The sequence below is a fragment of the Canis lupus genome, chromosome 28 (genome assembly GCF_003254725.2).
Source record: "Canis lupus dingo isolate Sandy chromosome 28, ASM325472v2, whole genome shotgun sequence".
Classification (NCBI taxonomy): Eukaryota; Metazoa; Chordata; class Mammalia; order Carnivora; family Canidae; genus Canis; species Canis lupus.
In genome coordinates this window covers 11,387,125-11,615,981 of record NC_064270.1, presented here as the reverse complement: position 1 = coordinate 11,615,981, position 228,857 = coordinate 11,387,125, and the positions used below count along the sequence as shown (strand labels likewise).

At 43.8% G+C, this 228,857-nt stretch overlaps 2 protein-coding genes and 3 long non-coding RNA genes across 19 annotated transcripts; 3 read left to right on the top strand and 2 right to left on the bottom strand.

Annotated features, from left to right (window-relative positions):
* Positions 1–49,486: 49,486 nt before the first annotated feature.
* On the bottom strand, positions 49,487–75,303 carry LOC118352630 (uncharacterized). The gene is made up of 2 exons (XR_007406677.1): positions 75,181–75,303; positions 49,487–55,414 (listed from the first exon to the last, which is right to left on the bottom strand). It is a non-coding gene; the product is annotated as an uncharacterized LOC118352630 (long non-coding RNA).
* LOXL4 (lysyl oxidase like 4) lies at positions 74,971–95,060 on the top strand. The gene is made up of 15 exons (XM_025466836.3): positions 74,971–75,038; positions 79,496–79,810; positions 80,345–80,523; positions 81,368–81,573; positions 82,862–82,900; positions 83,029–83,248; positions 84,069–84,252; positions 84,413–84,567; positions 85,322–85,489; positions 86,503–86,665; positions 88,950–89,193; positions 90,322–90,437; positions 91,124–91,260; positions 91,586–91,697; positions 94,004–95,060. The coding sequence occupies exons 2-15, from the start codon at positions 79,528–79,530 to the stop codon at positions 94,072–94,074; spliced, it is 2,277 nt and encodes a 758-aa protein (XP_025322621.1). The 5' UTR covers positions 74,971–75,038; positions 79,496–79,527; the 3' UTR covers positions 94,075–95,060.
* A 2,981-nt stretch (positions 95,061–98,041) lies between these two features.
* On the bottom strand, positions 98,042–177,594 carry R3HCC1L (R3H domain and coiled-coil containing 1 like). 15 transcript variants are annotated; one of them, XM_049103027.1, is made up of 10 exons: positions 177,494–177,556; positions 165,189–165,298; positions 160,687–160,773; positions 127,565–129,378; positions 114,678–114,853; positions 109,350–109,420; positions 108,356–108,451; positions 107,724–107,864; positions 99,132–99,244; positions 98,042–98,830 (listed from the first exon to the last, which is right to left on the bottom strand). In XM_049103027.1, the coding sequence occupies exons 4-9, from the start codon at positions 129,362–129,364 to the stop codon at positions 99,141–99,143; spliced, it is 2,388 nt and encodes a 795-aa protein (XP_048958984.1). In that variant the 5' UTR covers positions 129,365–129,378; positions 160,687–160,773; positions 165,189–165,298; positions 177,494–177,556; the 3' UTR covers positions 98,042–98,830; positions 99,132–99,140. The 15 variants fall into 15 exon arrangements, with proteins under 15 accessions (XP_048958984.1, XP_048958986.1, XP_048958989.1 ...); XM_049103029.1 differs by lacking the exons at positions 160,687–160,773; positions 165,189–165,298 and adding an exon at positions 176,677–176,771 and having other exon boundaries at positions 177,494–177,579; XM_049103032.1 differs by lacking the exons at positions 160,687–160,773; positions 165,189–165,298; positions 177,494–177,556 and adding exons at positions 176,677–176,771; positions 177,378–177,490.
* On the top strand, positions 162,415–172,661 carry LOC112672160 (uncharacterized). Its single transcript, XR_003144075.3, has 3 exons — positions 162,415–162,506; positions 168,981–169,073; positions 172,406–172,661. It is a non-coding gene; the product is annotated as an uncharacterized LOC112672160 (long non-coding RNA).
* A 30,890-nt stretch (positions 177,595–208,484) lies between the features above and the next one.
* Positions 208,485–227,904, top strand: LOC112672157 (uncharacterized). The gene is made up of 3 exons (XR_003144074.2): positions 208,485–208,623; positions 210,310–210,437; positions 227,470–227,904. It is a non-coding gene; the product is annotated as an uncharacterized LOC112672157 (long non-coding RNA).
* Positions 227,905–228,857: the final 953 nt, after the last annotated feature.

Sequence of the window (228,857 nt, the reverse complement as noted above, 5' to 3'; positions counted from 1 at the left end):
TTGGAAAGAATGGGAGAGGGCCAAGGGAGAAGCCCCTTGACTTTTCTGAGCCTGCATTGATGTCTAAATACCGGCGTCAGGTGCAGTCTGAGCGGCTGCAAACTAAGACTCTATTTGACCTTCCAGGCACCTTGGCTTCTCTTCCTCCTCTGGGAAGGGAGGGCTGTCTTGAGTGCGGTACTGAGGTATAACCCTGGGCACCCGTTGTCTCCGGTGACCTTCCCTGTCATCCTCTGAGGCAGGTACTGTGATTCCCCTCGGAGAGTTGGGGAGACATGGCAGGGTGATCAAGTCCCTTTCCAAGGAAACTCCTTGAGCAGGGAGTGGTGCTGGGATCAGAAGCTGAGTCTGACATGCTTAGAAGCCCTGGGCCTCTTAGAAGCCCTGGGCCTAGAGGAGGAGGAGGAGGAGGAGGAGGAGGAGGAGGAGGAGGAGGAGGAGGCTCCCCTGTTCCCTGCAGACCGTGCCTGTGCCTGAGTCCCTTCCGTTAGCCATGGCTGCCCCAATGGCAGCCCTGGTACAGGCGTGCAGGGGCGTGCAGGGACGTGCAGGTGTGACACAGTATGGAGTGAGAAGTGACTTTCCCGCTGTGCGGGGAGCAGGAGAGGGTGCCGGCCCCAGGGGATGAGTGTGGGCCTGGCCAGCCTTGGCTCTCTCTCCAGCTCCCCTCCCTCTGGATGCTGAGGCAGCAGCTGCCAGGAGAAAGTTCCAGAGATGGTCCTTCCTCTCCGGGGCTCCTGTGTCCCTGGGCAAGGTTTCTGATTCTAAAATCCCCTACTTCCCCTTCTGTCGGTAGCATCTTATGGGGGACCCCCAAGCTGTGTTCCAGCCTCAGGCCCGCCCACATTCTCTGACAGATCTGGAAATTGCTCTTACCACCCTCTCATTATCTCATTAGCGACGGCGGGGCTGGGACTTGCCCCGGGTGGGCCTTCAAAGCTCCCGCCCTGGCGATGAAGGAAGGCGCCCGCGGGGAGAGCACAGGCCTTTCCCCCGCCCCGCTTGTCTGCTGAACCTTAATTCTCGCTATTTGTTCTCTCGTTTCTGCTTTAATCGTAGATGTGCATACTTCCCATTTTTCCCACTTTGCTCTTTGAAGCTGTTTGTGGGCACTTCCTGAGTCTCCCGGAGCTCCTCTGTCCAGAGCGCATCCTGGGTGCGGTTCAGTTCCCTTTGCTGCGATTTTAACTGCTCGCCCGGCCGCAGTCCCAGAGCCCCGAGCTCTGCTGCTTCCTCCTCCCGGAACACGCCCCGACGGCGCGCTCAGCAACATGAACTGGCCTGGGAGGCCGCAGGGTTATCCCAGCCCATTCGGGCCCCAGCTGACCCTCCCAGCCACCCCAGGCCTATTGCACAGCGGGGGGAACAGGCTCAGAGACTCTCCCGGGCTGCTGTGCCACGTGAGCCATCGGGGTGCCTGCATTTTTTTAAATTTGTTTTTTATTGGTGTTCAATTTGCCAACATACAGAATAACACCCAGTGCTCATCCCATCAAGTGCCCCCCTCGGTGCCCGTCACCCAGTCACCCCCACCCCGCCCACCTCCCTTTCCACCACCCCTTGTTCGTTTCCCAGAGTTAGGAGCCTCTCATCTTGACCGAGTTTGCTCCTTTCCCCTCATTAGCTGCGATCAGCAGCAGCCGGAGGGTGAGATACGATCTTATTCTGGGAGGACCTAGCTGTGGACATGTGCGGATTTCTCAAACTGAATTCCAAAAACATCGTTCCGTGCCCGCCCCAAGCACCGTGTGGGTGTTTCTGCGGGTGCTCAGCAACCATCCCGGGAGAGAATTGCGACTCCTGCAAAGGCTGGGTGGTATCCGCCCTTCTTTGTCCAAGTTTCTAGGCTCCAGGCCTCTTCTGCTTTGTGGGAGACAAGGAGAGCAAAAAAATGGAGGTGGGAGCCCCTCCGTAGGCTTGTCCCCCTCCTGCGGGCCTCGTCTGGCAGCTCTCCCACATCCCCACCCCGTCTCCAAATCTGGACCTGTTTCTCTGCAGAATGCATCAACCCCTGCATTTTATAAGTTGTCCAGAGTTTATCTGTTCCTTTCTGAACATTTTAAAACACTTTATACCAGGTGTGACTTGCACACGAACGTCCTCAATAACCTCGCCCCTGCCTGTCTACCCCCTCTCCCCTCCTGGGCTCGTACAGTCCTCCCGATTGCCTTCAATTTCTGGACTTTAGCCCCAGCTCTTAACACCTTATCAACTTTAAATTCAATGGGGACCTATCAACGTTTTAATCAACGTTTTAAATTCTTCATAATTGATGCTTTCCTTCTTCATTGGAACAGGCACGGGACGTTTTCTCTTCCTTGCTGTAACAGAATCCCCTGGTCTGAGCTACCGCGTCATCTGGGCTTGTACTCACAGCTTGGCCTGTGCCCATGATCCAAAGCCTGTGGCCACCACCACCAACACCTGCCTTAGTTTACTCGAGCTGCTAGAACAAATTACCACAGAGTGGGTGGCTTAAGCAACAAACATTAATCCCTCACCACTCTGGAGGCTGGGAAGTCCAAGATCAAGATTCAGTGGCCAGTGAGGACCCGCTTCCTGGTGCATAAAAGGCCATCTTTTCACTGTATCATCACATGATGGACGGGGAGGGGGAGATCTCCGGGAGTCTCTTTTATAAGGGCACTGATTCCGTTCATGGAGGCTCCTCATGACCTAACCACTTCCCAAAGGCTCCAGGTCCAAATACCATTACACTGGGGATTAAGTTTCAACATATGCACTTGGGGGTGACCCGAACATTCAACTCTCAGCAATACCTACTATCTACACATGCTGCCCTCTGAGGCCCTCTGTGCTACCCTCTGTGGGACTGGGGAGAGTCCTGTTTACATGGTGAGATCGTCCTTCCAGCATGGGATTCTCCCTGTGTAGCCTTTCCTCTGGTCTGGGAGCCTCCCTGAGAAATCATAACACATGGAGTGTGTGTCTTGTGGACATGGGGTAGGGGTGGGGGAGCTGCCTGTAGGAGTGTTGCTGTTCCCTGCAGGATGAAGGCAAAACTCTGAGAGACAGCCTTGTGCCCTAAACCAAGGGTCATGGTGCTCACCAGCAAAAAAGGAAGACCAGGGTCGGCAAACAGAGCTCTGGAATCATAGAGCAGGGTAGTTCAGGAAATTAAATCTCAGAATCTGATTCTCACTGGGGAAAAAAAAAAAAGAAGAAAAAAGGAAACTTTGTGAGGTGATGGATGTGTTAATTAACTTGACGGGGAGATCCTTTCATAATGCATATGCATACCAAATCATCACATTGTACACTTCAATTATCTTACAATTATATTTGTCAATTATACCTCAGGAGAGCTGGGAAAAAATAAAACAAACAAACAAATAAATAATAAAACCCTATTCGTAGCTATTCCCACCCTACCTCTTTTTTACCTTTCTGGCTTGGTATTTTTTATCTTGAAATAATTCAGATTCCCAAGGAAGTTGCAAAATAGTATAAAAATATAGAAAACTTCATTTTGCAGATCTTCATTTCAAAAGATAGCACAGACCCTTACCAGTTTCCCCAAATTCTTCCGTAATTATAGCCCAATCTCAGAACCAGGAAACTGACACTGGGGCAACGTATGTCTATGGTTATGAAAAATACAGCTTCCCTTTTTGTAGGGTCCTACCAATGTTTTAGGTGCTATGCTAAGTAGGATCACCTTTACTTCCTATAATACCCTACATACCCAGCGAGAGTTTATAATTGCCTCTTGAATTATTAATTGTAATAATTAAGTCTGAAGCCCAACATGAATATGTTTCTGACTGAGTCTCTCACAGGTAGTGACAGAGAGAAAGAACTCATGCCGGGGTCTTCAGGTCTCTGTGGCGTAGCTAGCTGTGTTGTGCTGCTCCAGGCCATGGGTCAGGAGCCCCCCCTTTAGCATGTATCTGTTGAGGATAAGGCTGGGCTTTACATTTGGAACACAGAGACTGAGGAGAACATCATCCCAGCATCTGCCTTGTCTGATTTCATCACCAGAACTTGATACTCTTCAGGTGAGAGTCAGCAAACATTTAGTGTGGACAGTTTGTGGCAGAAAATAGAAAAACAACATAATTTAAGGAGAAGCCAACCCTAAATGAGAGAATGGATTCGTAAGAACACAAAATTGAGCAAGAAGAATGTTTTCTCCCCTTAGCGAGGAAGGACAAGCCTCAGCAGAGATGTGAGGCAGAGGCTTATACAGAAGAAGGGTGAGCCATGCGGCATCAGGGCTGGAAGGATATTGCCAAAGATCTCTGGGGGGCGATGGAAGAGCTGAAGCACCTGGAACAAGTGCTCAGGCAAAGGGCTATGGGTACAGGTTGTCCTGCAAATCTCAATCTTTTCCTCACCACCACAGCAGTGATGTTGTTCAGAGCAGGCTCTGGGCTATTTGCCTCAATTCCCACTTCATTCATACTCCATTCCGTAAAAGATCTTTCCACTTGCAGCATCATTTGCTCTAGAGATATCAAAACTGGATGCTGTGTTTCACTCCTACTGCTTCTAACCATACAAAACCAAGAGAACACCACGGACTGTGAGCTGTGCCGGAAGCAAGACCCTCCCAACCCATGAAAAGTGATTTGTTTTAACTCATCATGCACAGACTAATGGATTCATGTATATTGGCTAGTGTGGACTCGTAGAGCCATCACATACGGACTCCGGGATTCACATCACGTGTAGACTCATGGATTTACTCCACCGTCCCCAGGCTGTCCGCTTCAATCTTTCCTTAGCACATCTACAATGAAACTCCCTTTTCTAGAACATAAGCTCCCCAGGCCATTTGCCATCCCGGAGCCCCTCGGGGATGCCTCCTCGTGTGTGGGTTCCTCCGTGGAGCAAGCACTGAGGTGGTCGCTGTGTGGTCTCTGTTTCTCCTGTAACAATTTTTCCCTCTCACTCAGGCAGTCGCTTCGAACTACAAAGGGGGATGATGATGACGTGGGTTACAGAGAAATCTCCAATATGTTTTGCTTCTTTCTTCTTCCGGCATAATTTCTTCACCTCTGAAAGAGACGAGTTGCAGCATAGCACGCCTGATCGTGACAGCGTAGTTGAGAACGAATGAGCCCCCGTCATTTTTCCTGCAAGATGCCTTCTGTTTTGTCAAGTCTAACGCGAGGATGTCTGAGCCTCTAGCAAGCGGACTCTGGTGAGTCTCTGTGTAGTCACTCAGTGCGGCTGTTGGCAGAAAGTCACTCATTTTGAAATACCTTAAGGCTGTTTCCACTTGGCAAGCGTGATCACTGCTGCTCAGTAACGTGGTGCTTTTGGAAGTGGCTGGATGGGGCCATTCACGCAGCCATTACTTACACGTAGCCTCTTTCCCTCCCCCCTTCTTTTTTTTTTTTTTATGGCTGCAACATTTTATAGTTACATGTTAATCACATTTTCTACTTCCTTCTCCACCAAGTTCAGACCAGGCAGTGATGTGTTTAAGAGCCTCCTCTCAGCACGAAGCAGGGATGCCTGAATTCTTAGTTGACAGCAGCTTGCGGACTTGGAAGCTTTCCTTCTGTCATCCTGTAGAATGTGGGCTTGTTTGAGGTCAGGATGCGGGAAGTATCTGTGTTGGCCAGACCCGCGGGGTCCCCGGGGAGCCATACTTCAACAGCAAGAAAAATGTATAGTTCTTGCTTAGTTGCGAGTCCAGATGTGCACGCTGAAGAGACGGCACGCTGAGAAGTGTTCAAGGTGAACACTCAGGGCAGCTGCTCTTCAGAAGCAAGGCCTGTAATTTGGCACCAAGTACCCTCTCCTGCCGTTTGTCTGGAATTGACATTGCCGGTCAGGGTGCTTTGAGAAAGGCTATAAATCTCTTCTTGCCTCTGATTGGATCTAGCAAGCTGCCAACCCTCATGGGACATCGGGTAGGTTGGCTCTTCAGTGGGCTAACCCCAGCTGTCCTTCAGCCACGGGGATGGGGGGCAGCCTCAGGGAATGAATTATGGCCCCGGGGCCATGATCATTACTTGGAAATTCTGCACATGGAATTGTTACCTACGTCCGCAGGTCCCAGGAGGGCAGAACTTAAATGTTCTGGCAGATTGGCTGATTCACTTAGCTGTGACCCAGAAATTCTATGGAGAAGAACGTGCGAAGGAGTTCTTAGATGGGAATATCAGAGACCTAGTTGAGGCTGATGTTGATAGAGGATGAACACTTCTCCACCGATCCAAGAGGCAATTGATAAACCAGTGGGAACCTCAAGTTCAATGACCAGAGGAGGCAGCCTTGCTGGGGGCAGGTGGTTTATATTATGGCTGTTGTTTTTTTGGTTCCATGTGATACACCAAGAGATATTCTTAAGAGTGTCTTCTTTCAAATCTAACATCTTCTAAAGTAAAGTTTCGCTGTGTCCCAGATACCCTGCATCAGACTACTCAATCCTCATAGTACTCCTCTGCTACAGGTGTTGGGATCTACCTTTCACCAATGACTACAGTAAGGCTCAGAGAGAATAAAAAAATGTGCCCAAGGCCCCTCGGTTAGGAAGTAGCAGGACAGAGGTTCATGTCATCCCTCCTTCTTGAAGTTACTTAACCTCTGAAAAGATGTATTAATTCACTTGGTCCGCTATCACAAAACATCATAGACTGAATGGCTTAAACAACAGAAATTTGTTTCCTCGTAGTTCTGGAAAGTGGGGAATGAAATATCAAGGTACTAGCCCATTCAGTTTCTGGTGGAGGCTCTCTTCCTAGCTTGCAGATCACTACTTTCCTGCTGTGCCCTCATACCACAGAGTCAGAGACAGAGAGAACAGGACGGGGGAGAAGGGAAGAGAGAAAGCAAGAGAGAGAGAGAGAGAGAGAGAGCGCACACTCTGGTGTCTCTTCTTATAAGGGCACTTTAATCCTACTGGATCAGAGCCCCACTCCATGACTTAATTTAACCTCAGCCACATCCTTAGAGGTCCCATCTCCAAATACAGCCAACTGGGAGTTAGGGCTTTGCATCATGAATAGGGTGGGGGGCCACAATTCACAACAGACAGCTACCAGTTCCAACTGGGCATGAGTAGGTTGAAGGCATGCCCAAAAAGGCCCTGTATCCAGCTCGGCATGAAGCAAATGGTTATCTTGCTTACACCTGTTCTCCTTAAAGGAGAGCTGCACCTGGGTGGGACTGATGAGAGGGGTGCAAAGAACTGGGGCTACTGGGGTTGAGGGCTAGACCCAGGCCACGTGTCCCAGTGAGATGCATACGTCTGGCTGGAGAAAGGGCGTGTGAATCACAGGTTACTCTTGAGAAGGGTGTGGGTGGTGTCTGAGGTTTTCCAAGAGGGACCTGGGATTTTGGATAGAAGGATTCTCAAACAAGCAAAATAGCAGAGGTCCCCTCTTCCCCCTTCTTTCCCTTTTCTCTATTATTTTTATCATTTATTGATTTTGGTCTTTGCCTCAAAAGCCCTATAGGCAGAAATAAATGGGACCAGGGAGGCCATCTTCTATCTCATCTAGTATCATGGTAACTCATTCACCTACAACACTAATGCCACAAATTCATTCAACCTCTTCTTGAATATGTCCCACCTCCTAAACCAGCCTGTTTTCAAATATCTTTAACTGACACTACCTGCACATCCTGGTTCTACCTTCTGGAGCAACACAAACGGAGTCGGCCCTTTAGAAGACATTTAAAACAAATCTTTTCTCTCTGCTTGAAATTTATGGTTCCCTTACCTGTTCTTCATGCCCAGTGTTTCTGCCCATATCTCCATCTCTGAGATGAACTGGCCAGTTCCTAAAATATATTTTATTTCTACATCAAGCAGCAAGTTCTAGAATTCATAAATCAGTATGCATTCACCAGAATTAAGCTTATTTTAACTACTCCCTCCATCACTTCCTTCTGAGCCAGGAAGCTGCCATTCATACACTCAAAAACTACTTAATGAGCATTATCTATGTGCCAAGACCACCCAAGGCATCAGGATGACAGCTGAGTAAGACAGTCAGAATCCCCACTCTCCTAGAGCTTTGAGCATAATGGAGGAGACAGGCAAACAAATAAGAATGTCAGGTAGGAAATGCCATAAAATAATATTTTCTCTTACAATCAAACTATAGTTTGCAAATCTAGTGAGCACTTATTTTGAACAAGGCGCTTGGCTAATTATGGAACAAATAATCTTGTGTGCAAGTACAGGGTTTGTTTTGTTGTATAGGTTTCATAGAGCTTTATACTTTTTGATCCTCGGAAGAATCTGGTAAAGTAAACATGATGGGCATTATTTTAAGATTTTATTTATTTATTTGAGAGAGAGAGAGACAGCGTGAGTCAGGGGGAATGCGCAGAGGGAGAGGGACAAGCAGACTTCCCGCTGAGCAGGGGGCCCCAGACAGGACTCTAGGACTTGGGGCTCACATGGGGCTCTCAAGGTGGGGCTTGATGTGGAGCTCAATCCCAGGACCCCAAGATCATGACCTGAGCCAAAGGCAAATGCTTAGCCGACTTAGCCACCCAGATGCCCCCAGGATGGACATTATTTTGATCATGAAGCCCATTTTGCAAATGAGAAAACTGAGACTTATTTTTGCAGCAACACAGCCAGTGAGGGTTTCCCAAGCCAGCTCTAATTCGGGCATGAGCATGCCAGTTTTTGTCAAATGTATGCATTCATATGTTTATTTGATAGCTTTGATATATCTTGTATCTCCCCATCATCATCAGCCTTCACAGGGAGGATCTTGATGTGGGGAACCAGGGAAGAGGCTTGCTGGGAGGAAGGGACAACATCACAGAGCAGGGAGGCAGCTGTCTGAGTCAGGAAGCGCAGGGTGAGACATCTGGGGAGGTCAACCGGCCACTCATTCCACAGCCAGGACTCAGGGGCAGCCCAGGAGCCCTGAGCGGGTCACTCTGCACAGCTGCAGGGAGGCAACTGAGCTGTGAGGGCTGAGGGGATGGACGAGCAGAATGAAACGTCTCCTAACAATTGAGGAGGCGGCTGCGTTTGGCAGTCTGCTAAATGAGGTGACAAAAAATGCTTCTGGCTCCCTTGCTGAGTCTCCGCCTTAGCGAGGGCGCTCAGCTCAGCTTTCCCTCCTCCTTCCACCCACTAAGAGGGGACAACTCAGAACACAGCGCACCCATCTTTCTCCAGATTTCTCATTGCTAGTCTTTCAGTCTAAAAAAACAAAACAAAACAAAAACAAAACCCACAAAACCTGCATAGGACATGTTTTGTTCACCCTCTGATTGGTTCTTTAACCATTCTGCTGTGTAACCTCTCTGAGGTCCACCTGCATATGGACCCATATCAATCCCTCATGCTTGCAAGGTGTCGTTGGGTCAGCTGGACCAGGGCCCAAACAGGGAATCTGGTGGGCACTGGGCACTGAGATGGTGCAGGGCTCTGTCAAAGACATCAGATAGGGTGACTCAACTGTTGAGTGTCTGCCTTTGGTTCAGGTCATGATCCGGGGGTCCTGGGATCGAGTCCCACATCGGGCTCCCCACAGGGAACCTGCTTCTCCCTCTGCCTATGTCTCTGCCTCCCTCTGTGTCTCTCATGAATAAATAAACAAAATCTTAAAAAAAAAAGACATCAGATAGAACAGGGGTGGCAGGAAGTGGGCTCTGCTCAAGAAACGAGACAGGATGGAAGGAAACCCTAACTTGGGAAAGAGGGAGTGTAATGATGCTGAACACAGGAGACCAGAGGCTTTTCATCTTTTTCCACCTGTCTTGGCAGCGGGATCCTGACTCCACAGAGGGTCATCATTTCCGAAACAGCCTGCCCATCACCACAGAGAATCAAAGGTAATTCATACTTTTCGGAAGACAACAGGGCCTGGGTGCCGCTGAGTGAGCAACTCTGCCCCACTGAACAATTAGAACTCAGTTTCTACGGTGAGCAGCATGAGTTGTCCTTAGAATGACATGTGTATTGAAAGTAAAATGTAAACTAGGAGAGTAAAGAACAAAATAAAAATTTAAATCAGAAGAGCTGGATTCAGACAACCTGTGATTGGTTCGATGGTATTTGATTTGTTCTACAGTTAGGCACATGTGACTGAATCTGAGTGCATTTTTCCTAGTCTGGAACATGACAGGAATGGGTCAAATAAACCCCAAGATCCCCCCAAACTCAGACACACAGGATTCCCCTGACAAAACCATAAGACGAATGAGAAGGCAGAGGCATACTAGTAAAGAATTCTTCAAAGACACTCGAGGTTTTCAAATCTTGCTAATTCTCCTGCTCTCAGCATCACGTTCCCAGCTTACAGTGTTTCACTTAGATGAGCACCCTCATAAAATCCTCATGGGGACCACATGCCACCTCGTTTGACTGGCGAGGGTACGACTCCATGGGTGGAATTAGGTGAGTTGTCGGAGGTGACGTGCAGCTCGGGACCAGCACGGAAACTGGGCCGTCTGACCCAGACGTTCTCCTGGTTCCTTGTCTGGTCTTGAACCTGCCACAACATCTGGCTCTGTTCTCCACTCCTTCATCTGTTCCTCATCTCTTGAACTCCTACCTTGATCCCAGCCTGTGGCTCATATTCATCCCCTGCCCCCATGGAGGACTGGACTTATGCTCCTCTTACCACTGCTGGGCTCCCTTCCCCACCACAAACCATCTTCGGCCTTGGGTTGCATTTGTTTTTATTAATCCAGGCAACACTCAGCTCAGACCTCGACTTACTCTGGTGTAAGACGGCGTGACCGGCATCTGCGAGAAAGGAGTTCAAAGATACCGCACAAAAGAATCAGGCACATAAACCAAGAGGGTCTTTTTGCCACATCTCTGAACAGGAAAATCAATTCCACAAATATTTATTGAGCACTTACTCTGCGTGAGGCATGGTCTGTATATTAAAAAGAAAAATGGTATGGCCTTGAGGTGGTGGAAAAAATAAAAACATGGTTCAACCAATTTGTAAATGTCGGAGAGACTACAGGGAACAAGGTAGGCTCCATAAAGCGCGTGTCCAATCAGACTAATATCTCTATTTATTCCAAAATAAGAATAATGACATCTCAAAGGATATGTCATCCCTCTGGACAGCAGTATGACTTCTATTCCAGAAACCAAACAATGAGCTACATCAAGAAGCAGCGCTGTGCCTGAGGGAATGAACCAGGCAATGAGGAGGCCACCCAGGGGGGCAGCTGCAGGCAGGCACACGCCCAAGCGCAGTCCCCAGGGAGGTGGCTGCCAGGGGTGAAGACAAAGCTGAGCTGGGAAAACTCGTGCTGTTTGCTTCTCCTTTGGTCCCATTTCCAGGAGATTTTTCCTCTTTTTATTTAACGGCTGTGTCTCTATGTGCATCCTATGTGTTTCTTTTCTTTTTTTTTTTTTTTCAGAAGGACCATTGTCCAGAACCTCTTGGCATGTGAAACTCAGAGATTAACTCAAAGCTTCTAGGGATGTACTTAACCGATTGAGGTTGGAGATAGAAATGAAAGAAAGCAGACTGAGGCAAAGCCCCTAGGAGACTCCCCCGCCTCAGCAGTCAGGCTCCAGAAAATGTGCCTTCTGGGGCATCACATGAAGTCACAGAACTGCAGAGACCTGTGACACTGAAGTCCCTCACACCACTTCCAGAGAGGTCACCCAGCCTCAGCTCAAAAATCAGCACTGGTCACCATTACCTGTGCTGGCTGACCAGCAGGTGGTGGGGATGCTGTGCTGATTAGCACGCTCTATCTCAAAGTTCATTTCCAAAATGACTTCTAATCCATGATTATGGCTTCTGCCTCTTGGGGCCATAATGAACAAGCATAATTTCTCAAATTTTCAATGTCTGGGAATCTAATGCAAGATTAAGAGCTTCTAGCATAGGGACCAAATTAATCATTTGAGATCCTTTTGCAATCCTTTTGCAATTATGAAAGAAATACAGCTCCCTGTATAAAATTCAAACCATATAGTCAAGACATTCAGGGCTCCCTTCACCTCTTTCCCTACGACACCTGGCATGAATAATTTGGCAGGTACATCCAGACCTTTTATTATGCATTTCCATTCATCAGGGGTATGATTTCCACTTTTAAAAAACTCTGTTTTAAAAAAATAAAATAAAATAAAAATTAAAAAACTCTGTTTAGCTGCAGGAAGGAGGCAGGAGCAAAAACAGGAAGTCCACTAAATCGAGGTGAAAAAATACTGGCCGCCTAGGCAAACATGGTGCAGGGAGGTAAAGTCAAGTGGGCAGATGCAATGTATTTTGGGTAGGTAGAACCAGTAAATAATTGTTCAGTGACTCACTGAACCAATGCTTGAGGTGATCTTCCTTTTCCGGTGCTCCACTTTTGTCTACCTTCTCCCTGGCAACAGTCAGAAAACAAAGAGCTTTAAAAATACATCCAAGCTTCCCTCACCTGCCATCTAAACACCGTCCCTGGATAGCAAAGAAAACGATAGCATAGGGAGCTGCGTCTGCTAGCTGCAGAGGAAACTTTTCCTTTCAAATCTCTATTTCTAAACACTGAGCACTTACTACAAAGTGACCCTCCAACATGCACATATATTTAGCTCCTGACGATTTCCAACCCAAGGCCGGATATTTGGGAAAATAACCAACTCATGCCACCTTTTGAATTGCCCCAGATTTATTCCTGGGGTGTAAGCCTATTTGCAGATTTCTTTTCTCTTCCCACTTGTTTTTAAGCTGCTGAGTCGTCCCTATACATAGTCAGGGAAGAGGCTGGCTTTGCCCCGAAAATAGCTACTTAGAGAAACAGAGCAATTTGGAATAAGCAAAAATAGCTCTTTGCGGTAAACTGGAGTGTCTCATTTTTGATATTGATTTCAGTGCCCTCTTGAGTGTGGTTTTCTAGAATCGCAGGTGGAGGCAGGTCTTGACACCACCCTTGTTTATTTCCTGGAGCACACAACACACGGTGGCCCTCTGGTCACTCCTGTTTAGAATGTGAAAGTAAGAGAGCAGACTTATTTTCACGTGTGGTCACAAAACCTGTAGGTGCCACAGTCATGATGGTACACAGATGTCTTACAATGTATTTCAGACACCATAGAACATCCCATTTTTTTCTACAAAATGTGATTCCTTCCACTAGGTGCTGCTTGAATTCCTTTTCCTTCACTTTAGTGCTCACTGCCTGAGTGACTTTTGGAAATTAGTGGCATTACTTCAGATCAGTGGTTTTCAACCTGCCACACCTCAGACCTCTGAACCATTGCAAATGGGGTCTGGGCACATGTCATGTGAACAGGCAAGGTTTGAGCCCTTTCAGTCCTACTGCTTTGGAACCATCTGTATGTGCCTGCTACTAGGACACAGGGAACATCTGAGTAATCAAAATGCAAAGTGGTAGAAACCCTAGGCCACTGCAAGTCTATGCCGGGTAAACCCAGCCAAGACTTTGAAGAAGCATTCCACGGGCCTGCGTCTCTCCCTAGAAAATACTTTGCCCACTATGTGCGAGAGAAAAGAACATCCCCCCAAAACAAATCAATAACAGATAGGATATCTCAAAATAATTACACTGAATAAAAGAAGCCAGACAAGAAAATAGACGCATAGGGAAGGATTCCACTTATAACAATTCTAGAAAATGCAACTAATCTATAGTGATAGAAAGCAGATCTTCATTTGCTGGGGGACAAGGAGAGAGGAGGATAGGGATTATAAAAAGGTATAAGGAAACTTTTTGGGGCAATGGACAGGTTCATTATCTTGATTGTGGTGATGATTTCATGAGCAGATACATATGTCAGAGTTCATCAGATTGCACCCTCGAAGTATGTACAGTTTATTGTACATTGGTTATACTTCAAAAAAAGGTGGGGAAAATAAGACAACTCCAAAAGAACTGGATAGGCAGTGCTGTTCATTACTCTTGAGCCATAGGAAGAACATCAGACTACAGCTCATCTTCAGCACCATGCATAGCCCATGCCAACCTTGAGGTGCATTATCTCATTTAATCCTCATAACAGCCTTGGGAGGAAAGGCACGTGTAGACATAATGAGGAGTTTGCTCAAATTCCTCCAGTGTGTAAGTGGTAGAGCTGGAATTGTACCCATGTCAAAATGGCTTCACAGTCTAACCTCTTATGTCCAAAGAAATATTTAGTCCTGGCTTCGTCACTAAACAGCCAAGTGACTGAGTTGGGAGGGTCCCCAAGCAAACATCCTTTTGAGGGCCTGAACACCCCTCAAGCAACATCTCTTTATAATAAGACTTTCCCCTTTTTGGGAGGGGAACCAAATTGTTTCTAAAATTGGTCAAAGCCTGTAAGTCTTAAATAAAAAGCTGACTGATGTCATTCAGCTATAATGTGGCAATTTGAAAGTAGGAGTCACTATATTTGAAACATAAAAGTGCATTTAACTTTCCACTCCATACTTTTAATGAGTTGTGGGTTTTTTAAGATTATTTATTTATTTACTTATTTGAGAGAGAGAGAGGGAGAGAAAGTGACAGAGCATGAGCAAGGAGAGGGGCAGAGGCAGATTCCCCCACTGAGCAGGGAGCCTGACTCAATCCCAGGACCCTGGGATATGACCTGAGCTGAAGGCAGACATTTAACCAACTAAGCCACCCAGGCACCCCAGCCACTCCATACTTTGAAAGAATGAGTGGGTCAATGGGATCCCTTGTTGAGAGTCCCTCATGGCCACCTCTTTGGGCAGCCAAGGCAACAGGCTATCCACATGAACATGCTGTTGATGCAAATTTCCGAGCCACCCAGATGGAAAAGCTGTTCCTTTTCCTACTAGAGGAGAAAGAACCAGAATCTTAGAGCTCTTAGCTCTTCTTCATATCCCAGTGCTCCATCCTTCCTGGAGGAGGGGTAAGGAGCTTTTCTTTCTCTCTTGCTGGGTCTTGGGCTTGTTGTACCCACATCTCATAAGCCTGCAAATGTTCAAGTCTCAGTTTTCCCCAGTTGGTAGGAAAAGAACCTGCTGCTAACTTCCCCCTAAAACCAAAAAAGTATCCCTTCATCAGACTAATGCCATGACCTTGAGAAAGTCATTTCAGTCTTTCTCACACCAGTTCCTTCAGGTACAATAAAAATAACAAGTCATTAGTTAAATGACATTGAGCAAGCCATCTAACCTCTCTGTGCCTCATTTCTCTCATCTGTGAAATGGGACTAAAAATAGTCATTTTATGTCATATGGTCCGTCATATGATTTATGTAAGCATTAAATGAAATAATATGAGTAAAGTATAATTGTTAGCTGCGGCTGATCACTCCTGTGCCACTTACAAAGAGCTTTAGGAATTCATTTTGTACCCGTGTTACAGTGGAGGGGCCTGATGTCCAAGAAAGTTAAGTAACTTGCTTAGTTAGTGAATGCAAGCTAGAACTTGAGCCAGGATTGACTTCATGATGGAAAAGGCCCTTCCCACTCTAGCTGTAGGTGGTTTTTCTCCTTTTTGACCAACAATGTCAATTCCCTTGCAGTTGCAATTCCCCTCCTACAAGGTCTCCCAAATCCTGCTTACAACTCTTGAATTGTCACAGAGATGACGAGAGCGGGCAGAGGAATCCCCACTAGAAGACACTGCCCTCTGTTGGCAAGGACACAGAGGTGGGAATGGCAGGAGTGACCCCCACTGGAGTCCACTGTCCCATGTTGGCAAGTCCTCTAAACCTCAGTAGCTGCCCTAATTAGCAGCTCATTTCTCATCTGGCGTCCACTGCCCCCTGCAAAACAGATTAATTTTCCACTTCCAAAAGTATCTTTTGCTAGTGAGTCTGTAAACTTTTGTTTGATTTGAACTCTGAAGCTATTTGGAACCGGATGTAAAGCATCCCCTGTAATCTTGAATCAATGGCAATCCTGAAGGACACTCAGACTTGATTTAGAAGCATCTTTGTGAACCAGACTAAAAATCTAGGATAGCAATGCCAAAACTATAACTTCTGAATCTTCTTTATTTACTGCTGCAAAATCCCAAACCTTATCTGTCAATTCAGTGGTCTAGTTAAGAGGAACATTTCTCAGGGACAAAATGTTGAAATGTGTTTGCCTTCAAAATTGAAGGAAACAAAAAACAGCTAGCGTTTGCTCGTTATCAGTGCCTTAATACTCCGAGTTCTGGCTTCTTGGTGCGAGAAACAGAAAGCCACTTGGGCTAATTCAAGTAAAACAGTTACGGAAGGAGTGAGGGGCATCTAGAGGTCACAGAGTTATCTACTCATATCCATATTCTTTTTTTTGAAGAGTATATTTTTAAAGCTGCATAAGCTTTGGGCCCCACTCAGGCTGGACTATTCCTGTGTTCCATGCTTCCATTGTCTGCAGAATGGTCTTCTCTGCTGGCCTGTCCATCTGTGTGCCCTGTCTGAAGTGCTATCTGAGGACAGACTCTGTCCCATTCAGCACAGGACTTCAGTACTTTGCCTGGAGTCACTGCTACCTTCAGCTCAGATCCTGGATAGAAGGGATCTCACCAATTGTTGGCCATCCAATGCCTTGCCTATCTCCCATCCAATCACTTGAAAGAATGTAGGGGAAGGGACTCCGTTGGTTTAAAAATGCAACTGTCTTTTTAGCATAGCCTTTGAGGGAGATTCTCAATAAAGGTAGCCCCAGAATGGCAAGCAACCTACAGGGAAAGACCCTGAAGAAAATGACCAAGTCCTCAAATTCCTCTTCTTCCTCTTCCTTCTCTTTCTTTCCCTTGGAGGTGGCAGTTACGGCCAGGGGCTGAGAGGCAGCCCGGCAAAGGAGGTGGTGCAAGCCCATGGCCCAGGAAGCTGCTATGGGCGGAGATGGTGGAGGCAAGGCTGGAAATTCAGAGGCTGTCGGCCTTGTTGGGAGATGAAGACATAAGGGGGAGTGAGTAGAGAAGTAAATATATTGAGGCTGATTAGAACTAAGTTGCTCATTGCTGGAGAAGGCATTTTCAAATAGGGAACAGAGAAAGGGAGAATCCTGAAGTGATGGGCTATAGTTGGAAGTTTTGGTATAAACCTGTTGTCAGACAGAGAGAGACAGAGACAGAGACAGGGACAGAGTTAGGTAGCAGGCAAGTCAATCAGAAGAGGTAGCTCTTCTTTACCTTAAGATATCAATAAACAAATGTAGAAGGAATAATAGCAATCAATTATTGCTGTTTGGCAACCATCGTAGAGGTTGTTGATAAAGGCACGAACTAATATTGAGACAGGTGGAGGTCGGCTAAGGAATAAGATGTCTGCATAGTCTTAGAATATCTCCCCAACTATATTTTGTAGTTGGAAAATACTTGTCAATCACAGACGGGAAAGCAATAAGTCGGCAGTGGAGAAGTCTGGCAGACAGCACCTTGACCAGATGGATGAGTATGGATCCATCACAGCAGTGTGAAGAGGAGACCATGAGACCCCTGACAAAATGCACCCCAGCCTCATTTCTGTTCTTTCCCAATTGAAAGGTATGGCCTGAGCTTAGCATGAGGAAACACTGGAAAACCCCAGTGAGAGATCTTTACTCCATAAATGGTCAAGATCCAGAAAGAGAGGAAAAAACTGAGGAACTGTCCCACACTGAAAACAAATCAATGTGATAACCAGGAGCAGCATGTGGTCTTGGATTGGTCTTGAACGAGACAAGAGAAGGAAACATTGTGGGAAGAGCTGGCAAATTCTGGATGAGATCTATGAATGGGATGGCCCGTCACAGCAGTATTTCCTGATTCTCAGGATTTGTGACTGCCAAAGAGGAGGGTGTCCTTGATTTAGGGAAGTACATGCTAAAGTATTTAGAAGTATGAGGGATCGTGTCTGCATCTTGTCCTCAAATAGCTCAGGAAAAGAATAATGATAATGGGTAGATCCATGGAGACAAGAGACGGTAGTGGAGCAAATGCATTATCACTTTAACACATGGGGAATCTGGGTTGATATAAGATATAAGATATAAGATATAAGATATGAGATATAAGATATAAGATATAAGATATAAAATATAAGATATAAGATATAAGAAAGGAAGCAGATGTATCCAGGTATATAACGTATATAGAGTAGGTACCTAAAGGAAGTTCTTGGCATTCTTCTTGCAATGTTTCTGTAAGTCCAAAAGTACTTCAAATTATAAAAATTTGTTTAAAAAATCAACCAATTTTTAAAATATCTATCCATGCCCCCAGTCTCTTGATAAAAAGCAAGAAGTGTTTCTTCACTGTGCTGAGCAGAGCCTCTTAAACATTCTAGCCATCATCTACTTCAGTGAAGCTAGTACATCCCCCTCTTCTGCTGACCGCTGCAAAAACAAAACAAAATCAGAACAAAACAACAACTAAAAAAAAAAAAAAAAAAAAAGGTAAAATAAAATACATTTTTAAATCTCTCAAGAGAATAAACAAGAAACCGGTCCTGCTTTGGTAAGACGGTATGAAGTAAACCCTTTGTTTCTCAAAAGCAAACAATCGATTCACACCAGAAATAGAAAGCATTTAAATTTTAAAAGTAAGTGCCTCTGGCAACAGTTGAAGTTGATCAATGCCGAGGCAAAATCGTTGTCCATAATATTTTCACTTACTCCAGTCCTGTTACAAATATTGACACTGAAGAAGGTAGCCTGGCAAAGCCTAAGGAGCCCATGCTTGGGAGTCAGATGTGGCTGGTCGAATTCAGACTCCTCCACTTTCCAGTTGTGTGTCTTCAGGCAAGTTACTCAACCCTTCTGTGCTTTGGTCCCTTGGCCTGTAGGGTGTGGATAAGAACAGCTACTTCCTACAGTTGTGGTGAGGCTTGAGGAGATATCATAGGTCAAGAGTCCTGCATTTAGGACCCTCAATAAACACCTGTCTCCTTACTTTCTGTGAAACTTGGAAAAACTTCAAGGGCCACCTTGATCCCTAGGCCATACTTTGAGAACCATCTCAACGGACACCAAGGCACTTTGCCAGCTTCATTTGCATCTCTCCAAGCCCAGGAGTCCTGTAGGCTGTGATTTCTTGTCTTCACCTGAATGACATTTTTTCTGTCTTTATTTCAACCAGACATCCCTTCATCTCGCAGCACAAAGTCCAGGCCACACTTCTGACATGCTCAAATTTATACTTTTCCCTTGAAGACATTTCCCTTCACTTCTCATGGCTTATAAGCTAGGGAGACCAAGAGGAAAAATGTTCATCTGTCGCAGCCTGTCTGCAAAGAAGAGCAACACGGTAAGAAATTGGACTGAGATGAATTTTCGGAGGGCTGAGCTTAATAGCAAAAAGCCAAGTGAATCTCAAGGAGTGTATACACAAGACCCAGGGGCAGCGCTTTGGGGTCCTTGTCTCTTAGAGGCTGGTTTATCTGGAGAAGAATGTTTCATCTTTTAAAAGCCAGCCCGATGTCAGGGCCAGCAATTGTTCTTGGTCTGTCCTCCCATCACTTGTCACGCGGTAGGGAGATGGCCGAGAAGCTGCTCTGTCAGTACAGGCCTCATGATCCTCTCGTAGCCAATCCTTCACCATCACGTCAGCTGGGATGGGAGAGGGAGGAGAGAAGGATGGACCCTCAGGGGTTTCAGGCTCTCACAAGAGTTGCTTCAAACCCGGGGGGACAGAGAGGAAAGGACAGTACAGACAAATGGCCTGAAGATGCTCTGATTCTATTCAGAACCAACTTACTCTCCTGAAGTCAGGGAGCTTGTTCCAAATGTGCTTCCTAAAGAGCATCCTGACACTCGGGAGATTCCTCTCGTTTGCCTCCAGAATACAGAACTATAAAATAATACTGCTTTTAAAAGTACTTCTTCCTCCTTTTTTTTTCATTACCAAACACATACATAGTATTCTAGTAAATACAGATAAGCCCAAAACAGGGATAGAGGAAAGAAAGCAAAATAGCCTATAATCCTACTGATAAATACATTTTACCTTTTTCCAAAACTAGAATGGTCCCATGCCTGATCTTTTGCAACCTCCATTCTTCATTGAACAGACAACTGCAAAGCATCATTCCTTGTCAATAAGAATCCTTCCGAGCCACTCTTTGTGATAGTTGTACTATGTTCCTTAGGAATGCAATGTGTTTATTAACTACATCTCTAATGGTGAATATTTAGGTTGTTTCCACACTTTATGACATAGATAATGCTGTAGGGAATACTTTTATGGCATTATCAGTCTTCACATGCAGCCGTGATTATTTCCTTAGAATAAGTTCCCACAGGCAAAATGAGTGTAGCGAGAGTACGCACATTTTTAAAACTTTTGCGATAGGAAGCCAGTTTCCTGCCCGAGAAGTTGTCCAGTGAAATAACACGTTCTTACTTGCAGTAGGTCGAAGCTGCCAGTATCTTCCATCATCTTCTTTCCCCGTTGTGAAATTAATGCATGTGACTTATTTATACAACTCGGAAAAGTGAGGTCAGGTTTAGTAACTGGTAAGCGAAGCAGAAACAGGAATGAAGAGCATGGCATAGTCCTAAAAGTGTAGACACCTACTTGCTTGGAAAAGCACCTGTTCAAACAAACATGGGCTCTTGCCGGCGATTCCCCTCCACCACGCAGACCTCCAGAATCAGGATTCAGAAAAGCAAGATTTCTTTCTCTTTCTTTTCTATTTCCAGAAGTTACACCAGCTAAGTCCAGAAGATTTGGGAAGTGAAGCAAATTATGAACAAAATAATCCTCCAAATCTCTATCACCCAATAGTTAGTACCATGAACATTCCAGCAGATTTCCTTCCAGTCATTCATCTTTGCATGTACGTTTTGTTCATGTAAATGAAAGAACACTGGTTTCATTCCATGTTGTGGTCTGTTATATTTTGTCCTTTACCAAGGACTTGCTTCACTTTCCTCCACTCAGGACATTACCTTGTGCTTTCAGGGGGAAAGGGCAAGACGGTGTCAGTGGGGTAGTACTTTCTCAGCCTGGCTACCAGGGGGAAAGCCACACATCTCCCCCAAGACTTTGACCTCTGGCTTTAACCCTAGTCTTCTAAAAATGCCTACCTAGGCCTGCCTCTACAACAACAGTTGACAAGCCATTAGCTGGGACTGCATGAAGTCTAGAAGGGTTCATCCCTAAGACCTCAGCTTTTATCCAGGGTTCATGTAATGAACAACCATTTGAAGAATGTTTCTGCATTTCCTGCAGAGGTCTTTGAAGAGAGCATGTATTATGTGCCTCTGTGTCCTTATATTGAGATCCTCGTGATAAATTTGTGCTCACATTGAGTACCAGGGAAAAGTTTTCCTCTCCTGACAAATGGCTCTACTTCCTTTCATCCAATAACTCATCATATCTCCCCTTTTGCTTTAGCTCAATTTAATGCACAATCGCAATAACTATCTTCTGCTAGGTTTCTGCTTTAATCATTTCCTCCCTTCATCCATGTGACTCTGGATATTTCATCCCTAATCTCACTGTCCTGGGCCTATATTTTTAATTGTCAGTCATTTCAAATTTGTTTGAAAGTTGGTAGGAATACCAGTCATAAAGAAATAAACAACAATCTTGACCCATAGGTCATCTCTTGAAGGTCATATCTGCCTTAGTAATTAATAATCCCTTTCATTAACTCCAAGTTCTTTCCTGGCATTTCCAGGCAACTGCACTCAGAGCTATTATAAGATGCAGTTGGGTACATTAGGCCTGAATGAGAAGAATTGGATTTTTTAGGAATAAATTCTAATATATTAGTGTCGCTTAGTCATTTTCCCACAGAACTGAAGTCCTGGTAAGCCTCTCTGATCAAATATACTTCTTACTGTTGTGACAGTAGGTTTATTTCCCTGTAAGGATGGTAGCCAAGCCACTTTTGTGCTAGGCCATTTGGTGACTGATAAAACAAAATGCAGAAGGGCTTCTTGGCAGTGCCCTGGGACCCATGGAAGCGAACACTACTGTTTCTGCCCGACCTCGTACTGTCACTTAACATCTCCTTTCCCCTGATGCTGCACCATGGACTTTCCCTGGTGTGTGTGTTTCTCACTTTGGTGTATGTCACCTTGGTGATCTCTTTATCACCTAAACCTGCTTCCCCCTTTTAGGGTCCACTCTTTATGTGGTAGATTAAATTAGAGACCACAATTCTTCACCTCTTCCCTGCAAATACACCCTTACTCTGGCCTCAACATGGGCAAGTGCATTTCCCCATTCCTTGACTTCACGCTTGTCCCTGTGGCTTGCTTTAGCCAATAGAATAGGGGCAGAAGTGCCAGTGTGCCAGTTGAACCAAGGTCTTAAGAGGCCTGTCAGGCTTCCACTTGTTCCTTGTGCTTTTGCCATGGCCACTAAAAGAGCTTTGAGAAAACTGCTGTTTCTTCAGCCTGGGGTCCATACAAAGCAGAGCTTCCCCAGGTAACTTGTAAATCTGGGAGCAAATAAAGCACTTGTTGTGTAAGCCACTGAGATGTTATCATAGTTTGTTACACAGCAAAAGCTGATCAACGCACTCTGTGACGGATCCTTCTGGGAAGTTCTGGTTCTTTTCTTGCCACTAATCCTTTGGCCTTGATTCTGCAGACCATTCAGTTGATCCCCAGGTCCCCTGGAAATTCGACGTCACTCCTGTGTGCAGTCCCAACCTGCCCCAAGCATCCCAGCTGAGGTCAGAGTCCTGAATCTCCTGCTTGTCCCATGGTTAGAATCTCTAATTAGGAAGCTATAGAATGTATACATCTCTGTCCCTGGAATTTGGGTCCTTGACACTGCAAATAGTTAAGTGCTCCCGAGTGCGTACCAACAAGAGGTTGGGCCCTGACATAAGCGCCTTCATGTACTAGTTCAGACACTCCTCAGATTTACGTGGCAGGTATCATTATCACATTTGCTGTGCATGGGAGTAGACAGATGCCCTCAAAGGAAAGTAAGTTGCCCAAATGCCCTGGCCATGGGGAAGGGGAACTCAAGCCCACCCATGTGCTATCCCAGAGTCACCCTCTTAGCTGCCTAAATTGTGTGAATTGCTGCATTCACACAATGAATTGCCTGGGTGAAGGGCCATGTCCTGGGATGGGGAGCTGGCATCTCACCATTGCTCTCTCCCCACACTCCAAGCCCTCTGCCCTGCAAGTGGCCTTCTAGATGGAAATTGTGACAGGAGCCTGTGTAGATCCTGCATAGGACCTCTTTGCTGTGTCCTGCTCACCAAGGCCTTTGGGGAGTGGGAGGTGCTGCTGGTAAACCCAGGGGCAAGGGAATGATGGATCATTGGGAAGGTTTTCCAGAACTTCAGGGAGGAGCTCCATGTGGCTTGTGCAAAGGATCACACTTGCTTTTCCAAGTCCATGCCAAAGCCTCCACTACTGCCCCACACTAAAGAACTATAGCAAGGCAGAGCTGGATAGGGCCCTGGAGAACTTTGGTTACAGAGGGGGAAACTGAGGCCCATTTATTTATACTGCAGGATCCCAAGCAGCATCAGCAAGAATTACATTGCCAGAGAAGCATGGAGGTCCTCTTAGTAAGGCTTTTTTTTTTTTTTTTTTTTTTAGATTTTTATTTATTTATTCATGAGAGAGACACACACAGAGGCAGAGACCAGGCAGAGGGGGAAGCAGGCTCCCTTTGGGGAGCCGGATGAGGGACTTGATCCCAGGAGCCTTGGATCATGACCTGAGCCAAAGGCATACGTTCACCCACCAAGCTACCCAGGTGTCCCTTAGTAAGGCTTATTATAAGCCTTTGTCTTTAATTCCGTTTGAGATTGCATCCCTTAATCCTAATTCTGCATCTGGCGCATTACTGTTAGTGCGCTAATTCATTCAGCTGAGACTTGAATGTGCCAGACTGTCACAAACCAGACACCCTCTGGGCCCTGCACCATAGAAGCTACACATTTTCCTCTAGACACTCATCCAGATCTTTTGTTTAGGAGTGTAGATTTATATTGTGTGTAGATTTATATTGTGTGCAGATTTATATCATGAAAACCTGTCCCTTCCCCACTCCACAGGCCCCAGGGACAGTTGAAATTGCTCCCCCCAGAAGTCTCTTGGGATGGGAATATGTTTCTGAGCAGACACGGGCCAATGTCATCCTGGAGAGAAGGGGCTCCTCCCCTTCCGCTTATTTTCCACGCCCTCACGACTCTGCTTCCCATCTCACAGTGAGGTGTCTCATCCAAGAGACGAAGTTTACTTCCTAGGAGATAAGCCCTTGGAGTGGAGACCAAAGGTGGGCTCTATTTGTGGTTAAGAAAGCTTCATCTATCGTTTATCGGTTCCCGTGTAACTCCATTCACGTCTTTACCCCCACACCTGGCCACAGTGATCTTATGTACCCCCGATTCCTCTCAGAGAGAGAGTCCTGAGATCCACTCAGAAAGGTCCCCAGAGGCCACCACCCAGCTGTCTCTCAGCTGAGAATGCATGTCCCCACTGTCCTTCGACAGGTCTGCGGGAGGTGACAGCCTCGCGGTCCTCTGGCTTTCGGAGCCGGCCGGTGCCTCCCTCACCGCACCCCTGACAGGTGTAAATTGGCTCACAAATCCTGCAATTCGTTTAGCCCATGCTCTGCTGAGTTTCCTAGGCGATTTTCTGGTTTATTGCCCGTTGCCTGGTTGCTAAGATTCCTTGTAAATTGCATTGCCCTCTGCTCTGCTCCGCCAGTTTGTCCAGGCTCAACGTGGAAGCTGCTGTCCTGGCATTTGCCACGTGCTGCCCGTGAGTCGCTGTAAAGTCAAAGCTCTGCTGCAGGCGGGCCGCCACCGGAATGGCAAGGAGGCTGCGCGGTGAGACAAAACCCCAAGGGCACGGAGCTAATTTATGCCACCGAGCAGAACTCATCCTTCTTGCCTGTCTCATTCCGGAGGAGGAATCAATATCTAGAGGTGGTGGGATCGCTCAGCGCTCTTGAAATGTTTCTTGATGCCATCACACTCTTGGACTGCAGATGACTGACTGACAGACAGACAGACAGATGGCCCTCCATCAGCGCTACAGAGACAGACAGACAAGATGGGACTCAGAGGAGGCTGACAGTGCAGGCTCTGGTCAGATGATCTAGGTTCAAATGCAAGCCCTGTCACTCCCTGGCTGTGTGACCTTGAATTCGTTGCTTCAGCTCTCTGTGCTTTAATTGCTCTTCTATAAGATAGAAGCAACAGGAGCACTTAGTGCATTGGATTGCTGTGAGGTTTAAATGAGATAATGTTTATAAACTCAAACTCCCTGGCATATAGTAAGTGCTCAGTGAATGCTGACTGTTATTGCTAGTATCATCAACAACATCATTGTCCCAAAACAGCGTGCCAGAAGCCGGGGAACCTCGCACCCTTCGCGTCCCTTCACCCAACTGAAGGCAGCACTGTTATCCTGACCGCTCCTTTGGCTCAATGTGTCTGGTTAGTTCCCTCCCTTGTCTGCCTTCCTCCTCAGCTCCCTCCTCTTGACTCTGTGGCTTCACATTTTCTTGTACCCTTTAATTGGGAGAGACAAGCCACTTGTCCTAATGAAAAGAGGGGCCTGGGCTCTTGCTCCCACTTCTGCAGAGCAGAATTGTAAATTACGCATCACATTTCTGTAGATGCCCTATAGTTCCCTAAATTACAGGAAATGTTTTTATAGCATGTACATATGAACCTTTATATAGATAAACTATTTATACAGGTCCCTCTAAGAAGGCTAATGTACATTCTCCTGGCACAGACCAGTTCTCAAATGTTCTCAGCAGCCACCAGACACCAACGGGCTGATGGAAGCCTTCTTCCACGTTAACCTTCCTTGTAGCTGCCTTTACACAGGAAGTTATAGAACCCTGGGGGCTTAGCAGCCACTTTGGAGGAGCTGTCTCAGGAACTCAGAGCTGAAAGGAACCTCAGGAGTTACTGAACCCAAACTCTTGCCATGCCCGCAAGTCCCGTTTCCAGAAAAGAATGCCGCAGAGAGAGAGAGTTTGTTCGTTGCTGGGTGGCTCAAGATGTCAGACAGTCACTTCTTAAGTTGAACTAAAATCTATCCTTTTACAATTCCTTGACCTGAATCCTCTTGGACAACGTTGAAAAAAAAACTGGACCTTTTAAATACAACAGGCTTTTCAAACGTTTGATTCCACCCTCCCATCTTTCCTTTGTCCTCTCTTCGCCAGGCTAAAAAGCCTAAATTCCCTCAAGTATTCCAGGCCCAGTTTCTCCATCTCAGCCACTTCCCCTGACCACACCCTGGGGCCGACACACCAGCTGTCATATACTCCTCACAATGTACAGCCTGGCCTGGAACGCCTCCACCTAGATGTGGCCTGACCAGCCCCGTGGCTCTCACGCCCCTTCACCCTGATACCACAAGGAATTCAGATTTGTTCTGTAACCTGAAATTTGAAGTGACTTTTCAGTTGTAGCTTTGACAGTTGAAACCTCTTCAGGTCTTGCTCACCAGGACTGATACTCAGCCGTGGCTCCCCTAACCTGCATTTGCAAAATCGATTCTTTAACCTAAAAGTGTAACTGTACACATTTATTCCTTGCAGCCTTTGGCTCCGCATCACCCTTTCCTCAACTAAGCAGGGCCACATGCATCTAGGGGGTGGCCTCAATCACTCTGACACTTAGAGAAGCAGGCATCTTAACAGTGACCCTACATCATTGATTTCTCCTTCCCCAGCCTCCACCACAGTGCTGTGCATGCAGTAGGTGCTCAGTAATAGCTATTTCTGCATCTCACCTGCCGTGTTACACCCAAGTCACAAGCTCAAATGTGTGACATATATGAAAGCCCTTCGAATAGTGCCAGGTGCTTTAAACATATCACCTATTGCGAATGTTGCCAGGGCGACCAAATGCCTATGGAAGGCAGGAGCCATAGGCTGTTTTTTCTCCCCCTACGGTGGCCAGAATGACGCCGTTCACACAGCAGGTGCTCCATGAAGGTTGTCAGTTGAATTTAACCGCAGTGGCTTGCCCAGCATCTTAGACACAGACTTAGAAGAAGAAAGTCCCAACATGGGGTTGAAGGTTCTGTGGCCAGGCCATGACAGGAGATGAGGGCATAGGACTAAACAGGGAAGTAAAAAGAGAAGTGGGGACAATTCTGAATGCGAAGGGGTTCATTTCCCCGGTGTCTGCGCCTGATCAGCTATCACTGCACAGCCAACCAGTCCATGGCTAAATGGCTTCAACACATCAAGCATTTATTATTGCTCATGAGGCTGTGGGTCAGCAGGCTTGGCTGGCCCCGACTGGCTCCATCTTGCATCTGCGATCAACTGGTGGGTCGGCTGGCGTCCCCTCACATGCATGTCTGGCAATTGGCCACCTGCAGCCTGGGGTGATGGGGTGACCAGGTCATGAGTCTCTCATCATGCATCAAGCTAGCTCCTGCTTATTCACTTGGCCACTCAACAGGGTTCTAAAGAAAAAGCAGAAGTGCACAAGATGTCTTGAGACCTTGGCGTGGACCTGGTCACTGTCACTTCCACTGTATTCCACTGGCCAAAAGCAAGTCACAAGGCCACCCCAAATTTAAGGGGTTAAGGTGGGGGAGACTTCACCTCTTCATGTAAGGAGTTCAGAAGTTACATTGCAAAAGGTCATTGAGAGAGGCATGAAGAATTGGAGACATTTTAATAATCAATTTACCCCTTCCTTGCTTCCTTGCTTCCCACCTTCAATCCATTCTTGCATCCATCCATCCATCCATCCATCCATCCTTCCACCCATACTTCTATCCATTCACACTGCTTGTATATTGACTATAGGACAGGACCATGCTCAGTGTTGGAGGCATGCCTGGAGAATGTGCATGTTGGTGACATAAGCCCTAGACTTTAAAAGAGGTTTCCAGTGTGAAGAAAGCCACCATGGAGGCAAATTCAAAGGAGGGCTGCCCTTAGCCAGAGTTGCTTCCATGGGCATGAGTAGTCTCTATCTTGCTGTGACCACAGGAAAATGATCCCTGTGCAGATGCTTTATTCACAGCCACTTGCTCTTGTGACCAGGCCAAACCCTGATGCCCACCCAGCATTGCTTGCTGCCGCTGCTGCCAACATGCTGAACAATTTATGAATTCAGTCAGTTGCTGTGCACCTTGCCACAGCACATGTCAATCTAGCCCTGGCAAGGACATAAACAACCTGATGGGCCTCTTGAGGACTCAAGGAGCCTGGCAGTGAAGTCAGCTGTAGAGCTCTCGCAGGGTGACTTGGGACAAGGCAAGGACTGCCGGGCTGGGCGCCGGGCTGGGCGCAGCCTGGGATAGAAAGTGCTCTTGGCAGGGCACTGTTATAGCTCAGTTTTATGAGCTCTTAAATCTCAACATTTACTAAAATGAGGGAGCCCGGCAGGAAGATTAAGCACTGTTGGGCCCCTTAAATCATCAGCACCAGCCATCCTGGGGGCTAGATTTGTTTTAGCCCCTGGCATGATCTCTGTGTCAAAGACCCAGGGAAATGAGCAGTAGCTAAGTGCTCGGGTTCCTTGCCAAGTCCTGCCACATACTAGCTTGAGCTAGTATGACCTTGAGCAGGTGACAGAACATTTCTGTGCCTCAGTTTCCTCTTCTGTAGGTGGGGCTGTAAGCACTTGAAAGAGAATGCCTAGGAAGTTCAAGGGTGCTATTATAGGCTACAGTGACTCTGGGGGCTCTTGGGAGCTTCCAGCCCCAGGAAGAACCCCTCTCCACCCACCTCACTCCACCATGACCTGGAAGGCAAAAGGCCCAGGACTCACGTTCCTGAAGAAGCCCTCAACTCTTAATCAGCCAGAGCCAGAAAGAGATGCTCTGACCCAGCCTGAGATGGCTCAGACCCTGGAATACTCTGTAATCCCTCGGAATTGCACTGGGGTCCAGGGTAGAGATGAGCCATGCTACTTCATGCTGCAAACTTGCTGAATGACTCTGGACAAGTCACCTAACCTCACTAAGCCTTGTAATGCTCCCAGGGACTTTGAAATCGTACATCAAGATGAAAGTCCTTTAGAAATTGTAAATCTCTGCATAATTCACTCATCTGTTCAACAAACATTCACTGAACACCACGAACCAAGCACTCTGCCAAGTCCTGGAGATGGAAAGAAGAACAAGCCTCCATCCTTGCCAGATGCTCATGGCTGTGTGGACAAGTAGGCAGTTAGCAAGCTCCTGTCATCAGGACAGGGTCTGGGGGAGCCCAGGGGAAAGTAGCAGGTGTGCCCCAGTGTCCGGGAGGCTTTGCAGAGGAGGCAAGAACAGTTAAAGCATGACAACCCAAGGGCTTAGCCAGGTCAAAGAGGCTGAGAGAGAGCAGGAGAGGAAGGTCAAGGAGGATGAGATGACCATGTGGCCATGTGGCCGTGAAGGGCAACTGCAAGCTGACTGGCTGGGGCCTGGGGCCTGTACCAACAGTAGGAGGTCAGGATGGAGAAGAGGAGAAGATGAGCTCATGGAGGACCTTGTAGGCCATGCTGAGGGAGCTGGATCTAGCCTGAGGTCACAGGGTGTCAATTAGCAGTAGCAGCATGGGCTCTTGGAGGAGCTAACCTGTGCTCATGTGTGTCCTGAGCCAGCATGTCCCGAGTACTTAGTACGAGCAGAGCACCGTGCTGCATACCGATCTTCTCCCAAGAAGTCACTCTAAAGGTAGGGTGCATTTTCCAAGTGAGGCAACTGCTCTCCTCACCTGAGGCCACCCAGCAAATCAGAAGCAGAGTGGGCTCCAGACCCGTGCAGCAATGCCTTACCGCCTCTCTGGGACCTCGGTGAAGTGCAGCCTCCCCCACTTTCCCCAGGACCCTCAGAAAGGGGATCTCCTCAGGCCCCCCAGCATGGACTGGTTCATCTACACCTGCTGCGTTTCTCACTCCTGCTTGCCCATCTCCGGCGCTGAGAACAGGCATCACTCGACCTGAATTGAATCTTCCCCCAGGACCTAGCAGGGAACCTGCCAGTAAACTCTGTCCCCAGAGAGGGCATTTTGAAATCCTCTTCATTAGACTCCTAATGTGGGAAATTAAAACTATGAGCTTGAAGCTTTTCAGGGCAGCAAATAATATTTACGGTAATACCATTTTAGAAGATCAAATATTTATAACAGGGTAGACTACATCACGTTGCCCGTTGTCTGAGCCTCTGGAGCTGCTGCAAGTGCATTATAGATGGATCCAGGCATTAAAACACTTTCAAAACCATTTGTGCTCCTGAGATCCCCCTTTCCAGGGAGCAGGCTCCAGCTCTGTGTGAGAAAAGCTACCCAGGGCTCCATGAGTCAGGGTTCCAGGGGCTGCAGCAATGCCCCGCCCCTCCCATCCCCTCTCTCTTGGGCCAGGGAAGTGCCCTTCCTTTGTTCAGGTGCTGGGGTTCCCATGATCTTTCCCATCATCCATCCTTATAGCTGTAATTACCATCTTTCTTTCTGGATTCCCACCTGAGAATTCATTTCTTAAAGGGCAGACAGTGTCTGCCTTCTGCATGCTGTTTCCTTTGGGCCCAGCACAGAGCCTGACACATGGTAAAGGCTGAATAAATTATGACCATGCCTCCAAAATCATAATTTTCCTCAAGAGCCTACCGTGGATCCATCAGAGAGGGATTTTGCTAAATCTTTTTTTTTTTTTTTTTTTATCTAGCTATCTTTTCTGCATATCTTTCTTGTAAGAAACTCCATTTTACAAGGAAGTATTTTTTTTTTTGGTCTGATTTAAAGTCATTTCTTCCAGGTCCAGAGTATATTCCTTGTTTACTTGCTCCCTCTTAACTATTTTCTTCCTTCTCAACCTTGTCTCATATTATTCTCAAAAGAATTTTATTGTTATTTGTATGGTCGAATTATTCTTTTTATTTTTCTGTCTTCTTCTCCCAAACCATCACCCCCTTGATCTTCTGGAAACTTCTCTGAACTGCCTCTGATTTGGGGGTATCCAGTAGCCAAGAAGCATCCCATCTCCACTGTGGCGAGCTCATTGCTGAGTTCAGAGGTAGGCAATGTTTTCCAGCAAGAGGCCAATCAGCTTCCTGGTCTTTGCAGAACTCCCTATAAATTCCTGCAGAGACTCCACAGGGACACTAGGTCCTTTTTCCAGGTTTTATTGGATAGCTCAGTAGGATGCAATTTAGGCCAGGGAGATGGTGGCCCTGATCCCAGGATAGGCCCTTCCTCCAGAGGGTGTTTCCCAAGGCAACTGATTGAGAAGTGCCAGGTATGGACTCTGGAGCCTAGGGCCAACATCTGTGATGCGGCTTTGACACAGACAGCATCCTTTTGCATGGACAGGTGTAGACAGATGAATCAAAGTGTGGCCAGGAAGGAATGAGGTTATGTTTGGCTAATGAAATGAAGCTGATTTTCTGGTTTCACTCGAAGGCCAAAAAGGTCTTCAAGAGTGTTTTCTATCAACTCTATTAGACATGGAGTCTAATGAGATACTGCTTGAAAATTTTAAATGCCTTACATTTATCAGTTTGCCTGTACCTGTTACAGTTTCCACCTCCCCAAATACTGATGAATTAGCGACAGATGGCTTCTTTCAAACATCCTCCTTACTTACATGTTCAATGATTTTACCCTTTATTATAGATCAGTGGTTCTCAAACTTGTCCATGTGGCTGAGCACCTGGAAGTTAAGGGCTTTTTGCGGAACACCATGAAATACTGATATATTTAATCCCATTATGTGAGCCAGGAACAATTTTACTAGCAGAAAATATGACTATATTAATGTGTGCAATATAATATTGTGACCACAAACACACGTGTCCTAAAAGAAAAAAAATAAGCTGCCAAGCTGAGATTGGCTGTATGCGCAGTTTCTCTTTGGTGTGTTTATTGCTTGTTCTTTCATGCTGTTTTCTTCTGAGGCGGCCCAGTGGTCAAGGAGCAATAGGTACCAAAGCCTTAAGAAAGAACTCGAGAGTGGGGGTGAGCAGACTGAGCAGGTGCGAGCAGGAATCCGGTCCGTGAGGGTCAGAAAGCCTCTTCCAGCTGCCTAGACAAGGGGCTCTGTTGTCCACAACGCCCCAGGGACTAGGGCAGCCCCCACTCCCGACACTATCCCCAGGCCCTTCAGTTGCTAAGACCCACAGCCAACGCCCTCCGAGGCTGATCTCTGTTCTCTCATGTTCTCACACCACCTTACGTCACCTGGGCCAGTCTATCCCTTGTGATCATGACAAACTAGTTGGGAAAAACCGGAAGGATGGAGAAGCAGGAAGTCACCATCTGACAATCCATGTCACCCAGGAGAGGCCCCACCCAGATAACCCAGGATGATGTCACCTGTGGCCAGAGCGCATGCCGCCCCAGGAAGAGGTTAAGAGGCTCTTGATTTGTGTTCCCTTCCTTCCGGCAACAGCCCCACCCTGTGCTCTTTATGAGAACCACAGTCTCCATGCATCCCAGTCTTCCACCAGGGTTTTCACCACTTAGTTCTGTACCCCTCATATCAGTTTCCTAGGGCTGCCAGAACAGATGGCCACAAACTTGGGCTCTGAAAATGACAGAAATTTATTTTTGCGTAGTTCTGGAGGCCAGAAGTCCAAAATCAGTATCACTGGGTCAAAATCAAGCGGGGCTGCACTCCTTCCACAGGCAAGGAAAGATTCCTTGCTTCTGGTGGCTCCAAGTGTTCTTTGGCTTGTGGTTGCTTGACTTCAACCTCTGCCTCTGCTTTCATATGGTCGTACTGTTTTCTGTCTCTTATAAGGGTCCACCCAGATAATCCGGGGTGATCTCACCTCAAGATCCTTAATGTGATCACAACTACAAAGAATCTTTTTCCAAAAAATGTCACATTCATAAATTCTGGGGATTAAGACATGGACATATCTTGGCGGGGTGGTTGGAGGGGACACTGCTCAACCCACTACACCCAAGATAGGATCACTCTAGTGAAAAATCTCAGCAGGGATGATGCTAGCCCAGCTATATATCTCTCCTCTGCGGGTTCCCTTTGCCCTTCCCCATCCCACTCTTGCCCACAGTCTTGGCTTAGGTTATTGTAGGATCTAGATCATGCCTGAATGCTTTAGTAGCCACCCCAGGGAATGAACAGTCCCACCAACAGGTGGACCTAAGAATTGCACTCAGCTTCACTCCCATCTCATCCTAAGACCAGTACACCTGACCTTCTAGAAGGAAGTAGATTTTCCATATAGACTGGCTTACTCCAAAATGATAAATTCTTTTTTATTTTATCTTTTTAGAGCTCACTCCCAGAGATGGTTTTTTGGGTACAACGTTGACAATAGTAAAGAAAACAATTGAAATAGTTTATTTTCTACAATTAGGACCAGAAAGTAAGATTATCACAGCCTGATTAAAGCTGAGAATTTCTGGGGCCACTGGAAAGTCTCATCCCCTCTGCCTCTGGGGAAATATTATCCTTAAGACTGTGAATATAATGAAGCAGGTGATACTTGAGAACAGAGTTCCACCTCTGGCTGATTCTTCCAGGTGCAGGAAAATGGAAAGATGAAGCCCCTGCCAAGTTTAGACAGACCCCCACCTCCAGAGGAATTCCACGAGGCCAGTGAGGGTCCCCAACTTCACCCCACTAATCCCTTTCTGCTTTGTTGCCTCCAAAATACTTATCATCTGCCAGAGGATAATACTTTCATGTGCTGCTTGTCATCAGGCTGTTAAACTTCTTGCTCTTATATATTCATTTTGGCCATTTGGATTTTCCATCTCATTGTCTCTTATCTGCAGTGCAGAATGGTAAAGAAGCCTCAACGGCTTTTTCCAATCCCAACACAGTTCTTTCTCCTTTCAGAAGGTGCCACAGAATGGGAGCAAGGTGGTGAAGGCTCCTGGCCTGGACCCCTCACACCCTGCGGGATCAAGGCGGAGGGAGTGCTGGTACACAGACCCAGCTCTAGCTCCAAGCACAGAACATGACTTCAGTACGTTGCACAGAGAGCAGTGAGCAGGATCTTCTGACACCACTCCTGGGCGTACCTCAGCATCATTTCCTGGCCAAGTCGTTAGAAAACTTTTTTTTTTTTTTTTAATGTCTTGTGTCTCACCAGACTGTGAACTCCCAAGGACAGAGATAATAATAGCACTAATAGTCACCATTTATTCAGCTCTTACTATGCACCTTGCACTGTTCTAAGCATTTAATATACATGACCTCAGCTAATCCTCATTAGAGCCCAGCGAGTTGGCCGCTGCCGCGGGCTTCATTTTAAAGATGAGGATGCTGATACGCAGGGAGGTGACATGGCCCAGGGACAGAGTTGGAGTTTGGATCTGGTCCGACCAACTCCAGAGTTTCTGTCTTACCTCCAGCACGAACCACAGTGCCTATCACACAGTTGACATGTAATAAAATGCAGTGAAAGGAGCAAATGGAAAACCAGATGCCTTCTCTCTGCCTCCCTGCTTTGCACGTGCTCAGCAGCCTCCACCCCATCAGCTCTTCCCAGCATGGAGACCACAACCTGGCCCTTCCAACCAGGCCTCCCACCCAAGGACCCCGGTGACCTCTGTGTTGCTGCAATGTGATTCCAAGGGGAAGAGCTGCTCATGGTTCAGCACCATGAAAATCCAGAAGACGAGATAAAACCAAAATTGTCTGCTGAGACCTTTGTGGGTGTGGCTCTCACAAGTGTAAGACAAGTGATTTGGTTCACCTCATCCTCACATTTCCCCTTTCATGGCTCCCTCTGTATGCCACCTGTCCCTGTCTAGGCTGCTGAGGAAAGAAGCATAAAGTCGAGGCCTGGCCTCAGGGATGCCCACTGAGAAGGACATAGTGTGCCTGGATCTTTCCAGGAATCGGAGTCTCAGAAAGCAGAGGGCTCCTAAGGGCGACCAAGCTGTAGGGGGACAAGATGGCCTTTGGAGCAGACAGACCTGGTGCTCCTGCCCAGTAGGGTGGCCTCAGAGAAGTCTCAGCCCTCAAAGACCACATTTCTTCATCTGTAAACACAGGATGGTAAGACTTGTAATTATGGGGATTAATAAAATACTAGTATGTAAAGAGCCTAGCCAGTTCTCTCCTAGTCTTTCCCCTCTGGCCCTGCAGTGGGTCTGAAACACAGCATTACACAGAAGGGTGGTTAAACGCACTCTAAACGCATCTAGAGCCAGATGTCCTGGCTTGGAGTCTCAGCTCTGAAGCTTCCTGATGCCACTTCATGATTTGCCTGTATGTCTCAGTTTCTCCAGCCGTAAAGGAGGTGTTCACTTGCCCTCCTTCACAGTTGTGAGGATGAAATGAAGCAAAGGGACAGACAAATGTCCCTGTGACTAGTAATATCATGCCAGCAGCAGGGGCAGCATTTTTATGATGACTCCCACCTCATCGCCAGATACAGGGAAGCATCACCTCCTACAAGTACTAGTGTGAGAAGGCCTCAGTCCCTACTCCTCACGCTGCAGCACCTGACATCAAAGACTCCAGGAAAGAATCTGAAACCCTTAGAACCCTGTGCCCTATCTCAAAATATTCAAAGCCCCCCCCCCCCCACACACACACACACATCCCCTCCAGAGAAGAACACTTCTGCCCCAGCAAAGATTCAGGAACTCAGGTCTGGAGCTCTGTAGAGAGAGACCAAGGTGGAAACTCCAGTTCCACTACATGTAACCATTCCCTAGGTACTTAGCCTCTCTGGGTCTCAGTTTCCTCATCTGTAAAGTGTGTGTGGGGGGGGGAATCATAGTATCCAATCTCTTAGGGTAGAGGCTTAAATGAGATATTGCAGGTAATTCATTTAAAACAGACTCTGGGGGATCCCTGGGTGGCGCAGCGGTTTGGCGCCTGCCTTTGGCCCAGGGCGCAATCCTGGAGACCCGGGATCGAATCCCACGTCGGGCTCCCGGTGCATGGAGCCTGCTTCTCCCTCTGCCTGTGTCTCTGCCTCTCTCTCTCTCTGTGAGACTATCATAAATAAATAAAAAATTTATAAAAAAAAAATAATAAAAATAAAAAATAAAACAGACTCTGGCAAATTGTGAGCACTCAGTAGAGTTTGGCTATAGCCCTTTCTATTTGTACCATGCTTTACACAGTTTATAAAGTGTTCTCACATGTAGCCTCTCCTTTTGAGGATCCAATCATAATGGTAGACCCCAGGAGGCCTTCAAATTTCATTAAGTGCTAGACATTCCAAAGTAAGGATTATCCCTGTTTGACAGAACTCAAGGCTCAGAAAGAACATGTGACAGGCCCAAGGCAGGGCCAAGCCTTATGACACTGGAGAGCATGCTCTTAATCACCGTGCCAGGCTATTTCCCAACCGAGGAAAAAAATGTCACCACACCCATGGAGATATTCAATTTTGTTACAGCCCTGGGGATCCAAGTCACTTCTTTGCCCTGGCTCTGCTGGGTAAACAGCTTTGCTACATGTCACCTCTGAGAAGAGGCCACTGTTATAAGGCCGAGGCTTGGATGTTGACATGCTGGAAACAGTTGCCCACCCATTTTCATCCTGCAAATAAATGCCTGACATCTGGCCAGGGGCAGGATGACCTTAGTATAGATTAAAGCAGGGCCCTGTTGACAACCCCCCTCAAGCTGGAGGCAAATGGCCCCTCCTCTGTTGTTTTCCAGTATCTTCTCCCTATTAAAATGCAGGCTGTGTCAATCCCCTGTTGGAAATTGTGCTTTTGCATATGTTATGAAGGCTATGACCATACTCATGTTCCCCAAACACTCATTTGCTGACCCAAGGGATCCCTTTAGCTAAAAGTCTCAAAGGCCTGAATAATCCCTCCATTTCAAAAGACATCCCTATAAGAAAGCAGTCAAATCTCAACCCAAGTATCAGCAGATACATCTTCAATGGAAGAGAGCAAAGAGTGAGAAATGCCAGTCATCCCAAACAGAGATCCTTCTATTTTATTCTAAACGAAGAGAATGAGTTCATTACCCCCGTAGCCCCACTGTGGAGCTGCCGCCAGACCACTGTGTCTCAACATGTGCTCCATGGGATATTCCATGCATTAAATAATCCACCAGGGACAAGAAGGCATTGGAAGGAGGGGAGGGTGCCATTGTCAAATAAGTTTGAGAAACTCTGGACTAAGGAAAGTTAAATGAGTGTCTTTCCTCCTCAAGCCTTTGAAAATGCTATTGGAGATGAGCTACAAGAGAAGGACCCAGAACACAGTGCTTTCCAAACATGTTGGACAACCATCACCACGTGGCATGTGGCACAGAGCCACGCTATGAGGCCATTCCAGAAATGCTCTGTCCCCATCCTGAGAACTCTGTAAAGGCAAAGCCCACCTTCTTCGTCGTGGCTTCCCTAAGGCACCTGGCACAACACCTGTCTTGCAGTAGACAGCAATAAAAGTGTGTTGACTTTAATTGAATTCTAAAGCCCCTTTAATTCTAAAGCTGTTTGTCAGCAGCTTTGCAAGGTCTTTGTCCTTGGAATTCTAGCAACAGATTTTAATGCTCCCAAGTGTTCCTGAACACTTGGAGCAGTTTCTACTTTAGGCTCAATTAAATGTAGCTTAAATTCCTGCCCAGGATGCTAGTGGCTTCTGTGAACTCTTCTCTGGGATACCTAGCTCTTACCCTCAAATACAAGAGAAAAGCAATCGGCCACAAGAGTTCACAAGCCAGTGCCTCCCTTCCCTAGTGGGGGGCTCTGAGCAGGGCCTTTTCTCATTGGAAACCTGAATGTGGTTCCTGCCTAGGCTCACCTTGGGGATTTAACCAGAGAATGGAAGTGACAGAGCTGGCACACAGCAGGCCCTTTTTCAACATTAGCACCTTCCTTTGTCACACTTCCAAAAATCTGAGTAAGTTACAGAGACAGGTGTATCTGCAAACAGGTGCAGCCTAAGAGCTTGGGCAAGACCCTCGCAGAGGGAAATGCAAACCTTTAACTGACAATTAGTATGAATGCCAAGAAAGGGCTCACAAATGGTGAAGCTGTACATCCCCCAGAGCCCCAGAAGCGAGTTCCGGGCTGAGCTAGCCCAGCTTCAGAGGTCTTCTGCTGGAGGGAAGGCATTTACACTTAGTCAAAACCACAGAATGCCTGGTAGTTGGTCTGAGGTTTTAGCAAATAATTCATAAGCCGCATCACCAAATTCGGCTTCCCTCTCAGAGCACTTAAGCTGAGGCTGAGCAGTCAGCTGCTCGGGGCCAGCAAAGAGGGACAGACACATCTGCCCCAGGGTCCCCACTCGGCCACTTAGTAGTTGTATGATTTGGGATACGCTAGTGTCTTCAAGCCTCATTTTCCTTGCCTATAAAATGGGAATCACGATGCCTACCTCCTCAGAATGTTATTATAAAGATCAAATGAGCTAGAGCAAAATGAAAAGAATTTGTAAACTGCAGAGCATCCTGCCATTCAAAGAGAAGCTGTTTTGATGCTATTTCTTGGGAAAAGCCCTGACATGCCCAAGGCATCCAGTGTGTCACATGGGCTGCCCAGTGTAAGGAGGCTCTTCTTTCTGGATCCTGCAACAAACGCAGTGCCACCCTTCGGGGACAGCAAGCCTGTGACCTCCTCCCTGGAGATTTTGCTGACTTTCAGCCCAGCACTCCTACAACCTGGCTATGTTCCCTTCTTTCTTTAAATAAAAGTGACCTTTACTGAGCACATACTACGAGCTGAGTGTGGCACCGAGTGCTATACATCATCGAGTCCTCACATAGCCCAGTGGTTTGTGAAAGAGTATCTTCATTTCACAATTAGGGAGATGAAGACTTGGAGGCCACACTGGGGAGAGGGAAAGAGGCAAATAAAGAGAAATGATCTGTTTTCGAGGGAGGTGTCAGTTACTACCTGGTCAATGAATGGAAATGATGAATCATCAGCCACTAAATACTGTTAGAAGCATTAGGTAGCAACAAAAGAAAATGATTGTATAATGATGAAAAAACCAAGAGCAAAATGCCAGGTGCACCATGGCTACAGCTGAGGGGTTACACTCCTAGGTGTGAGTGGTGGGCTTTTAGGCTGATTTCAACATGAATTAATTGCATCTTGTAAGTGGAGGAGAGAGGGCACAGGTGTCCATGCTAGGGGAGCACAAGGAAGGTAAGATTTCCCAGGTGAGACTGGAGGTGCTGGTGACAGGAACCAGCATTTACAGGTAAAGGGACTGACAGAGCAGGGATCTGGAGGTGGCCAGGTCCAGAGATTTAATGAAGCCCAGAGCACCAGAGGGGAGGCTGAGAGGACTGACACAGAGAAACCAGAGCATAGAAGTGCTTCCTCATCACTGGGTGTTTTCTTTGGTTTCCAGGTAGCAGAGAGCTGTGTTTCTGCACAGGGTGTGCCACTGTCTCTGTTCCCTGGTATAAAGACGGTCCACGAATTGCCCCTAAGGGGGTGGTGGTGTTCCCTTGAAGAAGAAACTCCTAGGCTCCCTCTCTGAGGGTGGATTTGAGCCCTCTGTGTCTCCCTAGGAGCCAGGACCCAGGACATCCTTGCCGAGGTCACTGGAAAGCCCCGCAGAGCCTGCCCAAGCCCTGACTTTTCTAGGCTGGACTCCTAGGCCCCAGAGGCCCCAGGGCGTCTTGTAGCAGACGCTGGTTCAGGGGCGGCCATAAGAGGGCAGGAGAGCGCTGGTAATGGGCCCTGCAGCCTCTGCAGTGCGGAGCTGGCCCTACTGGCAGGAGGAGGCCCTAGGGGCCCTGCAGGCTGGCTGGCGGGAGTTCTGAGTCCATGTGATGGGGTGGCATGAGGTGGGTATGGGAAAGAGAGATTGGGGGAGGGGGCAAGGTTACCACTGCCCCTTGGGGCAAATGCCATGATGAACACTGGACTATATCGGACAGACCTGGGTTGGAGTCCCAGCTGAACCACTTCCTGGATGTGTGAGATTGGATGAGTTAACTGACCACTCTGAGCTTCATTTCCTCTTGAGCAAACTAGGAGATGTTAATAGCAAAGTTATTGAGGTGTTCACACAAAAGAACGTGGGGGGACAGGCCTGCATTGATCCTAAGGCACTGGTCTTACACAGGTGCATAGATGGAGGTTTGAATGTGGGCTCCTCTCACTTTTACTGAAAGAAAAGCCACTGGGGTCACTCCCCTACAGCCTCCCTAAAGCTCTCTCTGCTGCTGAACCACATTCCTCAACCTCTTCCCTCAGCCCCACCCCTATCACTTTCCCAAGCAACACCAGGAAACTTGCCCACCCAACCCCGGACTGCTAGGACCTGTTGGAATGTGCCTCCAGGTGTGAGGGTTGGGGTCCCCACCTGTGACCTAAGAACCCTGCATGGGCCACTTCCTCAGGGTAGACTGAATCCAGAGTCTCTGGGACACAGTCTCAGAGCGCAGACTCCAGAGAAAGGCTTGTCCAGGGAGCTGCCTGGGGCAATCAGGGTCTAGTCCATTCCTCTTCTCCCCCTACACTTCCCCACTTTTGCTACCCAAACTATAGGGTTAAGGAGAAGAATGCTAGATCCCCTTCACTGACGACCCTGAGGGATGCACAGAGTGGCAGTGGGGGACGCGGGTGAAGACCACACCCCTATCACTCTCCTTTGGGTTCCAACAGGGGGCCTCTCAGTTCACCTTAATACATACTTGTGGACCACAGGTCATCAGATTATGTTACTATTACCTTGTGACAACTGGGGACCAGAAGCTCTCCTGCCCTCACCCCAGACCATGCAAACAGAAGCAGCTCACCCCGGGTCACCTCCTCAATAGGGGAGGTCACAAGACCCCTTTGAGAATTCAGATAAAAGCAACAGACCCTTTACCTGAAACTAATGTAACATGTCAACTATACTCAAAAAAAAAAAAAAAAAAAAGGACCCTTTTTTTTTTCCCCAGAAAAAAAAGCCACCTTCATATTCTTTTCTGCATACATTTTTAGAGAATTTATGGGTTCCCCAGCCAAGGGCCACTCCTGGGCCCTCCTGGGCAAGATTACCCTGTACCAGCTCCTAGGAGAGCTGCTCACCCTGAGAATCAGGAGATCAGGACTGGAATGGACTCCGAGCACTAGAACAGACTCTGCAACCTGAAGCAAATCACTTTGCTTCTATGGGCCTCAGTTTCTCTATCTGTAAAATCAGGGCGATGATAACAGCACTGCATAGCTTATCGAGTTGTTTAAGGACCGGATGTGCTGGTGAGCAGATCAGAAGCACAGTGGCTTGTTCTTTTGAGGGCAGCCTCCCTTCCAGGCCCTGAGAGGGGTGTACAACCTCTGCTCTTGCAGAGCTAATGTTAGAGGTCCCAGCATCGCATCTAGAACATAAAAGAAAGGACTGTATCCTCAGCCCCAATTTTCTCATCCCTCAAGCTCTCTGTCTCCAGGAAGACCACGGGCTACCCAGGCTAGAAGCTGGGGCCTCTCCCTTTCCCCAGGCCCCTGTGGCCAGTCCATCACCCCTTAGACATCCCTCAGTTCTGTCCTCTCTTGCTCACTGTCTCATCTGGGTGACTCCAATGGCACCCTGTCCACAGTCTCACCCTTCCCATCCCTTCCCAAAAGAGTATCACAGGATCTTCCTAAAACACCAGTAAGATCGTGTCACTCCCCTGTCTAATGTCCATGGCTCACCATGGCCTCCAAGATAAAAACCAGGCAGGCAGCTCAACATGACCCAAGAGGTCTAGCCCACACCTCTGCCTGTCTCTCATACTCCCCAATGACTTGTAGCTCCTGGAAGTGTGCTGCTCTTCCTAGAATGCTCATCCCCAGCCCTTCCTTCTCTTCCCCATCCCCCCCTGCCCTTCTCTGGCTCCCATGTGCCCATCACCTCTCCACCCAAACCTCACGTGCTCTGCGAGCCCTTCCTGTCCTCTCTCACCAGGGCCAGGTGAGGAGCCCCTGCCCGGTGCCTCTCCACCCCATCCATCCCCCTGTCAAAGCACCGACCACTCTGGGCTTTAGTCACTCACTGCTTCACTCAGCCACAAGCTCCACAAGGACAGGGGCCAAGCCTGAATCCCGGCAGCCCCAACCCTCAGCATTACCTGGCCTGTGGCAGACAGCTGCTCCAGAAAAGTGTATTGACTGGATATGTGGATGGTTTATATGGGAACAGAAGCCACGGCCTTTGAGGCCTACACTCACCCTGGAATGCTCAAAGATAGCAGCGTTCTTCTCTTTCCCTTCTCTGCTCACCTCTCTGTGGCCCATCCCTTTTCTTGTAGAAAACCCTTATCCTAGCACTGAGTGTCAAAGAACCTTGGAACCCAATTAACTGACCAAATAAAAATAAGTAGAGTGAAAATTTGGATGCCCCAGGCGCTCTGCTGAGCTCTTTACATGGGGACACTTGATTTAACTCTCAATGACAGGCCTATGAGGCTACTGTCCCATTTCACAGACTAGGAAGCCAAGGCATGGAGAAGTTCAGGGGTTTTCCCAGGCCCTCCCAGCTGGCTTCCACATCCAGGCTGTCTGATCCGAGAGCCCACAACTCACTCTCCCCACCACTCACTGGTAGGTCGTACCCAACCACCCCTGGCTCACGCAGCGGACTTGTAGGGATCTAGGACTGCAGCTCAGACCTCCACTCTGGGCCCCGGGGCCTCATCCTTGCTACCCTGCCTTGTCTGGGGAGCCCCACGCCCAGAGGATGCCACTCTTTACCTCTCCCCTAACACCCTGCTGCCTGCACACCCTGAGGTGCTTCCTGACAGCTGAGCTCCCTCCTGAGCATGCCAGACCCCACAGGTGGGCACATGAGCACCCCCCACACACACCCCCTGCTGCCACCAGCTCCTGCCCCCGAGCCTGCAGCAGCGGTGAGCGAGGACGGCTCACCATGGCATGAACCCAGTTCCTCAGGGGCTCAACTGGGACTGTTCCACAACCACCAGGATCCCATCCCAAACCTCTCTCCACCCAGCCACCCCATTCTGAGCTGCATTCCCACCCCTCTTGGTGTGTGCCCTCTTCCCGAGCTAAGAAGGCTTCGGAGTCCCCAGCATAGAGGTTTCCCAACAAAGCCCCAGGGGGCAGAAGGGGAAGAGGTGCCTGGGTGGGTGCCTCCAGGGTGGGAGGCAGAGAGGGGCTCCGCTTCCACCACAGAGGCCCAGCTGTCAGTCTGTTTCATGTAACAGGATCCTATGTATGCTTTTGTTTGAACAGAGGGTTCTTTCTGAGAAAGCCTTCTAGCGCCTAGAGTGGGATCAAACCCTCGGCAGGTTCTGCGCTCCTCCAAGTCTCGGCCTTAACATCCGGGCCCGGCCAGACAGATTCCATCCCCTCTCCTGTTGTCACCTTGCAGATATTTATAGCATCACCGTGGCCACCAGAGAGCATAATGGGCTTTTTAGGCTAAACCAATTAAACTCTCCGCCCGTAAGTCATGTCTTCAGGATGGCTTCTGCTGCCCTTCTCTGAACTTGTACTATCTTCATTATCTCGGCTCTCTGTGGCGGGGGGCAGGGCACAGCCCGGCGTTCACACATGGGTTACTGGGGGATGTCGGCCTCTCTTCCCAGCCCCATCTGCATCTTTCTGTCCAACAGCACTTCTTGATCCTTGTGTGAACTTGCTGCGGACCTGGGCAACGCTGTCTGCCCCTTGTAAACTGGGAAGCAGAATATACTCAACAAGGGAACAACGGTCTTTTCCTCCTTTTTCCCTTTGCTCCCTCCGATCTACAAATTTCAAGCACCTACGTGGCGGGGAATACACCTGGCTGGCACCTCGAGACTGCAACACACAGTGACTGAGTTCCAGGATGGGCTGCCCAGCCCTACAGTTTGGTGGAAGCCGGTGTAGGCGTTTCCCAAGGGTTGAGTGTAAGCCCAAGGACTCATGAAGATAGAACAAGAGATCTAAGAGCTTAAACGCAACGATACAATGTTCCCATTTCTTGTCTAAGTCAAAAACAAAATATTTACCTTTCTAAATGGGATGGTGTGAGCGCTCCGAAGGCATGCCACGAGAGCACACCCACCAGTCGGCTGAGATCGGGAAAGCTTGCCTGTGAGTCAGCCCCCGCCCATTGGCTCATCACATAACTGACCACCGAGAACCACTCGTAGTTTTTACCAACAGGCAGTATTAAATTCTTTTTATGTTTAGTCATACTCAGCTTAATTTACACCCAGTATGGACCACTGGTTTAAGACAAGAAACTTAAGGAACGCTGAGATGGAAATATGATATCAAGTTAATGGACATAAAAAACACAGTAATTCTCAAAATTTTCCCAATACTCCATAAACCATTGCAAAAAAAGGGCAAACACACAGTGGCAATTATAGCCAATTTGGCTTTTTTATTTATTAAGAATAAATATGATCCACTCATAGTGTGTTTTTGAAAAGTGCTTATAAAAAGCAGTTTCAAGCTTTCTCTTTAGTCTTGATATACAATGGAAGAAAACCCTTTATGTCTAAAAAAACAAGTTGATCTTTCAAAACACAAAAATTTCAATAACTCCAAATAAAAGGTCCTAAAAAAAACTGCTTTTGATGCTGTAACTTATAATTGCAACTTGCATTTTAAAATATATTTGGTCTCCAAATGAAACATCAAATTACAATTTTGTCAACAAATCACCTTTTTGCATAATTAACTTAAAGCAAATTAAACATTATTTATCACTTATTCAATGGGAAAGGTGCCCAAATTCATCTTTAAACATTATGGATATAATTAAAGAGTGATTAAAATAAACTTTATAATCTTTAATAATACCCTGATCTAAATTATGTTATTACACTTAAAATTTACTCTCTTACATACCACAGAAAAATTACATAAGTGATTTTTAAAAATTCATTAGTGTGGCTCTCTAAATTTTTCCAGTCTTTTTCTTTCTGGGTCCCATGACAGATTTGTATTTGTGGGGCCCCTGTAGTTAAAGTTGCTGGCCAATGAGTTAGAAAGTGGGAGTGTCTAGATCTTCCAAAGTTCCTTTTCTCTCTGGCACAGGGACTGGAGACATTTGAGGTGGTGCCTATTCCAACAGTTGCCTGTTCCAATCAGTTGCCCTGGATCCATCCAGCCTTGTCTGATGCCAGCAAATACCTCTTTATTCCTGGTTATATGAGTCAATAAATTCGTCATGGGTTAAGCTAGTTTGTGCTGAGTTCTGTTGTTTGCAACCAAAAGCATCTTGATGAGTTCAGACATGCACACATATAAGACGTGCACAACCGTAGCACCATCTAGGCGGAATGTGATAAGCACCACAGGAGACATACCAAAGGTGAGCAAACATACAGGGGAGTGCATAGTCCGGTCTGACTGGCTAAAGTGGGTGGCGATCAGGAAGGGCTTCCTGATGGAGGTGGCACTTCAAAGCAAAGCCCTGAAGAAGGGTAACCTGTCAATGGATGGTGTTGTATTTATTTATTTTACCTTTTTAAGTACTGAGAACCTGCATCCTCTCCCCCACCTTACCCTTTCAGACCTGGACAATAAATCTAGCAGGTGATGTGAATTTTCCCTACTTTCCTCTGACTAAAGTTTAAATTAGTGTTAAAGAAAACACTTAGAAAGTTTCCAGGCAGATTTTTCTTAAGCCCTGTAGTGTCCTCACATCTCCCACTACCCCAAATTCTAATCATCTGTTGACAAAGTGACAGGTACAGGGGACGTATCTCTGAACTTTATGGAGCTGACAGCTTCCCTGGGAGGGGGTGGGGGGTGAGAGATCATGAATATCGATGAGAGCCACCAGGGAAAGCAACAAGGAGCAAGATGGAAGATAACCAGGGGGTAGAGGGTGAGGCATCCATATCGCATAGGATGTCCAAAGCCTTTCTAAGGCTTCAGAAGAGAAGCTTTATTTTCCTTCAGAAGAGAGGGAGGCAGTCATCAATGAGAGGAAGTTCATCGGGGCAAAGGGATCAGGGTGTTCAGAGGCTCAGAGGTGGAAGGAGCAGAATGTTAGGGGAACTGAAGGAAAAGCAATGTGGATACAGCACAGTAAGGACAGGAGGCTGGAGGGGATGGAGCCTGAGAGATAGCCAAGGACCCAAGCATGCTGTCTCGGCAGCCATGGAAGGAGCTGGGGTTTATCTTACAGGTGTAGAAAAATCCCTATAAAGTTTCAAGCTGGGGAATGACAAGATCTCTCCCATCTCCCTCACTTTAAGCCCAGATCCTACCTTTTACCCCACCAACCCCATTGGAGGGATTTAAGGACCTCACTCAACTGACTGCTTCCTCCAGCTTCCTCCTGGAGACCTAGTGTCTCTGTCCTGGTGGCTGGCCCTGTTGTCCTGTTGCTTAAGCTCCAGACTTGATTACTTGCCCTGCAGCGCATGTCCTCTGAGATTGGGGCCTCTCTGTTCTCATTACTTCTCCTGGGCTAGAGTATTTCAAAGTATCATAACAGGGCATCTGAATCAGAATCACCCAAGGAGCTCCAACTCCCAAGGGAGGCTGAGTGGGCAGGCCTGGTTGGTGGAAGCTTCTGAAGGCTCAGAAGAACTTCCTCGTATGAAGTGGGACTTCTTTCTCCGGGCATCCCTCACCAGGACTGACCCTCTCCCTCCTGATTCACCTGCTTTGCCTTCCTGCTGGCACCAAATGTAGACCACTTGCCCAGGGTTTCCAGACTCTGAGTAGCCAAGGCCCATCTGCCAGACCCATACTCCCAGTAATTCTGGCAAGACATCCTTCCGAGTGCCAGACATCTGTCTGAATACTTGTCTATCACTGTGTTCTCCTCCCCAGAGCCCCTGGCTGGTCAACTTCTCGTCCCTTGCAGCTTGGGATCCACAAGCCTTCTAGGCAGATCTACTTCCCACACTGCCCCATGGCTAAACATGTGGGCTTTATGGTTGGACAGGCCTGAGTCTGAATCCTGGCATTGCTATGGACCAGCTGGGTGGCTTTAGGCAAGTTACTCTCTTCAAGTTTCAGTCTCCTGTTTGGGAAATGAAGCTAATAGTGACTATCTTATCCCTTTGCCAAGAAGATTAAATGAAATAATACATTTAGCAGTTCACAGTATATAGCCAGCACTCAAAAAATGTTAGCTACTATTGCTATTATTACCATGATTACTATTATTATTCCTGGCCAGGTATGATTAGCTTGCCAACCAAGCTCCCATTCTTTTAAGTGATGATAGAAGCTTCCTCCTGACATGAACATCTTCTCCCTGCTGTCCCTTCCTGAATGAGGACACTGGTCCAGGTGCTGTCGAATGGTATTTCAGGACATAGGAAATGGCAAGAAATTATTCCCTCCGGGAACCAGCTATCCTCTCCCACAAGGTAGACCACATGGCCTGTGCTGATTTAGGGAGATGAAGAGGGTTTGAGCCCCTGGCCCCTCCTCTCATTTCTGCTGCCCTGGCTAAAATCTATTTTTGTCAGCTTTGTACTCCCCTGAGCTGAGATATTTGGCTTCAGGGAACAGCTACTCCAGGGGGGAGAAAAACCCCATAACCTCTAAGCCTCTCTCTAAAATCAATTGCAAGAGTGGTTCTGCTGCTCTGGCACCTTTGTGTGCTCCAGCTGGGAGACCAGCTGTCGAGATGCTGGGGCCGAGGAGCTGGGCTGAGACATGCACAACCCCCCCACCTCCGGATGGGGAGAGGAACACATTTTCTCCCAATCCAACTGTCTGGAGGTGGCCTGAGAGCTCCAGGGACAGGGCCAATGTGGACACAAACCCACATGTGAGCCATCCTCCTACCTGGTACCTACAGGCCATGTCAGGAAGTGAGCTGCTCAGAACTGCCCCTATTAGAGTCAGCCAGGCCACAGAAATCCTTTCTTGCTGCCTCTCCAGCGAACAGCTGGGGAGCTAAGGCCAGAGAGGAAGGCAGTCTCTGAGCCCTGAATAAGGCAAAGCCACAGCTCCTGGCCTCATAGTGACCTCCCTGGGGGACTCACTGCCTGGGCTGCTCAGCCAGGTCATCTGTTGCCTAGAGTAACAGCCACATCTGGCTGCACCAGCGCCCCTCTCCAGCTGTCTGGTTGGTCCCTGGTCCCACTCTGTTTACTGCCAGCATTGCCTTCCTGTTTGTTTTCTTACGGGAAGAGCCAGAGGGGCCAGGCAGGGCCACAGCGATTGAATAGCCCTTCTGAAGAGCGGACTGTTATTCCAACAGCTCTGGAATGTCTAGAAGGATGAAATGGAACTGCTGTTTGCAGGAATGGGGAGTGATCTGGACCTGGCTTTAGCGCTGTGTATATTATGAGGTCAGAATTCTTAAACAGTACCACATCCCAGATTTCAAAGCATGTGTGCATCATTTTCATGCTTGCTTCTCCCCATGCTCCTGAGAGGTTAAGGCTGAAAGATTTCACAGCTACCACAGCCCATAGATGATCAGCTGAGGATCAACCAGTCAACTGAGCAGCCTGGTCACTAGTTCTCACTCTTCCATCTTGAATCAAAGTTTTGGAAACTGCTTTAGTTCCATGTTCCTGGGCCAGATACAACTGACAGAATGAGATTTACTGTATGTATGATGCATAAAGTACCTCAACATTTATGGGGCTTCCAAATAGAGGGTCACATCAGTCTACACACATCTTTGTACAAAGCAGACAAAGGTTCCCGTTGCATACCTCATTTTGCTTCCAATGTTAAAAAAATTGTTGTGACATCTTGGTTTTGCTAGCACAAGATACCTGATTGCTGGGAAACTATGGTAATTCATTTACAAAAATCTGCAATGTGCACAACATGAAGGGAACTGCTAGAGTGGTGCAATGCATCACCTGTACAGCAGTACGTGGTGGCCTGGGGCGATGGCACAGCACCACCTCCTATCTCAGACCCTTCCCAAATGGCCCTGTCCATGCCTTTGACTCTCCTTTTCCATTATCTGAATAGCTGGCTCAGCCAAGGATGGAGAGCTTGTGGTGACCCACAAACTCGGGGAGCAGATTGAAGGGGCCCTTTGCTAAGCCCTAAGTGCCTCCTTCACCTTCCCCAGGACGAGGAAATGGAGAGCAGCCCCAGGGTAGAATAGGACCTCAGGCTGACATCTGCTTGGAACAGGAATAGTAGGGCAGGAGGCCGGGAGCTGCTCCTAGCAGTGTAGGTGGGCAGTGTTGAAGGAGTGGTAGGGTGTAGAGTGCCAGCCAGTGTGGAGGAATGTAGGGAGAGCAATAAATGGGGCACAAAGCCAAATGTGTCCAGAAAGCATTGAGACTCTACTCCCAGGGTCTTTCTCTAAGCAAGGAAAGGGATATCCTAACTAACTTCTCTAGATGGAGAACATGACAGTGGAGAATAGACTCCTGGATATAATTCCCCTCCACAGGCTGAAGACAGAACTATCAAACTGCTGGATACCCCTCACCAGAATCTCTCCACATAAGAGAAAAAAGAGAGAAGACCCTGGGGGTTTAAAATTTATTTCCACCTTCCTTTAGGAACCAGAAAGCTTTGCTCCCCCTTCTCCTCACTCACCCCACCATCCCTCCCTCCATCCATCTGGGCCTTCACCCTTGTCACTGCCTCTGGGCTCATTATCTGCCCACTGATATTCAGAATGATTTCATTAACGTCATCGCAAATGCAGTCATGAAGAACTTATTAAGGAAGTCTGAACTGGCCAGGGCTTCCCACAAAGAGCCAACTTAAATACCAAGCAAAATACCCATTTTCAGTGTCAAAGAAAACCCCAAATGCACAGGGTCGAAGAAATATTGTTGCTCCTGGTTGATGCGGAGGGCGCTGCCAGAGAAGCTGCAAGAAAATTATTAATATCTATTTTTGGGAAACATAGATTAAAAATAAACAGCCATAGTTGAGGGCAGACATGTGACGATGGAGCAAATGTGAAAAGCAAGTGCAAGGATGTTCAGTCACAAATTTTGAGCCTGAATGATCAAGCTTTATTTGTTCTCTGTATGGCTCATAATTTTAACCTTTTATTATGCAAAACAACCAGTTTGGTTTTACATTGCCAAAGGAAGCTTGGATGATTAACAGTTCACATTTGTCAATCATTTCATCTATGAAAAGGTGGGCTAGCCTGAAAGATTTTTTTTATTTTCAACATTTTGGACGTGGAGAGATGGGCACCCAAAGTCAGCATTCTCTCCCAAAAGCTGATGCAGGGAAAAACTTATGATGGGGAAGGAAGATATGGAGGATGACCTAAGATAACGGGGAAGAAACCCTCCCCGAATGTCACTGCACAGCCTTCAGCTTCCAGAGGTGCAGGGTGGGGGCTGAGCTGCCAAGCAGAAGGGTTTCGTCCTCCTTGCTCCTTGGGAGCTCTCCAGGGTCCTGGACGGCCTCTGCCTGAAAGTGTCCGACCTACTGGACCCTCGGGCCATCAGCTGGGCTGTAGCCTCTGCCTTCCTGGCTTTTATACTCCAGATACCAGGTATACCTAACATGAACAGCCTGCCAGTATCTGCATCCTCTGCAGTCTTACACAACGTGTGAAAGCAGCATGGTGTCGTTGAAAAGAAGCTAGATTTTCAAATGAGACATGGGTTTGAATCTCTGTTCTACCACTCATTATGTGAGTTGAGAAAGCTATCTCTTCTCCTTGAGGTTCAACTCTCTTTCTGTAAAATTAGATAACAGCATTAACCTTTTAGGGCTATAAAATTTTTTAAAGTTGGTGAATATAAAATACTTATCTGTGTCTGACATAAAGCAGGTCTCAATAACAAATGCATGACATTATTATGCTCGTTAGCTTCCATGCTGTCCCTGGGCTGCTTTAGCAACCTGGACTGGTGACCTCATTCCCTGTTCACGAGTTAGGGCTCAGTGGTTGCAAGCAACAGAAAATGGTCATGGACTTATGTAAAAAAGGGGGGAGGAGGGAGGGTTACATTACAAAGACATGGTGGTATCTAATGCAAGCCAAGAGTCTGAGTGTACCACACCTTCGTAGGGTGGTAAATTGAGAGTGGTGAGGTCACCAGGACCCATCGCCATCTCCCATCTCTGTTCCTCTCTGTTATCTCCTTCTTCCATCTGTGGGCAATTGTCCTGTTCTTGGCAGAAAATGCCTCCAGTGTTCATGAGTATTCAGTTTATAGGTCTAAATAGATACTGGCTCCATTTTCTCAGTTCTGATTATTGTTTATTGGAAGAGAAAATAAGATTGGGTCTGTTTGGAATGACCCCTGATTAAAACAAGCCAGGATTGGGGCAGGTCACCCAACAGGAACATGGCTACTGGTCTTTGCCAGGAGAGACAGGGTGGACACACATCCACTATGGTCACCCGGGTTTCCAGTGCAAACCACCTTCAGGTACTGGTTGATGTATAAAAGCTGCTAAATTTTTTGATAGATAGATAGATAGATAGATAGATAGATAGATAGATAGATGATAGGATTTTGGAAGTGATAGAGGCAAAGGTGTGTCAGTCACATATTTTCAAAATGTGTTTTTCTTGTCATCAGACTCACGGGGAATAAAAAGCTAATGGTCTTGTCAGAGTGAGACTTACCAACACTATTCAATAACTTTCACTGTGTGGGGCCAGGGTAGGAAACATTGAAGACATTGATCGGCTTTGCCCAGAAGCCCCAGAGGCCTGCCATCCTATGTGCCTGGCAGCGCAGGAGGTTAGAGTGACCAGGGCCCAGTGGTTTCCCAGCCTGTGTGTTAGAGATAATGTGACCCTGAAGAAGATACTCTTGACCAAGAAGCACTGCCATATATAGAGAAGAACCTAGAATCTGTCTCCATATAGCCTGTTCTAGAATATATGTCCAGCCTCAAAGGGCTTAACTGTATGACCTCATTCTCCATGCTCTTCGGACCCTTCTCTGCATTCTTTTCCCTACCAACACGTCCTAACAGCCTCACCACAGCCTCTGTTACCTGTCTAGGCAGTGCTTCTCAATTTAGCCAACCATCAGAATCATGTAGAGAGTTTAAAATATGAAGTTCCTTAGACCACCCACCCTGCCCCCGACAAACACACTCTGCTCTCAGGGACTGTTCTGAAAGCTGGGGGTGGGGAGATGTGGAGGAACTTATTTTTAAACAGCTTCCCTGGGTGATTTGGATTTACATCAGCCTTGAGAGCTCTGAACCAGGGTAAATAGTCTCTTAGCAAAATGTAAGTTAAGGCTCTATTATGCTAAGCCTGGGGGTAAAGGCTTTAGATATGATTTCTATGAACTGCCTCTGCTTCACTCCTCAAAGAGAAAAGAATGGCTTTCTTGTGTGCTGCTCTGGCAAGCTTGCCAGAGTGCAATGCCTTGGGGACTGCCAGGTTGATCAACAGAAGGATTGCTTCTGTACCATAAAGGGTGATGCTCCATCCTCCCAAGAGCCCTCAGAAGAATGTTACCCACAAGCCTGCAATCAGAGAAGAACAGTGTTTTAGTACAAGACAGCTACACAAATGCCCATGGGACAGTGGTGCAGGGACTGGCCTGTGATTACAGGGCCATACTCCACATTGAGCCACTGTTTACATAATCCAACAGTCAGGACTAATTGCTAAGGGCCAACTGGTAATGGGAAAGTGAGAGCCGCCAGCCTGGCTAAGAGGGGCAGAGAGGCTTTGGAGCTGGGTGGGAGAGGGCAGCTGGACCAGAAGCAGAGAATACGGAAGAGCTTGACAGGACAGGGAAGCTCGGAGGAAACGGAGGGCTAAATCAGAGGGAGCAGGGAACTAGACAGAAAACACTAACTTCTCAGGAAGTCTAGGAGAGAAGGATACTGGGCAGAAACAAGCTGACCCCAGCTGGCCTACAGAAGCCTGTAGACTTGAGTAATTTCAGGGGAAATTTCAGGAGAAGAGCTCAGAGCTCTCCAGAAATAGAGAATTTGGCCTTAGCTGCAAACTTGCCTCTAACAAGCTGTGCAACCGTGGACAAGCTGCCAAGCCTCTCTGGGTCTCGGTTTCTCCATTAATAAAATGACAGACCAGGGGTCTGCCCAGAGCAGTGGGTCTCTAGATTCTGTTTCAGCTCTGAGACTGGCTGATGTTGCTCAGATCTCCCACATTGACGGGACCACCCCTAACGACTGACTAGGAGGAGGGAAGATGGGGGTAGCCTGGGAGGGAGCCATGGAGGTGGGGAGCCCCGAGGGGCGTCATGGCCATCTGGAGAGCAGAGGGGACTAAAGCATAAGGAGACCTGAGGCCAGGCCAGCGCTCCCATTGTGGGCTTCTCCACACAAGCCCCACCCCGAAGATCTCAAGGAACCCCACAGAGAGGGATCACTACTTCTAGTGGCAGAAGGGAAACCCTAACTCTGCACATGATCAGGTTACACAAGCCAACCGGGGCATCGGGCTTTTTGCTCTGGGCTGGAATGGCCCCATGGCAGTGTGGTGACTGGTGACACCGGCAGCCACCCATGCCTTTGATGGATGAAGAGCAGGTGTTGAATTACAACTTCCTCGTGCAGTCGGCTTGGTAGCTGTGGGGTCTGTGTCCATGTGTGGTGGGGAAACAGGAACCACAACAGTTATTTTATCAGGGACAATTTAATCTAGAGAACTGCTTAAAGCCATACTGGATGGGAAAGAGAGTGAATAACTACAAACGCAGCCCCCCTCCCCCAGGCAGGAGCACAGGAAGAGCGGGGGGCACCAGAATGTGCGCGCTTGGAAGCGGAGCTGCAGTGGGAGGAGCGGGCGGCCGGGCATCTGCTGCCCCCCTGATGTATCTGAGCAGGCGCAGGGAGGCTGATTCTAGAAGCATGCCAGAAAGGCTAGAAACTGGAACCAACTTCTGCTGCCGGGATGCAGGACCTTTGTTAGGGCGAGACTGACAGGAACAAGAAACAAATTGAGAAGGAGCAAGCGCCAGTTCCTTCCTCCTCTTGCCTTCTTGTCTCTTTCCAGCCTCCCCAGCCAGGGCACCACAGAGTTGAATGTACAAGAATGGGGTCTGGCCGGGTGACCCTATAGGGCCGTCTGTTTGGCAGCGTTGAGGCCACGGCAGTGGGGGAGAATTCAGGGGGCCCGGAGGGGGCAGTGTGAAAACTCAGCTAAAGCTTGCTGTGGTGTGATGCCTCAGCCTGTGTGCCACAGCCCCCCAGGCTTTACCACTCGGCCCAACCTCCTGCCACCAGCACCGCAGCCTCCTCTTCCCACCTCCCGAGTGTGAGCAGTGGTGGGATTGGCATCCCTGTTGCCTTGCTCCCAGGTACGCTGATGCTGAGGTGCCTGTCTACACCACTTCCAGCAGAGCTGGTCCCCCCTCCTGTCTTCCAGCCTCCCTTGCCCACCCTCACAGCAGTGTTGCCTGGGATCCTCTCCTGAGCCTCATCACCCTCATCTGAGGGATTGAGGCCCCCCAGAAATGGTGAAAAGGAGGCGAGCCTCATGTTCAGACAGGAGCTGGCCCCACTAGAGGACCGGCCAAGGACGATGTGTGGGCACCGGCCTCACCCTCTGCAGGCGGCCCCAGAGGCCCCCACGGGAGGCGCCCACAGCCAGGCTGCCCTTTGGAGTCTGGCCTGACGCTCAGGCTTGAGGTTTCTCTGAGCGGGGCTGCGGCTGTGCTCTGGTTGGTATGTTTTCCCCGAGACTCCGTCACACCCATATCTACATGACACCCGGCCCTTTGAGCTCCTAGCATACTTCTGAAAAGGGAAAAATCTAGGTCAGACAGTCACCATGCAAGCAAGGTTTCAAAGGACTTTCCATTCCCCAAGCCCTTCCCTTTGAACCTGGCCAAAACTTTCCTCCTAGGCTGATATTTCTTCCTCGGAATGATAGCCCAAAGGTGAAAAATGCAGGGCAGCATTCACCGCAAGTGGGTGGAGTTGTTTTTTCGTCTGATGAGTAAGCGAGGAAAAGTACTGGCGGCCCAGGCTGGCAGCCCAGTCCTGCCTGGGACCGCTCGGCTCCGTGCCAAGGCCTCGCCAGTCGCTCATGCCATGGGCTGCCACTCGGAGAACTTCCCTCGTGGAACCACAAACTGGTTAAAGTCACCACCCTGGTCTTTCCTCCTCATGCCTCCTGATGTGGCCCTCCACAGAGCTCAGGTTCAGTGATGTGTCCTGGCCGCACGGGGCCGGAGGCCAGTGCCAACACTTGTGTCACCACCCTGGGTCTCTTCCCTGTACCTTCAGGTCATCCAGGTCCACATGCCTTGGGGCCCTGGCTCAGTTGGCCAATTCAGGCTAATTCCTTTCTGGGGGACTTGCCCCAGTAGCAGATGGAGTGACCACACATTGTTCTCTCTGGGTGTATGATGGGGGGCATGGGAGTGAAGGGGGGCTTTCTTCCTCTGGGACCTTAGGAAGTGGAGCACAACTCAAAGGAATAACCGCATGGACGTCACACCTCTGCCCCCGCAGCCATCAGCTGCTCCTCAGCATCCAGAGGAAACAGGGCTTTGGAGCCTCTTGGCCAGTCCCAAAGGAGACCAGAGAAAGCCCTGGAGCCTGCTGTCCCCACCAGCCCAACTCCATGGAGAAAGGAGGCAGATAGTTGGTGCTGTGGCCACTTCTTCAAGAGCTGAGGGCAGCGCTGCTGTAGACAGACCCACTGCCCATCTGGATTCTGAAGCAGGGCTGTCCTACCAGTTTGGAGAGCTAAAGGGAAGATCCACAGAACGGGCCCCAGAACCACCCTCCTCCACGTGAAGTCCCTCTTCCTGGTACTGTCAGAGTTTGATGTGTTCCAACAGAGGAAGATCCTTTGCTTTCTAGTTTTTCTTTCATTCTCGGTGTACAGTAACAAATGTATAGATTCACGTACCCGTCACAGCAGTCAGGATACGGGACAGTTCCATCGCCCCCAGGACTCGTAGACATACCCTCCTTTCACCATAAAACTCGGCAACTGCTGACCTCCTGCCAATGAACAGAAATAAAAACAAAGTCCGGGAATGAATTATATGGCAAGTCAGAGTGATTGTGTGCTTCCCCCCAAAGCACCAGGTGTGTGTAAGGTAGAGAACACTTCAAGCGAGGCTTCAGGTAGACCTGGGAACATGAACACCTGCGGGGAGAGATTGGGCTTTGTCACGGGAGAAGTGGGTCTTAGCATGGACTGAGCTGTGTGCCTGTTGGTAGGTTGCTTGGCTTTCCTGAACCGTGGTTTACTGGGACTGATGCTTCCAGGTTGGATAAGGGTGTTTCGATTGTGGTGAGTATCCAAAGAAGGTCTAACTAAAGGCTTAGGTCCCAAGTGTAGCCTACCTGCAAGCCATCCTGGAGGAAAGAACCCCTCTTGAGATATTGAGGAAAAGTTACTTTCTAGCCATGTGCAATCCGTGTTTCCCAGCTGACAAGTCTCTGGTGGTGTGAGAACAATTCCTGGACATAAGAGCCAAGGAACAGATCTGATCCAGAGGAGAGAGCTCCACTCTGGCAAAAGTGGTGAATAAATTTGAACTTTCTCTCTGGACCACCATGACGCCTCAGCTCTTCCTCACCTCTCTAGGTTTGGACTCTTGGAATCTAAGCCTCCACTCCCCCACTCAGCAGCAGAGAGGTCCCCAGAGCAGATGATCAGAAGATCATCGTCCCCTGAGCCACTTTCTGGCTGGCTGGCCATGGACAAACCCCTCAACTTTACCAGCTTCACTTTCATCATCTGTAAATGGGGGTGACAACAGCCTCAATCATGGGGCTGCCCTAAGCATCAAATGAGCCAATACCTGTAAAGCCCTTATCATGGGCCTGGCACACACCAAGTTTTCAGGAAAGGTCATTTTGTTTGTTGCTCTGTTGTTCTTTATAGTTTTTTAAATTCAAGGAAGGATGCTGGACCTCAGTTCCCAAAACTTTCTCCCAGTTCTGGTGTTGGTTAAAAAAAAGTAGGTCCTACTTGAGCATTCTGGAAATCTAAAGTTAGGCAAAACTGATTTCCTGGAAACAAGGTCTACCCTGGAAAAAGGGCCAGTGCTGGCCTCATTTTTTCCACTGGACCCGAAATGATGTTAGCATCAGTTTTGTTGACTGTAGACCAGAAATTCTCAAGCTCCTCATCACAGGTGGAAGGAGTCAAGTCAAGGGCTTCTGGAGCTGTACAGAGAGCCAGGGAAGCCTGGGTCCTCATCCTGCCTGCAGATCTGTCACTCATACCCTCTCAGGCCCACAGTCAATCTCCAAATTCATGTTTTAAGTCATGGAGGTTTCTTCCTGGTCTTGGCCACATGCAGCGAGGGGACGCTCGACCCCCTCCAACTCGTAAATGTACAAGCAGACTCCATTTTGCCTCAACAGGTACCTGAAAACTGCATAATAAAATGGATTGTTTTAAAGCAGCACACATTTTCCCAGAGGCCCGGGGTTGTAATTGGTGGTTACTGGTCTGATCAGTGGTGACTTAACAGCAAATTTATACCAACAACAACGTCATAAAAGCAAATACTGTATGTCTCTGTAATCGCTTACAATACTCCAGCTCTGCTCCAAGTCCTATAAAATGGGCATAAATATACTGAACACTTTATTACATGAAGGGAACCAATGGCCTATACGCAATATATGTGCAGCTATAAAAAACACAACCATGTCATAAATTTGAACTAAAACCAATATTCCAAACTTAATGGACATCAATTAAATATTTAATTAATGCCCATTTTCCCCACTCGCTTTGAATTCCAAATGAATTTGGGAAGGATGATTTGGGGAGTTCGGGTCTCTTTTAAAAACCACCCAGGGAAATCTGCATGGTTACTTTTGTCCCTTAATATATGAAGGTCCTAGAGGAGACAGCAGCAGCAAACTTCACGAGTGAGTGAATCAGTGAGTGAGAGGCAGTTGTTAAGAATGGTGTTAATCCCACAGAAGAGCCAAAGGGCTGCCCCCACCACATGCCCCCCGCCTCCTCCACTTCTGAAGAAGAAGCTGATCCGCCCAGCTACCTGGCCACCGAGCTAAGGGAGGAAAGTGGTTTTATGGAGTTGCCACAGGAGTGCTGCAAGGGAGCACTGGTGTCAGAATGGTGTCGAATGCAGAAGTCTGGGCCTCACCCTGAAGACCCACTACACCGTGTCTGGGACAGGGCCTAGGAACCTGCATCTCAACCTGCCCCTTGGCAACTCCGGTGCACACCAGTGTTTGAGAATCCCTCCACAGGGGTCACTCTCATCTCACCCCACTCCCGGCCACACAGACCCCCACTGCCGCCCCCTCGACAGCAAACCTGGGTATGAGGGCCCTCCTCATGGCCATTCTGTGACTACTCTGCCTTCCCTGCAGGCCTCTGCTGTCATTCATTGGGGGTGCATCTTTCTCGACCTTTTTAAAAATGCATTTGCATGCCCACCTACCATTTGAAGTTCTTCTCATTTACACAAATGGCATCATGCTACCGTATTGATACAGAACTTGCTTTTTTCACTTTTCAAAATGCCAGGCAACCACTTCATGTCAGTGCCTACAGAGCTGCCTCATTGTTTCTCTCTCTCTCTCTCTCTCTCTCTCTCTCTCTCTCTCTCTCCTCGCATTGTATAACAAGGCTCTGCCACGGGCTATTTCGTTACTCTCCTGCTGAGGAACGTGTAAGTGGCCCCCCTCCCTCGTTCTGGTCACTAGCCAGGTTTCTTTGCACAAGCCTTGGTTTCATTCATACTCTTTCTATTGATGGGCACTTGCAGGCCTAGGAAAGGAAGGAAGCCAAGGCTCTGAGGATCGCTCCCGGCAAGGAGCGCAGCACTTTAATGAAAATCTTCCAATGACAACCAGGACCTTACTTAGCTCATACATTAGCTTTTCTCACTAACTTGCCTATGCCTTAATGGAGGGTCCTTATCACTTGAGACCAGGAATAACCCCCAGGTGTGCTCCCATTTGTGCTACCACATTGCTCTTCCTAGCTCACCATTTGATGGTGCCATTCCCCTACTAAGCCTGTGGGATGGGCTGCAGCGTCTGGTCCTCACCTTTCCAGCATTATCCCCTTATGGGGCCCTTCCACTGACCTGCTCCAACCCACCCGGAGTCTCCCCTCTCTCAGTCCCATGCGGGAGGTTGTTGGGGGATGCCTTCCCACCCAGTGTGCATCCCCCTGGATAACCTACCTGCTCCTCACACCCTACACGCGCGCGTGGCTCCCTCTTCCAGAAGACCCCCTCACGTTACTCCCTCCAGCCTTCGCACTCCCCCTAAACACTCACATATGTCCCCTCCTGTTGGGTTCCTGGCTCTAAGTAGTGCTACAGCCAGCAGCCTGCACGCCTCCTCTGCCCAGCTGGATCGCCAGCTCCTCAGGCCCGCGGTTGCCCCTGCGCTGTGGACATTAGAGGCCCTAATCCAAGGCTCCTCGGCCAGCGAGCGTGGACTACAAGGATGCAGGTGCCTACCCCCTTCTTGCCTTCACGTGCTCCCTGCGTGATGTAGAGCTTGCTGCGTTTTCTCCACAAGTCATCATGACACTCTTAGCTGACTGCTAGAACTAGCTGTGCAGAGGCCTCGGAATGTCTGAAACAGGACATAAACCTGTCCTGGTCCCAGCGTCTGTGTTCTCTGATTCAGCCTCTCTCAGCTGTGGGTTCTAAGGCTCTCAGCCTGCTGGGTCAGCCTCCCCCAGGTACTGGGCTAGCCCAGAACGCATTCAATGAATGAGGAGGCCCTCACTCCCTGAGGGCAGTATTCCCACCTTGGGGTACCCAGGCTTTTGCTCAGATGGAATGGCGGCCCCACCAGAGTTTCTGATTCAGAAGGTCTGTGGTGGAGCCTGATAACTGGTACTTCTAGTAAGTTCCCAGATGATGTTGAAACTGCTGCTCTGGGGAACACACTTTTAGAACCACTGCCTTAAACGGCATTGGAACCAGTTCCTGCTGCCCTGATTTTGGGAGAGATGAGTCTGAGGGGAATCCCAGTTTACTTTATGTCCATCACCAAACTTGTTCTCTTTTTGCAGCTGTTTATATACAGCTGACAGGGAAGGTTCCTGTCAGGGCTGGTGGCCGGCAGCCTGGCTAAGGGTAGGAGGGCAGCTTTGCAGGATTGTGACAGGAGGTGCTGCAATTGACCACCAGCAGCAGAATCACCTTAGCTTGAATCTCCCTCCTCTTCCCTGGCACAGGCTATCTATCCCCTTTATTCCTGTGCTTTGTGTCCTTGGGAGGGTCACAGGCCACTTTGCAAATCTGATGAAAGCAATGGGTGCCTGCCCCTAGAAAAGCATATATACAGACAATTTTGCATTTAGGGGAGACATCATAGATGCTTCCCAGAGCCCACCATGGATCTCAGGTCAAGGACTCTGCTCTAACTCAGTGATTCCTAACTTTAATAAGATGTCACCTGGGAACTTAAAAAATATAGATGCCCAGAAACACCACAGCCACCACCACCACCACCACCACCACAGAGATTCTGATGCAATCTGTCTGGAGTAGGATGGAGGCTCAAGTGTTTTTTCAGGTGTGGCCAAGTTGAAAACACTGCAATTTGCCTCCTTGCCTTCGACCAGCCCTTCCTTCCCTTTCCATTCTGCCTATACCCTTTTTAAGGCCCTTCTGCTTAGTGAGGCCCTGGGGCCAGTCCTGAGCCCCTGTTGTTTGCTATGATGATTATGGGTTGGATGGGATGGCTTGGTGTCTGCGCAGGGTCACCTCTCTTCAATTATCATCCTTACAAGGGTTCATGGTTAATCTCTAGGCTGTAACCGTATCTTCTCTGAGAGGGCATCTGGAGCAGTCAACCCCATCCTTCCCACCTGGGAACATCCGTATGCCCCATTAACTGGGCAGCTCCTTCCCACTTAGATTCAAATCAGCACTAGAAGGAGCTGCTATTCTATCCTGTCTTCAGAAACAATTAAGATGAAAAAGTATCTCAAGCAACCACATGGAAAGGTCGGCTCAGCACAGGGTGTTCACGTGCCTATGAGAATCACAGTGGCAAAAAAAAAAAAAAAAAGAATCACAGTGGCAGGGGTAGCATCCCAGGAGGGTACTTTAAGACTTCCAAGATGCAGGACTCCATAATCAATACTTGGAGACAGCATAGGCGATTGTAAATTGATTAACTGAAGCGCTTAAATAGAACAATCACAGTCTAATTATCGCCCATCACTGACTCGAGGTATACTCTGAAGTTATTAAAAAAAAATCTGTGGTTTCTCTCTCCTCCTTCTGAGGAACCGAGCAGGAAGAAGTAGAGATTGGGGGTGGGGAATCAGGGGGAGAAGAGGAACAGTGAGCCAGCTTTTGTCCCTTGCCTAGGCAGCTGGGGTTTCTGTCCGCCCAGAATCCTTTCCCCTTTGTGGTACCAGCACTTCAACATTCCTTTTGAGGAATTAATCCTCCCATTCTGGGATGCCTTGGTTCCACTTCCAAACTTCCTACTTCTCACCACCACCTCCTCATCCCTTAGCATCATCTGCCCCAGTCAGGCCTTCACTGGTTGAATTTCAACTTGATGGGATATGACCTGAGGCCACTTTACTGGCAGAAACTTGAATCCCCTGTCCTTTAGTTCTGGCTACTAACCAGGTCCCCTGCACTGTTAGCCTGCTATCAGCCTGGATTATTCAGCTTTTCTTGTATCCTTGCAATAAATTCTCTTTTTCTATTTTTTGTTTTTGTTTTTGTTTTTGTTTAAATTAGCCAAAGTTGGTATCCATTGTTTCTAGGTAACACACACTAACTAACTTATCCAAGTCACCCCAAAGGGTCCTACTAGGAGAGATCTGAAGTGTGATGGATAAAAAGCCATATCCTGTGTCTTCTATGAGGGCAAGGTAGGGGCACGCAAGCCACTCCAGGGCTATCCTGAGTGTAGGCACCATGCAGGTCAGGGCCAAATTGAATGGGTACAAATACTGTAGATATGGCCAAGTTCAGTCATATCAGGGGTGAGGGCCATGAAGCCAACAAACTGTGGAATGGCTGCTTTCCAGCAATCAGAGGTGACAACAGCAATGGGGCAGCTGCTCCATCTTTGCAGAGCTTGGTCCTCTCACAGCAAAAATTTCCATCTGTGCTAGTGTTATGGTTTCCTGCAGTTGCCGCAACAAATTACTATAAAACATGGCTTAAAACAACAGAAATGTATTACCTCAAAATCTGGAGACCAGAGGTCTGATATCAAGGTGTTGGTAGGGCCATGCTCCCTCTGAAGGCTTCAGGGGAGAGTCCTTTCTCAATTTTTCCAGTTTCTGGTAGTTTCAGGAGTTTCCTAACTTCTAGCAATATAACTCCAGTCTCCAATTTCATTTTTAGGTGGTCTTTTTTCCTGTGTTCATGTGTCTCAACTCTCCCTCTCCTTTCCTTTATAAAGACATTAGTCATTGGATTTGGGAGCCACCCTAAATCTAAGATGATCTCATTTCTATGTCCTAAATTGCATTTGCAAAGGCCCTTCTTCCAGACAAGGTCACCTTCATAGATCCTGGGAGTTAGAACTTGGACATATTGCATTTGGGGCCACTATTCAATGTACCACAGCTGGTATCTAAGAATGGCATCCAGCCCTGCCTACCCCTACCCTCCATCAGAAAGCAGTCTGAATCCCATGGGAGAGTCAACACTGGGGGAAGTCTGGTTGATGAAGAGGCCAGCAAAGTTAGAATCAGTCAGGAGCAACCTAGACATAATGGTTAGGAGTATGCCATAGGTCAGAATATACCGTAGGCCAAAGATTATAGGATTAGCTGTCAATACGGCTAGATTCCATATTCACAGCATGGTAATATAGCAGATGCTTCTTATGCACCATGCCACATCCCCACAAGGTGGTTAATGCCCCAAAGGTAACCTCCACAATTGAGGACACAATTGGAGAAAGAGTAAGAGTTGATAAATAAATGCCCTAAATGTAAGAAGACTCCAGAAAAAGTAGAGAGAAGAAGGCAAGCCAGCTAGGGACTTTGGAAACCAAGGAATGACATGACATTGAGTTCCTTGAGTTTTCTTTTTGCCTCATATATCCCAGACTTGTTACTGAAGAAGCCAACAGCTTGGCAGCACCAACAGACACAGACCACAAAAGCCCCAGCAAAAGCCAACTCTCTCAGCCAAAGGATCAGGAAGCCTATCTAGACAGAAAACTTTTAGACAATGACTGCTCTACTTCAGGAAATACCATAGAAAAAAACTCACTGTGGCACCATTCCCCCACAACCTGAGAAACACACACATGCACCCACATCAGCAAAAGCCAAGTAAAGAGTCCAGATTTCCACCCTTACCAGGCTGTAACAAATACCTAATCCCCACCCAGACACAGGGTGGTATAATAATAGAAGGTTGAGCAGGGAGCTGAGACTTGCATCTCTACTGAGTGGAGGCATGTTAAGAAATCTTCAGGGAAAAAAAAGAAAGAAAATATAAAGAAAAGCCAAAAAAATTTTGGAACAGAAAAATACAATAATATTTTCAGCTATTACTTCTTCAAGTATTTTTTCAATCCTGCCTTCATTTTCCTCTGCTTCTAGGACTCCAATGACATGAATGATGAATATTAGATCTTTCATTATTGTCCTGCAGTTCCCTGAGGCTTCATTAACTCTTCTTCTTCTTTCTTTAATTCAATTTTTCTTTATGTTGTTCAGATTAGGTCATTTCTATTTTTCTATCTTGAATCCACTGATTCTTTCCTCTGTCATTTCCATTTTGTTCTTGAGTTCACCCACTGAGATTTTAAATTGAAGAAGTAACGGCTGAAAATGTTCCAGATTTAGCAGAATGAGTAAACCTATAAATTCAAGATGAACAAACTCCAAACAGGATAAACCCAAACAAATTCATACTGAGATACATCATAGTCAGACTTCTGAAAACGAAAGGCAGAAAAATCTTGAAAGCAGAGAAAGAAAAATGTCCTTACCTATAGGGGAAAAGCAGTTTGAATGACAAGGGATTCATCATCAGAAACTAAGGAAGCCCAAAATAAATGACACATTTTCAAAAAAGAAAAGAAATGAAAGAAAAGAACTGTCAAGACAGAATTTTATATCCAGCAAGAAAAATTCTTCATGAATGAAAGGGTAATCAAGCCCTTCTCAGATGAAAAAAACTAATAATTTGTTGTTAGGAAGTCTATCCTAAAAGAATGGCCAGCAATTCTCTAAAAAACAGAGAGAAATGATCAAAAGAAAGCATTTTGAAATATCAGGAGGGAAGAAAGAAAAACAGAAAAATAAAAGATGGCTAAATACCTATTTTCTTCTGTTCTTGAGTTTTCTAAGCTATGTTTGACAGTTGAAGCAAAATCTATTAACAGTGACTTGTATGGTTATAAATTTATGTAAAGGGAATATTTAAGACAAGTATATTATAATTGGGAGAGGATAAAAAGACAAAGGGAGATAAGGTTGCTACTGGGAAAATGGCAATAACAGTAGACTTAAAAATTATATGTTTAATGTAATACCTAAAGCAATCACTAAAAAATGGTACACAAAGAGATATTCCCTAAAGCATCATATAGATTAGGGGTGCCTGGTTGACTCAGTTGGTTAAGCCATCTGCCTTCTGCTCAGGTCATGATCTTGGGATGCTGGCATCAAGCCCCGAGTCTGGCCTCTTCTCCGTCTCCCTCTGCCCCTACCCTCAGATTGAGCTCTCTTGCTGTCTCTCAAATGAATAAATAAAATCTTTTTTAAAACCACTATAGATTAATCAAAATGGAATTCTAAAAAAAATGTTGTAGTAGCCCACAGCAAGGCAGGGAAAAGAAAGGGAGAAACAAACAAATGAAAAAAGAATTCCAGACCAAACAGAAAAGAAAAAACAAAATGACAGACTTAAGTACTTAATTGCATTAAATGGGAATGGTCTAAATACACCAATTAAAAGGTAGAGATTGATAGAGTGGATTTAAAAACATGACCCAACCACATTCTATCTACAAGAAACTCATTTCAAATATAATGACATAGGCAGTTGGAAGGAAAGGATAGGGGAAAAAAAAGATATCACTCAAGAATTAACCAAAAGAAGGCAGGGGACACCTGGGTGATTCAGTCTGTTGAGCATCTGCCTTTGGCTTGGGTCATGATCCCAGGGTCCTGGGATAGAGTTCCACATCGGGATCCCTGCTTAGTGGGAAGTCTGCTGCTCCTTCTGTCTCTGCCTCTCTCTCTATCTCTCATGAATAAATTAATAAAACCTAAAAAAAAAAAAAGAAGGCAGGAGTGCTGGCTATATTAATATCAGATAAAGTATACCGTTGAACAAAGATAATGACCAGAAACAGAGATAGGGGTTATATAATAATAAAAGGACCAATCCACCCAAAAAAGGAATCCTTAAATAAGCATGTACAAACAACAGAGCTGTAGATGTGTGAAACAAAAGCCGAAAGAAAAAAATCTATTATTTTTATAATCTACAATTATAGTTATTGACTTCGACATTCCTCTTTTGACAACTGATGGAACAATCAGAAAATCAGTAGGATATAAAATTCAACACCACCATCAGTCAACAGAATCTCATTGACATTTATAAAATACTGTACCCAATAACAACAAGATATACATTCTTTTCAAGTGTCCCTGGAACATATACCAAGATAGATCATATCCTGGGCCACAAAACAAACCTCAACAAATTTTTAAAAATTTAAATCATACAGAATGTGTTATCTGACCGTAATAGAATCAAATAGAAATCAATAATAGAAATAAAACTGGAAAATCACCAAATACTTGGAAAACTAAACAACACACTTCTAACTAACTCATAGGTCACAGAAGTCTCAAGGGAAACAAACAAACAAAAAAATACACTGACCTAAGTGAAAATGAAAATATAATATATCAAAACTTGTGAGACAGAATTAAAGCAGTGCTAAGAGGAAAACTTATAGCATTAATGCTTATATTAGAAAAGAGTAAAGCCTCAAATCAAAAATCTAATTTCCTACCTCAAGAAACTAGGAAAAGAACAAGATAAACACAAATCAGAAGAAGGAAATAATATGGATAAGAGCAGAAACTGAAAACAGAAAAACAATGGAGAAAATTGATGAAACAAAAAGTTGGTTCTTTCAAAAGACTAATAAAATTGATAATCTTCTAGCAAGAAAATGACAAGTAAAAAGAGATTTTTTATTACAAATTACCGATATCAGGAATAATCAGGGAATATAACACCTATAGACATACATCCTGTCAGATATCAAAAGAATAATAAGAGAATACTGTGAACAACTCTACACAAATAACTTTGACAACATAGGTGAATTGGACCTCCAGGTAACATCTTATTTAATGATGAAAGGTTGAATGCTTTTCCCTTAATATTGGAAACAATCCAAGACAAAAATATCCAATATTGGGAGTACCATAAAATGCAATAGGACAAGAAAAAGAAACAAAAGCATCCAGACTGTAAAGGGTGAAATAAAACTGTCCCTATTCACAGATGACTTACTTTTCTACGAAGAAAATCCCAAGGAGTATATAAACTACTAGAAGTGAGTTTAGCAACTTCTCAGGACACAAAGTCAATGAGTAAAAAATTATTGTATTTTTATTTACTAGTGATGATCAATTGAAAATTTAAAATGTTTAAGTGCCATTATAATATTAGCAAAATGTGAAATACTTAGGCATAAATCCAACATATATGTCATATTTGAGATCTTTAGGTCAAAAATTACAAATCATCAATTAAAGAAATCAATGAGAAATGGAAAACCATATTGTGTTTGTGTATTAGAAGGCACGATTATCTTAAAATATCACTTCTCAAACAGATGTAGAAATTTAGTGCAATTCCAATCAAAATTCTGGTGGGCTCTTCGGTAGACAAGCTGATTCTAAAATGTACGTAGAAAGACGAAGTAACTAGAATAAAACAAAACAATTTTGAAAAAGAACAAAGTTGGAGGACTCATACTATTGATATAAGACTTAATATAAAGCTATAACAACATAGGTGAAAAGGTAGGCTGTAGGCCCGTGAAACAGACCAGACTTCAGGTGACACAGCACAGAACCATGGGGAGGGGGTGTCTTGGGGTGGTGAAAGGCATTCTCCTCACTTTGGAGGGAAGGTGGCACCCTTCTATGCCATGAGAGGTGGCCGCTTTAGAAGCATCAAGAGCTAGCCCCTCTGGCTTGGATCTCAGCTTTTTTCTCAGCGAGCACTAGCCAAGAGTACTTGAAAATTTTTCAAGAAGCTTCTCAGGTAATGAACATCAATGGTGGGGGAGGGGAGGGTGCAAAGCTGGGAAAGAAGATTACGGAAGACACTACAATTTAACCCTAGTTTATAGCCTCAATTATGAGTCCATATTGACCATCTGCTGAAAACTCCTAGATGTGAACTGGGTGAGAATTTGGTTGAAGGCAGGGGCAGAGGGTGCTGGAAGTGCTCCCTAAATAATAGAGACAAGAACCTAGAAAATGTGACCTTTCCCATTAGTATGACTCCAGTAGCACAAAGAGCCTGGGAAACTTGGATTATATTTACTTTTCTAGATTTCTTTAAGTGGCTACATAAATAGTAGATGCTCAATAAACATCTGTGGAATGAACAAGTAAATGAATGATCTTATCTACACAGATTCCACGGGTTGATGTAATTCATGTAATTCGTATAATGATATAAATATAACCCATGACTTAGGTGACTTACACTGAGAGTAGGAACTGGGTCTTTATCTCTTTGTGTCTCCACCAATTGCAGCAAAGTGTTCTCTGTACAAATATGACGGATCTCTGCCCAATATTTAGGACAAGATATCACCTTGACTTGAATGAGATGAATTCACCCTTTAGCTCTGGTTTACAAATCCCTGCCAAAGGCGCAAGGCACTGCACCAAGTTCCTGTCACACCACCTCACCATAGTGACAGTAATTCAGAGCGCTGGTGGGCAGAAGCTTATGCTCATTAATTACTAATGAGGAGAGGAAATTATTTCCCCTAAGAAGTTAAGTTTCTGCTGATATCTTGGTGGAATTCCTTTTCTCCTACTTTGTTTACTAGCTCTCAATGCTAAAAGGAGACATCGTTTATCTACATTTTTTTCTGGATAGTTCAGTCACACTTTAGAGGTCAGGCTGTCCTAAGAAAAGTGGTTTTCAGTTAATGGCTAGGAAATGAAGCTTTTCTTGTCCTTTCTGGGCAGTTTCCTTTGTGAACAAATTAACAACCTTGTATCTATTTAACTCTTCTTGGGCTGCTGGTATGTCCAGAATGGTCCAGGATGAAAAATTATCCTGCAACTCAAGATGTACTGTGAATTATGAAAGCCAGGACCAGCTCCAGAAAGAAGAGGGCCTCTGGAACCAGCTCTGGGCCCCTTCTGCCTGCCCAGAGCTGTTGGGCATCAATGACACCTGTTGGCCAACTGGTCTCCCGGAAGATCTCAGACTTCAGGCTGATGTTCACAATGGCATAGATTTTGTGGCATTGAATAGATGGTGAAATTCCTGTCATGCAGGAAGATCCTGTCAGAATCTCGATGTTGACCTGACTTCCACTCCTGGCCCAATAGTGAGGAATCCCTCCACCACCACCCTGATAATGCTCCTTAAGGATGCAGAGGTCCTTGTAGAACTCTACATAGGACAGAAGATATGGCATGAAGGGATTGCAAATCCATTTGAGAATAACTGGGAAGTAGAAGACTGTGATCCCCCAAAACTTGGCCCATCATATGTGGAGGAGCCTCCTTATAACACAAGAGGACCCCAAGAGGGCTGAGCTCACCAGGCATGTCTGGGACTCTAAGGAAAAAGGCATCCATAAAAAGGCTCTAGACTCTGTCAGTGCAAACATTTTCCAAGAGTATTATCTAGAGAATTGGTTCTCAAATGTTAGCAGGCATAAGAATTATCTGGAGAATGTGTTAAAATACAGGTGCTAGGGCCCATCCCCAGAGTTTCTGGAGGTAAGGCTTGATAACTGGCATTTCTAATGGGTTCCCAGAGGATGCCGCTGCTGCTGGTCTGGGACCACAATCCAAGAACTGCTGGGCTGAAGTGTGAGATTGCCAGGCCAGCCTCCAGTTCTGTCTGCTGTCATCTGAATCAGCCCATCATCAGCCTTGCCTTCTGGTGGGGCTTGTCTTTCTTCCCTGCACCCCCGACCCTCACTCCTGGTGTGGCTTTTAATGCCAATGGCTCCTCACCTCACCTTCAGGATTCTGGCCTTGGTCTTGACTCAGCCCCTGCTTCATCCAGGGACTTACCCTGACCTCTGTCCCTGTGGGTTTCCACCCCCACCCTCTGGGGGCAGGCCAGGTCCTGGGAGTGCTCCACCCAGGCAGTTCCTTGCTGCCCCCTCCTGGTTCCTGGAAGTGGAGCATTGGTTACAGGAAAATTAACCCTTTGGAGCCTGTCAGTCCTAGCTTTCGAGAAAACTAATTCCTCACAAGGAACCTTGACAATATTCGCAAAGTTCTAGATCAACAAACTCAGATGCAAGAGAATACAGAACTGGTTTTAGGTCACATGTCCTTAATTGACAGCTCTGTTCCCGAACTCGTATTTCCCACTGACTGCCATAATTAAGCCCAGAGGTCATTCAGAAACGTTGACCCTGTTGATCAGAGGCAAGGAGTGGCCCCTAACCCTTAGGCCTGCAATTTGGCTCTGCCCCCAAATTGGCTAACGATATTCCTGAAGAGGCTAAGAGAAGGCGAGTCCCTGGGCTAGGGGAGGTGTTGCATGGGCTTCAAGGTTCCCAGGATAGCCCACTGAGGCCTACTGCCCTCAGCCAGCACAAGAAACTGGGAAAAGCAATGCAGTTACTTTATTCGTTGTTTTTAAAAATCCAGGAAAGCAGCATGGAATAAGAAATGTTTTTTAATTTAACTTGTCTGGTGTTGCCTGGGGACAAAGGGGTTCAATTATAGGCGGGTGAGAAGGGCAGCACAGACTTCTGGGAGCTTCCGAAGGGGCCTGGGAGGCTTCTGGGCTGTGGCGCTGAGTCTTCATCCTGTCTCATTTCCTCCAGAACTTATGACTTTAATTTACCTGAATAGAAGTGTGTCCCAGCATCACCAGTGTTAGTTACTGGGACAGGGAGAGTAGGGGTTTGCAGGTGGCACTGAGGGGGAAGAGAGGATGGAAGATATTCTCAGGAGACTAGAGGAGGCCTGGGTAGGGGGAGTTTGGGCAGGGGCCTGTGACTGAGAGTGGGAGACAGGGAGAGAAAGGAAGGGAGTGAGCGGGGCGGGAGGCCCTGGAGGGCGGGGAGGGGGGAACTGATGATGGGGAGAATGCTGGTTGATGACCGTCCTCAGGCGAGGACTTCAATATGACAAGCAGGGTAATGAGGTGCGAGCTTGTGTCTGGGGGAGCGGGGGGCTGGAACAGGCTGAGGGCAGAGGCGCATGTTAAGCTATTGGTATCCAATCAAACTGAACGTTCAAACGTCTGTGGGAACTCAGGGCCTTTGAGCTGGGGATCCCAGGGGCAGAGGTGGACATGGGGGAGTTTAAGTCAGGTTCTCTGGCTTTCAGCAGCTTATGGGTTGCTAAAATCCTCCCTATCTACCTCCAGAACACCCCTTCCCAGCACCCCCACCCCCCACCAAAGGTATAAATCTGTGAAGAGTTAAATACTGGCTCAAGACAGCACCAGCAAAGATAAAAAAAAATTCCTAAAAAAAAAAAAAAAAAAAAAAATTTCCTAAAAGCTTCAGTGCCCCCCACCTGCGGCTGCCTGGCCCACAGCACCTCTAAACACCACTTCAGTGACTCGGCTCCCCACCTCTCCCCCACCTGTAAGCCACATTCCCATCTCCATGTGATGCCTCTTGGCCCCCCCACCCATACACCTGGGTGGCCATCTTCAGACCTGGGCATTGCTCCCTGCTCTGGCCATCCACGCATCAGAGGGCATCCCTGGGGCCCTTGGCCAACTGCACCCTCCCCCACAGGGCACAGAGTTCACAGGGCCAAGGGGATGTGCCCACTGGAGCCCCCATCCCACCTCCAAAAGAAGCTCAAGGAGTGCCTTGCCCAAGAAGCCAAGCCTGCTTCCAGCCCTTCCTTCCGAATGCAGACTGCACCTCCAGACTGTGCACCCAGGCCCAGGGGGGCCAAAGGGCAGCTGCTGGGGGGCTCTAGACAGAGCCTCCTGTGCACGTGTTCCTGTCACAGCAGAAGGTCCCTCGCTGTGTGGGATGGAGCAGAAGGTGGGAGAGGAAGGGGATGGGTCACATTGGGCTCAGGGTCAGAGGTAGATACCTCCCATAATAACATGTTTCATACAGAACTCTAAGGAGTAGAAAGTTCTGGATTCAAATCTGGTCTTCTAGGTCTTTCCGAAGATGTTACTTGTCAAGGCAGGAAGAGAGACCATGTTTTATTTAACAATGACTTAGGTTTGATTTTTAACTCTTAGATGTATGACATGAGGCCCTCTGATGCATGCCAGGCCCTGCCAAGGTTGAGGTGAGCCTGTCCAACTCCAAACGCTTCGAGGGCAATTTTTCTGAAGCTTTCAGAAGAATAGGGGGGAAGCTGACATCGCATATTGCAAAACAAAACTTCCTAAAATTTCTCTTTAACAGCTCTGTCTTCCCCAAAAATGTCCTCTCCTTACTGTAGCCAGCTCATTTCTCTCTCTCCCCAGGAACCATCTCCCAAGCCAGCCTCTCCCTGGCGGTCCATCCCTGCTAGATCCACCTCCTCGCCTCCCCACCCCAAGACTTCTCAAAATCCCCTCTGCTCCCACCCCTCCCATTGGAACAAAAGCCTTGTACGCTGGTTAAACAGCTCTCAGCAAAGGAAAAGCCTGTCCTGCGTGGGACCAGTCAGTTCCCCTCCCTAAGTCCTGCCACCTGTCATCCCAGTCAACTGTCCCATCACCGCCACATCTGTGAGTCAGCTCCCATCAGGCTGGTGCATAACTGAGGGCAGCGATCGTGTCTGCTTTAGCTCTGTGACTCCTCTGGGACCTGATACTTTGAGAGCATTCATGTACGCTTTCATGGGCAAATTAGTAGAGGAGCTGGGATCAGACTGAGGCCTCAAGGACAGATAGAATAGAAGAAATGAAGTCAGAAGTGGAAAGAAGGACAGGGAACAGGAGGAACAGCAGTGGATTCTCCATATCCTACAGGCAACAGTGAGCCACTGAGGATTCTAGAGCTAAGGCATGACAAGTCAATCTGCTCACTGAAGTCAGCAACAGGCAGGATGTAGGAAGAGAGGAGAGCAGTTTGGCCCTTGGATGTCAAAGGGCAGGCATACAAAGGCAGGACAAGAAGATGCAGGGGGCTGTACCTACCCTGGGCTAGGCCAAAGGACTTGCCTGGCCACACAGTTCAGACAGTCAGAACAAGAACTCGGATCCCCCGATTCCTAAACTGTACAGTTGCCTCCCTAATGAGTCTCAAAAGAGGTGGGTCTGGACTGAGCCCTGAAGGCCATCGAAGAGGAAAGCTTGCCCAGCAGCCCTGGAACTGTGTACTCTAGCCAGGTCCCTGTCCCACTCCCTACCAACATCCCGGGACACAGCTTTCTGCAGGAGAGCTTGGCCTTTCCATTTGGAAGGAAAGCACAGGCCCTGATTTAGGTGGGTTTCCCCATGGGAAAGAGACTCGTCTTAGCTACTTTTCAACCTCTCGGCTCCTCACCATGGGAGGGGCGGGCAAGATGGTAATACATATGCCCTGGTCCTGGGGGACTGGAGGAAAGAGATGGGACAACTCGACACCTGCCCGGCACTCCAGGGCGTCCAAAGCACTATACATGACCACCCCACTTTCCCATCTCTCTACTTAGTGAATTTGCAGAGTAGTAGGAGAGACAGACCCACAATCAGCCAACAGATGAGGCATTGTCATCATTATAACAGCTAGCAGGTCAAGCCATCCTTCAAGGCACTTCTTTCTTGAAGCCTTCAATCCTCAGACTCTACCTGCACCCCCAACCTCCCCGCCCCTGCTCTGTAACGGGGAGCGCAGAGCACAGAGCAAACTATGCTTCAGTTCACCACTCGCTACTCTCTGCAGATAATGGCTGTGTGGTTCTGACCAAATCACGTAACCTCTCTGTGCCCCAGTTTCATCATCTGTAAAGGAGAGTGATGACAGTGTTGTCCATGGGGATTTCAAGAGGATTACATGAGATGATACAGAGAGCAACTGCTCCACACCTGCTGGCTGTCATGATGATGATGAGAATGAATGCCTTGTCTGTTGGCTGACTGTGAGTCTGTCTCCCCCACCACCCTGCAGGCTCCTTGAGGACAGGGATCCCATCTGGCTTGTTTGTGTCCCCCCTTGTGTGAAGCCCAGCCCTATGTCTTACTAGTGGTGGGATTTTCTCCGCTGCTCCGCTGAGTGGCCATCTCCTCACCCTTAAATTTGATTGCTGTGGGGGTCAAATGGGACAGTTCAGTTCATCTCAATAAGCTCTGACTTGATGGAGACGGCCTGCTACCTCCTTCGTGCCTGTGCTCACAGCCACAGCCAGAGCCAAGGACCTCTCGATATACAGGTCGGTGTCCTCCTCGACTCTAGGGGTCCCTGGAACTTCTGTTTACTCTAAACGCAGATTCTATCACAGGGCTTGGTGTATGGCAAGTGCTCAGTATATGCCAGCAGATTGAATCAACGGGCCTGCTTCGTGTGGGTCCTTGAGCTAGCTTCACTTCTGAGAAAGAGCCTTACAGTGACCCCCCACCTCTGCCCCCGGGAGATTCCTCCTTCCACTGCTCCCTGACCTCAGCCTCTGCCCAGAGTCTTGTAGGTCAACGGACTTCCGGGCAACACATCCATTCATTCCCTGGGCTCTAGCCCGGCCAGCCGCTAGCCTCTGGGGTATTTTTAGTTCTGGGTGGGTGATTGGCAGCAGGTGGAGCCCAGGTTTTCCGGGCCCTCCGTGTTGTTCCTGGCTCAGCATAAGAAGTGGCTGGGAATGGGGAGGGGGCTGAGGCATACCTGGCACCCTAGCCCACAGCTGCCTCATTGTCCCCAGGGGTGGGGCCAGGCTGCTGCCGCTGCCACTGACCCAAGGCTGGGAGCATTCTTTCCTGTTGATTCATGCAGGGAATGCTTTGGGCCCTGATGGGGCGGGGCGGGGGCACTGGGGGGACATCTGGGACATGAGCGGCCAGGGGTGGACAGTAGTCCTCCCACAGCCGGGTCAGTGTGACCTGGCTATCACCCAAGGGTCAGAAAGGTCCACCTTGCCATCCTAGCTAGCCCTTATCACCTTCTGCCTTGTGCCTTGTGCTAGTGTTTGCTTACACATCTGCCCCGGCCACCAGACTGGGAAACCCCCCTCCCGCCCCCGCAGCGTCTAGCACTCCAGCACCCTGTCTAGCAAGGAGAAAATCAATAAAGATTTGCTGAATGAATGAGCCTTTGGAAGGACATTCAGGCAAGGCTGGGGAAAGAGGAGGAACCAGGCTGTACTGATCTGGACCTAGGGAGGAAGCTGGAAGGCTGGAACTCTATCCATTTTACAGATGGGGACACCGAGGCCCTGGGAGGAACCAGGACTATGGGGAAGAATTTGGTAGAATGGGGCTGGGATTCGGGTGCCTAGGAGTTCAGCTGCGCTGATGGGCCTCCCCTCTTTCAAGGTTTTCTACTTTTGTTTTATCACACAGTCCCCCACCCCACCCTCTACGCGTACCCTCCCCCCATGGGCCTGTCAAGGGCCAGGACTGCCTCATTCAACTCCATAAGGAGTTTAGAGAAGGATTTGAGTTGATCCATTTACGGCTTATTACTGGGAGAAGGGGGGCGGGGCAGAGCAAGTCGCGTCTCTTGGGGCTCAATGTTCCCAACTGTGCAATGGGCAGACCAGAGATCTCGCGCGCACCAAGTGCTCAATACATTTCCAGGGACCAGGGCAATGGCAGGGCCGCCTGTTACGGCAAACAGCGCACCGGCACCACCATCCCGACCTCGACGGGTTTGAAGCGAGCCCCCCACGGCCCTCTGGCCGCCCCGCCCCCAAGGGAGCCCGATGGCCCCGTGACAGCGAGGCGCTCCCGCTCCCGGGGGGATCCCGCGCTGGGCACTGACACCTCCGCCTCCCGGGACTCACTGAAAGGGAGGACCCCGGGGGCGGGGTGGGCAGGGCCCCCGGCTTCGGCCTCGGCTCCAAGACGGACGCTGCGCGTGGGACGGGACCCCCGAGGCGGCGGGCACCGCAGGCAGACGCAGCCCGCAGGCACCGCGCCGCCGGCCCCCCGCGGGACTCGGGTCCTGCCCCAGCGCCCCCCAGCAAACGGCTGCCCCCCGCGGCCCCGGGGCTGCGCGCGGGGCGGGGCGGGGGCGGGGGCGGGGGCGGCACCGGGTGGCACCGGGCGGCGCGCTGGGCGGCGGCCGGCGGGGGGCGCAGGGCCGAGGGGGCCGAGCGCGGCCGGGCGCCCGCCTCGACCGGGTCCGCCCGGGGGCGGGGCCTGCGGGGCCTCCTCCGCGGGCGGCGGGGTGGGGGGCGCCCGCGGGCCGCCGCGGGATAAAAGGGCCCCAGGGCGCCCCGGGAGACCCGCCAGCGCTGCTCGCCCGGCGTCCGGCCCTGCGCCACCGCCGCCGCCACCGCCACCGCCACCGCCGCCGCCGCCGCCCGTCCGAGCTCCCCCCGGTGAGCCCCCGCCGCCCGCCCGCGTCTTCTCTCGCTGTCCTGTCTGCCTCGCTGCTGCCTCTCCCCAAGGGCCCTGAAGGCGGGGGGCTGGGGCGCTGGGGTCCCCCGGACTGCTGGCCTCGCCTCCGGGTCGCTCACCAACCTGCTCCAGTGGAGGAGACCAAATTAGGGAGCTTGGCCCAAGGCCCGCCCGGGGTGGCCGGCCCTGGCCCGGGTGCCTGCGTGTCTTGTTTGTGAACACGCTGCGTGTAACCATTTCTCTGCCCTCCCACCCAGGCAGGAGGCAAGGGCAAGGGCAAGGTGGGTTCAGATGTCACTCTTGGGACTCGAGGGGCCAAGAGGCAGGGTGGAGCCAGGCTCTCCAACTAAAAAAACCGGAGCTGATTATGCTGGGGGGTGGGGAGGGGGGTGGCAGAGGACCAGGGGTGGGCAGAGGGCTTCGACCTGGACAGGTCCTGTGCCCGGCCAGGTAGGGCTCAGAGCCACTTGCTGGCACCATTTCAGGTCACCATAATTAGTGGTTCCAGGGAGGGACCCCATCACCCAAAGAGCTAGAAAGAAGGGGCTGATGCCGGGGCTGGTGCCAGGGGCAGTGCCCCCCACCCCCATGCCAGGTGCCCCAGGGGCAGTACCCCTCTCTCTCCTGAATACCCTCGGGCATTTCCAGGCCTCCCAAGGGGGGGCGGGCAGGTCAGGCCAGATGCCAGAGTCCCCTGGTAGCACCTGAACAGGTGACTCTCTGCGTCAAGCTGGCAGGGTCCTGGATCTGTCACTTGGTTGCACTCAGTGCTGGCACCAGCCCCAGTGCCCTCACACCATGGCTGGGTCATCCATCAGCCAGCAACAGGGTGGAATTTCATTCATCCCCCTGCCTCTCCTTTCCTCCTTCCCCTCCTCCTCCAGCGTTCATCTCTCCCATGGCTCAGAGCCTGGCTTCTAGAGCAGGGCTACCTGGCTTTGAATCCTGGCTGGGCCGGTTATTTAGCTCCTCCGGGCCTCAGCTTCTCACCTATAAAGTGGAGATAAGTACTCTGTAAGTAGTTTTAAATGTATTAATAAGTATTATTATTAAAAGCCCCTCCCCCACCTTCCTTCCCATACCCTGTCCCCTTCTCCTTCACTTGGAAAGAGAACTGCCACTTTTGAGGCTGCTTCCTTCTCTAAGGGAGGCTTCTCAGCCAGCGGGCTTGCCCATGCTGGGCACTGGTGGAACAGTTCCGGGGAGACGCTGTGGAGGCTGGATGTGGAGACAGCGAGCAAACACCAAGTGCTAGGGAGGTGGGACCCCCGGAGGACTTGGTGGCGGGGTAGATCTAAGCTCGGTGTTGGAAGACCTGTAGGAATTTACCAACCTGAGACAGAGGGAAAGGGTACTCCAGGTAGAAGGAGGAGTGAGAGCAGAGGCTTGGGATGTGGAAGGAGAGAATGGACAGATACATTTGGGGAATGGTGGGAAGGCAAGTGTGGGGTGAGCAGAAGCTACAGAGGGCCCTTTAGTGGCAGGCAGGCTGGGAAGAGGGGCCCTCCCCACATCGACTCTCCACTTCTGCTGCCGCCCATCCACTCCCTGGGCAGCTCTCACAGCAAGGAGCTGTCCTCAGCCAGGTCCCAGGGTCCTGCAGCAGAAGCCCACCCCAGCCTCCAGGCAGGCCCAGGACTATGCACAGCCTCTAATGAGAGCTCTGTGGTCCTATGGGACATCAGCCACGGGCCATACGGCAGACCTGCCCAGGCCACCCTACAGCTCATCACAGCATGTCATAGATAGCTGGACCCCTAGGGCCACCCCCTCATTTTATAGGTGTTGCACCTGAGTCTCAGAGAGAGGAAAGCCCCTGACTCAAGTCACATAACAATTTGGTGGCAGAGCGAAGAGCATCCTGACTGACAGGGGCAAGGGCGGGGGCACAGGGTCATTTCTCAGGGCTGACTCAATGTGACCACTGGGTCCTAACAGCTGGAGGGCCCTGAACCCAGTCCTTCCTATCCTCTCTTGTCATCTGGGGAAGGTCCCTACCAATAGTGACTTCGATTTGGCTCAGTCCCCAGCTGTCCAGCTCATCCTTCAGGGGGCACAGAGGAGGGAATGGCACATCCGGACAGCAGAGAACACACTGCTTACAGTGACAGCCAGGCAGGAGCCCCCACAGGCTCCAGAGCGGAGAGTCACATAAAGAAAACAGTGTTTAAGTCTGGAAAGGAAGTGCAGGAGGGATCACGATGGGAAAAGACTTAGGGGTGAGGATGGGGGGAGGCAGCACTTGGCCCCAGGGAGGAGAAGGAGGAGAACCTGGCTCAGAGGGAAAAGCGGCAAATCTGGAGGATGTCACAAACAAGGGTGCTGGGGACTTGTGGCTGAGTTCGGATGTAGCCTCCGTTCCTTCTTTATCCAAGAGTGGCTGTTCCAGCTGCCGTTACTAGTGGTTAACTGTCAGTGGAGAGCTGCTCTTCTCGAGCTCAGCATGCGTCCGTTCATCTAAGCTCCACAAGAATCCTATGGGGTGGGCGCTATTTATTATCCCCATTTCACAGAGGCTCAAGGGTGGCGCTGAGCTATGAAATCACCTGCCCAAGGCTACCCAGAAACTCATTGTTGGAAGTGGGATGTGGACCAGGCAGTCTGACTCCCAGTCTGTACCCTTAAGCACGTGCAGTGCCACCTTGCAGCCATGCAACCTTGAGTATTTACAGGGCACCCCTGTACCTGTCTGGCACTATTCTGGGCACTGGGGGCATGACACAGAGCTGCTGTCCCCGTGGAGCACCCGTCCTGAGCCCATCTAGTGTACTTCTAGGAGCACACTCCACCCAGCCCTGGGCTCACCAAAGCGGGAGGATTGGTGGCCGGAGGGAATGGGCTGTGTGCAGGAAGGAGTAAGGACTGACTCCCAGCCAAGTACCAGTCTGTGGGAAAGGGCATAGCAGGAGGCCCTGGGAGACCCTCCCTCTGGAGACTAACCAGCTATGCAATCCCCCAGGGCCAGCTGTGGCCATGGAAGAGGGTGTCTCCCCAGAATGAGCTCTCTTAAGACTCAAGCATGGAGCAGGAAGTCAGGAACCCAACTTTCTCCACCATGTCCCAGGCGGGCCTCAACTCCTGGTGCAGGGCCTGGTGCCAGAGGAGCTTCAGCATTGGTGGCTGCAGACGCTCTGGCAGCCCTCTTCCTCACTGGCCATGACACTCTCCCCCGTCCTGTTCCCAGAGCCAAGGCTGCAAATGTACGAGGGGGAAAAGACCAACACTTAACCTCAACCCCTCTGAGGACTCAAGGTGCATGTGATCACAGCCTCCTGGAGACAGGAGCCCTCTGTCTGGTGTATGGTCACTGCCTAAAGCCCCCGATGACCCCTCACCTCCTATAGGATAAAGAGTAAACCCTGTGCATGGTGCACAAGGCCCTTGATTGTCTGGCCCCTGCCGGTGCCTCCACTACTACAGTCCAGGGGAAAGAGAGGATATTTGCTGCTCTTGCACAGACTCACCTCTTTCCCCCTCTCCTCCTTTACCCATCCCATTCTCTCTACCTGGAATCCCTCTTTGCCCACCCAAGAGAACTCTTACTCACCCAGTGAGGCCCAGGTTAAGTGTCCCTCCTCTAAAATCCCTCCTTTCTTCCCCTTCTCTGAGCTTCATGAGAGCAGGGAGTAGCATTTGATGTATTCACTTCTGTGTCCTGGCACCTGGCCTAATAATTGGCCTGAAGCATGTATTCCAAAAATGTTGGATCAATGAATCAGACACCTAGATGGAGCCAGAGCCTGAGGATATCATAGACTATCTGAGCTGGATCCAGAATTTTTGGTTCAGTTTCTTCACTTTAGAAATAAGGAATTAGGACCTGGAGAGTTGAAGAGACTTGCCTGAGCCACATAGCAAATGGATGGTAGAGGCCTAGACCCCCCTCAAATGGCTTTATCCACCCCAGCATTCCATGTGCCTTCTATGGTGAGGGTGGTCAGGGTGCTGGGGACATTGCAAAAAAGGCGGAGCGATGTCCCTGGGATAGCTATTCTGGACCTGAGGGCACTAGGGGGGCTCTCCTGTGACTCAGAGAGTAGGCCACCCCCTTTCCCCCTTTTGATATAGGACTATATCAGGATTAGCTATTTATTGAGTGCTAACTGTGCAGTAGGCTGATGCTAAACACTTTATATACCATGTTTTATTTAACACTAATACCGCTGAGATGAGGATTATTATCCCCATTTTACAGATGAGGAAGTTGAGACTCAGTAAGGTCAAAGCTAAACTTCCTCAAGGTCACATGGACAATGAAGGGTAGGTTTAAACCAACTGACTAATCCCAGAGCCCAGACTCAGTCGATGCCACCACGCACACCTACACCTGTGCATGCAAACACTTGGAGGGACCCTGCCATCTTTTGTCTCTGCCAGCAGAAGAGGCTGAGGTCAGGGGGTGAGGTGGTGATCATTGTCATGTTTCCTCATTCCCCAGGTGCTTCGGCCCCAACTGCGCTGGAAGTCCCCATGATGCGGTCCCTACCAGCAGCCCTCTCCCAGCTCCTGCTGCTCCTGCTGCTGCTCCAGGCCCCTCCTTGCAGGCTCCAGGCACTGAGCACCATGAAGCTGCGGCTGGTGGGCCCAGAGGGCAGGCCAGAGGAGGGCCGCCTGGAGGTGTTGTACCAGGGCCAGTGGGGGACTGTGTGTGACGATGACTTCGCCCTCCAGGAGGCCATGGTGGCCTGCCGCCAACTGGGCTTTGAAACAGCCTTGACCTGGGCACACAGTGCCAAGTATGGCCAAGGGGAGGGTGAGTGCCTGGTGCCGCCCAGCGGGATGACAAGGAGATGATCATGGGTTTCTCTCAGAGGCTGGGCTCACTGAAGCTTCCACAGACTCCTGCTCATCCTTTCATACCCAGCTCAAATGACCTTTATGAGGCATTTCCTGAGTGCCCCAGCTACAAGTGACCCCCTGCCCTGACCCTCTCATTCTTGCTTGCAGCAAGGCCACCACCATCACCACCACCACCCCACTCTGCTCCTACAGAGTGACTGGCACATTATAGGTGCTCAGCAAATGTTGTTGAGTGAATGATGGATGTACAGATAGATCTAGTATCTGGCATTTTCCAAAAACAGATTCTACAGGACCTACTGCCAAGAGGAGGTGGTAGGTAGGGTTATAGATACCAAAATCCAGGGAGAAACAGCTTCTCTCCCTCACCCCTCCTTTCTACTCAGGCTCTGGAAAAAGACAGTTGATAACTGTGGAGTCTTGTAGAGGAGGCACAGCCCAGGATTTGCCTCTCTTTCCCTCAGCATCACCCTTCCTCTGCCCACAGGGCCCATCTGGCTGGACAACGTGCGCTGTGTGGGCACGGAGAGCTCTCTGGACCAATGCATGTCCAATGGCTGGGGTGTCAGTGACTGCAGCCACTCAGAAGACATCGGGGTGGTGTGCCACCCCCAGCGCCAGCGTGGCTATCTTTCTGAGAGGGTTTCCAACGCCCTTGGGCCCCAGGTAAGGAGGCTGTTCAGGCCTTGGCCTGAGCCAAGGGTTGAGTCATGGACCAAGAGGCTCCTGGGTGATGAACCTGGAAGAAGACGGAAGAGAAAGGGCACAGAGTAGGCTAAGAAACATCCCCCAGGGCCCTGCCTCCTGTCAGTGGCCTGGAGCAGGTGCATGGACAGAGGCCCCACTTGTAGCAGGGCATCACTTCCCATAAGGGAGGCACTGTGGGGTGAGGGGCTGCCTCACCCACAAGGCCCGGCCACAATTGCTGCCTCTTCCCGGCACAAACAACCTCGAGCTAAAAACAGCCCAAGCCAAACAACAGGAGCAGGCAGGGCCGGTTCTGGCTTTCACTCTCCGCTGCTAGACAGCCCCAGCCTGAGGACAGCTAGCCCTGGCCCACGAATGCAGCAGACCAGGGTGGGGTGGTCTTCATCGTCCAAGTCGCTGCAGAGCTAGGGTCCCATGGGCCAAGGATCCTGCTGGTCATCTCAGGAAAGCCTCAGCTTTCCCCAGGGTGTCATAAAGAAGGTCCCTCTGTGCCCAGTGGAAGGCTCTGCTCTCAAACTCCAAAGGGCCTGAGCCTGATCCCAGGGAGGGCACAGATCTGCCTGCTTCTCTCTGGAGTTGAGGAGAGGAACACAGACACACCAGGGCTCTGCCTCCTGCTTGCTGTGTGGCTTTGGTAAATGCCCTCATCTCTGGGCCTCTGCTTCCTGCCCATCCAGTGAGGGCCTGCAGGGGGCCGGGGATAATCTAAGTTTCCTGAACCCCAGCTCTCCCATGTGAAGGCATGCAGCAGGCCTAGTGGGTGCAGGAATCTTGGGGGTCACGGTGACCATGCACCCTGCAGGGCCGGCGGCTGGAGGAGGTGCGGCTCAAGCCCATACTCGCCAGCGCCAAGCGGCACAGCCTGGTGACGGAGGGAGCAGTGGAGGTGAAGTATGAGGGCCACTGGCGGCAGGTGTGTGACCAGGACTGGACCAGAAACAACAGCAAGGTGGTGTGTGGGATGCTGGGCTTCCCCAGTGAGGCACCTGTCAACAGCCTGTACTACAGGTAGAGGGGATGCTTGGGTGGAGGGCCTTGGTGGGGGCGTGGGGTTGTGGGGCAGTGGCCAAGTGTGTGCCTGCATGCGTGAGCATACATGTGTGTTCTGTGTGTTGGAGAGATACATGTGTGAGGGTGCATGCGTGTGACAGAGGGGTCCTTCCAGAGTTCAGGCAGGGTGGTGAGATGGGCAGGGGTGTCTGTGGCAGGACTTTTGGTGGGTTTGGGACTGGGGGGGAAACAGGCCCAAGGGACTGCCTGAGTTGTGGGTCTCTCAGAATAATGAGGAGGAGAATGAGGACGAGCTCGGAGACCCTGTGAAGTACCTAGAAACAGGTACTTGCTAGTCACATGAAAAGAGCTGAGAACAACTGAACACAAACCGTGTTCCTGATTAAAAAAACCTGGACTTGACTGCAGATGCCTCTGGTGGTGCTCCCCAGGGACAGAGGACCTGAGTTCTGGTCTCAGTTCTGCCAATAATGTGCTGTGGGTGGCTAGTGGGGCCCCCGGCCCTCCATCAGCCAGTGCTCAGGGAATTTCCTCCACTCTGATCCAAGCCAGGCTTCGACTGCCTTGCGTGTGAGCAAGGCGTGGGGTGGGGCAGCACTTGGGAGAGACATAAAAATACTCCATCAAAAATGTGACAACTGTCACAAGATTGCATCAGCCTCTAAACAGTACAGGCTCTGTGCCAGTGAAAACTGTGTGTGTTTCTCATCAAGGGAGAAGGGCCCCATGCTACGTAGTGAGTGGTCTCCCCTTGCCCACCCCAGTCAGTTTAGTGGCTCTGATGTGGAGGGGCCTGTTCCTGAAGACCAGCCACGTGGCTCCATCCCTGGGGATGACTGGGACGTGGGCCCCTGACTCCCCACTGCCTGGTAATTGCACCTGTGGGCCTGGCTGACTCGCCCACTGCCCCTGAGGAGGGCAGACCTGATTATAGCCTCTGGGGCAGCCCCCAGCAGCAAGGCCTTCAGCTCTCACCTGTGCCCAGAGGACTTTCCCCTGGGTCCATTTTCTCAGGGCACTCCCTAAAGGCTCCCCTTCGTCTGCATGGGGAGAGGGTGAGCTGGGGTAGACAGTCCAGCACAGAAGAGCCCCCAGTTCTCCCTGTGAAATGGAGACCATGGGTGTCTGCAAGGAGACCACCCTGCCAGGGCTGCTGTGAGGCTCGGCATGAGAATGATGTGACTGAGTTTACAGCCGGACTGCAAACTCAGGGACAGCTATGAGGAGTTGGGGGACAGGGAGGGTTCAGCACCCTACTCTATCCCCACCGTTTTCTCCCACCTAGGAAGGTCTGGAATTTGAAGATGAAGGACCCCAAGTCTAGGTGAGAAGCAGCATCCAGAGAGGAGGGTGCAGAGTGGGGGTGGCACAAAGGGGAGGGCATGTCCCTTGCCTCCCTGACCACCGAGCTCCCTCAACCCCTCCCCACCTTTAGTGTCCCTTGTCTTCCAGGCTGAAGAGCCTGACACAGAAGAATTCCTTCTGGATCCACCGAGTCAACTGCCTGGGAACAGAGCCCCACCTGGCCAACTGCCAGGTGCAGGTGGCACCAGCACGGGGCAAGCAGCGGCCGGCCTGCCCAGGCGGCATGCACGCCGTGGCCAGCTGTGTGCCCGGGCCCCGCTTCCGCCCCGGGAAGGCAAAGCCGGGGCGCAAGGAGTCCCGGGCAGAGGTGGGTCCGGCCAGTGTCAGCGGGAGCAGGTGGGAGGGACCGGCAGGGAGGGGCGCTCCAGGACAGGCAGGAGTGGGGGGACGAGTCACCCCCATCGAGGAGGCATTGGTGTAGACTGGGAGGAGGAGAACAAAGCATAGCGTGGTAGAAACTTGGAATTTATTTGAAAGGAACCGTTTATAACCCGACCATAAATGGAAAGCTGACATCAGCGGCCACGAATAGCAGGGAGCCGTGAAAACAGTAATTACATCGTAGCTAACACCCGGTTGAGGCCAAAGGTACTGAACCTGAGACTGGCGCTTTGTTATAAAAAGCATCAGGCTAGTGCAGGCGAGCTGTTTCGGACGGGGCAGCCCCACGGCGGGGTAGCCCCTCCGGAACTAGGAAGGGCTGGACGAGAACTAGCGCGGAAGGCACCTCCCCACTGCGAGTGGGCCTGTCCACGCCGCCGCGCTGCTCCGGACCCCTTGGGGAAGCGCTGATCTAGTTCAACCCCGGAGCGCCAGGAAGAAGCCAGGGCTGGAGGAGAGGAAGGGACCCCCCTAGGGACCAGGGCGAGGGTGGTGAAGCCCAGGAACCCCAGCTCCTCAGGCTCCCTTGTCACCGCTCTGGCTGGTGTGGTGGTTCTTTGTCATGAAGAAAGGACACTTGAGAAAACCGGCCTAGTGGAGTATTCGAGGTGTTAGCTGAGCCGCGAGAGGTGCCACCGGCACTGGCTGGCCCAGCCAGAGGGGGCCCGGCCCAGGCTCCCCCAGCAGCTGGGCCGTGCCTGCTGCCTCCTCCTCAGCCCACCCTGAAGCCAGTTTTCTACCGGCAGGAGCTGAAGGTGCGCCTCCGTTCTGGGGCCCAGGTGGGTGAGGGCCGGGTGGAGGTGCTCATGAACCGCCAGTGGGGTACAGTCTGTGATCACGGATGGAACCTCATCTCCGCCACCATCGTGTGTCGTCAGCTGGGTTTTGGCTCTGCTCGGGAGGCCCTCTTTGGGGCCCAGCTGGGCCAAGGTAAGTGAAGAGGCCCAGGGGGGTGGGGGTGGGGACCCGGATGTGCCACTCTCCATCCCTAGGTGGCCCTGATGCCAAGGCCCAGGAAATTCTCCCCGCCTGTGGAGGTGTGAGGTTACAAGGTGGAGCCTTACAGGGCACCTCTCCCTCTCTCTGCTAGGCCTGGGGCCCATCCACCTGAGTGAGGTGCGCTGCAGGGGATATGAGCGGACCCTCAGCGACTGCCCCTCCCTGGAAGGGTCCCAGAATGGTTGTCAACATGAGAATGATGCTGCCGTAAGGTGCAACGTCCCTAACATGGGCTTCCAGAATCAGGTGAGCTCAGATTCGGGCATGGCCTCAGGCTGGGGGGGAGGGGCAGGAAGCCCTGAGAGAGCCCCAGGACCTCACATCAAGCCAGTGGAGAAGAGGTTCTCAGAGCCAGTCTGGAATGTCCTCTCTTCTAGGCCTCCCCTGGCCTGACCCACATCTCCTCACAGCCGGGTTCTGGCTTTCAGAGATGTCCCGTGGTGATGGGGACTCTTGGGTGGATGCACTCTCCCACTATACCCTCTCTGGACCCTGTGGGGCTGAGAGACAAGGTGGCTAGGACCACAGGGCCATCAGTGCTGGGGAGTGTCAGTGGCGAGGCTGCATGGGATGGTCAGAGTTCACATGTCACGCATAATGTGGACAGTGGGCAAGTCACCCATGTCTCCGAGCCTGGTTCTCTCTTCCTTCAACTGGGGTGAATTGTCTCATAGGGTTATTTTGAATGCGACCATAGATACGAAAGCCCTTTGCAGTTGGCAAGTCATCGTTAATGGTAGAATTTCAGGCCAGAGGAGTACAAGTACTGGAGCAGGAGACCCAGGTGCAGGCACCCCGAGTGGGATTTCTCTAGTGGGCAGGGACAGCAGAGACTAGCTAGCAAAATGTCGTCGAGTAACAGAGGAAGGCCAGTCCCGGGAGGGGGAGAGTTGCGCCCGGGGCTGCACAGCGCGCTGACCTGGGCACGTCTCCCGGGCAGCGGTCCTGAGCCCTGCCCTCGGGGGCCACCGTGCTCCTCACACACCTCTGACCACTGCAGGTGCGCTTGGCCGGTGGGCGCAGCCCTGAGGAAGGTGTGGTGGAAGTGCAGGTGGAGGTGAACGGAGTCCGACGCTGGGGGGCCGTTTGTAGTGACCACTGGGGGCTCACCGAAGCCAGGGTGGCCTGCCGACAGCTCGGCCTGGGCTTTGCCAACCATGCAATCAAGGTGAGTCCTGCCTTGCTTCCAGACTTTCTGTGCCAAAAGTACCAACCCTTCATTCGCTCATACGTTTGTTCATTTGCTTAGTGATGAGTTATTGAGTGAAACTATGAGCCGACGTAATGCTGGAAGCTGGGGACAGGGTGGTGAATGAGACATAGCTCCTGCCTCATGGAACAGTGATGTGAGGAAGGAAGTCGCTAATAAAACATTCGCACGACAGGCACATGCTTTTTTCTGTAGGAAGGATAACTAGAAAGAAGCTCACCAGGTGAGGTGGGGTGGGGAGAAGCAGCCCATGCAGAGGCCCTGTGGCCCACGGAAGCTTGACTCTGTTGGGTAAATCAAGGACCGGAGCCTGAGTGGGGCTGCCAAGGGTGAGTGGTCTGATGTGTGAGGGAGGGAGGAAGAGGTAGGCAACCCGTTCAAAGCCTGCAATGCAGATTTTTCCAAAATTTCTTCAGTGCGGGTTGGCTCGCTATTGGGGTAGAGATGAACGTGAATATGGGAAACATAATATCGCAGGAGCCCAGCTGAGAAAGGATGCTGGCGTGGCCCAGACTAGTGGCTGTCCAGGGGGAATGAGGATCAATTCAAGGAGGATCCAGGAACAAGAATCACGAGGCCATGGTGTGACTGGAATGGCAAAACATCCTCTGCTGGACCCGCATTGGCCAGCAGGGCAATGCCAGCCCCACTTCACTTAGAAAACTGGGCCCAATCCTGAGCACAGCTGACCACCCAGGGCTATACTAAACACAGCTGGAAAGACAGGGCAGGCCACCCGAGGCTGCCGCAAGAGTGCAGGACCTCCTCTTCAGCAGCTGAGGGTGGGGGCAAGGCCAGTGGGGGAAGAAACATCTGATTTTGGAGGGATGCAAAGTAGCAGGGACTCTCCTGTCACTGAGATTTTCAAGTGAGGCTGGACATAGGGGTGGCCAGATGGGGTTCAAACATCAGAAGAGATGACTCCAAAGCATCCCTCAGCCTTGACTGGGTGCTGCTGGTTGTTTTCTCAGGACACCTGGTACTGGCAGGGGACGCCGGGGGCCGGAGAAGTGGTGATGAGCGGCGTGCGCTGCTCAGGCACAGAGCTAGCCCTGCAGCAGTGTCAGAGGCACGGGCCAGTGCACTGCTCCCATGGCGCGGGGCGCTTCTCAGCTGGAGTTTCCTGCACAGACAGTGAGTAACACCCACGGCGCAGGTGGGACAGGCTGGCCTGGGCCCCCCCAGTTTGGCAAGCCCATATGTCCCATTTTCAGGGAGGGCCTGAGAGCTGGTCCCAGCTCCAAGCCTGGAAGGGTGGGGCGTGGAAGGGAGGCTGGACTCGGAGCAATGGCTCTGCCATTTACCGGCTGTGGGTGGCCAAGTCACCCTTCACCTGGGGATCCAACCCTGTCCGGCCCATCTCATAGAGTTATTGCAGGGACTAAAGAGAATATGAGAAAACTCGAGGATACACCACAGTGTTTTTAATTTTCAGGTCGTGACAGGTAGGTGAAAAAAAAAACAGTATGGAAAACAAGAAAACGTGTTAGACTTAGTAAGGGCAGTCCTTTCTTCTGGAAATTATGTACCTGTGCACGAGGCTGCAGCATAAAATGTATTTCTTTGTGATGTCAGTAGTAAGGAGTTTGAAAGCAATTGTACATGTATGTAAACATGAGGAGCATGAGGGGCCCAAGGTTCTGCCCTGTCCCCTCTTCCTAAGCGGTGGGATTTGCCCAGCAAGCTATAGGACAGGATTGTTTTGAGGCATCAGTCTGCTCTACACACCCAGATTCTTGGGGCAGCAGCATCTGTTTGACATCTGCCAACCAGGTCTACGCCAAGATAACTATATCCAGTCCAAAGGCTGCAGGCTGGCACCAAACCAAGTGGCCGCTTGACCTTCTTCCCAGCCAAGCTTCCATGCCAAGACATCCTTAATCTTTGTCAGCGAGCTTTAGGGCTGCCTCTCTGTCATTAGGAGAACCTTAAAAGAACATTAGGTCCTCGCAGCACACCCGCACCAGCAGGCTGATGTGGCACCACAGTGGGCCTTCCCAGCACCAAGGCTCACAGCGTGTTGGGGGCCTGCTCCCCAGTTTCTCCCCCTCCTGAGAACCTTGTACCCCTGTCCTGTCCTACTGCCTGGAGTGGCAGCTCTCCCCCTAATGCTTTTGACATTTTGCAATGGCTGAGCACAGACAGGTGACCTGCCACCTGAGTGACCATCCCTATTCCTCTTCTGTGATTTTTCTCATTCCTTTTTTTCCTTTACCCTCTCTCCTTCTTGGTCTCTCTGGAAAATCTTCTTTCCCTCAGAAACTCTAGGGTTTGCCAGTGGGTATTGCCTAGGAATAACCACAGGGATCTCAGGAGCAATTGGTGATGGTCCAGGCATTCCAGGCCCCACTGCCACCCTCGATGCCCACCCACTGAAATAAACCAGTAGTCCCATCTCACCATCCTTAGCACATAGGCTCTTACCCAGGTGATGCCGCTACCAAAAATCTAAACTGTAACCCTGCTTTTGCAAGAGCAGGCCTTGAGAATAGGCAACTTTTCTCTCTGGATGTCACATGATAACAGCTGAAGATCTCCACATCTCTGTACTGGCACGTGGCCGGGGAGACCTGTGGCTTCCGAGATGGGTGAGAGGCCCTGTGACAGGAAGGGAACCGGAGATCTACTGAGCGGCATTTCCAGCATGGGGCTTCTATGCACAGGGAAGCACCGGAAACGTCCTCAGAGGAGAGCTCACAGGATAGCCTCATGCCTACCCAGCATAGCAGTCGGGTTAGAACAGGAACCCTGGGGGAGGCCCAGGCTGAGAACTGTGGCAGAATAGACCAGAATGGTGGAGCTCAGGAGCAGGCTCAGAGATGATCTCTTCTGACTCTCCCGGCCAGTCCTCTCCCCTCCACTCCCTACCTTAAAGGAACTGAGCCCCAGGGAGTGTGATGAGCTGAGGAAACTGAGCGGGCTTAGGAGGGCTGCATGAGCCAGGGTACACAGAGGCACATGTAAGCTGAGGAGCATTTTACAAATGAAATACTAGCTTACATCAACCACAGGCTCGCCATACAGTGACCTGAGCGCGATACGGGTATTGGCATTATTGGCATTATTACTATCCCCAGCTTAGTGATGAGGAAAATGAGAAGCAGAAGGTGAAGCAAGTCACAGAGCTAGTTAAAGGTGTGGCCAGAAACTAAGCAAGACTTGAACCCAGGCAGCCTGACTCCAAAGCCGTCATGCTTAACAGGGACACTGTCGCTGCTCCCCAGGTTAGGGCGATAGCTCATTCCTATCTAGCGGTTCTAGCGGTGACTAGAACTCACCGCTCCTGACTCCTACACCACCCTCCTCTTCTGGGTAGAGCCCTGCTCTTCTGGCAGGTCCCCCAGAAGAGCTTGGTTTGCGGGCAAGCCTGCCCCCCTTGCCCAAGAGCAAACAGGCCCTGTGTCTTCTGTGGCCCCAGGCGCCCCAGACCTGGTGATGAATGCCCAGCTGGTGCAGGAGACGGCCTACCTGGAGGACCGCCCACTCAGCCAGCTGTACTGTGCCCATGAAGAGAACTGCCTCTCCCAGTCTGCTGACCACATGGACTGGCCCTATGGGCACCGGCGCCTCTTGCGCTTCTCCTCTCAGATCTACAATCTGGGCCGGGCCGACTTTCGTCCCAAGACAGGTCGCCACAGCTGGATTTGGCACCAGTGCCACAGGTTAGTGCCTGCTCATGCCCTGGCTCTATGGGGACAAAAAGCAGAGTCCCGGAATCAAACCAATCTGGTCCTTCCCTGACCCTGGGCGCTTTCCTGGGAGGGGTGCACACTCCGAGTGAGAACCTTCCTTCCTACATGCCTTACTGGCTTTGCCTCTGGGAGCCAGGAAGGGAATCCCAGGAGCACCGATTTGCCCTGTCACTCCCTTGCCTGTTCTGGGTGCACCGTGGTCGATGGTGCTCACGGGGTGCGTTTCCCCAGCAACGGCACGGAGCAGTCATTGCGGGCGGAGCTGGTCTGTTAGGATGATACTGGATAATCACTTTCTCTATGTTGGACCTTAGGCCTTGTCTTTAAAAGCCACATAAAGTGGGGACTCCTAGAAACCTGGAAACCCAGAATAGACATTCCACCCAGGATGCTGGCTCTGCAAAAAAAGCTTGCTGGTTCCTGCCGCAGCAGAGCAAGGCCCCCAAAGAAAAGCATGAACGCTGGTACTAAAAGGAAACTGGGCATTCTTTCCTATCAGGAGTCTCCAGCCCAGACAGGAGAGACAACGCCTGTGACAAAGACAGAATGGGAAAATGGTGGTTTTTTTCCTTCAGGACACAGCATGGGTGGGGAAGACTGAGTGGAAGGGGCAGTGACTTTGAGACTTGGCCTCACTGAGATAATGAGCACCTTCCCCCGGAGCAGGAACAGGGTTGTCATTAGACCTGGATGGGAGACAATGGTAGCAATTTGATAGCAGGCTCACAGGCTGCAGAGTAAGCACCCCTCCTCAGCAGCTCAGCCCTGAGGCTGGTTCCCAGAGGTGTCCCTTCCTTCTGCCTCCAATCAGTCCTGGCGGCCAGGCACCCGCCCCCTGCAGGCTGCCAGGGCAGTGCTTTTCCCTCCTCACCTGGGTTATTACCCTAGGTGGTGGGGGCGGCTGCACCTTGCCGCCTGGCGGGGCTGCCAGGAAAGTAGACTGTGGGTCACATGAATCCTGGGTTGGAGAGGGAGAAGGCACTGCCCTGCCTGGGTAATGATGGGGCCTAGCGTGACGGCCTCCATCTGCCCTGCTGACACCTCCAGAGTGGACCCTCTGCTGTTGCTGCCAGGCTGACAGCTCTTCCCCTCCTGCAGGCACTACCACAGCATCGAGGTCTTCACCCACTATGACCTACTCACTCTCAATGGCTCCAAGGTGGCAGAGGGGCACAAGGCCAGCTTCTGCCTGGAGGACACAAACTGCCCCGCAGGTATGTGGTTCCGGGCCAGCAAAGCCTCCTCAGCCCCTGCAGGGTGAGCTTCCCTTCTGCCCTCAGGTAGAACCGCCTCAGGCACCTGCAAATTCTGTCCTGGCAAGTCCATGCTTGAGGCAATTCAGAAAGGTGTTTCTTACCTTCTGACATCTTAGGTGGAGGGCCTTTCTGCCTCTGCCTACCTTAGCACACTTCGTACCACTTCTAAATGCTTAGTACTTTCTATTTGGGATAATAGCTGCAGGCCTATTTCATTTTGGCTAAGTCCTCTGAGGGCGCAGATCATCTGATTCCTACTAGCATACCCACAGTTCCTAGTCCTTAAGAATGGCATGGCAAACGCTCGCTCCTCAAAGGGTTGGAAAGATGGACAAATTATTAGCATGTAGGACTGGAACCTTCCACCCATACTTCCTAGGCCAGTAGAAGCCAATAGAAATTGCCACTGGAGTGTCCAAGAAGTCGTCTCTGTCACAGTTGGGGCTTGCTACAGTGCTGGATTCATGGTTAGTAGGAATTCCAGCTGATTCTCAGGCAAGCTATCTAAAGGACCCACAGGTCCCTCACCTGATTGCACTCAAGGGTATGACCCATGTAAAGATTCAGTGTGAAGGGCTTCATGAAGTGCTTGGTCCTGAGCATCCATTCACTCCTTTGGTAACCGTCAGTGCCCTTCCTTACAGGACTGCAGAAGCGCTATGCATGTGCCAACTTTGGGGAACAAGGAGTGACTGTCGGCTGCTGGGATACCTATCGGCATGACATTGATTGCCAGTGGGTGGATATCACAGATGTGGGCCCTGGGAATTATATTTTCCAGGTAAGGGGGCTTGGGGATCCCCCACAGGAACTCCATTTCCTGCAGATATTCCAAGTCTCCCTGAGGTCAAATGAAGTTTCACAAATAAGGTCTCCAACAGGTGTGGCACTTGAACACTGAATGAAGACCCAGAGGATCTAGGTCTGACTCTTGATTCAATGGACAGTGTTAATTAATGCCTACCCTCTGGGTGATTAAAAGGTTTAACGAAGCGAAGAATATAAACACTCCTTGTGAGACTACATGAAAGGTATTGGATGATTACAGCCATTATCAATGGAAAAGCCACACCACCTGCTTTCACTTGTTCCCTGTCTCACTCCAGGTGGTTGTGAACCCCAAATACGAGGTGGCGGAGTCCGATTTCTCTAACAACATGATGCGGTGCCGCTGCAAGTATGACGGGCACCGGGTCTGGCTGCACAACTGCCACACAGGTAACTGCAAGCCCTTGTGCGGCCAGCTCTGTATGGGCTTGGCAAGCCAGAAAATGCTACGTGTACCCCCAAGTATGGCTGGAATATGGACGTGGAAGGCCAGAGATAGGACAGAGATGTATTCCCTCTGTACATCTTCTTTTTTTTTTTTTTTAGCTTTTTTTTTTTTTTATGATAGTCACAAAGAGAGAGAGAGAGAGAGAGAGAGAGAGAGAGAGAGAGAGGCAGAGACATAGAGGGAAAAGCAGGCTCCATGCACCGGGAGCCTGATGTGGGATTCGATCCTGGGTCTCCAGGATCGTGCCCTGGGCCAAAGGCAGGCGCTAAACCGCTGCGACACCCAGGGATCCCCCCCTCTGTACATCTTCATAGGCAAATTTCTAACCCAACTGGTCACATGAGCAATCTCACCCAGTAACCACTTACTTCTACATCTCTTTGTCCTTAAGGCTGTTTGGATTGTAAACTCAGTCTCTCATCTATCCTGGTCTTTTCTAGTCACTTCAAGCCAAGTTCAGATTCCTCTTTCCCAGTCCTGCTGTTTGCCCCCCACCCTTTCATGTGGTCTTTCTAGTCATGCCAGTCCAAAGTTGACTGCCTACAGGCAAAAGTAGAAGTCTGCCAGCTGTGTGTTGCTATCTCCAGCTGTGATGTCAGCGTATAAGGTGGCAGCAGCAGAGAACAGGGCTCAGGACATTTGCAGGATTGGTTGTATTGGAACATGGAAGAAGCAATGATTCACTGGGGGGCAGAGTATAGAGGTGGTTGCTCTACTTGTCTGTAAAGAAAGGTAGCAAATCCCTCTATCTTCAAGTTATGGAATGCTTGTACTTGCTATGGGGTGTGTGCCTTCACACCCACACTTTGCACATATGGGGTAGAGTGCAGCAGGACTGGTTTATTCAGTGAACAAACATTTAAAACCTACTTTTGTGCTGAATACTGTACCAGGCACTAGGAAAATAAATAGGAGTAAAGTGCGGAACTCAAATTGGATAAGCAAACATGCAAATGGATAACCCCAATACTACTGAGTACTCCAGACCAATATGAACTAATGCTGAGCAAGCATAGAAAGCAACAACCTAGGGATAGCAAGGTTTTCCGGAGGAAACATTTGAGCGGTGTTTCAAAGGAGAGGCAGAAGTCAGGAAAGAGGAAGGAGAAAGAGCATAGGATTTGGCCTCAGGCTTCACTGGGTTCCAAATCCAAGTCCACCACTTTCTAGCTAAAAGATTGAGGAAAATCTCAATCTCAAAGAAGTCTTTTTTTTAAATGGGGGGCTATATACTTCAAACCCAGTAAAGTGTTTTGCAGGGAGGGTTATGATGGTTCTTGCTAAAGGAATGACTATCCTGTGGGCTTTCTGGGAACCACTGACCAATTTTAGTCAAGAGGGGGCACAAAGATCAGATTGATGTTTTCAAAAGGTAACTCTAGCAATTGGTGAAAGACAACAAAAAGGAATTAGTCCAAGGATTTGAAATTGACTGAGTAGATTTTGCTGCCATTAAATGAGACAGAAACATCAGGGATATCAGGAATTGGAACCTAACGCTGCACAAGAGAGAGCCGCCATAATGCCAGTGGCAGGCTTCAAGGGATCCAGGGCAGTAAGGGTGGAAAGAAAAACAGTGCACCTCAGACCACTGTAGGGGCCCTTGTAGGAAACAGAGGGTGTACCAGGTGAGAATAGTTATTTAATCAAAGGACTATTTATAGAGGTGTGAATAGGACTAAGGAAATGGGTTGTTGAGGCATCTGGGGATAAGCAGGAGTGGGAAACTGTAAATGCCTTTCGGCATGAAGGGGCACAGGGTGTCCTGGAAGCAAGCAGAAGCTCTACTTTGGAGAGAGAACCTGCCTGCAGCAAGGCATAGGAGAGACTATCACCATAGGACCAGGGGAGAAATACCCCAACCTCTCCCTCCTTCCATTGCTTCCCACTGACCTAAATCAATCAGAAACCAGAGGATGAGGAAGTCAGGGTGAGGCCGTTTCTAGGGGTCAGTTCTCTAGGGCACAGAAAAAATAAAGAAGGGTAGAGAATGAAATCGGATGGGGTGGGGGGCAAAGAATAACCAGCAGGACCCTTTCCACTCAATGCCTCTTCTTCCTGATGTCCTTGAAACTACAACTACACATCAGGGTCACTTCTACAGAATGGATTGGTATTTGTGCCCATGACAGACCTAATATGAAGGGTGAGTGGTGCAGAATGTATCTGTGTGTGTGCGTGCAGCTGTCAGGGAGGGGATGAGAGCATGGCAGGGTTGGCTACTTATCCATTCTCCTTTGGTCCACAGGGGATTCCTACCGAGCTAATGAAGAGCTCTCCCTGGAGCAGGAGCAGCGTCTCAGGAACAATCTCATCTGAAGCCACGACTGCAAACTTCCAGCTGCTGCCCACACACCAGATACCTCAGCTTATTGGAGCCATGCCCTTCAGAGAGCCCTAACTCAGAGGGAGAGGGGCCAGTGCTAAGGGGCAACAAGAACTGCTCAGGAAGCCTATTGATGGCAAGATCACCAAACCAAAATGGTACTGCTCCCTCAGGACTCTGGGCCTATCTTTTAAGGGCCTTTGGTCTGTGGTCTATGGTCTGTGGCCTCCAGGCTTTGTTCAGCTGAGTTCCTCTTCCACAAGGAGACCCAATCCTTCCTGGATTTTGCCCCAACGTTCCTGGTTCAGGAACGATCAGTTCCTAAGAGATGGGACTGTTGCCTAGCCCCCCATTTAAATGGTGCTTTGCAAATGTCTGGGAGGAGTAGAGGACAAAAGGACAAAAAATATACAGGAGGTGGGATTAACTCTGCTAGAAGCTCAAAGTCACAACTGGCAGAGATATTGATGAATCCAGTCCCTCATTTGGTCTGTGTTCATTTAGAACTCACTCATTCTAGGAGTCTGCTCCAGTGCCTTTACCTTTATCCTACTGCACATATGGATGTTTCTAATATCCTGGAAGTGTAGGCCTCAGGCATCCCCTTTTCTCCCAATGGGCCACCACCACCAGTTACTGGGTGCTTGAGAAGGGGCAGGATTTGCAGAGGTGGCCAGATAGGGCTTTCCTACAGAGCAGCAAGAGAAGGCCAAGCAGAGACTACTGCAGTAGTATGGACCCCAGCCCCTGCCAGGGCTTCTGCCAAGGGAAAAAATATATATGCCATTCACCTGGCAGGCAATCCAGTCTCCCTCAAGATTACTGTGCATCTCAGGACTGGCCTAAATTTCAAGACTCAACCAAGTTTCTGGAGTGAACTTTGCATGGACTAAATTAGACACATATAAGAGATGATTCTTACAGGTCTGACACCCTAATGCCAATAAAGGTTGCTCACTATGGACAGCTACAAAGGCAAGACTGGCTGTGATTCTTTGTTCCCAGCACACAAAGTCTAACCTTTTCCATTCTTCCTGAGCTGGTGACTAGGATGTGTGCAGTACATATACTACTCACAACAGTCCCACTACATTTCTCTTGATATTATAATGCCTATGGTCTGCTTTCCCCATTCCCTCCCCAGGCTCAGGGCTGAAACATGGGTTGGAAAGGTTAAAGGATGAAAGGGAGGCAGCAAGAAGGAAAAGTCCAAGGAATGTAAACTTTTATAACTGGGGCTGCAAAACCAAAATGAATGGTAGCAGATGGGGCAGATTTACAGTAGCACTCACTCCCCTCTCCACATCATGAGAGCCACCCCCTCCTCAGGGAGTACAAAGGGACACGATCTTGAGCTACCCTCTATGAACACAAAGAAGTGCTTTCTTCCTTCTTCCCTTCTGCCTTCTCTCTTCTCTGCTCCTTCATCTCCTTCATTAGGCAAAGGACAGCATTCGATCTTGGCATGGCCGTTTAGGTAAACAAGGGAAGTACTAATTTCCTGTTGGTGCCGGCAAACATCGCCTGAACAGTGACAACATTATCCTAGCACATGCAGCTAATGGTCTGTGAAAGAACGTGCAGCCCACGGGGAAGCGTGTGGCAACGGGTGACTACATTCAGGCAGGGAGGTCACCCACTGCTTCTTCTTGGATCCCAGTTCCCAGGGGGCCAGAAAAAGCTGGCCAGGCAGCCGGCCTCCGGCTCTGGTCTCAGGCTTGCTGCCCACATCACACATTTGATAGGTGCAGCCGGTTCCAATTCTTGGAAAAAGCTGTACAAGGGCTGTGCTGTTACACCACTGAGTTGAAAGGGAAGGACATGGGAAGATTGGTAGCTGGCATGACTTGTGACTGTATGAGGAATGTTAACAGAACACCAACCACCAAATTCCAGACAGAACCAAAAATGTCAGATCTTCACTTCAGCATTCTTTAGCCTCACAGAAGCTGAAGTGCTGGGAACCTCAGCTTACTAATTAGAAGCCTAATTTATTTCTATTCCACCAAGACCTTCACTCTATAGGGAGCTTATTAGAGCTCAAGGGAAATGTACCTTTCTACTACAAATTCCAGGTGCCGCTGGGATTTAGTCATGTTAACAAATACGAACCAACAAAAACACCTAGCAGAGTGCATTCACAGTCTTCTGGAATATCTAATAAAGAAGCTAGTGGCAGCTCCAGGATGCTCTCCAGTTAGCTCAGCTTGTGAAGATATGGTTTAGATGTGGCCAAGGACTGGGTTCCTAGGAGGACAAGCTCAATGTTATCCATGGTGGGCCATGGCAGGTCCTCTTACCTCCACCTAGTATACATGAATTTTAACAACTGGAAAAGTAGAAATAAAAAGCTCATTTTCTACTAATGGTGGAAGCAGCAACACTCCACAGCTTTCAGTATTAGCTAAAAATAAATCCCTTTTCTGGGTCCAATTGTAAGAATAAATCTGAAAGTTAGAAGTAGTTGACCATTAGCTGAAAAAAAGCATATGCTATTAGCCACCTAATACATACTGCACTAGAATAAGAATAGTACCTTACTGAAGTTAAGAGTAATACAAGAAAACTGGGTAATAAACGTGGCTCTATTAACAATGCCCTGCAGGCAGCCCAGGTGGCTCAGAGGTTTAGGGCTGCCTTCAGCCCAGGGCCTGATCCTGGAGACCCGGGATTGAGTCCCACGTTAGGTCCCTGTATGGAGCCTGCTTCTCCCTCTGCCTGTGTCTCTGCCTCTCTCTCTCTCTCTCTCTTTCTCTCTCTGTGTCATGAATAAATAAAATATTTAAAAAACAAAACAAAAACAAAAAAAAAACAATGCCCTGAAAAGCCACAATGGTATCAGAAAGGGGAAGCATCTCAAGGATAAGTGAAAGGAAGAGTTATCTTTTTTACTGCCCAAGGTCACTCCTAGCCTTGAAAAATCAAAACAGAGCAAAGGTATCCCTCTGAAATAGACCATTCAGTTTGAAGCCTGGCTACAAACTGCAGCCTTTCCACTGCAGCCATATTATTCAAACAGATCTGCCTATCTTAGAGCTCTGCTCTGTGAAGAGCACAAGTCCTGCAGCTACAAGCCAAAGTGATATGCACTGGTCTGGGTAGTACTAAGAGGGTCAAGAGAAGGATTTATTTAATTCTCCAAACTTGAAAAGGAAGCACTGGATAGGAACAAGGGGCAGTTCCAGAACTGACCAAGAATGAGAAAAACAATGCTGAGGAACTACAAGAAGGGTCCAAGATCAGAAGAGCAGTAGGGACAGTTGGATCGCACCAAGACCCAAGGCCAGTGTCATCTGAGGAACATTGGAACAGAGCCCCCACTTCACCGTGTTCTAGGCAGTGCTAATATTCCATCTCTGTCATGGGCACTAAATCATACAAATATGAGGCTATTGCCCTCACTGAAAGCACAATGGGACATTATTTTGCTACCGCTGCCTCTTAAGGTCTAGCACTACCAGTTCTACAGTGTAAAACTTTTTTCCAAAGACAATGAGAATGCAAGTATGAGATGGTTGGATGGCTCCGAGTTGCCAGTGTCCTTCAGGAAATTTCTCACTGCCCAGAGGTGTTTGTTTTATTCTGGCAACTCTTCACTGTAATGGATGGTTTGGTGTTGCTTGCCAAGCGCCTCTGGCATGGGCTAGGAAGAGGACATGCTGAGTGCCGGATGCCTTCTGCAGAATGTCAGGTTTGACAGATATGGAAGAAGGCAAGAAACTGGGGTTGGGGTCTACAGGCAAGGCAAGAAGGGGAGGGAGCTACACATACCAATCCCAAGGGATACATTTTTGTCGGATATTCTGGGGCAGAGAGATGACTAGCACTCTACCCAGTGGGGCTCAATAAAGCCAACAAACCCACTGAGCCCACACATAGCACTACAGGGAAGAAGACATGAGGAGAGCTGTTCTCCAATTTTTTTTGTGGGAATGACAAAACTGATAAATAGCAGAGTGGTACGTGCCATAAAATGAGCTTTAATGTCTCCCTCTCACATGACAGTACTGTTTCAACTGGAACCAGCTCCCAAGGCTGGCTTTCCATGAGGAATGAGGCTGGCAGGCCCCTGGCTGCTGTGCAGCTGGAGCAACCCCAGGCTCTCGGCTCAGTAAAAACTCTTGAGTCCAAACACCTACATCTGCTACAGCTCTCCAGCCCTGGAGTTCAGGACGTGACAGTGTAGATTCTGTGAGGACCAAGTACTTCAGACACTGTTGCATCTCTCTGCACTAACTGCTTCCTCCATCTCCCCTCAGTTTTGTGAGGCCGGAAGGAACAGCCCAACTTTGCGGGGCTTAAATCTCCCAACATCGCAGGTTTGAATCCTCTGTTTTCTAACTTCTTCAAACTTCTTAGACGTGTGAGCCATGCTAACAATGGGACTTGCCATACTCAGAGGACTCCTGGAAGTCATATCCAAGCTGTCACAAGTCAGCTTCCTAGCTGATGGCTCCCTTCTATGCCCAACACAGTAAGGCAGTTCCAAAGAACTGCAGTTAGAAGAGAAGATAGACAGGAGTCCACCTTTCTATACCCAGTCGGTGCTCATCTTGATGGTTTTCTCTCTTTCTTTAACATGCACTTCTGCATGTACACAGAACTCTAGAAGGATCCTCCAACTGAAGACTATGGAAATATTTTTTGAATTCATAGAACTATCCCTTTTGTTGAGTGATATTCAAACCGCCGACTGATCTCTGCCTTCCCAGATATCTTCGCGTTGCTTGGCTTCCAGTCGTTTTCTCTCTGTAAGTAAGGACAATATTAAAGGTGGTGGTGAATTGAACTCCAAATAAAAAATATACAAAAAAAAAAAAAAAAAAAGGTGGTAGTACACTTAATGTAACCAGTGACTTTCCTTTAATCCAAATTATAAGCAAATTTCAATCATGAGACAGGAGGATTTCCTGGTCTTCTCCTTCCTGATTCCAAGAGTCAATATCTTTAACTTGCCAAGCACTTTGTAAGTGGAAACGATGTTACTAGTACTTTATAATAAAGAGAAAGATCTGGGGCTAACAGAAATAAAAAGTATAAAGTGGAGCACCTGGGTGGTTCAGTCGGCCAAGTGTCCGACTCCTGATCTCAGCTCAGGTCTTGAGATCTCAGTGTTGTGAGTTCTAGCCCAACATTGGGCTCCACACTTGAGTATGAAGCTTACTTAAAAAGAAAGAAAAGTATATGGAGTAAGTCAGAATCTAGGAGGATCTAGAATCTAGTCTTGCTGATAATGTATTTATTTTAATTCTATTTTTCAACTGTGTTAGTGGTTTAATATAATTGCCTTTTATTCCCACTTCACTGATCTTTCAAAATACTTCAATAAGAATGGAGAATATGTCTCAATATTCTTCTGCCTTCTTGCTCAAATGGAAACGGTAGCCACTGGGCTTTAGTTATATCTCCCTAGTACAGTCTCAGAGAAAAAAATATTTCAGAGGCAAATCAAATTTCAGTATTTTCAGAGCACTTTCAGAAGCCACAAATCTGGAAAATATAATTCCAACATGGGAAAACGACCACCTATAATGAAGGGAAACAAAGAACTATTTCTGAAAACAAAACAAAATAAAAAGCACAAATCTGGGCAATCCATCTTGAATTTTTAAGAGAAGCTTGGTTTCCATTTAATACTTTCACCAAGACTTGAGATAATAGAGACCATACATGCTCTGGTGATCCAAGCACTTCATTAGATGCCAAAATATTAGCCCTAATTTTATGGCTAGTCATTTTACCTTTTCACCATAAAACATACATGATAAGCTTAAGTGCTTCCTCTCAAGGACTATTATTGCAGATGATGTCTGTAAAAGATTTTGTAAGTCATGAAACCAGGGAAATCAAGGTGGGTTTAGAGTTAACACTCGCCATGTTGACATATCTTTCCAAATCAGCAGACTCCCTTACAAAATTCCTTTACTAAATATTTGACTGACTTTAAAGGCAAAGAACTTGGGTCAGGAAGTTGACTGGCACTTGGAAATGTGAGAAAGAGAAATTCACTGCTATTTGGGCACCACCTTGTGGCATTATCTGAATATAGCAGCAAAGTTATAACTGGCCAAAAAAAGGGGAGTAGGGGGTCAGCAAATTCCAAACTGAAGGCTAATTAATTCAGTATCTTGTGACCTGGCTTTAAGGTAGGCTTGAATTGGGATTGGGATTCCTTAGGTAGACTGCACTAAGGAAAACTGGCTTGTCTAAAACATTCCAGGGTTTCTTAGGAAGGCACTGTGGTTCTCATTCTTTCAAACTGGGTAAAGTTAGAAGAGGATCTATCTATAGGCAAAAACAACAGTGGATGAAAGCAATCAAAAACTGGTTCTGGATTCCTAGAAAAAGTGAGGAAATCAGGAAAGTGAATTACTAGAACTCAAATTTTTCAATATGCTCAGAAATTTAAATCAGAAAGGCTATCTGGGAAGTTCTAAGAAAAAAGATCCAGGTGCAGTAAAAAAAAAAAAAAAAATATATATATATATATAATATCATTGCCCATAATCCTCAAGTCCAAAATCAAAGCAGTTCAGAAAACAAAGCTTTGGTTTTCTTTCTTTCTTTCTTTCTTTCTTTCTTTCTTTCTTTCTTTCTTTCTTTCTTTCTTTCTTTCTCTCTTTCTCTCTTTCTCTCTTTCTCTCTCTCTTTCTCTCTCTCTCTCTCTCTCTCTCTCTCTCTCTCTTTCTTTCTTTCTTTTTCTTTTAAGTTTAGGGCCCAAATTCATTCAGTGGTAAATATAACCTGAAAAGATGAGAGGCTGCTTATAGTCTTATATATGCCACTTTATGGCATAGTCTTACCGTTTGTGGCAGAAATATTAAAATTAGTGTGTTTGATTCTGGTGTTATGAAATATATATTAAGATAACCATATTATTTTTCTAAAATTGAAAAAGTTTAGAATACTGAAGCATTTCCTACTCTAAAACTTCTTAATAAATCTCTAGTGCAATATATATGTAAATATGAGAGGCAACTCTGGTGGTAAGCCATTTGAGAAACCAGTGAAGGCCAGGGCACAAACTGAGCACAAGGAAATAGTGGCAATGTGAGGCACACATTTAAAAATTCAGAACATGAGTAGAGAAGGACTTTTTAAAGAGACTGAAATGGAAGCATGGAGAAGCTAAGTGACTCGCCTAAGGTTACATAACCAGCAACAAACTAAGGCTGGAACACAGGTCCTTAATTTTTAAAACAGCATACTTTCCACTGTACTGACATCTGAAAATGTCTACAAAGAAAAATGAAAAAAAAAAAAAAACATAGAAAGATAAGAAAACATGTCATCCCTTTATTAAAAGGGAAAGAAATGTAGATAATAGCTGATAGACTGCATGAAAAGAGCTCCTTATTAACTTTACTTCCAACAATTAAAAAAGTAAACTAAGTAAAGAGAAAGCCCAACAGCAGCCATAAGGGTAAGGAGCTAAAGGAAGAAGAGAAGAATTCATATGAAAGGATTAACCCACAGTGCACATGAGCTGGCCCTGCAGACTTTCATTTCCCAGGAAGAGAAATCAACTGGCAGAAATGACTCTATTGAATGAGGTGACTGAATCACCACTTTTCACTTAGGGAATGGAAGGGGCTGAGGATGAAAACAAAGGGCCAATTTGGTGTCGTTTCAAAAGAAAATAAAGAAAAGGGATGTAAATCAAAACTTTCAAAATCTACTTCTACACCTAAGAAAATAACGGAGAAAAATCATCACAAAATTCCTGGGCAGCTGCCTACAGAGTAATAATCAACATGAAGACTGGAAGTACAAGTCTGGTCAAACTGATCTAATTGTCTTCTTTTATGGATTGACAGACCTGGTAGATTAAAGAGAAATAATAAAAGTAACCTCTTAATTTTAGCAAGATTTTAGGTTTTAGGCTTATAATCATTAATATACCAAGAAATATATAGTCTGGATCACACAAGTGTTAAGGTGGCATTTAACTGGAAAGTGGAATGTTCATCAATGTATTAAGTGTCAACACAAAGAACTGTGTGCTACTTATTTAGCAACAGCCAGTAAACTCGTCAGTTAATTTGAGGGTTAACATTTTCATCTCTGATGTAGGTCAGGGATATAAGTTTACCAAATAGAAGATGAAGGCAAAAATGTGGATAAATATTGCATCTCAGAAAAAGAGATCACATTAAGATAAAAAGAGAAACATGGTTAGAAATAAGGGGAAATTTCAATTTCACATTAGGGAAAAAAGACACCAAGAAAATGCCACACCAACCTAGATTATGAATCAGCAATGCAGAAGAGTCCTTAAAGGCAGAATAATGGGATGCCTAAAGAATTTGAAAAGGTAGCAGTTGTGATTAAATTTTTTTATTACAGTTGACTAAGTATTCTATAGGGATGATTTCATTTTTAAGCTCTTAGTGATTTAATTAAGCAAACTAGGGGATCAAATCATTACTTACCTACTTTGCCTTTCAGGCCTGTGACCCAAAAGATGCCTTTTAGAACCAGCCAATTAATCATCTACCCCCAAGAGTAAAATGGAAATAAGTTATAAAATAAAATTTTGGCAAGCTCTGAAAAATGAGAGAGCATTTTATTCTGAGAAATAATGATTATCTTCTACTTGTAATTTTAGGTGGGAATCAAGTGTTTTAATAAGTAAAACATGGGGAAATTTTACACATACTCCTGAATCTGGTCTTTAAAATGTAGTTTCATTGTTATGTGTGAATCATTGCTTTAAAACATGATTCAGTCAAATACAAAGGATCAAGGATGATCTATGCTTTGATTTCCCACTCTTAGTGCAGCTCTGATCTATTATGCACTCTTCTGGACTAATCACTTCCCCTGTGTTCTAAGACTTAGAAACTAAAGTTCTTATCCTCCAGATATACACATTAAGATTTGCTTAAAATGATTTGGGTACTTTTTTTTCTCGATTCTTCTCAATACTTTCTGAATCTTGTTTAAAATAAATAAATAAACTAATTAATTTTAAGTAGGTGGAGCCCAACACTGGTCTTGAACTCACAACCCCAAGGTCAAGACCTGAGTTGAGATGGTGTTGGATCCTTAACCAACTAAACCACCCAGGTACCCCCGAATCTCCTTTTTAATTAAGGACAAAGACAGACTTCTCATTTTAAAATGGTAAGAAGACCAAAGCAGGGTGAGGGAACTTAGCAGGAAGTATTTAAACCTCAAAATCCCAAATCCCAAATTCATTAATTAGAAGGTTTTCATATGCAGTGTCCAACTCTGGGTCTTATAAAGAAAAACATAGAGGACTTAAAAGAGTTCAGAGTATAATCTGAACGAAATCAAATAAAGAGTTATGAAGAAAAAGTAACCACTGTCAGTCATATATTCTTCAGTCAATGAACATACACACTGAGTATCTTTTTATGAACCAGACACTATGCCAGACAGCAGAACCCCTCAAGGGGGGCAACTAGCTATTTTACAGCACTATTTATGGATGGCACACAGATTTCAATTTCCAAGCTAATTCTGATCAATTGGCAGTGATCAAGTCAAAACTCACAAAAAAGTGTCATAACTGATTAGCATTGTTTGTCATAGATAACAGATGGGAAGCAGAAGTACATAATACATATTTGTTTTTACTGTCTCATATTATAATGAGCACTAATTTTCTAAGAGCCACATAAATAATAGTATGCTTAATTTGTAAAGCACCTTTCTAAATAAATGTTTTTACACATTAACTTAGGTTGTGCTAAAAAAATTCTCCAGGGTACATCAGGCATTAGTTTTGCTTTGTTAGAAACTAGAGCAGAAAGATATAGAGACGTGCCCATAGCAACATAGCTAAAGTTAATGACAAAAACTCTATTACGGATCAGACTTCTTTATTCCTAAATAATTGGCCCCTGATCTCTAAAGATTAGAACAGGATGGTGTCCACATGTTCCCTATTTCTAGAAAGGAAAAAAAGAGGAAACTAGCCTAAACTACTATACAAATTTAAGTTAAACCTAGGGAAGAATTTTTTTGACAGCAAAAGCTGCTAACCATTGAAAGAGGTAACTTTTAAAAAGCCTGCTATCTTTCACTTTCGGAAGACCTTAAAAAAAATTTTTCCCCCTGGAAAAATTGTTAATTACTCCAAAAGTCCCTTAAAAGGGATTACAGTATTGTAAAAAGAGCATGGGTTTTAATTAGAGAGGCCTTGGTTCAAATGCCTCCTCTCAATTTACCAATTAGGTAATTTTAGGCCAGTTACTTAACTTTCCAGCGCCAGCTCTAAACTGGAGATAATATCTTCCATCACAGAATCATCACAACATATTACATTGCCGGGAGTTGCCTTCCCATCCTTTTAATCACAAAAACTCATTATGCTTTTAATGTTAAAATCTTCAGAACTAAAAACAAATAATCCCATTAAAAATGGGCAAAATATTTGAACAGATATTTCTCCAAAGAAGACATAACAGATGGCCAAAGACACATAAAAAGATGCTCAACATCATTCATCCTCAGGGAAATGCATATAAAAATCACAATAAGATATCACCTCACACACTGCCAGAATGGCTAAAATCAAAAACATAAGAAACAAGTGTTGGCAAGGATGTGGAGAAATAGGAACTCTTGTGCACTGGTGGAGGGAATGCACACTGGTACAGTCACTGTGGAAGACAGTATGGAGGTTCCTCAAAATATCAAAAATAGCTACCACAGGATCCAGTAATTGCACAACTGGGTACTTTATCCAAAGACTAAAACACACTAATTTGAAAGGATACATGCACCCCTATGTTTATTGCAGCATTATTTACAAGAGCCAAATTATGGAAGCAGCCTAAGAGTTCATCAATAGATGAATGGATAGAGAAGAGGTGGTATATAAATACAATGGAGTATTATTAAGCCAAAAGAATAAAACCTTGCCATCTGCAACACCATGGATGGAGCTAGAGAGTGTAATGCTAGCAAAAGAATACCATATGATTTTTCACTCATATGTGGGATTTAAGAAACAAAACAAAGGAACAAAGGAAAAAAAAGAGACAAACCAAAAACAGACTCTTAACTACACAGAACAAACTGATGGTTACCAGAGGGGCGATGGGGGGATGGGTGAAATAGGAGATGGGAATTAAGAGTATACTTATCTTGATGAGGGCTGAGTAATGTATAGAATTGTTGAATCACTATATTGTACACCCAAAACTAATTTAACACTGTACATTAACTATACTGGAATTAAAAAAATTCTTCAGAACTGAAGTGAGAAGAAAAACAACTGCTTAAAATCATATTTTCTTCCTTACTCAAGGCAGATACCCTCACTTGATTATAAGTCTTAAGCAGAAAAACAAAGTTTTTCCATCTCTCTAATTCTCTCATATAAAAGCACAATGCTTTACACAGGGCAAGTGCCTAGCTGAAATGCTAAATGTTGTTGATAGAGCATTAAAGGAGACTTAAAATAAAAAGGGTACGGCTAAAAAATATGCATTGAAATCTGTGCTAGACTCACCATATAATATTACCACTATTAGTAAAAACAGCAGCAGCTAACATTTATCATATACTTATTACAGGCCCACAGAAACAGGAGAGTGCACATTCCGATGGGTTCCAAAGATGACTAAGCATCTTTTGTGGATTATCTCACTTTATTTCCACTTTATGGATGAGAAAACAGAGGCCTCCAGAGAATACATAATCCATCCAATGTCACATAGCCAGTAAATGGTTGAACTTAGAGGTAGATCTAGCCAGCATGATTGTACAATCTATTATGTTATCCACTATGCTGTACTGATCCCTCCCCTTCCAGTGGACGAAGATCTGGAACAAAAATATCTATTCTGTTTAATACCTAAATGGTACGTTTAATTTCCATAGGAAAAAAATCTTTTTTTTTTTTTTTTTTTTTAAAGAAAAAAATCTTTAAGTGAAAAGTCTTGGGCTCTATGCAGGCAGCTATAAGAATATCTATCTGCCTAATGCATAAAGAAGTCAAAAAGAGATATATCAGGAATTTTCCACATGCGTTTTCTCAGAGATGAAGAATGGGAGAGCTCTGAAGCATTATAAAGAATCTTCTATAACCTGTACAGCCTCAGCACCAATGGATAAGAGGAACTTATCACAGTGAGTCTCCATTCACAAATAAAGGCCTTCTTTAGAAAAGTAATAGGGTACTCACTGAGCCAACAGTCTCATTTTTAATTGCATCATTGAAATGTCCTCTGCATAAGTGGGCATTTAAAACAAATACTTCAAATAAAGCTGCATGCTAATGTGCCTACAGAAAAATAGAGGGCAATACTTAAGATGGTATCTGTGCAAAACTATTGCTGCAGTACACGTAGAGTTCCAGTTAATATTACATGCATACGGTAGGGAAGCATGAGACACTGCAAAGAGTACTCTCTCTCCCTCTAGTTATCTTCTGAAAGATCACAGAGAAAGCACTTTCCTCAGAGATAATTAAAAGAGGGTTAAGGATATTATACATTCTCCCTTACTCTAGTTCTATTATTAACATGTATAAAAACAAAAACAAAAAAAACCCCGAAAACAGAAAAATTCTCACTTGTTTCTATACAGTCTGTAAAAGGCCTTTGAGTGAACATGCATTGGAAAAAATCAAAACTGCCTCATTAAAATCATTAAGGTTTCAAAAATTAGTTGGGTTCAACTCTAAAACTCTAGCACCTGCCATGACACACTCTGTCACTGGTTATCTGGCCAGTGCAGCTGAGAGTCCGCAAGCTGCCTGCTATCACCAAAGCAGAGTGGACAGGAAGTATTAATGGCCTTGTTAGAACCGGCAATAAACAAGGAGTCTGAAACTTCAATTCGTTTTAATGGAAAAATGAAGTTACTTTTTGGTAAGTGGAATTTTCAGAATAAATTGCCTTCACAGGTTCCACAGATCGTGGGCTAAGGCAATGAGACTGTCTAAAGCCTGGAGGTTGATAAAAAGTACTTAAATGTAAGGCCAGAGTCCCAGGCCTTTACATGTAAGTCAATAGCCTAGAAAAAGGGAAGAGAGATTTTAACCTCAATTCCAAACTACAGGGAAAGAAAAACCCTGCTGTGGATCAGTGGAAATACTTTCTAAGGACATGGAGGTACCGCACAATAATCAGAAGATAGGTTAATCTAGATGTACACTAATGGAGCCACTCAAGACTGTCTTTAAAGAAAAAAATACCTCCTACAGTTACTATCATCCATGTCAGTAGCTGGCTTTTCCTTAATTTGTTTTTTTACTTTTAATCTAAACCATTAGATAATATCACAGCAATTGTGGCCCTGTAAAACCACAGCAAATGTTTTCTGCTTGGGAGACTACTATGTCTTCACAGGAAAATTTTGCTCAGACTTTGGAGCAGGAACTACAGAAAAAGCCACGGCTGATAAGCTGAGAAGACCGAACCTATCTCCTGGAAAACAACAGTTAAGAGCATGGATTAGGATGCCGTGGTATGTGGAACAGAAGGACAAATCCTACAATGTCTTCCCCCTAAATATAAGGCATGAAAACAATTTCAACACACTTGGAAGGCTCCTAGGAAATGGAAAACAAAATGGAATGGGCTTCATTATTTTTTTTTTTTTTTAACACATGCCTATTGTGAGCTCTAGAGAATGAGAGAGGAATGCCATCACTTCAACTCACCTCGGGCTTCCTGCAGTTTCTTGAGCTCTGCTTGTCTTTCTGTTTTATTCTGCTTACTTCGAACCCCAAGGGCACTGATGACTAACCTTCTGGCAAGGGCTGCTGAAGTCTCCGGACGCTCCTTTGCTGGCTGGAGGAACTCTGAATGGGAGAAAGGGAGGGAGCAAGAGGAAGTAAGGAAGAGAAAGCACTCTAGCACCAAATAATTTAACTCTGTAATTAACATATAAAATAGACTAACAAGGGCTGCCTCAGCAGTAATTAATACAGGCCAACAGATGACGATCAGAGAAAACTAACATGGCAAAGCACTAACAACCCTGGCTTCCTCATCTGTATTAACACAATTTCTACAGTAACACTTTCAAACAGTTCAACACTGAGGTAAGGTGGAATCAGATGTCATCAGAAAACCGCAGCCACATTGCTTGGCTGTAACTCCCACCCTCTCTCCAAGTGGCTGCTCAGATGCCATATTTCCAACACAGCCTTTGTCTTTTCTTTAAAAACACACTTCCTTTAACACTAAAAATAAAAGTGATATGTCTTTAGAACGCTAGATGAGGTACAAGTGCTGGAAAAACAGTAACACAACCATCAACAAGAAAAAGCCCCTGAGATTATAGGCTCACCAGCATAAGCTCTAGCTTTGGCCTTGGCTGCTCTTGTGGCCTGTGACAAGGGCCGGATTTTCACCATGGTATGTTTACTACCCAGAGCATCACGAGCTGCAAAGAGGAATAAATATAAGGAAGTAGAAGTATGAAGAAGAGTGATACAAAAGAAAATTTAAGGCTAACCCTCAAAGTATTTCCTAGATATCTAGATGTTACAGTTTTATTTTTCATGGCAAGTTAAAGAGGTGGTCAGCTCTAGAAAATCCATAAACAACCTGGCAAGTGATTATTTTAGATCAGGGATCAGCAAACTATGATTTTGTGACCAAATCCAGCCAACCACCTGTTTTTTGTAACATTTTATTGAAATAGAGCCACTTCTATTCATTTGAATACTGTTTAAGGATGCTTTCTTATTACAACAGCAGAATTGAGTAGTGACAGAGATCTTATACCCTAAAATATTTACTATCTGATCCTTTACAGTTGCAGACCTCTATTCCAGGTGGTTCAGACAGAAACCAACATCTCTAATTTCTTTGAATGCCTCTGTATCACATGGATCATGAGGCTAATGATAGATGTAAATAAGGCCCAATCAAATATTCAGAAAGTAGGTATTAAAATCTCTCACTAGAAAGGTTCAAGGGCTACTTCAAATTCATTTGCCTAGGTGGGGAAAAAAAAGTCACAAAATTGTTAAGATTTAGTAACACTGGCTTCTTAAATTTCTACCTATAATCTATTTATGTATGATCATAACTGACAGTTATACAGCATGTAACACTGGAAGGAGCTGGCTCTCTCTCCAAATTACTACTGGATTAAGGTGAAAAGAGAGAGGGAGAGCACATGGGTACAAAGTACTATGCCTCAAAAACCTGTATGTGCCATTTATCTACACCGGCTGAATAAAATGCCAACGGGCTAGAACACAAGGGAAGTAAGAACAAGTAGCAGGAGAAAATAGACAATAAGGGAAGAACACTGCAATCCACTGGGTGAATACCTGTAATTGGACTGGAGAATACTCCTAGGGCATGTGTGTCATCCACCCATTTAATATCAAATCCTTTCTTTCTGTAACAAAACAACACAATTTTATTTCTTAAAATAAAATTTACTTTTATAAAACATCTTTCAAATAGTCTCGTAAAGCATTTCATGATGAGATAAACACTCAACGAGCGCACAGGTGGAATGGGGATAATGACACAAAAAACAGCTTGGAGGACAGAAGAAGCCACTGAATTTTAAAAGCAATTATACCATCATAAAGAACTACCTGGGACTATTTTACGTTCCCAGCCATTTTATAGACACCAACTAATTAATCCTCACATGTCCCTTGGGGAGGTAATGTATTTATCATGCTATTTACAAGAGATGTTCTTATGGGCACAGAACAAGAAGAGGTGAAAAGAGGAAGCAGAGGAGAGGTAGAAGAATAGTGCAAGAGGAGGTAGGCAGGGAAGGTCACCTGGATTTAATGCAAATGAAAGCTCATAGACAGACGGAGAGGGAGAGGGAGATATGTCATTCAGAGCAAGAAACTGGGATGCCAGGGTGGCTCAGTGTTGAGCATCTGCCTTCAGCTCAGGACGTGATCCCGGAATCCTGTGATCACGTCCCACACTGGGCTCCCCTCAAGGAGCCTGCTACTCCCTCTGCCTGTGTCTCTGCCTCTCTCTCTGTGTCTCTCATGAATAAATAAATAAAATCTTAAAAAAAAAAAAAAAAAAAAAAAACAGAGCAAGAAACAACCCCTCAGAACAAAACAAAAAAATCAAGGAATTGAGAAAAACTGACCTGTTCTTTCTAGTTGGAGAAAGTAAGAAAGGGAAAACAGGAAAGAACTGCAGCAAAGTCAGAAAAATTCAGGATAAAAGATAATCAAGATTAGAGAAACATCAGACAAAATTAGAAAAGAATGACTGTTAAAAATACGTTTATTGTGGAACAGAGCTACATTGCAGTGAGCACAATGACTATCAAAATGATGATATTTTTTCAGCTAGGAACTTAAAAACTGTTCATAGATTCAACATAGCTCTTCTGTAGAAAGGGCATGGGGTTGAGGGTCAGATACTATAGGAGTCAGTCAGCATTCTGCCACCTTGAGATCTTGGGCAGATTTAACTTCTCTTGAAGCGAGGTCTGCTCATCTATAGAAATGGGCATAGCACTTTCCAAACAGAGTTATTATGAAAATGGAAATGAGATCCTCTGTGACAAGGCAAAGAGCACAGTGTTGAGCACTTATGGGCATTTAATAAATGAATGGTGCTCATTATTTTTTACAACTAATAGCAATATTCATCAGAAATATTATTAATATTGATAAAGATAGTGACTAAAATATAAAGTTGACTCAGGTATTTGACCCTCGGACATTATTATAGACTTTTGCACTGTGACCTTGACTTTATTTTTATAAAGCACTATAAAGAAAGAAAAAGAGACAACAGCTAAAATATCTTCCTTCAGTCAAGAAAAAAATTCCTTTGAGGAAAAAAGGAATGAAGAAGGCTTTGAAGGTTAGTTAAAGAATTTCCTGAATGTAAGAGTAAGTCTGACCATGGCATAAAATGACCACAGGGGTTGGAGACTGAAAAAGTTCAATAGCAGAAGAGCCTATATAATAAGAGTCTACAAAAAGGTTAGAAAAAGACCTTAGATGAGATCTGGAGCGCCTTTTAGACTTTGGAATTTCATAATCCTTTAAAATGCTTCTCCTTTTTTAGGAATGTTTTTGGGTTTGATAGAAAAATGGTCTATTAAAGGTAAAATTAGGAAGAAACAAAGCAAAGGGAAATTAATAATTCATAAGAATTAATTAGTCTTTAGGAAATTCTAGACATCAACAAAGCTAATCTTTGATTTTAAAAATCATCATTACTAATAACAATCTAAAATAGTTCTACTTTGAAATTAAAGCTCACTGCTTTTTCAAATCTATTAGGCACTTTATATGGAACAGGTGCTGATACAAGGTCTTAACATGTTAATGAATTCGACTAACTGACCAACCCTATACAATCAGCATAAGGTCTATGGAAAGATTAGCTATCCTCCAGGATCCAGTCACCCCCTTACTTTTTTTAGTTATAGAACTGATACCCTCCCCTCATCCAAATTTAAGTGAGGTGCGTGGCTGCTAGCTAGTTTTGCCTGTTCTAGAACTTTATAGAAAAACAGGGTGCGGGATCCCTGGGTGGCGCAGAGGTTTAGCGCCTGCCTTTGGCCCAGGGTGCGATCCTGGAGACCGGGATCGAATCCCATGTCGGGCTTCTGGTGCATGGAGCCTGCTTCTCCCTCTGCCGGTGTCTCTGCCTCTCTCTCTCTGTGTGACTATCATAAATAAATAAAAATTAAAAAAAAAAAAAGGAAAAAAAAAAGAAAAACAGGGTGCTTGTTTTTGTACATAAAATTTCACTGAATACAGCTATGCTCATTTGTTTACATACTGTCTGTGGCTGCTTTTGTGCAATGATGGCAGAAGTGCTTAAAATATTTCTTATCTGGCCCTTTAAGGAAAAGTAGGGGGTTAAACCCTAACAGAATTTTACAAATTCAAGATCTACATGAGTTGAATTTTAAATTAAAATTTGTAATATCAGATAACAGACCTACTTATTTTTAATATCAGGATTAGAGTGTTAAAGTATAATCCTTCTTGCTATTGACTTCTTCCAGATCCTGAAGATCTCTTTCTTAGTAATTTTCTTTCTGGACGGTTTCTTGATTCCTGAAGCTTATTTTCTTCTTATAAGTTAAAGATACAGAGGTATACTTCTGATTCACTTAGCTTGTCCTATACATGTATGAACTATGTACATAAGAAGAATTAGTGCAATTGTTTTCAAACCCACTTATGTCAGTTTTGATTCATTACGTAATTTAGTAAAATTAAAACAATGAAATATGAGTGTGAAAAAGAAAGATGTTGTGTCTATAAAATCAACTGAATGCTTTGCAAGAGTAGAGAGAATGGTGAAGTCACTAAAAAATCCAAAAATGAGGGGGTGCCTGGTGGCTCAGTTGGTTGAGTATCTGCCTTTGGCTCACTCAGGTCATGGTCCCAGGGTCTTGGGATCAAGCCTCACGTTGGGCTCCCAGCTTGGTGGAGAGCCTGCTTCTCCCTCTCCTGCTACTCCCCTTGCTTGTGCGCTCATGCACTCTCTGTTGAATAAATAAATTTTTAAAATCTTAAGAAAAGAATCCAAAAATGATTATCAATTATGTTTGACCAAAACAGCTCTAAAAGAGAAAACATTTTAACCTATAAGGAGTAAGCACTCAGATGACTCTAAAGGTTTATTAAAGTTCTCACTCCACTTTAGTTGATGTATTAGGAGGATAATCTAAAAGAACTCTTCTATCAATAGGCCAGCAACTTAAAAGAAAAAAAAAAAGGCCTCGGCACCACATCAAAGACTGCCAAGTGACTAGACATTTATATGTGTTGTTAAACTAGTTGAGACACACAACGATCATTTTTTACCATTCTCCACTTGACTATTTCTATCTCGGTGGTCAGAATAACCTCAAATCAATAATTTAATTTACAGTGCTGCTGAACTTTTAGGGCCCTTGGTGCTTGGCAGAAGAAAACACGTAACCTCTCAGGAGAAATCTTCTACTGTAGACTTCAATTCCCATAAATAAAATTCCAAGGAAACTAGTTGGCTCACAGTAAAAATAAATAAATAAATAAATAAATAAGTAAACCTCTAAAAAAGCAAGGTACCAAGAGTGAGAATTTGCAGAAACAGAACTAAAAGACTTCAGGTAAAGGGATTACCAGAAAGACCACAGAATGTCTACGTTTAATACTTAAGTAATTGTTTAAATCTTGAAAATATTTTAGAAAAAAAAACAAGAAACTATAAAATGCCCATATAGATTTTAAAGAGAGAGAACTTAGAAAAATGAAAAACATAGATGAAATTTAAACATTCAACAGACAGATTTAACAACAAATTAAACACAGCTGAAGAAAAAATTAGTGAACTGGAAATATATATATATATATATATATAATATATCTTTCCCTCTAACTATTCAGAATGTAAAAGAGACAAACATGGAAAACAAAAAAGAGAAGTAAAATGAGGATTAAATGAGAAGGTCTAATACATATTTTCTTGGCATCTTAGAGAAGGTAAAAGAGAAAGACTGGCAAAAAGGCACTACCTAAAGAGATAATGTATATATTCTCCAAAATCAATGAAAAATAAAAACTCACTGATTTAAGAAGCTCAAGTAATCTCGAGAAGAATAAATTTTTAAAGAAGCAAAGCCACATCATACTAAAATACACAATACAAGAAAAGGAGAAACCTAAGAGCAACCAAAGAGAAAAGACAGATTACATTCAAAAGCAACAGTTGTGAACTTACAGCTGGCTTATACTCCATAAAGCCAGTAAACTAAATCTGCACATTTCTGAGAGAAAAATAACTGCCTACCTAGAATTCAATACCTCGCAAACATCTTTGAGAAATGAGGCTGAAATAACACCATTAAAGAAACAACAACAAAAAAACAAATGGGTTTGTTAACAGCAGATTGTTACTAAACTAAATGGTAAAAGAATGTATTCCATGCAGGAAGAAAAAGATTTCAGATGGAAGATATGAGATGCAAGAGGTATAAATGAAAAACACAGGAAGTAGATAAATTAGAATGCTATGTAAAATACTAACAGAAAATGGAGTTTAAAAAGAAAATAGTCACAAGAGCATATTAGTTGGGGGTGGTGGAAAGGGAGGGAATTGGATTGGGAAATGGAGTTCAAAGCCCTTATAGTATTTGGAAAGAGTATAAAAATATTAACTTTAGCCATTGATAAGTTAAGCATGCAGTTTGTAATTTCTAAAGTAACCACCAAAGAATAGAAACACAATATCAGTTCCAAATAAAATAGAATGAGAAAAAAATACCTCATCAATCCAACAGAAGGCAAGAAAGAAGAGAAAAAGACGAAACAAGTAAACACAAAAAAAGATGGCAGGCATACATCTAAATATATCAATAATTATAACAACTATAAACAGACTAAATGCACCATGAAGACATCCAGAAGTCATCACTGAAGATATTCTTCTTAAATGCCTAAAATGAGGTCTAAAAAGACTATTTGGCATTTTTAAAGAACTTTAGAAGACAGGCTTGATACAGGAGATTTCCAACGGATTTGGAGAAGACAATAAACAAAACTGATGCTAAAGTAAACAACAGGGAATATGCAAACAAGAGATGATTTTTCAGAAGACATTTTAAGAAAACTTCATCCCACCTTCCCAAGTATGCCCAACCAATTGTAAATACTTACTGATAACTGCAGAAAACCCGCAGGAGGTCTTCAGTACGAAATTCTTGGGGGAAGTCATAAATTTCAATGACATGTGGAAATTCACAATCACTGAGGTCAATATCAGGAACTTCATGGTTGTAATAATCAAATCTAGGTTCCTGGATACTTTCTCTATTCTTCATATTCCCTGATAACTAGGGAAGAAGCAGCATGTAAGTGACTGTTATATCAAGCCAGAGCATTCTAAAATATCCTACCATGTGTAAATAATTCTTGTCTCCATATTCCAATTCCTTAACCTTTAGCGCTGTCTCTGTATTAATGCTTTTTGTGAATACAATAATGACCTGGGGTCTATCATTCAGTTTATATTAACATGTGGAATACAGGGGGTGCCTGGGTAGCTCAGCTCAGATCATAAGCCCAAGGTTCTGGGATAGAGACCCACGTCAGGCTCCCTGTTCAATGGGAAATCTGCTTCTCCCTCTCCCTCTGTACCCTCCTCCCCCACTCATGCTCGCTTGCTCTCTCTCTCTCCCAAAGAAATCTTTTTTAAAAAATGTAGAATACTTAAAAAGGTGTTGAAATTCCAACAAAGATAGGCAATGCATGAAACTTAACTTGCATCTATCAACTAGAATGTGAGAAAATGTAGAATGATTAATGTGGTGAGTTACAAATGGTACATCTTAGAAAATGAATTTCAGAAAATAGCTGAAGATGAATTAATAACATTTGTTTTATTTGAGCTTATTGATCAGGCTCATCTCAGTTTCTTTTCTGGAAGTAAACAAAAACAACACAAATTTTAAAAATGAAAACACTCTGTTAGCCTACTTTTTGGTGCATGTAGTTTACAAAGGAATTTGTTAAGACAAATATAAGTGATAAAAGCAATTATGTTTAAGGTCTCTAGCATGACAGCTACCTATAGGAATTCTTACATAGCAGATAAGTAAAAAAAAAAAAAAAAAACTAACAGTAATGAAAAATACTTAAAATTCTACTATCCTATGAAAAAACTGAAGGCTATTAACTATTTCACATTTCTGGAAGCAGAAAGGAAGGGGGAAAATGGAAAGGTAGGTAGAAAAGCCAAAACAGTCATTTTGTCATTCACCTGTTAAAAAACCTAGCTCCTACTACTGACCACCCAAAGCCCTCAGACCTGAGAATGTCTTCTCCCTGTTAAATCAAAAGTCCAACTAGGTCTCTTCCAGATTTTCCCTCATTTATATTCTGCCTCACTGCCCATCAAATGAGGAAATGAGAACTTACAATGCCAAGGATAACATCTCCTTTTCTTGCAGAAGTAAAAAATGGATTCGAGAATTTTATTTGGGAGGAAGAAGGAAGGGAAGATGATAATAGGTAAAGTCAACAAAAATGTTCCTTTATTGTTGTACCTCTAGTTCCTTTTCTCCATTAACCTTTAGTTTACATCTAAAAAATATAAGAATAAATATAGCACCTATACCCACAGATAGGTGTGTGGATTAAATGATTTGTAAGTGCTCAGCACACTAAGTATAATACTTATATATTACCTAAGTATTCAATGAATTCAACCCACTTAATTAAATTTTAACTGAGTGCCGAATCTATTACAGGCCAAGTGCCATGTTATTTCCACTCTGCTTAGGATGTAGAAAGCAGGAAGAGAATATTCCTTCCATCATAATAATGAAAAAAGATTAGGTGATCCATAAAATCGTTAACTCTTCTCAAATTTACCACATGGCTGAGTATGCAAGACAACAAGAAAAACCCTGAAATCCCAAGAGTGACAAGTCCCTCCAAAGAGAGACAGAACACAGAAACTGTTTTGCCACTGGCAGATCATGATCAAAAAAGCAGGCACTACAAAAGTGGGCAAGGAGGAATCAGCTAAACTTAAATTCTTAAAAGCCTAAAGAGGGCTGGTCTATCAGTTTAAAATAACCCAGAGCCCCAGAGACAAGGAAGGTATGCAGTCATTTCTAAGTCTATCCATATGCCAGTGCCACACTGTCTTGATTACTGTAGTTTTATAACAGTTTTTGAAATCAGAAAGTTTGAGTCTTCCTACTTTTCCCTGCTTTTTCAAAATCATCTTGGCTATTATGGTCCCTTGGATTTCCATATAAATTTAAGGATCAGCTTGTCAATTTCTGCCCAAAAAGGGGGAAGGGAGCTGGAATTTGTTATATATGTAAATCAATTTGAGAAGTATCTCAACATTTTAAGATTTTATTTATTTATTTGACAGAGAGAGAGAGTGCAGGTGCACAAGCACAAGCAGGGGCAGCAGCAGAGGGACAGGGAAAAGCAGGCTCCCCAAACGAGCAGGGAGCCCAACTTAGGGCTCGATCCCACAGCTGAAGGCAGACACCTAACTGACTGAGCCACCTGGGTGCCCCAAGAAGTATCTCAACAATATTAAGAAAATATGAACATGGGATATCTTTCCATTTATTTAGGTCTTAATTTCTTCCAACAATGTTTTGTAGTTTCTGAAGTACAAGTTTCATACTTCTTTTGTGAAATTACTAAATAGTTTTTAAATGCAATTGTAAATGGAACTGTTTTCTTAATTTCATTTTTGGATTTCTGGCTTTGCCTCTATGAGTTACTCTGCAAAAACCAAAACAAATCACCGCATGTCTGTGCATTTATAAATTGGGGCTAAATACTGCATTGTGAAAGGTAAACAATGCATGACTACAATACCTTGGAATTATAAATCCTAAGAACTGACTATAAAGAGGAAGGAAAAGAGGCACAATGGTCTGGCAGGAACATTTGATTATGGTCCTTTGTTCTAACCTTTGTCAGTAAAATTGAACTTATATACTTCTATCCCATTTCTAAGGAAACTATTCAGTGTTTTGGCTTCTGGGGCTGGTTAAATACAAAGTGTTAATAACAGAAAAACACACAATTCTTATTCTATATTTCAAAATAATGGATATAAAGCCTGCAAATTACATACTCCTGACCAGTTTTTCCTATCACACATCACTGTTATCAGGGATTCCTAACTTTTCCAAGGAGGAGGAAGAACTTCATTTTATTTTCCCATGGTACTGATATTGGTGAGATCAGTTTACATTTCTGGTAACACATTTTTTGTGCAGGTAGAGTGATAGGTAGGAGGCCATACTGTTAATGGCACTTTCCCTACTGAGAATCTCAGCCAAACATGACAGGGAGCCTTGACAGAGTAAAGAGAGAGTTTGTGACAGTGAAGAGAGAAATGCCTGAGAACAATATGGAATGAAGTGAGGATGAGAGCAAGACTGTGAAGGGAAGTGAGGGGGTGGGGCCGATGTCACAGAGGGATTAGACAAGGCAATACACACAGCTTTAAGGAGAGGTGCTAAAATACCATGCACCAATTATGTAGATATACCTGCAGCACACCTGTACTGTCCAACACCGTAGCTGTCAGCCACATGTGGCTACTGAGTACTTGAAAACTGTGACTAATCTAAATTGAGATGTGTTTTATGTATAAAATACACATCAGATTTCAAAAACTTCATAGAAAAAAATAAAATCTCATTAATTTCTTATATTGATTACATGTTGAAATGATATTCTGGATATATTATTAATTTCACCTGTTTCTTTTTACTTTTCTTAATGTAGTTGCTAGAAAAATTTTAATTATATACATGGTTCCTATTTGTAGTTTGCATCATAATTCTATTACAGGCCACTGAAACATTTACTCTAAGAGTCACACGTACTGAAGTAGTAGCTGCTATACTGTCCATGTGAAACCTTCATATTTTAAGACCTACATATGGATTTTTCTTTTTTGATGACTAAGAAGTGTTTGATAGATCAATAAAGGGAAAAGTTCTGAATTTGATTCATTCTGATATCTCTATTAAAACAAGGGAAAGTTTGCAAATAACAAATAATTTTAAGAATCATAAACTTTTTAGAATCTTTTAACAGTGGTCTGTCGTGTTTGTTTAAAAAGCATAAGGGAAATCTGAGTATTCCTTTATATGTATAGCTAGCTTCCACAAAACCATTCAACTAAATTAAAATTCTCTTCCCCAAAGCGAGGGTTTTAAGAATCTCACAGCCTGGTAGTCTGGTCTTGAAAACAAGTCTGTAAAATAGTACCTGACCTTGCTATGACTTAATTGCCTTGATCCCTATTTGTAGTGGAAAAAAAGAGTGGGCAGAGTAGGTCAATTAGGCATGGATCACTGAGCTTTTTATTTTTTGTTAGATCCTTGGTTCTTTGAGATACAGAAAGAAACATAAAAAGTTATGAAGTTACCAGTTATTTACTCTCTACAGACAAAAAACAAAAATATGCTACATTATTTTGGAATAAAGTCATATTTATATCTCTGTCAGATGAGCATATCCGATGGCTGTTATTATTATCCTGATTATAAAGATGGAGGATTGCATCACTGAGAGACTAAAGGATAGCCTTAAGATTACAAATCAAATTACTGACAGAGTTTGAATCGTAACTCAGGTCTCCTGACTACTAGTCTAATATTCCTTCCATAACATGATGAAAAGGTCTTTCAGTGAACACAATCAGAAACAGTGCTGTATGCTTCTCCCTCTGCCTATGTCTCTGCCTCTCTCTCTCTCTCTGTGTGACTATCATAAATAAATAAAAATTTTAAAAAATGTTAAAAAAAAAAAAAGAAACAGTGCTGTATTAATGTTCAGGACATTAGTATTCTCTCTGATTAAGGATTTATGGATATAAGGAAGAAGGAAGGGAAGGAGAAAAGGAAGGAGGAAGAGAGGGTCTATGGCAAAACTAAAAAGATAATACAAGGTTACGGATTTCTTTCTAGCCGTATATTCTAGATAACATACAAAGCATAAATTAGACTTCACTGTTGTGACCATGTCACTCAAAGATCTTCAGTGGTTACACTTAAAGCTCTCATAATTTGGCCCTGCTTCTCAAAGATATGTACTAATTCCCTTAATCTGTGATTACAGTACACAACAAAGGAGAACTGAGGTAGGAGATGGAATTAAGGTTGCTAATTGGCTGACTTTAAATTAGGAAGATTATCCTAGATTTTCTGGGTGGACCCAGTTATAATCCTAAGGGTCCTTAAAAACAGAAGAACTCAGAGGAGAAGAGACAGTGAGTCAGACTGATGATATTGGAAGGACTCAACTGATTATTGCTGGCTTTGAAAATGGAAGGGCCATGAGCCAAAGAATGTAGGCAGCCTCTAGAAGCTGAAAAAGGCAAGAGAATAGGTACTTCCCAAGAGCCTGTAGAAAGGAATACAGCCCTGCCAACACTTTAATTAATTAGCCCAGTGAGACCCATTTTAGACTTCTGACCTCCAGAACTGTAAGATAATAAATTTGTGTTGCTTTAAGACACTAGTTTGTGGTAATTTACTACATCAGCAATAGTATACTAATATACCTTTCTAGCTTTATCTCATGTTATCCCTCAAAATATGCTACACTCCAACCAAAGAATAATACTCACTATGTCTAAACATATCTTATTTCCTCCTCCTTATTGCTTTGGTCTTATCATTTTGCAAGTGCTAACATCGGTTTGCACATCTCAAAATATCATACCACTTCTTCTATGATTCCTTCTCTATATACCCCAAATCATATATAATTTGACTTTTCCTCTACCCTTTTACAGCATTTACCTCATCTGCACTACTTTTGAAATACTCATTACACAACACCTTATATTACAGCTGGGCCTGTCTCTTCCTTCAACGTCATTCTGATCACCTAGCCACCCACCCAACAAACATTTAATGTATGTTCAGCATAGATTTTACAAAAGGAACTTGAATTTCAATATGTAATAGAGTTGTATTAAACTTAGTTATGTCTGTAACAAATTTAAACACAGGGGCATCAAGTCACAGGGACAAGAACAACAAAGACTCAACCACAAGCTGGTGATGTAACATGTTAACATTACAGAAATAACCCACGCAATCAATTCTCAATTAACACAAGTTAGGTTACTCAAGTTCTTTGTTTCTATTTTTCTCTTCCACTTACATCTTGTGGCTACTAAATAACTGATTAACTCACTTTCTGTTGAAGAAAAGCAATTTAAAGTGTCATTATTTACTATAAACCTTGATAAATTAAAAGATTTGGTTGGAGAACAGGCTAAAGCTATAAACAACAACAAAATAATAATAAGGTTTTTGGACTATCTGGATATAATTCTAAGGTGTGCTAGTATCACAGAAAGTTGAGAGCAACAGCCAAGAATTTTTCATGTTGGTCTACACTACTGTGAATAAACCAAAAGCTTGTATTAAAATGTTTCACCCATTTAACTTCTCATATTTGGTAGACAGGGAAATAGCAGTGTTTATTTATTTTTAAAGATTTTATTTATTATTCATGAGACAGAGAGAGAGGCAGACACAGGCAGAGGGAGAAGCAGGCTCCCTGCAGGGAGCCAGATGCAGGACTCAATCCCAGGATCCCAGGATCACACCCTCAGCCAAAGGCAGACACTCAACTGCTGAGCCACCCAGGCATCCCAACAGTATTTATTTTTAAAAAAGAAAAAATTATTTCAAGTTTTTCAAATTTCTCATTACCCAAGTTCAAAAACATCCAAAAGGAGTTCCCTAAAAAGCTATCAGTAAAGTATTACAGCATAAATATTTATATGCTATATAGCAAAAATGATAGCTTCTAGCCCTCTTTTACACTATTTTGGGCCTAAGTCCTTTTCAACAGAAGGATAAATTTAGACTTTTAAACTCTAACATTTTATATAGTAGGTATAAGAGTAGATAATGTCTCCAATGGAATTCCCTACCCACAAATAAAATTATCAACTATATCTAGGCTACACCTCCACTGACCTTACCAGGAAACCAAAGCCGGAAAGGATAACTTTGGCTTCATAAAATTTGTAACAAGAATGAGTAGAATGCCCCTTAAAGTGTCATCTACAGATTTCTCTAGCATAGATATAAGCAATATCTCAATACTTCTGCTTATCATCAGTGAAAGATGGTTTAAGGGGTTTATAAAGGGAAGAAAGTGAGGGAGCAAACAGAAAACAGAAAAGGAAAAGGGCAAAAGGAAGAAAAAAGCTGTAACAATGAGACATGTTTGGTGCCCCAACAATTGGTTCAGATGATCATTTACTGGCCCCAGTGCCAGGGTATAAATTTGACAACTCTAGTTCTCTCTATTGTATGGTAATATATGACACATGAATATGTGTCATGATCAAGTAAACATCCTGAACCAACACGGACCCGGTTCCTAATCAAACAGTACAAAGGTTAACGTGGCAGACTGATGTTGGCATTCTTGACAAGATGCTAAAAGATCCACCGAAGAGATTTAATTTATAGTCAAGAAAGGACTGTGAAGGCAGGGAAACATCTGTATTTCCTCCTCTTCCCAGCGTGACTGGAAAGACTAGTTGGAGAGATGTCAATGATGCAGTAGAAAGATCTAAAACCAGAGTACCCAAAAATAGATTGCTTGCTAGAGGTTCAAATCCTCCCAAACTATAACTTAGGTACTGCTATGATAATCATTGAGAATGGCTGTCCAAAAGAAACATTGCAAAACAGATAAACTTAGCATTTACTGCCATTCTACTTCTTGATTTCTCTAGTCCCTGATTATGCTCTGTTTAGCTATCTAAGATCCTAAATCCTATCCATGCCAATTCTCCCAACTAAAATTTGTTTCCTTGTTTATTACTTTAGAGAGTATTAGTCCTTGCCTATCTGTCCCCATCAGGTAATACATCTGTACTTCTGACCTTCAAACTGCAGACTCAGACCCACGGCTTCAAGAAATGAGTCAGTCTTGTTCCAGACAGGCAATACAATAGCACAACTCATCATCTAGGATCAGAAACATTGTTTTCATGCATTAAGCCTAGTATTTAGTATGCCTGGGCATCCTCTTGGCTTTTCCTTGGCAATCTCAGTTTTTGGTCAATTCACACAAAATATCTTCTGTACAAGGTTGCTGACTAGCACTTAAATTCCCTTTGTCTCAAATCTAGGCATTATTGCAAATTTATATTCCAAATTCATAACACAAAACAGTCTGAATTCAAAGATATTGTGACTGTTGGCTACCCACTTCATCAGTCAGGCCTATAGTTGGGCCCTTTTCCTCTTTTACACTCCCTCCCAGAGCCCGGCCACTGAGTGTCCAATGTGCCCTACATGCAATTTCTGATACAAATGATTATGTTAATTCAAATCAGTGTAGATGAGTTTAATTCTCCTAAAGGTATGTTTCTATCTTTAACTAAACTTTTAACACAAATGAATTTTTAATTTAAGAGTATAGCTCTTAAGTTCATTTTTCTCCTGAGGTAGAGTGCACACTCGGGTTTTCTTTGCCAATTCCACCATTTTGCCTTCCTGCTATTGTCACTAAACAGGGAATGAATTAAATGGAATAAACATTATGAGTCATATCACTACTCCTACTCCATCTGCCCCAACTATACCCCACATACCACATCTCATGGCGCTCACTAAAGCAAAAGCACTGCCAGGGACAGAGTAGGGCACACCAAGAATTTCTGAAGCTTGAGATAAGAATACCTCCTTGTACCAACAGAGACCTAGAGCTGTTTACTTCTCTTTAGTTATAAAAAAGCATCAGAAATTAAAATGCTATTGGTGTGAGCAGTATCTCTTTAATGTCCCCTCTTTCTGTGTGAACCAGAGATCTAGTCATCATCCACTAGCAGACTGAACAACAGAGTACATAATTCAATTAGATTCTTCACTGGATGTCCCAAGTGATTGCATTCAAATATATGGCATCTGGAATCCTCACTTAGGCAGTCAATAACATATTAATTCAGAAATTTTAATAAAAATATTAAATATAAATCTGTTAAAATGAGTTGCAACTAACAATAAAAGATGCTGTGAAAATAAAAATCAAAATAGTAATAAAACAGTGAGGGAGTATATGGAAACCCAGAACTTTTCACTCAATTTTTTTTTTTTTGTAAACCTAAAACTGCTCAAAAAAAGAAAATCTATCAACTTTAAAAAACAGAAAAAGTAAACAGAAATTGGGAACAGAGAACAATCTCTGAAGTAGGGCTTCAAATCTTGTTTAATCTTAAGGCCTCAGCAACAAGCAACAGTGTCAACCAGTTTAGCCGTCAGGGATCTCATCCTTGGTTGAAGCCACTGTCTAGATCACCCAACAGGCAATCAAATTTAGGACATCTCTTAGACAGTGGTTTTATATTAATTTTCCTTCAGATTGTTATGTGACTATCTAATCACATGGTTACATCTTGCCGCTCCAAATAAAATATAAGGAACTTTAGATGAAGCTGAGAAAAAAGCTGGCATGTAACACAGTGCCTTTAAAATGGTAGTGTTAGGGCAGCCTGGGTGGCTCAGGGGCTTAGCGCCTGCCTTCGGCCCAGGGCATGATCCTGGAGACCCGGAATCGAGTCCCACATCGGGCTCCCTGCATGGAGCCTGCTTCTCCCTCTACCTGTTTCTCTGCCTCTCTGTCTCTGTTTCTCATGAGTAAATAAATAAAATCTTTTAAAAATAAATAAATAAAAATAAATAAAAAATAAAATGGTAGTGTTAATAATCATATATATCCAGTTATTTACAATTTACAGTTTATCAAAACTCTAAGTACACACCTTTCCATTTAAATGCAAAACGACAAGGTATCAACTTTAACGAAGTCCCTAGAAGATGGCTTATGGACTTTCCTCCCTTCATAGTACTTCATATAATTTGCTTTTAGTGGTTGGATTATGAATTTTTCCTTTCACTTTTGGGTTTCCTACTTAAAAACAGAGAGCATTTTTACAGAAGTCTATAGGACGTTGAGTCAGTACACATAAAGGGAGATAGTTGGGGATGGGTGGCATTTCTTTATTCTTCTCTTTTCCATGGTTATAAACATTGCTAGTAGTCTTCTGTAACAAAACCAGACTCCTACCTAAATCAAGGCCAGAAATGACCAGTGTCAAATTAAAGCCAGAAGTGGCCAGTAAAGGGACCAGATGCCACAGTCTATCAAAACAAAGTTATGCTGCTCTATCTTACTAGCTCTACTACCAATCAAAATAGATTTGCAGATCACTACAGGAGGCAGCAGGGACTATGGAAGTTTTGTACCAAGATCTCAGAGGGTTAGAAGTCATGCCAACATCTTTTTCTTTATCAGTTACCAACTTAAATGTCTGGGCATCCCAAACGATGGCTTTAGAAGATTAAGTGTGATCTTTAGAGATTCAAGAACTGCAGTTCCAGGAGATCAGTAATGTCCTATCTAGGATCTATATCCACTCAGGTAGTTGTAGAAGTTCAAATGTTGCAGGAAAATTGCTTCACATGCCAATGGCCGTCACACCCTCCTCTATAGCATACCTCCCTGCCTATTAGAAGTATTAGACATACCTTAATGTGTAGCCATTGTCAACAAAGAAACAGGCCCACTGGGAAAAAAGCCAAAAATCATTGGCTGGCAAGTTTTCAAAGATAGGCAGACGTTCTGGTTTAGCCTTTAATAAAGTATGTTTGGAACAATATAAATAATAAATTAAGAATAATAGTCACCAGAGGGCTATTAATGTTACTGGATTTGTGACATCTTTTAATAACATTATTATTATATCTCCTAAAACTCAAAGCACAGGAGATCATAGTTTGGAGCTGATCTGCTACCTGCATTTCTCAATCCATTTCCTTCCTTCTTGCTCTCATCACCCATTATCCCTAAACTACAGATCCCACTCCCTGACAAGCACCAACTCAGTACGTGGTATCCAAACACAACACCCAGGCACTGGCTGTCTTCAGCTTAAAACATTACATACTTCATTTCCTAGCCATTCCCAGCTTTAGGTCACACAAGTGTCCTCTTTGGTTACATTACTATGCTCCTCAAAACACTGAGTGGTTGCCTACATTCTTCTGCACCTATTCTACAGCGTTAAGACCTAAAAAACAGAGTGCACACTTGAACCCTCTTCCCCGATTATAGGAGCTGTATCCCTAAGCTACCACCATACAGAATCCAAGTTCTAGCAATAATGAAGTATTATTGAAAGCCCGTGGAGTCCACCCTAAAAAAGCACGATACTCCAACTCTGCCCTATCATCTACATCCATTCAATAAATATTTACTGAGTCTCACCATGTATAAAAGGCTCTGTGTGCCATGCCTTTCTTTTGTAGGAAACTCTTTCTTTTCTCCTATGCATATCTGTGCTCCCTACCCCTCAGGTAATCTCTTTGCCAACTCATATAAACACTGAAACTTTCTTCCAATGATTGGATCCTTAATAACTTCTTTATATTCACCTAACTTACCACATTCCTAGTATTTAATCTAATTTGGGTCTAAAACCTCTGCTGAACAGTGTTTTTCTTTCTAGTTATGATTGGACAGCCATCTCTAGTTACCACACTCACATATTACCTTTTGAGCAATGGTTCTCACTTTATGTGCATCAGAGTCACCTGCAAAACACCTAAATATACAGACTGTTGAGCCAAAAAGTTTGCATTTCTAACAAGTTCCCAGGTGATGCTCATGCTGCTGGTCTAGGGACCATACTTTGGGAAGCACTATCTTTGAGAATCTGATGAAAGCTATAAAAAACTGCACACACATATAAAATTTTACGTGCAATTTCAAAGGGTTCATGGATGCCCATTCCTAGATGCCTCCTGTTCTATATTTCTGTCTAAGGAATGTTTAGGACACAGTGTTTCCTGGCTTGACCATAAAAAGTGCTAACTGTGGTACAAGTGAACGTGCAAACACCTAAGCATGACAAGGAATAGCTTGGTACTGAAAAGTCAGTCTGTGCAATGGGCTGCCCCCTCCTTCAATCTCACATGTCTCTTCACATACATGTGATCATTTTTCTGTACTTCTGGTTCAGTTCTCAGAAACAAAAGTATTAGTCCTTTCATATTTAATAGGCTCTCTGGAATCACTAAACAAAACTATTTTATAGGTAAAGATGTGGTCGGGTAGAAAGAACATAAACATTGGAATGAGGGAACTAGACTGAAAACCTGATTCTGCCTTTCTTAAAGATATGACTGCTAAGCTTCAATTTCCTCATTTAAAAAATTGGAGACTTCAAAGGGAAATTATTTTTTCCCCTTCCAGACAAAAGTTATGTGAACCCACTACAAGAAATGAAGAGGGAAGTGGTTCTATTTAAAACCAAAGATTCTTATTTATGGTAAGGATTTTAAATACTACAAAGTGAACACCTAAATTAAGAAAATGAAAGATTAAATAATTTCTAAAATGCGTTCAAACCCAACATTTTGTATTTATGAACTCTAACTAACCAGCATGTCATTATTCACTCCTATCTTCTATATGTACTCAACAACCATTGGTGATATAACTCAACATAAACTAAACTACATAAACAATCATACCTTCCCTTATTTTACCCTTCCCTTTCTGTATTTCCTTCCATCTAGTGTCCGGCAACATTCCAAACTCTCCAGAAAAGACAAAATATATATGAATACTAAGTTATTATCCCCTCAGGCCTGTGTAAAATACATCTTGTCAATGCAGAAAATCCCTCTGCATGGAGAAGTTCCCTCTGTACTTCTTCAATAGATAGCCAGAATCCATTAAATTCATATTTAATCTATTCAATAAGATCTTTCAGGCTTTGGCTAAAATAGATACAGCTCAATTTGGTATGTTTTACTTTTTAAAGATCTGCCAGGCATTCTTTTCTCAATCTACAATACTGTTTTCTTTTTCATCGCAGGAACCCTTATACTGGATGTAATATGTGTGAATGTATGAGTGTGCACAAATGTCTGTTAAAATTACCCCCAAAATACCAGGTTCTATCAATCTATACATTATGTTAAGCATCAAGCAACTTCTACCAAACAGACCTCTTGTAGAAGACGTGGATCCAAGCAGTCCCCATCATCATTAAACAAAGACTCCCAGCTCTCCTCAGTAGCAGCACTTCCCTCCACGTGAGACATTTCCGTTGCTTTTGGTTCCATGGATGTTTCCATAGATACAGATTCTATATCAGGAAAGGATACACCAAATTCTACATTTTCTGAGTCATCTTCCTCTTTTGTTTTGAACTCTTCAGCAGTTTTTAGTTCATGCAATGCCTCTGTTATATCACCACTACAATCTAGATCATTGCCAAAGGCACTGTCTGAAAGTACTTTTGTCCCATTTAACATACTGAGTTCAGAGTCCAAAAAAGTGTTACAATTACTACCAGCAATCTTCTTTATAGGTAAAGAAGAAGCACAATCTGACAAGCTCTCTATCAACTTTCCTGTTGACTCTGTGAAACTAGATGAAATACTCTCAGCATAAATATCTGAGCAAGCAGTCAGGTTGCTGAAATTTCCTGTGTCATTCCCACTTCTAGCTACATGAAGAGGGGCTGTATCTGCACTCATTTCTAAATATTTTGATAAACTATCTGTGCTGCTACAGGCCTCATCAGCTGTTCTAACTGCAACTACACAAGGGCTGCCCATAGTTATATGATCAGATGGGACATCTGTAACGTCCATCTTACATGCCTTATTGGTAATGTCACCTACACTCTTCAACCCATTATCTGTATCTGTTTCATGAACAAGGAGAGCTGTATCAGAAGGTTCATACTTTATACATAAGTCATCTACAGTGCTGTCATTCTCCTCACACTCTTTAATCACTGTTGGATCAAAAATGCCATTTACATTCTCTAATTTGCTGCCCATAGTCATTTTATAAGAGAGGTGATCCACAACCTCAGGAATGGAATCTACACCTCTCTGACTCAAGACGAAATCTGTACTGTTGGCTACATCACTAACATTCTCAGCTTCAAAGTCTATGGAAGTTTGGTCAGTGATACCATCTGGGCTTCCAGGAACAGAAATAGCAGTGATGCCTCCACTGCTGAGAGTCAACATTCCACACGATGTTTGCATGCTTTGTTGTACAATTCCAGAATCAGAACTGAGTTTTACAGGTACGATCACACTCTCAGGTTTCAACACAGAACTAAAAACTCCAGGAAACTGGGATAGTATCTCCACAACCTTAGCATCAGTTTCAATTCTGCTTTCTAAACGTCTGCCTTCAAATGTTTTGCCACTTAATTCCTGTCTATTGACATCACATAATTCCACATTTTGGAATGGTTTGTTTAGAACTTGGGCCTCACTTATTTCTGAACAAGACTGAGACAGAAGCAACTTCCCAGGTCCTGCCACATCTGTGGTTTCAACTTCCAAACACTCCACCTCTTTTGGTTTAAAATGTCTTTGTAAAGATATACTAGGTATCATCCCAGGATCTGGGATGCTTTGCTGATGTCCCTGGGATAATGTTTCTTTAGATTCTATACTTTCCCTCTTAACACAAATCCTATCTTTCTTTCTTTCTTGAAGGCACGTGTCTTTTCTGAATTTTGTTGAAATTTTCTTTCCTTCTCTACAGTTGTGCTCCTTTTTATCAGGATTAATGCTTAGTCTTTGAATCTCAGATTTATCTCTAAAGATCTCCTTTTGAAAGAAACCATCTTCTTTTTTCACCACGGAGTTAGATGAACCACAGCTTTTTTCCTCATCACCTGACTTGAGCAACACTACATTCCTTCGAGCTTTAGGTACATAAAGTGCCATGTCAGGCCTTCTGGCTCGAACTCTGCATCTCTCTGTTGCTTGCTGCATGGTATCACCTCAATCTGCAAGAGAGAATAATTCAATTACCAAAAACTAATTACAATGTATTGAATTAAGAGACTTTTAAAGACTCAGTAGAGGGCCTACTAATCCATCCTACAGAAACCCTCATGTTAAAAGAAAATAAAACCTGCCATAAAATAATTAAAGCAATCAGGTAAGGAACTAAGGAAAGTAAATTCCAAAGTAACTCATGAGCTCATGAATTTTATCCGTATATCCTCTTTCTTCATATTCCCAAAACTCTTTATCTCTATGTCCCAAGTCCTCTCTACCTTTTTAACAAGCAGCCTTATCTTCTCTGAATTAAAAGTATTAGAAAAGTGAGTGCCAGCTTTTAAGTACTCATAAAATACTACTATCTCCCTATTACTGGAGCTCAGAATTTACACTGAAAAGTATATTCAAGGAGGATCCCTAAAAACACGTTTGTTCAACATAAGTATACACATAAATAAGGTTTTAAAAAATAACTTGAATGTGGGCTAGAAAATGAGACAACTAATCTAGGGCTGCCTTCTATAAGATGCTTACTATTTAATCAAGTGAACTACTATAAATTTTCTTCCAGCAGCAATAAAAAACAGCAATAAAGCAGAATGAAGAAGAGTGGAGACCAAGAAATGTGGTGAGACAACTCACATTAGTAATTTCTTGATATCCTCCACCATGGTTGGTCAAAGGAAATTAACAAAGGGAAAAAATTTAACAAATGTTTAAATAAACCTTTGCTATCGGAAAAATACAAGAAAATGTGCTAGACAACTTGAGTTCTTTTAATGTTCAAAATCATACTATGAAGTATTAGGGTATCCACAGCAAAGAGAATAAGAAGTGCAATACATTAAGAAACACCCTTTCACACACTCAGAAGTACTCATTGTTAAGATTTCACTACATACATTTCAAAGGAAATAGATAGTAAGAGAGAAACTACTTCCAGATCCCTAAATTCTCACCTGATCCAGAATACCTTCTCAGTAAAGAACCTGGGCTCTCATGGCACAGGCTGTTTTCTTTTCAGCCCAGGTATATACCATGGCCCTGATCATCAAGTGTTCCTAGGAATTCTCAGTCCCTTTCTCTTTTAATGTTTTTATTATTATCTAACCCACAAATTATTATGATGGATTTTCTAATTGTGGGTGAAAATGACTTTAACATTTAGACGTGCCAGGATTTTTCAAAAATGCCTATTTTTCAAAGACAGAAGTACTAAAGTGTATATCACTGGAGGGGATCCACAGACATCATGTATCTTGATCTCAGGAAAGCATCTGACAATATACATCATGATGAATTTCTGAATATAAGATGGAAAATGTGAGCTATTTAACAGAACTAGTAGCACCCACAGAAAAAAATATAATAGGTAATAGTGAATTTAGGATTATTTTAAAGTGATCTGTGTCCCTACAGCCCTTTGAAATTCAACATTTTAAACAATAATTTGAATATAAACAATAACTACTCAGTGCTTATCAAATCTGCTAGTGACATAAAATCAGTAGGATTAAGAAATTCCAAAAATGATAAAATTATGATTTAATGTCATTTCTACAATCTGGAATGCTGTGCTAAAAATGTAAATACAAACATCTACTTTAAGAAAAAAAGTTTAAACAACCTAACATTTGACTTGTGTATAATTTGCACACACAAAAATTTAAAGGCTTTTACTTCATCCACAAAGTCAATAAACCCCAAAGGGTAGAGATGTGGATGTTTAAAAAGGCAACACAGTTTCAGATTACAGAGCTCAGAAAATACACACAAAATAGAGTTGAAAGAACTAAATAAAGGTGTATTTCTTGCCCAAAGAGCTCTAAATGGAAAACATCCAAACTACCTTTATACCTGAAGATTGGTTGTTCTACAGAAGAGATAAATGTTCTCTTCTATGTTTCTCCAGAGGTCAGTACCAGAACCAATTGGTAGAAATGAAAGGAAAACATGGTTGAGTTTTCCCAGTCTATAGAACTCTAAGAGCTCTCCAACACTATTATCAGGTAATGAGCTCTGTCTCTACGTCTAGATGACTGACTGATACACTAAAGAAAGAATTTCTAGCTGTAGATTGGTCTGGATTTATTTTAAGCACTCTTTGAGCTTGCAATTCTATGATTCTATTTCTCTTCCACAAGAAACATATATCAAAGGCTTCAAATTTAAAATTATTTGTGTCACAGCTTAAGACTCTTAACACTCAACCTTTCTTTTTTCTTAGTTAATGATTATATATATATATGTCATGATATGATTTCCTAAAGCTGAAAAATAGTCTAACGAATTTATATTATCCACTTCTTACCAAAACACTGAACTCAATTATGCCATGATCAGAATGTGCTGGTAAATGTTTAGCAACCGGTTTTCCACATGTAATTCAGAGTGCTGGTTGATATTTTTGCTTACATCAATGATGTCAGCAATATGAGTAACATCTTTGCTAAAGTGGATAATCATTTTTGAATTGCAAAATGTATTCTCAAATTTTTGAGCTATGTACAATGTAATAGCTAAAGACATGACACTTTTAAGTTTGCATTATTAGCATTTTCTCCATCACCTTACATCTAGACAAGCAATAAACAATAAATCAAGCCCTGATTTATGGCATTTGCCTAACTGTATAACATAAATATTCCCACCATAGCTAATTTCAAGCTATCACTGTAACATCACTGAAATCAGAGCTGGGAAAAGACACAGTAGTATTCCATGACACAGTATTTCAACCTAAAGGTCCAATATTCATAAATAACTTCAAGAACATAAATTATAGTAAAATATAGTGAAATAATTAGGAAGTGATGAAGTTTAAGTATTACCTTTTTATAAATACTATTTAATAATAAGCTGTGTAATTTTTAATGATGGCTATGTTTAACAATCAGTTTGCATAATTTCTAAAATTTTAATAATCAGCTCTCAGGCCACCAGGAGATGCTCCGTTACACCACTGGCTAGAACAATTCTTTTATAGTAACTCACAGACATACGAAAAAAGAAAAGCATCCCCATCTTGTGGACTTTCAAGATCATGCCAATTCAGTTTAAAGCCTTGTTGTATTTTTGTGAACTTCTTTTGCAACTGTAGGCACAGAAGGCCTTTAACAAGGGGAGAAGGGATGCCTTTCATATACAATTTTTTAAATGTACCTTAGATTAAAATTTTCCTATCCATTTATTTATTTACTAATAGTACTTGATGTTTTCTCTCTTTTAACATAGTTTTAACTTTTTAAAAACATTCCACATGCTTTTATTGGTCCAGTTTGCTTTTTTTTTAAATATTTATTTATTTATGATAGACATAGAGAGAGAGAGGCAGAGACACAGGCAGAGGGAGAAGCAGGCTCCATGCAGGGAGCCCGACGCGGGACTCGATCCCGGGTCTCCAGGTTCCCGCCCTGGGCTGAAGGCGGCGCTAAACCGCTGAGCCACCCGGGCTGCCCTCCAGTTTGCTTTTTAATTGGAAGGGAGAATCAGTTATTTGGGGTATATTTTGTAGCCAACTCATCCTAGAATGGCCATGAATATGAAATTCTGTTCAAAATTATATTTTATAAAGGAGATGAAAATTGATTCCTTTATGAATTAATTGCTAATATACACCTTTAAAATACAAATGAGCTTGCAATTCTATGATTTAGGTCAAATCATCTTTTTATATACAACACTTCTGAACACAAGGATCGTATCTGAGAATCTGTCCAATTGCTTCTATAGTTTCAAATATTCCTTGAGAGAAAATAATCAGTAACTTCCTCTGCGTACCTCTCTGCCCCATCTTCATGAGTAAGTGAACTAGCACAAAACAAATCAAGCTTTTCCATCTTTATAACAAAATTTTAATGTCATTTGTCTATGTTTGGTATATAAAACATATGGATCTCTCTTCATTCAACAATAGAGAATACTGACACTTAAGGCATTCATTGGATAATTCAACCATGAACTGATTTGATCTAGTGCTTACCAATGGCTCACTTGAGACATCTGATATTTGAGAGAAACTGCCTAACAGGCATGTTAACTATCCATTCTTCAAGAATAAATTAAGCACTATCACTTTGTTAGCTCATTAGAATGCATCATAACAGCATATATCTTGCCTTTTTACTTAAAACGAAATAATTTTAAATACACAGGTAAGTTACAAAAGTAAAAATACTACAAAGAGTACCAGTACATCTTTTACCCATATTTATCTGCTAGTAATGCTTTTAGTTGCAAGGGAAAAAATGCACAGTAATTATTCAGTACAGAAATTGGACAATACCTTGATAAAAGCAATCCATAGGGTAACACTGCAAGAGCCTGTTCCTCATCAAAATATCCCCCTAGATTTAGCATCCACTAATGATTCTAATCTGATTCGATCTTTATTATGATGGTTGCAAAATTGTTTTCCAACTCCGAAAGTCCCTTCACATTTGCCAGTCAATCTAATATTTTTTTCTGAAAGCAGAAGTAAAACCATCAAAGTAAGCTATGATTTCCTAGGTTAAAATTCAATGTTAAAATCTCACTTTTCAGTTATTAGATAAAGGAAATGCCCATCTGAAAAACATTTTTTAACTTTTGCACACCGAAGTTGAAAGGAACTACCATCTTACCCCATCTCGCATGTATGAAAAAGAAGGGGGAAAAAAAGCATGTCTCTCAAAGTTACATAATCCCTTTAGGTAGAGCAAATGTGTCCCTTTCTCCTCTTTTCCAGTAAACACAGATTTAAGTTGGGTGTATAAATACAATGATTAATCCATCCCAGATGTCTGGTAATATTTATTTCTCTGTCCCTTTTTAAAATCATGTCAAATTCCTTTGGGAAGGACACAAGGCAAAATTCATGTATGTTAATAAACAGAAAAAGGATCTTCCCTGTATCATTTTCATATCATTAATTTCTTCTCCATCTTTAATTTTTCTTCCTTCAATTTTCTTTAGGATAACACTCTATTCCTATTTAACTTCTGAGTTAGTGACTTAATTAGCTATATTATAACTTTTGTATTACAAAATTTTCAAACATATATAAAAAAAGAAAACATTTATAACTCTCAAATGCCCATCACTCAGCTTCAAATCATGGCCAGTGTTTCCTCATTTTATCTGTGCACATTCTCAAATATCACTTCATTTTATCCTTAAGTACCCTCAGTATCTATCTTTAAAAGATTCAGATTTTTTTTAACAAAACCATAATACCAATACACACCTTAAAAAAAAAAAAAGGAAATAATTCCTTCTATCATCACATATCCAGTGCCAAAATTTTGCCAACTGTCTCCTTTTATGTGAACACTTGGTTTGTTAAAATCAGGATCCAAAAAGATCTACATGCTGGTCTTTTAATTTATAGGTACCTGTCAAACTTTTTGTTTTCCTGTCTTGCCATTCATTTGTTAAAGAAACTGGGTTATTTGTCCTATAGAGTTTCCCACATTCTGAACTTTGCTGATTGCATTCTTGTAGTATTGTTCAATAAATTCTTATATAGTCTCTGTAGTCCTAAAAAGTAGTGGTTGTTCCAAAGGCTTGATAGGATTTGGGTTTAATTTTTTTATTGCAAGATATGTCTTAAATGGTGCTTTGAACTCCCTACTGTGTCACATCGGAAAGCTAAAATGTCTGATTGTCTCCTTTTTGTAATGTTAATATTCATTGATCAGTGGGTTCATGTACTGTCAGCCTGTACCATTCACCATAAAGCTTAGAATGAGTTTGCCACCCAATGGTTTTAGCAGCTTCTGATGAATACTGCCAAGACATACTATTTCATCAGGGTTTGCAAAACGATGACATTCTAATTGTTGTTCTTTTTGCATTTATTAGCTGAAATTATTTTAAAATGAACTTTCTCTCACCAACTATTTTGTGACTCAGAGATACAGTTTATATGCCTAAGACAGAATACTTCATTATTTATTTACCAGTTTCTGAATAAACTGGTTTCATGGCATCTTCCAAAGGTGACCAACATTTTGTTGATTTTAACTTTGTGTTTCAATCCACTGCACTAATTATTCCTCTTGAAGCTCAACCTATCTTTGGCCAGTGGCTGTCCTGTCTGAGGGTCCTTTTGAAAGAACCCCAAGTTGTCCCTGACAGTTTCTTCTTTTCCTTTTTTTCATGACAAGATGTCCTACTATGCCCTACCCAGTGCTGGAATCAGCCACATTTTTCAAGAAGTTCTGGTTCACTTTAATGAAAACAGTATTTTAAAAACCACAATCTGGGCACTAACATGAGTATACTGCTATTGCATTTCATTGTGTCTAAGCCCTTTTAGATCTCACAAGGTTTTTGATTCTTGGAAAGCATGATAATGAAAATACCTATTTCCATGTTTTTTCATCGCATAAGTTATTCAGAAGTATCTAAAGCCTATATATTTTTTTAAGATTTTACTTATTTATTCATGAGAGAGACAGAGAGAAAGAGGAAGAGACAGGCAGAGGAAGAGAGGCAGGCTCCATGCAGGGAGCCTCGATCCCGGATCTCCAGGATCACACCCTGGGCCAAAGGCAGCACTAAACCGCTGAGCCACCCAGACTGCCCTATATATTATTTTTAAATTGATTTCCAACTTAATTACCTGTGGTCAAAATGAGATCAATTCTTCAAAATTTGTTGATTTGGTTTTATGGTCTAATAAATGGTCAATTTTGGTAAATGTCTCATCTGTGCCTAAAAGTAATGTATACCAATCAAATTTTGGGGTGCCGTACCTGTGTGTAATCATTAATCAAGTTTATTGAAGTATTATTCAAATGATACCCTTACCTGTTATCTGTTTAGTTAATCATGGGTGGTGCACGTGTGTTCATTAAATCATGTTTTTTTTTTTTTTTTAATTTATTTATGATAGTCACAGAGAGAGAGAGGCAGAGACATAGGCAGAGGGAGAAGCAGGCTCCATGCACCGGGAGGCCTGATGTGGGATTCGATCCCGGGTCTCCAGGATTGCGCTCTGGGCCAAAGGCAGGCGCCAAACCGCTGCGCCACCCAGGGATCCCTAAATCATGTTTATTAAAGCACTGTTCAAATCACAGCCTTATTATCTGTTAGCTTAATTAATCATGAAGATGTATATGTAAAATACCTATGTATGTGGATTTATTGATTTATCTGACTTAGTATATCAATTCTTATATTTTTATGTAATTTTTGATGTTAACAAATAAAATTTAGAATTGTTCTATTTTCCTTGTAAATTGTTACTTTTACCATTATGCAGCAATCCCTTCTATTGTTGAACTGGAGGAGTACAAAGTCTTTTTTGCCTAAAAGTAATATAACTATGGTAACTTTCACTGGTATCATTAGGTATCTTGTCCTTTTCCTTTCAACCTGTGTTATAGGTCTCTTGCAAAAAGTATACAACTAAAGAGTGTATTCTTTACCCATTCTGTCAGTGTCAGTCTTTTGTCAAATTTAGTCCATTTACATTTATTGCAATTATGGATGCATTTGGAAGTATTTTCTATCTTTTTATTTTGTGCTTCCTTTCCATTTATCCTACTTTTTGTAATTTTATTTTCCTGTTTTCTTTCAGGCTGATCAAGTTTTTTTCTTCTATTGCTCAAAAAGCTCTATGCTCTTATTTCTAGTCTGTTAGTTTTAACTTAAGTGCTTATCTAAATATCTAAAGCTAACTATTATTTGTATATGTCTCCTAAACAACTGTACAATACTTTTATTTCACAATGCTTTCCATATGTACTCTTAGGTTTTGTCTGAAAATATCTTTACACTGCTCTCATCCTTTAAAGGATTTTGACTTTCATTGTTACTGTTAAGCAATCTGTTGTCAATCTATCATTGCTTTGTAGGTAATCTCTCTTTCTCAAGATATTCTCTTAGGTATTTGGTGTTCAAGTGTCTACTGTGTGTTTATTATTTTTCTACTAGAACAACACTATGCTTCTTGATTATTTTAGCTTTGAGGCTTTTACCAATTCTATTCATTCAAGGCAATACCTTCAGATCCACCTTTCCTATCACTAGTTTTCTCTCCAGGTTTGCCTATTCTGCATTTTATCCTATCCAGTCATTTTTAAATTTTAATGACTAAGGTTTTGTCACAGAAGTCCTATTACCTTCCACCCTCCCCCTGATTTCCCTGGTCTTATGTTTTCTTTAATAGCTGTGTTGATGTTGTTCTGATATTTGTTTTCTTCTTTTATCTTTAATCACTTTTAACATTTCCATTTTACTTTTTAATGTTTATTATTATAATCCAATCTTTTTTTTTTTTTCAGAAGTGTGTGTGTGCATTACATGAATGAGCAGTCAACATAAGCTGTTTCCTGGGTTAGAATCCCAGTCTCACACTTGATTAGCCCTTACCTTTGACAAATTACTTAAGTTTATTGGGGCAAAATGTACCACTCTAAGCCTTAGCTTACTCAAAACATAAAATGAGGATAATAACAGGCTTATTTCATAGGCACACTGAACAAATTAAATAAAATATGTATACAAATTTGCCAGTCATGGTAAAGTCTCAATAAAAGTTAGCTATTACTTAAATAAGTAGTTGAGTTTCTTAATTATAAGTTTGCAGAGAGAATCAAAAGCCCTTTTGATACAATATTCAAAATGTGCCTTGATCACTTATAAAATCCATTTCTACCTAACACAAATATCTACTGTAACTATGTATCCTGGTTTTGCCTATCATTCTCTTACTAACAGTCTAATATTGTAAACATCTAATAATTCAAAGTAAACACAATGTAACTCAGTTGCAAAGTAAAAATACAAATTTTGAAAAGAACGGATTTCCTGAAGTCTATGAAGATAATGTTGAAAGAAGTGTTCATCTCACAGCAAAACCCTTGGGGAATGAATATCTGACTGAATCAAACCAGTAACAACTGAAGGAGGGAAAAATGTAACAAGGATGATGACAGAATAGGAAACAAGAAAGAAAATGTCAAGGGATTAAGAAAAATCCCTTGAGAAACTGCTAAAGCTCTCAATAGTTTTCCTAAGACTGATGCACTAGGTCTAGTCTGTATGATAAATACTAAGAAAATCAAAGTGAAGGATGCTATCAGACTATCACACACTTTTTGTGGAAAAATCATACCTAGAAAATATATTATTTTTTGTTATGGAGAATTAGCATAGCCATAATTAAAACCTAAATTGTATTAAATATGTGGTAAAATAAATGTTTTTATTGCAGAAAACAAATTTTTTTTTCATTACTAAGAAACACTTTAAGAGGTATTTTCAAAGTAGCAATTTTCTTAAGAATTTCTCAGGGCACCTGGGTGGCTCAGTGGTTGAGCATCTGCCCTCAGCTCAGGTCATGATCCCAGAGTCCTGGGATCAAGTCCCACATCAGGCTCCGTATAGGGAGCCTGCTTCTCCCTCTGCCTATGTCTCTGCCTCTTTCTGGGTCTCTCATGAATAAATAAGTAAAATCTTAAAAAAAATAATTTCTCATAAATGTATTTTCTAAGGGAAGAAAGACTATCATATAAACTGTTAACAGGGTACCTGGGTGGCTCAGTTGTTGAGTGTCTGTCTTTGGCACAGGTCGCGATCCTGGGGTCCTGGGATCGAGTCCCTCATTAGGCTCCCCACAGGAAGCCTGCTTCTCCCTCTGCCTATGTCTCTGTGTCTCTGTGGCTCTCATGAATAAATAAATAAAATGTTTAAAAGTTAAAAAAAATAAACTGTTAACAGTGGAGTAGAAAATGAGAGATGAAAAAAAAAAAGAAAATGAGAGATGAAAAAGAATTAAGGATTAATTATCTTTTTATACACATACCTCAGTAGTGTGTGAATTTGTTACAATAAATGTAGTATTTTTGTAATTAAAAACAAGATTCCTAAAATTTAAAAATATGCTATTGTTTTTGTACGAGGCCATTACCATGAACTGCTGTAGGAGAAAGCAAAGGCAATGAAAACTGATAAACAGATCTTTATTGGACAAAAGGACTCCAAATAGGAAAATGATGATTGGAGAAAAGAGTGACCTCTTTAATATACTTGACAGTATAATAAAGCAAGTAGCATATAAATTACTTGATGTTGAAAAGATACCCTCAAATGTTGCAAATGCTGAGAACTTTTACTTTCAGTCTAAGAATGGTCTAGAACAACACTGTCCAATACATAACCATTAGCCACATGTTGCTATTGAGCATTTGAAAAGTGGCCAGCCTAAACTGAGATGTGCTATGCACGTAAAAACACCCCCTGGATTTCAAAGGCCCAGTACACCAAAAAAATAAAATAAGAATAAAAGGAAAATGTCTCATTAACATTTTTAAATTTATATATGTTGAAGGGATACTATTTTGAAATATGGGTTAAATAAAACACATTAAAATTAATTATGTTTTTTTAAACGTGACTACTAGAGAATTTTAAATTACATATGTGGCCCATGTTTGGGTCTGTGTTACATATCTAACATGATAGCACTGGGCTAATATCTTGCCATATCTAATACCACAAGAACAAACAGTCTGCTTATCCTCTTGTGTATTACCTGTTTCAGAATTTTCACTTTTAACAACAAGGCAATATACCAAACCAAGAAATCAACTAAAACATAAATGTGTAGGTAAGCTTATCTCTGCATAGACAAAACACTTTAAATGTTCCATAAGTTCACAAGAATCAAAACAATAAAGCATCAAAAGAAGTCTACTTATATTTCACAAATTAGAAAATAAGACTGATTAAACAACATAACTATGTGGTAAAAGTTATCCTCAACTCAAATTTATGAGCATTTTTTTCAGATATATTTAAAACTGTGAAGGGCCCTAGATTTAGAATCATTTCTTTGCATATAATAAAGCTTCCTTTGTGTTATTATTCTATTAAGAACATTCTTATTCTCACTGGTCTACTTACAAACTGGCAAAACTAAGAGATGCCAGAATCTTTCAGTTCAGCATCATATATGTCCATTTGGAAGGAATAAAAATATCTTGAAAGTAAATTTAGGGCAGCTCCGGTGGCTCAGCAGTTTAGCACTGCCTTCAGCCCAGGGCATGATCCTGGAGTCCCAAGACCGAGTCCCACGTCAGGCTCCCTGCATGGAGCCTGCTTCTCCCTCTGCCTGTGTCTCTGCCCCCAAACCCCCCCCCCCACACACACACACACTCTTTCTCTTTCTCTCTCTCTCATAAAATCTCAAAAAAAAAACCCTAAATTTAATGATGTTTTTAATTAAATGTAATATACAAAATATGTTAAGTGACACAAGTAAACTAACAGATTTCTGAGAACATAATTATATACTTTTAAATTCTAGCCATCCCCTCAGAAAGATTCTCTGCTCTTCCCTCCCCAATTTCATAGTTAGGGGAATGGAATCACTGTCAACCCAGCTGTTCACACCAGCAACCTGGAAGTCATTATCCCTGACATTTCAATCAATTACCAAGCCCTGTTCATTCTACTTCTACACTGCTTCCAGTAATTTTCTAAAATACAAATTAGATTTGGCCATTTCCTTGTTCAAAATTCTTCAGTGGTCCTTATCACATAAAACCTTTAAAGTATCTTGCATAGTGTATTTGGCTCTATGTGATCTAACACTGCCACCCCTAAAAATATCTATCTACCTAGTTTCATTTCCAGCCACTCCTAATTTCAGACTTCATATTCCATCAATTCCAACTCCTGGTACTACTAGAAACATGACCAGCTGCCTTCTCACACCAAAGGTTTAAGACTTACTACCTTTTCTGTTGGATGCTTGCCTAATGATCTCCTACCTGTCCTTCAACTCTCACTTTAAAGATTACCTCGTCTGTAACTTCGTCACTGACTCTTCCTCATCTGTTCTTGTACTACTAGTAAGTTCCCACTATATACCTTTACATATACCTTCACTAAAGCAATTATCATATTGCTTTACAGTTATGTGTTTGCATGTCTGGTTCTCTTCTGAACAGTAAGTTCCTTCAGAGTAGGGTTAGTGTCTTTTTATCTACAATGCCACAGCACTACATTTGACACTAAATAAATACCTGTCTGATCATGACAAGTGAGACTTCTCAACAGATGATACTTCCCTAACCTCCAGCTGTGATTCAGGGCCCATACATTTATTCATTCCACAAACATTTACCGAACACCTATTATGTGCCAAGTCCCGTCTTAGGCACTAGGAACACAAAACAAAACAAGTCTCTGGCCTCATGCAGCTACACTATAATAGTAGAGACAAAAAATAAACACTGAAACATATAAAGTCTGATAGTGATAAATGCGATGGAGTAAAATAACACAGGGACAAAGATATAGAGTGATAAGACATATGGCTATTTTAGAAGGGAAAACCATAGAGCAAAGCAGGGAAGACCACTCTGAGGAGTTGATACCTGAGCTGATACTTGAACTGAGCCAGAGAGTCACACAAATCATCCAGGGAAAAGAGAATTCTAGGAAAAAAGAACAAGTGCAAAAGCTCTGAGGCAAGACAACAGAGTAAAAAGGGGTACTAGAAGATAACTAACGGCCAGAACAAGTAGGGGCCCACAGGCCAAGGCAAGAGCTTTGAAATTTATTTTGAATGTGTTGAAAAATCACTAGAAGGTTTCAGTAAGACAATGACATGATCTGACTCACCTTTGCTAAAGATCATTCTGGCAGAGATGTAAGGAACTGACTACAAAGAGTAAGAGTAGAAGGAGGAAAATCTGTAAAAAAAAAAAAAAAAGTCTAAAAACTAATAGGCATGCAAGCATGTCTCCTTCAACAGAGGAGGTCACAAGAAGTAGCCAGAGTAATGAAATATACTGAAGGGTAAGCTAACAAAAACTTGGTGGAATGACTGTATGGGACGTGAAAAGAAAAGAGGAGTCATTTTGAGAGTTTGGTCTGATCAACCTGGGTGAAGACAGTTACATTTACTAAGTACAGAAGACTAGGGGAAGGAAATAGGAAAAGAGAAATCAAGAGTTGTGATCTGTACATTTTAAATTTGAATGCTTTTTGGACACCCTATACAGTTGCTAAGCAAGCAATTGGAAATGTAAGTCTAAAGTTCAAGGGAGGTGAAAGAATTGGAAGATAAAATTTTGGGAGTCATCACCATAAGGATTCAAGTCAAGAAACAAGATTAGGCTACTACTAGGGAGTGACACAGAAAGAAGGCCAGGGGAACTGAACCACAGGAAAAATTACAACCTTTAGATGTCAGGAAGAGAAGATGTGGGCCAGTAAAGAATGAAGAAGAAAACAGGAGGAACAGAAGCATGTAGTATCCCAGAAGCCAAGTGAAGAAAACATTTTTTTAAAAAACATTTTTAAAAGGCAAGAGTAGTCATTTGTATTAAATACAGAAAGGTCAAGTAGGAAGAACTGAGATTCTCCTCCTGGATTTGGCAGGATGGAGGTTATTGGTGACACTGGAATGGTTTCAGTTGAGCTGAAGAGATAAATACCTCACTGGAACGAGTTAGAGAGCAAGTACAAGGTATTAAGAATGATCCAACAAAAAGTTAACAACTGTAAGATTCGAAAATCTATCAATACTTGCTCTGTTATATCTTTATTAGAAACGTAAGGGTAGTGCTAGGTAGGATATAATGTTTGGAAGTGCTCAATTATTCACCTCAGGAGTTAAAGCACCTTGAGCCTCATATTCATATATAAATCAGGCTCATATATCCAACATCTTTCTTAAAACTTATTTGTACCTTAGCAAAGTTCAGGATTCATTAAAGCCTGTACAAAATCAGTTTTTCAGTCACTTGAATTCAGTCACAAATGCTTAAGTTCTGATTTTTCAGCAATGGGCATATATAACTTTGGAGTACTGGGTGATGAACTTGGGAATGTAGCAGTTACTATTCATTTACAAACTTTTACAGAATATTCAGTGTTCTGATCACAATAGATTACAAAGTTCTTCTATTTGGTCACTATGGTCTACTACCTGAGGAATGACATCTCCAAGTTAGAAAGAGAGAGGTCAAACAGGTTACCTTTTTAAAAGATAATAGATGACTCAAAGGTCTGTAACAGAAAATCATTTTAAGAAAAAATTTAGTAAGGTATAAAACTAGCTAAAAAGGTTAAGTTTTAGGGGTATTTTTCTTAATGCAAAAGCATCATACAACAAACCTAAAACTTAAAAAGCTGCATTCTCTCCTTATAAAAATAATCACTACAAACATATTACTACATATTCTTCTACTTTTTGTATTTTTTTAAAAAGCTTTGTAAGACTTATCTGCTATGAGCATAGATTCCTGTTAGACTTTCTAAGCTAGTTTTTTTCAAAATTTTTCCTGCACTCCTGTTAAAGACATTTCACATGACACAGTATGAAATCATACACACAGATGAGACTGAAAAAAATTCCATAAAATACCCTTACTAAAAAAAAAAAAAAAAAAAATACCCTTACTATTTGCACTGGTCTTGTTTTTTAATCTTGTTTTTTAATTATTTTAGTTTAATTTAAAAATTTTAGATTTGTATCATAATTTAAAATCAATTTATTCACTAAGTTGTTTTACTTGATTGACTTTAAAAATACTAAACAGCATACTCATATCAGAGATTTTCACAGCAGGCGCAGAAAACATTATTTCAAATGATTTAAAATTTTTGTTGTAGAGCAAGACAAAAGGGAAAGTAAAACATGAGTAAGACATCTTAAGATTTAAAAAAATAAAAGACATCTGAAGATTACACCACCTTACCAGGAGTCTTTGGCAAAATAATAAAATTTGGAATAAACCTATACCTAATCTTTCCACTCTTGTAAGGTTCTATACTCCCACAGCTCAGCATATTTCTGCAAATAAAAAAAAACAAAAATGTCCTTCCTCTGCAAAAGAGCTTCACTTTAAAATACACTTGACCTAAACACAACACAGAGGCACTTGTGTGTGATATAATAACATAAAAAATTATACTTGGACAGCAGAGAAATGGCTTCACATTTAAAAACTATAAAATCTGCTAATGAACCACGACTGATTCTGCTGTAGTTTTCTTAATGCATCCTTCCGTAAATGCACTTGCACTAGTTAATACAATGACATATTTTATACTTGAAAACACAAAATAATTCCTACATCCACTTGAAGGTTTATTCTTAACTTCTATTCAAACCAGGTTCCCAAAATATAGCTTATATTTCAAATAAACAGAATAAAGACAATAACTTATAACATTACTATCTACAGTTGAGGAGATGATTCCTAAGGCTTTCTTTTAACACCTGGACTGAAAAAATAAGTTTTAGACACTCATTTTGAGGACCTTACATAATCCTTACTCAAAGGTATGGAAGAAACAGATTCATTAATGGGAAGCATTATCCAAACTGCTAAACTGGTCATGTACAAAGTAACACATCAGGGCCTTACTCATTGTGAAAGGCTGCTCTCAGCCCACATACAACACAACTATATTATGACCTCCAGATTACTAGTAGAGTACTATTTTTATTGTTTCTGCTCCTCCATTACCTGTCATATCTTGCCACTCTAAGCATTTTCATTTCTCTTAGAGTGCTATAAATTCCATTGTTCAAAGTATCTATAAAATAAGAATAACAGGCTTCTAAGTAAGGATCAGAAATGCCTTTTACTTGAGCAGAGTGTATTAACTTTAATATATGAACTTTATGATGCCTATCTTGAACCCTTATCAGTTATTATTTGCTTATTTGATGATATTCAAATAGTATCATCTTCATTCAAGTCTCCCAAAACCCTACAAAGCAGTATTACTACCAGTCCAATTTACAGATGAGAAAACTAAGCCATGGGGATGTTAACACACTAAAGGCCAAAGAACTAGAATGTGGCTGATTCTAATCCAGATTATCTGACTCCAGTGTGTGTGCTCCTAACTCCCTTTTGGCAATATGCTTTGATGCTTTATGACAATACGAATATCCCAGTGTGTTCAGAACCTTCAGCTTTAATATCTGACAATCCTTTGCGGGGAAAAACAGTTAGGAAAACCATATCAATTAGCTGATGTCTAGGAGATCAGAAGATCTAACTACTTCCTTTTGCTTCTTCAAAAGCTGTTCCAAAAATAATTGAGCCATGGAGCCATGGAAGTAAAGAAAAGCCAGAGGAAGACCAGTGGGTCAAGAAAGCTGATCAGCAAGTGTTCAGAGATCTAGTCTTGCCTAAGATTACACCATGCCTGTTCTATAGTGAATCCAAATCCAAGATTCTCCATTACTATTTGAAGATCTACTTGCCAAGAATGATGTAGGACTGTTCCTTTTGAGATGCAGCCCTAAATGATCTCTTTGAATGCCTGCTGCATGTTGTAGATTTCAATAAATATTTCCTGAGTAAATGTGGGGGAGGTATTTTCTGCTCCTTGCTGCCATACCAAACTACTAGCTCACTCAATTCTCAATTATACTCTGAGCTCCTTGAAAGCAAGAAATGCCTTATCACAATCTTATATTCTCAGTGCCTAGCACCATTCCTGGCAATGGACGGTGTTCAATAAATGTTTGGTAAATAAATGAGTATAAAAGCAAATGTTCCTAACACAAAGCAATATGAATCCAGATGTTTCTCCTTAATTTGAGACTCTGAATAGGTGAAAGTATTCTCAATGAAATTTAAGAATTCTTTATTGTTGTGCTATTATCGTTGTCCCTATTATCCCACAAGTAGACCTTTCTTAATGTACCATATGTGACACATAGTACATATCTATTTACAGAAAGAGACTTAATGTGCAAACTAATGGTGAGAGAAAAATTAAACCGGAGCCAGGTTAAATCCCTGTCCTCCATACCTGGTTCATTCCTGAATACCACAATGTACTACCACCATCAAAAAAATGATACTCTATATTTTTAAAGTATTACCCACTTTTGGTCAGTACTGAAAAGTGCTGAGACTATGAATGTTTCCAATACTATAAAAAAAAAAACCTTATAGTCTGTTGGATTTAAAGAACTGTACATGGCAACATAACTTAAATCTGAACTGCACTAAAGTTGATGAATAAAGCACTACGCTAAATGCTCATATATATTATCTCATTTAACCATCAAAAACAAGTCTTCAAGATATGTACAACTATTACCATTTTAAAGACAAGGTCACTAAGAATCAATGTCATACATCTAGCTAGTAAGCAGTGGGAACAGAATTGAAACCCAGCTTTGACTGATATTCAAGCTTAAAACTGCTCAGAACTCTGCACTCCACAGTATATCCTCAATAAACAATTCTTGAATTTTCTGAATCACACTAACTTTAACATTGTGTTAACATACCATATTTAAACTTTATCATTCTGAGAAGTAAAATAAAGGAAAATTGTTTACCTTCATGAGCTCTACACATACTTTTACACCTTAACCACTGAAATCTTGAATCATATAGAGGCGTCTATCACTAACTTTCCCTTCTCTGAAAATTAAAACTTTGCTCCTCCAATCCTAGGAAAACACTGTTGCCATCCACCACTGTGTTCTGTATAACACTTGCCACAGCTACTGGTGGCGGTGGTCACTACCTTGGTGACACTGTGGAGTCTTAGAAGACTTGTTCTCCCCAATGCTTGTTTTAAAGGTTTTTACATCTACCACATGAAATGTTGACTAAAAACATCTGGGAAAAACAAGGAAATTAAGTGATTAAATATAGTAAATTTCTCTCTGCATGGAACAGCTCTTTCAGAAGATCGATTGTATGCTATTTTTGTTCCAAAATAACAAGGAAGACAGTTTGCAGATTTTATTTGTTTATATGCCAACAGGCTAAACATCAACACTGAAGGAATCAAACACTCTTCTGTATTTCTCAGGACTCAAAACAATCAGGGAAAAGAACCAACTTTATTCAGTATGGCTTACCTATTACTTAGATTTTTTTTTCCTTGTCTCCTTTTCTGATTTACTTCTACTCAAAACCTCAATGAATTTTGAGACATGGGCCATGAATGGTGGTATAATTAAAGTGAACCAAATATATTTCCTTTCTACTCTCTTAGGGGAAAAAGGAAATTTGGAGGTTCTGCAGACACATTCTCAAATAGGCAGGACTTCTGGACACTGTTGAGGATGTAGAAAGCTGGAGAATATCATTTCCACCCTTGACACATACAAAATAAAAGGTAGAAAATGTGCATAATCACAGATTTTCTTGAACTCACAGAGAAGGTCATAGGAAAAGCAACTAACACAAAATCTAAGGAAAGAAGCCAGGGTCTTCAAAGACCTTCACTGGATATACTTCAAAAATCTTCTTTTCTCTCCAAACTCAATCACAAGTACCACTCATCTTTATACCTAAGTACCTCTTCAATCTGTATAATTTTCTCCATCTTTAAAGATACCCCAAGTTAAACTCACACAAATGCCCAGAATATTATAAAAACCCATCTGTATGGTCTCTCTGTGTTGCTTACTTTCTATTCATTCTTTACCTTGCATCAAGAATGATCCTTTTAAAACAATTAGCTACTTAGGTATCCTCCTCCCTAAAATCTTACAACTTCCCATCATCCTTATGATAAAATCAACTTTTTAAACATGGTGTATAAGACTATAACCTGGTTCCAACCAATTTCTCTTAGCTTTTGTCACTTCTGTCTTCATATGCCACACAGCCACATCAAACTTCTTTCAGATTCTTGAACTCTCCATGTTACTGGTTTTCTCATCTTAGTTTCTACACAACCTCTTCCCTCTATCTAGTCTTACTCCCCCTGCAGCCTCCTAACCAACTTAACCTAATTTCTACTTAGGCTTTAGAGGTCTCTATCATTATTCTTTTTTGGAGAGCCTTACCTAATGATTTTAGATTAGGTGAGGTATCATTGCCATATACCTCTCCTGTTATAGCTCTTATATTTGATTACAATTACTTCTTTAATTCTCTGGTCTTGGGATCCCTGGGTGGCGCAGCGGTTTGGCGCCTGCCTTTGGCCCAGGGCGCGATCCTGGAGACCCGGGATTGAATCCCACGTCGGGCTCTCAGTGCATGGAGCCTGCTTCTCCCTCTGCCTGTGTCTCTGCCTCTCCCTCTTTCTCTCTCTGTGACTATCATAAATAAATAAAAAAATAAAAAAAAAAAATTCTCTGGTCTTCACCACTGTACTATACGTTCATTAGAGAAGGAATTATGTTTTCCTGTCCATCACTGCATCCCCCCACACTTAACACAGTCCCTGACATATTACATAGAATCAAAATAATTTTTTTCTTTTTGTAGAATAAATGAAAGAACAAACAAAAATAACAATTTGGGAACAGAAATTGAGAATGACAAATTTAAATGGTATTCCAACCAACAAAAATCCCATATCTAAATCATATCCTCAAGTAAGTAGAACTTCTGGACACTGTTTATGGTGTAGAAAGATGGAGAATGTCATTTCCACCCTTAACACAAACCAAATAAAAGGTGGAAAATGTGCACAATCACAAATTTTCTTGAATTCATCAGAGAAGCAAAGTCAGAAGACAAGCACCTAACCCAAAATCTAAGGAAAGAAGACATAGTCCTCAAAGGAGAGAAGGGACATGAACACTTCCTTACCTGTAGTGAATACTAGACACCATAAAAGCCAGAATGAAGAACTCGGTTAAAATGTTTTAAAAGTTGCTAAGGCCAAATTGGACTATCAGCAGAAGACAGAACCAAACGCAAACACAGAAACAAAGGGAATTCTCACCCACTCACAGAATCTTTTCCACAGACCTCACTGGAGGCTCAAGAGACTAAGAACTAGGCAAGAGACAGTGAAATAAAAGTCTAGCCTTGTGGTATAAACTTGGAAGAAAGAAATAGCATCCCATGTGGGCAAAGTAGCAAGCCCCACCTGGATCCTTCTCGCCTACCTCCCCTACAGGAAAGAAAAGGGGGGAAAAAGCTTTAAGTGGCTGGGGAAAGGCAACAAATCCTGTTACCCTCAGCAGCAAGTGAAGGCCCACTGCAGCTAGGCAAAGTGAAAAAGAAAAAAAAAAAAAAAAGAAGAAGAAGAAAAAGAAAAAACAACAACACCTCTACCCCTAAGGAAGGGGCAAGATTGCTGAAAAAGCCCCACCCTGAGATTCAGGGGGAAAGCATCTACCTTAAAACGGAGACTGAACCAAACCAGCAAAAAATGCCATGCCCCACTCCTCTTTCCCCAACAACAGCCTAGTATGACACAACAGCAATTTACTGCTTGGGGAAGAACAAAGAACAGAGACTTCTCTCAATGCAAGTTCAAAGGGAAGACCTAAAGCTGAGGGGAGAGCAGACTAGAAGAGAAACTCTTTAGCAAACCAAACTGCACCCAAACCACAAGCTAACATAAGAAAAAGCTGAAGACCATGGTAAATGGAAAGTAACCTAACAATAAAACCCAAATTCAGCTCAAAATCCTGACCAGAATGTTCTGGCTCAAACCCCTCTCCCCTCAACATACACACAAACATCACAGCAAAAGATAAAGCAAGTTCATCTCCAGGCATAAATAGTATTTACTACTCTAACACAATGTGCAGATTTTAACCAAAAAATATAAAAAAAGAACAAAATCACAAAAATCAAAAATGAAACAAACATAACCTGGATTGTTAAGAGACAACCAACAGAGCCAGACTCAGATATGATCCGGATGTTCAAACTAATGTAAATGGAATTTAAAATAGTTATGATGTTAGGGGCACCAGGGTGGCTCAGTAGTTGAGCATCTGGCTTTGGCTCAGGTCATGATTCTGGGGTCCTGGGATTGAGTCCCACATCAGACTCCCTGCAGGGAGCCTGCTTCTCCCTCTGCCTATGTCTCTGCCTCTGTCTCTCATAAATAAATAAAATCTTTAAAAAATAATAAAAACTATGATGTTAAAAGTTCTAATGGCAAATGTGGACAACATGTACAACAGACGGGCAATTTAAGCAGAGAGGCAGAAACTAGAAGAACCAAATGGAAATGCTAGAAATAAAAACACTAAGTAACAGAGATAAAAACCTTCAATGACCTTATCAATGGAGTCGACACACCCATGGAAAGAATTGGTAAAGATGGGTCAACAGAAATTACTAAAACTGAAACAAACAAGAAAAGAGAATTGAAAAAACAAACAAACAAACAAAACCAAAAAACATAAGACAGTATCCAAGTACTATAGGAAAATAGCAAATAATCTAACATATGTGTACTTGAAATCCCAGGAAATAAAAGAGAGAGAATATGTGACATAGCAATGCATAAAAAGATAAATCCAAGAATTTTCTATAATAAAGTATGTCTAACCACGTATCCAAAAAGCTCAGCATTATCAAACAAACAACTTGAGAATCTATGCTGAAATCAACACCTCGACAAATCATATTCAAACTGCAGGAAGAAAGAATAAAAGATAAAGCTTAAAAGCAGCTATAATGAAAAAGGCCAATTATATACAGAGGAACAGCATAAGAACTTTTAGGAATTATAAAGCCAGATATCATTAAAGTGCTGACAGAAAAAACTGTCAATCCAGAATTCTATACCCAGCAAGGATATCTTTCAAAACTGAAGAAGAAACAAAAACTTTCTCAGCCGAACAAAATATAATTCGCCATAGCAAAAGATCAAAGAAGATAAAATATATAACCATCTCAACAGATGCACAAAAAGTATGATAAAATTCAACATTCATCCATAACAAAAAAATTTCAGCAAGCTTGGGAACAAAAGGGAACTTCTTCACTTTGATAAAGGTTATCCACACAAAAAAACAGAAAACAAAAATGAAACAGTTATAAAAACATACAGCTTACATCACACTTGATGGTGAAAAATCAATGGTTTTCCTCCTAAAATCAAAAACAAGGTAAGGATGATCACTCTCACCACTTCCACTCAATAGTGAAATGAAGGTTCCAGCCAATGCAATTAAAAAAAAAAAAAAAAAAAGATATCCAAATTGTAAAGAAATTGTCTTTGCTGAATTACTTTCTACATATAAAATCCCACAGACTTTACAACAAAGTTAGCAGAACTAATAAGTGAATTTAGCAAGGTAGCTAAATACAAGTAGTGTTCTATATGCTATCAATGAACAAATAAAAACAGAAAATGTAATGAGTACCACTTACAACATCACTCAAAAACATGAAATAACTTATGTATAAATCTAACAAAATATATGTAGAATCTATGCTGAAAACTGTAAGACACTGAATAAAAGAAATCAAAGAATATCTAAATAAAGTTCACGAATCGGAAGACTCAATATCAAGATGTGAATTCTCCCCAAATTGTCTTCATATTTTAATCAGAATCCCAGAAGGAATTTTATAGAAACAAGCTCATTCTGAAACAAATAGAGAGAGGCAAAGAAACTAAAAAAGCCAAAACAACTCTGATAAAGAACAACAAAGTGAAGACAACTTACTCTATCTTATACTACCTTATCTGTTTACTATAAAGTATAGTAATCAAATCAGTGTGGCATTGGAGAAAAGATAAATATATAGATCAACAGAATGGGGGGGAAAAGTCCAGAAACAGACCCACACATATATGATCAACTGATTTTCAGCAAAAGAACAACAAAAATTCAATGGTAAAAGGAAAATCTTTCCAATAAATGGTGCTGAAAAAATTAAAAATTTGTTATAACAAAAAGATAAATTCTATTCATACCTCACACCATATACAAAAACTAACTCAAAATGAATCACAGCCTTAAATATAAAACCTAAAACTATTAACGCTACCAGAAGAAAATATAGGCAGAAATCTTTTTGACTTTGGGTTAAGCAAAAATTTATTAGGTACAATACCAAAAGCATGATCCATAAAATAAGAAAAAAATGTTTAAATCAATAAACTGGACTTCAGCAAAACTAAGAACTGTTTTTCACAGACACATTTAAGAGAATAAAAAGACAAATCACAAAACAGAGGAAAATATTTCCAAAATGCATATCTAATAACAAATCCAGAATACATAATGGCCTCTCAAAACTCAATATCCAAAAATAAACAGCAATTTGAACAATACTTCACCAAAAAAGATATAAAGATGGCAAATAAGCACACCACAAAATGCTCAGTATCATTTACCACTAGGGAAATACAATTCCACTTATGAGACATTCTACAAAAAGCAAAAATTGAGGGGCAGAAAATATATCAGTAGTTATATGTAACTATAACTCAAGCTCAGGTGAGGGGCTGATTACAAAGGGGCAGAGAGGAATTTTCTGCATTGACGGAACTGTTCTGTATATGAATTGTGTGAGATTTATAGGACTGCATGCTTTTACCAAAATTCACACAATATACTCTAAGAAAAGCAAATTTTACTGCATGTAAATTATACATTAATTTTTTAATGAAAAAAAATCACATTCCCTAGAAATTCCTATCAAAATATAGGTGACAGCACTGATTCCTTAATTTCTGATTCTTGGCTTTGAGAAGCCAGTGAGTAATTAGCACAACCTTAATGAAGTTACATTAGTTAAGACCAAAGATCAATTTGTTTCTTAAAACTTAAGGTTATAGTCTTTCCTAATTTAATTCTGTAGTCATTACTTAAAAGTTCCACTGACTTACTCAACTTAGATGTGTAAAGATTGTAAAACTTTATTATCTATTCTACATATAACCAAACCACACAATCTTTGTATTGTACTCAGGGACATATATTGATCTATATTTTTAATCTGTTTTTTGTAATATTTTTATATTTTATTTATATTTTTAATCTGTTTAATAGTTTTGTTCGGAACAACCTTAGAAAAGAAGACAGTGAGAGTATTCTAAGATACTCTAGTAATTCCAAATAACATCAGGCACATCAATATATAATACTTTAACACACACCTTTTTTTCATAATTGCTTGCTCAAAACCTTGGTGACTCACCAGAGTCTATAAGATATAAATTAAATCTTACCCAAGATTCAAGGTTCTCAATAATTTGGTGTCACTCTAGCATTTCAATCATATTTTCTATCACTCTCAGACACAAATCCTCCATTCTGCATTGGATGGCCTCATGATCTTTTCACTCCAACTTTTAAAATGCTCTCCTTGAATTGTCTCAGTTTAAATGCTCTTCCTAGTCACTATTCCTTCAAAAACCTTATCTCAAATCCAGCTTTTCCCTTTTAACTGTTTGAAAACACACTGATTTCACGCTTCTGTGAATTCATGTGCATTCATATCTACAGTATTTGTTTCATTATATACTAACATATTCTTAAGTGTCTCACTTATGAATGTCACCTCATATTCTGTAATATAGTTTCTTAAGAGCAAAAACTATTTCCCACATGTTTCTTGTATCTTCAGGAACATAACAAGTACTCAGTAGATGTCCCAAGAAAAAAATTAATGTGAAAGTTAATATTAAAATAATTTTAGGGGTGCCTGGGTGGCTCAGTCAAGTGTCTTGGATCTCAGCTCAGGTCTTGATCTCAGGGCCAGTTCAAGCCCTGCTGCAGTAGCCGCACAGCATGGAGCCTACTTTAAAAAAAAAAAAAGTAATTGTGTAAATCACTTTAAATTTTAAACTAATTTAAAATACTTAACTTCCTAGAAAAGCTTATTTTAAAGCTTGAGAGACTGAAGCCAAGGGCACTAGACTTTGCTTACCGAGGTATGTGCTGCATCACATTCATCTTCCTAGTTCCAGGGTTGAATAGAGTGCTTGACATGTAGAATATACTTAATATTCAAATATTTTACTGAATTTCATTTTCTAAAGCCAAAGTAAGAACTGAAAGCCTGGAGTTCTATCCCAATTCTCCCAAGATTATATTAGTGCCTTGAAATGTTCTCTAATTTCTCATATGTGTTCATAGATTCTCCCTAAATAGACATAAAAAAAAAATCACAAAAACAAAAACTGTACTTTCTCCTCTATTTCAAGCTCACAGAGCAACTACCATAGTGCTGAATACATGCAGAGTAGGTAGGCAATACTTCCACCAGATTTCTTAAAAGCAACATAAAGGCAGCTCATATATACTTTTCTGCCCCATGTAAAAACATACTAGTTACTCTTCCTACTAAGAAGATTTATTTTTCATCATCTTTGGCAAAAATTCTAGAATGCTATCTGCCAGGTCCACTGCCCCAATAAATATGCATCCACCAGCAATTATGGAGATAGATAGCTTATGGGGAGGGGGCACTCTTTGGTCAGGTCCCAATGCTGGCCTGTGGTTAGGGGGAAGGGAAAGTGGGGGGAGGGGTGTGGCCCCATGATTAATCACTGCCCACTCTGCTTAGGGGTATTTATCACAGCCCGCTGTCAGGTAAATCACTGGAAAAACACCTCTTCAGTAATTAATGTGAAGTGACGGATGGACAGCCCCTGGGCCCATTAATCAGGAACATCAGCAGCCTACTGAGATTATGAATGTCAGGATGCATAAACTGCCGGTGGATCAATAGGCCCAGGAATTCATCCAAGGCTCTCATTTCCGAGGCATCTCCGGTACATTAGGCTCCCCTGACCCCTCCCCCAATCTGAAATGAAAAGCAAGGCTTCAGAACAAAGAGCAGGAGCTGAGGTCTGAAGTGACCACTTCAAAAAAGCAGTCAAGGAAGCTGGCCATGGTAGGAAACATACCAGAATAGGCAACATGAGCACAGAACTATACTCACAGTCCCTGCCTTAGCAATGATTTGACTTAACAATTTTACAACTTGGGGATCCCTGGGTGGCTCAGCAGTTTATCGCCTGCCTTTGGCTCAGGCCGTGATCCCAGGATCCTGGGACTGAGTCCCACGTCGGGCTCCCAGCATGAAGCCTGCTTCTCCCTCCTCCTGTGTCTCTGCCTCTCTCTCTCTCTCTATCATGAATAAATAAATAAATAAATAAATAAATCTTAAAAAAAATAAAAAAAAACAATTTTACAACTTTACAACAGTATGAATTGCATATATATTAAGTTAAAACCATACTTTTGAATTTTGACCTTTTCCTGGGCTAGCAATATGCAGTACAATACTTTCTAGTGATGCTCGGCAGTAGTAGTGAACCACACCTCCCAATCAGCCACACCATCACAAGGATAGACAACCAATACACTTAGAACCACCCTATACCCAAACAACCACACTGTTTTTCCCTTTCAGCACAGTACTCAATATATTACATGAGATATTCAACGCTTTATTATAAAATAGGCTTTGTGTTAGATGATTTTGCACAACTACAGGCTAATGTAAATGAGAACATTTAGGTTAGGCCACGCTAAGCTATGATGTTAAGTTAGGTATATTAAACGTATTTTCAAATTACAATGGGTTTCTCAGGACATAACCCCATTGTAAGTCAAGGAAGATGTGTAACTGACCAAAAGGTCCTTAGAGGTCTCAGCACCTGGCAGGGAAGCAGGAAGATGACAGTTAACATTTAATCACTCAGAGCCTGGTTATCTGTTTTAGGAGTAATCTAGCTTCTAGCTTCTCGTCTTTTACACATTTCTCTATCCATATTTTCTTTCCTTCATATTGACACCACTAATATTAAGTAGAGAAAAATAAAAGAAAATTCAATTTCTGCTACCTAACAACCTAGGTACAATTTTCAATTTAATAGGAAAAATAATTCATATAAAATAACTAAATTATTTTCAAATTTAATTTAGCCTTATCCCTCAATACTACAACAAAGTGGGAAGTGCCAAAAGTACCCAGTGTTTTCAATTGAGAAAAAGTGGTTATCCTGATTCATTAGCACTTACAAAGCATTCCAACAATATAGGATGCAAATTCAAGGGTATACTGTGGTGAGATTCCAGCAAAATGAAATCAGGTCTTAATACTATTTCTTCTCCAAGTCAAACAAAAAACTTTCCATCAAAAGGATCTGTTCAACTTGTAAAACAATATGGAGCTGAAAGAACATTACTATTTGCTGGTCACCCCAAGTTTATCAAATTTTATATGGGAAGTATAGCTGTGCTCTGGTCTCATACGGAACACATTCTAGGCTTGCACTGATGGGAAAGAGACTACACTTGCTGCCACATCCCGCCAAACCCCAGTGCTGTGCTTTGTGGTCAGACTCAGGCCAGGGCTACAATTGTTGGTCAGAAAGTGTCTCAGAGTTACGGCTGCCTGTTCCGCTAAATCTCATTTCATCCTACTGATGGATGGATGGACAGATGGCTGCTTGGTGAAAGCAGCATTATCAGGCAGCTTCTATGGAGCCTCTGAATGATGGATAGCCCTCTTTCTACTTTCTCCAAACCACCATCGATCCAAGCCATATTTCAGCGGTCAGAAGCCCAGTAATATTAAGACACACAATCAGGTTAAGTTACTTGTAGTGTAAACCTCTGGAATAGAAATTCTAACACCTCTGCTTTGCTGTCATGAACTAGGCTGAAAATGTTACAGTTTCATTCTTTCTAGCTGCTATCCCAATGAATTCCAACAGCTCAAAGCCCAAAGGGAACAGCTGGGCTCCATTCCTAGGAGCACTCGGAAAGCTACCTTGCTTGCCAAATTTTTTACTAGCCAGTTCTGTGAAACGAACTCTGCAGTATTAGTGCACAGATCTGTGACTATGTGTATCCAGTGGAGTGTGAAGCCATCAGAGCCATACAAATCATGTAGAGTTTGTCAGTGATATTATCACTAGCCTCAAATGTGTGGAGCCTTGGATTTACTAAGCAGTCCCTGCCTACCAACACCAAGGATGGTGCTTAATTAAAGCCACGACAGGTTAAAATTTTGTCTTTTGCTCATAATCCTAAATTCTATCCAGTCTGCCTGGCTGGCTTCGACTCTCTTATGTACGTATCAAATTCTAAGTACTAATCCTTGCCTGTGTTCACAAGCACGCTTCTGCAACCATTCGCTCTGTTGCCTTCTAGACACTCAGCTTGTCTATTTGGACTCCGTGCCCTCTTTGTTCCTTCCACATTATCCAGTGCTCTCAGACAGCAACTCAGACTCATATAACTGGACTCTGGATCAAAGTTATTTCCACTTATGTAGCTGGAAGAAATGGATTCTGACTCCAGCTTTTTGATATAGATTCCCTTTGTGATATAGATACCCTCTTTTCAAAGCTCACTCATCCCCAAATGACTTCCCCTATGAATGTTTCATTATCAGCTATACCCCACATCAGCTTAACCTACCTACCTATTAATGGCCCCCTCTTGATTGATTTGTTGCACCCTGAGCCTATGGTCCAGAGAATTTGTAGGATTAGAAAAATCTCAGTGGAGTGTTCTTCTTGCTCTTGTGTAGTTTAATACTTTAATGTTTATGCCTTAACAACATCTATAGTTCTGTTCCTTGTCCAAAAAAAAAAAAAAAAAGAAATTATGTACTATTTTTACAAGATACTACTTAATTATAAGGTTGTATCAAGACTATCACTGCCCTTCACATAAACATTAAAGAATTTTTACAGAATCTTAGAATTACGTTACTGAAAGGGACTGCATAGGTCAGAATTCAACACCTTAATTTTCCAAATAAGGAAACTGGGGATCTGAGCTTGTGATGTCCATGGTTAAATAGATATTAAGTGACAAAGAAAGGCTAGAACCTAGGTTTTAATTATAAGTGCTGTGCTCGTTCTATTGTTTTCTCAGACATTTCATTTTCATCCTTCGGATTTCAAAGACAATGGAGATAATTAGGGTTGAGTGTCATTTGTGTGTGTGCCTGTGTATTTGGGGGGAAGAAGGTGACCACAAATAATTGAATTTGGTCACCCACACTATTGTGTCTCCCATCAAAGTTGCCCACTGGTCATCTGAGAGCCATTCATTATCTTGGAGAACAAAATTAAATGAATCCCTGCCGACTAGAAACCTCTACTCTTCTCCCTTATTATTTGTCACACTCCTATCTAGAAAGTTGAACATAGGAAAAGCAGAAATATATTTAATTCAAGTAGAATCAGAAAAGCAAGAAACTCCATAATTTATTTAAACTAAATGGATATAAGAGCAATGTGACCTCCTCATTTCCAAGGACACTATCTTCTTGTCAAAACACTGCACATGCTGACTGACTGGACTTTTACCCTCTTGTGGCGAAAATGTGTCACTGCTGCGTTTCCGGAAAGGCCAAGCTACCTCCATATGTATCTTAAAAGCTTCTAGCTGAAAAAGATCTTTAAAAACCAAATGGTATTACCTCATTTTAAAGGTGAGGAAAGTAGTTGAGGAATTTATCTAAAACTTACAGCTATGTGAGTAGGAACTGAGATCAGAACCGAGGTCTCGTACCAACTGAAACTAGTAGGTTTGTCCTCCTCCTAGTTGCCTTACCCAGGTCTTCACCCAGCAAGTACCCTGGATATAGCAGCCAAACAAAGTCTAATCAGGAAGTTAATTGTGCTGTAAAAATAATCGCATGATGCAGACCATAACCAAATATAGTATCCACACTAATGCTCATCTCCATTAGTATAAATCATTAGGAAGATTTTCCATCCCATTTCCACAAAATAGTGCCTCATACACTGGACAAGAACTCTACCATGACTATTCTTAACACCAGACAAAACATTTCTCTAAGAATTTTTTAAAAGGCACTCCTTCAGAAAAAAAACAGCTTGTGTTTTGTGAGCAATAAGAAATGACAATACTTTGAACTTTTATTTCTGTATACTCCCTAAGTTCACAAAAAGCCTGTTTTATTTGCATTAACCAAATACACTATAAAATAATTTTTTAATATTCATTTGCAAGGCTATCTTAAGTCAATGTAACAATCCTCTCATGAAAAAAGTCTTTTTTACGGAGTTTCTATTTGGTTAAGATCTATTAAGCCATGTCTAAGAGAATAATGATATATTTTTCAAAATCTGTGGCTGTGAACCATATCTAATTATGTTTTCTGTTTCATTAAGGTTCTGGCCCTACAAGCAAGATGGAAGAAGTGATAGAGTAGTACCAAGAGTAGTAGCAAAGGAAGAAAAAGAGGAAAAAATAACCAGCTACCATTTAATGAGTATTTACCACATGACAGGAACTATGCTAAATGTTTTTATATACATAAACACATGTATAAAAAAGATCTCATTTGATTCCAACTATAATACTGTAAGGTGGCTATTATTATCCCAATTTTACAGATGAGAAATCTGAAGCTGAAGTAACTCAAGATGACAAAGTTTTGAGTGCCAGTCAGGATTTCAAAGTCCCTGCATTTACCTGCTACAATATACTTCTTGATATTCAGCAGGATGGTCTCTCACAATAATATATTAATTTCATAAATATTCACAATTTGCTTAGAATCTGTATGAATACAAAAGCAACCAGAGTTCAAAGACTGCTGCAGTAAAACAAGAAAACCAGCGAAGGTAAGAATGAAAGAACTTTAATGCTTTCATGGCATGTCTATTTCTAATAACCTTCCAGCCTTAAAAGTGCTGACAATAATAATTCACTATTGCCTCTGAAACTTCCTCATTCACCTTGCCTCACCCTCAAAGCCATATGGTGAAGAACTTCACCAGGTGTCAGAAGAGGAACTCCCTCTCTTCTATTCCCCATAAGAATAATCTCTATACTTCTTCCTACCAACTCCCCAACCATTTGAAAATATATCCTTCTCTACATACTTCCCTTTCTCCAGAGGCACATGTGAACATGGGAACAGCAACCAGTGAAACTGGTAACACAATTCTTAGACTGGAAAAAGCTTCAAAGCAGAATGGAGAGTGCACTTTCAAATCTGAGTCTAAAAACAGAAGAAACTTGTATATCAAATACCTACTGAAGATGTTCTTTTCAGATGTTATCTTAAACAGGATATAATAGTTACAGTATTTTGGTATTAAGTCTCTTTTGGAGATGTATAGCCTTTGCCACTCTGCATGCAGTTGCACAAGAATATAGTTTGCATAACTGGAAGAAGTACTTCATGAAAAATCTGAGTATTAAGACAATGAAACTGTATACAGGATACATGATTCCAGTAGGATCGTAGGGACACCAAAATATATAAACAAACTATGGCATGAAAAGGTTTTTCTCACAACTAAACACAATTCATGTCCTCAAGTTATTTTACACTCCAGTGACTAGAGTCGCCATGCATCGGCACCAACTGATTTCACGCTTTATAGGCTGGGAAACGGTCTGAAGCTTAGTCTCTTTCACACACCACTGACATGGTAGCCCCATAGTTCACAATTTAACTGTTCGAAGTTTAATGTTAGTACACCTATTACTGACCACCTCAAAAGGCAGTCAGACAAAACTTTAATATAACTGAACAAAAGCAATATAACATGTAGGAGAAAGGTGGAGAGAAAACTCTGCTTCTTACTCTGCATATATACCTGGTGATGGGAAAAGAGAAAAAAAAACTCCCTCCTAACATTTCTTTTCCTACCAGACACTGGAGGTTGATCTGTATTTCTGGACTTATTAGAAATTAGTTCCTCTCCTGGGTCTATCCCGGGTTCCAGTCACTGATATCCTAGAGTTGACAAGAGAGTTAAAACAGACAAGACTTTAGGGCTGCACCTCAAATGTGACATGCATTAAAACTTGATCTTTCTTTCCTTTAGGAATCACAGACTAATGCTAATAAACCACACAATAAACTCTGAAAGTAGAAGCTACTAGGCTTAACCTGTGCTGTTGTATACATTACCTCATTTGATGCCAATTACAAACTAAGAGTAGCTAGGATTATCCCAATTTTACAGATAAGAAATCTGAAATTTAAGTTACTTAAAATCACACAGCTTCCAAGCATCGGCTAGGATTCCAAAGTCCCTGCACTTAACTACTATAGTAGACTAGAATATATGCCTTCTAAAAATTGGGGTAGGGGCACCTGGGTGGCTAAGTCAGTTAAACATCTGGTTTTGGCTCAGGTCATGATCCTGGGGTCCTGGGACTGAGCCCCATGTTCAGGCTCCCCACTCATTGGGGCATCTGCTTGTCTCCCTTTCCCTCCACCCCTCCCCCTGTTCATGGATACTTTCTCTAAAGTAAATAAATCCCCTCCAAAAGATGGGTAAAACAACAGATAGCAGAGAAGAGCTTTAAAAACAAAACAAAACAAAAAGTGCAGTAGCAGTAAGAGAAGAATTGCAAAGGGGATGGAATCCCTATGTTAGAAATAGTTATAACTCTGTCTCTCCTCCCTCCTTGTAGCTATACTAGCAAGTGTGAAGGCCAAATGTAGCTGATAAGAATCTGAGAAACCAAAAGAAGTTTCACTTCAAGGCAGACATAGAAAAAAATTAGAAAATTAACAAATAAGAGCTTCTCCTAAATGCAGACTGAAGGTTTTTCTTGTTTTTTTGTTTTGTTTTGTTTTGTTTTTTATTTATGAGAGACAGAGAGAGACAGAGACACAGGCAGAGGGAGAAGCAGGCTCCATGCAGGAAGCCTGACATGGACTTGATCCCAGGTTTCCAGGATCACGCCCTGGGCTGAAGGTGGTGCTAAACCACTGAGCCACCCGGGCTGCCCCAGACTAAAGGTTTATTAATTAGAGATTCAAGAATAACAAATACTGTAATTACCTTAGAATATATCTTCAGAGCAATGCTCTTTTAAAAATCAGGAAGCCTGTATAGAGCCCTACAGAAGGCATTCCAAGTACAGTGTACTGAACAAACATGAATCAGGTACTTAAACTGCATTCTAATATCTATTATTTTTATGATACAAAAAGAAAGATAAATGTTAAAGACTTGAAAAGCTAACAATAGGTAACAGCATCTTCTCAGAGCCAAATATTTATTAAGTGCAGATAATGTATTGAGATCTATGCTGGGACGGTGAAGATTATAAAGTAAGACTACAATAATATAACATGATTTGAACCACATGAATAATGTAACCTCCCCTTTAAGTTGTCCCCACCTAATGGGGAAGGTAAAAAAAAATTTTTTTCAAAAAAATATGAAGGTAATATATTACAGGCAAAGAGAAAAGCAGTAAATAATAAAAACCCAGAAAGAAAGAAAGAAAGAAAGAAAGAAAGAAAGAAAGAAAGAAAGAAAGAAAGAAAGAAAGAAAGAAAAAAAAAAAAAAAAAAAAACAGAAAGAGAAAAATCACTAAGGGCCTGGAATGGCTGACGATGTCATAAAGTAGGCAGACTTGGAGCCAGGCCTGGATAAGCTGGTACAGAGAAGAGAATCAGGGGGAGACATTCCAAGGAAAAGGAATACCCTCAACAATATGAGGAGGCAGTAAGTCAAACAATGCTATTTTGGAGACAGTTACAGAAACTAGTCTAGCTAGAGGCAAAGGCTGAACCATACTGAACCATAATCTGCCCCATATTAAACTCTATTTCCACAATCCAGAAATACTCAGAAACCCATGCCTTGATGTCCAATGAAGACTGCTCTAGCTGGCCAAATGTTTCTGAAACAACACCAGTTGGTGGTATGTGTATATAAAATCTAATATGTAAATAAATAACAGGATATACAGTTGTCTGAGATAAAGGCCCAGTCATTCTGGATCTAGATATGGTAACTGGCCTTACTACCATTATAATAATTCCTGGAAAAGATAAGTTCCATCCCTACCACCCTGACTTTTATAAGTCTCGTTTCCTGGCATGAAGTAGTATTTCGAGTGTCTTCAAAAATTTAAATCTATCCAATCCATACTTTCATCAACAGACCATCTAGCCTTATAGTTTTGATGACAGAACGAAACAATAACACTCTGAAAGGAAAAGTGAAACGCACAATTTTCTATTCTACCAACCTCCCCACACACACTCTGGCTATTCATTTCAGAGTCATTTTAGCAGAGCTAACAATAGCTTCCATTCAAGCTACTTACAAAACCCAAGTTACTCCGCTCTTTTCTCATTTGTTCCCCTCCCCATCTTCTCTGTAACTTACACACGACTTACAACTTCACTCTGCTGGCCAACAATTCACAGGCCATCACAGATTGTCAGCACTGCGTTCAGGGACTTGAGAAGTACTCTTGTGGGACAACGCAGTGTGTTAGTACAGCATTTTCTCGGACACAATGTCACTCTTTATAGCCAGCTGCAAATTAGTTTCTTCTTAAAAAAATAATACTCCTAATAAGACAGGTACAAGGAGATTTTAAATAACCAAGATTAAAACTCACTTTGGTATGCTCTAAGATCAGAGCCATTTCAGACTCGTGCACAATGAAATCCCATGCCTCTGCTCACACAAGCCACAGACACAACTCTAGAAAAATCAAAAGTCAGCTTTCTGATGCTAACATAAGCAAAGAAACTACCAAAAAAGATATGAAAGGAGAATATTATTTCCCTTTCTGTAGCTGCTCCTCATCCTTAGATTCTATTTGAGAATACTTAAGCTCAGCTCTCAACATCAATATTTACTTTTCATTATATGCTGCTGTGTAAAACCATTTAATAGAAAATTCTGCAAATCACCAGTATCATTTCATTATAGTTTCCAATTTTTTGCCAAATGCTTTAGCAGCACCTAAGTAAAATAATCTTCCGACATTTGCTGTGACTAACTCTCTTGTTACCACTAAAGCCTTCACCCTACATATCAGTTTCCCAGTTAACACTGGTGACACATAAGAATCAGAAGCTGAAATAGAAGGGATCCCTGAGTAGGTTCAGAGTTTTAGTGCCTGCTTTTCGCCCAGGGCGTGATCCCGTCCCAGGATCGAGTCCCACACTGGGCTCCCTACATGGAGACTGCTTCTCCCTCTGCCTGTGTCTCTGCCTCTCTCTCTCTCTCTCTCTGTGCGTGTGTGTCTTTCGTGAATAAATAAATAAATAAAATCTTTAAAAAAAAAAAAAACAGAGATAGATTGAGAAGATCATTTAAGAGGACATGGGTAAGAAGAACCTCTTACAAAACAGTGGTCATATCAACTTACTGGTCTTCCAGGAAAAAAACCATATATATATATATATATATATATATATATATACACACACACACACACACACACACACACACATACATACATGACAAAAAAAAAAAACACCTACAGCGTAATATGAAACAAAATCAGGGACACCTGGGTGGCTGAGCAGTTGAGCGTCTGCCTTCGGCTCAGGTCATGATCCCGCAGTCCCAGGATCAAGTCCCACATCGGGCTCCCTGCATGGAGCTTGATTCTCCCTCTGCCTCTGTCTCTGTCTCTCTTGAATAAATTTTTTTTAAAAATCTTTTAAAAAATAAAATCAGTTTCACTAAATATCTCATTATTTTTCATTTCTAATTTGATAGTATTATTCATTCTGCTTCATTATGCTTTACTGAAGATAAAATTGACCATCTATTCTTCCTGAATCAACTCTTCAAAGCTCCACAATAACACAGCTTCTTTACTGCTCCCTGTATAAATGAGAGGGGGAAGCTCTAAAGCTTTACGGGAAGGATGTCAATTCTCAGTTCTTACAGGTAGGAGGAGACTGAAAAGAGCAAAGCTAGTATTCCAGCTCTGAGAACTAACGCTAATATTTAACCAGCCTTTGTTCCCTTTACAACAAACACCAAAATTAAGAACAACAGTAAACAGAAGAAAATCTTTGAGACCTTAAGTCCTTCAGGAAATTGCCACTTGCAAACTTGTTTCACATGAGAGTTACAAATAAAATGACACTAAAGAAACAAAATATAAGCAAGCAGGGATCCCTGGGTGGCGCAGCGGTTTGGCGCCTGCCTTTGGCCCAGGGCGCGATCCTGGAGACCCGGGATCGAATCCCACATCGGGCTCCTGGTGCAAGGAGCCTGCTTCTCCCTCTGCCTGTGTCTCTGCCTCTCTTTCTCTCTGTGTGACTATCATAAATAAATAAAAATTTAAAAAAAAAATATAAGCAAGCAAACAAATATTTAGAATAAATAAATACTTCTCTAATATATGCATGAAGTCGTCAACTGACTTACCAAATAAATGACATTTAATTTTTGAATAATAAAACTCTAGAACAAGCAGATAGATTTTCTCTAAAAGGCAAGCAGTACAAAGATTTCCTTCTGAGAAACAGCAACCTCACCTGGAAAATAATAATAAAAGTTATTTTTATAAAAATATATAATTATCACTTCTTTGACACCAATCTATGCAGTTAACTTTCATTATCTCATTTCATGAATACTAAGAGCTTACCTACCACAGAATGTACAATGAAGATAAACACAAATGACAAAAATACTTCTTAGAAGCTCATCAACCAAACAGAATAAAAAAATGTCATCTTTTCTCATTCTCAGTCCTGTGAAAACTAGTCTGAGAGGGCAAAAATGCCTATCATATGCCATTTAAAAAAGAGAGGGCAGTTACTGGGGTGGCTCAGTCAGTTAAGCACCTGCCATCGGCTCAGGGCATAATCCCAGGGTACTGGGATTGAGCCCCTTTTCAGGGGGTGGGGGTGGGGGCGGGGAGCTCCCTACCCAGCAGGAAGTCTGCTTCTTCCTCTCCCTTCACCCCTCTCCCAATTTGTGTGCTACTCAAATAAATAAAATCTTTTAAAAAGAGAGAGAGATAAAACAAAATAATACAAATGATGAAAAACAAAAAGATGATCAACTTCTAGTCATTACTATAGTTCTAACTTACAGGATGGCACATGGTGGATGCTCAGCAAGAATATACTGAATGGATGGTTGGATGGATAAAAAGTAAACCAGCAAAGAAAAAATAAATCACATCAGTTAGCAGAGAAATGCAAATAAATGTACCTTTTTTTGCCCATCAAACTGACAAAGATTTTTTAAGGGATCCCTGGGTGGCGCAGCGGTTTAGCGCCTGCCTTTGGCCCAGGGCGCGATCCTGGAGACCCGGGATCGAATCCCACGTCGGGCTCCCAGATGCATGGAGCCTGCTTCTCCCTCTGCCTGTGTCTCTGCCTCTCTCTCTCTCTCTCTCTGTGACTATCATAAATAATTAAAAAAGGCCATTTTTTAAAAAAAGGATGATCTCTGGTTCACAGGATGACTAAAAGTGCAGAGGTCTTTAAAACAGGGTGATTAAGTGACCCTGTTAAAAGCTAAGATCTATGGTTCCCCACCTCCATCCCCACACACCAGCTCCCAAAAAATGCAAATTGCTATAGATTACAAGGACCTCGGAGCAACTACAAATATTCAGCACTACATAAAAAGAGACTCGGACCCACACCAAGACACATCACTGTTAAATTTTGGAATACTAGGAATGACTCAAGAGCTGAGCATTTGGCTTGGGCTTGGGGCATGATCCCAGTATCTGGGATCAAGTCCCAGGGCATTGGACTCCTTGCAGGAAGGCTGCTTCTCCCTCTGCCTATGTCTCTGCCTCTCTCTCTGTGTCTCTCATGAATAAATAAAATCTTTTTTAATTAATTAAATTTCAGAATACTGGAACAAAGAAGAAACTCAACAAGTTTCCAATAAGTAGGTCCAAATAAGAGGATTTACATTTGTTGAGGCCTTCTCAACAGCAATAAAGGACAAGAAGAAAAAACTATGCCTTCAAAATTCCAAAGAAAAACATTTTCAATCTAGAATTTTACACTCATCCAAACTATATTTATCAAATGTGAATACAGGAGAAAAAAAGACACTCTGACATGGAAAGGCTCAAAAAATGACCTCCCATGTATATTTTCTTAGAAAATTACCAGATAACTGAAAATTTAAAGTTCTAAAAATTTAGGAAAAAACAGATTGTTTGCAGCCATGGTAAATTGCCAGAAGAACCAGTTTTAAATCCATTCAATTGATAAGGCCAACTTAATCCAGCAGGCACTCTTTTACAAGTCAAACAATAAGGGACAGATTCACTCCAATAAACACATTCCGAAGTGCCAACCAATAAACAATGTCACCCAAGTAGCCACGCTTCTACAGATGTTAACCCACTTCCACCTCTTAAAATCTTCCAATCCCTGAACTCTACACTTCCCAAACCACTATGTTTAACAATCTGCTTTGTTCAAGAAGATTGGCCTGATGAGGTATTCTAGATAGTGAGTGATAGTCTCACCATCCTTTGACACCAAATGAAGAAATAAACCAAAACAAAGAAAGGCACAGAATATGGAAAACAGGAAATCCAACAAGAGAGTAGTGAAGGAATATTGGTGAATGGACATTTCTGGATTCCAGGATGCAAACTGCACCAAAAGTAGAAGGCACCTGATCCAGACTGAAACTATAGGAGTCAGGCATGTTGGAGGCTGTCATCCCCATGTTCTCTGCCACAGTAACACGTTTTTAATCCAACACAACTATTAGAGGATGTGCTCTACCTAAGCAAGAGGGTAAATGATGAAAAAAGTAAAAATCAAACTGAAAAGGAGAAAAAAAGTATAAAGATAACAAGGGGAAATCTTCCCAGGAAAAGGGCTGTGAAGTAGGCTCAGATAAGAGGACAGTGAAGGTCTCCAGAAGAGAAGTTGCCAAAATTTTTTTTTAAAAGGTAAGAAAATTGGAACTGACAGATTACTGTGACTGATTTGTGGAAAACTGCCCTGAAAGGCTACTATTTCAGACACTATCAGCAAATAAAATTTGTACAGCCATAATAATGTAAATACAACATTAACTATCTCATTTCATTGAATATTATAACAACTAAATTGGGAAGCTAAAGGAGAAATAGTAATGGTAATGACAGTTTAAGAACAGGACATATTTCTCTCCCATAATAGAAACTCAATATATAATGAAAAAAGTGGCTGAAAGTCGTTCCCTTCAGGAAGGAAACAAAGAGTACACAGGGATTCACTATATTTTGTTATAAATCCTTTTTTTTTTTTTTTTACTGTTTGACTTTTAAAACTTGTCTATTTTAAATGATATGTCTGAAAAAAAAAATTAAAAAAAAAAAAAATGATATGTCTGTTGATAAAATATAAAAAAAGCAACTGATGAATTTATCTTAAATGTATTGTTCATTCAAAAATATATAAATAAGACGTTTTCAATTGAAAGGAATTAAAAAAAATCTTTGGGGAAAAAAGTTCTTCCTCTTTTTGGGAAGACCTTCATATTTCCAATGCTAAAAGAACACAAATATACAAAATCTAGAGGCTTTAAAAATAAAACAATTTTAAGGCAAATAATTAACACTTGAGTAGACAGACAGAATTCAGTAATTGTTACACTAGAAAGATCGTAGGTCTGATCTTACTTACAAATTCATTACTGATCAGGAGAATGCAAATAACACATTTAATTAAATTTGCCCATTTATCTATTTTGGAAAGTACAATTAACAGCAGTGAGAGAGAGCAGTAATATAAAAGGACAGAGATGGATTAAAACATTGCCCAAAACAACCAAACTGGAGAGTGGATGGAAAGCGAAGTAAAATTATAGGCTTAAAACTACAGAAGTATTAGAGGCTTATTTACCATCATTTTACTGCACACTGCTGCCATATGAAGTAATTTAGGCCGATGCCAATGTTAAAAGAGGAAGTCTATAAAAATCCACACACAGTATGTTTATTTGTATACACACAAGTATACACGTACATACAATTTTTTCCTTATAAGGGATTGATAATCCTTATTAAACAAGAATTCATGAAGGATTACATCCTAAAAACGAAATATTGTTGAACCAATCTGACAAGAGTGGTTTTATACTCACAGTTTTCCAATGTGTAGAAACTCTGTTAAGGATTACCAATAATGACAAAGTGCCCTAAAGACAATTAACTGTGTTATCTACCCTATATTCTTCATCTAGCTACACTTGGATTACCCTCATTGTTCCTGTACTTTATGCCCAGGCTCTGACCACTCAAGATAGGCTACGTTTCCCAACCTCTCCAGCAGAAAGGTATGGCTAAGTGAGTAATTTTCACCAATGGAATATAAGCATAAATGGTAAAATATCCTCAAAGGGAAGGAGATGTGTTCTCTTCTTCCTCCCTTCTGACGATTGGAATGTAAATAAAACAGCTGGAGCTCCAGTAACTGTCTAGACCATAAAGTGACTTTGGAAAAGAACAGAATCCATGCACAGAAGAGAAGCAACATGACACCCTAACAAATCAATCAGACCAGTCCTGGACTACTTTTGGAATATCTGACATTAAGAGAAATACAATTCTATGATGTTTAAGTCTCTGTTATCTCCATCTGCTCCTTTGCCAGCCCCTTTTCTGCCTCCCAACCCCTTTCTAGGAGTATTTCCCAATATTCCGCCCTGGGTCTTTTCTACTCTTCTCCCACTGGGTTCTAGGCCAACATTCTAAAAAACAAACAACCCACCCCACATCTCTCTATGTCAGATCTTTTGTGTTTTAGTTTTATCTCCAGCTGCCTATCATTTCACTTCTATGAGATATAACTAAACAGGAACATAAGTGATTTTCAAAACAAACAAAACAGAGAGGCACCTGGGTGGCTCAGTAGGTTAAGCATCTGCTCTCTGTTTGGGTCAAGATCCCAGAATTCCGGGATTGAGCCCCACATCAGACTCCCTGCTCAGCAAGGAGTCTGTTTCCCCCTCTCCCCTCTGTTCCTCTTCCAACTTGTGTGCTGTCAAATAAATAATATCTTAAAAAAAAAAAACAGATAATACAATAGTGACAATAGCAATAATAGTGGTGGTTGTGATACTAATAGATGGCTAATATTTACTGAGCTCTTAATATTTGTGAGGCACTGTTGTAAGCACAAGAGCTAATCTCAACAACAATCCTATGAGGTAGGGAGTATTATCACCATACCCATTTTAAAAAATGAGGAAACTGAGACACAAATAACTTGCTCAAGACACTTAACTAATGTACCAAAGAGATCATTCAAACCTAGGCTTTCTAGAACCTACCCTTTTAACCAGTGTGCACTAGCACTTTAAGGATGCTATCCCAGCTTCAGACTTTTTAAGTTGTCCTCAGCAACCACGCTACAGTCATTTATACATCCACCATAGTAATAAATTTTATGCCTCTGCTGATTCATTTTTAGAAACTGTCAAATATCACTTAGAAGTAAGTAAATAAGATGAGTGATCAAGCTAGAAAATACTCTCTTGAAGACAAAGGATACGATTACCAAGTAATGAGACTGGTTTTCTTGTATGACTCAACTGGTCCTGAAAGCAGTTTCAAATGACAAATTCCAAACAATATATTTGCTAAAATAAATGCACGACCTCAAAAACAAATTATTTTAAAGGGGAGAGCATTCATTTTTAAGTTCTTTAGTTTTAAAGCACCAGATTTTTTTAACTACCACTCAAATTATCTAATACCTAAAACCTGTAATAGCACTTGCACTCATTATCTTTCTCCCTAGGCCTATTTGAGCTCCTTTCCCAATGTCACTATCAACGACACCATAATATACTCACTAGATCAGGCTCAAAACTTTGAGTTATCCTGATTCTTCCAGCTCTTCCAATCCCATGTTTACTGTTCTTCCTCCACAAGAGCTATCATGTTTTGTTTATACATTACTCTACCAGTGTCCTATTGCAATACTCTCCAGCCACTCTTAACTAGAGGTTATCCCATAAAGCTGCCAGGACAACCTTTCTCACTGTTTTCATCATATGACTCACCATCACCCACAGGACCAAATTTATATTCCTCAGCCTAACCTTCAAAGCCTTCCATTAATTCTTCCTCATTATCACACATATATAAACCTAAAAAATCTCATCTCATTACTACTCATCATCAATAAAAATCAGACCTTTCATTTGTGCAATACTATTAACATTCCCTTTTTGTCTCTGCTCACATATCGTACTCATTTTTGCTTCTAACTTCCCATCCTTCCTTTCTGTGTGGAACTCTCTTCTGTCCTCTCCAGTCAATTTGTTATTCCAGCACTTCCTTCAAGAGCCTCCTCTTCCTTGAAGCCTAAATAACCTCACAGATACTGATATATTCAGTATTACTCAACACAGGGATCATCCAGTAGCAGAACTATAAGAATCTCAAAGACTGACCAGACCAGGTCTTCTGTGTATGAGTGATTGTTCTGTCAAATACCTTAGAAAGTTTGCATGACAGCTACCATAATAAAAGCCCAGAGATAAACTATAACTTGCCCAGTTTTTCAGTTTGGCAATGGTAAAGCTAGAATTTGAACCCATCTCCTAAATTTCCCATTCAAAATGATTACAAATTTGAAGGTCACTGCCCAGAATATAATTCATGTTAATTCTAGAAGTTGTGCTAGACACTATTCATAAACATATTACTTTTTTAAAATTAGGATACAAAAGTTCTATACAATAGCAAGAGATTCCAATTTAAGGGTATCTGCATTACATTAAACACATACACAGAAAAGAGAAAGGAAGGAAATAATCCAAAATGTTAACAGTTACTTCCAGATGGTGAAAATACAGATATATCTTTCAAATCCTCTGTAATGAGCACATATTGAATTTATAATAGTAACAAGAAATGTTTACAAAATTAAAACTGTATGACATTATAAAGTCAAAGATAAATTCCTTGACTGAACTCAAGGGTCAGAAGCAAAGAAAAGTTTCAGACTACTCAAGGAAACAAACAAGAAGCACAATACAAACAAGAAACACTATGGCAAGAAGGGAAAGAAAAGCAATGTCACATTAATGGCATTGGTGGCATAAACCAAAAGCTGCATGGCTCCTGGGGCTTGTCAACTCCAATATTTAATAAATCGTTGGTTCTCACACTAGAGGAGTCAAGAGGCCAAAAAAGCTACTGGAAATTCTGAATGTATTGAAAGATGGTCGCACTGAGTTTGAAACTGTTATTTAGAATGGTTGCAGAAAATTACCAATCACATAAACAAATCAAGGCTATTTCTTTTCTTCTGGGTCTTTTCCTAAAATGAAAATGTGAAATGAAAGCACAAAAGTTCAGAAAAAACTCATAGAATTAAAAAGTTTAGAACCACAATATAGGCTAATAAATTCATCTTTTCCTGGCACTAGGTTTTTAATTCCAGTACAAAATCCCTTATTCAAAATTCTTAGGGCCAGAGAGGCTTCAGAAATCCCAAATTCATGGATGAGTTTGTGTTCCTCTCTTAAAGACTCTGCCCTTCAGTCAGTTACTTCCCCGCACCTACCCAGTACCTCATTTCCAAAACATTCTTGTTACCTTTTGCCTCTGATCTTTGTAAACAAGCAGGATTGCTATTATTATCCCTATTTTACAGATAAGAAAACACAAACTGGACTACCAGTATAAATTTGAGAGCATGGGATCCATGCGTGGCTCAGAGGTTCGGCGTCTGCCTTCAGCTCAGGGCGTGATCCTGAAGTCCCAGGATGGAGTCTTACATCAGGCTCCCTGCATGGGGCCTGCTTCTCCCTCTGCTTGTGTCTCTGCCTCTCTCTCTGTGTCTCTCATGAATAAAAAAATAAAATCTTTAAAAAATAAATAAACAAATAAATAAATTTGAGAGCTTGCGATTTAAATCCAAGTGCTTCTTTTCTTTCTTAAAAACTCTTCTGGTATTCCATGGTAAAGAACTAGAAACAGACCAACTACAAGTCAATATTAGAACTATGCATATATTCTTTTCTAAGAAGCAAATCTCCTACTAACAAGTGCCACATACCTTTTGCCTCTATTTTGCCTCTGGGCCAAGTTAAATGGTCAGGAGCTGTCACAAATCTGTATCGTCATATTCATCTGTTAACCTGTATTATCTAGGACCCTCACAATACTAAAGACCAGAACCTGCTGTCTCCAACAGTGCTTCCCTGCTTCTCTATTTTTATCCCTAGTCTGACATCCCACATTTGACATAAAAAGGAAGAAAAAAAAAAGACACAAGAGGGACAACAAATATTAATAAAACTGAAGAGTGAATTTGAAGAATGGAAAGCTTCATAGAATACTAGCGTAAGACAGGTGAAAAATACACACCACGACTGGGAGCAACTGGTCTATGTTTTACTCCAAATTTAGGCTTAGAGCTTGCTGAGCAACACCCTATAACTTCTCTTCTATCTAAAGCTCTGACAACTGGTATTTCTCTGTAATTCAATAAACTCTTACAAGTACACCAGCATCATCCATCCTGCTGAGCTCATTAATGGGGACCTCTAAATGTTTTCTCCACTAGCTAAGAGCACATTTTCTGATGGGTGACATAGTAAAAGGAGGGTTCTCTTTCAAGATATGAATAGCCTAGTTTCATTTCTTCTCACTTCTCCTATAAGTGAGAAGTCTACAACAAATACTGTTCAACAACTAAAAGAAATGTCTAAATTATAAATCAGGTTAGTGGCTGTCAAAGATCATCCTTTAGGTCCCCAGTTTTATACAAAGTGTGAGAACTAGTCTTATATTTATACAGGTTTATAATTAAAAATCTATACTTTTACTTCTGGTAGTAACTCATTTAATTCTGTCTAATGAGTGTATGAGTGCCAAATCAACAATATATCAGTTTTATCATTCATTCTGGTGAGCTATTTTTTGAGTAGTTAGCTTATGGAGCTAATGAGGACAGGGTCATAGATTCAAACATGTGGGCCAATTAGCTTTGCTGTGTTTTCAGGATTCTATGGTCACAGTCAACAACCTTAACCTTGGCTAACAAAACAAAACAAAGCAAAACATACATACATACATATATACACACACACACGCACACACACAAACACTAATCAAGTAAAGCATTAGGGAAATGAATGCAGATGTATTACCAAACAAAGCAATGATTATCAGAAAAACATAATAAAAAAATTTAAGTAATAATAATAATATGATCTACCTTTTGCTAAGGCTGGTTAGTACACCACACAAATAATCTCTTATCTTTTCAGTCATATGGGGTTGATATTACTATCCCTGTTTGACAGATAGGAAAATGAATTCAGAATGATAATATGAATCGAAGTCATCAATTACCATTAAGTAGTGGAGCCTGGATTCAAACCTTGATCTAACTCCAAGCTTAGATTATTTCCATGATACTATATATATATATATATATATATATATATATATATATAGTCTCTCGAGAGCATGCCTTAGGGACACATGACAATCAACAAAATGTTTTTATTCAGAACTATTCAGCACAGTCATTACTAACTGAGCATATCCACTACATACACTTAGATGCTACAGCTGAGAACGAGCCTACCTTCCAAAACTTCTCTAGGTAAAAAAAAAAAAAAAAAATCATGAACCAAAATTTTAAAACAAAAGAAAAAATAACACAACAGAGTACACTAAATTTTAATGGAAGCAACTACTGCCATAGTTTTGTATAAAAGTTTATAGTGAAAAAATAGTTACCTGGCTGATTCATAACTAAACATAAGAATGAGGGGTGCCTGTGTGGCAGAGTTGGTTAAGCATTCAACTCTTGGTTTCAGCTCAGGTGATGATTTCAGGTAGTGAGATTGAGCCCCACGTCAGACTCCGCGCTGAGCATGGTGGAGCCTGCTTAAGATTCCATCTCTCTCAAATAAATAAACAAATCTTTAAAAAAAATAAGGATGTAATTTATAAGGCAGAGCCAGAGGATACCACATTCAAAAAGAGAGTAAAAGAAACATTTCCGGGATCCCTGGGTGGCGCAGCGGTTTGGCGCCTGCCTTTGGCCCAGGGCGCGATCCTGAAGACCCGGGATCGAATCCCACGTCGGGCTCCCGGTGCATGGAGCCTGCTTCTCCCTCTGCCTGTGTCTCTGCCTCTCTGTCTCTCTCTCTCTCTGTGTGACTATCATAAATAAATAAAATTTAAAAAAAGAAGAAAGAAACATTTCCTAAATATCTGAGTCTGCAGAAATCTTGTAGTCAACACTCATTTGTAGGAACTAAAAAAAAAAAAATTTCAATTCTTAACCCTAAGATTTTGCTTTGACCAACAGATCAGTTTTCTCTATTAGATTTTTCTTTTGGTTTCTCTAAACTCTCACTCCTTGCAAATGCACATATACCAATGTCACTAAAAGTTTTCACCTTCAAAAACGAGGTCACCAAACCTTCTGGAACCTACCCACTAAACTAATTTTTGGAGTCAAATAGTCTGACTTTAAAAAAAAAAAAAAAAAAGGCAGGGGTGAGGGGAAGGACAAAAAATGCTCTACAAAACTCTCTTCTAGTCAATAGTCACTAAATCATAAACATAGATAACTTCTACTACAAGCTACAATGTGCAGACAGAAAACCACATTCTTACTACAGGTTACAAATGAAGCACCAGTCCAAAGCACATCCCAACAACAATCTTTTCACAACAGCATTTGGAAGCCTCTAAAAGTAAAAAATAGCGTAATATAATTTTTATATAAAGTGCAATTACTAAAAAAAAAAAAAACTGCAATCTGAGAACGTCTATTTACAGTATTTTTGAGCTAAGAATAGCTACCTCATTTTACAGGAAAAAAAAAAGAATCTCGAGAAATACATTACCTAAATTATCATTTTTGATCATCACCGCAGTCAACAATTACAACAAAATAATGAGCACTTACTACCAGCACTACTAAGCTCCTTATATTCACATCTCATTTAATCCTAATAGATACCTTGGCAGGTAAATGTTATTATATCTATTTTAGAGACTAGTAAACAGGCTTAGAGAGGTCAACTAATTGGCCAAAAGTTAATGCAGAAGTCACAAAGTAAGACAAAAAGCCACCTGCTTAGTCTCAGATCTTAACTGCCAGAAGACTGGAATATGGACTATTTATATTCTGAATTCTAACTATGAAGAAAGAGAGTTAGGTGAAGATAACCCCAACGTTGCAGCTAGTATGCACACGAGGTTTGCGGGATTGTGTCAGAACTAGAGCCCGATTTAGCACCAGTTAGTATCTGAAAGGGGGCGGGGCGGGGGGGGGGGGGGGACACGACCTGTTGGAGACCGGCATTAATTTAACACAACTAAGAAACTGTTAAGTGCTGAGATACTTGCACTTCTGTAATGAAGGAAGGTTAGAACAGAGCAAAAAGGGTAGACGGGTGGGTGTGTTGCGGGGAGGGAAGTGTCCAAATTCAGGGGGCAGGGTTTAAAATCCAGATGCAGTTGAAAATGGACTCCACAGGGGCTAGGGCCTTAATGTCACCTCTTCAACAGGTACATGGCTTAAGAATGTGTGTACGGCTTCCTCCTATTTACTAACTCATTTGATTTTCACAGAGCACGGTCATCTTTATAATCGAGTTCACAAAGGCGTGAATGTGGTTTTAAAATTACAACTGGGGACCCCTGGGTGGCGCAGAGGTTTGGCGCCTGCCTCTGGCCCAGGGCGCGATCTTGTGGAGACCCGGAATCGAATCCCACGTCGGGCTCCCGGTGCATGGAGCCTGCTTCTCTCTCTGCCTCTCTCTCTCTCTCTTTTTCTGTGACTATCATAAATAAATAAAATAAAAATAAAAAAAAATTTAAAATTACAACTGGCAGAGACTGAAGACAGTTGGAGGGTGAGCTTGGATCTGATAGGTGCTTTCTCACACGTACCGCTTCTGTTGAAGCCCCCAACGCTGAAAGGCACGCAGGCCGAAGCCTATCATCCCCATTTTCCAGACACACAAACCGAGGCTGCGGTAAACGGGCTACAAAAGATCACAAGTCCAGCAAGTGACAACCCTAAGACTCCCAGAACATTAGAGCCCAAACCCTATGCCTCTTCCCTTTCTCAAGTCTGAGAGGCGGCTTTATTAATAAAAGAAAAAACTTAATAATCGGCCCTGGGGTTTTCCGAGGGCCGCTCAAGAAAACCAGGAAGTACCTCCTCCCGCAGAGACGGCTCACTCCCAGCCCACAGCCCACAGCCCACAGCCCACAGCCCACCGCCCGGGGCTCCCGGCCGGCCGGGCGGACGGACCCACTCGGAAGGCTCGGCTCGCAGCCGGGAAGTCGCCAGCAGCCCCGGGGTCTTCTCGGGGCGGCCTCGGTGGCCCACGGCCCCGGAACCCCGGGGCGGGGAGGGGGGTCGCCACGGACCCGCTCAGTACCTGTTGAAACCCAGGGACGAAAGGTCCTCTCCGCAGAGAGTATCTGGGAAGAGGGCCCAAGGCGGGCACGCAGCCCGCAGCACAACAGGGCCTCGGAGGATCCCCGCAACCCCGGGCCCGCAGGGGTCGAAGGGCCGCAGCTTCCAGCAACCTCCGCCCCGGGCGCAGACCCGCCCCCAGCGTCACGTGAGAGAAAAGAAATACCGGTAACAGAGGGGAAAGGAAGTATTGTCCAAAGTGTGCGGGGAGGAGCGGGAGCCGCCAGCCGCGGCTCGGGGTGCGGAGGGAGGGAGGGACTGGGACGTGGGGCCGCTCGTTACCGGGGGCGCCGGGGCTCTCCGCTTCCGCCGCCGCCTCGAAGCTCTCGCTCTTCCGCCCGCGCCGCTGGGGCGCGCGCCAGGCCTCGACTCCGCCCCGCCCCGCCCCTCGCCGCGCCGCGGGGCCTTCTGGGGGTTGTAGTCCGCCCACGGCCCGCGCTGCGCGGGCTGCTCCGGGTCACGTGCGGGAAGGGCTGGCACCAACCGCGAGGGTGGGAAGGCGTTTGCGCTTCTGGCTGCCGACCCTACCCCCTTCCTCTCGTTCGTACACTGAGTTCGGACCCGCTCACGCCTCGCTCAGTCACACCATCCCTCCTTTTCCCTTGACAGCCAAGTTTTTTTTGAGAAAGGCAATCTGATTCGCCTCCAATTCCTCCTGGGTGCTCTGCGGCGGGTTCTGCCCCCCTCAGGAAATGCCCTTGTTGCCAATCATTACATCCTCGTTGCCAAACTCACGGCAGGAATTTTCAGGTCTTCTAACTTCACCTTTAGCCACCATTTGAGGCTGCTGGACATTCTTGATCACTTCCTGTCTATGTTACTACCTGGATTTTCCTTCCTCTCAGGCCATCCTCCTCAGTGTCTCCTTCAAGGATTCTTTTTCTAACCAATCTCTTAAATATGAGTGTTTTCCGGAGTTTTTGGCAATGGAGTGAAGGTTGGGGGCAGGGGAGGGCTGAGCTCCACATTTGTAATCCCAGCTTCTTAGAGGGCCCCTCCTCATCCGTGTCCCACAGGCCTCTCAGATGTAGCAGTTGGAGAAGTAAACGACTCTCTGCCCCCTTTCACTAGTAATCACTCCAACCTCCCACCTAGATTCCTCCTTCTCTCGCTTCCTCTTCCACCCATGCCCAAGTGGTCACCGTATCTTAGAGTATCTCCCAAGCACCTCTCCAATCTGTTCCCTCTTCACACCAACCGCCGGTGATTTAACTCAGACCTGCATCATCTCTCCCATTGGCTTCCTTACTGATCTCAGCACCTCAGCACCTCCCATTTGTGTAAATGGCAAATTTAATTATGTCATACTTTTGGTGATATCCTTTCAAGGATTCACTTGATTGGATTTGGGAAGAGGTATGGAGGTGGATCCCTTAGGTAGCTTTTACAAAACAAGAATGCCAACCCCACTACTCCCCCACTGTCCCCATCCCATATTGTGATTAGGAGGTTCAGAGAAGGGAGACTTATATAGTATCTCTTATTTTAGGTTAGGTGGGCATAGGCAAGGTTTTAAAGGTTCCCACGTGATTGACTCATCTAATAAAGATATTTTTTATTGCCTACTGTACAGTAGGTACTGTGCTGGGTGCTAAGAAAATACTAATGAACAAGATAGTCTTTGTCCTTGCGGAGCTTACATTCTCTTGAAAGAGATATTAATCAAATGATTACATACCAAAAAACAAAACCAACAATGATAACAACAACACCGATTACCAGCTGTGATAACAATTAGGCAAGAAAAGCAGTCTCTTTTCCTTCCCCTCTGCTGCCTGCTCCAGCCCAGGTTGGGAATCAGCATATGCTCCTCCCTCTATCAAACAAAACCTATCAGGAGTTAATCTCCTCCCACTCCCTCACACAGATATCCAGATTCACCAAACTATTGGATTGCATTTGCTCTCTCACCTTTGCAAAAGCTGTCCCTCTGTTTGGAAAACCCTTCTCCTTCTCCCTTTACTAACTCCTACACTGTCTGACTCTCCTCTGTTGGACTAAAAGCAAACCCAAGAGAACACCAGCCATATGGAAGGATTTTCCGAAGATTGGGCTGAGTCAGCTGATAACTCCCAGGCAAGCAGAGGGGAGACTGGATGGTTGAAAGTGGGCTACGGGGAGCAGGGCTACATTAACCAGTGTAATATTGGCCTATCAGGGCCTGAGTCAACATACCCATCCTTCAAAACACAGATGAAGTGTCACCTCCTCCAAGAAGCTTTTGCTGAGCTCCCCCAAGATGAACTACTATCTCTTTCCTGGGTTTTCATTGCACCCAATGCCAACCTCTCTTCCAGTAAAATGCTAGACCCAGATCACACCAGGTCTGAAGAACCAACTGTTAAGTACTAAGGAATTTTGCAATTCAGTTTCTAAACCATTGGTAGCTTGAAATCAGCTGTGATGGGAGTATTTACACAACCTTGGAAATAAATGACAAATCATGGCCTTTGGGGTGTTTGTTGGAGAGTCAGTTTGCCAGCAAGTTACTGCCTTTATCATCTCATGCATCTCTACATTGTATTGTGGTGATTACTCCCCTATTAGATGAATTCCTTGTAACAACTTCATTTAGCAAATATTTATTGTTATTTATTACCGTGCGGCAGAGACTAGCAAGATGCTGAAGGATATACAGTAGAGAACAAAATAAGCATGCTCCCTACCGTGAAGGAGCTTGGAATCTAGCAGATAAGACAGAAAATAAACAAAAACCTTTATACTTACAGATTGAGCTGGGCTGTTTTGTGACAGGGCATCCTGAAAATAAATGGTAGTGAACAGGAAATACTATACTACTTTAACAAGGTGGGCTAGGAAAGTTTCTCTGAGGTGATCATTCCACCGAGCATCAAGGATGAGAAAGAGATAGTCAAGGGAAAAAGTGTCCCAGCTGAAGGAATCCGGTTATACAAAAGAAAGCTAGGCTGTTTGAAGGACAGGATCATCAGTTTTGCTGGGATGGTGTGATGATTAATTGTGTCAACTTGACTGGGCCACAGAGTGCCTAGATTAAACATTATTTCTGGGTGTGTCTTCAAGGAAGTTTCTGACAGAGATTAGCACTTGAATTGGTGGACTCAGTAAAGTAGATTATTCCCCCCTCCAGTGTGGTCAGGCATCATCACATCTGCTAAACCTTCGAATAAAACAAAAATCAAAGGAAGGGAGGATTCATTCCCTTCTTGCCTATCTGTTGAGCTGAGATATTGGTCTGTTGGTCTTCTACTTCTCTTGGACTGGGATTCACACTATTGGTTCCCCTAATTCTCAGGCCTTTGGACTCAGACGCCACTGACTTTCCTGGGTCTCCATCTTGCAGAAGGCAGATTGTGAGGCTCCTCAGTCTCTACAATCACGGGAACCAAGTCCTCACGATATAAAAAATGTATAAATCTCTTATATATACATACACATAAATAGGAGATTAGATAGATAGATAGATAGATAGATAGATAGATATCCTATTGACTCCTATTTCTCAAGAAAACCTTGACTAATTCAGACAGATGTGGGTTGAGTGATCCAGATGACAAGAAGAGGTGTGCATAGAACCAGGTGTGCATGGGCTTGAGGCCACAGTAAGGACCCTGGATTAAATTATAGCCACCAAAAAGGTTTAAACAAGGGAATGATGTTATCTGATTTACATTTTGATATTATTCACTCTTGGTTTTGTTTGTTGGACCACAGTAGAAGTGGGAGCCCATTTGTTGCTATAGTCTAGGTAAGAAATAATGAAACAAAGTGCTGGCAGTGAAACAAAGTAGGTGGACTTGATAGGTATTTTGCAGATTGAGTCAACAGGACTTGCTGATAGATTGCATGTAGAGGACAATGGGCTGGTGAAGGAAAGAGAGGACCCAGGGACTGAGGTTGTCATATTCATCTCCATATCCTCAACCCCCTAGAATAGGGCCTGGCACATAGTAGGTAACTGTGTTAAACAATTTCATCCATTCTACGTGCTAAACCCTATGCCCTATCAATGTCACATTGCTTCATATAGGGCCTCCAATAGCCTATATAGTACCTTTGTGCAAATGAGGGGGGAAAAAAGTGCTCCTTCCTCCAGGTGGACACAGCCCATCACCAGGGTGCACAGACTGATGAACGGAGCATAGACTACATTTCAGCTTCTAATTACTCCTTCAGTGTGCTGTGTACCATCTGCACAACCACATACAGCATCCCTGGTTTAACATCCCTGGGAGATGGTTTTGTGGCATTAAGCCCAGTATTCTCGGGGAGTATTTGGGGTCAAGAGAAAGGAAACTGCCTGCCTGGGGTTACTAGAGCTGCTGCTGTGACTGAGATTCAAACCTTTGCCCTCTGAATCCCTGTTGGCTCTTTAGCCTTGGAGCCACATTGTCTCTTCCAAATCACTCAACCCATCAATAAAAAGCTAACTTCAAAATGGTGACTTTGCTTCCTTGAGTTTCTCATCTGTCTCAGTTACTATTGTTAGAGTATTTCACATTTACATAGTATCCAATATGTGCTTGGTGCCTTACAAAATACAATAAACGAACATGAAACCAAAGGACCTTGATTTTTTTTTTTTTTATAAACAGAATAAATAAGGAATGGCTGGTTTAAAGGGCCCTCAGCTCTTGGATTAAAATGAGCTGTCATGTATTGGTTTAAGGTGATGCTGTATAACAATACAAAAGAAAAAATAGGCCCTGTGCAAGCTGCTTTTCCATTGTACCCCCTGACCAGAAGAGGGAGGGTGCTAGCTCAGCTGGCTTCAGGAATGCAACTAGGGAGGAGGTCAAGGACCTAAGGAAGGAAAAGAAACACACAGAGGACAAAAGGATTCTCTCTAGTAAATAATAGCACTTAACATTTAACAGTGCTTAATGTGTGTCAGGAGCTGTGCAAAGCTCAGCCGTCTCATCTGAGTGAATCCTCACACCACCATCCAAGGTACCATCTATTACTACGGTTAGGCAGGAAGACAGGCATGAGCCACAGGAGGGTGGACCTCAGACATCCTGACAGAGAGCCCCAGCCGAGGCTGGGACCCCATTCCACCCATCTCACAGTCAGTTTGGGGTCCGGCATCCCCGCAAGGGAAGAGTTAAGTTTGTTGTGCTTGTTACATGTGCAGAAAGCCTCCACCTTGCTCCTTCTTGACCTATGTCTCTAGAATAGAAATATGTTGTGGTTTCCTACTGCACTAGCAGGTATTTTGAATGCATCTTGGGAAAGGACACACTAGTTGGCCAATTATTATACCATCCAGGCCAGTGGCTCAGATGTTGCGACCCTAGGACCCACCCAAAAGAAAATACTAATGTAAGCCCACACCCTTGAGTTTCTGGGTCCTTCATCTCTCCTGATTGGCCCAATCCTCTCTTAAAGTGTTCTTTCATAAAATTTTGCTCTGCTTTGCTTTCATTTTGCTATCCTGTGATTCTTTACTGTGGCAGCGAAAAGAACTGAGGCTTCTTTCCTTTCCCATCTCACCCTGGGTAACAGCACCGTCATCTTACACTGGAGGATGCTGAAGCCCAAAGCTGTGAAGCTAATATGTGACAAACCTGAGGTTGTAACAAAGGCAATCTGGCTCTGGAGTCTGAGCTCTCAACCACTAAACTACAGTGCCTCTCAGACAGATGTTCCTAATGCCAAGTCCCTTGCTTTAGTAGCATGACCCTTTGTGGTCCTTGGATAACTAGTAGGATATCTGGTTCTCAGACTCAGGGATTGCACATGGCCTGTCTGCTCAGCGATTAGGGCATGGACATCACCACCCTCGCTTTCAAATCCACAGTTTGAACAAGGCATATGTAAAAAAAAGAGAGAGAGAGAGAGAGAGAAGACAAAAAAAAACCACAACCCTCTGCTGGGAGACATTTTACATTCTCCCTGGAGTTTCACTATCCTCCTAGTATAATACCTTAATTACCCATATGGCATGGAACATGGAGGAGAAAATGTTCTCAGGAGGGAAGGACTAAAGAAGCCTACCCCTTGGAAGTGTGGGCCCTGATTGTTAACCCCTAACTTGAGGATTCTCTCCTTTGTGACTTTCAGCTGATAATCCCAGAAGGATCCAAATTTTATTGGGCTTTTAGGTACTTAGATCCTTCCCTTATGACTAGCATTAATAAATACTGCTACTATCTAGAAATGTATGAGTATTAGGCATCAACTGGAGCAAAGATAAGACTTTTTAGGACAATAGGAGGGCAGGGTATCCACAGTCAGCCCCCATTTAATTCATGAGGAAAAGCAGAACAGAGAAAAACTCTGATGCACAGTGGGGACACCAGGCCCCCAAAGCCTAAGTTAGGAGCCCAGAAAACTCTCCTACAACTCTTATTAAAGCCACCTTACAAAAGACATGGCAGAAATTACTGTTTTGTTGCCTCTGTGCTGTGAGGTCACAGCATCTGATCATCCAGCTGTGAGCTATGCCAGCACTCTCACCACATACACACACACATACACACACACCACATCCTTACAGTTCGCTTTCCAGCACAAGGGCTATTCTATCTGCCCCTTGAACTCAAGGTTTCTATGGCTAAACAATCCAATGCCACAGTGCCCACTCGGAGGGAATGGCTTGGTGATGGTATGCTCATCCTGATCTGAGATTGACTACTCAGAGCTATAACTGAGGACTAGTCTAGTAAATTCTGCCACCTTGAACTTCTACCATTATATAACATAGAACCTTAGATGATTCACCAAGCCCCAATTTCCCCATCTGTAAAATGAAGACCCACCAAAGCCACCTACCTCTTTGGTTAATCATGAGGATTAAAGCATAAAATGGATGGGAATGGTTTGGGCTAACCAAGGAGAGAGAGCATGCATACTACACAAGGTTGCGCTCATAAGGAACAGAGATGAGTAGGGAAAAAATTGATTTTTTAATTTAAATTTTTAAATTTCAAAGCTGTTTTTTCCCTTAAGAGAGTGGTAGAGGCACAGTGCCCCTTCTTCAGTTCCCCTTCTAGACCCAAACTGTTTTCCATTGCTCCATATCACTTGTCCACAGCATCCAGCACAGTGCCTTACCTATAGTAAAAACTTGGTTAAACAAATCACCTTTTCCACTCAAGAGCAGGACATCAAGATTTTAGCTTCACATGTCACAAAGAGTTACATTCTCAGGGATATCCTAGAATTCATGATCCAGTCCTTCATCCCGAGCAACAGGGACCAAATCTGTCCCACTTAACTCAAGAAACCCAACTCCAGGCAGAAGGAATTCCTTGTTCCTCTCCAAACATCCATGTTATTCACATGCCCTTTCCTTTGCACATGCTGTGCTCTCTGCCTAAACTGCCCATTCCCTCCTTCCTCCACCTTCATTAGGACCCAACTCACATCACCTCCACAAAATTTCTCTGGACCAACAAGTCATTTCTGCATCGTCCTCCCAGTGAGCTCTCATCATCCGTGGTCATAATGCTCCCCACCAAATCATAATTATTTAAGTGTGTCTCTGCCCCACCAGAATGAGTGCCATAATTAAACACAATGCATAGCACATAGGTCCCACACTCATTTATTGGATGAACTGGTTTTTCTGCCTTTTTAGGCTGGGAGAGGAAAACCAAGGGTAAAACCAGAGGAAATCAAGTAACCAACAACTTTAGTTTACACTCTCATTCCTCGAGAACACTGTAGCTGACAGCCTCCCACCCTCAATCCCTTTACCTCCAGAAATAATCTTGCAAAGCATATGATGAATTGCCTGGGAGTAAGCAGAACTTTTCAAAGCGTAATTCTGCTTAACCAGGTCCCTCTCACCCACCCTCGGGCTGGTTCATCAGGACTCTGAAGCAGAATAGCCTGGTTTTAAATCCTAGCTCTAGCAATTACTAGCTGTGCAACTTTAAGCAAGTTACTTAATCCTTCTTTGCCTCAGCTTTTTGATGCATACAATGATAATAATAGTAGTGATATCACAGAAGGTGGGTGGGGATTGTGGGTACTAAATGATATGTACCCAGCTTTTGGCACTTAATAAGGGCTCCATAAACAGTAGCTGATTTATAAGCAATCCACTCTTAAAGATGACAAATCCATTCTATTTAAACCTTCAGAAGGCTGGATTTGCTCCAAGACATTCTGGGCAGGGTGGGGGTGTTGGGGCCACTCTGGAGATTTGTCTGGAGGCTGAGACAACTGGTGTCATCGACCCTTGGTTCTAATCTGGATCCATCACTCACCAGTCGTGGCCCTAACCTGAGTAGCTGATCTTCCCAAAGCCTCATGTCCCCAGTAGGGCTAGCAGTACTGAGCTGTCTCACAAGGGGGTGCTGAAAAGATCAATTCGTGTTAGCAAAGTGCTTTGGAAATGTAACATGCTAAATATTAATGGGTCTCTCTGAATGTCGGGAAATTTGCAATCTGAACTCTGCTCAGGGCAAGCTGAAGGTGGGGAGAGCAATTCTGGGCAGCCGATCCACATCCTTGGTCTAATTGGGAGGTGGTGCTGAAGAAGAAGGGAGTGCATCTGGGGGCTGGGCAGGGCTGTGGGATGGCAGTTCTGGAAGGAAGGATGTTCTGAGGAAACACCTAATTACAAAAACACAGAAACCTGGGGTAGGTTTGGAGCAAACCCAGAAAAGTTCTCAGGCCTTCTTTACAAAAAGCAAACACATGCTCTCCGCTTGCTGTTCTCTCTCTCCTTCCCCAGTTCTGGAGAGGATGTCAGCCATCTGAGTTCTTATCCTACTCTCAACCTCCCAAACCCCATGGAAAGAGTGACAAGTAGGAATTTTTTTTACCCTAGCCAGAACTCTCAATCCAAAATCTTTAGTGTCATCATACATCAAGGACTTTCTGCCTGTGCCGTTGCCACATAGCTTCTAAGTAAAGCATCCCTTAGGACACTGCTCAACTATCTCCTCTTTCAGGAAGGCTTCTTGGACCCAACCAAGTTGATCTGGGAGCTCCTCTTTGTGGCATTGGTAGTGGCCTGTGCTTGTTGCTATAAGGGCAGCTAACAGACACTGTCAATGCCCACCTACATCCTCTTGGCACCATCATTTCCTACACACCCATGGCTTTCTACTGCCTATGGCCATGCACGTACCTATAGTAAAAGGTACGTGCATGGCCATAGGCAGTAGAAAGGCAAGCCAGAGGGGGAAGTTAATGGACAAATACCCCAGATTCTTCCCCCCAGATGGCATGACACTGAGCCTCTATACTAGCTCTGAGAAATCCCAAAGGGACTGAGCCCCAATTGTCCACAGCAATAACCTGCTTATCGACACACCTTGCCCTGGCTCCCTTTCCTCCTCTGTCTCAGCTGCTCACTCCACTCCTGGTACTTTCAGAAATCACTGCCCTGGAGGACTGCTTCAGGGGCACCGAACCGGGTATGCTGCCCTCACGCTGCTATGTGAGCGTTACCTGTCCGTGCCTCTCTTCTTCATTAGACGTAAGTGACCTAAAAGACTGTTCTGCTTCATCTTTTTAACCTCAATGTTTTATACAGTGCCTGGAACAGAAGTGTTCAGTAAATATTTGTTGAGTGAATGAATTAGTCAAGTATTGGGCCAAAGGATGATATTAATAATAATATCCAGCACTTACTAAGCTCTTCCCTCAGTAGTCTCAATATCAGGCCAGAAACAAGGAATTCGGTCCCAGGCCTTACAAAGAAAACAAATACTTCTAATAACTGAACTGACCAGGTGTGGCCAAATCTTGCTCATCTACCCTCACAGTTAGCTTCCATCCCAGGAGGGCTGCCCTCAAGAGCCCTACATGTCTCCCATAGCTCTGGCCTCTGGGAATTCATCACATTGGGTAGGACAGTAGCTTCTGCTGTATATAACAGCTTCAAATGTTTCTTTCTCATGCCAACTCCTCAGGCCTCCTCTCTCTTTTCTGTTCTTCATATTAAAAAAAAAAACTGGCTGACTATTTTTCATGAATTTTCTGCAGTGTTGCCTTTCTCCCTGATTTTTTTACTTTCTCAGTGCTAAGAGAAAGAAAAGAACATGAATCTGTAAGAATAGTGTCCAAAAAAACTGAAGCTAGAGAAAGAGCCAGTTCTCCAGGAAAAGCTAAAAGGAGCCAAACACAATAGCCCTTTTGGAGGAGAACAGTAAGAAAAGGCTAAACCGGGGATCCCTGGGTGGCGCAGCGGTTTGGCGCCTGCCTTTGGCCCAGGGCGCGATCCTGGAGACCCAGGATCGAACCCAGGTCAGGCTCCCGGTGCATGGAGCCTGCTTCTCCCTCCTCCTGTGTCTCTGCCTCTTTCTCTCTCTCTATGTCTATCATGAATAAATAAATCTTTAAAAAAAAAAAAAAAGAAAAGGCTAAACCTACTGGTGGTGGAAAATTCAGAATGTATACGTAGCAGAGACGAGGAGGTCAAGCTATTCCACGTTAATTTTTTCCCTACCTTCTCCAGTCTTTATGAAGTTCAAACTAGAAATCATATGATAATCAATATAAGAATGTATAGAATCCCAACAGTAGGAAAGCCCCTAAGCAGTTTACAGCAAGATCATATCCTACAAATTCAACTATTGGCATTTGGGGAAAGAGAAAAACAAAGAAATTGAGAGAAAATGAGCAAGCAATTACAATTCAAATAGTCTAGCACATTCTGCCTACCTTTCCACTCACTGAGCCCATGCCCTAGTTGAAACACGAGGTGGGAGATAATAAGATAATTGCTGATATTAACTGAAATGCTTACTATGTTCCAGGTGCTGGTCTAAGGACCTGATATACATTAATAAACTTTGTCCTCTGTATAACCCTATGAGGCAGGTGCTATTATTATCCCATTTCACAGATGAAGAAACTAATGCATACATAGCTTGAATAACTTGCTTATAGCCATATAGCAAGTAAGTAAGTGATGGAGCCAGGTTCTGACTCCAGCACTTAGCTCCCAAACACCTCCTATAAGAAAAGTATCTAACCAAGTAAGAGTGAGTTGGGTGTTCAAAGATCCATATTCTTCATACTGCAGGGCTCCTAATGCAGACAAATCAATTCCTTGGGTGCACAATTAAAGAATCAGTGATTTGTTGCAATACCGAGGATATTCAAGGAAACATCCATGATATGTCACTGGATGCTCATGATATGAGCTTTCTATGCTGACTTGAGACTGTAATCCTCATGCTAGATGTGAATTCTCTGTGCATGCGATTTGTCTAGGTCCCTAGGCCTAGGTAGAAAATCTTCCAAACAGCTGAAAGAATTTGCAGATCTCAGAGCCACAGTCAAAATCTTTGAGAAATCATGAAAAGTGGGACACACCACACTATTTCAAGTGAGAAACTATTAGGGCTCGTTTTCAAAGAGATTGAACTTATTTCTAGAAACTATAATCAAGTACACTAGCTGTTAATATCAACTGCTGCTAGTTTTTTAGAATAAGTTATCCAGAAGATTGACTCATTCACTCACTCCACAAATATTTATTTGGTACCTATTATATGTCAGGTCCTATTTGCCACACTAGGGATACAGCAGGAACAGAACAGATACAATTCATGTCTTCCTAAAGCTTACATTCCACTAGGAGACTGCCAGTTAATGAATAAACATAAAGATAATCAGGTAGTAATAAATTTTAGTTAGTAAATAAGGCAGTGTGGAAGGATAGCAAATGACAAGTCATGGTGGGCGGTGGGTTTGAAGTTTCTCAGCACAGCTGACAATGGAACAGAAACTAGATGAAGTGAGGAAGCAAGCCATTTGGAGGTCTGGGGGAGTGCAAACAGGTGAGAACCCTAAGACAGGAGTCTGGTGGCTTCAAGGGACAGCAAGGAGTCACAGTGACCAGTGGAAAAATGAGTCGTGAGACGTGGTGAGCGGCCAGGCCAGGCAGGGTCCTATAGATCACCATGAGGACCTTGGCTTCACTTTGGAGTGTGGTAGAAAGCCATGGAGGGTTTTGAGCAGGAGAGTAATGTGATCCAATTTGGTTTTTAAAGAGATGATTCTGGCTGCTGTGTAGACACAAGAACAGGTCATCTCTGCTCTTTTCACTGGAAGTAACTACCTTTTCCTCTGTGCTTCCACATTAGCTAGCCTATGCTTGATAATAACCTTGGTTTGTGTGTATGTGTGAGTGTGTGTGTGTGTGTGTGTGTGTGTGTGATTCCCCTGCCCCCACAAAAGTGTCATTTCCTTGGAGACAAAAATCTGAGTTTACTTGTCCTTGTTCCTCCACCTTGATCCCCCCTCTGGAGCACTCATGTCCACTGGCATGCATACGCCCATGCGCACACAATGCCTAGAATATTGCTGAGCAAATGAAACTCTTGATAACTCTGAAAAATGACTAACAGTACAAGGAGGCAGGTTTCAACTGAAAGGGAGGAACTCTTGAACAGAGGAGTCAAAAAATGGAATGGACTGCTTTCAAAAATCATGAAGATTTCTCTAGGGAAGATACTCAAGACCTCCATTATTTGCAGGGCATGATGTAGTCTGGCAATTTCAATCATCAGATGGGGGTGATTGTGCCTTTTAAGCATCTTCAGAACTCTGAACTTTTATAATCCCAAGAATAATTGTTAAATCATAAAAATTAACAGGAGGTGGTTTGTACAAGAGTCTGCATGATTCACCTCAAACAAGTTGTGCCTGGAGACACCTTGATACACCTTGTTAATTTAGTGAACTCCTTTTCATCTATCAAGACTTTTACCTAAATGTCCTTCTGTGTTGGTTTGTGCACTGTGTGTATTCTGGACACCAAAGTTTGAGAGGAAGGTAGCCAAACTGGAGCATGACCACAGGAGGCGAACCAGAGAATGAGGGGTTTGAAAACCAAATTCTGTAAGAAACAGCTAGAAGCACTTAGAAGAGTTCCTCTAGAAAAACATAATAACTAAAAGAAGACTAAGGAGGGAGGGAGGAGTTACAGACGGCACAACCATCCTCAGGTAGTGAAAGGGCTGTCATGTCACAAGGGAGAAGCATACTGTGTGCTGTCCATAAAGCAGGTATGGGGCCATTGGGAAGAATTACAAGGAGGTAGATTTTGGAAATGTTTTAAGAAGCTCCTTCTCAACACCTAACCAAGGCCTTTCCTGCAGTAAGAACACTGTGTTTTAATTGAATTGGAGGTTTAACAATTTAAGCTATTCAACAACCAAATAGGCTCGCTCACAAAGCCTCTAGAGCAGCCCTCCAGAAACCTGTAGAAAGGAGACCTACTGGAATGATGTTAGGTTGAATTAAATCAGGAAAGGTAAAAAGCTTTCACATTAAGTCCCAGCCATGAACGTTTGGCAGTGGTTGCCTCAAACACTGGTGAGAACATTTTGAGGCTACGTCCCTGCTCAGCAAGCGAGTGTGTGGATGTCAGTGGGCAATGTCTGCTGCGGGTGGAGGCACATGGAATGGCAGCAAGGATGCCAGCCCTAATATCAAAGGACTCGTTTGACCCATCAATCGTATGTTTGTCTGTTGCTATATGCTTGTGTATTGGGTCTTCAGTGGCCCAGGGGCAATTGCAGGTATGAAATTCAATAAAGTGTCTTCCAGTCTCCCAAATGGGGAAACGTTGTTGTATTCCACAAAGTCAGCATGAAGCCATCCATGGGTGCCGTGGCTTTCAGATCTGCTCGGAGACCTGGGGCAAGCTGGCATTGATTCTGTTTGTTTCCTTAGAAAGAATTGTATTGATCTACCGCACCGTGAAACCTGCTCCTGGGTCGCCTGGTTCCAACAAGCAATTCCCTTGTCTTTGGCAGCCATTTCAAAGTCCCCTGGACACTCTCCTTCTATTTGGCTCGGCCTCCAGCTAACACTCTACTCATGCTGGGCACCACCACACAGCCCCCCATTTAATCAGGGTTTAGAACTACTGTTTTTCCACGTTCCAAAAAATCCACGTTGAACACCTGCCCCTTCGGTGCCAGGAACAGCACGGGCACATGGCATACGGCTGGCTCCAGACTTCAGTCTCATGCAGACGACAGGGAAACAGATAAATCACCAAGTCTGATGTAAGCGACTCTGGCAAACAAAAGTAAAATTGGCGCTGCAGGATGGCAGAGGAGGGAAGCCAAGCTCTGCTGGTGGGTGGCTGGGGTTGCCGGCTGCTGCCTTGATGGAGGCTCAGAAGAGGAGGGCAGTGAATCTGGGAGAATGAGTCAAGATTTCTCCTAAAGTAATTAGCGCAATGTTACAGCTTGGAAGTCATCTCGAATGGCCTGACAAGAGTTCCAAAGATTAGTCAACAAAGTGTGAAATCAGGGCCAGGGCTGGACAAATTGTGAGGAAGATAAAGTTTGGCATTTCCTTTCTTTCTGGATCCTCTCCCTCAAACCTGGACACGCTTCCTCAGGTCCAGGAAACCATCTCTTCCTCTACCTTGGCCTATACCAGAAGAGGGCGCCCTGAGCCCTCACGCTTCCCCTTCAAACACAGGGCTTATCCATTGAGGGCTCTACTTGGGCCCTTTCTCATGCCAATGTTGCCAAGCTTCAGAACACTCAGGCTCTGGCCATCGGAACTGATCTTGGCCACCATGTTCATAGCAACATTATTTACAATAGCCCAAAAGTGGAAGCAACCCAAGTGTACCTGGAATGTGGTATAGACATACAATGGAATATTATAAGCCTTGAAAAGGAAAGAAATCTGTCACAGGCTAAAACATAAGTGAAAAATAAATAAATAAATAAAACATAAGTGAATCTTGAAGATATATGCTAAGTGAAATAAGCCAGTCCCTAAAGGACAAATACTATAGGATTTCCCTTATGTATCTAGTCAAATTCACAGAAACGGAAAGTAGAATGGTGGTTACCAGGGTTGGGGGAGGGGAGAATGGGAAGTTGTTGTTTAATGGGTACAGAGGTTCAGTTTTACAAGACAAAATAGTTCTGGAGACTGGTTACTCAACAACATGAATGTACTTAATAATAATGAACTGTACACTTAAAATGGCAAACAAGATAAACTTTATGCTTTGTGTATTTTACCACAATTCGACATATTTTTTCCTTGAGTAGACTCTACACCCAGCCTGGAGTCCAACATGAGGCTCAAACTCATGATCCTGAGATCAAGACCTAAGCTGAGATCAAGAGTCGGATGCCAGGGCATCTGGGTGGCTCAGTGGTTGAGCATCTACCTTTGGCTCGGGTCGTGATCTCAAGGTCCTAGAATCAAGTCCCACTTGGGCTCCCCATAGGGAGCTTGTTTCTCCCTCTGCCTATGTATCTGCCTCTCTGAGTGTCTCTCATGAATAAATAAATAAAATCTTAAAAAAAAAAAAAAAGAGTCAGATACCCAACCAACTGAGCCACCCAGGCATCCCTCAACACTTTTAAATTTACAAATACAAAACGAAATGAAAAAAAAAAAAAAAACACCCATGTAATCCCCACAATCTTCTCCTTGTGGGATCCTCCACAACTGGGCATAAGCTTCTGAAGGGAGCTGACCTTACTCGTGTTTTCATCTCACTGTCTCTGATTCTGTAACCTCTGCCAGGAGATGCTGGCTCAGCCACCTAAGTGATGGTTCTAAATGGATGATAACGGCACAAAGTGATACTTCTCCTAGTTTGTGTACCGTAACTAGCATCTCCTGGAAATCGTTCCTGGAAACCAAGGATCATAGGTAGGGAAGAGCATTTAGAAATGGCGATGGTCCATGCAGAGAGAGGTTTCTGGGGACTCACTGGACTGGAAGCTCTGTGAGAGAAAGCCAGTGGTTTGTTTTTGTTTTTTACCACTGCTGTCAAAATTCAGAAAAAAACAGAATTAAACCCAACGAATCACCAAAGTAGTCATTAGTAAAAGTTGATTGTGCCTACACCAAAAAGGCAGTTTGCAAACTGTAGTACTCAAACCAAAACATGGAATGGGGCCCGGGGAATATCATTATAAAGCAGCGTGTGTAGTGAGAAAGCAGTGACTATTTATTCTTCACGGGGATTGGTTATAACATTAGATTTTTCTTAAATGATAGAGAAGTGGTCAGTGATTACCTCCCATCAACCTTGGGAAACAGCTTAAGTTTTGCTTATAATTTTCAGAGGCATAGTAGGCAAGTAATAGGCAAGTAATTAGACAAGTAGTAGGCAAGTAATAACCCAGGTTAAGTTAGTCTTGCAAGGGGCACCTGGGTGGCTCAGTGGTTGAGCATCTGCCTTTGGCTCAGGTCATGATGCCAGGGTCCTGGGATCGGTCCCACATCAGGCTCCCCACAGGGAGCCTGCTTCTTCCTCTGCCTGTGTCTCTGCCAGACTGTGTGTCTCTCATAAATAAATAAATAGAATCTTTAAAAAAAAAAAGTTAGTCTTGCAAAATAAGCTAAATTGAACTATGTTTATATGACTCATATGGTTTTGTCTGCTCAGGGAATTTTCAAAGGTGGTCTCCATCTAATTTTTATTTTAACAATTCTCCCCTCTCAGAGAGCATGACCAACCAATAGAGCACTATTCTCAGGTAACACCCCTGATGTAATCAGATCCAAGAGTCACACATTCAGTGTTTCCACGAGTTGAGTTGTCAGGTTAGAAGGCCATGCAGCCACTGTCTATATCACTTGTGGTTATTTTTGATTTCATCCAATTCTCCGAGCCTGATGGATACCATTTGGCCTTTAAGTGGCTGCCGCCTGGCATTTAAAACCCTCAAGAGTCTGTAACACACCAGAGAGGTTAATATGATGACTATGAGGAGAACAAGAGCCAAGGATTGAGAAATTCCCCAGAGCAGAGATTCCCCAGGAGCCAAGATTTAACCAATTAAATAACTCAAGCATATTGTGATTTTTTTAAAATTATTTACACAGGCATAACATGCTACATTAGCAAACTTATATCCTGGTGACTACTCAGGACAGAATGAACATGAGGACATTTTCTTTTGGGGGTGCTGTCAGGTAAGCTTCCACTTTAGGTAGGCCTCTACATGATGTGAGCAATCAGGTGATTTAACAAGAGGCAATCCTATGGAAACATAAGAAAAACAAAGGTTAATAGTTTGAGAAAATTATAAATTCAGTTTCCAAATTTGGACAGTAGCCAATGGAGATTTCTAGATGTCAGGTTCTAAGCATCTTCAGATGGAGCGAGGGCAGGCAGTGGCAATCTGACAAATTTTCCTGGTTTACAGCGTCAATGTCTCTGGTGATCTTTCTGAGCAGCCACATAGCCACAGGCATGAAAATTGTCCACACATGAGCTGTTGCAGTGATTTCCTTGAAGTTTACATCAGATTGTCCAGCTTTAGGTTGCATGGCTTCACGAAAGGGAAAGTTTTAGTTTCATAGTGATTGCAAGTTCAAAGAGTGGGAGAAAATTGGAAACGTTAATTTGGAGAGTTCTAGCCAAATGTTAGAAGAAACTGAAGAATTTAGGATCCAGTCCAGTTTACAGCTAGAAAACAAAACCTCAAAGACAATTAGCAGTAATCGAATCTGATATCCACAAAGGCACGTTACTGAAACATAATTTTTCTCTCCATAATCATCCCCATTTCTATCAAAGATAACCAAAGTAAGGCTACTTTGTTTGCAAATTAAGTCTAGTTTCAATAAATTTGGCCTGATTATTTACATAAGCACAGCAAGAATACTGATTGTAAATATAGGCTCTTTTAAAACTGCTTTGCTCAAACTTTTCATAAGGAATCTCAGATTGGACTTTCAAAAGCTTCTCAAAGCTTGGAAGCCAAACTTAGGACTTATTCAATTGTGTCTCGTAACAAGGATAATAGATTCTTACTGAACTTATACAAATACATATACCATCATGAAAAAAGAAGAATATTTAATAAGAGTTTCAGAATTCTGGATGGATCAGATAGAGAGAAAAACATAAGTGTTTCAACCTTTGTTGCAAAGATACACTTTACCAAATTGCTGTAAGGTATACACAGTTTAAAGAGGGGAGGAAAAAAGGTCCTTAAATCTAGAAAACAGTACATTAAAGAACTAATAATGTTTTGAATGAAGTCATAAAAATTATAATCATGTTCATCAGTTCATTCAATGTTATGCAATTAATTCTTGTTTTTGCTTCATCTTGGATTAATAGCTTTGTGAATCAATCTGTTTTCCATAAAAGTTTTAGAAATTCTTACCCAGTTTAGTGAACGATCTTAAAGTTAATCAGAAACCTACTTTTTAGAAGACTTGTCAGGGTCTTTTCCATGTATCTTTTTGAACATGAGGCATTTTTGCAGGAACACTTCTGCAAAAGCATCAGAGCAAAGCTGTCTATAAATAACAACAACAACAAAAAAAGACTTAAAAATGGCCATGGTTAAAGATCTGATGAGAGTGCACATACACACAGATATAGACACACATACACACAAATGACGCAATCACCAACTAAATTAGGATGTTTTTGTGATGTATAATATTTTAAGATAATAGCTGGAATTATGATTGAAAACATTATACTAGGATATATCAGACCTTATTGCTATTGTTTTAAAATTTTTAACCATGTCTCAGACAAAAAACTTAAAAGAATAATCGTATCCAAATTGTGTTTCGGGCAGATAGATTAAGTTAAGAGTACGTATTCCGATGGCCAAAGAGTTTTCACTAAAAAATTTTTATTTGCATGCCATCAAGATCCTTCTAGGGCTGCTTATGAGTCATTTTGTCTTTTAGAAGCTTCTGCAAACCAATCAGAGAATGCATTTTGTTGTCTCTGAGAGGTTTAGAATTTCTCTTTAAAGGATGCTCCTTAAGGTAAACTTATCTAAGTGAAAGTTTCCCCAAAGTGGCCACTACAATTCCAAAAGTTCACCCATTTTTCCAAAAAGACACAAGAATTTGGTCCACAGAACAGGTGGAACCCATCTCTGCTTTAGATTTCCTAAGATTTTCCTAAGATGTCTTAACTATGAAGGGCCATGAACGGCTGTTTTTCAACAGCAATTCCAAAACACAGAAACCTTTAAACAAAGCCTTTTAAACAAAATAGGATGACTTGCCAAGAAGGTTTTGACAAACAAAATTCACGATATAGTCAGAGAGTGGAGCTTGGATCCAAGAGAGACTTACCCTTGAATCCCAGGGGCAGCAAGATAGCAGGGAGTGCAATGGGCTCTGTGGGTACCAGCACCTGTTCACTCATGGGCCTCAAAATCATTGGGAGTCTTTTTCAAATTCCACTTCTCACACCATAGAATGTCAAAAGTTCAGAAATACCAGAAGCAATACCAATGAATAACCAAAGTAGTCGTTGGTAGAAGTTAATCATGCCCACACCAAAAAGGCAATTTGCAAACTGGGAGCACTCAAACCAAAACATGGAATAGGGCTCAGGAGTTTATGGTTACAAAGCAGCATGTGTAGTGAGACAGCAGTGACTGTTTATTCTTCAAAGGCATTGGTTAAAATAGAATTTCCTTACATGATAGGGAAGTGGTCAGTGGTTACCTCCCATCAACCTTGAGAAACAGCTTCAGTTATGCTTATCATTTTCAGAGACATAAGAAAGAAATGACCCAGGTCAAGTTAGTCTTACAAAATAAGCTAAATTGAGCTTTGTTTGTATGACTCAACTGGTTTTGTCCGCTCAGGGAATTTTCAAACCTAGTCTCCCTTTTTTTTTTATTTTTATGTTTTTAAGATTTTCTTTATTTGAGAGAGAGAGAGAAAGAGAGAGTGTGGGGGTGGGGGAGCAGAGGGAGAGGACAGACTCCACCTCCACTGCAGAGCTGGAGCCAGGGCTCCATCCCAATGACCTTGTGATCACAACCTGACCCAAGTGGAAACCAAGAGTCAGACACTTAACCAATTGAGCCACTGAGTTGCCCCCACTTGTTTGTTTTTTAAAGATTTTATTTATTTATTCATGAGAGAGACAGAGACATAGAGGGAGAAGCAGGCTCCCTGTGGTGAGCTGGATGTGGAACTAGATCCCAGAACCCTAGAATCATGACCGGAGCCAAAAGCAGACACTCAACCACGGAGCCACCCAGGTGCTCCATTTTTGTTTTGTTTTGTTTTGTTTTTTTAACTCTGCTTTACCCTAGACCTTAGTCCTGAGCCTAAGGCTTAGAGACACTCAAAATGGTTTCATTTTCCCTAATAACAGTGAATTAAGCTGGGCCCCTTAAAAAGCACAAAGCAGGAAGTTTTGAACATCTTATGGAAAAGGATGTATTTTCTCTTTGTCACTAAACCAGTTTTGTCTGTCGACATCCCTTCTTTTTTAGAGGAACTACCTCCCCCTCATTCCTATGATCAGTCAACCACTGCATCCTTCCCCATGGGCCACAGAAGTGGGCATCTGACCCAGCCTGAGCCAGCCATAGTACTGCATCCTTTGGACCTGCTGACTGGTCTATATGTGGACATAGGACCCAAGCAGGGTCAATGAGAATCCTTCCATGAGATCTGCATGCAGACACAAAGATAGCCACCCTTCCCACCAACTAGAGAAATCCTGCCTCAGAATGAAGCCACAGAAATGGGAAATTAGAAGGACTCTAACTTTAGTCTTGTAACCTCTGGATGCAGCAGTGTTTAAAGCCATACCCATTCTACAACATTTCATTTATGGAAGTCGATAAATTCTTTTTTTTTTCTTTCTTTCGGCTTGTTTGACTTGGGCTTATAGACCTTGCAGCAAAGAATCCTGACAAATACAGTCTGTTCATTTCAGCTTGTGTGTTTCCCATATGTATTTCACCTTATCACACTATTTCTAAGAGTCCACAAAATATACTCTGTGCATCTTTATATGCAGTGCACCAAGATACAGCATACAAATCTGGAGGGAAAGATTTAGAAAAGCCAGTGTTTGCCCTAAGGGGCAGTCTAATAGAAGTGAAGCATTGGGGGAAGGGAAGATTTCATTTAACGAGTATTTTAAAATTATCTGCTATGTGCCAGATGTTTTCACAAGTAATTGTAGTTCATCATCTCCAACCCTAAAAATAAGGCATTCTATATGTGTACTTTATTGATAAAAATCATAGTTCAAAAAAAAAATCATAGTTCAGAGAAGTCAAACAACTTGCCCAAACTACACAGCTATTAAAAGGTAGAAAGAGCTTTCAAACTCAAGCCTCTGATTCCAAGCTCAGTGGTCTTGCCACAGTACAAGTCTGCCTCTAAGACAGGAGATAAGACAAGTTCAAAGCCAGGATAAGGAAAATAGAAGAATTCGTTCATTGATCCATTCAGCAAATTCCTACTCAGTATCTGCTATTCACTAATGTCTGTGAAAATACTTATTAAACAAGATATACTACATACATGCAAAAATATGATCAACATGTGCAAGGCTCCACATTAGGCACTGTAGAAGGGGGAAATAAAAATGAACAAAGCAGCCTTTTCCTCAGGGGCCTACAATAGAGCAGACCTAGAAATATTACACAGCAAAGTATGATTAATGGCATAAGAGAGGTTCAAAGTGCTTTGAGAGTTCTGAGCAGGAAATGTTCACATCTGATTGAAAGAGCTGGAAAGACTTCATAAAAAAAAAAAAAGTATATTAGGTAACTGCAAATGAATGTATGGCTAATGATGTGTTTACCCGGGTGCCGATGGGATTTTGGAAAGAATGGGAAATAAAAATGAAAAAGAAAAGGAGGAAGGAGGGAGGGAGTGAAGAGGAAAGAAGGGAGGGAAGATGGGAAAATGGGGGAAGGGAAAAGAGGAAGAGAAGAAAGGAAAGGGAGATAAGATAGATAAGAAAGGAGGCAAATGAGCAGACACGCAGGCAGCAGGCAGTGACTGTGTGGCCCTAGGGCTGTGACCCTGGTAGCAGACCATAGAGTAGGGATGCTCTAACCTTTTGCTCCACAACACTTTGTTAGGGCAAGCAGCCCTCTGGATTACTCACTCATCCATTCTACTCTTCACTGCAAAATCATTGAAATCATTACTTAATCCAGTAATCCCCATATCTTAGAATAGAAGGAACTTTGTAATTTTAAAAATTCTAGAGCTGTTTAACTTGAGTGGGAATAAGAATCACTTGGAGGGCTTGCTCAACTGAAGACCCCTAGACCCTCCCTCCAAAGATTCATTTTCAGCAGTGAAAGGACTGACTTGAGTCCAGGGAATTTTGAGGGTTTTTTTTTTTTTTTTTAATTTTGAGTTTTAAAAGTCACTTGGGTAAATCTGATGCAAGTGTTCTGAGGTCCACGCTTTGGGAAACACTGCAGCCTAACTGTATTGTGTCATAGGTAAAGGAGCAAGAGAGTCCCAGAGAGGTGAAAAGACTTGTTTAAAGTCACACAGCTAGTTAGTGAAAGATCCAGGCCAGGATCCAGTCCATTGGGTTTTTTCCCCACTAGCCTTAATAGCCATACAGCCATCAGCCCTCACCTTCCAGGAACATCCATATGGACCATGCTTAGAGAACCATGGCTCCGAATCATCCCAGGATGCAAGAGCTCAAAGCTAGCAACTCCCAGATTCAAAGGTTAACTTGCACATAGTTAGTACCAAATAAATGCTTATTGACTTGATAGATCCCTAGCTGGAATACGAGAAAGAAAAAGAAAAAAAAAGAGGTGGGGATAAAAGAATAAGAGTCTCCTTGTCAGGCACCTTCTTATAGCATCTCCTATCCATAAGGTTCCCCTTGATTTGGGCTAATGTCATATTTATTTAAGTGCCTACTATTTTCAAGACCCTGCGCTCTGTGCTTAAGAGATTTTTAAAAATCTACTTTTCTATTTTGATGAGTGCCACAAGAGTAACGCATTGTCGGGGTTCAAAAAAGAAATATGTATCTATTTGGAGAAATCACAGTATACCTTATTGCAATGTCTTTTGAGATGAGTCTTAAAGGATAAGCAGTATTTCAATGGGTGAAATATGAAGGGAAGGTGGTCCAGGTGGGATCCATCTCATTGGCAGTAAGATGTGAAAGAAATAGTAAACAGCCTACTTTGGCAGGTGCCTGGGCACCAATGAGAAGGTAATGGGATTATAAGATCAGAAAGATCAGGAGAGACCCTGCAGGGGAAGACTTAAAGATTTAGGATGCAAAATTTGGTATAAATCTGAAACATTGGAAAATCGTTGAAAATATTTGCTTGCTTTGGGGTTTCAGGAAGACGTTTCTGATAAAGGTGTTGTGTAGGGTGGTCAGCAGCTGGGGCAGCCAGGAGGCAAGAAGACCAACTGGGAAGAGAGTCAACTTGGAAGAGAGGTAACGAAGGTGAGGATGCAGCCAGAGGTGAAAGTGTAAGACTGTAATCGTTGATTGTGGGGTGTGAAGGAGAGGAGTATGTGGATAACTCTAAAGTTTCAAACTAGCACAACTAAACAATCAGACATGGGGAAGAAAGGAAGCTGATCTGGCTTGGGTGGTGGTGAAAATGGTGGTGTTAAATGATGGTGCTAAAATGAAAGCTTCATAGATTGCATACAGCTACTCAGCAAAACGCTGGCAATGCTGGAGTTGGAGATGAGGAGACAGGGGTTAGCTAGGGGTGTAGAGGAATCATCCACATAGATGTGATTGTGGAAGCTGCTAGAATGGGTGAGAGCAATGAGATAAAAAGCATAAAAGGAGACTAGTAAAGAGGGCTCTAATGGTTATAAGTTTCAATTGCAAGTAACAGAAAGCCTTAAGCATTATGATTTAAATAATACAAGGAATTTATTGACTTGTGTGGCTAAAAAATCCCAGCTGCTGACCATCAGGGATCTGGATCCATTATACTTCAGTTCTCTAAACTCTGCTCTATTCTGTGTTTTGACTTCGTCTTCATACCAGATCGCTTCAAGGTTGTAAGATGGTAGCCAACAGCAATCAGCAACTAGATTGATATGCTTTATCATTTACACCCAAGAGGAGAGAAACAACTGGCTTCTCTGAGCTATGAAACAAAAGTCTTGAGCTTTGTTCTCACCAAGTCACCATAGGTCACACGTAAGTGCCACATGTTGATTGCTCTGGTCTGCTTTCCCCTGAACCATCAGTGTGGTAGGAGGAAGGGGTTTTTACTCATGGCCTTAGATCAGTCATTGCTTACCACTAGAGGTGGGAATGGGATCATTCCCACATTCCCACCCAATTCTTCTGGCTGCTGTAGAGTAAGAGGCAGAAGTAATTTGAAGTTCACTAAAAAGTCCAAGAACGGATACTTCTAGAGGTACAACATTAATAGGAAAGAAGGGGCTCTAAGGAAATTGCACTGCCATGGCACCCCAGACAGGAGCGAATTTCCCAAGGGCACAATAGTCAACAATCACTTGTTTGAGAAAATCATTGGTGGCCTTAAGATGGCCGCTTCGGTTGAGCGTTGGTCATTAATGAAAGGGCAAAAAGCAGAGAAGAATGTGGCAGGTGAGAAGGTGATGTGAAGCTCATCCTTTCTGAGAGATGGACGGTGACAGAAGAAGAGAATAGTTTGGGAGAGAATGGAAATTGCTTATGGCTTTTAGGGAAAGGGAGACGAGATGTCTGTAGGCTGGAGAAAGAGCAGAAGAGATGGATGATGTGAAGGGTGGAAAAGTGAATGCAGCACGGTTTTGAAGAGACAGAAGGGAATGAGGTCACTCTGCAGGCAGGGAGGTTTGTTGGGAGGAAATTGGGCACCTCTTCCTCAGAAATCAGTTGGAGTGAAAATAGAAATCTTGATGGGGAAGGGAGCTGAGGAAAGCCGGGGACACATGCCTGTGACTTTCTCAGTAAAATTACCTCTGGTCTGGAGGGTGAGGGTGGCTGGAGGCCCCTGGCAAACCCAGGAGATTTGGAACAACCTTGTAGGAATTCATTAGGAAGCTACAAAATATGAATAAAAGGACCAGAGAATTGCAAATTAGTATAGTCTTTCTGGATGCCAGTCTGGCAACTTGCAACAAAAGCCATAAAAGTGTTCGTAGCCTTTGACCCAATAATGTCTCTTCTGGGAATATACACCATGGAAATAACTGAAAAGGAAATACAAACTATTTGCAAAAAGATGTTTATTGCTGCCTGTTCATAACAGGAGAATCCTGGAAACCACCCAAATGCTCCACAATCGGGGAATGGTTAAGTAAACGATGGAACATTAATATGATGGAATATTATATAACCATTTCAAATGATAAATAGGAGTTCTCTGTCAATACGTGAGAAAGAGTGTACAGAAAAATGTTAGGCGAACAAGGTAGAGGATGAAATAGGATGGATAAGTTGATTTCTACCCTGGAAAATGATGCTAATACAATGCTATGGTTCATAAAAGGTCACTGAATTATGTAAACAGTTGGTGCGAGGAGGCGAAGAGATTTTTTTCCCTTTATAAAATTGTTTAAATACACATTTTTTAAAAGCTGTCAAGGCAGGCAGCGTGCATTTGTAGTGATGCTGATCTGCAGGGCTCTCAGGCAATCTCCCTTGGCAGAGAAAGAAAGAGTGGGAGCCATTCAGAGCCAAAGACGGGTAGGATGGGAGGTCAGGAAGTTAGGGGTCAGGTGACTGAGGCAAGTTCTTTGCTGAAATAGCCCATCACGGTGCGGATTTGTAGGGAAATGAGCCAAGACAGAAGAGATAAGGGCACTCGGGCAATTGAGAGGAGGGGAGAGGCTGAAACCCCAGGAAGAGAAGGGTTGTTCTCATGGAAGTGAGTAGGTGGGAGCTGTGCAGTCCTTTGGGTGCTTTATAGAATGGGGTGGGGGAGCCATGGGGTGATAAAAAGGTAAGAACTGATGGAGGTATGGGTGAGGGGAGGGTGGAGAGAGGTCCCTGGAGTAACAGAGCTAGAAGGACAGCAGTGTTAGTGAGATAGACAGACCTGGAATGAACAGAAAAGTATCACAAACACGATGGCTATCCATCCATTCATTTATTCACCCGACAAATACTTCTTGAGCTTTAACCATGTGCCAGGCACTGTCACAGGCACTGGGGAACCACGGGTGTGATTTGCCTCGACTGTGCCCCTCGGGGTGGTACTGAACCACATTTCTTTTCTACGGCAGGTTCTGCTCTATGATTGGTACTTCGTTACTTTGGGTTAAGAAGATACAGAAATAGGATAAATTCTGCTGGTCCTTTAAAGTGGGGTCCATCCAGTTTGCTAGAGCGCTGGAAATAGTGGAGGGGAGAGCATCATGGCCCACTGATCTGTCCCAGGGCAGTTGGGAGAGTTGCCCTCCAAGGAGGTGGGCACAGCAGAGATGGAGGGGTCAGGTTGAGAGAGGAGGGGTGAGGAGACACCATCCTTTCTAGAGCCAGAGGGAGCAACATGAAGATTGACGCAGGATATGTTAAGATGTATTGAGATGGAGAGTGGTGTGTCTGGAAATCATTCATGCAAGTTCTCAGTGTTTTCCATGAATTCATTTTACTATTTCCTGGGCATCTACCTACCCACACAGGTCTGGGCCAGGAATTGTGGGGCCTGTAGAGATGACAACACTCAGTACTCTTCTTACAAAGCTATGAAATCGGAGTTGGCCTTACAAACTGGGGCTTAAAAAGAGACGATCTACTCCTGCATCCCCCAGTGTAGGAAGAAGTAGTGACAACTGCCCGGAGCTCTGTCCCTCTCCCAAGTTCCATGAAGCCTGGGGCCGGAAGTGAGAACACCATCCTGTGCAGGGTTTCCAGGACTCAGGCCAGGGCTAGACGAGGACAAGGGAGGGAGGCTGCAGAAGCTGCAGTGCTGACTGCAGAGCAGGCCTGGGGAGGGACTGCGGGACGGGGGAGAGGGAGGGTGGGTGAGTGATGAGGGCTGGTTCCAGGAAGGTGACAAAGATTCTTCTCTAGGGCCTTGCCTTGTCTGGGGAAGAGCGGACAAAGCCTTCAAGGCAAGTAGTATGATGCCCTGGAGGCAGAGAAAGCCTGAGCACACAGACACAGGGAGGGCTGGATTAATGGATCTGGCTCAGGAGCTAGACATCAGCACGGTACCTCTGCCAGTCTGCCTAAGAAGCCGCTGGCACCAGAGGTGGGGTACAGGGGAGTCATTTAGTCAGTCAAACATTTACTAAGCTCACACAGTCCTGGTTTCTAATACTTATTCTGCTGTCGACTAACCATGCGTCCTTGGACGGGTCATTTCACTTCCCCAAGCCTCAATTTCTTCTTCTGTGAAATGGGTTTAACACTCTGGAGGATTACACAAAATAATGTATATGAAGGCCCTTCAGGGTGCCGAATAGGCCATCAATACAGGCTAGCTAGTATTTTTATTAAGAACTATGTGAGGGATACAAAGAGGAGCAAGATACAGCCCCCCTCCCCTTCCTGCTAGAACTTCCTATAATGAGGAGAGACAGATATAAACAAGGGATTACAAGCAACTAGAATATAGTGCGCTAATTGTTAAAACAGTAGCATGCCTGCTATGGGAGCCTGGAGGAAGAAATAATTAGTTCTGCCTGGAGAGGTCAGGGAAGGCTTCCCAGAGGAGGAGACATTGAGCTGGGCCACGAAGAGGATCACCTGGCAGAGAAGAGAGAGAGAGGCATCACAGGCAGAGCAACCGCCTCCGCCTCGAGCAAAAGCAAGGAGGCAGGCAAGGGCAGCATGGGTTTGGGGAATCGTGACTAGCGCTGCTAGCCTGCAGCCTGGCCGGGCAAGGCGAGTGCAGACCTGGAGGGTTCCCCGGGCCACGGGCCACGACTGGAAGAGCCTTGAGCTAAGGGCTTGAGCTAAAGTGTGTAGTTGGTGGTGGGTTTTCTGCTGCAGTGGGTGATTTCTGAGTTTTTGTCAGCAAGGTGGCGAGGTGCTCAGGATAGATGCCTCTGGCGGGATGGGGGACAGAAGAAGTCGAGAGCAGGTGCAGGGGCACCAGCAGGAGCCCAGGGCTCAACTCTGACCCTGCCCCCTGCAGCTATGCCGCCGCAGCACTCCCCCAGAGGACTTCTTGTTTAGGGATCCCGTCCGCCCTGTACCGCACCCCTGCATCAGGTACAGCTGCCACCCACACATTCCCTGCAGTGGGCAAGAGTCCCACTGGTGAATACAGTGCCAAGGCACTGCGGGCCCAGAATCTCTCTCCTGCTAACCTGGGGGTGCTCTGTGAGCCCCACACCAGTTTGGGGGGCTGTCGGGAGGCAGGCCGCCTTGGACGCTTTCACAGGAGGAGTGAAAGGACAGTCCCCACCTGTTAAGTTGATTTTCCTTTTCAAAAAGAGAGAGCTTTGCTGATGAAGAGCGATAAGTGTCTTTCACTGGTGAGGAAAGGATTTTAATAACAGCTGCTGATGACTCTTGCCCTGCTCCACCGAGATACAGAGACTCATTCTTCTTTCCTTTAATAACTGGCGTGACTGCACCGGGAGGGAGCCAGCTCTGACCGCTCCCTTCTCCTCACCCCAGTGACGGCCGATCCTCTGCCCCCGGCTCAGTCGTCTCCTGCGTCCTCAGTCTCCCTCTCTTCCCTGCTTCCAGATCCTACTTCCCTTTTCTTCCCTCCTCTGCCTCTCATTTGTCCTAGGGAGTCAGGAGACTGGGAGACACTTTATTAACCAGGAACTCACTCCAAAGAGGTCCATGAGCTGGTCAGCGGAGGAGTGAGCTCCCCGTCACTTTGGTAGTGATCACATAGTCTGGAGATCTTGCCAAGGAGATTCACGTTAGCAGATAAAATGAGGTTCTCAGACTTCTGTTTGCTCTAGGATCACCTGTGGAGTTTATTGAAAGCACAGTTCCAAGCCCTGTCCCCAAGCTTCCACTTTCTGAGTCTACAGAGGCCCCAGGAATTGCAGTTTCCACAATCCCCTTGGGAGACCAGGGCAGGAGACACTTGGGTGAGCTTGGGCAAGTTGCTACCTCAAACTTTCCTGCTAACCCAGGCTGACAGCGTTTCCTCCAACTCCACCTCCTTTCCACATTCCATGGAAGTCTCGACCCATTTCGGTGGTCTGGGAGCTCGAACCAGTTCACATGTTCATAGTCATATATGAAACTTGGTTTTATAACCGTGCGGTAGCTAACGCATATGGAGCACATGTGTGCAAGGCATCTGGGTAAGCACTTTGCATGCCTCTCATCCAGGGGGCTGACCACGCTGTGAGCATTCCCTTTACTGCCTGGGCCCCAGGTGGGTAAGGCTGAGCGGGCCCCCGAGCCCCTGCCCCTAACCCCACTCCGTTGGCTCACAGCACAAGCCCATTGAAGGGAGCTTAAGGGGAGGAAACATTCGGAGGGATAAAAACCACAATGGAAACTTCTTTTCCCATTAGAAGTTCAAAAGAAAATGGCCCTCAAAAGAAGAAAGCTACTTTTTCCAATTGTTTCCCTTCCCTGGGTCTTCCTGTATGTGGCCTGATATCCTTCCTCCCAAATAATTCCCTCCCCACCTGCACCCCACACCCCCGAACTCAACTCCCAAACCACCCCATTAGTCACCCTCCTCTCCGGTTCTTGGGTCTGTAACACATAGATTCCCCTTGATACCCTCTCTCCTTCAACCCATGCCCCCAGCCCCCGTGACCCCTCGCTGCAGCCTCTCTGGGCTTCACCCCTCGATTGCTTTCTGGCCTCTTACCCTTCTCCACTACCACCACTGCTTCTTGCCTGGAAGGCTCCCTTCATCACCCTCCTACCTAGAATTCAGTCCTCCAGCCTTCGGACCTTCTAGGGTGGCCAGCGTCAGTTCCACCTTCCTAAGCTCATCGCTGTCATCTTGCATTACCTTGCTTAACCATCTGCATTGGCTCCTCATTGCCTTCCGCACGGAGTCCAAGTCCCCTGCCACCCCAAACACATCTCCCTGCTTCAGCTGCGTGAATCCTCCTTCCCTGCAGGTCTGCTGTGTTCTCTCCAGCCACAGGCCTTTACTTCGGCAGTTTCTGCCACCAGACAGGCCCCCTCCCCATTTTCTCTAATTCCAACTCTCCGGGGCCAAGCGCCTCACCACCCGCACCTGCCCCACACAACCTCCTCTGGCGGAGGCTACCTTCCTTTACTGTTAAGTCCCCGATGCACAGTGTGCCCGCTTAGCATCCCCTACTCTCCTACTTATTTGTTGTCTTAGAGTTATTCTAAGGTTGTTTCAGGTCTGTGTGTTTTTCTATCCCCAGCCAGATGCTGTTGTTTAAGAACAATAACCAGACCTCCTTGCTCTTCAACCCCCGCTCCACCAGAACACAGGGAACGGCTTTAGTAACTTTGCATCGAATTGAAACAATTCCTAAGTGACCATCCCTTTAATTACAATGAATGACTCTGAAGTCCAAAGCCAGTGGAGTGTGTGCTTTGTGGATGAAAATGATCGGATGATATAATGGGGACAAAGAACACAGGACTAAAAGGTAGAACACCTGCTTTATAGTCCCACATTTTCTACTGAGCAGCTGTACAATCCAGGGCAAGTTGCTGCACTCCTCCATCCTGAGGGGTCAGACCAGATGTTCTGTGAGACCCTTTCCAGCTCACGTGCTATGATCTGTGTTGACCCGACCACCCTGTCTCCTAGCCAACGATCAAGGACACATGCATCTCTCTGGATCTTCTTTTCCTTAATATGTGAAATACAGACTCCGGTAATAGTAATTAATTTATAGAGTTGTAAGGACTAAATGCAACAATTCAGAAAACTGTTGGCCCAGAGCCTGGCCCATAGAAAGTGATAATAAATGGTAGCTATTATTACGTCACTTGGCCAGGGTTAGGAGAGTGGGATGTGCCCATGGAAGAAAAGACGGTGGGCCCCTAGGGTTCTGATCCAAGTAGGAAGTCCCAGGGTCCAGGAGGCCATCTGAGCTCTGAAGAGGTCAGGCTGGGTCCCTGCCCAGTGGCCTTGTAGTGGTTGGGGCGCCAACTGTCCCATTAAAGACAGCACTGCTGGCAGTTGGGGTGACCCTGTTGTATAGGCCCATCGATTTTCCCATTACCTTTTAATGCTGTGTATTAAAGGCTTTGCAGATCCACTCTGTTACCTTCTTTCTTTATTATCTCCAGGGCCTGTCCAACTGCTTGGGAGGCTAAATTGCCTGGTTACAGTAAAGCTCTCCTGAGGGTAGGACAGCTCTTCTTGGGCAGAGCTTGGAAGCCAGGAGCCTTGGAGTCCCTCTTGGCTCTCTCCTTGGGTCATGCACACACTGACAAGAACCCCACAGAAGGAAAGACTATGCACTTGGGGCCCACACACCCCCACTGCCAGCTGCAGGAGGAAATGCCAGCAGAGCCAGGGCTCCACCTCTCTGCTAGGCATCCCCTCTGGTCTTACATGGTCTCAGCCTGCTCCTGGTGAGTGACTGCCTTTACATGATCATTCCCTCCCAGGTTCCTCATCTGGCTTCCTCTTGGCCCCACCTGTCTCTGCTCCAGCCTTGCCTCCTGGAGATCTCTTTGTTTGGTGATTCCATATAGTATTCTAGATTCCAATACATCAGTGCAGACTCACAAAAGAAGCTTTATTCTGAACTTAAGTTTGCCTCGATTTTCTTATTTGAGAAATGGGACTATGAGTCCTCTCCTCAGGACCGGGGGAGATGGAGTCCATATGGTTCTCTGAGCAAAAGAGGCCAAGAGAACATGCGCTGCTATTATTTTTGAGGTACGACCAAAGATAATGAGGTTGATATTTCATATTACAATCATCTAAGCAAATTAATTTTCTCTCATTCACCTTGAAAAGCAAAACAGTGATTCAAAGATGTATATGCAACCCATGCTCAGTTGGCACCCTTATTAGTACGTCTGCTCCCTCTGAGGGCAGGTTGGAGTTTGGATATGATTGATCAGAATTAAGTCTGGTGATCAAAGAGAATATTATTCTCCTCCCTCGCAATGATATAAAGTAAGGAGATGACTTGATTGTTAAATTGGTACTAATGGAGGTTTTTTTTAGAACTCAGTGAGGAGTTCTAAAACATTCTTTGGAATAAGTGTTGCTTCCCAAGGTGACAGTTTTGAAGGGAAATGAACTTACATGATTAAGTTTTGATATACTGGCTTATTAAACAGAAGCTTGTTTGTTGGCAGGTGAAAGAAGTCCTTTTTAAGGGAAAAATAATTTATTGTCTCAGGGATTGAAACATCCACAGTTGGGTTCTCTTTCAGGCATGGCTGCATCCAGGGGCTGAAATTATGTATTCAGGACATGGTCTTTCTTGATTTCTCAGTTCTTTTCCTGTGTTCTTTTTACTCTTAAGCAAGCCTTCCAAATATGGTAGTCCTAGCAGTTTAATCTTAAAATCCAATGGAAAAGAAGGCCTCACTTTCCTGGCAGTTCCTTAAAATAAGTCCCAGGATAGACTCTTATTGGCCTGGCTTGTGTGATGCCCTTCCCTAAACAATCACCTGGCCCAAGGGATGGAATTCCCTGAGTGACCACGCCTGGGCCAAATGTGTTTTCTTGAAACCAGATTTATCCCACATGGATCAAGAGTAGGGAAGTGGGGACTCCACAGAAGAAAAATGAGATGCTGATACCAGGAGAGGGACAAGTACTTTCTTGGCAGACAAAAACAGCAGACGTGCACTGTGGCTTTTTTTTTTTTTTAATGGGCTTCATAGTTGCTGTATTAAAGTGATGAAATCATGAAAGATTTTCTTTTAAAATATTATTTTATTCCTGTGTTACAATTAATAAAATACATAGAAATACAGATGTCCCTCAAAAGGGATTTATTCTTGAGGGGAAAAAAAAGAAACTGCTTCATTCATTTCTGGTTGCATTTTACGGTGTCCTTGCACTGAAGTGTAAGGGCATTTGTCCGGAGAGGTTTTCAGGAAGGTCTAACCAATTAGCATGGATATGTTCTCATTTGTTCTCCCCTTTATGCAACATCTGGCTGGCATGTTGGGCAACACTCTATGGTTACAGAATAGAATTAAGGTTTTCAAACTCTGTTTAGAAGTAGAACCCTTTTGACAAATACCATCTCTTCCACTCGTCAAATGATGACAACATAGCTGCTCTGGTTGACCTGGAGTAGGAAACTCAAATCCCATCCACTAAGCTCTCTCCTTCTCCTGTTCTCACCCTTTCCCTCAGCCTATGATTCATGACTGCAGAATCCTGAGGCTCTAGGAAATGCAATTTGAAAACCACTGGAATATAGCAGAGTAACTAGCTCTCTAGAACAAAGCCTAGGGTGTTGGCTGCATCAACATAGTTGGAAGATGCACAGAGCAGACATTTATTGGCACTTACTGTTCAGATACTATACTTTCTTTATGTCATTTAATGCCTATGACCACCCCATGAGAGAGGAATTATTACTATCCCTTTTTCCAGAAGGGAAGATCGAGGCTCAGCATATCATGAAGCTGACAAAGTATGAAACTGGTTATAAAGTCAGGTCTTTCTGATTCAAATTGCCTTATGCCTCCTTGGATGTTCGCGGAGAATCTCCTATATGCCAGGTACAATACTAGGTGCTTTGATACAATCTATTTCATTTAATAATATATATTGTATAAATTATTATTTATATTATTATATAAATTTAAAAGTACACCCACCTAATCTATAATTATAGAAATCGGAAAGAGGGATTACCCTTGGTAGAGAAGAGATGAAGTGGGTGGGTGCTACTGGCTAGGAAGGAGATTGAAGGAGTCCTGTGGGGTGCTGGCAATGCTTTGTATCTTGACCTGGGTGATGGTTGCACAGGTGCACACAAGTATAAAAATCCACCAAGCTATACACTTAAGATTTATGTGATTTATTGCATGTGAGTTATACCTCAGTTTTAAAAAATTAAAACCCTACTGTTTTTTTAAATTATCATTGCTCATATGAGAAAACTATGGTTCAGGAAGGCAACTCATCTAGGATCCCACTCTCAGAACTGGAATGGTCTAAGGACTGTGTGGCACAATCTTCCTGGCATGGGCGCTTATCTAGGGCATTTTCAGTACCCTTTGGGTGGAAGCAGTAATATCCAGAGACTGTCATTAGAAAGAGCCGTGTGTTGTTCAAGGTAGTGGTCAGTCACTTCAATATGCAGGGCCATGTCCTTTCCCCTGCCCTCTCTCACCCCCACTGCACCCCCATCCTCTTCACTGTGTGGCTTTGGTTCAATGGCACCTTAGCTCTCTCTGATGCTTCTGTGTTGCTCTGATGGCTATGCAAGCCCTCCCTGGGGATAAGGACAGAGCACTGGGCAAAGCATGGGCTCAGAGCCAGGAAAGGTGTAGGTTATGAGTGGGTGAGGGAAGGAAAGTCAGGCCTTCCACGTGCCATCAGGGACACTTTGTCTCCTGCCAGAAGGCCTGGCCTCTGCTCCTCTTGCACTCAGAGCCTCTGGGTCAGTCTCCGTGTCCCCAGAGAGCCCTGCAGGCATCACTTCTGTCTGTTCAAACCCTGCCTGGGTCCTTTGCCTCTTCACTTACATTATAAAAGCGGCTTTTATTTTTAGATTCCATTGTAAGGGAGACCCTGGGATTCAGGCCAGGGATCCAGGGAGCTGGGAAACCACAGTCCCAGGGGCCAGATCAGCTGTATGACTGAGTGGATAAAATGGCAGCAGCCTTGGCATCAAGTGGGTATAAATTTAAGCCTGGTGGTGAATCACTGGGAAGCCCTGAGCGAGTCCCTGGCTCCCTGGACCTGAGGTGCTGGGCTAGGATTCTGTTCACAGTGAAAGGCCAGCCTCCCTCCCCTCCCATCCCCCTCAGTTCTATCTCCCATGACACTTCAGGAACAATCAACCTAAACCCAAATCTGGCCACATTTTCCACTGGAAACTCTGCAATGCCTCCCCTTACATTCAGCAGCTCAGGAGCACCATCAGAGGGTTTTAAGGAAGGAAACAAGTTCTATGGTAGAGTTAGCAGCTGAGCCAAGTCTTGAAGGATGAGGATTTCAGTAAGTGAGCAGAGAACCCACTGAGGGAACTTGGGAGCCACTGTCAGGCCCAGGCTAGGATATTGGACTTCATACATAGGCACTGACAACTACTGACAACATTTTTGAAAAGAAGAAGAATCTGGCAATGGTGTTTATTAAAAAAATAAAAAAAAATTTTTTAAAGTTCTATGTAAGAAGATCCAGACAGAAAATATACTGGAGGCAGGACAACCATTTACCTAATCATTCAACAAGCATCATTGAGCACCTATTATGTGCCGGACACTAGACTAGGTCCTGAGGAAACAGTGTCAAACAAAGGAAATATGGATCTTGGCCTCCTGGGCTTTATCATCAACAGAAAGGGAAAATACCAAGCAGGAGATTGACAGTGTGATCCGTGCTTTGAAGAAGTCCCAGTGTGGCAGAAGTACACATCAGGGACAGTTGTGACGTTCTGGCTGACACCTAGAGGGTGGGAACCGGAGGGGCAGTGGTGGGGACGAAGTATACCAGGCAGAGGGAACTCACATAAAAGGTCTCTGAGACTGAAAAGAACAGGACACATTTGGAAGTTTTTAAAAAGTTGAACATGACTCAAGCTCAGAGTGGGGAGGAATCCTGATAGACAAAGCTGGAAAGGAGAGGGGTGAGTGTGGCAGAGGGAAATTTGAACCCAAGGGTCTGTAGAAAAGCCCACCTGCCATTTTTAAGATCACTCTGCTTCCAGGAGGATAGAGGGGGGAGGGACGCGAGAAGGTTACGGGCTGCCATTTAGGAGGTCATTGCCAGGAAACAGATGACAGAGGCCATAGTGGAGGAATGGAGAGGAGGGGATGCATTCCAGGGCCCTGCGGAGACCCCTGATCTGGGAGACCTGGTGGGGAGGGAGAGGGAGGAGTCTGAGGGCTCCAGGGTTCCCAGCCTGGAAGTGTCCACACCACACCAGTGAAAGCCTCTTTCCCCTTCACTCCCTCCTCACCCCCAAACTGGGTGTTCTAAGCTTTGCCTGTTAGCCGGATCAAAAGTTCCTGGAAGCCAAATAGTAGGTCTTGCTTTGCCCCCGATAACATCTACCCCAAGACCTTCCAGGTGAGAAATGCTCAGTAACTAGCTGCTCATTGAATGAATGATAACCACAAGGAAACATATGAATTGATCCCAACTGTGGCTGGCCATGGCCAGCCCTGGCTTTTCTCCCCTTTCTTCTCCACTCCCCGCTAATGACAGGCAGAGTCCAGGGGGCAAGGGGCAGGAGTGGCTTGCGGGCGTGATGCCACCTGGAATACTTAAAACATGAATTGCGAGTCAAGTGGCCCCTCTCACAGTTAATCGATGGCAGCATATCCTGATCGCTTTCATTATTATTATTTTCTTATGCATGTGTGATCGGGAGATTTATTGTTGAGGCTACAGAGGCAAAATCAATTATTCATGTTATAAATTAGAAAATGATTTATGTCTACAGGAGACGAGGCCTCAGCAAGCCGAGCCCATTACAGATAAGCTTTGCTGAAAGGACCAAGATTTATCTGTAAACTTCACAAATTGCAGCTCGCCAATCCAGTCCTGTCCCCAACCCCTCCCCCAGGGCACCCATCCCTCTTCCTGAGTCATTCTGTCTTTCTCCGTTGTCCACCATCCCCTTGACTCCTTCCTCTCCCTGCTTGCCACTGACTTCTGTCCTGTTTTTTACCTTTGACAAATGCCCCATCACTTACTCGTATCTCTTTTGGGGGAAGACAGGCTTGAACTTCTAAATAAACTTTCTGGTCTCTGGGTACATCCTGCCCTGTCAGGAAAGAGTCAAGGAACAGACTGGGGAAGAATCCTCTTCATTCATCTACAAACCCATTGAGAGGGCTGAGTCACATCTCTTGGAGCTGATGACTCTTGCCTCAGTTAAAAGACAACCATTATCCAGCATGTGCACTGCCTTTCTCTTGGGTTCCTCCCAGGGAATGTGGCAATGGGGAGTAACCTGAGGCTGTAGAAAGCCCATGGGCTTTGGAGTCAAGTGGACAGGGAGTTGGGTCCTAGCTGTACTGCCAACAGTGTGACTTTGGGCAAGTCATACTGTCTGAGCCTCAGTTTCCTCATCTTCAAAATAGGTTTTCAACACTGGCCCCATCTCAAAGGACTATTGAAGAGTAACAGGGATGGCAGCCCCAGTACTGTGCCTGGCACAAAGGGAACGCTCCAAGATGTGAGTTTACTGGGGTGGACCAGAGACTCCAAATGGAATATCCCTCTCCGTGCTTCTCACTCTTCTGCCAAGCAACAGCTGCCCTGAACCCAAAGAAAAAGTGATCCATCAAAGAGAGGTCCTGCGAGTAAGGGAGAAATATGTGCCGATGATGACGGCTTCCAGTGAAGGCATCAAGAACATAAGGAACAGGGCTCTGCCCCAGAAGTGAGGAAAGCAAGGTTACAGAATCTGTGACCATGGCAGGTCCTATTGCTCTCTGGGTCTCCTTTCCTCCCTTCCTGTTGAATGAGGACAGAAGAGGAAGAGAATATCTGCCCTGCTGCCTCCTAGGATTTTTTGTTTTGTTTTGTTTTATTTTGTTTTGTTTTGTTTTATTTTGTTTTGTTTTATTTTGTTTTGCTAGAGAAAGAGAGTATGTGGGGGGGGGGGCAGAGGGAGAGAGAGAATCTTAAGCAGGTTCCACAGCCAAAGAACAGACCAACTCAGAGGTCAATTTCACGACCCTGAGATCATGACCTGAGCAGAAATCAAGAGTCAGATGCTTAACCAACTGAGCCACCGAGGTGCTCCCCTCATAGGTTTTTATATCAAATTAAAGGAAGACTCTAGAGTTGCTTGAAAAATCACAATAATCACAACATCTTCTAGCATTCTTACTGGATGACATTATAGAAGAAAATAGAAACTTGGGTTGGATGGAGGACAACCACAGCAGAAATATGCTTAAGAAGAATCAGTCTCTTAAATGGTTGAGTAGATGCACTAGAATGCCCTAAAGTGGATGCAGAACCTCCTGAGGGATCTTCATACCTCACCAGGGGCTGTTGGTGGTCTTGCCAGCTCACCTGTGCCTGAGCCCCTGGCCTTGCCAGACTCCTAAATCCATGGCTAATATGATGGCACAGGGCAGTCTCATGTCCCATTTGGTACAGTGGCAGGAAGTGCTGCCCAGAGAGCTTTACCCCTGAGTGCCCACAATGTGCCAGGTACAGCAGCTGCTCCCAGGAAGCTGACAGTCTAGTGGAGGAGACAGACATGAACAAAATCACATACACACATAAGCCTATGAATTGCAAACCACAAGAGGATTCTATGGTAAAGATGTACAGGGAGCTATGAGATCCAGGAATCGGGCCTACCTCTAGTGTGGGAGTCAGGCAAGTCCCTTCTAACGAAGTGGGTCTGAGCTAAGACCCAAAGGACCAAAGGACAAGTAGGGATGATTAGGGGAAAGGGACAGGTGGGGTAGACTGCATGAACACACACCCCCACCCCCCACCACCACCCCACTTAGGGAGGATAGCAGGGAATTAAAGGAAAGGAGGCCAGTGTGGCTGGAGCATAGTAAGACAGGAGACAGGTAATAGGTGAGTGGGGTGGGAAGGAGGCAGGCATGCCTCTAGCCTCTGAAATTGCCTCTAGCTCCCCAGCTGAGAACCTGCCTGCTTTTGAGTGGTTGTCTAACTGAACCCCAGGAGCCTGATCCCAGGGGTATAGTCCTGAGCTGGGGAACTCAGCCAATCCTTTTACAAAGGGCTGGAACCCTGGGATCTGCTGAGCCTTCTCCTTCAAGAGATCTCATGTTGAAAGACAGAGCTTCTCCCTCTCGGCCCTGAAATATCATGAGAGACTAGGCTCTATGCTCTTGGAGAAAGTTCCAGAGTCCACTCCACACCACTCCTGGAGCCCTGGACCTTTCTCCAAATTCATGGGCCCCTGCGCCCCTGCCCTTGTGGGTCCTGAGGCCTGAAAGAAATGTTTCTCATCTCTCATGGCTCTTTCTTTAAGTCCTGGTCCTTGATCTTTAAGCTGATGGGAACCCCATGAACCCATCCTCTCTCTGTGCCCAGTGAGGCAGCCCCTACACATCTCGCCTTGGCCCAGGCAAGAACCACATCCCCCAGAGCCAGCCTTGAGTGCCACTTAGGACACACAAGTCCTCTAATGCCTCCTCTCCTGTTGACCTCAGACTCACCTCAGTTCCAAAGATATTCTCCCTAGATTCAACTTTAATTCTTTCATCTGATTCTCCAAGGGCTGGTGTTCAAATATTTCCAAGAAGTATTGATATTTCCCCCAGAAACCCCACTGACCTTAAAACCCACATTAGATGATCTCATTCTCTACCTCCAAATCCCAGTGGCTCCCCATTGGCCATGTCTATAATGAGGTTCAAAGTCATTAGCATGACAGAGCAGGTCATCGAAGTGGGGCTGCACATGATATCCCAGCCCTGTCTGTCCCGCTTACCATGTGGTGTCCTTTATGCTCTTCACATACCCTCTCTCAAAATCTTGCTTGTACTTCATGGTCCAGTTCAAACACTGCCTCCCAGGAGGCCCCTGCCAGGATGGAGACAGCATAGTATAGTATAGTAGCTCCTCAGGGCTTGAACCTTGGCATCTCTACTGCATAGCTATGTCCTCTTATTCAAGACCTAACCTCTTTGGGCCTTGGCTTCTCCATATCTTAGATAGAGGTCGACTGTTTCCCTCCCAGGTAATGTAGAGTCTACATGTTTGGGCGAGAGCTGGGGCTTGGAGTCCAAAGCCAGCTAAGCAGACAGATGAAAACTTGAAACCAAGCAAAGAGATGGGGAGCAGCCTTTCAGAGGCAGTCCAGGCCTTTCAGGGGCCCCAGAGCACTGTTGGAACAGGGCTCCAGTACTAACGTGGAGCTGAGAGGAGTCCAGTGAATGAGCACCGCGCTAGCTTGCTGTCCACATCACAGTCATCAGCACTGGATTATCGAGGAGGGCAAGTGGGGGCTTTGGAGGGAGGAGAGGTGGCAGACAGACTCATTGCTAGAGCTAGCAGCTGCCCCTGGGACACCGCCCAGCTTGGATCGGGATGGGAACTTCAGCTCCTGCCGGAGAGGAAAGCGCAGGCGGTTGATGAACTCGCTTTGGCAACGCTTGGTTACCTTGTCCTGCCAATAAAGTCACCAGGATTGAAAAATGAAACCAACTCCCTCCCTTGCCCTTGTCCTCGGGTGTTCTATGTGTCTGAGCTCTGTCTTTTTTGCTGCCAAATTACCTTTGCTCCCCTTGCTTTGAAAAGCTGCTGGCGAAATGACACCCCCCCCCCCCATAGGCCATACAGCAATACTGGATGTGTTAAGCATGTGGATGGTGCTGGAACTGAAGGTGACTGGATTCACAGGGGAGGGGAGATGGGCCTGGAGGGAAAGGACCATCTGTCTCTCACCCCAGGTGAGAAACCACCCACGAGGCTTTGTTCAAAGGCAATAGGGAGTCAGTTAAAAGAGTGTATTCTCAGGGGTGGGTTCAAAATCAGGTAGGCCTGCAATGGAATATGGGTTCTTCCACGCAGCAGATGTGTGATCTTGGAAAAGTCGACTTAACCTAAGCCTCGGTTTGCTCATCTGAAAAATGGAGGGCATCATGTCACCTTTAATGAGCTGTTGGGAGGTTTCAATGAAGTTACATGTCGAATTCAATGCCTGATGATGAGTGGTTGTTGTAAGTGGCAGCCACTATTGCCAACCTTACCTCCCAGCTGAACCCTCCAGCTTTCTCTCAGAACCGTGTGAGGAGGCCAGGAACTACAGAAAAGCAGACTGGGAGAAAGAAGTTAAGGTTGACATCAGGAAGGTGATTATGGCTGAGAGAAAGATAGGTTTGTGTGGGGGGAGACACTGCCCAAGAACCTGAGAGCCCTACCTCAAATTCCCTTTGGCATGCCCTCGATTGGGGGGTGGGCAGAGGAGGAGAGCAGCCAGCAAGATTTATCCCCCCAGCCTGTGAGGGTGCAGACAGGGTCTCACGGACTCTGGGCGGGGAGCCAGGCCGGTGTTAACTATAACCCAGCCTGAGTTTTTCGTTTTTAAAAAGCTCTCTTAGCCTCTGTGCAGAAAAACGCCTGGTACAAATATAATAAATGCTTAATAAATTTTTTTGAAAGGAAAGGAGGTGATAGAAAGGGTGCAAGGGAAGAAGGGAGGTGGGAAAGGCAGGCAGATTCCAAGGAAGGATGCCAGTGAGAGCGGACCGGGGGTCTGGGCTCACACCTGTTCCCTGTCTACGATACCTGGCAGGTAAGCAGGCTGCACCTGGTTGGCCCCACCGCCTCAGAAGCTCTGCTGTGTATGTTATAGTCTGATCACTTCCCCTGCTGCTCGGAGGCCTCCAGCTGGTCCACAACCCCCTCTGTGCAGATCCTGGCAAGCTTGTGGCCCCCCTCACCTCCAGCCCCAGGCTCAGGCTAGGCAGCTCAGGTAGGAGCTAAGAATTCCCAGGCCACCTGCTGCCTCCCTCCTCCTCCCGACCCCACGGATCTTTTCAGCTGCCATCCCAGCTCCTTGCCTTGCTTCACTGACCAAGCAGCTCATCAGTGCACTGCCCCTCAGGCTCCAGAGCCTCCACGCCTTTGCGGCATTGGCCTGTTTCACCTTTTAGAAAGAGCAGCATAGTCTGAAACCTCCCACTTCCCCCTGCCTGCTTGTAACTGCCTCTTCCCTCCCTCCCCTGTTATTGACTCTCCCCCTCTTACCAAAGCAGCTTCTCCCATCTTCTGGATGGTGACTCCACTTCATTTTGAATTAAATTGGTGTATCTGGTTCTGTCCTGTGTGGGCACTCTGACATGCAGGGTCATCTTAGGAAACCTCAAACCCCCTCAAAACTTGCTCACATCCTCCGTCCAGAATGTTTTTCATTCCCCTTGCTACCCCTCCACCCTTCTCTTCCTGCCAGAGTCCACAGATGATGCTTCTGTAAGTCCCTACATTTAGCTAACCTCTTCCAATATAGAGTGCACATAAGGCCCAGCTCAAATGCCCCCTCCTCCGAAGCCTTCTCAGAACTCAGCCATCAGAATCAATCACCAGCACTTTGCCCACAACCCTGTTTTAAGCACAAGTCACAGACTGCCTGCATCAGACTCCGTCGTGTGTCTCTCTCCTCACCCCACCCCTAACTGTAAACAGGAACCTTATTCATCTCTGCACCCCTGGCACCTAGCTTGTTGCCTGGAAGGTACTACGATAATGTATGTTGAGTTGCCTAAATGGTGGACACTTATGGACTGGCTGCTTTACCAGGCCCTCAGCTCCTTAAGAAGATGAAAAATTGTAGTGTTAAGAAGGACATCGCCTCAGGTTCACAGTCTCCCAGGGATGGAGTGATGACCTGGCAGTTTGCCTCTCCAGCCACGAGGCCTCCAACACACATGCAGAATGGCCCGTGCATGTGAAATTCCCATCTGTCATCACACCACCATAGTTAGGAACTATTTTCTACTGCAACACTGCTTTCTACTAGGACCCCTAGGTCTTTTTCATCCATATACATATACAGCCTCAGAGTACCTCCCCACCTCTACACACACCTTTTCATTTTTGGAAAAAAACCGTTTTGACCCATCTGTATCATTACCAGGAAATAATCAATTTGGGCCAGCATTCATCTTTGTCCTTTTCCCAATTTCCATTTTCCTTGTAGATGGCAACCTTCAGGTTAAAAACCTCAGGCATTTTTGCCTCTTTAGATTCACTCCTTCCCCATATCCAAAGAGTTAGTTCATTCTTGGAAATGTTTTCAAATTTATCCCTCCTCCTCTCTCATCTTTAGAGTCACCACTTTCGTGACATAGTCCTCAACACCTTCCATCCAAGGACAGCTCCAGTGGAATGCTAGAGCAGAAAAGAATGTTAGAAATCATGGTCCAATCTCCTCATTTTAGAGATGGGGAGACCAATGCTCAGTTGCGAATTAACTGCCTAGTGTCATGCTGAGAGAGAGTGAACGCCCCATGAGGGCAGGGTCCATGTTCACCATATCCAGCCCTGTATCCCCAACACCTGGCAAAGTGGCACACAGCACTAGACCCACTAAGTGCAGGGCCTGACCAACCAGGTTCAGAGCTGGATCTTCTGACTCTCACCCCAAGGCACTGTCCTCCCTGGCAGTGCAGTGGTCACCTGGCTCATCCCCTAGTCACCAGCCTGTCCCATTCACCAACCTAAACTGTGTTTTAACACCCCCCCCCAAAAAAAAAAAAACTTGCTTTGACAGGTAATCCTCCTGCCTTAGAATTTAACATGGAACCTTATTTATTGCCTTATAATGAAACACACTTTCTCTCCTTTATTAAATCATAGGGGCATTAATGTTTTTCTTTCAGAAGAAAGATCAATTAGTATGTACTGTTGAGGGTGATAGAAGAGAATGGGCTTTGACATTCAAAATTCATGAAAATCAAAACCCCATCTCTGGGCAACAGGATCTCAGGCCAGGAGATGATGAACCACTTTTCTGGCTTGATGAAGATGAGGATAGGAATAAAAGAGGATGCAAGGCCAGGTGAGACAAGGTAAGGAGCTGGAACTGAGGGAACCTTAGCTTTATCTGGAGAAGCAGAGCTCAGCAACCAGGATCCGTCCTCTAGTTGGTAAGTTCTGCCCCAGGGCTTATCAAGTAGGGAGGTCAGGACATACCCAGTCTTCAGAATGCAAACCATCCATTCACATAAGATTGGTATCTTGGCCAAGTATTTTCTGTCTTGGGATCTGGAGCTACAGTGCCAAAGGGAGGACTACCACTCAGCATCTGATATCTTTAGTCAAACATCCAAGACTGGGCCTTTCCCTCTGCATTCATCTGCTCTGGCTGCCAAGACAAAGTATCACCAAATGGGTAGCTTAAACAACAGAAATCTATTTTCTCATAGTCCTGGAGCCAGAAGTCTGAGATGAAGATGTCAGCAGGGTTGGTTTCTCCTGAGGCTTTCCTCCTTGGCTTGGCTTGTGGATGGCCATCTTTTCCCTGTGTCTTCATACGGTTTTTCCTCTATGCTCACACATGCCTATGCCTGAACTTTCTCTTCTTGTAAGTACAACAGCCAATTGGATTAGGATCCATCCTAATAACCTCATTTTAACTTAGTGACCTCTTTAAAGATTCTGTCTCCAAATACAATTACATTAGAGGACTTCAACATATGAATTTGGGAAGGGGGACAGAATTTAGCCCCTAACCTCCTCTCAGAGAACAGAGTCCAGGGTGTTGTGGACCCGGAATAAAGGCTGCAGAGGATCTACCTGGCTTCTTCTTGACATATGTTCACAGGTAGGAGGGACTTGAAAGTAAATGCCAGCTGATAAATTCCTATGGGTTAGGGGTTTCCAGTTTGGAAAACCTTTGATAGAACACTGCTTCTGAGACTCTGGCACAGTAAACAGGTTCTGAGTGGGCAGTGTCTTCATCACAGTCCTAGGAAAGGCAAGTTCAGTGTAGCTAGGGATATCCAAACATCTACCTGGGCAGGACAAGGTGTGAGAATCAGCTTATTGTCCCACTAGCAAGTGGGCTGTGGGACCCTAGGCACCATAGAGCTCCTGATGATGAGGGTCGGGAGCCAGATAAGCAGCTCATTAAGCAGGACCAAGATGGTGGGAAGTAAAGTAAGGCAGTAGAGCTAAAGACCTTGGGAACAGAGGCCTGGTATAGACTGGCTGTGCAAATAGCTCCAGGTAATGGAGCTACCCTGTATACTCTCTACCCTGTAATTCTATAGTCCTGCCCACCTTGACTCTGGACTTGTCCATGTGATTTGCTTTAATCAACAAAACATTAGCAAACATGCTTGTGAGCAGAAACTTAAAAGGTGATTCTGTGCATCCATTCCCTGTACGACTGGGCTCATTGGCCATGCACTTCTGCTATACCATGAGAGTATGTTTGGGCTAGCCTGATGGACACTTGATCGAGAGCTGAGTCATTACAAACATTTCAGTCATCCAAATCATCCAAGATCAGCCAACAGCAGCCAACCACTCCACGAATGTGGAAGAATGCAACTATTACAGGAAAACTTCCTAGCTGAACAGTGACCCACAGCAAACTAAAAAAAGAAAAAGAAAGAAAAAAAACTGCACTGTTTAAGCTTCTGAAAACTGGGGTGGTTAGGCAGCATTATTGTGGCAAATTCAAGAGAAAAAGCAAGGCAAGCGGCATCCAAGCACCAGACAACAGCCAGTAATCTAGAGACACTTACTTGATCTGTGGGCATCTAGCAATTTGAGACCCTAAAAAAAAAAAAAAAAAAAAAAAAAAGACTGGCAGAAGCCTGGAGGCCAGAGCAAGAGCAAGACTTGATCCCTGGTCAAGGCACATTCCTCCTTACCTTGGATCCCTGATCCTCCCCAAGTACTGACCTTCACCCATATTCCACCAAGGTTATTGTGCATTTGACTAATTCCTGTACTACATATTACATGTCTTGGCTTATCCCTCATTGTCTCTTCTCTTCTCTCCATCTCCCAAGGGTGCCAGAAAACCACACTGAACCAGGCACCAGGCCTGGCTCTTCTTATACTAACTGAGTGGCCTTGGGCATCTCAGTCCCCATGACTGATATTCAGTTTAATGGTCAATCAAGTGAGAGGTGAGGCCAGATGACATCTAGGGTGCCTCCAGCCTTCCCTGTCACTGGTGATCCCAGATCTTGAATTTTTTCCCTTTACCTTCCATTCTCCACTTGTTTTCCTTGCCTTTTTGTCTGTATGCAGTTTGTTCTGGCTACCCGAGAAATAAAGCATTGAAAACCGATGCATTTTTGGTGCCATCTATTATCAGCATTCCCTCATCATCTATTAGGAAGAAACATTTCCCCTTATCTTTCTCTTGTTCCTAGTGTATTTTAAAGAATGTTTTTCTATTTCCTTTTATGTGTTTTGCAGGTCGCATCTCATTTCTTCCTTTGATTTTTCTCTTCTCACACCTATAAATTCTGGCTATTTCTTTGTTCTTTTCTTGGGCAACCGGGCCAAGCTTCCTGTTTTTGCCTTTCCAACTGGCAGATCTGTTCCCTCTGCAGCTTTTTGTCTGACCAATGAGATTTCTCCTCATCACTTACCAATCCTGTTTGAGTTGGAGTTTTTTTCATAGACAATTAATTCTGTATGCTGGAGAGCTAGTTGGTAGTCACAGCTCTGCAACTTAACTGAATGACCTTGGGCAGGTCCCTTAGCATCTCAGAGCCTCAGTTTCTTGACCTGTAAAATAGGGAAGTAATATCTGCCCTTACTACCTGCCCAAGTTGTTATGAGGCTCTCAGAAGAAGGTGGTAAGATAGTCTTTGGTAAACTGCAGAGAATTGTATCAAGACAGAGGTCATAGATTTTGTGGACAGGCTTGATCTTCTGCCTTATAAAGGTGAGCTCTGCAGGTAAAATCAGGACCAGAACTGTTTTTTAGTCCTAAAGAGCCTACTAAACAGGGATTTCTCACCTTTCCTGAGCCCTGCTTCCCACAGCCTCCCCCCTTCCCTCTCAGAAGTTAAGATCATCTAGGGAACCCCTGACCTGACTGCCTGGGACTGTGTATTTCTACTATACTTTTCTTTGTCCAATCTGATTCTTCATCATGTTTTTTTTTGTTTCTGTTTCTTTAGGAGGGTCCTTCATTACTTTGGGTGATGCCAATTGATCCATCATCCTCATTTCTGTGCCCTTCTCCCCCAAACAAGTAAAACCATCAGACTTGGGTTGATCTGTCAGGGTATGTGAATATGACCTAAGCAGGGCCAATCAGAATCTTATCTGTGATCAATGCATGAAATCTGGGAGAGAGAAGATACTTTTCTGCTGGTGTTGCACATCAGAGAGGGTATGATTCCTGGCAGCCATCTTGTCATCACGTGATAAAGAGCCTGTCTCCAGAATAAAGCAAAGCAGAGAATGAGAGCTGGAGGAAGGGGGCAGAGTCAAGATGACATCCCTCATTCTCTCCTCTCTCCACCTCCTCTCTCCCAAGATTCAGCATCTGAAGCTGGATCTATACCTCAACTTCTAATCTTCTGTGCTAACTACCTATCATTTTGATTGGGCTTGTTTGAGTTGTGGAAACTATTATCTTACTGAAAGATTTCTGCCTAATACACCTCATACATCTCAAACAGTTCTGGAGTCTCTCTGCTCTCCCTCACTACCAGTTAGTGGTCACATGACCAAGATGGCAAGGAGACACTTGGAGGAAAAAGGGAAACTGAGGAAATTGTCTTTCTTTCATGAGCTCACATAAACTGTGTATAGACTAGAATGTTCCTTCCTCTAATGGTGGCCTTAAGAGAGGATCATGAGGGTTTATAAAGACTCTAGGCTTTAGAAGGAAACGGACATGAGCCTTGATCCTGCTCCTATTTATAAGTCATGTTATTTGGGACCATACCCTCTCTGGACTTTTATAAGACTATTTAGAAAGAATGTATATATACAGCCTGGCTTATAGTAGACACTCAATAAAACATACCTGTTATATAAAGTTTCCAAATCTTTCTGAAGTCATCTTTCTAGTGGAAGTGGTCTTTCTTTTGTATTTCTTTTCCTGTTTTCTTGGAAATCTTTGTCGTAATAGTTTTTGTCATTACCTCTAAGGTTATTTTCAACTTTAAAACACTCAAAGACTTTCTTCTTCCTTATTGTACCTGGATACTGCCTGCATGCAACAGGCCCTCAATGATTTTTTGTGGGATGAATGAGCTGGTGAACACTGAATTGAAAAGTGCATTCACCTCATTTTAGGTCTATTTTCAGCATCATGGAGCTGTCCACAGTATTCCCTGGAATCAGGGAGTCAAATCATAATTTAAAACTTAAATATGGATTGGTCTAGCAGACGTCTTTAACTATTTCATGTATGTGATCTGGTGTCTCCAACCTGGAAGTAGACTTCTTGGTAATAGGGAACTTCCCGTTTTATTTTTTTCCTCATTCATTCACCCAACAAAACTTGATGCGAGTTCCTGTGCTAGGAAGTTATCTATTGCTTTCAAAGAGCCTATAGACTCCCAACTTACAAAAACTTAAACTTATAAAAACAAAAATTTTCCTCTACAAATTTCTAGACATGTGGTGTCTGCTTCATGGAGGTAGAAACAGAACCACATGATATTAACAGTGGAAAAAACCTTCAAAATCAAATACCCCATCTCTCAGCACCCCATCCCACTTTCCCAACCACAGTTTATTCATACATGCAAAACTGGTGCCCCACGACTTTTCCAAGGCCACACTTCTGGTTTGTTATTTGCTTTTCTACAGATTTCATGCAACCATAATCAGGTATTAAAAGACTTCCATCTTTGGGATTCTGGGGATCAGCCCAAAGCTCTTCATAATTTCTGCTCTGGTCAGAGTCCTCTGGTACTCCTTGTCATGGGTTGACAATGCTCTCTCCCCCTCCATCTTCTGCATGGGCTTGCCTTGCCTTTCTTTTTTTTTTTTTTTCTTTTGTAATTCACTCATGAGAGACACAGGCAGAGGGAGAAGCATGGGGAGCCTGATACAGGACTTGATCTTAGGACCCTGGGATCACGACTTGAGCCAAAGGCAGATGCTCAACCACTGAACCACCTGGGTGCCCCATCTTGCTTTGTGTTCAAGGCCACACCACTGTTTTCCCTTTTTCATGTATTCTGTGTTCTCAGAGTAGTCTGGCTGCAGAGTTGGCCCAGAATTTCAATCATACACATCACATCACTGTCACCAGCACCAGGAACCCCTCCAGTGGAGGATGTTTTGCAAATTACCTCTTGGAAATCAGGATCCCTTACCAGAATGTTCTGTCCTCCTACCCATCACCTTTGGATATAAAATTTTTCACCATTTTCCTCTTCCTCACATAGAGCAGAAAAACTCCTCCATCTTCCTACAATTTATGTTGTTAAGTGGATGGTATTATTCAGACATGGGACATCGATTTGACCACCAAAAATGGAGGTGGGAATCACTTAGAAGTGTCAGAAAAAGTAGGAACCTAGGTAGGATTTTCTCAAGACCCTTTCAGACTGCCCCTTACACATTTCTAATCACCCATTAATCTCCCACTCTATCACCCCCAGGCTGGTATGCTTAGTGGAGTCCTTTATATGGATGTATTACCCCTACCTAATCTCTACCCATCTCTGGCAGAAGTTTCCAGAGGAAGAACTGTACTTGGAGGAGAGGAGGGCAGAGGAGAAAAGAAGTATTTGCATGCTTGTTGGCTTACTGATGGCTGCCTCCCCCACCAGACTATAAGCTCCATGAAGACAAAAACTAAGTCTAGTTTTGTTCACATTGTTTACCCAGCACCTGGCACATAGCAAGTATTCAGTGAATACTTGTTGAATGGAAAAATAACCACCAAAGAAGAGAAAACAGAGAAGTAGGCAGAGGAGAGGCACTTCCAGCAGACATGTCTCTGTCTTGTGGCTAATGAAATTGTATGGATGAAAGGGCAGTCTGTCCTCAGAGGCTTGTCCAAAGGGCTTTTGTGCTCCCTTCCCTCGCCCAAGGGCCAGGGTTACTTTCCATGATTTCTGATCCAAAGTTGACATTAGTCCTGGGGGGAAGATACAACGGGTGGCTGACTCTCTCTCCTTATCTTTGTTCAATCATCTGTAACTGTGACAGATGGCAGCCAGGAAGGGCTGCATGTGAAAGGGGGCAGAGGCAGTGAAAAGACCAAGACAGGGAGAAAGGAGCTGCCTCAAGGTTTCAGATTCAGGTCACTTCTGAGTTCTGAATAGGCAAAATGGATAGTCTTTTTTTGGTCTTCCAACACAGGTTGAGCTCTCTCTTCAGCCCATAATGTGGGGTTTCAGAGACATCATTGTTCTGGACCAGTCTGAAGCACTCCATGTGCAAGGCATCACAGACAGTGTTTGTAAGGGAAATGGCAGGATGCCAGAAGATATCTCAGCTTCTTTGGAAATGCCCACATGGGCTGTGGGCTCTACTGGTCTTGGGTTGAAAATCTAAGCCTCCATTATTGTCCTTCAAACTAATTTACCAGCCTCTTGGTCCATTACATTCCCTCTATGTCTCAGGGCATTTTCTTCATGGCCCCTATGATTTTTCAGGGAATTTGATTAGCAACTTCTAAAATTCATATGGAGGAGCCCATGAGCAAGAATAGTCATAACTATTTTTTAAAAAGAACAAAGAGGGGCTTGTACTACCAGATATCAAGACATATTACAAAGCTATATGAATTTAAATAATGCAGTATCAGCTCAGGTATAGAAAAAGAAGACAATGAAACAACAGATTCCAGAAAGAGACCCAAATAATTGAGGGAATTTGGCATAAGAAAAAGATGTTATAATTAATTAGTAGGAAAAAGAATTAGCAATTCACTAAATGGTGTTGGGACAATTAATCACCCATACGAAAAAAAATAAGAATCCTTACCTCACACCACATAAAATATATTCCAGATGGGTTACAACTTTTACACACTCTCCGTTCTACTGCTTTTACTTCCTTAAACATGTATTTCTTTAAATATGCACTTCCACATCTCTTTGCTTTTGTTTATATTGTTCCCTCTGTCTAGAATAGTACAAATTCTAACTCTGCTCCCCCTTTTCTCTAAACAACTTTGCTTTGAAGACCCAGACTAAAGGAGATTCCACAATGAAGCTTTCCATGGTTTCCTGTTGGATTGGAAGCTCCCCAAGGACAAGAGCCATATCATACCTCTACCTATCTGAACTTAAAATTTAGAAAAGTTCCTTGTAAGGATCTCTGTAAATATGTACTAATGATGATGATGATGATGATGATGATGATGATGATGATGATATGGTGCTGGTGGTGATGAAGAAGCTTAACCAGATGTTTTGGGAAATAGAATTCGTGACTCATGGTTTGTAAACAAAATGATCTTCATCAAGCCCCCAATTAAACTGAGAGTCAAGACTCCAAGTTAAGTTCCTTCTCTGATATCTATCTATTAATTCTTGATCTGGAATTTAATACTGAAAATTATACTTGTTCATTCATCTATTACTGAGACACTTGAGTTATCTTGGCTATCATAAATAAGGCTTCAATAAAAACATGGAGTACATATGTTTTTTGAATTAGTGTTTTTGTTTTCCTTGGGCAAATATCCAGTAGTGGGATTATTGGATCATATTGAATTTCTATTTTTAATTTTTTGAGGAACCTCCACACTGTTTTCCACAGTGGCTGTACCAATTTGCATTCCTACCAACAGTGTACTGGGGTTCCTTTTTCTCCACATCCTTGCCAACACATCTGAAATTAATGTAACATTGCGTGTCAACTATACTCATATTTTAAAAAATGATACTTGTCAGCCAAGGCCATCCAAGATCTTTTCTTTTATTGAAGTATAGTTGATATACAATGTTCTATTGGTTTCAAGTATACAAAACAGTGACTCAACAATTCTCTATATTACTCAATGTTCACCATGTTAAGTGTAGTCACCATCCAAATCACTGATGGCCTATACTCAAGAGAGTTAAAATGACGCTATATTTGGAAATAAGTAGTAAAATCATAGGAATCAAATTCTTAGAAAACTCTCACCACTAATCAATTAATTAAAAAGTATTTATTGAGCTTTTCTTCTATGCTAGGATCTACAGTAGATACAAAGAGCTAAATTCAAAGAAGCCAGTTACAAAGGATACACAGCAATATATGCCAAATTCTATTTCTGTAATTAAAAACATGGGTTTGAAATCAGAAATATGTGGGTCTTCATCCTGACTCTGCCATTTCCTATCTGTGTGGGCCTGAGAGGATTATTTTACTCCTCTAAGCCTGTTTTCTCATCTCTAAAATGGACATAAGTATCTATTTTATAAGGTTGTCATGGGACTCAAATGGAATGTATATAAAGCACTTAGCACTTAGCATAGTGACAGGTATTTAGGAAATCCTCAATATATGCTATCAATGCTTTTTATGTTATTCTAGAACAGCGGTTTCCAATCCAGGTAATAGATCCTAGTAGGGCCCCAGAA

Bases quoted from the DNA above. Each gene is read 5' to 3' on its own strand.
- LOXL4 (XM_025466836.3), top strand. From the start codon at position 79,528: ATGATGCGGTCCCTACCAGCAGCCCTCTCCCAGCTCCTGCTGCTCCTG. The intron at 85,490-86,502 runs GTGAGTCCTGCC...TTGTTTTCTCAG, and splicing joins TTGCCAACCATGCAATCAAG to GACACCTGGTACTGGCAGGG. The intron at 91,698-94,003 runs GTAACTGCAAGC...TTTGGTCCACAG, and splicing joins GCTGCACAACTGCCACACAG to GGGATTCCTACCGAGCTAAT.
- R3HCC1L (XM_049103026.1), bottom strand. From the start codon at position 129,364: ATGCAGCAAGCAACAGAGAGATGCAGAGTTCGAGCCAGAAGGCCTGAC. The intron at 114,854-127,564 runs GTCTGTTTGGTA...CTTCTTCCCTAG, and splicing joins ATCCACGTCTTCTACAAGAG to TTATCAGGGAATATGAAGAA. The intron at 108,452-109,349 runs GTATTCACCCAG...TCCTCTTTGCAG, and splicing joins ATTCTCCAGTCCAATTACAG to CTCGTGATGCTCTGGGTAGT.